Genomic DNA, 288,358 nt, shown 5'->3' with positions numbered 1-288,358 from the left:
ATATTCACCCTTTTAGCCCCACTTGCATCCATGTGTGGAAGGTACTTCCCTAACGCTTGATTCTGGTTTTGGCCATGTGACTTGCTTGGGCCAATGGGATGTAGGCAGATATGATGCAAGCAAGAGGCTTGAGAAGTACCTGCCATGGATGGGTTTGCTTTCTTGCACTTTTGACAGCCCTGCAAAACTAATGCCTAGGATAGTCACAGGTCTCAGGGGAAGGAGAGAGTCCTGTAGAGCAGAGCTAAGCCCCTAGATAAAACCAGTCTAGATTAGCCTATCTCCAGGCAAATCCCAGACTCATGGGTAAACCCACCTAAAACCAGCAGAACTTCCCAGCTCCGCATTGGCACTGCTTTTTCTGTATCCTGCAAATTTTGATAAGTTGTATTTTTATTTTCATTTAGCTTAAAATATTTTTAAATTTCACTTGTGACTTCCTTGACTCTTGTAATATTTTAGAAGTGTGTTGTGTAATTACAAAATATTTGGGAATTTTCCAGCTATCTTTCTGTTGTTGACTTCAAGTTTAATTCCAATATTGATTTTGAGTGCTCTAAAATCATATTGTGCAATTTATATATTTTTTAAACTTGAGGTTGTGTTGAAGTGTGTTATAAGGCCCAGAATGTACACTATCTTGATGAATGTTCCATGTGAACTTCAAAAGAACGTGATTTTTGTTGTTGTTGAACATATTCTATAAATGTCAATTAGATCATATTGATTGATAATGCTCTTCAGGTCATTTATATCCTTATTGATTTTCTGCCTGCTTGATTTATTAACTACTGAACAAGGGGTGTTAAAGTCTCCAAATATTATGGCAGTTTGTCGATTTCTCCTTTCACATCTATCAATTTTGCCTCACATTGTTTCTCTCTGTGTTACTAAGTATATAGACATTTAGGATTGTTCTATCTTCTTAGAATTAACCCCTTCATCATTATATATCAGTTATCTTCCAGATCAATTAACAGAAAAATGAAAGATTTTATTTACCTTCACACATTCTTTATTTGATGTTCTTCCTTTCTTCATGTAGATTCAAGTTTTATTTTTATTCTCCCTAAAGAACTACCTTTAACATTTCTCACAGTGCAAGTCTGCTGGTAATGACTTCTACCAGTTTTTGTTTGTCTCAGAAAGTCTTTATTTCTCCTTGACAATGTGAAGGGTGATGTCACTGTATATTGGATTCTAGGTGGTTGTTTTCTTTCTTTCTTTTAATTATGTCACTTCACTTTGTTATTGTTTGCATGGTTTTTGATTTGAAGTTTATTACAGTTCTTATTCTTAGTTCTCTATGATAATGTGCTTCTCTAGTTTCTTTCAATATTCTTCTTTTGTCTTTGGTTATCCGCAGTTTGAATATGATATGCCTAGTCCTTGTTTGTTTTGTTATTTACCTTGCTTTGCATTCTCTGAGCTTCCTGAAAAAGTATTTTGTTGTCTGTCATAAATTTGGGAAAATTCTTAACCACTATTACTTTAAATACTCCTTCTGCCCTGTTTTCTCTTTCCTTTCCTTGTAATATTCCCATTATATAAACGCTACACTTTTGAAATTTTTCCATATGCTTGGATGTTTGTTCTGTTTTTGTGTATTCTATTTTTTTCGTTGAATTTCAGTTTTGAGCAGTTTCTATTGATTTATCTTCAAGTCCACTGATTCGCTTATCACTTGTCCTGCCTTATGTTCTGTCTACTCTTGAGTCCATCAAAAGTAATCTTCAAGTCTGTTATAGTATTATGGTTTCTAGTCTTTCCTTTTAGATATTTCTTAGAATTTCCATCTCTATGTTTATATTAACCATGAAGTCTTTTATATTGTCTGCTTTTTCTATTAGAGTCTTTAACATATTAATCACAGTTATTTTAAAATCGTTATCTCATAATTCCAATATCTTCATCATATCTGAGTTCTGATGCTTGTTTTATCTTTTCATATCGTGCTCTTTCTTGCCTGTAGGCATGCCTTGTAATTTTTTTGTTGAAAGTTGGGCATGATGTGTCAGGTAACAGAAAGTTGGGTACATAGGCTTTTAAATTCCTCTAGAGTTTTTTTTTGGGGGGGGGTTGTTTGTTTGTTTTGCATTTTTGTTTCTCATCATTACTTTGGACTTTCCTAAGTACTCCTCCATGGAGACAGTCTGTACACCGTTCATCTCTTTTAGTTGTATTCCACTGTTACCATACTGGAGAACCACTGCTGTACTGGTGAGGGATATAAAAAGGGAAATGTCCTATAATCTGTAAAACAAAAAATAAAACCTTAAGCCACTCCAAGCAACTAAAGAGATCCTCTCTGGGCCTAGGGGATCCCAGAGAAAACTGAAAAACGAAATTCCTGGCCATTATGGGAAAGGAGGTCAGAAGTGTCTCATTAAATTCCATCCCTTTGGGAGTTTAGGCACAATGACCAGCATTAACATTAAAATAGAGATCATAAGATTGACAGACTCTCTGTGGCAATAAGATGCCAAATTCTAACCTGACTCATGTATAGCATTACATGAAAGATAGCAGACCCTGAGGGAAATAAAAATATTTTATCCTAAAATATATTTTTGACATATTTTGAAACAGCCCTGCAAAGTTATCTTTTATGGGGAAAATTTGCATCAGTAGGGAATCTCCATTAATGCAGCCAGTTCTTTCTCTGATCTAGGAGAGATAAATTGAGTCTCATACCTTTTAATGTCCGAAAGGAGATATTTGCTATCTATTATCTCTGAAGACTGTTACCTATTAGGTTTCATCTACATAGCAACAACCTCGGTCTCCACAAACCCCCTTATCTTACTCAAGCATTTCTTTCTACTCCAAGTCCTTAGACAAAATTTAACTCTTTCAACCAATTAGCAACCAGAAAATATTTAAATCCACCTGTGACCTTGATATAGTTTAAATAAATGTCCCTGACAAATCTTATGCTGAATTTTCATCCCCAATGTTGGAGATGGGACCTGGTAAGAATTATTTAGGTCATGGGGGCAAATCCCTCATGACTTAGTGCTGTGTATACAATAGAGAATGAATTCTCAGGAGATATATTTAAAAACAACAGCAACAACAGCAAAAAGAAATGTGTAACACCTCCTACCCCAGGCTGTCATTCCCATTCCTGCCATGTAATGTGACTGCTCCTGATTTGCCTTCCACTATAAGTCAAACCTCCCTGAGGCCTTCTCAGAAGCTAAGCAGATGTTGGCACCATGCTTTCTGTAGAGCCTGCAGAGTTGTGAGCCAGTCAGAATTATTTTCTTCATAAATTACCCAGTCTCAGATATTTCTTTATAGCAATGTAAGAATGGCCTGACACAGAAAACTGGTACCAAGGAGTGGGGGTATTGCTATAAAGATACCTGAAAATGTGGAAGCAGCTTTGGAACTGGGTAACAGACAGAGAAAGGAAGAGTTTGGAGGGCTCAGAAGAAGACAGGAAGATGAAGGACAGTTTGGAACTTCTCAGAGACTGGTTAAATTGTTGGGACCAAAATGCTAATAGTGATATATACAATAAATCCATGCTGATGAGGTCTGAGATGGAAATTAAGGACTTATTGGAAACTGGAGCAAAGTTCACCCTGTTACGCCCTAGCAAATAACTTGGCTACATTCTGTTCATGTCCTATGGATCTGTGAAAGTTTGAATTTGAGAGACATGACCTTTCTTTTTCTTTTTTTCTTTTTCTTTTTTTTGAGAGTCTTGTTGTTGTTCTCCAGGCTGGAATGCAATGGCGTGACCTTGGCTCACTGCAACCTCCACCTCCTGGGTTCAAGTGATTCTCCTACCTCAGCCTCCTAAGTAGCTGGGATTACAGGCACCTGCCACCACATCCAGCTAATTTTTTATATTTTTAATAAAAACAGGGTTTCACATGTTGGCCAGGCTGGTCTTGAACTCCTGATTTCTTAATCCACCTGCCTTGGCCTCCCAAAGTGCTGGGATTACAGGCGTAAGCCACTGCGCCCAGCCTGGAGGAAGAACTTTCTAAGCAGTAACACATTTAAGATGCAAACTGGCTGCTTCTAACAACATATGCTAAGATGCAAGAGCAAAGAAATGACTTGGAGTTGGAAGTTGTATTTAAAAGGAAAGTAGAGCATAAACATTTGAAAAATGTGCAGCCTTATCATGTGACAGAGAAAGAAAGAGTTCTTTCGGAAGAGGAATTCAAGGAGGCTGTGGAGCAACCATTTGCTAAAAAGATTTGCATAACTAAAAGGGAATCGAATGATAATATCCAAGACAATGAATAAAAGGCCTTGAAGGCATTTTAGAGATCTCTGAGGTCGCTAGCCCCTTGCAATAGAGGCCCAGGATGACTGAATGTTTTAAGGGCCAACCCAGAGGCACCACTGCCTTGCAACACCTTAGGAAGCTGCTCCTCACATCATGGCCACTGCACCTCTGGTTCTAGCCTCTGCTTAAAGGGGCCCAGCTAACTCAGGCTGCTGTTCTAGAAGGAACAAGGTATAAGCCTTACTGGCATCCATGTAGGTTAAGCCTGTAAGTTCACAGAGTGCATGAGTAAAGGAGGCGTGGCATCCTCCACCTAGATTTCAGAGGATACATGACATCCAGGCAGAAGCCCGCTGCCAGGGTGGAGCCCTCACAGAGAACCTATACTAGGACAATGCAGAAGAGAGTTGGAGGCCCCAAACAGATTCCCCACTGGGGCACTGCCTAGTGGAGCTATAAGAAGAGAACTACCATCCTCCGTATCCCAGAATGGTAGATACACCAGCAGCTTGCACGCTGTGCCTGGAAAAGTCACAGGCACTCAACTCCAACCTGGGAGAGAAGCCATGAGAGTTGAACCATGCAAAGCCACAGTGGGTGGAGCTGCCCAAGGTCTTGGGAGCCCACCCCTTGCAACAGTGTGCCCTGAATGTGGGACACGGAGTCATAAAAGATTATTTTCAAGCTGCCCTGATGGGTTTTGAACTTGCATGGGGCCTGTAGCCCCTTTCTTTTGGCTGATTTCTTCCTTTTAGAACAGGAATGTTTACCCAATGCCTATACCCCCATTATATCTTGGAAGTACATAACTTGTTTTTGATTTTATAAACTCATAGGTGGAAAGTAATTGCCTTGTCTCAGATGAGACTTTGGAATTTTGAGTTAACACAGGATTGAGTTAAGAATAAATTTCAGGGACTATTGGGAAAGCATGATTGTTTTTGCAATGTGAGGAGGACATAAAATTTGGAAAGCCAGGGGAAGAATAATATACTTTGAATATATATCCCTGCAAAATCACATGCTGAATTGTAATCCCCAGTGTTGGAAGTGGGGCCTGGTGGGAGGTGTTTGGGTCACTGGGGGACAGATTCCTCTCAACTTGGTGCTGTCCTTGCAATAGTGGGTGAGTTCCCAGTATATCTGTTTTCCAAAGTGTATGTGGCACCTCTCCTGACACTCTTTCTTGTTCCCATTCTCACCATGTGATATGCCTGCTCCCACTTTATCTTCCACCATGAGTAAAAGCTCCTTCAGGCCTCCCCAGAATTTGAGCAGATGGCAGAACCATGCTTTCTGTATATCCTGTAGAGTTGTGAACCAATTAAACCTCTTTTCCTTATATATTACCCTGTCTCAGGTCTTTCTTTACAGCTATGCAAGAATGACCTAACACTGACCTGTAAGCGCTCCTCCCATTCCCCCTCCTCACTTCAATATACCCCACCTCTTTAGGCTGAACAAATGTATACCTTCCATATGGTGATTTATGATTTTACCTATGATTCCTGTCTCTCTAAAATATATAAACTCAAACTGTAACTGAATTGCCTTAGACACACTTTCTCATAAGGCTGTTCCCTGGGCCATGGTCACTAATACTGGCTCAGAAGAAACTTCTTTATATATTTCATAGAATTCTTTTTGTCAACAATCTTGCAATTAATATGTCTTTTCGTAATTCTGTGTTCCTAGGCTGCAAACTTCACAGGTATTTCTTAGCTTTTTTTCTCCTTGTAGTGAGTAAAGAGGACTAGAGGGAGCTGGAGTAGGATAACACCCTTCCATGAGGTGGGATAAGGCTCTGGTAAAGTATTTCTTGTGGAGAGGAGGCCTTTGTTATGGAGAATGCTCTGTGCATGTTTCAAAGGGCTATGCTTTCCTTCCTCCTGCCAGGGCCAGGAGGGGCTGTTTCTCACATCTTCATCATGAGAATCTGATGGATTTTCTAGAGATAAATCCCATTAAAGTGTGTCCTTCAAGACTTCTGTCACTAGTTGTTTGTTTCTCATTCTTATAGTACTCTACACTCAGCCTCCAGCCATTTACCAATTTATCATTTTTTTTCTACCAGTTTTTGGCTTCAGCAGCTACTGCTTCAGATAAACATATTTTAGCAGTGACTCTCAAGATTCATCCATCGGTCTGGATTTTGGGGTGGTGGTTTGCCCTGTGGCCTCAGTTTTCTGATAGATCCAAGAAAATTTGTTTATTTTTAGCTTGTTCAGCTTTTTCTTATTGTAAGAATAAGAGTAATAACTTCTAAGATGTTTACACATTGGAGCTGAAACCAAATATTTATCAAATCGTTCTTTAGGTAGGAAATATATTGCTCATGAATTACATTCTTCCTTGATTTGTTCAATCTCATTCATATATGTGTGTGTGTGTATATATGTGTGTGTGTGTGTGTGTGTGTGTATATATATATATAGTTCTGGGATATATGTGCAGAACATGCTGGTTTGTTACATAGGTGTACATGTGCCATGGTGGTTTACTGCACCCATCAACCCGTCATCTACATTAGGTATTTCTCCTAATACTATCCCTCCCCTAGCCCCTAACCCCCCGACAGGCCCTGGTGTGTGATATTCCCCTCCCTGTGTAGTGAACGTCCATTCATAATTGCTACAAAGAGAATAAAATACCTAGGGATACAACTTATAAGGGATGTGAAGGACCTCTTCAAGGAGAACTGCAAACAACTGCTCAAGTAAATAAGAGAGGACACAAACAAATGGAAGAATAGTCCATCCTCAGGAATAGGAAGAATAAATATCATGAAAATTGACATACTGCCTAAAGGAATTTATAGATTCAATGCTATCCTCATCAAGCTACCACTGACTTCACAGTATTAGGATTCACAGAATTAGAAAACAACTACTTTAAATTTCATATGGAACCAAAAAAGACACTGTATAGCCAAGACAATCCTAAGCAAAAAGAACAAAGCTGGAGGCGTCACACTACCTAACTTCAAACTATACTACAAGGCTATAGTAATGAAAACAGCATGGTACTGATACCAAAACAGATATATAGACTAATGGAACAGAACAGAGGCCTCAGAAATAATGCCACACATCTACAACCATCTGATCTTTGATAAACCTGACACAATCAAGCAATGAGGAAAGGATTCCCTAGTTAATAAATTGTGTTAGGAAAACTGGCTAACCATAGGCAGAAAACTGAAACTGGACCCCTTCCTTACAACTTATACAAAAATTAACTCAAGACAGATTAAAGACTTAAACATAAGACCTAAAATCATAAAATCCCTAGAAGAAAACCTAGGCAATACCATTCAGGACATAGGCATGGGCAAAGACTTCATGGCTAAAACACTAAAAGCAATGGCAACAAAATCCAAAATAGATAAATGGGATCTAATTAAACTAAAGAGCTTCTCCACAGCAAAAGCAACTATCATCAGAGTGAACAGGCAACCTACAGAATGGGAGAAAATTTTTGCAATCTGTCTATCTGACAAAGGGCTAATCTCCAGAATCTACAAGGAACTTAAAGAAATTTACAAGAAAAAAACAACAACCCCATCAAAAAGTGGGTGAAGGATATGAACAGACACTTCTCAAAAGAAGACATTTGTGCAGCCAACAAACATATGGAAAAAAGCTTATCATCCTTGGTCATTAGAGAAATGCAAATCAAAACCACAATGAGATACCATCTCACGCCAGCTAGAATGGTGATCATTAAAAAGTCAGGAAACAACAGACACTGGAGAGGATATAGAGAAACAGGAAGGCTTTTACATTGTTGGTGGGAGTGTAAATTAGTTCAACCATTGTGGAAGACATGTGATGATTCCTCAAAGATCTAGATCCAGAAATATCATTTGACCCAGCAATCCCATTGCTGGGTATATACCCAAAGTATTATAAATTATTCTGCTATAAAGACACATGCACACTTATGTTTATTGCAGCACTATTCACAATAGAAAAAACTTGAAATCAACCCAAATGCCCATCAATGATAGACTGGAGAAAGAAAAGTGATATATACACACCATGGAATACTACGCAGCCATAAAAGAGGATGAGTTCATGTCCTTTCCAGAGACATGGATGAAGCTAGAAACCATCATTCTCAGCAAAGTAACACGGGAACAGAAAACCAAACACAGCATATTCAATCTCATTCTTAACAGCATTCCCCAAATGATCTTGACTCATGTATTTTCCAATTTGCAAAAAATCCATTGAAAATCATTATAAGATTTAACAACTTCAAAATTGATAATCAGAAGTTTACGTTTATTCAACCTCTATCTGTGAACTTACCTTCTCTTTGCAGCCTCTCCCATATTTAAAACAGACATCTAAGAATTCAACTGGCTGATAGATTTATACAGTAAAACCAGAGACCTGAGAAAGAAAATACCCAGAGAATAAGTGTCTTGGATCTAATATCTTTAACTAGAAACAAAGACAATATTAGATATGCAAAGAACCTATACAATAACTATTATTATAATCAACTAAGCACTTAGGAATGAACACTAATTATGTCATAGATACAGTCATAGGAATGTCCTGGTAAAAATATACTTGTTGGATGTTTTAGTATAAATGTGCTGGTAAAATAAACACAAACCACATAGATTTCTTTCACTTATCTATTTTGAAAAATTTGGAGATATTTAAACTTACCCATTGTTCCTCTTTATCTCCTTGTTGAATTCTCAGTCATGCTGATATGTAAGATAGCTTGGGTAAGCACGAAGAGATCTAGTCCAACTCAGAGTCATTCCTATTTGAAATACAAACATGGAAGTATTCAATTAATGTTGACAGATCTGCTGTTCCAGGAGTTTACTTTAAGTTCTGATTTGGTGGCAGGATTGTCCTGGGAACCCCTGGAGAATCTGAGATGAGAACAGATTCAGATCAGTGTCCAAGCCAGAATCTCTGGGCTGAGCAGACAACTAAGAACAGAAAAAGGAATGGGTGTTTTCAGTACAAAGAGGATTTTCAATTATGAATGGTGGTGAACAGACTTTCTCTCTTTCAGTTAAGACAGGACAAAAGAGGGTGTTCTTAAGGGGTAGAGGGCTTCCAAGACATACTCTGACAGTTAAGAATGGAGACTGAAATAGATCACAAAGAACTGGAATAGTCTCATTCTTGAAGATTTGGAGGGTGGAGGGAGGATAGACTGATATCTATGTTTTTGTGACACTTTATGTAAAGTCTAGGTAACTTCTTGGGGTCTTGACTCTGCTAATGCACATACGTCAGTCTGCTAATGTGCATATGTAACAGTGCTTCTCACTGTTTTTAAACTTCATTTGTGAATCCCAGATCCCACACTTATTAAGTTGGAGTTGTTTAACAAGCTTGAATGATAGTTTTATCTATAGAATGGAGCTAACAGAACATACACCATGAAATACTTCTGAAATTGAAATAATTTCACATATTCAAAGTGCTGAAGATAATGCCTGGTGAATAGAAGGTACTCGAGACATAATACGTCATTTCTCCCTAAACACAGACACACGCACATACACACACACATAGTCACACTGGCTGACTAAGAAACAATCCTTGTCCATCACAAAGATTTCAGATAAAGAGCGTATCACTAATTGTTAGAAAGGGTCCTTTATTTTATTGCAAAATAAATAAAAGTTTACTGGATATGAATTTCCTCATTTGTGGAGAGTGTTGCAATGTCATGACGGCTTAAGCAATGTTTTCACGTATGCACAGTTGTTGGGTAATCACGAAGATACTTAATTATAAACACTAACTCTTCAAAATTCAATGTGGGCAAGATCTTTGTTTTTCACAAAAGACAATTGAGCAATAAGACTTAGTATTTTTTAAATGTCTAAACTTCTTTGGGGAGATAGGTAATAAAGAAAATAAGAAGATATTTATTTGTGTTAAATGCCATCAGATATAAATAATGTGGGAACTAATTTCACTTGTAATTGTTTATAGTTTACTATATATCCAAGCTGGAAAACAGAAATAAATAATTTGATTATTCCTTTATCTAGTTTTTGTTTATTCATAAGCATAACATCTTTCTTCATTTTGGTTCTTGAGTTGACGTCAATTGCATATTGTAAATGCTGTAAAATAAACTTTATAAGCTTGAGCTTAAGTTTTTCTTTAGAATTTTTTTCAGAAACTATAAATATTGCAACATTTTTGGAACGGCTGCATATCTGAAGTCTTATTTTTTCAAGGACACAGCTAAGTTATTAAATGGATTAAATAAAGTCCCAAGAAGATGATTGAAAGCACACATAATAATAATCTGAGAAAACATCTGAAAGATTCAGTAATTCTGTAGTTATCTGTAAAACTACAAGTCAACTAGTATTTGCTTTAAATACTCATAAAATTATTTATTCACTTAAACCTTAATCACAGAGTATATGATATTATTACTGGCATTGAAATATAACAAATTTTACAAACAAATCCTTCCATTCACAGAGTTGTTTTTTTTTTCATTTATTTTAACATTCCTACTAGCTAAACTAATTCTGTTGATTCCACTGATTTGAGTGAGGGTAATTTTGCAGTAGCAAGATAAAAATATTATTGTTTGAAACAGAATGGACAGCGATCTGTTATAAGCTAAATGGTGTTTCTCCAAATTTCATATGTTAAAGTCCTAGCCCTTAGTAGCTCAGAATGTGATTGTATTTGGAGACAAAGTCTTCAAAAAAGTGATTAAGTTTAAAGGAGGTGGTTAGGGTAGGCCAGTATCCAATCTGAATGATGTCATAAGAAAAGGAAATTTGGGCATACAGAGAGATACCAGAAGTATTAGAACACTCAGAGGAAAGAACAGAGCTAGAAGATGGCTGTCCACAAGCCAGAAAGAGAGGCCTCAGGAGAAACCAAACTGGTTGACACCTTGATCTTAGCCCTCTAGCCTGCAAAACTGAGAAAATAACCTTTTGTTGTTTAAGCCACCTAATCTGTAGTATTTTGTTATGGCAGCTCAAGCAAACTAATATAGATTTGATCTTTACAACCACTTAGGAGGAAAGTAAGACTATTCTTTCTTTCTTTTTTTTGAAACAGTCTCATTCTGTTGCCCAGGCTGTGAGTGAAGTGGCATAATCTTGTCTCAGTGCAACCTCCACCTCCTGGGCTCAAGAGATTCTCTTGCCTTAGCCATCTGAGTAGCTGGGATTAGAGGCATGCACTACCACACCTGGTTAATTTTTTGTATTTTTAGTAGAAATGAAATTTCACCATGTTGGCAGAGCTGGTCTCAAACTCCTGGGCTCAAGTGATCCTCCTACCTTGGCCTCCCTAAAGTGCTGGGATTATAGGCATGAACCACCATGTCCAGCCGACTATGTGTATCATGTTGAAGATATGAAAGCATATTTTATAAGGATAAGTCCTAGAACCAATGTTGCTGGCTCAAAGATACATTGTTTCTTATATTTAAAATGTGATAATGTTTCCATTTCCTTATCAACCCAAGGGCTACACCATTAAACAGAAATAAAGCACCATTTATATAAAGAAAATTAGTCCTTTGCTTTAGGGATGACTTGTCATTATTTTGTTTGGACTTTGATTTTTTTATGATACTTTTTTTGACACCTCTAACGTTTCATGTGGTTTAATTTTATTTGTCTTTTATTTTACAATTTCTGTTTCCTTGTCCACACTCAAGAAGGCTTTCACTTAAATATTACCAAAAAAAAAAAAAAAAAAAAATTCCCTTGCCTTCTCTAATACTTTCATAGTTTCATTTTTACGTTTAAATACTTGGTTCATCTAAAATTTGCTTTAGTGCAAAGAGTAACTAAACAGCTTATTTTTTATATGCCTATCTCAATTTCTCAACATCATTTATGGAATAATCTATATTCTTATGCACTGATCTGTAATGTTAGTGTTAAGACTCTATTGCTTCCTATCTTTTGATTCTGTTTTACTTTATTGATGCAGCCAGTCTTTTTCAAAAATTGACCAGTTGTTGTTTTGTTATTGTTGTATACAATCTCAAGCCTTTCCTTAGAGAGAATTTACATTATCATGATGCTGAGTGTTTCTATGCAAGAGTGGGGTATATTTTCCAATAGATTCAAATGTTCTTTTATCTCCCATAACAGCATTTTAATATTTTGTTCATAGGGCTCTTACACATTTCTTATTAAATTTATGCAGAGACATTAAAAATCATTCTGTGATTACTGTTTTTCATTTTATATTCTAATTGGTTATTGATTCTATATAGGAATGCCATTAAATTGTATATATAAATTGTTTTCAGCCATCTTACCGAAATATCTTTTTGACTGTAATAGTAAGAATAGTAGGAATTGTCTTATTTGTTCTCGCAGGAGACTCGAGGTAATGTTAATATCCATGAACTAAATACTGGTTAATTAACATGGTGTATCAAGCAAAGCAGTACTCTACAACTCTGGAATAAATGACACAGCCTTGAATACACTGGCACTGAAAACATCTACAAATATGTAATGTTAGGTTAAAAAAACCCCAAACTAGTGTTTCCAGTATGGTATGACAGTCCCTTGTTCAAAGCAGCTGTCACCCCGGGGTTCTCAAAGGTGCTAGGCATACAATATCATTTTCATTGTGCTTGGAGACCACAATCTTCAGGAATGGTAGAAAACACAAATGATATTATCAAAAGGCACCTCAGAAAACTGTCTAAAGAGATTCATCTCCCCTGGATTACTCTTCTTTCCATGGCATTAGTACGTGTTAGAAATACCACTTCGAAGCTGGGTTTAAGTTCTTTCAAAATGATGTACAGATGGCCTTTTATCATCAATGGTTTCTTGCTAAACCAACAAGTCCCTGATTTGATTAGACATGTAATTTCTTTGGCCCATTTCCAACAGGAACTGAAACAACTGTCGGAGGCGCAATCCCATGAACTAGAACCACCTCTATTCAACCCAGGGGACCTAGTACTGGTAAAGGCTCTTCCTTCCTTTTCTCTCCCTGTAGGCCTAGATTGAGAGGGGCCTTCAACTGTGCTTCTTTCTACTACTACATCAGTGAAGTTCTCTGGAATGGATTCTTGGATTAATTATACTCGAGTAAAGTCTGGGAAACTGATGGAATTTCCTCCGTTGACCCAGAAGAGCACCCAAGGCAACAGTGTGATGAAATCGGAGATGTCAAGCTAAAAATCACAAAACATAAGTGTCAATAATTAATCTTCAAAGGATATCCTCTTTATAGTCTCACTTACGCTTGCTGTACTCGCCTTTGTTCTGTTCCTCACCATAAGGCATCTTTGCCAAGGACCCCTTAATACTGACTGTCCCTGGGATTATCTACTCTCCTAAACAGCTATCTCTCTTCTAAAGTTTAATTGCCTTCCCCCATAAAAGATTTAATTTCCTTCACTGGGGTGAAATATCTGTGGCCACAACATTGTTTTCAGAATGAGTAGTCTGTTTTACTTCTTATTTCTGTTATCGTTGGCAATAGAGATTTTCCTTTTAGCTCCTCTTTGTATGCTACACATATTTGGTCCATGCATATTTAACCTCCTTGTAAAATGTGTTTATTTTCACCTAGAGACCATCAAACTCCAAATGGTCACGCAAATGGAACCACGGGCAATGGCTGCCATTACCGGGGAAACACTTAGGCCTCAGAGATCTGACTGCCATTTCCACAAAACAATGCACTCTGTCAGCATGAAGCAGTTAAGAGCGGTTACTGTCTGTGTCCTAACAACAGTTAGATGTACCTCTTCAGAGGGGGAATTGATAGCAAAAAGGCAGACAGATTCCTAGGCAGATAGGGACAGGTTCCCAGTGAAGGCCGACCTTCGAGACAAAGACAGCCTGAAGCCTGAAAACCCAGCTGTCAGTTCTGGGTAGAGTCCACGACCAGAGTGAGAATACCCTCAACGCATTTTAGCCGGTCCAATGGTGCTTTTTCCATGCCTCCCCATGGACCAGTCAGAATGCATTCCCCTCTTCTGAGCCAATGAAAACCCTGAACTCAGCCATACATGGGATTACTCACTTTCTGGGCCCCCTCTCACGCAGATGACTCCTCTCCCTTGGGTCCCCTCTCCACTGAGAGCTTTCCTTCTGTTGCTCAATAAAATTATCCACGCTGCTTACTGTCCAGTGTCTGCGTACCTAATTCCTCTTGGTTGCAGGACAAGAATCCAGAACTCACTGCCCTGTGGGCAGCGGGATTAAATGAGATACAACACAAATGAACTGTAAAACGAACGATCTGTAACACATCCCCGTTTGCCATGTTGCAGGCGGCAGGAACGAGAGGGAGCTGTAACACTTCTTTGTGGCCCAGACCTCAGTACTCCCCGGGTGAGAGCCATAACACCTCTTGGAACTCCGCAGTTGTTTGCCACTCCGAGTTTTTGGGCACCATCAAGTCCCCCTCATCCAGACACCGGCACCCCAGGTGGAAGCCAGTTGCTACATGCCTGGACCAATTGCGGGCTGAGTGCAGAGCTGCAGTGGGAGCAGGTTCTGGGCCGGTAGTGCTAGGTGAGTGTAGCCCACTGGGTTGAGTGGGCAGAGCAAGCCCTGTGGTCATGAGCGAAGCCGGGGCAGAGGCGCCACTGGCTATGGAGATTTCCAGTTGGCAAAGTACCCCCCAAAAACTCCTGTAACACAGTAACCACTCCCTCCTGTTGGTGGAGCCACAGGGAAGAAAGGAAGCTGCTTGGGTGCCATTCCTCTGCGTGCTGAACAACAGAACCCTATATCACTAGTTTATGTGCAGAAAATCTCTGAAGTGACAAAAAATAATTTTTACCTCTGAAAAGTCGAACTAGTGGTTAGGGAACAATAATGGAAGGAAGTACTACTATTCTCTGAATACCCTTTTTATTAATCTTTATATCATGCTCATATACGATCTATTACAAGGTAACTGTTTTCTCTTTTTTGAGACAGAGTCTCACTCTGTCACCCAGGCTAGAGTGCAGTGACAAGATTTCAGCCCACTGCAACCTCCACCTCCCGGGTTCAAGTGATTCTTGTGCCTCTGCCTCTCAAGTAGCCGGGATTACAGATATGCACCACCACACCTGGATAATTTTCATATTTTTAGTAGAGATGAGCTCTTGCCATGTTGGCAGGCTCGTCTCAAACTCCTAGGCTCAAGTGATCTACCTGCCACAACCTCCCAAAGTGCTTGGATTACAGATGTAAGCCACTGCGCCGGGCTCTGTGTTCTCAGAAGCTTAACAGGCATACGATTTTGAAAATTAAGTTTAATAATAATATTCTAACTTTACCTGAACTCCAAGCATTTTATATACCTGTACTTATTAAATACATGTATTGGACTGGTTCTAAAAGAGGAAAAGTGAGCAATAAAATAGGATTTTATCTTGGATATATGAATATAAAGTAAATATATAGTATATAAATTTTTTTGCCTTACTATATATAATACATAGATAAGAGACAAATGAGTCACGATAAATTTAAAAAGAACTAAAATTTTCATCTTGCTATACACGGAATCTTTTAAAAATAAAATAAATCAGCGTTTTTTTATATGAATGGAAAACCTTCTAAAGCAAAAATAACTTGCGGTAAAGATCTCTCTATATGAAAATATTACTTTTAAAATTATATATTTCAAAGAGAAATATAGACTAAATAAAAATGGGGAAATGACTTGGAATAAACATTTGCAACACAAATGTTAAAGGGTTAATATTTGAAGTGTTTTCAATTTTTTATATCTAAATAAAAAATTGTTCAACCTAATAGATAAATAAGCTATGAAGATGAACTGACATTTTATAAAACTAGAATGACCAATGTCCCATAAACAAAGGAAAATATTCAATCTTACTTGAAATAGAAGATGCAGCTAATTTTATTCCAATCTGAGATGACAGTTTTACTTGTCTTTGTTCATTATGTAACCTTGCAACACAGATATAAGAAATAATTATCATAAATGTTTCAATTTTGTGATCAATATTTTTCATGGCAGTTTTAAGAGACAGGCAGCTATACTTGGGTATTTCTAGGTGAGTGTCCTCCATTTTGCAACATTCACCTTAAAATCATTACAGTGCTTGGTTATGTTAATATGTTTCTATTTAATCCACGTGTAATCTGCATTTTATAGGCCTTAACAACTTTTGAGTCACAATAACAGAAATATCTCCTGTCTTTTGCTCTTGACTGTGTAGTCACCTAAAGTTTTTCTTCCCCTTTTTCCTCCCAGCTTTCTCTCTCCCTCCCTTTCTTTCTTTATTCTTACGTTTTTTGTTTTGTTTTTTGTTTTTTTTGGATAAATTTTTAAAACTTAGAACAGTCCAAAGATTTATCTACTCAATATTTATATACTCACCTTGTAAATTGTAAATTTTTAATATTTGCTTCCATTCCTTTTTAACGTATGAAATTAGATAATATAGATAGAATACCTAAACTTACATAGTACTTCTTTCTTACTGTATTCTGTTCAATGTGCTTTCCCTATATTCCTCATAACTCCATATGTAACTAGTATATTAAATCACCTATTAGCTAATCCTCATAACACTTTTATGAGTTAGCTTCTACTATTATCCCCATTTTATGAATGAAGAAACTTAGGTGAAGAGAGCTCACATAATTTTTCCAAGGTTCATGTATTGTAAATGGTAGTACCAAAAACCCAAGCTTGGTAGCACTGGAGTCCCTGCTTTTAGTTTCTCTCCTATTTTAAAAGTGATGCATAGTACTTCTCCTTAAGACATAAATATTTGATTATATTAATAGCCAACTATATCTTTTACAGTCATTCTTAGTTTTTGTAATTTTGTAACATGGTCTCTTTTTAGTCAATATCTTGGTTTACTTGAACAAGACAACAATTTAGCACACACCGCCTTTCTAAATTCTCTCTCCAATCTTCCTTTATTATTGTTGTCTAGTGTTTAAGCTTCACATTGTTAATTTGTAAATGTTGTCACAAATTAATTTTAATTTCTACTCAATATTTATTTTGGGTACTTTACAAACATGTGTCTCTGACTTCTTTGCTCATCACCGATACTTGCATGGTATTTTTTTTTCTCCTGGGTTCTTGTTTCATCTTGCTGAAATATATTCATTGGCAGTCTTTTCAGTATCGTTTAGAGATGATATGGGTTGTCTCTGTCTCCCTCCCCAAATCTCATGTTGAATTGTAATTCCCAAGGGGGAAGGACCTGGTGGCGGGTGATTGGATCATGGATGCGGACTTCCCCCTTGCTGTTCTCATGAGAGTGAGTGAATTCTCATGGTATCTGGTGGTTTAAAAGTGAGTGGCACTCCCCCTTCTCTCTCTCTCTCTCTCTCTCTCTCTCTCTCTCATGCCACCATGTGAAGACATGCTTGCTTCCCCTTCACCCTTCCGCCATGATTGTAACTTTCCTGAGGCCTCCCCAGACATGCCTCTTGTACAACCTATGAAACTGTGAGTTGGTTAAATCTCTTTTCTTTACAAGTTACCCAGTTTCAGGTAATTCTTTACACCAGAGTGAGAATGAACCAATATAAGAGATATTAAATTCTTAGTCTTTTGTAGATACAGAATAGTATAAGCTCCATGTTCTTTAACTTAGACTTTGCTGGGAAGGACAATAGGAGTTTATAAGCCCCAAGGATGAGCTTAATGAGGAAACTTGAAAAATATTAGAAGACAACTACCGTTAGTCTTCGTAAAGGTAAACCTTTGATTAAAACATAGATTATATAGATTAAAGAAAGTAAGCAAACATTAACTGGTGAATTATTACAAAATTACATTAAATTTATTGTTTGTTTTCTCAGACAGAATCTCACTGTGTCACTGCAGTGGGATAATTTAGGAATAGAGAGACTGAGGGGTTAAAGAGGATATACATTATTTATTATTTAGGTGCACTGGCCCAGTCAGATTAACATCCAAAAGACTGAGCCCCAAACATAGAGCCAGGTTACCTTTTAAGCATTTCATGAGGCAGGGGGAGATCTGTGCAGGAGGAAGCATATTACAGAAGTGAGAAAAAAAGACTGTTATTCAACTGAGACATGCATTACATTATTTTTTACTTTTCAAGGAAAAACATGTTTTACGACTTGAGTTTACTTGTCTAGTAACCTTGCGGCTGCACAGCTAGAGAAACAGGGTCTTCACAATATCTGGGAAAGAGAGAGAGATAAGGCTCACTAGCCACAGACAAAAATACAGGCAGTTAATTTTTAAAGAACTCTACCTCTTTTTCTTTCTCAGGGGGATTTTTTTTTTTTTTTTTTTTTTTAACATACAACTGAGTTTTTGCTTACACATTCTGTAATTTCTTTTAATTCCTGTTTCATCACCAGGCTGGAGTGTAGTGGTGCAATCACAGCTCACTGCAGCCTTGACCTCCTGGGATCAAGCCATCCCCCATCTCACCCTTTCAGTAGCTGGGACCACAGGTGCATGCCACCATACTGAGCTAATTTATTTAAAACAATTTTTTTTTTTTTTTTTTTTTTAGATATGAGGTCTCCCTTTGTTGCCCAGCTGGTCTGAAATTCCTGGTTTCAAGTGATCCTTACACCTCAGCCTCCTAAAGAGCTGAAGTTATAAGCATGAACCATTGTGGTAAGTCTTTGTTTTTTATATTATCATCATAAAGTTGAGTTTCTCTTTACATATGCTTGCTAAGAAGAATAAAATAATTTATAAATTTGGTTGATTTATAATCCTGAGTCACAAAATGTTTGTTTAAAAAACTATGTTTGTTAAAATATTTTTCCTAGAAAAATTAATTTAAACTCGTAAACTTTGTCTGTCATTGAAAAAATGTGAAATTAACTCATTGTATAGGCCGTGGTTGAATTTTTGTAACTTCAGTTATACATAAGTGGTTTGAGTTCACTTGTTAGAAATATCAAGATCCCTTTGTGGCTGTGGCTGAATGTCTATTTTTTTGTTCTTACTATTAAAGGTGGTAGAATTCTATGTTAACAGGGATTTCCCCAGAGTATTTTGAATACTTTATTCCATTATATTACAGCATCTACTTTCACTGATGAGAAATCTACTGTCATTATAATTAACTGATTTTCTTTTTTAGTAATATTTCTTTTTGTGTGTATGGCTTTGAAGTTTTTAAACTATATTTTTTAAACTAACTTTTAAGACTATGAATACAATTTCGATTTAAAGATTTACATCCTGCTTTCATTCTGAAGGTTCTCAGCCATTATCTCTTAGATATTTCCTCTAACCTAGCCTTTCCTTCTGGAACTCATGTTGGGTTTTTTTTGTTTTGTTTTTCAATTTTCATGCTTTACATCTCTTTACTTTGTGACACATTCTAGCTAATTTCTTCAGATCATCTTCCATATTTCTAATCTTCTCTTCAGCTGTGCCAACTGTAGTACTTATTCTACTTACAAGATATGTTTTTAAATCTTGAAGATTGTGTTTTTCAACTGTAGGATTTTCACTTGTCTATTTTATCCATATAATGCTCTTATCTTATGGGATGATTCCTTTCTTGTCTCTGAATATTTTAAGTTCCACTTTTCAGAAGGTCAGTTAGATCATAATTTCTCTAATTACTTAGGTATGAATTCCACACTAGTTGGATCTATGGACACTCTCTCCTCTGAAATCACCTGTGTGTTTTTTGTAATTTTTATTCATGAGGTCATCTTAAGTTGGAAATGTGTTCTCTGGAAGGTCATCACATACCATTTGCTATAGAACTTCTCCATAAGACTATGTATAACTCTGCTTAGGTGCACTGAGGGACACTAGTTCTGAATCTTTCTTTTATTTTACACTGACATACACACTTCTTTTACACTGTGTTTTACATGTGTAAAATACGTATATTTTACACTGCCATACACATTTATTTTATTTTACTATGCCATATGAATACTGTGATTTTAGGCCCCTGCTTCTTCTTGGTAGATACTCAAGTTCTGATTTTTGGAGTTGACTCTGTTTCTACCCACAGCCTGTGCAACTTTTTCCCATTTATTGAAATCTTGACTGTCCAGTGCAGATTTTCTGGTCTTTGATCTTAAATAGAATAGAAATTTCCTAGCTCAGGGCTTCATCTTCTCATGAGATCATAACCATTCTAAGCATCTTAAGGCTAACCATGCCCTGAGGCATCTATCTAATACAATCCCAACCACAATTCCTTTTCCCACAAGATGGCTTCAACTTCGGCTCTATGACTCTAGAATGATTCTCTTTTTGACACCTAGAGATTTCTATTTCTGTCCTTTGAGTTCAGTTGCCTAGTAGCAACTTCTGACACTCAAATAGTTTTCTAGGTTAAAATGTATGCAGGAAAATGTTATAACTATGATGATATCAAAAACTATAGAAAAAGAACTTTACACAATTACGTTATGAATCCCAATGATGGCATCAGCTTTATTGCTCTGCTAACTAAAACAAAATACAGCAAGTCTGTAATACATCGTTTTGTTGTGACAGAGTTGTGTTAGTGTTCAATGAACATTTCTGCTGAAGTGATATTGTTGAGGTTCAAGCTGTCTCATTGTATACTCCAAGGTTTTCAATAGAGCTGATATTTGAATAGCCATCTGTAATTTTGAAAAGATGCTGTTTGAATCACATAATAGGCAGTGAACAGCAAATTATCAAAATGAGTATGCTGAAGAGAAAGAAAGGATAGCACTTTACTAGTGCCAGGACAGAAACAGGAGTTGGCATCATCTGACATTTCAGAACATTTTCAGACATACCCTAACAGGGAACGTTTTCTTTCTCATACATTTTGTGAGAATGACTCTCATTTTTGTGTGGCAGTCTCTCATTAATAAAAACTTGCACATAAAGAACTTTACATGGATGACACACAGGAAAAGCCATGACACATAACTTTAGCTGGAATCATTTTTTGTGCTTCCTCTTTTATTCACACTGCTCTTCAACAAGCTATAACAAATTTCCTACGTAAGTTTGAAGCCAAAAAATTTGTGTGGCTAAATTTTACATCAACACTCTATCCACGTACTTCGAATAGGATATTTTGAAAGCAATCTGTTAGAAAATCTCTGGTGCTCAATATTTCAGATTTTTTCCCATCTTTTGAAAGCATAAAGTTTTAAAAATGGCAGAGTTAGGAGTAATAGTCTCCTTACAAAGACAATTATTATTTTGTTTGCTTTTCATTTCTGCTATTAAAGATCTTCAACAGGGTGTGCCTATGACTAATTGGGATAAGAAAGATATATACTGTTATTGAAAATGTAGACTCCTAGGCACTGCTTACTGGAATTCTGATTTTCTTTATTTCTATTCAGGCCTGGAAATTTTTATTTTAATAAACACAAACTGTACATGATTACTTTTCACGTTAAATATTGAGAGCCATTGATATGAGGCTGGATGAAAGAGCATGGCAGTCAACATACCAAGAAAGGTATCCAGAGTATGCAGATTTCTGCGGACGCTCGTCATTCCTTTATTTCAAGGCCACATTCATTTGTAGAACAACTGATACTTAGAATTCAGTGAACAGTTTTATTCTTGCTACACATAGCGAAAGCAAGTGAAATTTAACATATGTCATGTGTCTGGGGGTGGTGGCTCTAATCCACCTCTAATCCCAGTACTTTATGAGGCCAAGGTGGGAGAATCACATGAGCCCAGGAGTTCAAGACCAGTGTGGCAATATAGGGAGACCCCATCCCTACAGAAAATTTAGAAAGTTACCAGGCATGATGACACATGCCTGTGGTCCTAGCTACATGGGAGGTTAAGGTAGGAAAATTGCTTGAACCCAAGAGGTCGAGGCTGCAGTGAACTGTGATCATGCCACTGCACTTCAGCCTGGGTAACAGAGATCCTGTCTCTTAAAAAAAGAAAGTGTGTAAGTGTGTATATACACATTTTATGAGATATATATAGATACACACACACACACACACGTATCTTTATATATTTATATATATATATATAAATAAATGGAATTTGAAATTTATAAACTGGATCCATAAAATTTCATTAAGAAAAGTCCAGGAATGCAGGCAGTTTTTCAAGGAGAGATGGCAACATAGAGGTGATTGAAATATAAATGAATTTAAAGAGTTTAGGACTACTGAGGGGTTTCATTATAAAGTAACCCTAAAATATCTGATGAGAATTGCTTACAATTTTCTCATGATTTGGCTAAGAAATACAAAAATTACTAGGGTTTGTAATTTAAGTAATCTGGTTACTAGTGTATCATCGGTAGAAGTAATCCTAAAATGAATGGCCAAAAGTATGCACAGTTAAATTCATCATTTACAAAAGTATTCACATTAGTTGCCTGAGCATTGTCTTAAACATGTTATTTGTTTTAGCCAACTTTTAAGCATAATTTTAAAATAAGCCATGGATTTACTGTCACTTTGTAGTTTTATTGTTTAAATTTTTTGTTATGATGTTACTACTTTTTAATTATTATTGTTCATATAGAAAATAATTATTCAGTTTTTAATTTGAAGACTGATGAGTACCTATGCTCTCCAATACCAGCATATAAGTACAAGTTTTCAAAATCTTACTTTATTACATGTTAATTTATTCTTATTTTATTACAGATTTCTCTAAAATAGAACAAACTACTGTAATTTTTGATTTGCTTACTTTAATTTTAACATTTATGCCAATCCATTAGGCACGTTGAGAAAACTATCAACCAAAATCTTTGAAGTAAGGTCTTAGAGTCCAATTACAATGCACAATAGCTTTGATGTGGGCTATCCCATCAGAAACCTTTGTGCCATAAATTTTACCTATACGTCTAAATACTGTATCATTTCCTCAATCAATTCCAAGTATGCCAAAAACTCACTTGTCTGCTTTAAAATATCTTCAGTTGTTTTACATAACATGGTTAACAAATCTAGGTCATCACAGACACCATCCTTATAAAAAAGGCAAATTTAATAACTACATAAAAGGCAATAACTAAATTATTGGCTCCCATTCAATTTTAAGGTTAAATAAATTTAGATTAAACTCAATCTTTCAATTATTCATTTAATATTCAAATGAGAGTTCTATAAAGTCACCTTCTTCAACTTGATTTCAGCTTCTGGTCACAGGATAAAGTGGGGTCTCATAAAATATTCTCCAGTTAGATCCACTTTGCTATCCAAGGTGATTCTGACATTGACATTGAAAGAAGCTTTAAGCCATTTTCAGTTTGGTCCTCTAATTGGATTCTCCATTCTACCTAGTTATTTCTCTTTTTGAAGTTGCAAAATAGACATGAGTTTCTTTCCAATGTGGCTGGTAGTTTTTAAATACACAGTGAGCCTGATGACTTTTATGAATTTATTTCTTGGGTATTCTCACTAAAGAAACATCAAGATTTTGGGTCATTTGCTTCACAGCAATAAACTGATCTTTAATTAATTATCACACTATTTTTAAAAATTTATAAATCTGCTGTTGCTTACCACTACTGGTTCACCAGTTGTGGTTAAAAGCCCGCCTTAACTGCTCCATTTTCAAGTTCAGTGCAGTAATGGGCAATTACTTTTTTTCAACATGCCTCATGATTTCAAGTTTTTCTGAATTTTTCTCATCTTAAATACCTCTGTATAAGATTATAAACCAAATTTCTTGTTTTAAGTAAGAATGATGTTTTAGAAAAACAGAATTTTCAGTTTATTTGTTATCTAGAGACTTATTGCAGAACGCGGGAACTCTTTTTGCTACGTATTCTGCACGCAAAGTAAGAAAAATATTTGTTACTTACACAAGCCTGGAATATGGTAAAACTGATTTGTGGGAACCAGTGGTTTTATGTAATCAAAAATTAAAAACTGCTACTGATTTAGAAGGTTACAAACTAATGTTTGAAAAAAAACCTTTCTGTAAAGGACTCATGGATGCATCCAGAAAGCATACTTTATAAACAGCATAACCGTATGGGTTACTAACTGCAATGTTAATATCCAGATCCTCTAAACGTGAAAAAAAGTGCCATATTTTTTGTTATTCATTGTACGTGCAAATTTTTTAGTCTTTGAACTTTTCATTTAAAATGAGTTGGGCTTATATGAAAATGCAAGACTGCATATATGTATTAAAGAACCTTTAAGGAGCAAAAATTTCAGAACTTTCTACTTTAATCTTTGAGTAAACGTGATAGCCTAGGAAGATGGTTAATGTTTAAGATAACGATGAACCCTAATGGCTAATTTATCTAAAGAAGTCCAAAGCCATAGCTGGAAATTCAAAACATGGCTCAAATCAGGGCTCAAACAATGTTGTTAGGAACCTTATTATCTTCCCTGCTTCTCACTGCTTCTCTCTGTGGTAGTTTCATTCTCAGGTAGCCTATTGTTCTGTAGTAGCACTGACGGGCTTTAGCAAATCTAAGACGTGATTCTGCTGATTTAACAATGCAATCTGAAAGAGAGAACTCCCCATCACTTCCCAGAGAGAGTATCAATAAAAGTCCCAGGTCTGATTTTCATTGATCTGGCTTAGGTGGAATGCATGCCACTCAGTTAATGTTAGTAATACCTGTGGGCTGGGGGAAGTTCCCAAATGTCGGTGGGACCTTGAACCCAGCTGGTGCTCAGGTTCTTGACACCTTCACAAGAAAACATTCAAGGATGAGTTAGAAAATAGGGGAAGTATGGAGATTTATTTCAAAATGAAAAGTACACACTCAAGAAAGGGGAGTGTGGGTGTACTCAGAGTTGTATAGTGGAATTTGAGACTTCTGCCTTTATGGGTTTCTTTAACCAAGGAACAGAATATTCATGTATGTTCCTTGAAAAAGGTGAAGATTTCTCTGAACTTTGGTGCCACCCATTTTTACACCAAATAGGTGTGTTCCTGGAACTGTCGTGGCACCTGTGGGTGTGTGATTTAGTATGTTAATGAGCATATAATGAGGTCCCAGGTAAAAGCAAGGTCAAATCCACCACGTTGTGTCCAGTTTTTCTTAGGCAGCTTGGTTCACACCCTTTTTTTCAGGGTCTTATCAGCCCCTAGCCTCTGCAGCTATTTCAACAGCTTCTTTTTGCTAGTTATATAAAACTGCTGCCTGGAATTTTCTGTTCTCTTGGACCATCCTGTATTGTTCCTGTCTCCATAGCAGTAGTACTGGAGGTAATGGAATGCTTTGATCAATTCTGGAATTAGAATTGAGGGATGCACAACTAAACCAGGTGCAATGAAGGTGAAGGAGAATGGTACTCCACAGCAAAATTGGTGTGGTTTTTGGAAGGGGCATGGATGCTGGGAAGGCACAAAAACAAACAAAAAACTTCTAATTTTTACAACATGCAAATACAAACAGAAGATAAATAGATTCTAATTAGGTTTAAGGAGCAGCTGAAGGTATGCTCACCTATCAGACGCTCTCTAGTTCCTCAAGCAAATGGACTTCAGTCTACCCAAAGCACCGGTTTGCAGATGCACGTGTTTGCTCAGCCTACTTAGACAGGCCTAACCCCTGACAGTAACATGTGTTAAACTCAAACTGGGGACCCTAATACCTGCATATACCAAGTTTGACTCTTTTATTTCTCATAGATATCCTTTGTTTAATGGTTCTGTTTTTAAATCAAATGTTTCATCAATTCTTAAGCAATTTATTGCTGTAAGATCTGCAGTTTGGGCTAATATACTGCCTAATATATTCTGCTGAAGGAAGCAAAACTGTTTTTCTTCCACACCATTTAAACACTTTTGAATAAAAGTAACAGTTTGCTCAGAGGGTAAAACAGAGGAGAATAAGTCTGGAGGAAAATAAGAAGAATTGGAGCTATTCATATTAGTACAGTAAGTTGATAATGTTAGGATGAAAAACATCTTTGAATGTTAGTTGATTTAAGAAGGAAAGTATAGTCATAAAGGTTTCTATTCATTTATAGCTTGACAAAAAGTACAAGTAATATGATAAGAACTTGAATCCACAGTAATATGGGGCTTTGGAATTTTGTCCTTGACACTTGTTAAATTTAGGTGGAGAAATGAGGGTTATGATAACCCCCAGGTCCCAAGGTCTTGAGTGCCTAATATCAGAATATTTCAAATGTTTAATAACTATGATGAAGGTTTAGGCTGAGATACGAGGCTTATGATAATTTCAAGGTACAGTCAATTCTGTTTTAATGCTTGTTTTAAAGTGTGAGTTTTTTCCAACATAAAGAATAATTTGTACATAACAGGAACTTTGTGTTTGCTTAGGTATAATTTCACCAGAGACAAATGCTAGATGATAAGGAAAACTGTTGAGCAGAGCAGCATAGGAGAGAGCACACACGTGTGTGATTCTCAAATATCTACCAGCGATCTTGGCTCATGTTTGAGTTATAAACCACACTCAACCACATCTGCTGTTATAACTTTCCACCCAATTTTAAAAACCCCTCCTCCATCACTTGATAATAATTCACAAGCTAAACCCTGCCAATACCCACTTCCACAAGCAAACCGCAGGTCTTTTTAAAGATAACATACCATGTTTATTGTACTATTTATGTACATTTTAACCACCTAAAATGTATAAAACTGTGTTACCATTTTTAGAGTTTTTTTTTAATATGTTACTGATGAAGCTTTTTGAGTATTGTTTCTCAAACCCCCATTTTTGAATGAGTTCTGTGGGATATCCTGCTCAATTTTTTAGTGTAATGATTTTTAGGAACGTATGTCACCTTGTAACAAAACCTACCATGTTGAGTGTCAATAAGAGTTTCAATGGAGTTTTAGATGCTTTATAATTATAATAATATTTATTGAATGAGTGCTATGTTCTATGAATTTTACCTGTATTAGTTATCTGATTTAACTTAATCCTAAAATGACCCTGTGGGTGTGATGATTTTCCCCATTTTATAATGGAGGCAACTATGAATTAGAGGGATAATTTATTCTAAACCACAAAGCTAATAAACAGCTGGAATTCGAAACCCAGCTCTCTGAGAATGCAGATCCCACTGCAAAGAACACTGGGCAAACTCAACTATGGCCAAACTGTGCTAAGTGCAGCAGGACTTGTATTCAGAGGGACCAGCAGCCATGTGCTCACCTGCCTGTCACTAATTAAGACCATAAAGCCTGGGAACTGGACAGCCTTGCAGCCAAATCTAGGTTCCACTACTTACTCGGTGCATATCATTGAACAAGTTGCTTACACTTTCTGAATTTCAGTGTCATAATGTGAAAAATGGAATTCGATTGTAATAAAATAGCTAACATTCATTGATCACTTATTATTAACCTCAAAACAATCTATGATATAAATATTGTCCCATTTCTACAAATGACAAAACTTGGGCTTAGAAAAGTAAAAAAAAAAAACTTGATTAAGGTAGCACAGTCAGTAGGAGTGAAGCTGGATTTCAACCTGTCTGTTAAACTCCAGACACTTGTCTTCTTAACCACTGTTGAACACAACCCCTAATAAAACCTTTCTCCTGGATGTCTCTGAGGATTGAGGGAGATACTATCTGCAAATTACTTAGCACTGTGCCCAGTCTATGATGTGAATTTAATAAATGAAGTTCATTGTTATTATTACAATTGGAACTTAGCCAAGAACATAAGTAATTATAATACAAGGCAGAATGTAAGTATTTGAAAAGTACAAAAAAAAAAAAAAAAAAAAAAAAAGAGAAAGATATCAAGGAAATTCAAAAGAAGGAGAAATGGCAAATGTCAATAACACCATTCTTTAAGGAGGGGGCCGCATTTGAAAAAAAAATATGATCTTGGCAGACAGAGGTGAGGGAGGATAATACATGTGGCAGGAACAGTAGAGACCGTAAAACACAGAGATGGATTGTGTGGTTCATTTGCAGAGCATAGAGCAGCGGTAGGCCACAGCTGATGATATGCATAGGGCGAGGGGGGATGAGAAAGACAGACCATCCGAGCCTGCCTGGAGAGGGCTTCACACTGCAGGCTGAGCAGTCCTTACTAGACATGGTGCACAATGGCGAGTCGGTGTCAGTTCTTGAGCTGGGAGGCAACATAAGCAAGCCTGTGCACTGAAAAGACAGATCTGACAAGGATTATAGCAGAGAGTGACTGAAGGTGTGGGCGGGGCAGTGCCTGAGTCACCAGATGCCACCCCTGCCAGTTTCCAGGTGAGTGTGGGTTTTCCTAATAAGCACATTCCTGGGCAACTCTTTGATCTGAGACTCCTTTATGGTTTATGAGGTTTGCAGTACAATGGGGCCCTCTACAGTCATCTTAATGATTAGACTCAGGAGAATTTAGATGAGGAAAGATGAAAATTAAACCAAAGAAACAAGTTTGCAGACTTAAAGGCCCACAGGACCCTGGACTGGCAGCCTAAGCATCAGCAGCAGTTGGGTATTGGGTCATGCTCCTTCTAACCAAAGTTACAAAAGTTATAGAGTGCTGGCACACAGAAAATAGGACCAGAGCTCTCTATTTTTTATTTTTCAAAAGAAGCTAGATTTTTTAAAGTAATAAAACAGCTTGGTTTTTAAACATGGGCTTGATTTAAAACAAACACCATGAAAGCTAAAGGGAATATGTCTGTGGACTGGATCTACTTATAGGTGTCACATTTCCAATGTACAACTTCCAACCAGGAAGGGAATGTGGAGGTCATCTTCAGAGTCTAACTTCTCCACTTAACAGGCAACGATATCATATCCAAAGAGTCCTAGTAAAGTTCAAATCACACAGCTGAACTAGAACACAGGTCATTTTAGTGCCAAACTATTGCACACATTTTGTAAAATGTTATCTTGCAATTTTTTTCCTCAGCTGAACCATTACTTACTGGACCACTACGTACTGCTTTTCTGTAAGGTGCATGTGGGGCTGAGGTAGGATTGAGGATAATGTGGAGAGAAGGGGGTTGATGAGATTTTACTGTAGACATGAAAACCACTTGCATTCCTCACTCCTCATCTCAAAAACAACCTGAGTCAGATATGTCTCAATAAAGCTAAGAAGTATTGGGAAATAGCCTATAGTCAACGGTTACACGCTAGATTAGAATATTTCCAATGTTCTCTAGGAATACTGACTACAAGCTAGAGTAGACTATTCCCAATATTCCAAGAGAGTTCTCTAAGAGAATACTCCACATTCCTTGAGTCATAGGATAAGCCAGAGTTCCTTTACAGTATACAGTCTCTCCCCAGACTGTGCACTCAACTGTGAGCAGGCACTTGACATTGATCTGACCCCACCCTGAGGGTGTTATACATATCTTAATAATTTGCAGATGACAGCAGGGGAATTTTGTGGTTGATCCATGACAAATATTATTATTATTTTGTGGCCAGGCATGGTGGCTCAAGCCTGTAATCCAGCACTTTGGGAGGCTGAGGTGGGCGGATCACAAGGTCAAGAGATCGAGACCATCCCGGCCAACATGGTGAAACCCTGTCTCTGCTATAAGTACAAAAATTAGCTGGGCGTGGTGGCACACGCCTGTAGTCCCAACTACTTGGGAGGCTGAGGCAGGAGAATCGCTTGAACCCGGGAGGTGGAGGTTGTAGTGAGCCGAGATTGCGCTACTGCACTCCAGCCTGGTGACAGAGTGAGACAGACTCCATCTCAAAAAAAAAAAAATTACCCTCTTAAAGATCAGTAATACGGCTAGTTTGACAGCTGGTTGACTGTGAACTTAACCAAATTTTAATCTAGATAACTTATGCCCCAATAATATCTGAGACATAAAAATGACAAAGAAAGGCCATGAGGTGTTTAGTTTAAGACTGACTGAACAATTCAGCTCTCCTTATTACCATATAATCACATTTCTTTCTTTTTTTTTTTAAATCATACTTTAAGTTCTAGGGTACATGTGTACAACGTGCAGGTTTGTTACATATGTATACATGTGCCATGTTGGTGTGCTACACCCATTAACTTGTCATTTACATTAGGTATATCTCCTAATGCTATCCCTCCCTCCTACCCCCATCCCATGACAGGCCCCAGTGTGTGATGTTCCCCACCCTGTGTCCAAGTGTTCTCATTGTTCAATTCCCACCTATGAGTGAGAACATGCAGTGTTGGTTTTCTGTCCTTGGAATAGTTTGCTCAGATGATGGTTTCCAGCTTCATCCATGTTCCTGCAAAGGACATGAACTCGTCCTTTTTTATGGCTGCATAGTATTCCATGGTGTATATGTGCCACATTTTCTTAATCCAGTCTATCATTGATGAACATTTGGGTTGGTTCCAAGTCTTTGCTATTGTGAATAGTGCCACAATAAACATACGTGTGCATGTATCTTTATAGCAGCATGATTTATAATCCTTTGGGTATATACCCAGTAATGGGATGGCTGGGTCAAATGGTATTTCTAGTTCTAGATCCTTGAAGAATCACCACACTGTCTTCCACAATGGTTGAACTAGTTTACAGTCCTACCAACAGTGTAAAAGTGTTCCTATTTCTCCACATCCTCTCCAGCACTTGTTGTTTCCTGACTTTTTAATGATCACTATTCTAAATGGTGTGAGATAGTATCTCATTGTGGTTTTAATTTGCATTTCTCTGATGGTCAGTGATGATGAGCATTTTTTCATGTGTCTGTTGGCTGCATAAATGCCTTCTTTTGATAAGTGTCTGTTCATATCCTTTGCCCACTTTTTGATGGGGTCCATGCTCATGGATAGGAAGAATCAATATAGTGAAAATGGCCATATTGCCAAGGTAATTTATAGTTTCAATGCCATCTCCATCAAGCTACCAATGACTTTCTTCACAGAATTGGGAAAATAAACTGCTTTAAAGTTCATATGGAACCAAAAAAGAGCCCACATTGCCAAGACAATCCTAAGCCAAAAGAACAAAGCTGGAGGTATCACGCTACCTGACTTCAAACTATACTACGAGGGTACAGTAACCAAAACTGCACGGTACTGGTACCAAAACAGAGATATAGACCAATGGAACAGAACAGAGCCTTTGGAAATAATACCACACATCTACAACCATCTGATCTTTGACAAACCTAACAAAAACAAGAAATGGGGAAAGGAGTCCTTATTTAATAAATGGTGCTGGGAAAACTGGCTAGCCATATGTAGAAAGCTGAAACTGGATCCCTCCCTTACACCTTATACAAAAATTAATTCAAGATGGATTAAAGACTTAAATGTTAGACCTAAAACTGTAAAAATCCCAGAAGAAAACTAGGCAATACGATTCAGGCCACAGGCATGGGCAAGGACTTCACGACTAAAACACCAAAAGCAATGGCAACAAAAGCCAAAACTGACAAATGGGATCTAATTAAACTAAAGAGCTTCTGCACAGCAAAGGAAATACCATCAGAGGGAACAGGCAACCTACAGAATGGGAGAAAATTTTTACAATCTACTCATCTGACAAAGGGCTAATATCTAGGACTTACAAAGAACTTAAACATATAATCACATTTCTCATCTTTATGAGATGTTTCTTTGGAAGCTGTGGGTGTTGCCGACAATCTGGAACATCCATCATGTTTAGTTTTGGAAGAGAAGTAAAATATAATGATGGGATGCATGTATTCACATGGATATTCTTAAGGGGCCTAGCCTTACAATTCTTAGAAAATTAACTGTTTAAGCTCTTATACTTTGAACTGGGCATTGATGGATTAAATAATTAATAAAAATTGAATACTTAATAAAAATTCAGAATTTAGAAAAGACATTTGTGAATGTGCTACTGAATAAGTCTGAGCCAAAGGTTTGGACGAAAATGTGGGCTAACCCAGATTAGCAGTGCTAGACATTGGTAAATTAAGTTTCAACATTTATAGTTCATCTTGGCAGCTGCTCATGTCCTGATGTCATGCAGCCATGATGTAAGCGAGAAAGAGTGATGTTTTGCAATAGAGGGATTTTGGTAACCCTTCCCATGAGTGTGGGTTGCAGGATATCAATATGTATATCACTTCAGAGAAAGCATGTTACATTTTGTAATGCAGAGACATTAAATGGCTTCCTTATGGTCCTCTGCATAGATGAATCGTCTTCATGTTTAAATCAAAAGCTTAAATTGCTGATGTTTGTTATTTTCTTATGACTTTTTTCTCAATTAAATATAATGAATGGAAATCTTGACATTACCAAAATGAACATGTTAAAATTAAAGGATTAGATTCGTATTGTGCCAGGAAAGACTAAAAGATGAACTATGTTATAATTTCATCCTTTTCAAACTTTATGAAAACACAACTATACGAAAAGTTACCTTGGGAAATATAATATAATGAATATAAGAATATAATGACAAGCATTTGCAATTACTTTTTTTGCAAATTTACTGACTCCAGGATGGCTGAGATTATTTTCTGTGCCCCGTCCTCATTATACTCTGAAATGCTAAATAATAAAGCACTCATGAATATTGATGACTTAAGAATGTGTTCTCAAATAATTGAAGGATAGACAAAGGGAAGAGACAAAATGGGGAATGAAAGAAATTGATGAACCTCTTGGCTAGTGTAATGTAGTTAAAGATGCCAGAAACATGTTGGCATTTGTTTCCTAAATAATCCACCCCCAATTAATGATACATTGATTGATAGCTGAAAGTGTAGTTCTAAAGCACAAACTTTACTGAAAGGCTCTTTTTAGGGTCTTCTTGCATATAGAAAAAAAATGAAACAATTTCCAAATATCTTATACTTATGCATTTTCCCACTTAAGTTCTGCTTAGGTACTTAAATATTGCCAGATGTGGCTCTAGCTCCATAGGAATGTCAGAAATGCCTTCCTACAAAATTAATGCTAGGAACTACAGGATCACAAGATTGTTTTATATGAAATATCATAAACAGACGGTTATCATAAGCCACACTCTGAGTTTCTACACAATCTCACAGGTAGATTTTATGTTGTTAGTAAGTACTATTCTATAGGTGAAAAAAGTTGAATCTCTATTTGTTTTGGTTAACATTTTGGTTTTGCAATCTGAGGATTTTAATTATCTTCCTGATGTTCTAATTTTAATTATATTGTGTTTGTAATTTATAAGTATTTACAGACAACAAGTATTTATAATCTTTAAAGTTATCACCCCTCCAGACTCCAGCATTAATTTCTTTCTCCTTTTATCAGGAGGCAGTTCTTAATTAATTAAAGGCAATCCTGTATTATTTCTTCCCATACTCTCCCCAGCTATTTTACATCTTTTTGAAATACTCAGGAAGAGAATTGCTTTCTAGGTGTGGTCTGTCACTGGAGTCATTGGGAGGAAACTTCAATTCTCCACTCCTTGGTATGATGTAAGCTTTGCATACTGTGTGAAAACATTCAGAAAGTGCTGACTGCAGTCCATTTGCATTAAATTCCTTCTGAAGAGAAAACAAAACAAGTTAAATACCTTCTACAGAAAGGGAAGCAGAATTTTAAGTTTGGTTTAGGAATGAATGAAAAGTTATAATTTAATGTAAATGAAAGGCTTGTTGCTGGACTGCCATTGCAAGAATAGTCAAGTTTGATCCTCTTTTTACCACTCATGATCAAAATTGTCTTGCTTATCTACATCACAAATGGAAAAAAAAAAGAGTCTATTGTTTTAGATTGAATCTTAAAAAATGATAGCTATTATTACTCTTTAGTATTTTATATTTCCTTCAAAAATAAATTATTTCACAAACTAAACACTAAAATATACACCTTAGATAATATCGAGTGATGTGTTTCAGGGTTAGAGGTGGGGTTGAGGTTCATCTCAACATGCTGATGTTGAGGATCTCACCGGCAATGCACATTTGGAAAAACATTTCCTTATTCCACTATCAAGTTTTAGAGCTACCAGGGCCTTGTAGAAAATGAAACCAAAGCCCAAATAAATTAAGCAACCTGCATATGACTGTTTGAATTAAGTGGTAGAAATATAACTAAGAGGAAGGATACTGATTTTTTTTTTTTTTCAGATGGAGTTTCGTTCTTGTCGCCCAGGTTGGAGCGCAGGGTGGCCATCTTGGCTTACTACAACCTCTGCCTCCCAGGTTCAAGCGATTCTCTTGTGTTAGCCTCCAGAGTAGCTGGGATTACAGGCATGCGCCACCACGCCCAGCTAATTTTTGTATTTTTAGTAGAGATGGAGTTTTACCATGTTAGCCAGGCTGGTCTCAAACTCTTGACCTCAGGTGATCCATCTGCCTCAGCCTCCGAAAGTGCTGGGATTACAGGTGTGAACCACCGCGCTTGGCCTGGATACTGATTCTTATTATTTTGACTGTTACTCCATTTTTTTTTCCTCTCCCTCTTATGTGCAAATCTGTTAACAAGTGTTCAAAAATTATAAAGAAAGTTTCCACATGCTGTGGTCTGGTGAAAAAATTCTATATCCGGTTTTCAGTTTCTATTTTAGGGCCAATTGTAGACTTTTATTCAGTAGGAGAGTTCTAGGATCTCGGTCCAAATGAATGATCAATGGGTAATTCCACTGATAACTGGAGGAAGTGATGAACAAAAGCATTAGGGACCAGTGAGTCCAACACAAAATTTTATAATCCATGTAGAAATGGAAATGCTTTGCCTACTCCAGACTTGATATCCAGATAGCTTCAGTCTTCAGAAACTCTAGTTTATTCCATATTTTACATATAAAGGCTGTATGTTGTTACAAGCTGTGTATGATTTGTATTTGCCTTGGACTTTCCATTCTGTTTTCAGTGGCTTAGATTTAAGACACATATTTGGTTCACTGGAGGTACCTTAACACTGATTTCATTCTAAAAGCTGACATCACATTCTTTTAGACACCATGAAAACAACAAGTTTGGGATACGGTTCATTGAGCAAATAGAATTAGGTCCATCTAGGTGGTAAAAAATGCTGGGTAGTAAGAACATGAAGAACCCAAGCAAGGCATTGCTTTGGCTTGCTGCAAAGTTGATTATTATTCCCATGAAAATTCACATCTGACACAGCCAGGGGCATGAAACTCAGTCTTTCTGTAGTGAGAATAATAACCACACAACAACAAAAACCCAGAGTGAAACTATGAACTTGACTTCTGTCACAGCAGCTTGTTCACTTGGCTTCCATCACTCCTTAAGGATGGCAAAGTCTAAAGGCCAACGCTGAAGTTTATCTTCTCATTTCATCGTGATCCCAACTTTCATTACTTTCGAGTCTAGTCAGCTTGACAAGTTTTGTTGTTTCATGTGAAAACTTCAATTTTGAGCTCACTGATCTCTACAGATGCCTTGATGAAAATTCTTTACAAAGGCCTCACAGCGGTCGTCTTTCTCCAGAACAGACATTGTAAGGTGATTTCAATTTTAGACACCTGAAACGGAGCATTGGTTTCCATATGAATTTGACTATGGTTCATATAGGTCATTGAAGCTTACATAAATGCACCCTGCAGCAGTTGCTCTTGGTGTCCCTCCCAGATCGCCTTTACCCATTGGTCAACCCATCCCTCAGCAGCTGTGGGCATTAACAGCCTCACTGGCAGCAGTCTTCTCCCAGGGTCTGCCCATGGCCAACTGAGTGCCCTGGCAGGAGATTGCTGGGAGATTACAAGCCCCTGTTCCTTACCCCACATGAATCCATGATTGAATAATATGGGATATTGAAATCCGGATGCCTCTTCTCCTTGCGAGAAGTCTACACTGCTATTCACATTCTAGATCTCCCTGTGGAATCAGACTGGGGCTACACTTCAGTTAAAGCCACATCTTTGCTTAGCTTCTTCTTGTGCTCCATCTGCTTTCCTTACTTTATTACGGGTTTCACCTAAAATAAAGGTAGAGTACTCCCTCAACCAATCATATGCACAGCAATTTCCATCTGAAGGCTCTGCTCCTAGGAAATCTGACCTCAGAGAGCCACCTTAGTAATGTGGAAAAGTCTTTCCTCCTCCTCCTCCTCCTCCTCCTCCTCCTTATTATTACATTTCTTGGTCTGTTAGGCAAATCTACAACTGATATAATATAGATTTGATTCTCTCTAAGATGTATTTGTTAAGCAAAATAAACTTTTCTAATTTTGAACAGGCAGTTTTGGTCATTCAGAAATGACAACTTTTTAGAGTACAGCAAGGGAAATTATGTATTTGTATTTTTTTGTTAGGGTGTCTCACTTTATTTCTTGACTTTATCCTAGTTACACGGATTTAAGGAAAAATTACTCATGTGGAAAAAAAACAAGAATTAAGAACGAATATGTAAATAATTACAATTATTTGTAGATTATCTTCTTAGGTTTTTAGCAAAAGACAGTATCTTCTGAAGATACCCCCAGTTGATGTCTGGGAAGAAATGGCCAGTGTTTGTCACACATTTTTTTTCAGTTTTTACTTGTTTCTTGATTTTATTTCACTCAACAAATATTTACTCAGTGTGTGTTGTGTGCTAGGCATAGTGTAAGGCACTGAATACACAATTTTGAACAAGATATACTTAGTCCCTACTTTCTTGGGGCCTGCTGTCCTTGTCATTTATAATTTTAATGTGGGCAGACAGAGATAGGATGAAGGGAGACTGTACTTGTAAACTCTCCTATTACAACTGAAGCAAATTTTTACCACTCATCTGGGTTTATGAGAAAAGGCATGAAAAATATTACATAGAAACTTTTTGCCAGATTTACAGCTCTTTTTTAAGTAAAAAAATTTTACATGTCAATTCCTGGCACATTATAGAGGCTGAATAAATATTTGTCAAACGAATGCATATGAAATGACTTCATATTTTGTCTTTTTCATACCTTTTTCTTATATAGCAGTAAAAAATAACAAGAAAACCACTTAATAGTAATCCAACACCAATCCCAATTGCAATGTATTTTTCATAAGAATCCACAGCATATGAAGTTAAAGTCAAGTGCTCACACCTTTCTCCAGTATAACCAGTAAAACACCTTTAAAAAAAGAAAAAAAGTTTAATTTTAAAACCTATGGTGGTAGAAATACAAATAAATAACCTGTTTCAAAAAATTTAAAAAAAATAAATGGAAATAAGGAATTTAAATTGAAGAGGCAAATACCAAATGAAAGTCAATCTGTTAAGGGCAATGAAGCAGCTGTGAATTTTCCAATAATCATGAAGGTCCCATATTTTCCCTTCATTAGTAGAGGGAAAAGGTAGTATGCTTGCATAATTTACTCTAGCAAAATCATTAGTCTATTCTTCCATAGGAGAATACTGAGCAAATCATGATCATAAAAATAGTGTCTTAGTTGCTCTAGAACTTCATATTCCTGTAATGTTTTTGCCTTAGTTTCCTTCATTTCATCCTGAAAACAACCCCAAAACTTAAAATCACCTTTGCATGTTGTTAAAAATGCAGATTCTGATTCAGTAGTTCTGGGGTAGAGCATAGATCCTGCATTTCTAAAAAGCACCAGGTTCAAGAGATGCTGCTCATCTGGCAACCATGTTTTTAATTAATGAGTATTAAATAGTTTAGACAAAAGACTCCTTAGATATTCAAATATGTAGAGGCCTGTCAAGTCATGTTCAGATTATGCACCCTTTTAAACTAAAGAGAGAAAAGTGTGGAAATGTACTATATGAAACAACAGAGGCATAAACTCATCTCCTGTCTCTAGGACTTGGAAATTTCTTTGCGTTTACCTGCAGATGGCTTTCTCTAGCTCATGGTGGAATGCACAAGCACCATTGATGCAGTAACTGTTATGATCTTCCAGGCAAAAGTGTGAGAACTTCAAGGCTATGGGTCCTTCTACGTTGTCAGCTAGGAAAAGGAGATACAATATTAGCAAATGAAATGTGTCTTACTTTTATGGTAAATTTTTAATACATATGTAAATAAATTTTTAATTTTAAGGATATTTGGGGGTGGTGCTGTGTCCTTTAAACTATTGATTCTCTTAGCAGATTGTATTCACAAGGGCTGGGTTATTATCATCTAGACATATGACATATTATTAATTAATTGGGGGATGGAGGTGGATTGATGATTGTTTCATTTTTTAAAGCAACGTAGTAAGACAGAAAAGGCAACAAATTCACCAAAAGGTGGCAGCATTGGTTCTAGTCTTAGCAAGTTATTATGAGCAATGCTTCCCAGACTTGTGCCTGAGTACTAATTAATACAGAAGGTCTCACATAATATTTCCATTTTCTTCCTTTACACCTGAGAAGTCAGCACTTGGGAAGATTTGAATTTACACTTGTGAGATAATAAACAAGATTCTTATTCCTGATTCTCTGATGTACAAAAGATATACCTATGCCATTCTTGGTGTTTATGCAGTGGCAATGACCCTTGGGTAAAATTGCATAATTGAGTCCTTTGGGGTATACTTTTTGATTCTTAAATTTTTCTCAAGCAGAATCAATGGCAGTTTACTTGTCATTTTTAGAAATAAACATATTTCCTCATCATTATGATAAAGGTACACCATATATGCCTTGCTAAGATTAAGTGAATCTTACTTGTTTTTAGGGAAAAAACAGTTTTAAGAGGCATTCTTTTTTATATTAAAAATTCTAAATCTTTCGACGTTAAGATTACAAACAAGATACTATGCTGTATTACTTTATTTTGGTGAGAACACATATTACCTTCTAATTCACATTCATTTTGTTGAATAGGATGAATACAATTTATCATTTTAATAATTAATTCTCAGGCAGTGAGAATTTTCCATTATAAACTGTGCTGGGTGCTTTCTATCTCAAGACTAAACAAGTTCGATTAACTAAGCCTGAAACTAGATTTCGCAGAAAAATGTGAGAATTAAGCCATTTCTGAAGAAAAGTTATACCAGAGAGACTCATCTTTCCCCTAAGAATGAGAATGATCATAACTTTATAAAAAGTTTTCTAAGATACTAGATTGATATTTTTAAGTTAGATAAAAAGCAAAAGGAAAAATTAAAGTTCTCCATCAAGAAAGTAAAGGAAAAATACAGAAATGATATATAGTTGTACCTCCATATTCATAGGATCCAGATCTGTGAATTCAACCAACCTCATATGGAAAATATTTGGAAAAAAAAGCATCTGTACATAACATGTACAGACTTCTTTTCTTGTCATTATTCCCTAAACAATGCGGTATAACAACTATTTATATAGTGTTTACAATGTTTTAGGCATAACTAATCAAGGGATGATTTAAAGTACATGGGTGTGTGTCTATAGGTTATATGCAAATATTTTGCTGTTTTATATAAGGGATTTGAGCATCTGTGGATTTTGGTACCCTCTGGGCAGGAGGAAGAGGTCTTGGAATTAATGTTGAACCAATTATGAAGGATGACTATATTGGATTCCTTTTTACTGTTATTATTACTTGTAACTCAAAAAATTTTATTTGCTCTTCACCATTAAGGAAGAACAAAAATATAGTACTGAGCATGCTATTACAAAGTCAGTCATTGAGAGAAAACTATGCTTCTTTAATTTTCTGCAGTATATTATATTCTTTTTTCTTTTTTTATTTTATTCTATTTTTTTTTAGACGGATTCTCACTCTGTCACCCAGGCTGGAGTGCAATGGCCCCATCTCAGCTCACTGCAGCCTCCCCATCCCGGGTTCAAGCAATTCTCCTTCATCAGCCTCCTAAGTAGCTGGGATTACAGGCATGTGCCACCATGCCCCGCTAATTTTTGTATTTTTAGTAGAGACGGGGTTTCACCATGTTGGCCAGGCTGGTCTCAAACCCCTGACATCAGGTGATCTGCCCGCCTCAGCCTCCCAAAGTGCTGGGATTACAGGCATGAGCCACTGCGCCAGGCCAGTATATTATATTCTAATAAGGTGTTTCCTCTTTGTTCAAAGGCTTAGAAGACAAATAGTTGGCTAAAAGTTATTCTAAAACTCACATTGATCTCATTTTGCAAATCAATAGATATTCAAAAAATCAAATGGGTAAAATATTTTGAGACAGTCATTTAAAATTTTAAATTATAGAGGAAATGAAGAACACTGAGATATGACAATCTTCCTTTATTTGCCTGACTCTGAGTACAAGATATTGTTTCCTCTGTCCTAAATCACATTGCCAGCCTTCACATAACAATCAGGATGCAATTTGCGAAAGAATCATAACCACTCAGTCACAGGTCTTGGTAAGGAGCAAGCTTTCCAAGTTTCACCTCTAGGAGTTTAAACAGATTTGAGAAAGAACGCTGATGCTCAAGAGCATCCAGAAGCCACTGTGATAATAATTAAATATAAAATAAAATATATCATCACCATCAATAACAAAAATTGGGTACAAGTGTTTAGGAAATAGAGCATATGCTAAAATAACAACAAAAACCCCAAAGCAAACAAGAAAAAAGATCATTCCAAAGATGAGGGAAAGTGCTTTTCATCTTGTAGCCATAATGTCTTTGGCAGCAAAGCTTATAATCACAGATCAAAATATAATGTTGCTCATCAAGAATGCCAAAATGGGGACAAACTGTCTCTGAACACACAGGGGTTATTGGGAACCAAGCAGAAATGAAGCAGAAAATGTGGCCTGTTTCACATTCAAGACAGTAACTGAAGACAGCTTTTGTCTCATTTGCTTCACTTCCTCCTTTTAAAAGGGCAATTATTTGCTGGCACATTTATCTGTCACTTCAATTTAATAGCATCCTGCTAAAAGAGTTGATTATCTAATCATAAAATATGTATTAAAAATGGTCAATGTTGCTTTTATCACAATCCAAATTTCTCTCCCAAGTTTTAGAAAAGTCTTGTGAAATATGAAAATGGGAAGAAAATACCTTCTGTTTTGTTAACTGTCCAGTTACCTTGCTGGGCTGTGATTGGAGGTGTTACAGTCACGGCTGCCTCTTCAGTCAGTGCTGTCATTGCTGTATTAAGGGGGCAAAAGCATCTTTAACAGAAAGCCTCCTTCTATGTACAAGCAACAGATGGAAAGTATTCTTATTCTGTTTATTCCTATTTCTATGTTTTATTTATTTATTTATTTCAGTTGAAATCCATAATGTGACTAGGGCAACATCCTTAGAGTTTCTCATCCATTCCATTGACTATATTAGGCTTAGAGCAAATAAAAACCCAATTTTTAAGACCATTGATACATTTACATATTAATCCAAAAATAAGAACACTATAGTATAATAACTAAATGTATCAATCACTCTTCAATTGTATAAAGCAAACATTCTGGAGGTCTCAAAAAAGGTGTCAAAATATATTAGGAAAGAAACATACAGGACATAAGAAACTAAACTAAGCCACAGATTCATTACTCTGATCTTTGCCATAAAGAACAACTATTAGAAGCCAACTTCTCTCTAATGCAGAGAAAATAAATTCTATTCACATTTTACACTGATACAAAGTTAACAAAACAAAAGGAAATTACCTACCGTTGAATAAAAGATAGACTGATATTGGAACTTCCAAAGCCATTTCCTGTAGTTGCTTAACTTTCCTTCTCTTATCCTTCTAGACTGATGAGTGGAAGGTTTTTATTGAGCTCTGAGTCTTTGTGGCATTTATATTTCATGAAGCGTCATCTGGCAGTTCTTACCAATCAAAAAAATATGTACTTCTGGCAGCAGCAGAAAGCCTCTGGGCGCTCACGCACTTGTTTAGGATACCTGTATTATCTAGCAATGCAATCAACTTTTCTTTTGAAACATTGGTTTCCTGTTACCTGTGGGCATAATCATGTATGTAAAAGTACTTAAAACAACAAAAACAAAATGTGATTTCAGGAAAGGCTCCCATTGGTGTGAAGAGAACTATACCAGCTCCAACAAGGCTAGAAACCTATACGGGAGTTCAACAAACATAACTGCAAATTAGGAAGCAGCATAACCTGTTTCTAAAAGAAATATCCCTGAAACTGTAGTTGGTTATACCACCTTTCATTACAGACTATGAGTTCTATTTCAAATCAAGATAACTTGTTAATTTAGTTGCAGATAACAGTTAAATTTGTGAAAACACAGACATTTCATATTCCATTTTAGTGTTTGTTTCTTAGTTTTACTATGATAAGTGCTGTAAATAAAATTATTTGTAATAGTATAACATTCACCTTTCTGTCATCCTGCTATTTAACATTTTCCTGAGTAAATGAAATGGGCTACCATGTTCCAGAAACAACAATGCTTAAATCTGCATCCCGATGATTAAGCTACAGAGAACCAGTAAAGTACCAACATAATGATAATAGCAATAATAATAATATTAAAATTCTCCATTAAGAGAAAATTAAGATGACATTTAGTTTGGATACATCCAATGAATAGAAAGATTCCAAGTTAAGACGACATTCAAATTATTTCTCAATGTTCATCTAGTTGTAATTATTAAAGTGGCACTTTAAAGGCCAAAATATGTCATTACAGCTACTATATTTTACAACTACAGAAATTTTCACTTGCCCCAAATTACTATAAATAATTTATAAATATATCTTCCTGAGGCATTGAGTCTTTCTGCCTGGAATTTCAATTGCTTGTATTTTCTTGAAACTTGAAACCTCAAAACCCTAAAAACATATTTAAGTCAAGATAGGTTATCTTTTGCATCATGTCCACCCAGCAAATTAGATTTACCAGAAAGGAGCCATTTCACTATTCGAATATAAACGTGGTATTAGAAATCACACAAGAACAAACTTGTTGAACTCATTATAACTTAGGCAATCACTTACCACAGGAGTCATCATTTTAAAGTTAAAATAATATAATAGTACTTGACTCACTTTAAATGTGTCTACATTTTGTGTTTCTACTTTTGTAGGTTTTTTAAAACCTGTTGATTACTAAGTCAATTTCTGGATAATATATTTCCCAGGCAAATAACATTTGAATTATAAATTGAACAATCTTCTTTGCACCATTGCTGAGTATTTAAGAAGAAATCATTTACAAAAGATTAAATAAACCATCACAATTCTTTTTGTAGTTTCTGGAGGGAGATGTTAGGACTCATATTGAAAACTTTAGTTCTTTTTTTCCTTTCTTTTTTATTTTTATTTATTTATTTGTTTTATTTTGAGATGGAGTCTCACTCTGTTGCCCGGTCTGGAGTGCAGTGGCGCGATCTCGGCTCACTGCCAGCTCCGCCTGCCGAGTTCACGCCATTCTCCCGCTTCAGCCTCCTGAGTAGCTGGGACTACAGGCGCCCACCACCATGCCCCGATATTTTTTTGTATTTTTAGTAGAGACAGGGTTTCACCGTGTTAGCCAGGATGGTCTCGATCTCTTGATCTTGTGATCCACCCACCTTGGTCTCCCAAAGTGCTGGGATTAAATACTTTATTTCTAAGACTGAGACACCAAAGTACAAAGATTATCTTTGTAAAAACTCTTAACTGTAGCTGGTGCAGTCCTTTGCACTTTACAGGTTTCCCTACACATCTCAATTCTTTCTTCAGTAACCCTGGCCCATACAAATCCAGTGCCTAACATCTAGTAAATACTTAATGAATCTGTCTTCAGAGAATAAGGAAATAAATAACAGGCATTATTTCTATTCTCACATGACAAATGACAAATTGAGGCTCAAAAGAATTAAGTGACGTGCCAAAGGACATTTCTAGAGTCAGGACTTCAATCCTGGCCAGGTGCAGTGGCTCATACTTGTAATCTCGGCACTTTCAGAGGCTGAGGGAGGAGGATTGCTTGAGCCCAGGAGTTTGAGACCAGCCTGGGCAACAGAGCAAGACCCTGACTCTACAAAAAATAAATTAGCTGGGCATGGTAGTCTGAGTTACTTGAGAGGCTCAGTAGGAGGATCACTTGAGCCTGGGAGGTCAAGGCTGCAATGAGCCATGATTATATCATGTCACCCCAGCCTGTGCTACAGACCCTGTCTCAAACAAAACAAAACAAACAAACAAACAAAAGGACTTCAATTCTATATTTTCACATTCTAAATCATATGCTGTTTCCATTTCCCTAGCTGTGTCCTCTTGGAGTTGTTGAAGTGATCTCAAAAGAATTCCCTTAATTATCTCCTAAAATCAAGCTTTAAATAAATTACCTTTATTAGAAAAAAACTAAATATTTAATAAACTGTGATTTTCACTCACATCTGGGCTGAGAGATGGAACTGCAGCCTCTCTGATAAACGGGGCCACTTAATATAGAAACCCATCTTCTGCTTTAGTTTATGGTGTATACTAGAAAGTAACTCTAAGTCATCAAACATGTTGCCTTTCCTCTGGGGTCTGTACTCATGGCTCCCACTTACAGTCTTTACAGGAAAGTCCACTCCCTTCACGTCTTCAAACCTCTCACCCAAAAGTTCTTTCTCCAAATCCTAAAGAATGCAGGAGATGGATACTGTAAGGTGGTTTTTCTGATATCTTTATTCATTCTTAATATGCATTAAAGTAGGTTAGGGTGAGAAAGGAGATGGAAATGAGAGGCTAAGAGCTCCACTATTACTTTTCCCTCATGCCATGTTCTCGGGTTTTTAAATGTCCTTATCTTTCTTCTTCTAGAAGTTTATTTTAGAAGAGAGAATATCTGAAAGTTTATTCTTCCCTCCCCTTTCTATCTTTTTTTCCTTGCTGTTTCACTAACTCAACCAAAATTTATTGCTGGTCATTGGCAGAGAATGGTGATCAGTTCATTGATTCTCTCTCTAGGTTTATTCTGTCACTTTCATGGATTCAGTTGCATTCATTCACAAAATATTGAATGACTACTATATCCATGGCACCGGGCTGGGTGAGATGATATTTGTAAGACAAATAGATAAATCATGCATAGATTTTGACTTCAAGGAACTAAAGGGATCGAGGCAAAGTGCATACATAACTGCAGTACTGGGTAGAGAGTGACAACTGCCATGAATGTGTGCATAAAGGGCTCTGAGAACTAAGGAATGGCATTTTTCATGGACAAGTTTCATTTGAAGTGAATCTTAAATAAGAAGTAGGATTTAGACACCCAGTGATAAGAGAAAGGACTTGGGGTTGGGGATGGGATCTGAGGGAAGGCAGAGTGGAGTAGTAAAAGGAGTGGCTTCTGACTCACATCATCCCAACAGATTTTGTTGTGAATTCAAATTCCACCTTTTCTATCTATTTGGCCTTGGCTGAGGCTTTTTAATAATCAGGAGGGTCAATAATTTTCTCATCTATTAAGTGGAGATTGTCAATAATGAGCAAAGACAAAAAAAAAAAAAAAAAAAAAAAGGCACTTTGGGAGGCCAAGTCAGAAGAATCGCTTGATCCCAGGAGTTTGAGAGTTTGAGACCAGTTTAGGCAACACGGTGAGACCCCTTTCTACAAAAAATTAAAAACTTAGCTGGGCATGGTGGCACTCGCCTGCGGTCCCAGCTACTCCAGAGGTTGAGGTGGGAGGATTGCTTGAGCCTCAGAGGTGGAGGCTGCAGTAAGAAGTGATCATACCACTGTACTCCAGCCTGGGAAACAGAGCGAGACCCTGTCAAAAAAAAAAAAAAAAAAAAAAAAAAACAACAAAAGAGGAAAGTATTTAGCACATGCTAAGTGCTCAGTTAAGGATAGTTGTTACTACTGAGTAAGTGTAGAAAGACACAGAGTGTGTATAATGGTTACCAAGGCCAGGAATTTAGTGTGACTGTATATGCTGATGAGTCCTAAATTCTTATCACTATGAATTCTTATCCTCTTGCTAGACTGATATTACTTCAGAATTCTTATCTATGTATTATGTCATCACCTCAAACTTAACATATTTTTAAACTGAACATATTATCACTACTCCAAAGTCAGCTCCCTTTCACAATTTTCTCATGTTAGTCAATGATAACAACTTCTGATCTCTAACTACAATTCTCGTAACTTGCTGAATACTGCCAAATTCTGATTTATCCACTCCTCTAATTTATTTTTGCATACTTATCCAGCTGTACCACTCTCCAAAACAAACCTTTCATTTTTGTCTAATTGCAACTCTTGCTTTCATACATATATGCTAAGCTCATAATAATTTCTGTAACTTTATTATGTTCTTTAGGGTGCTCTTTACAGATATTTTACAGATACAGATGTGGTAGGAGAAGAAAACAATCTCTACGCTCCTCAAGGCCGACATGTCTATCTTTTAAGGACATCAAATAACTATGAAGTTATGGTTCCAATAAATTGACTTTACTTCTGTAATATGTTGACTCTGTCACCGAACCTTAGGTTCCTCTGAGCTCTCTCCCTGATCAGGTCTTGATCTAGACCCATCGAGCCCAGTTTTAGCAAAGAATCCTGCTAAGTCAGTTTATAAAGAGTCCCTCACCCTTGCTATTTTATCTAGTTTCTGATCCCTTTCCCTTGATATCTAAGCATTTGGCCTGCTGTTACCAAGCATCCTGACAAGCCAGTTCAGTGAGAATCCCCCTGCCCTGAATATCTGAAGTTCCTCTTAGTAATTTTCCATCCACCAATCCCCTAGCTCTGCTCATTGGCTATAAATCCCTAGCTGTCCATGTTGTATTCAGAATTAGTTCGGTCTCTTTCATCCACTGCAATGGTCTTCACATCTTCTTGACTGTTTTAAACAAGTGTCAGAGTAATTTTTCTTCTACAGCATTTTAATTAGTTTACAGGAAGTCTAAATTCTGAATGTTATTCCAAAAGAACTATTCCTGCACCTCTGCTGGGGTAGAGCTCAAAATTACAGTCTTCACATTTTCCACATACATGTATTTTAGTCACTTTGTTTTGGGAGTTAGGAACCCTTAAAAATTAAAGAAGCCCTTTCTGAATGTTTGCTTGGAAGCTTTAAATTTAAACTTCTGTCAGGATTATCAGACAACAATTGGTCTGAATTGACTGTGGAATATGCTATATAACCTTTTCTTTCACATTTTAGAAACTTGTACATTTCTCCAGGATGTAGTAAGGAAATGGGTAAGAAATTTATATCTATCTGAAGAAAAAAAGAATATAGCTTTTCTTCAAATTGCTTTTATTATACAGTTGCAATGGTATTAATTATAAACATCTAGTCTATTTTCACACAAACAGTCACGAGTACACACTGATAAAGACATGCGCTGGGTAAGAGTCATTATTGGTACATAAACATACTGGGATTTGGGCATGAAAACACAGTATCAATTAAACAGCTTTAGCAGTCTCAAAATAGACTTCAATGACATTCATATATATTTCCTAATTTAAATTGTGTTAGAAACGTTGCGTCTGCTTTGAGGAACAAATGCTATAACAGAAGAGGGAAGACATGTAGGCAAGAAGGCAGGAGATTTTTAGTTGTATACTAAGGTTTAGTTTTGGCGCATTAAAAGTATCATGTTTTACTATTAGATTTCTGAATTTGTGAACAAACATTAACAGCTGCTGTTCTTTAATATGACCTAATTCATACTATATTTGTGGGAAAATACAATTTTAGTTTTGTCTGTTTACTTATTTTTTGATTTTTCCATTATTGCTTAGTGAAGGTACTATCCAAATATTTTTTAGAAGAAGAAAGAAACAACATTTAAGCCTAAGACATTCTTCATGTATTTTTACTGTGGCAAGTAGTCATTCACAATGTGATATAATCACTACCCTTAGTAGTCACTCACAATGTGATAAAATCATTACCCTTCCAAGTAGCATTGCATTTTTTCCCTTCCTGGAATATTTCCCTTTCCTTAAATAGAACATCATTTCTCATTAGGATGGACTTATAGGATGCATTTGGGGGATAGTTGAGATCAAGATTTTATTTTCAATATTCCATTTTTCTTGCAGTAAGCAAGCTCTTTTTCAGCATATGACATAGATCATAAAATATACTGAAAATGTGAGCATGCAAATAGCAAAACCTAAATTACATTTTATATGGGTACCCATTTCACTGACAGGACATTTGTTGAAAACATATTATATGTAATATTTGATTGTGTCAAAAATATATTTATTTATTATGAGCCCTTTATTGTTTTAATGTTAAGAACAAATATCCTCAAAATAAACAATTGTTACTAAAATTTTCATTGGAATTGTTTTGGTTGTTTTCTTAAAACTCAAAATAAATTAGCAGGAAATGCCTAAAATTATGTTAATCATTTGATTCACAATGATTTCACCCATGAAAAAATAAATACCATGTAGAAATAAATAGCTTTGTAGTAAAATATAAAGGTTTTACCCTTTGTCAAATAAACAAATAGCATGACTTCAGTTTGCTTCATCCTTTCATGTGATCTAGTAAATGATTTGTTTAGCTGCCAGAAGGGTGTTCTTGAGAAGCATTGCCACTGTCATGGGTCCCACACCTCCTGGAACTGGAGTGATAAAGCCAGCTTTCTTCTTAACAGCTGATAAGGAAAAAAACCAAACAATATTCTTTATTTTAAAATTATCTGAGATTTTAATATTTTTAAACATGCTGAATATAGTGGTTCTTTCTTCATTATATATACAAATAATTTTTAGACTCAAGTAGGCTGTAATAAACAGACAAACATACACACACAAACAGCACGTTCACTTAGATGAATAATTCTGTGGATGGTATCTAAGGCGGACAGAAAGACCACAATGGACCAACACTGTAGGTTCAAGCTCCATGCAGCTCAGTTTGTTTTACATAATGAAACCCATAATTGACCCAGTTACCTGTAATTCTAGTTAACTAATTCTAAAATACATGATACTAGTCACAAAAGGGACACAGAATATAGAAAGTTCAGCACATACCATTTATTAAGTAGAATTATTCCGGTTATAACAATATCACAATGTATATGTGGATAATACATTTCAATTCAAGTCTAATAAGTATCATTAAATATGCTTGAATTATGAACACATACATAGTCCTCTTCAGAGGTATGGAAACTTATTCAATGAATACAGATGGTCCCCAGTTTGCAATGGTTTCACTTAAATTTTTTTGATTTTTCAACTGTGCAAAAGCTATACAGATTCAGTGGGAATTATACTTCAAATTTTGAATTTTGCCCTTTCTCCCAGGTAGTGATATGTGATACAATACTTCTCAAGATGCTGAGTAGTGGGAATAAGCCAAAGCTCCCAGTCAGCTATGAGATCAACCAATGATCAACCATGATCAACCAATACTCTACAATGTACTGCATTATGAGATTATTTGTCCAAATATAGGCTAATGTAAGTGTTCTGAGCATGTTTATGGTAGCCTAGACTAAGGTATGATGTTTGGTGTATTAAATGTATTTCTGACCTAATGATATTTTCAACTTAGGATTACCGGGATGTAACCCCATCATAAGTCATGGAGAATCTGTATACTTAAAGAAAATGGCAGATAACTTTCAGCAAGTTTTATTTAAGAATGTTTTCACACCCACAGTATGAAAGGTGAATGACTTACTGCATTCATTTACTTGATGGTATACTGTGTGTGTGAAATAAGAGCAATGAAGTTTTTCTAAATAACTTTTAGTAAAAAGTTAGCATAGACAATATTTCTTTAATGTATAATCTGACATTATTAACCACATGCTATTTAGATGTATTGCCTTTTACAATTAGCTCATATAGGCTTCTGCATGAATCAAAATCAATAGATGTTGTCTATATCTTTAGTATTATTTTTGCACAACTTATGTCGTCCTTTTGAAAGATGATTTGTGGAATTTACCTTTACTTTATTTGAAGTGAACAGTACATTGGAATAATTTTTTAAATTAGAGGAGAAGCAAAGGAATAATATTGCTTTATTTGAAGAAAGGTCCAGTAAGCTTAAATATATCACAAATATATATAGTTAACATGTGTTATGAATTTTCTGATGGCATGTTAGAAAGAAAAGATAAGAATACTGTGATTTGGAAGGTAATATTTCAGTTTGCCAGACAGCCTCTCTATACAGAAAGCACAACTTTTCCATTGCCACATTTACATCTAATGCATTCTATTCTGTAGAAACATTAGAATGGGTCAATAGTCATTCAACAAATAGCTATGAATTTTTAGTCCTTTCTTCCTTTGTTCTAACTGTTCCTTCTACTCGGATCATTATTTCATCTTATCCAAACAAGAAACTCATTATTTCTTGAAAGCCAATGAAATGTCACCTGTCTATAATTTTCCTGAAAAACTCATTCCTCCAGTGTTGAATCGAAAGTCCCACCATCTATATTTCCAATAATTTTATACCTACCTCCATTATGGAACTTAATACACTGTGCACTGTCTGTTCCCTTAACTAGACACCAGCATCTAGAAGGCAGAAGCCAAGTCACTGTGGTGGTTGTTTTTAATTCTTAGAAGGTGCACAGTTTGGGCACTCAGCAGATTTTGAGAAAGTGAACTTAAATTGCCCTTACTTAAAATCTAAAATCAATTTGCAGAAATGTGCTTTTGACTGGATGTAAACGATATCAATTTAGTTTAAGCTAATTTACTGAAAAACTCGAGCTACTCATTTTGCTTTAGGGTGATAAACTGCATTTTCTACTTTTCAATAAGCTGACTTAATGGCCTGAGAAATGCCTTCCAGGACCTTTTCTCAAGCATTGGAGAAGCAATGCCTTTAAAACTTGGCAGGTCTTTAGAAGAAACATTTATACTCCTGCCCCTCCTCCTCCTCCTTCCCCTCCTCCTCCTCCTCCCCCTCTTTACCGTACTACTATTTATACTGCTACTACCATTTATACTAATAGAACATAAAGTCATATATTTGTAAAGCACTAACTCTGAAATATTCATATATAAAAATAAAATTCTGCTAAATAATATGGGAAAGTCAAAATTAAGTGCAAACTGAATCTTCAATGGAAAACAAAATGATTTATTTCAAAATTTAAAAGTGGCATACAATTTGTTATATCAGAAAATCTATTGTGGGTATAAAATTATTTTTATATAGTTTGGTTTCTAACTTTGAAAGGTAAAGTGGCTTTGATATTATTTGTCTATGAAAAAATAGTAAAAAACATAGCTACCTATCAATTGAGTACCTATTAATTACTTGCCAAGAATTATACACATTGTTTTAATAATTAATATTTAATTATTTCCTTTTAATAGATGAGGAAACTGTGGCTCAGTGAAGTTACAGTGACTTATCACTCTCCTATATGGTAGAGACATTATTCACAGCCAGGTTTGAAATACTCTATAATTCCATACTTTCACCCCATTCCAATGCAACTGTATTATCATGACCTGAACAAGTAGAAAAGTCCAAAGAATGGCTCAAGTGCCAGAAATTAACTCAGTTTTCTCAAAGTGTTAGCAGGATATTCTGGAAAAAAGAAATGAAGAGGAAAAGGTTCTAATATATTAATTTTCCAACATTTTGACTATGAGTTCCCATAGCTCATCATCTCTGAACTACATATTACACTTTAAATTACACAGCTGGCTTAGCAGTTGGAGACACTTTATTCCTGGTGTCAGATCAGATAAACCACTGGTCTGCTCAGGCATCATTATCTTCCTCCTCCCAATTATGTTTTTCAGACAACATGCTTACTACTGCATTCTTTTGCTCAAAAAGTGAGGTTTGAGTAGAGGAGGAGGGAATGTGAATGAGATACTGCATGAAATAATATCTGTCTGAAATTTTTTTAGCTCAGTGTCTGCATTTTTGCATACTTTGCTGGTGGAAACCAACACACATTCACCGTGTCCTGCCTATCAGTTTTCATAGAATTAGACTATGTAAGGCATAATAGGTCTTCACCTGACCTGGGCTAGGGCTTCTCTGAACATTAATAAACATTTAGTAGCATCAATAGAGACCTGAAAATTATTCACGAGGCAGAAGATTATAATATCATTGTAAACACACCTTGTTATTCAAATACTTGCTTTAATCTTTTTTTTTTGTTTTTGAAATAAAGTATATGGATATGAAGATTAAACCCTGTCCATGCTCATGAGAGACAGAGTGATTAATCTGACTTTAGAAAACACATATTAGGTTTCTATTCCTTTTGATTTGACTTTCATGAGTATCTGTGTTTGAGAAAGAAATAATAAGCTTATCTGCTGCTGGCTAGTGTTAATATATTCTTTGTCTATTTACATAAGGATCAGGATACGGAAGTAAGTGATCTCTCAAGAAATGTGGGGAGTTATTGGCAAGTGCCAGTGGATACAGATGTCAATGCTTAACAAAAATTCTCTACTCTAATGATTTTGCATAATATCTCAGGGCGATCCTAAGCAACACATTTATGAAATACTGAAGGTGGCTTATGTGCTAAAATTAGTCATGTGAGAAAGAATTACATTTTATTCATATTTGATGCTCTGAAAAGCATTTTCCCCAATCATGTCTGAAAGAGAGCAAGGTAACAAGCATTACATCACCAGAATAACCTCTCATTGGCTAGTCTTTCCCTGAGGGCAGACAAAGGTTTGCACTTAGTTGAAGATGATGCTTTTAAATATTAATCCTATAATGTGTAGAGAAAAGGTGTTCTACCTGCTCCATTAAAGAAAAATATAGAAGCATTATAGGACACTAATTTCCTTCAGCGACTTAATTTACTGTGGGTGTAGGTGTGAGGGCATATATGTGTCTGTTTAAGGGAATTCCAGAAGTTCAGTATATATGGGAATCAGGTACGAGATCTTGATTGATATCAGCCCTTTCATATGAGATTAATGAACACATATGGTAAAACCAGGCTTAGATTCAATTTCATAAAATCAACGTGATTTTAGACCTACTGAAACTATTTGACAATTGAGACAAATAAACAATCACCAAATCCTGTTGTCCACATTAAACTTGCTCTGGAGAATGAGACTTAGATGAAAATGACATGGAAATGTTTAAAGTAAGTTCCTGAAAATAAGAATGTTTTATTATTCTCATAATAAATATAAATAATTATCATAATAATTTATTTGGATGATCTCTCTGCAAACTTTAGACTCTGTAAAGTAATTCCATAGATTTCCTTGAAAGTGCTATAGCTTTGTCAGCAAGATTAAGAACGTCAGGGTGTGTGTTCAGTTGTAGAGAAATAAAAGAGATTTAAAATCATCCATTTGGGATGTAAGATTTGCCTTTGTACATACTATTCTCTTTGTCTAACATGCCCTTCTTTCACTTCTCCAGTTGATGAATATTTATTCTTCCTTCTCAGATCCAGGGTAAATGTCACTTTCTTTGTGGAGCCTGTTAACTCCCCAGGCTAAGTTAACTGTTCATTCATGTATCAGTGAGACTTAGAGTGATTTTCAATTTGCATTCATAGAGCATATTGGAATCTCTTGTGAGATTAAGTCATACTGCATATGCCTCCTCCTACCCCAATATTGCACATTGTCAGTATGTACCACTGAGAATTAATGTTTGAAGTGAGAGGTATTTCTAATGGTGGGAAGGGAATGTTATACTTATAAATGGGATGGAGAAAATTTAAAATCTGGTTGGAATTCACTGCTGTACTAAGGCTACTTTACATGATGGCCTCAGGTTCCCAGGAAAGTACCAGTCAAACCCCAATGTGCAAATGGTTTTCACACTTCTGCTTACATAAGAGTTGCTAATGTGTCATCGACCAAGGCAAGGCACATGATCAGGTTGAAATTCAAAGACTTGGAGTAAGAACAGTGGCCAAGTCACCCTGCAAAGGGGACATACACATGGGGACAAAATAAATGTGTGGCCATTTTTTTATAATCTACTATAGTAGCCTCTTGGCTCCCAGTCCACCATGTCAGCCATATAATTTGCTGCCAGAGTTATTCTTTAAAACACAGATTTGATTATCTTAGCTTATAAACATTTGATGGGTCTTCACTCTCTCTAGGATAAAATATAAATTCTTTGTTATGGCAATCAAGGTCTTTTATTTTCTGACCCAACATCTTTATTTTGTATCATTTTCTAGCCCTATATTCAATTAGTCACTGTTCCCACACATGCCATAAACTGGACCAGATAGATTCATAACAAATATTCCTTGAGCAAGATTCATTACAAATATTCCTTGAGCAAGACATAGTTATTGCCTCGTGGAGCTTTTAGCCTAGTTGGGAAGATGGACATTAAAAAGGCAATTGCCTAAATAATAATTGAGCTACGGCAGTGATATGTGATGTGTGCTGCACTGTGAAGGTGTCAAGAGGATCTGGGTCTGAACAGCACTGTGTATTCATGTGGCATATCCATGCCAAGTTTTTCCATGTGGAATAGAGAGGTTTAGAATAGACAGTGTTCTGTGTAGAGGAGACAATGTGATAAAGGTGGCAAGAAGCTTCCCTCAGGTAGAAAGCAGCCTGAACTCTCGGAAACACTGTAAGAAGGCCAGTATGGTTGAGATGTAGGAGTAAAGCAGAGTTGCAGGAGATGACATGGAAGAGATAGGCAGTGTCTGGTTATGTAGAGACTCATAGAAAATATCAAGCATTTTGTATATTAACTTAAGAGCAATGGTTAAAGTATTTTTAACATTTGGAAAAACATATTTTGAGGCAGCATAAAATCAAATGAAGAAACTGTTCTGTGGTTGCACATTTCTCTAATGAAGTGAGTTTAATATCTGGGGTGAAAGGAAAGGAGATAAACACAAAAATTACAAAATAAATTGAGATTCTAAGGTGGGAATAAATTCAGGCTTTTGTAGGAGTACCTCAAAAAGAAAATATAAATCAGATATGGGGATCAGAGAAATATTGTAAAGTTGCAGAAAAGCTGCAAGATTAATGGACACCTGAGCAGGGAAGAAAGGGAGAGAGAAAGCAATGCAGACACAGGGAAGAGTAAAAGCAAAGGTGGGCTGGATTTGACAATAAATCTAATATAATGGAGGAGGTAAAATGAGTTCATTACGACCAAAGCACATGATGAAAACAGCGAGAAGAGAGAGAGAAGCCTGGGGAGGTGGTCATGGGCATATGGGGTCAAGAAACTTAGGTTGGGTGATGGTAGCTGTAGTTACTGTGTTCAGGGTGAACAGGCTTTTAAAAGAGTCTTTCATGAATAAACTTGGCTATTTACATATTTAGGAGTGATCAGTTTTGCAATATGAAAAACTTGTGAGAAAAATGTATACTACTAAATAATTTTAGAAGAAAGTAGTAAAGGAGAAATTCATCTTACATTTTCATAAAGTTTCAGGCTATTGCATGCCACTAAATCATTACTCAAGAAATCCTCTTTCAGCCTGGCATGCATGTCTAATCTTCTGTGTTCTCTCTTCTCCCTTATGTGGCTGATGACTTTCCCCTCTACGTTATTGGCTTCAGATTTCTAAAAGGAAGAACTAAGACTTGGCTTGACATCATTTACATTATTCTTACTTGAAGACAACCATTTTTCAACGTCAGTATAAGAACAATAGGTACAGGGCAGAGGCTCTTTCATATTTAAAATTTGAGGTGATGATAGAGATAATGGAAGAAACTAATCATCCAGTTTTTATGAACGCCTCCAAAAAAATCCAAGGGTGGCATAGATGACAGGGTGCATAAAATTTACTCATGAAGGATACTAATAGCAACATAAAGGACACTAAAATGCCCTTTAAAATCTTAAGTAAGAATAAAATAGAAAGTATGTGGTCATGAATCTTTTGGCACCATCAATCCATCCTTCACGACAGGGTGTTTCCAGCTGGTGTGTTCTGTCATTGCTTCATTTGGAAACTTTATGTTCTCAGGTTTCCAGGGTCAAGAATCGAACTATTCAGATTGTTATTTAAGATACTTTGTTGGAATACTCTCTAATTCCTTGGAAAATAGTAAATTTCTACTTCAGTACATTATATATACTCCAAAGATCCCAAATAATGGCATTTCCAGATGTATCTAAGCAGAATTAATTTTGCTAATATATTTTGGAAATTGTATATTCTGGCAAAGTTAAAGAACATATTTGTGCTCTATAAATTTATTTTTGGAGTAGAGAAAGAAGAACTGATGTCTCATGTTCCTATAGTATTGTTTTATTTGTCTTTCTATTTTGTCTGATCCACTGTCTCTTTTAAAGAAGTACTCTATGGCCCATGTCAGTTCTCCACAATGCTATAATTACTTTTTAAAATCAACACCCTCCCCCTAAAAAGAAGACGGATGATTCTTTATCTGTGGCAAGGCAGCAGAACAAAAATTTCTTGCTTCTCTCATGTGAATTTCATCTTCCTGGTATACATATGTAATTGTCTAAATTAAATGCTTGAAGAGTTTTCCCATGCTTCTAAATGCAAACCACTTAAGCGTAGCCTCTCAAACATCTACTCTAATGAAGGGGAGACAAGCTTCAGGAAAATGAAGTACAGGAATAACAACCAGAAAAACCTGAATGACATAGGATGGGAGAAATAGTATGACTCAGGGGATAATACAGAAAACACTCCACTTTCTCATATGGTTGATAGAAAAATGACACTTAAAAGCATGGTGAACCAGAGAGCAAAGGGCTCCTTAACAAGTCAGTAGTTTGCCACTAAACTTGGAAGGCAACCAGGAATCAAGTGCTCCAGAGGGAATTTACTATATTTCTTCTTACATTCATCTGGTTGCTGAATCTTTAGGCTTCTACAAGTTTTTAAAATATACTGAGATGTTCATTATCATGGCATCCTGTGGTCAGTAATGAAATAGAGAGGATTATTGCCCTAATGTGGTAGAAATGTATGAGACTGATCTATATTTCTGTACAAATTGTGTTGACTTCATTACCCTGGTGAGCTGTACCTACAAGGACTTCTCTCAACTATTTACTTTGCAACTTGTATTTGTAGGGTGGCTAAGTTTTATTTTCCTTTATATTAAGTTAAATCTCTATATATCTGGTAATATGTGTTATAGATGCATACCATCATTCTCAGCAAACACAGGAACAGAAAACTAAACACCACATGTTCTCACTCATAAGTGGGAGTTTAACAATGAGAACACATGGACACAGGGAGGGGAATATCACACACTGGGGTCTGTTGGCAGGTGGAGGGCAAGAGGAGGGATAGCATTTGGAGAAATGCTTAATGTAGACAACGGGTGGATGGGTGCATCCAGTCACCATGGCGCGTGTATATCTATGTAACAAACCTGCACTTTCTGCACATGTACCCCAGAGCTTAAAGTATAATAATTTAAAAACCTATTCAAAAAAACCATAAAAAAAGAAAAAAAAATACAACTCACACCACTTAGAAAAAAAATACCACTCATACCACTTAGAAGACAATTAGTGGAACCAAATAGCAAGTCAGTCACCTGGAGAGAGTTTGAAATTGCTTTCTGTGAACTCTAGCTGTGACATATCAGTGAAACCTTCTTTCTCACCATGGATGCTGTCAGCTGTCATTGTCAGATTCTATTTTAGTAGGCAGGAGTAACAATACTGCTTTGATATTTCTGGTAGTTCTATTGAAAGCTGGGAAAATTACTAAAAATATCTCCCTTTCATGATGTCTTTAAAAATACAAGATCATCATATACTCTTGTCATCCTCTCCAATCCTTTCCTCTACCCCCAATCCCTTTTTCCTCAAGTCACTGAACATTCGTATCAGAGTGGCAAATCTGTAAACTAGATAAAGCTTTCTGGAGTATCTTCCAAATCTCTTGGCAGGGCCTTAATTTCTATAGTCTGCCATAATCAACCCAAGATAGGAGCAGATAAAAATCTCCCTTCTGTAGGTATTTGGTCTTAATATGGGTCACTGAGAAACAACTATTAAAAAAAACCAACAACAACAACAAAAAACTCATCACAGTTCAAGCAAAGAAGAAAAACTTGCAGAGGCATTAGTCACCTCTCTTGTTCTGTGAAAGTATTTTTTGTGTCTCAACTTTAACTCTTCTCTACAAAGGCAGATGATCCAATGTCAAAGACATTCTACTAAATAGAGGTCTCTAGAAGTTGACTTGATTTCAAAGCCCTAGACTTCACAGTAAATATTCTGTCCATGTTGTAAGCCACAATGGAGGCAGCTGGCTTACTGATAATAGGAATCTCATAGTGACCATCAGTGGTTCTACCTGTTTCGTGAAATGATCTGTGTGGGTTCTATGATCACAGTGTTACTAACAGTCTCCCAGAGGGTCTTTTACAGTGTTCATCAACTTTTCTAAATGATTGGAACAAGTTACCTCTGGGTAAAAGTATAAGATCTTCTTTTATAGTAAAAGCTGGAGCTTTGAACTACTTTATAATTATCTACCACAAAATGTAGGTGTTTTGAGTCAGACTGATTAGTCATATCATCAAACTAAATGATTGACACTGAAAACTGAGGTGGTTGGGAGTCACTTTAATTTGGTTCTTTGTAATCACAGATTAATAGTTTTGTGAAAGTGATACAATTAAAAACCATCCTTGTTTACTTAGAAACTGATTATATACACGTACTTTCCCATGTTGTAGAACACACAATTGGGAGTAAGCAGTGCCTAAACTACTTTCCAAATAAGCTTACTTTGCATAATCTGGAAAACATAAATTCCGGGTGTACACCCGGAATTATTTATTGTGTGCACGATACACCAGGACCTCAAATAGTGCCTAGGATAAGCAGCACTCACAAAATATGTGCTGAGTAAATCAATGAAGAATCAATGGATATATCATTAATGAATATGTGTTGTTGAATTAATGACGTATTTGCTGTTACTCTGCAAGAAAGCTTTTGTTCCCATTAAGTTAACTTGAGGGGAGTATTTCTGTAATGTAAGAATGACACCATAGGTTTTTACATACAGAGAATGTTCATACAGATAACCAGTGGCCTGAATAAGAAGGCTGAAATCTGGTGTGGGACAGATATATAAAAGAAATGGGCCAGGCACGATGGCTCACGCCTGTAATTTCAGCACTTTGGGAGGCCGAGGAGGGCAGATCACGAGCTCAGGAGATCAAGACCATCCTGGCCAACATGGTGAAACCCTGTCTCTACTAAAAATGCAAAAATTAGCTGGGTGTGGTAAGTGCATCTGTAGTCCCAGCTACTCAGGAGGCTGAGGCAGGAGAATTGTTTCCACATGGGAGGTGGAGGCCGCAGTGAGCCAAGATTGCACCACTGCACTCCAGCCTGGGCGACAGAGTGAGACTCCATCTCAAAAAATAAATAAATAAATAAATAAATAAATAAAGGAAAAATAAACGTAAGATAGGAAGCTAACCTTACAGAGGCATCCAATCTAGTTAGGAACAACTAAGTAAAAGTGAAAGGATAGGATTAAGAGCAAGATGAGTAAGGCAAATGAAACCTGTAAGGAGAGTCTGGAAAAGATGGGAATAAGCATGAGTGCTTTAAAGTTGATTCATATAAGAGTTGGGCAAAGAACAGACTATACTGGAAGAGAGTTTAGGCCAGAAAAGTAATGAAGAGGATGGTGGTAATTGAAGTGTGAAGTTGTATACTTCTGGATTAGTAGTTTAGTGGGAATGGAGAGAAAACGTGAGCAATGTGCACTCGCCTGTACACACACACACATACACACACACACAGTTTGTCACCAGGCATTATGCTTGGCAATTCACCTACATTAACTAGCTTATGTAAGGTGATTATTTCATTTAATCTTCACAACAACTTTATAAGATAGAATTATCACAATTTTTCAGATGATATAATTGAGTCTCAGAGTGGTGAAATGATTTACCTAAGATCACAATTGTTTTAAGCAGTAGAGTTGGGATTCAAACCCAAGTTAGCTTGACTCCAAAGCACAGTCTTTTATGAAAGGTTGAACATAATACAAAAAGAGCAGGGAGTAAAAGATGAATCTAAACTTTCAAATGCAGAGCATTAAAAGAAAACATAAACGGATAGCTGCTTACAAAGCACTCCAGCAGTTTTCACCCCATCTCTAGTAATTTCTTAGGAGAATGATACTGAGCTTCTATTTAATTCCAGACCCTTTCCTGACCTTATGTTTGGCTACTGGGTTGGAATTTTGAGGAATGGTTTGGCCAGATGGAGTCTCAAATTAAAAGGTCCCTTTATAGGGGAGATTTCCTGCCGGGTGGAGATTCTTTTGAAAAATTCAAAATAAGGCACAAGATATTTGGGAAAAAATTCACAATTGTATACAATATCATACTTCCCTCTTTCAACGGACCACGTTGGGCCTGCTATTGAGCACATAAAGCCTTTTATAACGTTTCCTCCTTTCCTTTGATTCTCTGTTCCCTCTACCAGGAAAGAGCCCCTTCCTCTCTTTTGCCCATTCTATACCCTAAATACGCAGGCTTGAGTAAAATTCATCTCAAGAGGATTCCAGAACTGGCACCTCCACTCTTGCTTATTCCAAAATCCTTTGACTCATACTTGATTGATTCTTCTCTTTCCCTCATATCTAATTGTTTAACCAATCATTTCAACTCTCCTTTAAAATTATATCTACCATCTAACCACCGCTTAATATCTTCACCCATTATAAGCTGCTCCACGCCCCATCATTTCTTACTTGGATAATTACAATAGCCTCTTAACAGCTATCCCTATTTATACCCTTAACCTCTATACAGCCTATGTGTCATTCAGTAGCCAGAGTACATTGTTAAAATACAAGTCAAATGTCATTTCTTTGCCCCAAATCCTCCAATGGATTTCCACTGCCTTAGAGTAAAATCCAAATATCCTTCCTTGGTCTATAAGACAGGATTGCTGCTACCTCTTTGACTTTATTCTCTATCACTCCCTTACTTACTGTTTCAGTTACAATGGCCCCCCTTGCAGCTCATAAAAACCACCCAGCAGGCCCTCCTCAAGGTCTTTGCATTTGCTTCTCCACTTGCCTGGAACCCTGCTCCCTCATCTGTCCACATGACTCCTTTCTTCGTTTGTTCAGGTTAGCATAAGCCTTCCCTGACCACCCTTTCTAAGAAACTCCATGCCATCATTCTCTAGCCCTCTTAGTTTGTTTTATTTTTGTATCACTAAGACACTGCCTTGTTACATAGATATGTATGTATTTGTTTATTATCTGTCTCCTCTAACCAAAATGGAAGCTACTGGTGGGTAAGTACTTTGTCTCTTTAGGTCACTGTTGTATCCCAAGTGACTATAAAAATGCCTGACATAGCAAATGCTTAATAGCATTGAACAACTAAATGAATGAACCGAATTAGAAGAATCTGAAGGGCTACCCTAAAAACTGTAATAATCAAGAGACTGAAAATAATCCAGTGAAGATAGAGATATAAAAATGAAAGTCACAAAGAGACCTGACACAATTGTCAAAATTGTATAACACGGTCAAAAAGTATCAAATCTCTATCAATGATTGAATAATAAACAGTTTAGTTAGAATTAAAGACATTTAGGTGAGGTTGCACAAATTTTATTGCAAATCTCTGTATCTAAGATCTATGGAAAGCTCAGGGTAAGATTTGAGCCAAGATATACCTTCAGTGACACCAGGATCTCACCAAACCCCCAGAAAAAAGTTAGTAAGTGGAGTATGCTTTGAAACCAATTAGAAAGTAATCAGACAATGATGAGATTGTTCACTGAGGTTTTCAGAACAAAATGAATTCAGGATAGGTAAGCTGAATGATATGTGGATGTTAGATAAATAAATATCTTTTTTTTCTATCCTAAGTAAGAGATTTGTCTTCAAGTTCTTATGTAAATGGTAGATTATTATTTACCAAAGTATAGCCTCCCATTCAGAGACTATGGATTCCACATCCCTTGTACTCCACATATGACTACATTCAGGTCTGTAGAAAGCTAGCAGATGTGATGCATGTACCTTCTAGTTGAACTTTATTAAAGACGGATTTTCTTGTTCTGGGCTCTCTCTTTCACTTTTCCTTAGAAGATAACATAAATGAAGAGGCAATTCAACTTCAACCATGTGGATAAGGACAACACTCAGGTGGAACGATGTTATGGGATGAACTGTGTCCCCTCTAAATTCAGATGTTGAAGTCTTAACTCCAATACCTCAGAATGTGACTGTTTCAGGAGACATGGTCTTTAAAAATAAAATTAAGTTAAAATGAGGTCATTAGCATGGGGTCTAATCCAACCTTCTAGGAAGAGGAAACTTGGACATAGACACACACAGAGGGAAGACAATGAGAAGACACAGGGAGAAAATGGCCGTCTACCTGGCAAGGTTGCCTCAGAAGAAAAAACCCTACGAATCCCCTGATCCCGGACTTTCAGCCTCTAGAATTTTAAGACGTAAATTTCTGTTGTATAAACCATTCTGTCTGTGGTACTTTGTTATGGCAGCTATGGCAAACTAATAGAAACAGTGGGATAGGAGAAAACAGTATCCCTGAATGATGCATAGCTGCCTAACTCCATTGACTGCCCCCTAATTCAGACTTTTGTGGGAAATAGCAAAATTATCTTTTTGTTTGAGACACAGTCTCACTGTGTCACCTAGGCTGGAGTGCAGTGGCACGATCTCGGCTCACTGCAACCTCTACCTCCAGGGTTCAAGCAATTCTCCTTCATCAGCCTCTTAAGTAGCTGGAATTATAGGAGTGCGCCACCACATCCAGCGAATTTTTGTGTTTTTAGTAGAGGCGGGGTTTCACCACATTGGCCAGACTGGTCCCCAACTCCTGCACTCAAGTGATCCATCTGCCTCCGTCTCCCAAAGTGTTGGGATTACAGGTGTGAGCCACCATGCCTGGCTAGCCAAATTATCTTGGCTATGCATTTTGGTTTCCCTTTGTTACAGCCCTTCACCTATACTCAAGTATAATACTTAAAAGGAAAAAATGGAAACAACCTAAGAGTTTAACAATAGAGAAAGGGTGAACCAAATAATGATACATTCACTGAACATAACCATAAACCGGAACCTCAGCAAGGCAAATCAGTAAAACAAGTTTAAGTGCATAAGTCATATATATTCCTCAAACTATATAGTTGATGCATACATAAAATATCTGGAAGCAGCTCTAGTACAAAATATGATAATATCAGTTGCGTTAGAGGAGTAGACATTCTTTTCCATAAAGTGTGACTTCTTTACTTTTGTAATTTAAACTAGTGTCATCAACAATATAATGTACCTTTACATTAGACTTACCACCTTTACAAAGACTTATCACTTTAAATTTTACTATCCAATTATGTTAAGACAGTAGAGACGAAAGTCACTCTTAGACATTAATCTCATCTATTTTGAACTTAACAAAAATGCCTACATGCCATTTCTCTTCCCTATCTTTTTGCTTTCTTTACAACACCAATTCTTTCCTGTCTTATTTTATTCCTTGTTTTAGTATAAACCAATGAGTGGAAAAGCATTCTCAGAGTTGGAAGACAAGGAGGAGAGATGGCAGACAACAGGGAATAGACACTCCAGTTCTTCTTATTCCACCTCAATCCCTGCAGGAAGCATCATAAAATTGAAGCAAAGCTACTAAAGCTTCAAAAGTGTAGAGAAATGTCTTTGTGTTAGTTATGAGAAATAAATGAGGCCCGAGAATTCACCTATAAGAGCACAGTTAATTGAATTAACAGCATGGAAGTAATTAATTAGACTGTTCAGCTGAACAAATCCATGTGATGAATTAAGAACAGTACAATTACGAGTTTTTGGGTCTAGGACTACACACTATTTTCTGATGTGTAATTCATAAGAAGCTATTTACTACTCATAGCACATAATCTCATTTATATCTTTTGAGAATACAGCCTTCTTTGTCAGAAGTGTATGAAGTTTCTTTCAAAGCTACAATAGAAAATGGTTTAAAAAAATGCCCATGAAAGTAGGTATACATAAGTGTAAAAAGTAATAATCTATACAGAAAATATAAATTTATAAATTAATAGATTATTCACTGTATGATTATTAGTAATGAAAAATAATTCTTAGACATGCAAAATAATTTTATCACAGATGTTTTTAAATACTGTGTCTTCTTTTAATGTCATAAGTTAGGAGAGAGGAAGTGTGTTCAAGTAACAGAAGAGGAAGGTTAAGCATTTGTCAGAAACTGGACATATTGATGAACTGTCAAGTTCTTAATTGGAAATCAATACAAAACAAAATAGCACTTCAATTTAGTAATAACTTTAAAGCCCTATTTATTTCCCAAAACATCCAGAGAGACATGGCATTGCAGAAAAGGCCTAACTTGGATGTATATTGAGGAAAAGAACATACTGGTTAGCAAGGTGCTTAGCACACATTACCTTCCACAGTGAACAACCTACCTGGACAGTAATAGTAATAGTGAGAAACTGTAACCAAACAACTGAATAATCATGTAGTAGAAGTGGTTATGGCATTGGATATTGATTTGAACTATATGATCACTAATTTTATGAGACTCAATTGGACACAGAGAAAAATACAGGCAGTGTTCAATTTTTACAGTAGTGTAAGACCACAAAGATGACTGCTGAAACAGTGCGAAGCAATTTTAATAGTCAATGGGAGAAATTATATTTGTTTAGTGACCTTTAAAATTATTTTGTCAAAACATTAAAAGTTCTCTTACTGTGTTTTATAAATGTATAGCGGATTAAAAATAACAGTAAAATTAATATTACTGATAATGGTAAAACAAATATTACTATTTACTAGTAATAAAACTAATAGTAAAACTAGTATTCACTAGTAAAACTACTAGCAAAATTAAACTAATATTTAAAAAACAAATGTAACTTAAAATGCTGAAAACAGTGAGAACTGAACTGTTTTTTTCTCTGTAAACATTTTGCAAAGTATAGTTTGAATGGTTCCTGCCTTTTCTTGGTCATACAACTGATGATTAGGAGCAAGCATCTTTTCTATGCCTTGGTGAACTGGCAGATTCCTTTCTAAGTATGAATCAGCTTCCAACATTTTATCCTTTGCCCTTTCAATGGCATGAAATTTCTCTGCAGGTTCCTTTAATGTGAAGTTTTCTACATCCTCTGGGACATTGTCATCCTTTCCATCACAGCCATTTTGCTCATTTATGTCGATAAATCGTTCCCATCAATGTTATCTACTTTAACTGGGTCACCTAGTTTTCTTTACTAATGAAACAAATATTTCTGCAAGGACAATTTACTTCAACAATTGATTTTATCTACATCTGTTTTGTTTATCTTGGCTATAGTTATAGTGAAACTTTTCACCGATACTCACAAAGCAGCCACCACACTTTCCCTGTGGCAATTTGAAGCCAAATGTTACTTACGAGTTTTGTAGCATAACCCATCTTAAAGTTCCTCCCTCTCAGTTGGGGGATCATCCCTCACCTCAGGTTAAGTCCTGATGAACAACTTGAAGAGCAACATGTCAAAACCTATCACTTGCCTGCTCCTATGGGTGGCTGAGTCATGGCCTCACTGGCAAAGCCTTCTTTACCAAGTCCAGGTCCTCATTAGTACTCTGGCTCCATGAACCAGCACTCTGGCAAGCTAGATACAATTAATAATATGGGTGTCTTTTATGATAGGATTAGAAAATCTTGACCTTCCAGGTGAAAGTTTCTGTGCTTTTACATGATTGTTTGGTAATGCTCTGTTGGATGTCCAAGATACCCCAAACAGTAGAGCTGAATGGAGCCACTAATATAATTGCTATCATGTAACTGATAACACTGACAGCTAGTGAGGTGGTAAAGCTATAGGGCAACAGGCTAGGTCTCCCAGCCCTGTTCATCTCATATCTTTGTTTCTTTTCTGTTTCCTTTTTAAATGTTTTATATATACTTAGATACACCGAACTACAACTTGATTTAATAGTCATTACCAAGTTAGACTTCATGTGACATGGACTATCTACATGTGCTACTAAGTATATACACCCACTAAAAATGCTCATGTAAAATTTGCTTTCAGAATACTTTTTACTTTCAGCAAAAATCATTCTTACTTAAAAATAAGAAAGCATGGAAGTGATATGAGACCAAAAAAATACTCTATGAGAGAAGAGTCTTATAAAATATGCTAAACTGAACTGCTGGGTAAGCTTGCCTTACAGGCGGTCAACGCTGTGAACTGCAAACATCCCTGCTTTTCTTGCCTCAAGCTGGTTATCTCATGTTGTCAATGCCATCTGGGTGCATCACAAATGTGGTAATTTTGCAATGAACGCATAACTATAATGTTATCAAGAAACAGAATGACAGTAAAGAAAATAAATAAGGCCAGGTTTTAAAATAAAACGTACTTTACTCTTTCAAGTTGAGAAATTCAAATAAGTTACTCATATCTGACCTAAGTGATTGAACATGAAAGATTAAATAAATAAATGAAGTCATTCCCTAGTGATTTCAGCATGTACACAACACACACACAGACATAGGTATATGCATACAGATACATATGTTCATGTCGAGAGCCATCACTGCTAGAACAGAGTTCCAACCATGTCAGGGATGCTATGTATTAGAGCCAATGAGGGCAGCAGTGTTTTCTTTGGTGAGGTACATCTGTACTCTGCTCTTATTTACACCATTTTGTCTCTAGAATGCATTGTTGCACATATGTGTCCTTAGGGTTTTCTTTTTCTTTTAGGCTCAAATGGCTTACTTGGATCTGGTCCCTGATGTATCTTAGAATCTCACATATATAAGGCCAGTATCCTAGGACACTTCTAACTGCATTTTCTATTTTTATTCAACAATATGCTAGAATTTGGGTAAACTATCAGCTGATAAGCAGGTTCTAAGTGAAAATTCAAAATCTAAATTATTTTTAAAATGGCACCACCTATTCTTTTCAGTTTCTCTGTAAGAAGGGCACATCTATAACTAACGAAGTTCTTGATGTGGCACTGTATTTTTTGGCCAGAATAATCAGTCTTATACAAAAAATATTTCTAACATAAAAATGTCACCACTTGCTTTACCATATTTGTGCCTTCATAGACATCTAAGACTCCTAGGCTACACTGAAAATCTGAACGCAGGTAAACATCTGACAAAGATAACGGAAGTAAAATAAGATTAGAGGGTCGGGCACCTAGAAATACATCAGTCTTGGGGCCCAGTTTCCCCTTTTGTAAAGAGAAGACCGGGTTAGAATTTTTTTTTATTGCTACGTATTTGTTGCCTTATATCTTCCACTGACCACAAAAACTAGCTTAGCTCCTTTTCTTTATTCTCTCTAAAACACAAGTGAAAAACACTGACTTCAACTATCTAGATAACTACCTAAATCTGAAATATAGTTAAGGTTGGCAGACACATCCTAAAGTGCCTTCTGGCTCTAAGAGTGAATGGCTGAGAATAGAGCATATTTGACTAAGCGTAGAGTAAGATGACAACTCCCAAAATTCAAAACAATGCCCAGGTCTATAAAAGGACAGCTGTATTCTATCAATAAAAACTGTACTTCAAGAAATTTGATCCCTAAACCAAATATTAATGATACAATTAGAAGAGAGGGAGAAAAGGAAGAAAGGAAGGATAAAAGGGAGGGAAAGAGAGAAGGAGGGAGAAAGTAAATATTTAAGTCTGATTGAACTCTTTTCCCTCAGAAGAAAGAGGTGATGATTAATAAGTTAATAATTCCCCCATAAATGAAACTTCTCTATTTTTAAAATATGTAAGGTGGAATTTTTTTAAATCTTCACTTATCAAAAGATATTGGTTTATTACCTTCAAAGTCCACATCTCCAACTAATTTTGTCTTTCCTGTCAGTGGATCATGGACGTAGTTGATACCCACATCAATTACAGCAGCACCTTCTTTAACCATATCAGATGTAATCAACTTTGGAATACCTGAAAACAAAAAGAGTTGTTTGTCCTTCAGCATAACAAATGGTTATATATATGTTTGGTAGGCTTATATACATATACACACACACACATATGTGTGTGTGTATATATATGTGTGTATAACACACACACATATATATGTGTATATATATATGTGTGTAATACGTTGTTCCTTAAAAAACAGGCCATTGATCATTTCCGATCTGAGAGAAGAACAAAGATGATTAAGGCAGCACATAAGGGCTTCTGAGGATGAAATCCTGCAGGAGTTACCCTCTCACCTCAGAGATCGCTCACCTGACATCGCAGGGATACCTGCTTGAGCAGCATCCTTTTATATGTCACATACTATGAATGGCATGGGGAGATTGCGGACATGAGACAGGCTCCTGCTGAGGTGTGGTGGAGTGGAGCACAGTGAAAGCAACTTGGAAATTGGAAGGAGGGAAAGAAAAAAAGGGAGGAAGGGAGGGAGGAAGGGAGAGAGATAGAAAGGAAGGGAGGGGGAAAGAAAAGAATGAGGATAATAATAATTCATATTTCCCAGGGTTGTCATAAACAGTAAAGTCCCATACTCATAATGGCATCTCATCAACTCCAAACATGAAGTTCTAAATGCTATCTTGAGCTTTCGTTTTATTTTTTCTTGGTTTCTTTGGATCACGATGTCTGTATGATTCTGAAAGGTGTAACGTATAGTAAGCTCTCCTCACTATTGGTCTGTTCCAGTTTAAAAGACAGATCTACAGAGATCTTATGTCATCATCTATTTCCTGCAATTATTTTAAAATTTTGTTTCAAGTACAACAGTACCGGCTAAGATTAATGTTCCAGTTTTTTAAAAAATAACATTGAACAATCCAACCACAAATTTAGTAGATTAAAGCAACAATTTATTACTATGTCTTATGATTCTGTGGGTTGACTGAGTTCATCTGGATGTATCTGGCTTGGGATCTTTTACGTAATTGGAGTCAGATAGTGTCTGAAGCTAGAGTCATCTGAAGACATGACAGGCTAAAAGGACTCACTTACATGGTTGCAGCAGATGCTTGTGATTGGCTAGGAGCATAGTTAAGGCTGTCAATGGAACACATATGCATGAACTCTCCATGGGGCTTAGTTTCTCACAGATTGGCAGCTGGTTTCCAAGAGTGAGTGTTCCAGGAGACAAGAAGTATTAGTTACCAGCCTCTTAATGCTTGGACCGGGAAACTAGCATAATGTCACTTCTGTCATATACTGTTGGTCAAGAAGTAACACAGTCCACTCAGATCAGGAGGAGGAACAGAGACTCCACTTCTCAGTGGGAGGAGAATCAAAGACTCTGTGCACATCTTTATTATTCTATCACAATGCTTCTGATGGACATGGTGTCTAGTAGGTTATTTGCTCACATTCGGATTCTAGATCTCTTACGGGAAAAGCCTACCCACTGTGTTGTTAGAGACATTCTAGCAACTGTACTATCCATTTAAGCATTACGGATGGCTTAAATGTCACCTTGTAACATGATTTTTACTGCTAGCAAGAGTTTAAAGGCTATAAACAAATGGTCAATATCAACATAGATGTAGCTATGGGATAGCTTCCTTAGTCTCATAATGATGTGACAGAAGAGTCACCAATGTTTGAGATGTATTTTTCCCTTGCATTCCTATCCTGTGATATAGAACTTATCTTTTTTATTGGTTCTGACATAGGTACTATGCCTCGCTCCAAATAGTCATAAAATCCTGCTTCTTCTTGGTATCCAATAGAAAAAGAAGACATACATTGAGTATAGCTGCAGAAAAAAAATTCAAGATAAAAATATTCATAAAATAGTTATTATTGTCTAGCCTCTATGCTAATGGCAAAGATCCCAATTCCCCTCTGATTATTATAACATCTCAAAGAATATTAAATGGCAATGAACAAATGGCAGAATTTTCAAAATAGAGGAAAGTGTGAGCTTGATTTTAATTCCCAGGAAACGTGCAAAATGGAAAAAAAAACTTTAAATGTTTATCTTTTTTGGATAGTGATGCTTTATATGTCCACTGTAGAAAATTTGGAAAATATGTAAAAATTTAATATGAAAATAAAAATCACAATTATCTTACTATCCAAAGAAAATAAGTATTCATATTTTTAGTGTATTCCTTTCTAGGATTTCAAAATATTTATATATTAAATATAAAATATGAAACCTGCATTTCCTTAATGTTGTGTCTCACTATGTATCTCACCACTCTGTTATTACATTAAAATGTGAGCATTTTCCCATTTCATTTTATTTGAAAATTAGAAGTTATATGAACTAATTCATTACATGGATTACCATAAAAATGTATTCATTCCTGCAGTGTTTCTAATATTTTGCTATTATAAATAATGCAGTGGTGGTCATTTATGTTCAGAAAACAATGGGTAATTTCTTAATTACAGCATCAAATTTTAGAAAACTTTTCACTGAACTCTTATGAATGGAAAAATATAGGTTAGATGAAAGCATCTATTGGTAGAATCATAGGTAGTTAAATAACATATTATGAAACTGTTGACCGATGCATTTGTAAGGTCTATTGAGATCTTCTGTGAAAAGTATTTGTCAATACCGTGTTCAAATTTTTAATAAATAATTTGGAAGAACACATTGGCATTGTGATGGTTTTATCTTTGTTCTCCTCCAGATCCATTTTCACCTTTTTTCTGCTTTACTCTAGGCCAGCGGTGGGACTGATCCTTACAAGGGTCTTGTGTGCTTCTTGTCTCTCTTGGAACCACATCATGGCCATGAGAACAAATTCAAGCTAGTCTGCTGAAGGATACAAGTACCGTAGAGGAAAGCTGAGTTACTTTAGCTGAGGCCATAATAGACTGATCAGTTCCCTATCAACAACCAGTAATGGCAGATGCTTGATCAGGCCCCAGAAAGATCGTCAGAAATGAGTGAGTCAAGGTTACCATAACTGATCAGCTGAACCATGGACTTAGGAAAAAAAATTTTTAAAGGTGGTGTCTAAGTGACTTTTTTTTTTTTAACATACCAGTAGCTACATAGCCCATATTTGCAAATGACACAAAATTGGACAGAATGGCTACTGGGTTGTAATTTTGGAATGATGGATTATAAGTATCAAGAATAATCTGAATGGGAACAAATGTATAATTCTCATGAAGTGCTGTACTTGATTAAAAACTCAATACAAAACTAAGATGGTCTCCAGATACAAGGATGCAATATTTTCCAATATATTTTTAGCAAACTCTCTGGAATAGTTGGTTGTACTTCAGAGGCTGGTGTAGGGAAGAATGATTAGAACCAGTCTAGAAATCATGTCAAATTCTTATCACTTGCTATCAAACTAGCTGGCTCAATTAATTATTACTGATCTGCAATAAGATAAAATCTTGTGCCACAATATAAAGCAACTATCTCAGTAAACACAGTTTAATTCAGCTAACTTTATTATTACTTTTTGTAGGAAGAATTTTTCAATGAAATAAGTGGTGTGTTGATTTATAGTTTGGTGCAAGCTCCCTATCTTCTTGCAGACCTATAACATACAGTGTGCAGAGGGTAAGAAATAGTCACTGACCATCACCAGTGCACTGACCACACAGTGAAAACCTCTGCACTAGAGGAATGGTTAAATGAACTTAGGCTACCTATCTCAGAAACAAACAAACAAACAAATGCATACACCTAAAAACAAAACAAGAAAACTCCAATAACTAGAGTAGTTTCTTCAATATGTAAAAAACTGCAAATCAGGAAGATTTTACTCTATATGGTTTCAGAGAGAAGGAAAAAACACAAAGGGAGGGAGGATCTTTTAGCTCAGTAAAAGATATTCTAAGGATAATATACCACAAAGAGAAACTGTATAGTGTCCTTATTTCTTACTAGCAATATTCAAAATAAAGAAGAGATTGAACTGGGAAGGTTAGTTGCAGGAAGACAAGTCCCCAGATTACCTTGGCTGCCCCAGCTCTTTCCCCTGCCACTTAACAGAGACTTTCTCTTTATCTCGTTCTAGTTCTAGAATGGGGCATCTTGAGATAAAGTGAAAGTGTTGGGTACAGTCTAGGCTATGTCCTCCTCCCTCCTAGAATGGGATGTTCCCCAGTGCTTGAGCTCAGCAATTCAAGTGGTGTCCAGGGTGTACTGAGTTCCCTCAGCTGTGTCACAATGGGGCAAGCACCGATGACACTCCATTCGCCCTGGGCAGTTTCCTGAGCCTTGGGAAGCTGGCTCACCAAGGATTCTAGGCTTCTGTTTATTCTTGCTGCATATCTGCGCTGGCTGATCTGTGTGAGTGTTCTGTCTCACTATTCTTACGCAAGTGATAGAGGTACTGGGACCCCTTTTGCTCCTCCATGCTGTCGTCATGGTGTTGGGACTACGGAAGCATCTAGGTCTTCTCTAAGCTTCTGTCAGACTTATAAACTTCTGTATTAGTTATGCCTTTCAATTCTATGATTTAAACATTCTCCTTTGTCCTTTCAAATTAAAAAACAAAAAAACCTCTTCTTTCTTTTTCCAAGTAATTCATCTCTGAAGTTGTGTTGACCTTTGACTCTATCATTCATTCTACTTAAGAAGATAGAGAAATTATATAAATTACATTTAATGGTTGGAACTATGACAAACATTCAAAATCTCTATTTTAGTTAGGCTAAATACACTGAGTAGTCCACTTACATTGCTGTCTTGTAGAGGCAAATGATTGGAAGCACATAGTTGCTCAATCAGTGTATTCTTATAGATATTGAAAAGAAATTTCTAAGACTTGATGTGTTTAATTCCCCAAGTATACAAATGCAATATAAATTCTTGTCATGTGATAACATAGAATTAAAATCTACTTAAATATTAGATAAATAAAAGACATATATCATTAGGATGCACAGTCAGGATATTTTTCTTTTTGTTAGAGTTGAAAATGAATGATTTCAAGTGAATGATTCCTATGAGTTTACTTTTTCTGTTGTTGCTGTCATAATTCTATGGGAACCAATCCTTAATTTTTATACATAATTTGAGGGCTCAAGCATTATATGTGAGAACCAAAACCATCTACGCTCACATAGCTTATATATTATAAGCTGTAATATTAACATTATTTTATTATTCAGCTGTCTTCATCTACATAACTTTCTCACTCCAGGAAAGTCTTGCTCAGAAAGATGAAATTTGAAAGTGATTTTGTCTCAGGAACTTATGAAAAACTCATTTAATGAATATTAAACCTTTTGATTTTTCAGTAGGTAGCATCAAATAGCTGATTCTGTAGGATGTTTTGAAACCCTTGCTTCAAAATCCTCTCTTTGTATCCACCAATCCTAAACTTTCATATTATAATCATCCAATTCTAAGCAAGCCTCCATAAGGCATGTTAAAAGACTTGCCTTGCAATACAACTCAGGACACAGTCATGGACAGAGACTTATAATTAAACCACCAAAAGCAATTGCAACAAAAGCTAAAATCAACAAATGGGATCTAAAACTAAAGAGCTCCTGCACAACAAAAGAAACTATCATCAAAGTGAACAGGCAACCTACAGAATAGGAGAAAATTTTTGCAATCCACCATATGATAAAGGTCTAATATCCAGAATTTACAAGGAATTTTAAAAAATTTACAAGAAAAAAACAACCCCATCAAAAAGTAGGCAAAGGATATGAACAAGTATTCCTCAAAAAAAAGACATTTATATGTCCATAATCCATATGAAAAAAAAGTTCAACATCACTGATCGATAGAGAAATGCAAATCAAAAGCACAGTGAGATATCATCTCACACCGGTCAGAAAGGCAATTACTAAAAAGTCAAGAAACAACATGCTGGTGAGGCTGTGGAGAGATAGGAACCCTTTTACATTGTTAGTGGGAATATAAATTAGTTCAACCATTGTGCAAGACAGAGTGGTGATTCCTCGAGGATCCAGAACTAGAAATACCATTTGACCCAGCAATCCCATTACTGGATATATATCCAAAGGATTATAAATCATTCTACTATAAAGACACATGCACACGTATGTTTATTGTAGCACTATTTACAATAGCAAAGACTTGGAAACAACCCAAATGCCCATCAATGATAGACTGGATAAAGAAAATGTGGTACATATACACCATGGAATACTATGCAGCCACAAAAGTGAAGGTGATCATGTCCTTTGCAGGGACATGGATGAAGCTGGAAGCCATCATCCTCAGCAAACTAGCACAGGAACAGAAAATCAAACACTGCATGTTCTCATTCATAAGTGGGAGTTGAATAGTGAGAACACATGGACACAGGGAGGGAAACAACAAACATTGGGGCCTGTTGGCGGTGGGGTAAGCATCAGGACAAATAGCTAACCTATGCAGGGCTTAAAACCTAGGTGATGGCTTGATAGGTGCAGCAAACCACCATGGCACACAGATACCTATGTAACAAATCTGCACATTCTGCACATGTATCCTGGAACTTAAAGTAGACAAATAAAAAAAATAAAGACTTGCTTTGAAACAAACTCTAACATCTTATAAATGCTTCAACTTTGCCCCCACACCCTAACATGTTACTAAGTTTAACTGGTTCTCCAGGAGAAAAAATATCTCTGATGTGTAGAATTTGATGATTTCTATAACATAAATAGTCCTACCATGGCTGACTTCAAGCTACAAATGTGAACTCACTGAACATGGATTGGGGAAGAGATGCTCAGAAACAATCTGACAGGCTGGTGGAGCAAGCTTCAGCATACCACTGCTACTAAGACTCTGTCAATGCAGTTCTCACCCATGCTACAGTAACTGTAAACTAAGATTTGTCATATCATTGAATTGTTCGAGTAATATTTTTGGGGAACCAGCATTCAATAATCTTAAAGATCCACAAAGATCTAGTCAAAAATTTCTCTTGTACGTGATCCCAGACCTTGAGTCAAAAAGCATGAGTGCCTTGTGGTCTATTGAAATTCCTGCTAGGGTAAGGAGCTGTTGGTCTCTCTGACTGTTATGATGAGGTATGGCTCACATTGAGTCTGACCTCTTCCATATTTTGTGACATAAAGTTCTCCATGCACTGCATTTATTTTGTCTTCTATGAATAAAAAGCCCTTTTTAAGGAATCCTTCGATTGATCAGATTTGAATAAGTTTTATCCTTGGTAGAAATCAGTTTTATTACTAACTACACTATATATCTCTATCCCTATCATTTTTTTTGTATCTTTATAAAAGCAAACTTCACAGAATGGGAATGGGTGTAAACTAGACAAATCCATCCTCAAACTGACCTTGACAGGCTGGGCATGGTGGCTTATGCCTGTAATCCCAGCACTTTGGGAGGCTGAAGGAGGTATATCACTTGAGGTCAGGAGTTTGAGATCAGCCTGACAAACATGGTGATACTCCATCTCTACTTGAAAAAAAAAAAAGGAAAAAAAAAAATCAAACTGATCTTGAGGACTGAGAAATTCAGAAAGCTCCTCTGAACTTTGCAAAACTCTGGAAAAACTTTGTCTCGGGTCACTTACCAAAATCTTATGAGTGCTTTTCCCAGTGTGTCTTGTGAAATTTCTCCAAACCTTACTGTCTGTGAAAACTGCACATGTGTGAGGTTTGCAGCTGGAGAAGGCCCAGCCATCAGGCTATGCGGGGCTGAGGCAGGAGGTACACAGCAGTATTTTCACCTGATGGTTCCTAGACTCTGCTGGACTTGGTTCAGTTTAAACCGAAGACCATTCCCCTTTTGACAGACTCTTGCTTTGCACATGTATTTATGCCCTAACCCAAATTCTTATATTTATTATCTTTCTAAATAGCTTGGTTTCACTAAAGATAATTTAGAATTATAATAGACATTTTCAAGGAGTTTTGGTATGAACAAAAGTGTTCATTTGAGAGATGCCTTAGAACATAAAGGAATAAAATTCTAAACATCCAATAATCTGCATTGTTAATGTGTTTGAGGAAGTATCCAAAATTATTCAGACGTCAAAATTGTTCCCTTAAAAGATTCCTTTATTGAGGCAAAAAAAATAAAAGTGAAATACTTAATCTGTTTTAGATTCCTTTAAACTTCAACAGAAACTTAATGACCTTTATCCTATGATTCTTCTTCTCCCAGCCTGTTTCTTCTTCTCCTTCTGGCTTGTTCCCCCTTTCTTCTGGCTGTCCAGAAACCCCTAAAGTGCATTATCTTATAAAGCTAAGCCCCTGTCAGAACAGAAAAAGAAAAAAAAACACTCTTATTGTTAATTTTAAGACTTCATCTCATTCTGAGCTAAAAGCCACTATTAAAATGTACCCAAAGCCTCACCATGATAAAATTTGCAGAGACATCAGGAATAGTTTCAGGAATGTACAACCCATACTTCTCAAATCGATATCTATTACTTCATATGCTCAGATACAAAAGAACTGGATAAAAAGAGGCATAACACAAAGATTCTTAATTGCATAAGAAATCAGAGGTATTTTGCAAGCTGTAGATTTTGAATGCCTTTTGGCTATCCCCCAAATCATTCCTATGAACATAGATTAGACTCTGATTCAGTCCTATAAGCAAAGAAAGAATCAGTTCATTAGGGAGTTCAAGGATAGGTTATTTGACACCTTTTGACAAAATTCAGAAGTAAACACTGATTCAGATGAAGCCTCGCTTCCTCTCATTTTCTTGTGAATAACCTTAAGCCAGAAATAAAAGAATTAAAACACAAGAAAAAGCAGAAATGGGAAACAGCCTATTGCCAGACCTCTAGCATCCTCTTGAACATTTTGAAAGGAACTTGGCACAAAAATCAAATAAGACTTAAATCAAATTCAGGCCCCTACAGATAAAACAATCAGACATTAGCAATCATTAAACACTCCCTAAAGAGGGAATCACTCAGTAAAGACATTTACAGATACTGTAAACAGAAAGAACACTGACAAAAAAGTTAGTATATTAAAAATAAAGGAAAAAAATGAAAGATGTAAAAATGAAAGTGCTTTAAAGGAAATCAAATGCCCAGTTTCTTATTTTACCCTTAAATTCACAAGGAGAAATTTCTTATAATGTTAAAGAACAACATTTTGATTGATACAGGTACAACCATATTAGCCTTAAACTCTTCTATTCTTATTCAACATTCCCCTTGGAATAAACATACTATGCAGGTGGTGGGCATTTCAAATAATTCCTAAACATTCCTTATGTCCAGGCCTAGAACAGAAATATAGTCTTTCCTCCTCTGTGATTCCACACCTGTTAATTTGATACTCTGAGAGTGGAGTTGCCAGATTAAATGATGTCCTGATTATCTCTTTCTTAAAATCCCTTAGGATGCCCTATTCATAGCTAGTTTGGATAAGGATGTAGACTTACTAATACCTTTGTATCCAAATCAAGCCCAAATTGAAGATATCAAAGAGATGCCAGAATTTTTGTGGGTAAAACTTTGATATTATCATCAACATTATTGGTACTACACCTATCCAGGTTCAGATTGACCGGTATCTGAACTTATATAATACCCTCTTAAAACCACTAGCTAATGATGAAAACTAACATTTATTTTTCTATTTTAAAAAAGAATACCTAAAAACCCCATTGTATAGGAATACAGATTCATTTAGGACCTTAGATCTATAAATAGAATATTCATTCTCCATGGTAGCAAATTTGAATTCTATTTTATCTTTGTGTATCCTAAGGCTATATGTTTTACAGTTTTGGATCTGTATTTTGTTTTCTTTAGTGTCTCCTTAGATCAACATAATCTATACTTATCTGCCTTCTTCTTGAAATATCCAATTATATACCTCCTGCTATTATGCCTTAGAGTTTACTAAAGCACCGTCACACTTTTCACAAGTATTTAACCAGGACCTAAATAATTTGAAATTTTTCTGCAATTCTACTCATTATCATACCGGTGAGGATTTGAGGCAGAAAACATATTTCAGAAGATACAAAATCAAGACTCTGAATTTGAAGTTTCAAACAGTTCAAAGGGCTTTTATGTTATGCTGGTCCATCAGCAGACATATCCCTGAAGTACATAGGTAATGAAAGTACACATAATTTATTCATACATTATTTATATATTATTTATTATTATATATAATGCAGTCACTATGCAATACAAGTATAAAAAACTAGCTACTAGATTTTACAGAAACATTTCCTGCTGTAAACTCCCATTTTGATATTTAGCAGTTTTCAAAACTCCCCATTAGTTAGTCTAAGTTTCCAATAAACTATGTTAACTCTAAATTCTGAGTCATTCAGCAGCATACAAAATTGAATTGTTACATACTTATAATATTATCATTTAGAAAATTCTAACAAAGATAATTATACGCTAACACACAAAGAAGGCTTATGAAGAAAAACTTGTGTTTTTTCCCTCCAAGCTAATTAATCCTTTTATGAACTTATTTCTCGCAAAAGAAAGGGTCTCTTATTAATGCAGAATAAAAAGTAATTGAGAAGATAATATTAGGGCAAAATAGTCTCCTTGGGAAACTTAGTAAGAAGATTTCTGATTTATCTAAGATTTTTCTGTTTCAGGTAAAAATCTCTTTGATAAGTAAATGAACCAATGGATAATGTATACAAATTCACATTACTTTAAGGCTTATGTCTTTCTCATCAAGGGATTGTAAATGTGCTATTTTATGATTCATTATATGACAAATACAAAATAAATCACCAATGTTGCCTAGGCAAAAATAGACCGAATAAAGGTAACATAGAAAAAAATGATAGCAATACCTAAAGCAAACAGAGCACTAGTCTACACCTTAGGAGCTAAGCTTTAAGCTTTCCCTAATGTGAACATGTGACCATTAGCTCTTCAGCTAGTGGGAGGCTATGTCCTTATTCTCACTAATTACTGCCCCAACTGAGTATTTTCATATGTGTATTTGATAATCTCAGAATTGAGTTCACATGAATTAAAAAAAAATCACTTCCCCATGGATACTCCTATCATAGTCATCTGTAACTCTTCATGAAATGGCTCAGTCAAGCCATCCTAATAAAAGGAAGCACCATATTTACACATCACTTTAATTAGTAGAGTTCAAAGGGCTGTGTAAACATTATCTAATTAAACTTCACAACAATTCAGTGAAGCAAGAAAAGGTTTACCCATTATCCTCATTCACAGAAGAAAGATTTTGAGGTGCTGAGAGGCTAAATGATTTCTTAGTTTCACAATGATGAGTCAGAGGTAAGGCTGGGAACAAAACCAGTACTCTAAAACTCAGATATGAAAGGAACACCATGGAAATGCTTACTCAGGTGGATCACTTCTTCAGCTGGAAATTGTCCTACTACATAAATAAAGATAATAATTAGAATGGAATTTGTATGAATGTATGCTTCTTTCTAGATTAGAAAAAGTTTCTTCAGCATTATTTGCTTTGCAGACAGTAATATAATGGCTAAAATGCATCCTAGCTAAATAGAGCCTACATTAATAGTACAACTACCTCAGTGTCTTCTCCCAGTTATCCTCCTGTTATTTCTAGAAATCCTCAAGAAGTGTTTACAACCCAGTGAGTCAGTGGCAGTGACCACAGAACATTTCCTGTTCTTTTTCTTTCCCCTGGCTTCTTTGGTTCCTATCTGAACTGATATGCCTACGATGCCTGTCATGAGAATAATATTCATGCCAAGGACAATATCTGAATGCCCCCAAAGCTTCTACTCCTTGTGGTACCAGGATGATGCTAGGTTCCTTACAGAGCTCAGGGCCAGTAGGGCCCTGCTCTGTGCCATATTTGATCATCTAGGACTTTGGAATCCTTTTATATTCAGAAATTCATAGGATCATTCAAGTAGTTCCATCACCTTCTGCCTCGGACCATATTTCTGCAGAGTCAACGGACCTGCGGGGTCCAAATGTGTGCTTCTCTTTTCTTCCTTCCATCAATCAAACTTTATTCTCTGAGGGCACCTGTAATCCCAGCACTTCAAGAGGCCAAGGTGGGAGGATCGCTAGAGCCCAGTAGTTCAAAACCAGTCTGGGCAACATAGGGAAACCTTGTTGCCACAAAACAATCAAACAAACAAATAAACAAACAAGCAAACAAAGCTAGACATGGTGGTGCATGGCTGTGGTTCCAGCTACTTGGGAGGCTGAGGTGGGAAGATTGCTTAAGCCAGGGTGGGCGGGAGTGGGGGGTGGGTTGAGGCTATAGTGAGCCATGACGGTACCACCAGCCTGGGCAACAAAGTGATATGCTGTCAAAAAAAAGAAAAAGAAAGAAAGAAAAGAAAGAGAGAGAGAGAGAAAGAAAAGAAAAGAAAACAAAACAAAAGAAAAGAAAAAAAAAAGAATTTCCTGCAAACAGACACCAGTGCATTTGGGGAATGAGGAGAGCCTGCAGGCCAGTGGGGACAATAGGCACGGGTCTATATTACCAACTGCCACGTTATTCACAGAGTATTAAAGTCGAATGGAATTGGTTTCAAACATTTTAGAACCATTTATTTAAAGGAAAATTGTTTACCAAGCTCAGTATGTAAAAGAATCAAAGCAAGGAGAAATGTATTAGTTGAAAAGAGGTGGAGGGGGGCTCTGCTACCAGCCAAATCCCCTCAGGTTCCTCAGAGCTCAACTTGAAAGACAATTAGTCCAATTTCTTTCTTTTAAAGTTGTACTTCCTGAAGGCCAGATAGTCTAGATAATACAAAGAAAAGAGGCCTGATATTTAGAAAGTGAATTACTTTTTTACTATCCCTAGTATTCTCTTCTTATGCAGTCTTAGATTTTCCCTTCTTCTACAACTTTAAGCATTCTAGCAGCAGCTAAGGCATTCAGTGCTGATTGACTCAGAAAAGTAATAGAGACAGGAAAGAGAAGTGGAGACCTTACTTCTTAGCTTCAAGATTTCTAAAGCCTCGCACTTTAGAAGAACAGAGAGACTCAAACAAGAAAATGGAAGGGTTGAGTTAGAAAAGTCAGGAGAGTTGGAGAAGTGGTGAGATCTTAGACTTCAGAGGTTCCCAGGGAGATGTTGCTAGTCAATGCTCCCTGGGCTGTGTCTTGGAGAACTAGCAAAATCCCTAGTTTTGGTTTCGGAAATTCAAAAACAAAAATATATTTTTCCTATAGCCTGTGTAGTGGTTGGAAAGGTGGTATGGTCCCAAAAAATTAAATAGATGGAAGGATGGCTGAGGCAGATGCCTTAGACACTGTCTTAGCATTTCCTATATACCTAAGGATGACAGGGAAGTAGTAGAGAGATTAAAGCAATTGCACAAAAAGGGGCACTTCTGCAAGTGCATGTGTAGGCAGTTGGACAAGGACCAATCATTTGATGGGAGTTTGGAAACATAATAGTGAAAACTAAATGCCCCTACCATGTCTTGATACTTATATGAAACCTCTGGAACAACAGAAGAGTCTGCACAGATGAAGTCTGAGTTTCTACTATGTTCAAGTAACTTTCAAAGATTTTAATGAAAAAGTCAATAAAGTTTGAGAGAGGGGTATTTAATGGATGTATACAGATACAATGGTCTGAATAATTGGTTACCAAATTACTGAACTGTTTTAAAAATTAAATCAGATCTACAAATACCAGAATCTAACACATAAATAGTTGACATCAACATATTTAAAGTACTTTGAAAGAAAAATTAAATGGTGCTTTGTTTGTTAAAAGAAAAAAAGTAATGACGTCTCCACATCTGTAAATTAGGCAAACTGCATTTCTTCTTCAACCAGCATACAAAATATTGCCCTTGAAATCTTGCTAGACAAATGTTGATATAGAGACTATTAAGCTTAGCAAATCACATGATATACCAAAGTACTATTTTACAATGTATTTTAATATTATTCATGACAAAAATAGTATCCATGACAAAAATACTAGCCATGGCAATTTTAAGTGCTTGTCTAGGTACCTTTGTTCCCTGGCTAAAATCTAAGACCCAAGTTCAGATTTCAGGTTTTCCAGCTTAATAACTCAATAACCTTGGACAAGTGTCCTTGTAATCCTCTCTCCTTCCCTGTGTAATTGGGATAATAGTAGTCCTTCATAAGACTGGATAGAGAAGTAAATGAATAATATATATAAAGTGCTTAGCACATTGCCTGGCACATCAAAAATATCATAGCCAATCCATATTCAGAGTATGCTACAGTTATTCATACATTATTCAGAAGTCTTGCATGTTTCCACTTGCCCTCTGCCATCTCTGCCATGGCCTTGAGAAGGTCATATCTGGGCCTGTATGCTGGTCTCTGGATAATTATGGAACAGCTACAATGCATCATACAAACCCACGTTAGAGCAGAGCCCTGGCAGATTTGCAGACACAGAAATAAACCAGTTTAATTATAAACAAATGAATGAATCAATCTGAGATTAGCTGAGCTCAGCCCAGTGTGTCAATCCCCCACCAAACTATAGACTTGTGGGTTAGAATAATGATGACTATTGTTTTAAGTCACTGAGTTTTGACATGATTTCTTCCACAGCAACAGCATGAAGTAAAAAAAAAATTCTATCAGTTATAACTAAAACACTTGAAATACGGGTTATAAATTGATATATATTCTATCAATTGTAATGTGTTACGCATGTGCAGTGAATTTGTTTTCCAATAGATCCTAATATCACCACATGTGATAATATGGAAGGTTTCTTCTTACTCCTTCAAATCACTATACATAAGAACTTCTCATTCATAATCTCAAATACTTTTGAGATTTACTTTTAAATCTCAAAAAGTAATTTACTTTTTACTCAAAAATCTCAATTTACTTTTTATTTCTAGAAAATTAAATAACATATTAAGGTATAGAAACAAATAACACAGAAATTAGTTAAAAAAAAGAAATTCATTAATATTAACACTGCTGAAACTCAACCAATAATAAGCACTTGGGAATATTTACCTCAAGTCTTTTAAGTTTGTACCTAAAAATATTAAAACAATTGAATTATAAATTCATTGCCCTTAAAAATATTAGAATAACAGATATAGATAAAGCATCTCTCAAACTTAATCCCCATTCTTATCTCCTACTAAGCGGATATATATTCTAACACTCTAATTTTTTCTCATTCCTTTATCTATATTATGCACCCATGAACTATATATATGAAATACTGAGATGTTTTTAAAGTATGAGAATGGAATAAGGGAGAAGCACACACTAGATGTAAGTTACTTGGAATAGTCTAGTTCTTGGGTTGGAGGGGTTGAGTACATAGATATTCATAATTACTTCATTATGTTGATCATATATTCTGTAAGCTTGCTAATTTATAATTTTAGTAGTTTTGTCATAGATTCCATTAGATTTTCTACATAGATAATCATGTCTGAAAACAAGGACAGTTTTACTTCCTCCTTCCTAGTCTGTATACATTATATTACTTTTCTTTACTTGATGGTACAGAATAGGACTGCCAATACAATGTTAACAGATGTGGTGGGAAGGAAAATCTTTGTTTTTTTCCTGATCTTAGGGGGAAGCATTTATTCTTTCACCATTAAGTATGATGTTAACTGTACGGTTTTCACAGATGCTCTTTTTTTTTTTTTTTTTTTTTTTTTTTTTTTTGAGACAGAGTCTCGGTCTGTCAGTGAGGCTAAAGTGCAGTGGTGCTATTTTGGTTCACTGCAAGCTCCACCTCCCAGGTTCATACCATTCTCCTGCCTCAGCCTCCCGAGTAGCTGGGATTACAGGGGCCTGCCACCAAACCTGCCTAATTTTTTTTTGTATTTTTAGTAGAGACTGGGTTTCACCACACAGATGCTTTCTATCAAGTTGAGAAGTCCCCTTCTATTCCCAGTTTGCTGAGAATTTTGCTTTTTATCAGGAATGGATGATAGATCTTGTCAAATGTGATTTCTGAGATTATTAACGTATTTTTATTTTTGTTTGTTTGTTTCAGTTTGCTACCCGACTTCAAATTGTATTTACAGGGTTACAGTAACCAAAACAACATGGTACTGGTATAAAAACAGACACACAGACCAATGGAACAGAATAGAGATCGTAGAAATAAGACAGCGCACACACACACACATAAATATACATATATATGTATACATACAAACACACATATATAGGATTACATTTGGATTGAAATTTTGAAACTAATAAGGTATAACTGACATACAAAAAGCTGTCCATATTTAATGTAAACAACTTGGTGAGTTGAGAGATAAGTACACACTCTATTCCTCTATTGGTGAATGTTTTAGCTGCTTTCAATTACTTACTATCACCAACAAGCTGTAATAAACATTTCTGAATATACAGGCCAGGTTTTTTAGACGTCTAGAAAAATAATGGAATCTCTAGGTCATATGAAGTGCACATTTTCAGATTTCATAACATTGTCAAATTACCTTCTAGAGGTAACTATAATAAAGGGACTAGAGGGACTATAATAAAGCATAACTTCATCAGCAGTGTGTGCAAATATGTGCTTCCCTGGATCCTTGCCAACATTTGATGTCATCAAGCTTTTCATTTTTTGCCAATCTGATGTGCGCAAACAGTGTCTCATTTTAATTTGCAATTGTCTGATTATTAGTGACACTGAGCAATTTTTATATGTGTATTAGCCATTTAAATATCCTTTCCTATAAATTGTTATTTTAAAAGTTAGGTTTTTGTATTTTTACAAAACATTTATATATGCTGGATATTTTTTAAAACATTTATATAGGCTGGATACTAATTATTTGTTACGTATAATGCAAATATTTTCCCCCAATAAAACGCAAAAATTTTAACTCTAACAGGCACTTATTTGTTCTATAGATTTTAGGAAATTAGATGTATTTATGTCCAAGTTTTCTGCTTATTTTTACTCACATATTTCTCTGTGTATGTATGTGTATCTTTTAAAAGAAAATCTTACCTGCTCTAAATTTATGACCAAGTTCTATTAAGTTCTCCAATAATTTTTATTTTTGTTGTTTTTAATTTATGTTCTTTATCTCATCTGAAATAGATTTGTATGTATGGGGTAAGGTAGGAATTTAATTAGATTTTTTTCCTAAATCGGAAGTCAAATGTTTTAATACTATTGATTGAAGTATTTAGTTTTTCCCCAGTGTTTAATGACACTACCCTATTTACACAGATTCATATATATGAATGTGTTTCTGTTTTTTTCCATCCTTTCCCATTAATATATTTGTCTTTTCTTATGTCTATGCTTTAATTTTAATTACCCAGTTCTTTATAATATGATTTGAGGCAGAATAAAGTACTACTGTTCAGAATAATTAACATTTGTTGAGTCAGTCAGCGTTCTAAGTGTTTTACATGTATTATCTCTATTTGACCTTAGAACAATATATGATGTAGATGTTATTATCCTCACTTAGGAGGTAAGGAAACTGAGGAACAGAGAGCTTGAGTAACTTATAACTTAGGTAGCAAGCTCACACAACTAGAAAGTGGGAAAGCTAAGAAGCAGAAGGAAAAAAAAAAGTCATCTTATGCTTTTCCTTCCAATTAATCTTTATTCTTATAAATATGTGGATGCTAATAATAATTACAAGTTGCTAGGCATAATTTTGAACTATTTCAAATAAATCATGACATATGGTCACACTATTTGTAAGATAATGCTTTTGTGGAATAAATCTTTCCACTCCTGTGCAAAATTGTGAGCCTTTGGATGGTATGGAATTTATTGCTTTATTTGGTAATAATAGCATTCTTATGTGAATAAATTCCCCCACGCAAAAACATGGGCTAGATCTCTACTTGCTCAGACTTTTCCCTTTGATTATATATTTGAAAAGTTATTTCTATATTCTTGTTTCTGTTTAGTTTTATTCCAAAGAATTTTATAGTTTTATTACTAGTGTGAGTGGAATATTATTTTCTATCACATTTTCTAATTATATATTATTGATATCTGTAGATACTACCTATATTTGTTATTGTATTCAGCAACCTTCCTGAACTTTCTCATTAGTTCTAATATTTTAACAGTTGATTATCTTGAGTTTTAAGGATAAATTATCATACCTTCAAAGAACATCACCTCGTCTCCTCTTACAAGTCTTTGTCTCCTAACTCATGTCTGTCAACTTGTTGTATTAGCCAGGAACACCAATAACACAATGCTGGAAAATACAAGTAATAGTTGTTATCTCTGTCCCACCTTTAGATAAATGGGAATAACTCTAGTGTTTTATAACAGATTATATATATTTTTCTATTTATTTATTTTCAGTTGATACCCTTTATTAGATTTTTAAAAAGCACCAAATATTGATAGCTTGAAATGAGATTTTTTTAAAATTGTTTCTTTTTGTTTTTTTTTAAAAACACAAATGGGTATACACTTTTACTAACTGCTTTTTTCTGCATTATAGAAGGTTATAAGAGTAATATTTTAAAAACTTGGAATTCTTGTTTTGTATTCTTTTCATATACTATGGTTTAAATTTGCTAATATATGTAATAACACTAGGACAAAGGTTTTTAAATTCTCCTGATGTTCTTGTCTTGTTTTGATATGACTATCTTAGTTTTATAAATTGAATGAAATAATGTTTCTGCTCCTCCTCCTCCTTCACTTCTCATGAATCACATTTCATAAGACACAAATAATTTATTGTTTGAAGAATCAATACAAATAATCTTGAAACTACCTAGTATTTATGTCTTTAACATAAAGTATTCTGCTTACTATTTTAATTCATTCCATAGTGAGTGCCTTAATAGCTTCTGTACTGTTTGGGCCAAATTTGGTAATATTTTCTAGGCTTTAATATTTAACCTAGAGACCAGAGAGCCAAGGTGGTTGACTAGACAGACAGGAAGAGCTTCTTCCACCAAGAGAGACAAGACCATCAAGTAGGCTGGCATACTCCAAACAGATTTTCAGAAAGAAGGCATTGATAGTGGACACAGGGAGGACTCAGAGCCGGGGGTTGACAGTGCAGAAAACTGGGAACTCCCAATCCAGTTGCCTAACACCAAGACTCATTCCTGGCCCCAAGTGGTTCCAAGAGAAGGGGTGAATAAAACAGACATAGAGTGGCCCACTCTTGCCACAGACCTTTGGGATCCTAGCTATAGGGGGCCCCACAATCTCCACAGGCAATTGAGTTGCCACAGAGAACTGCCAGGAGAGATGGCAGAGCCAGAACTACAGTCTATCTAGAGCCCAGAGGGTTTGGCATGGGAATGGCTGCAGTGGAGCATGATCATGAGTGCCCATTCCCCAAGGCTCATCATACTCCTCAAGGTGGTTTTATCTTTCTCTGTTTTCTCTGTAAGATGCTAGCTAGTCTAACTCTATTGGTATCACACTTAATTTTAGGCTCCATTGTCAATTGATTGCTCTACTGTTTCAACAATACCTTAGGGGATAAATGGCTCCAATGTCTAATCAATTGTATTCAAGCCTCTTTGTAGGGCAATCCTTGAGGCCAGTCTTTTTTCTAACCCAAAGAGGGTTTTTCTTGGCTTTTTCATTTCCTATTTCTCTCTGTTAAATGTTTAGCTTGCTGCGCTCATGGACTACCAGTCTCCTCCAAATTATCTTATATCAAAATTGTCATTGTTTTTGACAGGGTCCTCAGGCTTGAATGTACCTATGGTCTGTTTCAAATAAAGAAACTTCTCTTAGGAAGAACAATGGAGCTCTCTGTTTTTGCAGGCTACCTGTTTTTCAAAGCAAAACTCTTAGACACTTCTGCAGATCTGTGCCTCAGGGGCAGGTGCAGTGGCCCAGTGCTGCTACAATGATAATCATGTTACTAGTTCATGCTGGGTGTTGGAGGTGGGCATGAATGGTGGTATCCCCTGGTCTTCCCAGCTTCTGTCTTCTGGAACAAAACCTTTACCCTACCAATGTGGTGAGATGAGGATGAATTAGACCCAACATTATTGACTTGCAACATGTAACGTGTAACTTCTACCCTATGAGTGGGTGCTGGGTGGGAAAATGGAGCGCTAGATGTAGCTGCTTTGTTTAAATAGGAACTTCTGTAACACAGACTTGGGAGATAAACAGTTCTGGCAGCCTGCTCCTTCTGGAGAGATACCAGACTGGGATCTGAGAGAGAGCCTTGTGTTCTTAGATGCAACTGCTTGGAATAAAGTTTTTGTCACGCTGTGCTGGTAGAGGATAGGTGGGAAGAAGTAGTGGGTCATGGCTCAAATGCCACAGACTTACATTTATCTTACATAGATTTAGTAGATTTTCTTCAGTAAATGTTTATGCATTTGCTATATGACCATGATGAATTTCTAAAGTTTTAAAATGATTTTAAAATATTTTTCACAAGTTATGTTTTTTTTTTTTTTTTTTTTTTACTGGGGACTGGGTTCACAGACTGGTTATACCACCATTCTGGAAGTATCTCCCTGTCCATAGTTTTCCTGACTTAATAAAAATATTGTTCTGCACTGATACTTATGTTCGTATTGTCACCCAACTAATTATTTCATTTTTAATGAATGTTTAAATCAAATTTGCTATAATATATATGATGTTAGATGTGTCATATTTTATAAACAAAATTCTAAAAACTTTATATTGATTCCATAAATTTTATGTGTGTATATATATATATACAGCCATCCCTTGAAATGCATCTAATATTTGTTCTAGAACCCCTTACATATACCAAACTCTTCATATACTCAAGTCCTGCAGTTAGTCCTGAAAAACCCATATATATATATAAAGTCAGCCCTTGTTGATTTCACATCCAAGAATACCATATTTTCAATCTTCATTTGGTTAAAAAAAAATCTGTGTATAAATGGACCTGTGCAGTTCAAAACCATGTTGTTTAAGGGTCAACTGTGTGTGTGTGTATGTGCCTATCTACCTTCTAGCTAACTATCTCATATTTTCTTTATACATTCATCCATCAGTGAATGTCTGAGTTGATTGCATATCTTGGCTATTGTGAATCATGTTTCAAGGGACACAGGACTTCAGTTATCTCTTCAAGACACTGATTTCAATTCCATAGCCTACATACTTAGAAGGGTGATTATTAGTTAATATGGTAGTTCTATTTTTAATTTTTTAAGGAACCTCCATACTGTTTTCCATCATGGCTTAACCAATTTACATTTAAACTAACAGAACAAGGATTTCTTTTTCCACATCCTCGCTAACATTTGTAACCTTTTTTTTTTTTCCATCATACCCAACCTAACAGAAGTGAGGTAATATCTCATTACAGTTTTGATCTGTATTTCCTTAATTAGTATATACCCAATGGCCATTTGTATGCCTTTTTCAGAGAAATGTCTAGTCAAGTCCTTTGCTCACTAAGAAAATCACATTATGTGTGTGTTTGTGTATGTGGATTTGTTGCTAATGAGTTGTATGAATTACTTATATATTTTGGATATTAACCTCTTATCAGATATATGATTTGAAAATCTCTCATTCTGAGTGTCTTCTTTGCTGTGAAGAAGCTTTTTAAGTTGATAAAATCCCGTTTGTCTATTTTCATTTTTGTTGCCTGTGCTTTGGAGGTCATATCCCAAAAATTAATGCCCAAACCAAAGTCTAGAAGCTTTTTCCCAAACTATATTTATCCATTCAGTTCTGCTAATATTTGCTTTATATTACATGTTTAGGTTCGCTAAAGTTTGATACATACATAGTTATAATTGTTATATCCTCTAATTAATGGAATCCCAATTCTTGATATAATTAACTGAAGTTTTTGACTTAAAGTCTATTTTTTCTGTTACTAAGATAGTCCATTCTGCTCCCTTTTAGGTACAATTTTCATGAAACATCCTTCTCCATCATTTCATTTTCAGCCTCTGTGTGTCCTTAAAGATAAAGTGAGTCTCCTGCAGACAGAATATAGTTGAACTTATATTTTTTTATTTATTCATCCACTGTATGTTTTTTGATTGGATTAAGTCAATTATATTTAAAGTAATTGTTATAGGTAAGAACTTACTATTACATTCAAGCTGAGAATCACTCAAGAATGCAATCCCATTTACAATAGCCACCACATACAAAATACTTAGAAATACATATAAACAAGAGGTGAAAGATCTGTACAAAAAGAATTACAAAATACTGCTGAAAGAAATCAGAGGTGACACAAACAAATGGGAAAACATTCTGTGCTCATAGATTGGAAATATCATTATCATTAAAATGGCCATACTGCCTAAAACAATCTGCAGATTCATTGCTATTCCTATGAAACTACCAACGTCACCTTTTCATATAATTAGAATATATATATATATATATATATATATATATATTCCATATGGAACCAATAAAGAGCCCGAATAGCCAAAGAAATCCTAAGCAAAAAGAACAAAGCCAGAAACATCGTATTATCTGATTTCAAACTATATATTACCCAACTTCAACCTATACAACCATAGGAACCAAAACAGCATGATGCTGGTACAAAAACAGAGACCAATGGAACAGAATAGAGAACCCAGAAATAAAGCTGCATGCATATAACCATTTGATTATCGCAAATAGTTATACGTTTCCCCACTGACAATCATTCGATTATGACAAATGGTTATAGATGCCCCCACTGACAAAAATAAGCAACGGGGAAAGGACTTCCGGTTCCATAAATGTTGCTGAGATAGCTGGCTAGCCATATGCAGAAGAATGAAACTGGCTACCTTTTACCATATTCAAAATTAACTCAAGATGGATTAAAGATTTAAATGTAAGGCCTCAAACTATAAAAATCCTAGAAGAAAATCTAGGAAACACCATTCTGAACATTGGCCTTGGGAAGGAATTTATGACTAAGTCCTCAAAAGCAATTGCAACAAAAATAAACATTGAGGCTGGGTGTGGTGGCTCACACCTGTAATCCCAGCCCTTTGGGAGGTACCAAGGCAGGCATATCACTTGAGGTCAGGAGTTCAAGACCAGCCTGGCCAACATGGTGAAACCCATCACTATTAAAAATGTATAAAAATAGCTGGGTGTGGTGGCACGTGTCTATAGTCCCAGGTACTCAGGAGGCTGAGAGGAAAGAGATAGCATCTTATACCAGACAGAATGGCTATTATTAAAAAGTCAAAAGACAACAGATGCTGGTGAGGCTGGGGGGAAAAAGGAACACTTATATACTGTTTGTGGGAATGTAAATTAGTTTAGCCACTGTGGAAAGCAGTTTGGAGATTTCTCAAATAACTTAAAACAGAAACAGAACTACCATTTGACCCAGCAGTTCCATTACTGGGTATTATCCAAAAGGAAACAAATCATTCTAGTAAAAAGACATACACTCATATGTTCATTGCAGCACTCTTCATAGTAGCAGACATGGAATCAACCTAGGTGTCCATAAAGAATGGACTGGATAAAGAGAACATACTACATATACACCATGGAATGGTACACAGCCATAAAAAAAGAATGAAACAATGTCCTTTGCAGCAACATGGATGAAGCTTTAGGCCATTATCTTAAGTGAATTAACTCAAGAATAGGAAGCCAAATACCACATGTTCTTATTTATTAATAAAAGAAGGAGTTAAACATTAGATAATCATGAACATAAAGATGGTAACAGTAGACAATGGGGACTACTAGAAGTGGAAGAGAAGGGGGAAATAAGGCCTGAAAAAGTAATTATTGGTACTATGCTCACTATCTGAATGATGGAATCATTTCATACCCCAAACCTCAGCACCATACAATATACCCACGTAAAAATTCTGGACAGGTATCCCTTGAATCTAAAAGTTGAAATTATTTAAAAAATAAACTTACTATTTTAAAAAATATATATTCTTACTGTTTTCTAGTTCCTTTTTTCTTTCTCTATTTTTTGCTGTCTTCCTCTGTGACTAATGATATTTGTAGTATTATGCTTTGATTCCTTTAACTTTTCTATATCTACTTACTACATGGTTTTTTCTTTGTGGTTACCATGAAGCTTACATAAAATATCTTACAGTTACAACTGTGTATTTAAGCTGATAACAGCTTAACTTTAGCTGTATACAAAACCTCCACACTTTAACTTCTCCATCCCCCACATTTTATGTTATTGATGTCACAATTTACATCTTTTTATACTGTATACTACCCATTAACTAATTCTTTTTTTTTTTTTTTTTTTTTTTTTGGAGATGGAATCTCGCTCTTGTTGCCTAGGCTGGAGTGCAATGGCATGATCTCAGCTCACTGCAACCTCTGCCTCCCTGATTCAAGTGATTCTCCTGCCTCAGCCTCCCGAGTAGCTGGGATTACAGGCGCCTGCCACCATGCCTGGCTAATTTTTTATTCTTAGTAGAGATGGGGTTTCACTATGTTGGCTAGGCTGGTCTCAAACTCCTGACCGCAGGTGATCCACCTGCCTCAGTCTCCCAAAGTGCCAGGATTACAGGCAGGAGCCACTGCACCCAGCCCATTAATTCTTGTAGCTATAATTACTTTTACTTTTTAAATACCTTTCTCTTTTAATCTTCATACTGAAGTTAAAAGTGATTTACACACCACTGTTAGAGTATTAGAGTATTTTGAACTTGACCATATGCTTACCTTTACAATGAGTTTTATACTTGTTTTTATGTTCTTAGTATACTTTCATTTCAACTTGAAGAACTCAATTTATCATTTCTTTTAAGGCATGTCTACTGGTGATAAACTCCCTCCGCATTTTTTTTTTTTTTTTTTTGGAGGTGGGGGAATTTTTTCTTTCTTTTATTGTTTAAGGACAGTTGTGCTGATATATTATAATTAGTTGATAGTTTTGTTTGTTTTTATTTAGCACTTTGAATATACCATGACACTCTCTTAGCCTGCAAGGTTTGCTAAGAAATCCACTGCTGAGAAATCTTATGGGGGTTCTCTTATTTAAGATGATTCACTTTTCTTTTGTGGTTTTCAAGATTTTCTTTTTTGCATTTGACATTTGAAAATTATATTTTAATGTGTTTTGGTATAGACCTCTTTTGGTTCAATCTATTTGGAGATTTTTAGGGCTTCATGAAACTGCATGCCCATTTCCCTCCGCAGATTTGAAAATTTTTCAGCCAATATTCCTCTTTATGTTTAATTTATTTGGGGTTCTTTAGGATTCATGGATCTTGATATTCATTTCCCTCTGCAGATTTTAGAAGTTGTCTGTTAATATTTCTTTAAATAAGCTTTCTGCCCAAATTTTGTTTTCTGTTCCTTCTAGACCTCCCCAAATGCATTTATTGGTTTTCTGTATGGCAGTCCTGGTGCCTGGATCTGAAGGCATGGACCTCATCCTGAGTCCATGAACCCTGTCTTGGTACTGGGGTCCACTGAGGAAGTCTTGGCACCTGGGTTCACAAGGCAGATCTGGTGCCTGTGACTAGGGGGACAGGCCTAGAGTCTGGACATACAGAGGTAAGCAAGGGGCTTGGGTCTAGGGGAGCCAGCATGGTGGTGAGGTAGACCTGGGGCCTGAGTCTACACGGGCAGGCCTAGGTCCTGGTCTTCTGGTACTGGCCTCGAGCCTAGGGCCATGGGGTAGCTTGGAGCCTAGGTCGACAGGAGCTAGCATGGTTCTGGGGTGGGCATGAAACCTATGTCAGCATTAGCAAGTCTGAATTATAGTCCTCTGGTGCTTGCCTGCAGCCTGGGGCCATGGTGGTGGCCTGAAGCCTCACGCTTGTGGGAGGTGGCCTAGCTTTGGGGTTCACTGGGTGAGGTTGGTGCTGGGATTTGCAGCAAAGTTGGGTGCTCACTTCACTCTCCTTCTTCCATAGAGAGGGAGGTTTGGGAAAGATGTGATGTGGGTAATGTAAAAATTTCCTTCCTACCCTCTCTAACTTGTCTTTTCTTATTTGTATGTTCCACTGATGTGCTATAACATCTTACCCACATGCCTTAGCTCTTATGAAGATTTCTCTTGCATGGATGTTTGTTCAAATTCATATTTCTGTGAGGAAGCAAGTACTAGAAACTCCTATCTTGCAATCTTGCAGATGTCACACCAAATACAATTATTAATGTTATTTTACAAGTCAGCACTCAGATGAACATATATATTTTGGTGGGGGAGTGGCTCACTTTTGCATCTTCTCTTCTACTACTGCTTACTAGAATCATTCTAAAGGAAATCAGACTTCTGTTTCCTTGTATAGCTGGAAATTTCTTCATTGCACTATTCTACTGAGTGACAGTTTAGCTGGGCATAAAATTCTAAATTAATTTTTTTTCCTCAAACTTTTGAAGCTATTACTCTATCATCTTCTAACATCTAAATCCATCAATAAGTAATTAGGTTTCACTTAGATTTTAGTTTATTTGTAGATATTCTCCTTACCCCTTATAAATTCTAGGATTGTTAATGTTCTGAAATTTTAATATATGTATCTAAAAATAATTATTTAATATTTCTCAGAAATAGTTAAATTTTTTCACCTCAGGACTCACATCTTTTAGTTTTGTGAAGTTATCAGTGCTTTCCCTTAAAATGTTATGTCTATATTCATCTTAATAATCTCTAGTATCACCTTCTGAAACTCTTATGTCAGAATTTCTTGTGTTCCATATCACAAGCCATGTTTTCTAGATACTTATTTCTCTGTGCTGAATTCTGGGATGAGTTCAGTTTATTACTCCAGAAGATTTATTTTTCTGTTGTGTTCATATTGCTATTTAGTGTTACTTTAAAGTTTTATTTTTTAACTTCAATTATATTTTTCATTTTAAACATTTCTAATTCATTCATTTTCATAATTATCAATTTTATATAATCCCATATTCTTGTTTTATAAACTGTTATTTTTCTCTCATTGCTGTAATACCTTTTTTTAATCTTCATAATGGCATTAAAAATACTTAAAATGCATTTTGTTTGCACTTGTATGCCTATTTTCCTCACCCTCAGGTTTTCTGTTTGTCAAGTTTGTTGTTTGTCCACATCTTTGTTAAGTGCCTATGTTGTTATGACCCCTGAGATATCTTATCCTACAGGATCCTGGTCTCTTGCAGTAAGTTTGCAGTGGCCTTAGCCAAGGCTCCAATAATGGTCTGGTACAGAAGAGGCCTTGCAGTCATGCCTGTCAGTCTTCAAATATTCATTTCTAGACTTGTCCTTGCTTAGCTTTAGACTCCCATAACTGTACCAAATTTGCTGCAGGAGCCCCAAGCTATATGGCAGAAGGTGCTGCTATTCCAAGTAGCCAAGAGTAGAAAAAGAGGTGGCATCTTTCCCAGCACTCAGCACCCAGCTCCATACAAGTTGTGCACACATGGCTCTGAGCTATATGCCCAACTTGTGTGGGCATAAAGAATGGTTTTTCCAAGCATTCACCTGGGTCCCATCACCCACCTTGCCTGTGGACTAGCTTCACAGCTTCAGGGTGTTCTGAACTCATTTGTCCCCCACTGCTTTTTATTAAGATGACATCCTTATTCTACTCTATAGAGACCTCTCTTTCTTGCTTTCTAGAACAACTATGTGTATTAATTTTAAAAATAGTTTACTCTTATGTCTGAATATGGAACAGATGGAATGGAATATGTGTCAGTATGTGCTCAATCACTATTATTGACAAGGAAATCATAAAAATAATTTCTTTACATATAATGTCCTATATTACATATTATATTATATAATATATGCAGTATGGATGACATGCAATATATATATTACAATATGTGCAGATATATTATTTTCCCATATACAGAATCATACCCAATGGAATGATAGGTTTTAAAGTTAATAGACTTTAAAAGGAGAATAATTGCCTTTCAATAAATCCAACATTGGCAGTTCGCTCTCCAGCATTTGATCAAATCACAGTTTCTCTGGTTGATACCAGAGGTTGATGGCTCAGGTTTAGAGGCCATACTGAATGAAAAGTAGATCATATCTTTCAACTCTAGACTCACACACAATGCAGCATGAAACTTGAATTCTCAGAGACATGCAGGAACTAAGACAGTCTGAAGGATGAACATATTTATATTTCCCATCTCGTGTTCAATCCTGAACATAACCTAATTAAGTGGAATGTCAGGTAACATACCCTGCATTATTTAAATTACTATTTCTGGCTCTTTTTTTCTATTTTGCTATTGCTTTAAAACTTTAGGTTAAGTATAATTACTATGCAACTTGTCTTACCATGTTTTAGACATATTAAAATCTCTGCTCCATTTCAAAGTAATTATTTGAGCATTTACTATGGGATAGCCACAGGCAATGGTTTCAACATTAGGGAAGATAGCTTGGACAATGGTAAATAAACAGCTTAAGAATTTAAGCACTTCCCTGAAATGTCTCACCTATAGTCAGGAATGTGTTTTCTCACCTAACACTTTTCAAATCATTACTAATCAACCCACATCAAAGCCAAGCAACACAAAATCAACAACAAAACCTACAGCAAATTTTAAACAGCAAGAGAATTGGACTAGAAGCTAGAAGTTCTTAGTTCTAGTGCTAGGAACACAGCAACTAGGAGTATGATCCAAGATTAGTTATGTGACTCTGGGGATCATATATAACATTCGAGTTATGGACACCTAACCCATGAGAACACTTCAAATATGAGTATTTCATAGAATATTCACTAACCCTTCACAATATATAATATACTTATCCATTTGTCTATTCATCTGTCTAACAAGCACTTATTGCTAGTTTATTATTCAAAGCTTTGTTTGCTACTGGAAATTCAGAAATTGAGAAAATTACATGGTCTGTTTTAGAAGTTCATTGTCACAAAAGAGAGTCAGATAGCTATAACAGAATATGGCATTATGATATAGAAATGCCCAGGGTGTGGAAGAAATCAAGCACAATGGGGTTTAGGGAGGGGGATACCTAGCCTGGCTTGTGGCAGTGAGGGCATGTTTTTCAGGCATGTTTGTGGAAGTGAGGGCATGAGCTGATTCTTGAGAGCTATAAGTACATCAGATGAATGAGGTGAAAAAACCACTCTGAACAGTAAAATCTGACTACACAAAAAAGCAGGGATTTCCAATAAACTTGGAAAGGCTTAGGAAGCTAAAAAGAGTTTGAGATAATTAGAATACAGAATATAAGTTGAAGACAATGGTTGGTGATGATGCTGGAGTACAAACACAACCATGAAACGATAGAAAACATTTCATTCTCATCATGTATTTAGGAGAAGAGAAAGGCTGATTCATGTGCAAATGACCACATTACAGTTCAGGTACATCCTCTATTTACAAGAGACTTGGTTTAGGAAGGGGAACATCACACACCGGGGCCTATCATGGGGAGGGGGGAGGGGGGGAGGGGGGAGGGATTGCATTGGGAGTTATACCTGATGTAAATGACGAGTTGATGGGTGCAGCACACCAACATGGCACAAGTATACATATGTAGCAAACCTGCACGTTGTGCACATGTACCCTACAACTTGAAGTTTAATATTAATAAATAAATTTAAAAAAAAAAAAAAAAAAAAAAAAAAAAGAAAATGTCAAGAAACGCAAGTTTTGCATTACACTGAATTCTTGTAAAAAACCATGACTGAATGTATCTAATGATTTTGGAGATGAACATGACAGAAATCCACATGATAGGCTTCACCCAGCATACTGTTTATTAGAGGGGAGATGAGTCTGAGTAGATCTTAGAGTTCATCACTCAGATTGGACTCTATTCTGGGCTCCTATGGAGTCCATTTGAAGTTGCGGAGTAGGAGAAGCCAAAAATAAAAAATACAACGGCGATTTCCCTAAAATTCTGTAATATGTTGGTGCAACTCTGAGAGGGAATACCATGAAGGAGAGTCATTTTTCTCATTTTGCCACAGAACTCTAGGCAGCTCTACTTAAAGGGCTTCAGCATACCTAAAATGGAGTGTGCAGTTGGGAGACTGTGTCTGGCTGCAGTGGCAGCTGTTCTTGGCAAGAATAATAGAACCTCATCTTTTTTTTTTTTTTTTTTTTTTTTGAGACGGAGTCTCCCTCTGTCACCCAGGCTGGAGTGCAGTGGCCCGATCTCAGCTCACTGCAAGCTCCGCCTCCCGGGTTCACGCCTTTCTCCTGCCTCAGCCTCCCGAGTAGCTGGGGCTACAGGCGCCCGCCACCTCGCCCGGCTAGTTTTTTGTATTTTTTAGTAGAGACGGGGTTTCACCGGGTTAGCCAGGATGGTCTCGATCTCCTGACCTCGTGATCCGCCCGTCTCGGCCTCCCAAAGTGCTGGGATTACAGGCTTGAGCCCCCGCGCCCGGCCAGAACCTCATCTTAACACACACATATGGATGTGTGTTGCAGGGAAACAGTTATGAAGGGGCTGAAGCAAGAGAAGAGAACACCATGTAATAAATTACTAGATTGCTAGGGAGTGAAGCAACCTATTAGAAGCTCTCAAAAATTTCACTAGCAAAAGTGCAAGTCATAATTAAGAGGAACTGCACACAGAACCTTTCAAGTTTTAGCACTATCCAGGAAATAGTAGGACAATATCCAGACAGAAAAATATTTCCATTATTTCAGTAGAAATTTGCTGAATAGCTACTATGTGCTAGGTACTATAGCAGGTGTGAGGGATAAAACCATCAACAAGGCAGCCAAAAATTCCTTCCCTAATGGAGTCTACATTTTCATAGGGAAGATGACCAGTTAACCATACAAATAAATCGATACATAATACAATGTCGGGTAATGATAAGTATTAGAAAAACAAAAAAGTCTGCTATTTTCAAATAGGCTTCTCTACACATAGACCATTTAAACAGAGACATGAATTAGAGATTGTGATTATGCAAGTTAGTGATTTTCAAACTTTTTGGTTTCAGAACTCCTTTATGTTCTCAAAAATTATTGAAAATCCAATAATTATATCTAGTGATATTAACATATAATTACTTAATGACTTATATTTAATGATATCATATAAGCAATTAAAATTGATGAATTATTTAAATATTTTGAAAAACAATGTCTATTACATTTTAAAATGAATAACACATTTCAAATAACTATATATTCCTAAATTTTTAAAAAATGAGAAAAAAAAGAACTGTCTTACAATTTTGAAAATCTTTAAGGTCCAACTTAACAGAAAGACAGCTGGATTCTTTTTTTTTTTTTTTTTTTTTTTGAGACCGAGTCTCGCTGTATCGCCCAGGCTGAGTGCAGTGGTGCGATCTCGGCTCACTGCAAGCTCTGCCTCCTGGGTTCACGCCATTCTCCTGCCTTAGCATCCCAAGTAGCTGGACTACAGGCGCCCGCCACCATGCCCGGCCAATTTTTTTGTATTTTTAATAGAGACAGGGTTTCACTGTGTTAGGTAGGATGGTCGCAAACTACTGACCTTGTGATCCGCTCGCCTCGGCCTCCCAAAGTGCTGGGATTACAGGCATGAGCTACCACGCCCGGCCAACAGCAGGATTCTTAAATCTTCTTCTGTATTCAGTTTCACATACATATGTAGTTGGAAAAGGCAGGAGTGTTTTAATAGCCTTTTATGATAATTGGGGATATCTTTTTTGATTCTATACCAAAACTTGACAAGTGATAGTTTCTTAAAGGTTAATTGCAATGTAGAATTTGAAGCCACTTCAATGAACTCTGTAATATTCATACTCCATAATCTGTGATGCTAAAATCCATTGGTCTCTCTTGCATTTTGAATGGATTCCATGACATTATGTATTGCATATTTGGAAAATAGCACTTCATTGAGTTTTGTGGGTATTCCACATTGCCACCTATCATTATACAATATAAAAATTACATTCATTAATAGCACTATTGACCTCATGAGAAATAAACATTAAGTATTGGAAAGCTGTCAAGCTCACAGCGGGGATACTGCTTTTGCTTGAAATCAAACTATAGTGTAGTACAGAGGGCTGGTATAAATTCACTAAAACTCACTTGGGTGCCTTTGGCACCTATTACTAGACTTTGCTTTTATATCTTCCTTCCCATTGACAAAAGTAGGTGATTTGGCACTCTGAGCCATTTCCTGCAAAGCCAATAGACGGCTCTATCTCTGCCCTCAAGCGAAGACTACCCACTCATCTATCTTTCTGATCTGAGGATTATACCACTTCTCAGAAGACTGGAAAGATTGTGGTGATGAATGTAACAAATGACTTCACTCTTCATTTGAGACCCCACCCCCAACAAACAGGGAGTGGCATTTTCTCCCACAGGCTCAACCTTAAACATATAATAATCACATAACAACAGTAGGAACAAATAGTAACAAGAGGTTGTTCTGTCACACCTACCAACAGATTGAGCAGTGTTATTTATCATTTTGATCCTCCACAAAGCATAAAAACAACAGTGTTTTGGGCCAAATCTCACAGAGCCCACTGTAATAGGTGAGGTCTGTGTACAAGCCAAAGTCAGGAAAGAATGGGTGCTTTGAGAGAATAAAAAAGCTCTCTTTACTCCTAGGGATTTAATGCGTGGCTCTGTTACCTTGCCTACAAGCTTTGTTTTGGGAGAATTCATAGGTGCTTATGATATATTTGTGATGTAAGGACCAAACAAAAAATAAAACAACATATTCATATTAATTTAGCAATATGAAAAACATGCAGAGAAAGATACTCTGAACAATCCTGAGACGGAATCTTGTAAATCAAAGGAATAATTTTTTAAAGTAAAAAAAATGTTTATTAAAATCAAATAAAACAATAAAATATCAAAATAAACCAAATATTTGTTTTTAAAAATCAGCAAAATTTACAAATGTGGATTTAAGAAAACTTCAAGACTTTGCCTCAAGTATGTCAAAGGTCTTCATGGCAGCGTTTTTTTGCTACCATAACAATCCCATTCCATTTAGCCTAATAGGAATGTGATGAGATAGTATCCTCACATTTGGGAGTACAAAGATAACCTGCAGAGTTCCTGTCCTCAGGGAGCTTGAAACATACTATCTGGAAGATGGCTGGCATAACTGAAATGCGCTATGATAAAAATGTATCCGATTTATGCATTGTTAAAACCGGTTAAAGAAAACTACAAAAGTCTTTCTTGGCTATTAATCACAAACCCTTAAAAAGCATATGGCAGCTGAGAGGCCACATCCTTTGGGAGGCCTTCTGTGCCACAGCAATCCTAACACTAGACCAAATCCCCTTCTATAGGTACCTGTAGCATCCTGCACCTCTTTCTCTCACCAATTTTCAAATTTTGCTGTTACATTTGTATGTTGTTACTTGATTAGTGTCTATTAGACTATAAGCTCTATTTAAAAATATGAATGTGAAATGTTATACATTAGAAGACAGTTATAGAATTGTAGTTAGAACTTTGCAAACTTTTTGTAAATTTAAACATATGCTGGTTTTTTGTTTTCTTTAAATATGCCCTTTCGGTTCTATTAAAAAGTATTGCCAAGGAAAAGAGACATGTGACCAACATAACTATAAATTCCTAAGCAACAGCTATCTAAGGCTGATGCCCACTCTTTCAAATATGTTAACACTTACACTTGATATAAAGCAAACAAACAAGAAAAATTAAAAGCATATCCCACTGTCCAAAATCATGGCAGCAATAGCCAAAAACAGAATAAAGAATCAATATCAGGAGCTTTAGAGTAAGACAGACTTGGTTTCCAGTCCTAATTAAGCTACTTTATTGTATGATCATAAGCAAATCAATTCACTTTAAGCCTCAACTTTTTGCATCTATAATATAGAAATAATAACCTTACTGACCTCATAAGAATGTTGTAAGATTTAAATAAGATGATGTTTCAGAAATGTTCAAAAAATATTAGTCATCCTTATTATAATAAACATTGTAAACACTGATATTTAAATAAAGAAATGATGATAAGCCTATACTAAAACTCTATACTGAAAGATTACATTAAAATCTGTTTGCAACCAACCACTAAGTTTTTAAAAATAATGTACTATGATACTCAAAAATGAGAATATTTTAATTATTTAATCATACAGAAAAGATTATTAAATGTCCCTATACATGCTTTTTTGACCTTTTTTTTTTTTTTTTTTTTTTTTTTTTTGAGACGGAGTCTCACTCTGTCATGTCACCCAGGCCGGAGTGCAGTGGCCGGATCTCGGCTCACTGCAAGCTCCGCCTCCCGGGTTTATGCCATTCTCCTACCTCAGCCTCCCGAGTAGCTGGGACTATAGGCGCCCGCCATTTCTGACCATTTTTGTAGTCTGTTTTTATTTTATTCTTTTACTTATTTGCTATATGCTTTAAATTGTCATTTTTAAATAATTATAGATTCACAAGCCATTGTAAGAAATAATACAAGATACTATACGATGGTAATATCCTGCCAAACTATAGGACAATATTATACCCAGGATATTGACATTGATACAGTTAAGATACAGAACATTTCCATCATCATAAGGTTCCCTCATGTTGCCTTATTACAGCCACACCCAGTTCCCTCCCATGTCATCCCATCCTTGACTCCACTAATTTTGTCACTTTCAAGAATGCTATATAAATGGAATCATATATTCTATAATTGAACATGGAACATGTGAGATTGGCTTTTTTACTTCATAATTTGCTGGAAATTCATTCAGGTTGCTGTATCATAGTTCATTCCTTTTCACTGCTGAGGAATATTGCATGAATGGATATACATGCTTTTTTTTTTTTTTTTAGCAATGTCAAGAAAATTAATAAGACAAACTTTAAACTAGATATGTTTTTATAAGGTCTAAAATACTTATATAGTGCTGGGTGTGGTGGCTCATGCCTGTAATCCCAGCACTTTAGGAAGCTGAGGCAGGCAGATCGCTTGAGTTCAGGAGTTGGAGACCACCTGGGCAAAATGGTGAAATTCCGTCTCTACAAAAAAAAATACAAAAATTAGCTGGGCATGGTGGTGTGCACCTTGTAGTCCCAGCTACTCAGAAGGCTGAGGTGGGAGGATCACTCTAGCCCAGGAGGTCAAGGCTACAGTGAGCCATGACCGTGCCACTGCACTCCAGCCTGGGAAACAGAGAGAGACCCTATAAATAAAACAAAAAATTAAAAATTAAATAATGATATTGGGGAAAAATGAATCTGGACATATTTATTACAAAACATGCTTCAGTTAAAATATAGATTTATCCTTGGCAGACCATAACATTATAGAACAAGTTATTAATGTCATCTGGCTAATTCTACGAGCTTGAGGAAAGAGCTCAGCAATTAGGAATGTCCAAGACAGAGAACAGTAAAAGTCATTTGGTAATGGTAAAAGTAAGGAACTAAAGTGAGAGCAGGTAGAGGGATTCCTTTTCTCTCTCTTTCCCTCATATTCTTGCACCACTCCTTCCTCTTGATGCTAATTAAAAACTAGATGACTTCTTCCTCCTACATATATGGAAATAAATTTGAAAGCCGAAATTATCCTCTATTTTAGTATCCCCAGGGCTTCCAGTTTCCCATATCTTTTTTGAAAAGCTTTATTGAGGAATAATTCACATACTACATGATTTATCCATTTAATTCATATTTCTTTTTTGTCCCAAGAAAAGCCAAATAATTAAAGGTGTTTGGTAGTTTGTAGGAGACTAGCCATTTCAGTTTAATACATTGTTTCCATGCTCCTCTATATTAAAAAGTAACAGCTTCAGAAAACAACATGGCAGCAGGCAGAATCTTGCCAGTGATTGGAAATGGGTCATCTAAATATTCTTTATTTTGCTTTGTAATGTGAAATCAATACATTTTAGAAAATTCACTTAGAGAATTCAGCAAATGATAAAAAGGAATCTATATTTATCTATCAGAGATAACGTCTCAAGTTGTATTTTTTAATTATCTGTTTTATATTTGTGAGTGTGTATGCATGACTGTATGTGGTCATATCTCTTTCTATAATGAATATAATCAAATGCATATGTTTTTAAAAATATAATTTAATTGGATCTATAGAATTCCTATAGATATACAACATCATCCATCATCCATTAAATGTTCCGACACTGTTGAATGGTTAGAGTGTTTCCACTTTTTGCTATCATAAATAAATGCATAACAGCTATCTTTGTATATTATCTCTGTAAGCCTCAATACAATTCTCTGTAGGATAAATTTCTAAATGTAGTATTTTGGGACCTGTGATAATGTTAGTTAACAAGCTTGTCTCCTAAAAAAGTTTAAAAAATTATTTGTATTTGCAGAAATGTACTTATGTTTACTATCTAATTCTGTAGCTAGGCTGCAGTAAAACTAATGCCATTTCCAGAGTTCTTTCCAAACTGCTCAAAAACCTTTTGCAGAGCTTTCATGAAAATGTTATAAAATTCATCATTAAGTAGAGGAGGGGTAACCCCTTCAATTTTTTTTTATTCAATAGAAGTAAATTTGGGGGTGGTATCTTAGTGACCTACAAGAATGTATGTTACTCTTAGTACACATGGAGGGATTCTCACTCTTTTTGATATGGTGCACCACATTATTTTTAAGAATATCCTGACCAACTACCCTGGGAAGGATATATATGGTAATGTGGATTTGGGGTTGTATGTGTATGTGTATTTTACAGAGACAAGGAATCCTTCTGATTTTTGTTAAAATAAATATAAGCAGGAATTATGAAACACATAATAGAATCTTAACAAAAATATTATTGCAATGCACTTGCCCTTTTTTTAACAATGTAATATCTGATTCTTATACTATTATCTTCACTTGAAAGGCACATATTAATAAAATGTTGAGTGAATTGCCTGCAATCTGCACACTCAGAGAAAAACTATGAGTTATTTGAATTTGTTCAAACCACAGTCATAAAGCCAACACTTCTGCACAATACTCGTTAATTCTCATGTTTTGTAACAAAGGTAAGTCATTTTTAAAATGAGCAATTATGAATTAAACAAAAATAAATGTAGGGGAGATGTGCTTCGGTAAAAGATAGAGCCAGAAGCCTTTTTTTCTTTTTTCTTTTTTTTTAATCATACTTTAAGTTCTAGGGTACATGTGCAAAACGTGCAGGTTTGTTACATAGGTATACGTGTGCCATGTTGGTTTGCTGCACCCACTAACTCGTCATTTACATTAGGTATTTCTCCTAATGCTATCCCTCCTCCTGCTCCCCACCCCATGACAGGCCCTGGGGTGTGATGTTCCCCATCCTGTGTCCAAGTGTTCTCATTGTTCAATTCCCACCTATGAGTGAGAACATGCAGTGTTTGGTTTTCTGTCCTTGTGATAGTTTGCTCAGAATGATGGTTTCCAGCTGCATCCATATCCCTGTAAAGAAAATGAACTCATCCTTTTTTATGGCTGCATAGTATTCCATGGTGTATATGTGCCACATTTTCTTAATCCAGTCTATCATTGATGACATTTGGGTTGGTTCCAAGTTTTTGTTATTGTGAATACTGCCGCAACGAACATACGTGTGCATGTGTCTTTATAGTAGCATGATTTATAATTTATAATCCTTTGGGTATATACCCAGTAATGGAATTGCTGGGTCAAATCTTATTTCTGGTTCTAGATCCTTGAGGAATTGTCACACTGCCTTCCACAATGGTTGAACTAGTTTACAGTCCCACCAACAGTGTAAAAGTGTTCCTATTTCTCCATATCCTTTCCAGCATCTGTTGTTTCCTGACTTTTTAATAATCACCATTCTAGTTGGTGTGAGATGGCATCTCATTGTGGTTTTGATTTGCACTTCTCTGATGCCCAGTGATGATGAGCATTTTTCATGTGTCTGTTGGCTGAATAAATGTCTTCTTTTAAGAAGTGTCTGTTCATATCCTTTGTCCACATTTTGATGGGGTTGCTTTTTTCTTGTAAATTTGTTTAAGTTCCTTGTAGATTCTGGATATAAGACCTTTGTCAGAAAGGTAGATTGCAAAAATTTTCTCTCGTTCTGTAGGTTGCCTGTTCACTCTGATGACAGTGTCTTTTGCTGTGCAGAAGCTCTTTAGTTTAATTAGATCCCGTTTGTCTATTTTGGCTTTTGTTGCCATTGCTTTTGGTGTTTTGGTCATGAAATCCTTGCCCATGCTTATGTCCTGAATGGTATTGCCTAGGTTTTCTTCTAGGGTTTTTATGGTTTTAGGTCTAACATTTAAGTCTTTAATTACATAAATGAGTAAAACGAAAGGCCTTTCATAGAAAGTTGCCCTAGAAGACACCACAGATATATACCAATACACATTCCTTCCTTCTCACTGCTCTACTTCAGAACCAAAGCCACACCTAAAGCAGGTAGCCAGGTGCTCCGTCAGAGTCTCCAAAGTACATTTCAAACACCACCTCTGTGTGGATTATTACATAAGCACTGACATGTAACATTTTGATCATTACATTTTTTAAATATTAATTTTCCTAGGTATTAATTAGGTATGCTGATGCTATTTAAATGACACAACTAATAATGACTATAGATTTAATAAAATTGTTTCACTTTCTGATAGTCAACACATGTCTGGAGCAGACATTCGACAATACCATGCTCTGAAAACACTACTGGAATGATGACTTCACCTGTAGAAAGGCTTATATTCCTACCCATAGTAGGAAGTAAAGCAATGGTATTTTCTAGTTTTTTCATTGAAGACAGTAATTTCTCAGTTGTTTCTTTGCCTCTTCCCTACCTTTCTTTGAACTCTGCAGGTGCAAGCTCTGAGTCAGTGGTGCTGATGCAATGCCATATTAAGCTTTCATGAAGTGGAACAGCCCCAAACAAGGTATGAAAGAGAATCTAAGGCTGAATGAGTCCTGAAAGGATCATCTCCCTCTATGAAGACCTTCCTTACCTTCTAGGAAAAAAGCTTAAACTAAGACCAAGATAAGCACTTGACTTTTTTTTTTCTTTTTTCCCCCAAAGTCTCACTCTGTCACCCAGGCAGGAGTGCAGTGGCATGATCTCGGCTCACTGCAACCTCTGCCTCCCGGGTTGAAGCCATTCTCTCAAGCGATTCTCGTGCCTCAGCCTCTCAAGTAGCTGAGATTACAGGTGTGCACCACCATGCTCAGCTAATTTTTGTATTTTTCATAGAGACTAGTTTTCACCATGTTGGTCAGCCTGGTCTTGAGCTCCTGACTTCAAATGATCTGACCATCTTGGCCTCCCAAAATGTTGGGATTATAGGCTTGAGCCACCGCGCCTGACCGGTTAAGCACTTGACTTCTAAAGAAAGGAATTCATTCATTGAACAGTGAGTTTTCTAGTCCTAAAGCCCAGGTTCTTAACCAGGTACAAGAAACACAAATATAAATAAGACATGGTCCTGGCTGCTGGAGATCACAGAACAGTGGATTTCACTCTGGTGCTGTCCTACTATAATTCTTACTATTCCCTACTCATCATATATGTCATGTAGGTCCTTTCTTTGTATTTCCTTTTTCCTTCTCCTTTTTATTATTTTGTATACTTCACAATATGATTTTTGAGTGAGGACTTTTATACTTTATATGACAGCACCCTTGTCATCCCATGCTACCACAACATATTTAAATTTTACAAAATGTAAAGGCATATTTTATGCCTGACATGGATATTATTAAACGGTTTTTTATATAGTACAACTTCATATAATCCCATACAAAGTAAGGTTTATTTTAAAAAAAAAAAAACTAAAAAGAGGTACATCCACTGAAAGTACGGTGGGGAAAAATGCTTTATACCTCCTCTTTGGTGTAGGTTCAGATAGCATGTATTGGAGTCTGCTGATGAAGTGAGTGATAATATTCATGGGACATATCCAAAAAGGCACATAAAACTTAAAGCATGATTTTAAATCATCTACTGACACGCTAGGAAAAATATATGTGCATTACGCACCACTCTTTATTAGATATTTAAAGTCTATCCTGTTTTTCATGCAGAGATAATCGTTTACTGGCGTGACTGAGCTAGAGACAGAAAGCTTTCAATCCATACTAGCAATGTAGACTCTGGCATGTCATAAGTTGCCTTGACCAGAGACTCAGGGAAGTTGAATGGCCACCACAAGTATGAAGGAATAAAGGACAAGGTAAGACCATAGGGAATACACTGGATGGCTAGAAAAATCTACCAAGCACATCCATAGCATGCAGAACTTTCATTTTGAGGTCCTAGTTTTTAAAGAATAAGAGTGAATAAGTCAATAGATGTTTCAAGCAAAATTTAGGCAATTTGGTTTAGAAATCAAATAAGGCATAAGGAATTGAGAAAACTATTTGTGCTTTAGAAAGCATTAACATAATCAAATAATGGACATGGGAAATCCAGAGTTACTAAAATCAGGCTGTTGGTCACAGAAAAAAATGCTGTGAAGATACAATAGGCTGTGAGCAATAAAACTGTAAAAATCAGGTCAAATTGGTAACCTGGACAAGTCAGATAATGGAAATTAACTGAGCATTAGATGGTCACAGTAAATCCACTATGCAAAGACTACAAATGCAAGCATAAACAAAAAATTCAGCCTGCTGGAAACATTTATTAAAGAAGTTTACATTACACTAAAGAAGTTAAATTTAATCTTTTACATGAAAAAAATTAAATATTTGTGAAGTTAAGTCCATCATTTTATTTTCAGGACACAATTTTGTCTCCACTATATGGTACATTTTGGTTTATCAAATACATTATCTCATGTTGCTCAAACAATGCTTTAAAGGTGATAAAGGTTGGAGTTACAAAAGAACAACAGGTATGAAACAACAAAGCTTCAAAAAAATACCAGTTTTTTCTTATACAATCAATCAAAGTCAATGCTGGAATAAGAATAGGCTGTCATTGGCACTAGTTATACAGAAGAAAGAAGGCAATGTTATAGAAGTAACCATGTCAACCAAAACACTTCAAATATATCTGAAACAGAAATTCAGTCCATGCACTATAAACAGACTTATTCTAGATGGTTTTATCCATGCATTTGTGTCCAATATCCTGGATATTAATGACTTCCAAAATTACCACTCCAGAACAGAGCCCTCTCCCAAACCCCACACCCACATATCTCACCCTCTCCTGGACTTTTCCACCTGAATATAACACCTAGTGTCATCAACTCAACACGTTCACATTGAATTAATTATCTCCTCCCACCCACTCATCTTTATGTCTCCCAAACCTTGCTTCCTTTCTATATGCCCTTGCTTGTTAATGGCAACACCATATACTTAGTCTCTAAAGCCAGTAAGTCTTTCCTTCCTGTTTTTCCTTCTCACTTTCATCTACTCCTGTATTACTGTAGAACCACATCAATGCTACTTCCAGTTTTATCCCCACACAGGGGCTATCCAAGTGATCTTTCTAAAATTCAAATATGAAGTTATTCCAGTGCTTCTAATTATTTAAAGGTTGCTCATGACCTACAGGATAAAATTAAATTTTTAAAATTTATTATGATGTCTGGTTTTTCCTAAATGTTATACTTCATCTTTCACAAATCACACATAGGCACCTATCATTCTGAAAGAGTAAATATTTTCTTTGCTATATGCATAGAATTTTATAGCTCTAAGCTTCCAGAAGTCTCATTACCTTTTATTCTGTATGGTGATTTTCTGTTCATTCTGTGGGATGGAACCCAACTCATTCATTTACTCTTCAGAGTCAGAGGAAAATAGCTATTACTTCCTCTCCAATGATGCTCTCTCTCTGTCTCTGTTTTTCTTTCTCAACCTCTCTGTGTCTCTTACACACACACACACACACACACACACACACAGGCTCCTTTTCTAGACAGACATATACATATGTATACACACACATATCTAATATTGCACTAGCAAGCTGTATTACACTAATTTGTTTGTACATCTTTCTCCTCTACTAGTGTACTAGTGTCTGGACTTCTCAAGAGCTGAACCAAATTTATATATATATTTTTTTCTATTGCCTGCTATATGGCCTAATATATACCAGTGGCAAAAATAGTATTTGTTGGATAGATGAATGAATGAGTCTCCAAGAAAATATGTATAAACTTAAACATTACAGAACTGTTCATAATGGCAATAAATTGGGAATAACATGTATATTCATCAACAGAAAATGGATACTCAGCAATTGAGTATTACTGAGCAATTGAGTGCTACATCTATTAGCATGGGCAAATTTTTAAGTCATAACATTAATCAAAACAAAGCAAGTTATAGAAATATAAAACAGGTAGAATGAAAATATACATAGTATTCATATCTGACAAATTTAGGTACTGATAAGTGTTAACATTTTTATTAACATTCTTTTTTTTTTTTTTTTTTCTGAAACCTTTCTCTCTCCCCCTTTTCTTTTTTTTTTTTTTTTTTTTTAAATTTATTTATTATTATTAAACTTCAAGTTGTAGGGTACATGTGCACAACGTGCAGGTTTGCTACATATGTATACTTGTGCCATGTTGGTGTGCTGCACCCATCAACTCGTCATTTACATCAGGTATAACTCCCAATGCAATCCCTCCCCCCTCCCCCCTCCCCATGATAGGCCCCGGTGTGTGATGTTCCCCTTCCCGAGTCCAAGTGATCTCATTGTTCAGTTCCCACCTATGAGTGAGAACATGCGGTGTTTGGTTTTCTGTTCCTGTGATAGTTTGCTAAGAATGATGGTTTCCAGCTGCATCCATGTCCCTACAAAGGACACAAACTCATCCTTTTTTATGGCTGCATAGTATTCCATGGTGTATATGTGCCACATTTTCTTAATCCAATCTGTCACTGATGGACATTTGGGTTGATTCCAAGTCTTTGCTATTGTGAATAGTGCTGCAATAAACATACGTGTGCATGTGTCCTTATAGCAGCATAATTTATAATCCTTTGGGTATATACCCAGTAATGGGATGGCTGGGTCATATGGTACATCTAGTTCTAGATCCTTGAGGAATCGCCATACTGTTTTCCATAATGGTTGAACTAGTTTACAATCCCACCAACAGTGTAAAAGTGTTCCTATTTCTCCACATCCTCTCCAGCACCTGTTGTTTCCTGACTTTTTAATGATCGCCATTCTAACTGGTGTGAGAACCTGAGAGAAACAAGAAATGGGGAAAGGATTCCCTATTTAATAAATGGTGCTGGGAAAACTGGCTAGCCATAAGTAGAAAGCTGAAACTGGATCTTTTCCTTACTCCTTATACGAAAATTAATTCAAGATGGATTAGAGACTTAAATGTTAGACCTAATACCATAAAAATCCTAGAGGAAAACCTAGGTAGTACCATTCAGGACATAGGCATGGGCAAAGACTTCATGTCTAAAACACCAAAAGCAACGGCAACAAAAGCCAAAATTGACAAATGGGATCTCATCAAACTAAAGAGCTTCTGCACAGCAAAAGAAACTACCATCAGAGTGAGCAGGCAACCTACAGAATGGGAGAAAATTTTTGCAATCTACTCATCTGACAAAGGGCTAATATCCAGAACCTACAAAGAACTCAAACAAATTTACAAGAAAAAAACAAACAACCCCATCCAAAAGTGGGCAAAGGATATGAACAGACATTTCTCAAAAGAAGACATTCATACAGCCAACAGACACATGAAAAAATGCTCATCATCACTGGCCATCAGAGAAATTTATTAACATTCTTTTTATACACTTTTGGGTATATTTAAATATTTCCTAATGTAAACCTTTTAAAGATCTGACATAAAAATATAACAAAGTGATAATATTAAAAGCTACAGACATAACTTGAAAGGAGGAACCTCACTTCTTCCTAAGCCCATTATATACATGCATGGACCCAAGTAGAATTAAGTTTAAATGATGTATCATTTAACCATCTAAAGTATATTTCTAAGGAAGTCTGTAATTCTCCACAGTGAAAGATCTTTGATCTAAACTGTTCTTTACTGAAGTCTTTTTGGATATTGCTATCAATGCTTGTTTTACTCATGAAAAATCAATAGTAGTATATATATATACACACACACACATAATATATACACATATGTATATACATATATATACACATACACACACATATATATGTGTGTGTTGAGAGAACAGCCTCAAAAGAAAAAAAAATCAACCTCAGCTAACCATGTACTAATACCATAGATTGAAAACACCTAGAGATGAAAAGATTAAACCTCCCTTTTCAAAAGTCTCTGTAATTAGAACAAGTTGAGGAGAAAAATGCAAGGGTCTCAAGCAAATGAAGAAAAAAAATAAAACTTTGGGATGGTTCTGAGGTGATCAATCTTGGGAAAATGTTTTTGCTTATTTGAGGCTAATGAGCATCAAGGAAACAGATAAAAGTTTGTACACGTTTTTGTACAGTCTGTATTACCAAAGTATCAGAAAGTTAAAGACAAAGACTTTTCGTAATAGAGAATACATTTTTACATATTTTCATTTAAAACATATTGTAATTTTAGTGATAAGTTCACCACACAATAGGAGAACGAAGGGAGGGGAAACTACATTCACTTAGTAGCCATTATGTGCTAAGCATGTAATTTTTATGACAGTTTATAAACACTAGTATGACTACCTCCATTTTGCAATAGCTGAAAATAAAGCCCAGAGAGTTAGATGTGATTTTTAAAGTTAAAATTGAATTTAAAACCAAATCCTCCTTACTTTAACGACCATGTTTCTTTTGATATGACACCCTACTTCATATTTGAGTCCCTTTCCCCATACACCAGGCTTCTATCTTCTCTTGTAGAAAGATAAGGATCTAGAGCTTCATAGTATACTGATTGGTAATGATAAAAGGCCAAGAGAATGGGTTACAAATGAGACAAATCTATCTCCTCTTTCTATTAAAACTTTACATAAATGCACAGGTAAGGTATGAAATATGCTTTAATATTAAATACACATGTGAGCTTTTATTATACACCAAGCTTAAATGTTCATTAGTTTTTAGAATATAAGTAACAATTACTAAGAAAATAAACTTAAGACCAATATGATAAATATTATAGGTTACTGGTGCAAATAATCTAAGATGTTTACAGCTGTTTGCTTCATTATCGTAACAGTAAAACTCAGGGAACAATCTAAATGTCCAACAGTCAAGAACCGAATAAATAAATTATAGTATATCCATAGAGCTCAATATTATGGAGTCATTAGAAGAAGTCTGTTTTGGAAGAAAGCATTTTATAAAGAAACATGTACACAGTGTAGAGCTGCTAAATACAAACAGTATATATAAGATAAAATAATTATTTAAATATTTAGATCCATATATAAATATAAAACATTACAAGGTCAAACATCAAATTGTTTACCATATTTCACTTTGGTTGGGATTAAGGTTCTTTCCCTCCCTCTCTATTGTCCAAGTTTTCTAAGTCTTTGCAGTAAGGATGTATTGCTGACACCAAGAAAAGTATCAGTAGTCAAGCTGCCCTCTCAGGTATTGACAAAGTCCACTGCAGACCAGGGGAGCTTTGTTTAGTTAGTAACTTAGGCTTTGGGCATGGGTTGTGAGGGCCAGAATAGACTGAGGTGGGAAGATGAGGTAGAAACAGAGAAGGAGGGAGACTGGGAGGGTGGATAAAGGTCTGAGAGAAAAAAAATCCCTTTCATCTAAGTACCTCAACCTTCCCTGTCTCCCCTCTCAAAGTCAGGTTGTTCCAAAGGAGGGAGAGGCAATAAGGAATTCATCCAGGGAACAACAGAATACGCATCTATGAACAAGTGCTGATGTCATCCTGAGAAGCCATACATCTTAAGTATAAAAATAAAGTTTCTATAAAGTTGGTCACTCATGTGTAAGTTACTTCTTAATTTATTTATACTTATAATAACTACTCTACTCTGATACTATATTAGTATCTAAAGCAACCAAGAAGTATATTCTTTTAGTTTAGTTGTGGCTTAATAATCAACTGATTTATCATTTCTAAATTGTTTAAATATTCACACGCAATGCCTAACATAGAATACATTAACACATAACACTTACTGAATATTTGCCATATACTGGGCACTGTGCTGTGCTCTTTACATGGATTGGCTAGCTTGATTACACTATGCAAAATTTTTTTTTTGAGAAGTATTAAATATTCTGTACTTGGTATTACACATAAACCACACTAAAATGCCTTTCAATAAGTAAAAGGCATCATTTTAGACATGGGAAATTCTACTTAGATCACCATGGTTAAGATCAAAAATATAAAGTAGACATTGCTATGAAAGGTTATTTTTATTATTATCATTCAAATCACATCAATGAACAGATTGAGATTCAGAGATGAGAACAAGCTCACAATTAGCAAGTCTCAGAGCTGGAATTTAAATTCCGAAATTCTTACTTTAGAAAGGCCTGTGCATGTTCACTACTCTGTACCATGAAAATAATGGCAACTTTTAGGAAGGAGGGAAGGAACTCATAAGTAGAGTAGCAGAGGCTAGCAAAAGAGGACAAGCTGGACAATAACGAAATAAGAAATGAGATATGGAAAGGACAATAGTCTGAGTGAAGCCATGAAATGTGCTGGCATCACTCAGGAAGCACTCAGGGCTGTAAGTGAGCAAGTTCCACTCCCGGGTTGCATGAGCTGTGGGGATGGTGGAGCTATTTCCACGCCCCACCCCTTGGAACTTCTCAATGTCCTGGTTTCCTGAAAATTACAAGTCCTGTTTCAAGGAGGAGGAAATACACCCGGGGGAAAACCCTATTGAGCCCTAGGATAATGTTTGATGGAAGCGTTTCTAAGACTTGATAATATGATTGGAGAAGTGGTGAAAGGAAATTAGTTGGTCACTTTGTACTTTATGACAAGTAAGTATGAATATTCTGAATTACTAAATTGCCCATTTATCCTGTTTTATATCATGGTATCTGTCATTAAAAGTGTTGCAATAGAGACTCTAAAGTTACAACTGTGAAGGTTCATTCATCACACTGGAAGGGATGGCTTAGTGGCCAAAAACGCCAGCTTTCACCACCGTGACACTGCATCCAGAGCTTGACATGCAAGTGGCATTGACTCAGCAGCTCATTTCCTGAATATAGGTAGTTTCAGAGTTTACTCAGATGGGTGGAGGGTAATGTGGACAATGTCAAAAAAAACTTGCCTATCCTGCTGAATAATGAAGATTCCTAGAATTTTACAGACTTAGGATAGCCTACAGTTTCCTCAAAGCATGAGATATGAGAAAGCCCAATGATCTCCAGGATGATCTTAGAACTGATACTGGCCAGCCTTCCCTTTTTCATCAGTAGCTTGTACAAAGCTGATTTAGCCTTTCCCTAAACTGCTCCTCCCCTTTCAGCCATCCAATACTCTGACTGTGCTTTAGATGTCAGTAATAGTCTCCTTACTCTTTCTTCACCTTTTCTGTAATTTCTTTTTTCTTTCTTTTTTTTTTTTCTGAGACAGAGTCTTGCTCTGTTGTCCAGGCTGGAGTGCAGTGGTGTGATCTCGGCTCACTGCAACTTCCGCCTCCCACGGTCAAGCGATTCTCCTGCCTCAGCCTCCTGAGTAGCTGGGATTACAGGCACCCACCACCATACCTGGCTAATTTTTGTATTTTTAGTAGAGACAGGGTTTCACCATGTTGGCCAGGCTGGTCTTGAACTTCTGACCACAGGCAATCCACCCACCTCAGCCTCCCAAAGTGCTAGGATTACAGGTGTAAGCCACTGTGCGCAGCCCCCTTTCCCATCATTTCTTAATCTTAACATTTACACCTAAATCACTCCATTCATACACTTAATGACATGAACTACTCTTTCATTAATGAATATTTCATTTTTTATTGCTTTAGCAACTACTTTACGAACAACTGAAAATATCTGGTAGTTCCCAAAAATAATGCTACACTGTGTAAATCCAACAACTAGAATAATTCCATCTTAAAAAAAATTATATTTAAAATATATCGACTAAATGTGTATCAATTTGAAAAAGTCCTTATTTTAGTTATAATCTCAAAATCAACACAGCTCACATTTATTGGGCAACCACTATGTGTTACATATTGTTCTAAGCACGGACCTAGCAAGCTTAAAAAACAAAAAACAAACAGACAAAAAAAACCAGCCCTTTCCTTGCTGTAGTCTAATGAAGATAACAACTATAAACAGGTACTATGTGCTATAACCATGGTACACTAAAGTACCCTGGAAACTTGTTAACTCTCTCTGTGAATTCAGAGATGTGGCTTTGAGTAGGGACTTGAAGCTTCTTACTTCTAATTGCATAGTGTGACAGGGTCTGATTCTGCAGATCTAAGCTTCTAACTGAGTCTAAATCTCAATTTTGGGGGGCAATTTTAAAAAGGTGAGTGATATATAGTTAAGCCTGTAGGATTAGTACTATGAGAAACTGGAGGGATGACATTAATATTAACATAAGCTAATATTATTCATGTCTCAGGATCTTCACACAGGATTTCCTCCTTTACTTTTTTCAAGCTCGCATCAAGATTTCATCACCACATTCTTCATTCTCATGTCTCAGACATTATTCTTTCTGATATATATCACGCAATCCTCCTCCTTCTACTCTGAGTTCTCCTAGATGAGGTTGTTTCCATATATGCTGACATTCTCATTATGACAGTGATCTAGCCCTCCCCATTCTGGCTACCTCTGCCATTAGATCACTATCTCCTTTTTAAATACCCACTGCTATTTGTATTTGTTTATTTCCCACACACAATGCATGATATGGTCATTCTGGTAATACTTTATTCCTATTGTCTGGTTATATGGGATTTCTTTTTTATATTCACTCACATTTTCTTCTATAATTTATAAATATCTACATGTTTTATCCCTAACTTCTCCAGGTGATTATTAATTAACTGGACATGTAGCAATCTTTAGTTATTTCTTATAAAATCTCAATTTTCTGGCCCTAAATTTCCCATTGGCTAAATATTTATTTCTTCAAGAAGACTGCAGAACTATATACAAATCTGTCTTCTACGTTCAACATACTTTTGTATTTAGTAAGAGGCAATAAAGGTGAAATACAAAAGCAAGGAACAGGACTTGTTCCCACTGTCTTTGTTTAAAATGTCTTCTAACTAGGATTAGGATGGTGTGTGGCCAACTTGGCTACATCTAAAGTAGCGGCTCACCTGACTTGCGCCCTCTGGTGGTAAGAAAATACCCTCATGTTGTGGGAGAGCATCAACACCCACCACACCTAGAGGCTTGAGTACCTCCTTGCTTCTGTCTTGTTTATTTTATATAGGCTTGAGTCTTCCTTGTCCCTCTCTTCCTTTATTTTCCTTTTCTTTTTCTTTTCCTGTCTTCTTTTTAAATATCTGGACTCAGTGCTGATTTAGGTCTTTACAAATGAAGCTAGAGGATAAACTCAAGGAGGACAACAGTGTTGGCATTATGGTGTAAGCTTTGACTTAGTCACAAGAGAATATCAGTGTTTCTTTCAAGTGGATTGTGACCACCCATGTGCCATTTGTCATAATAATAAAACAAACCATGAGTAGGAAGGCATGCTGAGAGATTTTCCTCCACTAGCATAAAATATTCATTCAATATTATATTTGATAAATGTTATCTAAGGGTAATTGTCAAATATTCTGTACAAGTTGTTAACATTAGTCAAATAATACCTTTTAAGGATAATGTGAACTTCATTCTACCTAAGGTTAGAAATGGACAAAGATGAGCATTCAAATTCCTCTTTACTCAACAAATTCTGTGTTTTGTGTGTAAATACAAGTGTCTCTAAAAAGAAATCGGTATAATATTTATCTGCCATGAAGGTATCAGTAGCTGAAACACTATTTCACTTAATGTTGATCTGTGGTCTGAAAAAGTTTACTAATTCTCTAAACATGCCTGACTTCTGTCAATGCAGTTCAAAAATTTGCATTTTGATATCACCCAAATATAATTTCTCAGAAAAAGAGGAAATGTGGTATGGTTATCTGTACCAGCTTACTGATTTTTTTTTTTTTTCTGAGAAAAAGAACATTTCTATTTTTACTCTATGAGGAGCCAATTACTGTTCCTGCAGTCATGTATACATTCTAGGTTCCAGAAAAGGGCCTACAGAAGAATCAGATATTTTATTAAATTTGATTGAAACTATGTTTTCAAATACAAAACAAATTACAGCAAAATCTAGATCCATTAAATGAAATTTTAATACCTTTCCTCTCTGTTTCTACTTTCACATCCCTAGAGTCAGTTCTTGACACAACTGCAGACATAAGGTCTGACACGTTTTAAAGGTGTGATCACTCCTTTAAAACCTAAGTCAGACCATGTTGATCTGCTGTCAGTCGTTCTTGGCTTATATCAAAATCCTAACCATGGCCAACAACGTCCTACATGAGCTAACCCTGGCTACCTTCCCAACAACATTTCCTGCTAGTATCCTCATAATTTATTAATATTTAAGTGAAATCAGAGTAATATAATAAATCCTCAAAGACCTGTGTTCTGGAACACATCAAGCATGCTCCTGCTTAAGGACTTTGGTATGTGCTGTTCCCTCTGCTCGGAATGCTCTTCCCCAGGAATGGTTCTTGATTTGTGCCTTTACTTCATACAGATCTGCTTCTGTCTGTATCTTCATGGCAAGCAGAATCCACCACATACAGTAATGAAATAATTTTTACACATATATATTCAAGGTAAGAGAAAAACAAAAGCTGTTGCCACTCTTAGAGATTAGAAACTGGAGGAAGTTTGTACCATTCCTAGATCTGTAGGGGTAAGGGAGGAAACAGTGTTACTGCAGCCCGGTGAGAGCCTTAGCTGTTGGGGAAAGGATGCTGAGCAAAAGCTATCGATGCAGGAGAAAGGAGAAAGAGAGTAAAAGAAGAAGAGAGTAGAGAAGAAACACCATGACTTGACGTTTCTCTTATTCTCCTTCAGATATCCTACTAGTGCCAAACCTTGTTGGGAGCCAGTGTCAAAGGAACACAGGTGAGTCCATCTTCATTAGTCAGCCTCTCAGGGCCAGACCAGGACAGGGAAAGGCAAACACTGGGGTTGGTGGACAAATGGAGAATGGCCAGGAGAAGAACTCTACTCAAAAGGTCACCTCTCAAAAAAGATCTTCACCAATCAATCTAAAACAGTATCCCCAAAACAGTATTTCTTCAACCAATTTCATTATAGCACTTATCATTATCTGATATTATATTTTACTGTTTATTGGCTCTCTCTCCCACTAAGATGTAAGTTCTACGAGGGCTAGCACTTCATCATTTGTATTCATTGTTATATTCCTAAAATTTAAAACAGATACTGCTGCATAGGAAGGGTCCAATATTTATTGAATGAATGAATGAATTTAGTACTATCTCTGCTATTCAACAGTACACGTTTAATTAAAATCAGAGCACGTGATAAACTCTCAAATATCTGTAAGTGAATTATCCATACACAAGCCCCATATTCCAGCCTTTTCTATGTTCTAAAATATCTTTCTTGTTAACTTACCCTGTATGAAAACACAAATAAATTTAAATAAATTTAATCTTATGAAATATAAGTATACATATACATATATTTCATAAAACTTTCTTTTACATATTAAAATAGAGAAAGAGTTTCATCATTGAAGGAAGCATTAAAATGCAATGAACTCAACCTAGTACTCAGTACATAGACATTATCTACAATGGTCCTTTAAATGGTAGGGAGTAAAGAAAGAAGTAATTCCTTCTCCAAAGAACATATGTTCAAAATAATTACAACTGTTTACATGCATTTTTAGCTATGTTGTTACATTTATTGAAATATTTTGATAATGTTGAAAGGGGATGATTTTTTTGTCAACCAAAATGGGGCAAAATCCAATAAACGTTGGCAAATAATGCTCTATGAAATCCCACTTATGTTTTTATCTATTTTGCTAATACTGCAGAGAAAAGGAACTTACTATCTCAAGAACTGGTGACTTTGAGGAAGCTTTTATTATTATAAAAGTTTGGGCTTGGGCTTTTTCTTTATGTTAAAAAAAAAAATGTTGTTGTATCTCTTTAGGTAATACTTTCTTTCTTCCAGACCAAACATCCTCAGCTCATCAGACCAAATTTCATGTCATCTTTTTTGGAAAGATTCTTATCCCAGATACTCTCCTTTGGACATGGTCTCATCCATCAACTTTTCTCCTAAAGTCTAGACTTCAGAACATAATTCTTCGGCCTGACTGTGTTTAGGGCAGCATAGTGACTATCTGTTCCCCTCACCTGAACATTCTATGTTCCTTGATACAACTTGAAAGTACCAGTTTTATTGTTCTCCATAGCTATAATGTATTATTTACCTGCACCAACCTTTTTCTGTAAATGCTGTTAAACCATGTTTGTCAAAGCAATTAGCAAAGTGCACATTGTTCTTGTGCTTAATCTGTCATCCCAAAAGCTGTTTGGGTTTTCCATAATGAAGTAATAAATGCTAACATAGGCACAATGGACTGATACAATGATTGCCAAGAGACAGAATCTAATCAACAGAAGTTAGTCATACATACACCTAACTCTCTCAAAAAGCTTTCAAACATGTCAGCATTTAGGACAGGAATTATTCTGCTGATGACATTCCAAAAAATAACAGTCACTAAGGACTTACCTGCAGCAACTATGATAATATCTGCCAGCTGCGTATGAATCTTCAGTTGTTCTTTGGGGGTGTATCTGTGAGCTATTGTCACAGTTGCATCACCTGGAATACAGAAAAATTTCTATCAATGATTACTGAACTTTTAAAAATTTTACAAATGCTCTAAACCTACAAGAGTTTCACTTATTTCCTAAGAGTAGAAAAGCTACTTTGACATGACTAAATCACATTGAGCACAAAAGCTAGACCAGAAAACCAAGAGGAACCAAAATATTGTACCCTTCAATTAAATGAAAGGAAAATCAAATGAGACCAAATCAGGGTAAGTGCCAATCATCATCGGAGAGCTATGAGTAGAGTCCCTGAAACAAAGAGTTTGAAAATTCTGTGTTGACTGGTTAATACATTAGGATACGGGATACTCACTGTCTTCATAATGACAGGCAAACAAATACTAAAAGCAACAAGATAAGTGAACAAAAAATGGGACAATATATTATGGGAGCATAACTGAGAGATTAATTCTGTCTTGAAAAGGTGTCTGGGAAGGATTCCTAAAGGAGGAAATACATTTTTTAGGTCTCAATGCATGAGCAGAAGTATTCCAATCAGGTAAGGAAGAAAAAGGCATTCCAAGCTAAAGAATAGTAGGAAAAAACTAACCAACTTTGAAAGTGGGTATCTAGAATATAGCGAAATTTTTTGTCATAGGTTAAGGTACATCACAGGAAGTTTTTATATGAAAACCTTAGGGAAGTGATGAATGAACAAGAGAGGCAAGAGACTCCAATATTTAAAGTGTGAGCCATGAAAGGGGAGTGAAGGAAAGTTGGTGGTAAAGAGCAGTCAAGAGGACTTCTGGTAAGAATGTGGCGAAGACTGCATCTTGTCTTCTGGAAGATGTGCAAATGCTACAGTTAACCAAAACAAGAAAAGTTACATGATCACCACTTTTAGAAAAACCAGAAGACCTAATTTCTACAGACTCCAAAAACATGTTGAGAGTTACCAAAAGCAGCAATTAGTAGATACCACAGGGAGAAAGGCATCTAAGAAATGAGGAGAATGACAACAAGGCCGGCAGTGGCATATCTCTGAAATTGACTGCAAAAATACACTTCTATGAAAAGTTTATCCCAAAGTGCAAAAAAATATAGCTTTCCTAATTGGGGCAGTGAGAAAAGAAATAAAGACAGAAGAGACTTCCGGGACCCAGTATAGTTTAGAGTGGGTGGGAACACATTTACATAGAGGGGCTATTTTAGAAGAAAGCAATCTGACTCTGTGGAAGTAATAAAGGAGTCAGAAGGCTGCACAGGACCTCCTCTAACCCCCAGCAGAAGTGTCCTGTAAATAGTAGATCTAAAAACAATCCAACTCATTCAATGATGAGTAATAAAAATGGATGTGACACAGCATCAACAAAAGGATAGTATGTAAGGGCAAACCCAGGGGAATTTGGGGCGTGATGAAGCTGTTCTGATTCTAGTGGTGTTAGACTAATTAATTTAATAGATGACTATATGCATTTGTCTAAATTAATGAAACTGCACACCAAAAAGAGTAAATTTTACCATATGCAAATTTTTAAAAATTCAATAAAAAGATACATTTAAAAAGTGTCAGAACCAAGACAAAAGGCAAAATAAAGATAAAAAAAATTAAGAACTTAGCAATGTACCAATAAACTCAAAAAAAGTCATGAAAAAGTTGAACATTATGACCAAATATTATACAAAAATATTTATTTATTTTTATGTGTTTTTAACTTTTATTTTAAGTTCAAGGGTACATGTGCAGGTTGGCTATATAGGTAAGCTCATGTCACGAGGGTTTATTGTACAGATTATTTCATCACTAAAGTATGAAGCCTAGTACCCATTAATTAGTTTTCCTAATTCCCTCCCTCCTCCCAACCTCCACCTACCAGTAAGCCTCAGTGTCTGTTGTTCCCTTCTCTGGGTCCATCTGCCCTCATCATTTAGCTCCTACTTATAAGTGACAGCATGCAGTATTTGGATTTCTGTTCCTGCATTAATTTGCTAAACATAATGGCCATCCACGTTCCTGTAAAGGATGTGATCTCATTCTTTTTTTATGGCTGCATAGTGTTCCATGGTGTGTGTGTGTGTGTATGTGTGTAGTGTGTGTGTATATATACACACACACCACATTTTCTTTATCTAGTCTACCATTAATGGGCATTTAGGTTGATTTCATGTCTTTGTGACTGTGAATAGTGCTGCAATGAATGTGTGCATGTGTCTATGATAGAACAATTTATATTCCTTTGGGTGTATGCCCAGGAATGGGATTGCTGGGTCCAATAGTAGTTCTGTTTTTAGGTTTCTAAAGAATTACCCTGCTGTTTTCCACAATGGTTGAACTAATTTACACTCCCACCAATGGTGTATAAACATTCTTTTTCTTCCACGACCTCGCCAGAATCTGTTATTTTTTAACTTTTTAAATAATAGTCATTCTGATTGGTGCGAGAAGATGGCATCTCATTGTGTATCTACAAGTGATTCATGTAAAAAAATGATAGTAAAGGATTTTATAGCCAGTCAAATCTGCCTCCAAGATTAAAAGTTGCAAACAATTTTGAAAATGCAAGAACTCAGGAAATATTGTTCCCATAAGTATTTCCTAAGGAACATGCTAAAAGACACAGTTTACTTAATCAAAATATGTCTGAGGAAACTAGCAAAAGGACTGCTAAAAGTTTTGATTATAATTATAGGACCAAGACTTTAAAAAAGTGTGAGGATTGGGGTGACAAACTGCTATGGTTTGAATGTTTGTCCTCTCCCAAACTCATGTTGAAATGGAATTGCAATCTAACAACATTAAGAGGTGAAACCTTTAAGAGGTGATTAGGACACCAGTCCTCTGCCCTCATGAATGGATTCATGCTGTTATTGCAGGAGTGGGTTCCTTCTAAATGAACAAGTTCAGCCCACTTCTGTCTTGCTCTTGCCCTCTCTTTCCATTCTGCCTTCCATCATGAGATGATGCAGTAAGAAGGCCCTCACCAGATGCTGGCACCTTGATCTTGGACTTTCAACCTCTGTAACTGTTCAGAAATAAATTTCTATTCTTCATAAATTACCCAGTCTATGATAATCTGCTATGGCAGAACAAAACAGACTAAAACGCAGACAAATGTAAATGGTCTTTGCTTTCACTATGCAGAAATAATGCAACTAACAAAATTAGACTGAGAAAGGGCAAAGATGAGAAAGTTTGTTGATTCCCTAATATATAATAATAGGAATCAACAAATGTTTAAAAGCTGACCAACCAGATAATAAAAGTATAAGAATATTTAAAAGTATAAAGTAAAAAATTAAAAAAATATATTTTCAAATAATTTTTATGCCAAATAGCAGGTCAGAGACAAAAGAAATGTAATGAGGGGAGAAAATAAAAAATTTTATCATTTATTTATTTTACTAGAGTATCAGTAGCCACCCTATAAATAAATAGAGAATTAAGAGTACTATATAATGTTGTAATTATTAAGGTAAGGAAAACCTTCTTAAATATTTTTTAAATGCACAAAGAAAAAAAAATGTAAAAAAAAAAAACAATAAACAGAACAGAAAATAATAATAGTTGTACCATATATATTTATCATAAAAACAAATATACATTTCCCTAAGTCATTTATGTAAAAGAACAATATTTTCAAATTGACTTACAAAGCCAAATCTAATTATATGTTTTGCTAATTCTATACAATATATATTATACACATAAAACAAAGTTATTCAGAATTCAGAAATGTTGAAAGCAAACATGTAGCAGGAAAATGCCAAAAAATAATGCTTTTTGTCAAACAAAAAGTCAGCACTAAATAAAACAAAGAGGCACACATTACAAAGTAAAAGAGTGATTCAAATAAAGATAGAAAAATAATAAATACATAAGAAAAAGAAATAGAATTCTTATAAGCAGAAATTACAGGAGATACATACAGAAACAAAATATATTGTATTTGTTTAATTTATTTTTGAATAACTTTCTCAGTTCATGACAGATCAAGGATACAGAAAATGTCAATAACTTAACTAATGATAGATATATGACTATATCAAACTCACAAAATAATACATTTTCTTCTCATGCAAATGGTATAAACTTGGTTACAAAGAAAATTTAATACCAAAAAGTAATAATTAGATAGACTATAATTTTATTTGATTACAACTCAACAAAATTATAATTATTGACAAAATCAGAAAAAAAATCCTTCATAAAGAGACCCTTCTATTGGAAGTTTTTAAAAATTCTATTTTAAATAATTATTGGGTCAAAATAAAAAAAATTGCAAAAGTTTTAGAAAGATTTGTAATGAAGACATTTCATATTAGATCCTATAAAATAAATATAGAAATAAATATGTTAAAAAAAATTGTGGACAAATTATTATATCAATAAAACAGAAATAATAAAATGAATCATTTAACTTCAGAAATTAAAGAACAATAAACAAATGAAACTAGAAAAAAAACTATAAAAGTTAAAATGTATTTGATAAATCTAAAAAACTAGACTACTATAAGAAACATTGAGATAATTCTATAAATTAATCAAGTAAAAATCAAATATACAGAAGTAAATCGCTTTCATATATAACATCTTAGAAAATACATTGTAAGAAAAGGCCCCATTATAATAGCAGTACAAAAGGTAAAATACTTAAAATAAGCTTAACAAAAAATGTGCAAAATCCATGTAGTAAAAGAAAATCTCCAGAATAATACCAAAATAAGACCAAGAAACTAGAAAGATAAACCACGTCCTTGGATGGGAATGTTTAATATCATAAAGATTAGAATTCTACCTATAGTCATTACAAATATAATTAAAGTCCAATAAAAGTGGACTTTTGGAAGTAGGTAATTTGATACTAAGTTTAATATGGAAAAATAAAAGATAATCAGGAAAACTTTGAAAAGGAAGAACAATGAGAGGCAACTAGCAGCCTTTTTTATTTTAGTTGGTACCACCTTCTGCCCAGTTATTTACAGTAAAATTCTAAAAGTCTCCTTGGTTATTCTCTTTCTTTCACTCACTATAAACCATCAAGAATGTCGAGTATATATTTACAACCACCCCAAGGTTATCAAAGTTATAAAACACCCACCCATCTCTGCTTTAGTCCTGGTCTCCTACATTTGAAAACGTTCCTTAATACCTTAACAACCCACTCAAGTGTTCTCTAATTCCAAATGAGAGCCTCCCAAATCCCCACCAAAAAAAAAAAAAAAAATCAAAACCAAAATGAAACTGAAATTTCCCATTTCTATCGGTACTGATTATTTCATCAAGAAATTGACAGAGACATGAAATCCAGTGATTTGTACACACATATATGTAACAATCTGTAAAATTTCAGGCAAAAGAAAAGTATATCAGGATAAATTTCAATCTGCATGGAAAACCCTTGTAGGTAATTTCATTCCCTTTTCAATACTATCAGGTTAACTTGATATTCCTCAGTGAGTTTGACTGTTGATGTCTATGGAAACTTATCAAAGTCATATTTGAACTTGATTGATCAGAGTTTATGACTATACCAATACCAAACCACGGAAAGGCATTCAGCCTGTTATTCGGAAGACCTGATGATGAAGAGAGGTGAACCAAACAGCTAAAAGCAAATGTGTTCAAATAATACCTCAGACTCTTCTGACCTTTGCTGGTGAGCACCTGAATGCCTGTTCCTGGTCCTGACACCTAGCTTTCCTGTTAAACCTATTCTTATTTAACTCATCTTCCTTGGCATGTGAAAATTCTTGTCATTCCTATATTCAATTCTTATTGTCCATTAATTTTCTTCAACTAATCCTCTGGCTTGCTGCACCTATTTTTTTTCTGTCTTCTCAGCTTTTTCCCAATGGCAGCTAGTACTAGCAAGTCGCAGCAGGTACTCAAGAATGATGCGTATCTCTGACCTTCAGATGACTTTTTCCCACACTCTCAGTTATATCCTTCTAGAGTGCATATGAGAACGGTGTGTGCTAGGGCCTCATTTTCTATCACACAGAACTAGATAAGCAGAGTCTATAAGTAACTATTTTGTGCCTAGTGTTTTACAATATGTTTCTAAGACACAGGAAGAATAAAATACAGTTGTCCCTCAGTATCTGTCAGTATCTGGGATGGACTGGTTCCAGGGCCCCTGATGCACTGGCAGATACTAAAATCCACAAATGCTCAAGTTTCTCATATAAAATAACATAGTATTTGCATATAACCTATGCATACCCTCCCACATACTTTAAATCATCTTTAGATTACTTATTACTTAGGTATTATAAGTAATACCTAATACAATGTAAATGCTATATAAACAGTTTTATACTATTTTTATATTATTTTTGTTGTTTTAATATTATTTTCTCTAAATATTTTTAATCATAGACAGTTGAATCCACAGATGTGGAACCCACAGATACAGAGGGCCTTCTGTACTTAGACTCTATCTTCTAGAATCTTAGAGTTTTCTTAGAAATAAATAATTAATAGATAGACAAAATGTGTTTTTTTATTGTATAAAAATCTAGATTCAACCAAGAATCATCAACTAGGACCCACCTGAGCAGTTTTCTAGGCTATCATTACCTCTGTAGTTTATGCAAAAAAACATATTGTAGCAAACAGTTGTTAGTAATTAGCACAATGCCAATTTGAAGCAAATAATATTTGCTATTTAAAAAAAAAAAAGCTAGAACAAACAGCACAATGTGCTTCATTTGTTAGTATCATTTTTTTTTTTTTTTTTTTTTTGGTGGGTGAGGGGGAGCTTGAAATTACCTTAATAAGGAATTCACTGTTCTTGGACATTTCTGGGCCATTCTCTACCTTCATTTATTCAATAATCAATAAATGATCCTATAAATCCCTTAAACAGGATTCTCTAGTTGTGTCTTGGCCATGCCCTTGAAAAACTTGCATATACTTTTTCAGTGGCTCTCTAGCCTCACTCCGAGCAGAATGAAATAGTTATTTGCTGAGTAAACTAAAAAACCAGACCCTATGGAACGTTCCTGGTAAGACTGGCAATGAGTAGCACTGTCCATGTGCCAGCTTTCAACTCTGGGTTCTGTGTCTTTTACTCCTATAGTAAGATGTTTTCCTCTGCAACTCTACAGCCATCACTGAAAACATGATTTTTTTTTTTAATTATAGAAAGATTTCACAAGCATTCTAACTATTGTCTCTGGAAAATAATTTTTTTTATTACAGAATAAAGAACTAAAAATCATGACTAAAAAAAATTTATAGAAAGCATATCAGAATCATGCTAGGCAACAAGAATACACAATTCTCTTTTATCATATGGAAAGCAGGTACACAAATAAGAATCATAATACAGTGTGCTAGGTTTCATGTTAGAAGGCAGTAGAATTTACAGTGTTGTCAAGAGCATCATTATTTACTCCATCCTGGGGCATGGGGCAGTTGAAGGTGTCAGAGAAGACAGATTGTTAATGTGAGGACAGATTTGTTTTGCTTCTGCTTCAATTCCCCTTTAAATATAGTTTTGGTATCCTTTCCCATTGATAAAACTACTTTCCAGAAAAATATGAGGAGAGCATATTACTTAGCCTTGACTGTAAAAAATTTCTTCATTATAAGAGCTAAAGTCTACCTTTTTGCTGCTTCTATCATGATTCTAGATCTGTCTTCAACAGAAACACAAAATAAGTCTCAACTTCCTTTCCCATGAGGCAAATCTTCAAACACCTGCCTGATCCTGAATCAGCAGGTAAAGCAAAATGGCAAACCAATCTGAGCTAGAACCTCACATGTAGAGTTTTGTTTTGTCTCTTTCTCGGGATAAGGAGAATCTGAGTCATTTCCAATATATTAGTTCATGTCATGATCTGGTTTAAAGGATAAATCAGTGAGAGAAAATCACAGGAAGGAAAACTCAGTAATCATGCACAGAACAGCAAAGGAAAAAAAAAAGAAGCCTGAGTTCTATTTTAGATAAATGAAGCCAAAAATTCTAGATCTGAATATTTCTTTATCTCTGCAAGCTACTGCTGCATCTTTAAGCAATGAATAAATAAATTATAAAAACAAACTAAAAATAAGCTTTCTACAGAGAAACTCTATAGACATTAAATGCAATTTTGGTAAGGTGGTCAGGGGCAACCTGAGGTGACATTTGGACAAAAACCTGAAGGAAGTAACTTGGGGGAAAAAGTATTCCAGGAAGAAAGGAAATCAGGTGCAAAGATACTGAGACATGAGCACATAAGACATATTCCAGGAACGCAGATATGGCTGGGGCAGTGGGCAGTGATGGGGCATGAGAATGCTAGGAAGTGATTTAGGAGATATAGCCCAGGGACAGACCATATAAGGTCTTGCATATCATGGTAAGGAACCTGGATGTTATTCTGGTGTCATGTTGTGATGGGTGTTACAGGAAGACATGGGTGATCAAGACCTACCATGTGGAAAACAGACTGTGAATGAAAGATGGGACAAGGGTGGATGCAGGGAAACTAGTTCATAAATATTTCAGTGTTCCAAGTGAGAAACAGAAGTTGTCTCAACTAGGATCTTATTAGTCCAGGTGGTGATATCACAGGCATATTTTACATAGATTGCTAATGTTAGACAAAGGATGTGAGAGAAAGAGAGAAGTTAATGATTGACTGATCAATCAGAAAAATTGATGGTACCACTCATTAAGATGGGGAAAACTAAGGGGAGTAAAATTATGAGTGAAGGTTTGCTTATAAGATTGAAATGGGTATTAGCCATGCAACTGGCGTTCTCAAGTGCATAATGGTTATATGGGTCTAAAGCATACAGGAGACAGAAATGATATTTAAAGCCATAGGGCTGCAAAGGCCCACTGAGGGACTGGCTATGAATGAAAAAAGCCCTGGTGTCATTCCAATGTTTCCTTGAGAAATCATTCTCAACACTGACCACACTGGGATTTTTCCATGGAGTCTTCTAAGATATACTTGCTGACACTCAGGTTCTACTTCTGATGATTCTGATTTAATTTTTATCTGTGTTGGGCATAGGCAGTTCTATTTTTAAAGCCTCCTGATGATTCTAGTGGGCAGCTAAGCTTGAGAACTACTGGTTTAAAAGTTGGGAGGCAAAGAATGTCCCAGAAACGGAGAATGAGAAGAAATGTTTAGTAAGGTAAGAGTAAAGCTGCCAATGATAGCTTTAATCTATGCTTAAATGATAAAAGAAATTACCCTATAAAATGTGGCCCTTTTGTTAACTTAACAAGCATTTTATGAATATTATTCAATTTATTTTATAGTTTTCTGTTTATAAAATCCCTCAGGAGAAATACTTTTTTAGTTTTAATGTTAGAAAAGTATTTTATTTTTATTGAACACATGTTTATTTTTAATCTTAAAGACAATTCATTGGATAACTGTCATTTATTTTCCTGCTAACCAGCTCTCAGGATAAAATTAGTGACCCAATCATAGCACATTTAGTTTAAACTCAATTAAGTAAATTCACCAAACATACATTCAGCACCTTTATATAAAATGCAGTGTGCTTGGCAGTAGGAATATATCCCTGCAGACCTAATAATATGCCTATCTTTAGTAGAAGTCTTTGGCTCTAATTTTAGTTCCAGCCCTCCCCTCCCCTTTTTTTTCACTATTCTCATTTGCATTGTGTTTTAAACATTGCTATGTGCTCATGAGGGTGGAATTTTTAGTTTTAAGTTAAGAACAGTAACAAGAAGGTGTCTGGCAAGATGGCTGAACAGGAGCAGGTCCAGTCTGCAGCTCCCAGCGAGATCAATGCAGAAGGTGGGTGATTTCTGCATTTCCAACTGAGGTACCTGGCTCATCTCATTGGGACTGGTTAGACAGTGGGTGCAGCCTACAGAGGGTGAGCTGAAGCAGGGTGCGGTGTCATCTCACCCAGGAAGCACAAGGGGTTGAGGAATTCCCTCCCCTAGCCAAGGGAAGCCATGAGAAACTGTGATGTGAGGGACGGTGCATTCCAGCCCAGGTACTATGCTTTTCTCACAGTCTTTGCAACCTGCAGACCAGGAGATTCCCTCGGGTGCCTACACCACCAGGGCCCTGGGTTTCAAGCATAAAATTGGGTGGCCGTTTGGGCAGTCACCAAGCTAGCTGCAGGATTTTTTTTCTCATATCCCAGTGTCACTTGGAATGCCAGCAAGATAGAACCGTTCACTCTGCGGGGGCTGAAGCCAGGGAGCCAAGTGGTCTAGTTCAACAGATCCCACCCCACAGAGCGCAGCAAGCTAAGATCCACTAGCTTAAAATTCTCACTGCCAGCATAGCAGTCTGAAGTCAATCTGCGATGCTCGAGCTTGTTCAGGATGGCAGGGGGGCATTCTGCCATTACTGAGGCTTGAGTAGGCGGTTTCCCCTCACAGTGTAAACAAAGCCACAAGGAAGTGCAAACGAGGTGGAGCCAACAAAGCTGCTGTTGCCAGACTGTCTCACTGGATTCCTCTCACTGGGCAGGGCATCTCTGAAAGAAAGGCAACAGCCCCTGTCAGGGGCTTATAGATAAAACTCTCATTCCCTGGGACAGAGCACATGGGGGAAGGGGCGACTGTGGGTGCAGCTTCAGCAGACTTAAACATTCCTGCCTGCCAGTTCTTAAGAGAGTAGTGGATCTCCCAGCACAGCATTCGAGCTCTGCTGAGGGACAGACTGCCTCCTCAAGTGGATCCCTGACCCCCGTGCCTCCTGACTAGGAGAAACCTCCCAGCAGGGGTCGACAGGCACCTCATACAGGAGAGCTCTGGCTGGCATCTGGCGGGGGCCCCTCTGGGATGAAGCTTTTAGAGGAAAGAATAGGCAGCAATCTTTGATGTTCTGCAGCCTCCACTGGTGATACCCAGGCAAAGAGGGATTGGAGTGGACTTTCAGCAAACTCCAGTAGACCTGCAGCAGAGGGGCCTATTAGAAGGAAAACTACCAAACAGAAAGGAGTAGCACCAACATCAACAAAAAGGATGTCCACATAAAAACCCTATCCAAAGGTCACCAACATCAAAGACCAAAGGTAAATAAGTCCACAAAGATGAGGAAAAACCAGTGCAAAAAGGCTGAAAATTCCAAAAACAAGAACGCCTCTTCTACTCCAAAGGATCACAACCCCTCACCACCAAGGGAACAAAACTAGATGAAGGATGAGTTTGATGAATTGACAGAAGTAGGCTTCAGAAGGTGGGTAATAACAAACTCCTCTGAGCTAAAGGAGCATGTTCTAACCCAATGCAAGGAAGACAAGAACCTTGAAAAGAGGTTACAGAAATTGCTAACTAGAATAACCAATTTAGGGATGAACATAAATGACCTGATGGAGCTGAAAAACACAGCACGAGAACTTTGTGAACCATACACAAGAATCAATGGCAGATTGATCAAGCAGAAGAAAGGATATCAGAGACTAAAGATCAACTTAATTAAATAAAGCAAGAAGACAAGATTAGAGAAAAAAGAATGAAAAGGAAGGAACAAAACCTCCAAGAAATATGGGACTATGTGAAAAGACCAAACCTATGTTTGACTGCTATACCTAAAAGTGGCAGGGAGAATAGAACCAAGTTGGAAAACACTCTTCAGAATATTATCCAGGAGAACTTCCCCACCCTAGCAAGACAGGCCAACATTCAAATTCAGGAAACACAGAGAACACCACAAAGATACTCCAAGAGAAGAGCAATACCAAGACACATAACCATCACATTCAACAAGGTTAAAATGAAGGAAAAAATGTTAAGGGCAGCCAGAGAGAAATGTTGGGTTACCCACAAAGGCACAAAGGGAAGCCCATCAGACTAACAACAGATCTCTCTGCAGAAACACTATAGGCCAGAAGAGAGTAGGGGCAAATATTCAACATTCTTAAAGAAAAAAAATTTCAATCCAGAATTTCATACCCAGACAAACTAAGCTTCATAAGAGAAGAAGAAATAAAATCCTTTACAGACAAGTAAATGCTGAGAGATTTTGTCACCACCAAGCTTGCCTTACAAGAGCTCCTGAAGAAAGCACTAAATATGGAAAGTAAAAACCAATATCACCCACTGCAAAAACATACCAAATTGTAAAGACCATCAACACTATGAAGAAATAGCATCAACTAATGGGCAAAATAACCAGCTAGCATCATAATGACAGGATCGAATTCATACATAACAATATTAAACTTAAATGTAAAAGGGTTAAATGCCCCAATTAAAAGGCACAGACTGGCAAATTGGATAAAGAGTCAAGACCCACCAGTGTGCTGCAATCAGGAGACCCATCTCATGTGCAAATTCCACACACTAGAAAAAGAGGGACTCCTCCCTAATTCATTTTATGAGGCCGGCATCATCCTGATACCAAAACCTGGCAGAGACACAACAAAAAAAGAAAATTTCAGGCCAACATCCCTGATAAATATCAATGTGAAAGTTCTCAGTAAAATACTGGCAAACCAAATCCAGCAGCACATGAAAAAGCTTATCCAGCACAATCAAGTTGGCTTCATCAATGGGATGCAAGGCTGGTTCAATATATGCAAATCAACAAACAGAATCCATCACATAAACAGAACCAAAGACAAAAACCACATGATTATCTCAATAGATGCAGAAAAGGCCTTCAATAAAATTCAGCACGACTTCATGCTAAAAACTCTCAATAAACTAGATATTGATGGAACACATCTCAAAATAATAAGAGCTATTTATGACAAACCCACAGTCAATATCATACTGATTGGGCAAAAGCTGGAAACATTCCCTTTGAAAAGTGGCACAAGACAAGGATGCCCTCTCTCACCATTCCTACTGAATATAATATTGTAAGTTCTTGCCAGGGAAATCAGGCAAGAGAAAAAAAAAATAAAGGGTATTCAAATAGGAAGAGGGGAAGTCAAATTGTCTCTGTTTGCAGATGACATGATTATATATTTAGAAAACCCTATCACCTCAGCCCCAAATCTCCTTAAGCTCATAAGCAACTTCAGCAAAGTCTCAGGATACAAAATCAATGTGAAAAAATAACAAGTATTCCTATACACCAATAATAGACAAACAGCCAAATAATGAGTGAACTCCCATTGACTATTGCTACAAAGAGAATGAAATACCTAGGAATACAACTTAAAGGGATATGAAGGACCTCTTCAAGGAGAACTACAAACCACTGCTCAAGGAAATAAGAGAGGACACAAACAAATGGAAAAGTATTCCATGCTCATAGATAGGAAGAATCAATATCATGAAAATGGCCATACTGCCCAAAGTAATTTAAAGATTCAATGCTATCCCCATCAAGCTATCACTGACTTTCTTCACAAAATTAGACAAAAAAATATTTCATATGGAACCAACAAAAAGCCCGTACAGCCAAGAAAATCCTAAGCAAAAAGAACAAAGCTAGAGGCATCATACTACATGTCTTCAAACTATACTACAAGGCCACAGTAATCAGCATGGTACTGGTACCAAAACAGAGATATAGACCAATGGAACAGAACAGAGGCCTCAGAAATAACGCCACACATCTACAACCATCTGATCTGTGACAAACCTGACCAAAAAAAAAAAAAAAAAAAAAAAGTAATAGGGAAAGGATTCCCTATTTAATCAATGGTGTTGGGAAAACTGGCTAGCCATATGCAGAAAACTGAAACTGGAATCTTTCCTTACACCTCATACAAAAATTAACTCACGATGGATTAAAGACTTAAACATAAGGCCTAAAACCATAAAAGCCCTAGAAGAAAACCTAGGCAATACCATTCAGGACATAGGCATGGGCAAAGTCTTCGTGACTGAAACACCAAAAGCAATGGCAACAAGAGCCAAAACAGAAAAATGGGATCTAATTAAACTAACGAGCTTCTCCACAGCAAAAGACACTGTCATCAGAGTGAACAGGCAACCTACAGAATGGGAGATTTTGCAATCTATCCATCTGATAAAGGGCTAATATACAGAATCTACAAGAAACTTAAACAACTTTACAAGAAAGAAAAAACAACCCCATCAAAAAGTAGGTGAAGTATATGAACAGACACTTCTCAAAAGAAGACATTTATGTGGCCAAAAAACATATTAAAAAAGTTCACCATCACTGGTCATTAGAGAAATGCAAATCAAAACCATAATGAGATACCAATCTCACACCAGTTAGAATGGAGATCATTAAAAAGTCAGGAAACAACAGATACTGGAGAGGATGTGGAGAAATAGGAACGTTTTTACACTGTTGGTGGGAGTGTAAATTAGTTCAACCATTGTGGAAGACAGTGTGGTGATTCCCCAAGGATCTAGGACCAGAAATACCATTTGACCCAGTAATCCCATTACTGGGCATATACCCAAAGGATTATAAATCATTCTGTTATAAAGACACATGCACACATACATTTATTGCAGCATTACTCATAACAGCAAAGACTTGGAACCAACCAAAATGCCCATCAATGATATACTCAATAAAGAAAATGTGGCACATATACACCATGGAATACTATGCAGCCATAAAAAGGAATGAGTTCATGTTCTTTGCAGGGACATGGATGAAGCTAGAAACCATCATTCTCAGCAAACTAACACAGAAACAGAAAACCAAACACCGCATGTTCCCACTCATAGGTGGGAGTTGAACAATGAGAACACATGTACACATGGAGGGAAACATCACACACCAGGGCCTATTGGGTGGTGAGGGGCAAGGTGAGGGATAACATTAGGAGAAATACCTAATGTAGATGACGGGTTAATGGGTGTAGCAAACCACCACGGCACATGTACACCTATGTAAGAAACCTGTATGTTCTGCACATGTATCCCAGAACTTAAAGAGTGTTTTTATATTGTTTTGTTTTTTGTTTTTTAATGTCAGGCTTTTGGCCTCACTCTCCCTGTGCAAACCAGTAAAAGGTCTAGGATTTGTGAGCTGTCCTTGCTCCCACTTGTTTTGTTTTGATACATGTTTTCTAATAATCCAGTTTGTCTCTTCTCCCCTGCAGGCCATCAAACTCTAAATGGTCATGCAACTGGAGCCTCATACAATGGCCTCTTCTGCTGGGGACACTTAGATAAGCTTCTGAGGCAGACTGGACTGACATTTCCTCAAAACAGCACTCCCTGTCAGCAGCAAGCAGTTAAGATCAGTCTTTGCCCTTATCACTATCCTTATTCTAACGGCAGTTAGATGTACTTTAGAGGGGGAAATGAATCAGCCAAGCAAAAAGGGCTCCTTGGAGAACCTCTTACTGGGTGGCGCTCTGGGAGAATGGGTTGGTGCCATGGAAGTTCATGTCGTTTGCAGATGAGAGGAGTCTGGCCTCTTCTGTTCCTGGGTGGTAACTTGGGATTCAACTGGTGAGATTTGGGCCTGTTAACAGGAATCTTTCTCACTTTGCTGAGTTTTTCCTTTTCACCCAGTAAATTCCATTTTTCTCACCCTTTTATGTGTCCACAAACCTAATTTTTCCTGGTTGTGTGACAAGAACTCGGCTTTTAGCTGAATTAAGAAAAATGTCCTACAATACTATGAAGTCATGGAGAAAGAGAGGAATTGAAAGAAAAAGATTTGGACTCCACTCTCCATTTAAAATAAGCTTTACTGTTCTTTTCAACAGTGTAATAGTCCCAGTTGTCTGATAATAATACATAATTTCCAGGTGCAGTACTGTGCAGATACCAAATGGCTGAATTTAGAAGACACTGAAAATGAAACAGTGCTTCTATTATTCAATTTAGAAAATGAGACTAGAACTATCATTTGGTCTTTTCTACAGTCTTCCACTACCCAAATTCAAATATGTAATGCAGTACAGTCTAATCAACATAGAGACATCACAGAACATAATATCCCCAACATCTTTTCCTTCTAAGCTGGGGGTAGTGGGATGAGAGTGGCGAGACTAAATACTTGCCATCCCCTGCCCCAGTTAGACAATGGTTCCTTCCTCAGAGGCAGCAAACATCCCACTCCACTCCACTGCCAATAAGACTAAGAGTGTCAGTCTCAGTGGTGTGATCACTTTGCATGACTCCTGCATTCCTAGGCGTTCCTATTTGGCTCCTCTCTTTGAAACCTAAAAGAGCTTGGCCCAACCTGCCACCAGGCTGAGCTTAATCACACATACCACTCACATCACGTTGCACTGCCTCAAGCTTCCACTACTGTGTTATTATGTCCTGTAGGTGGGAGATAAAACTTCCAGGCTGGGAAAAAAAAAAATTATTGTCATGTTCCATTTAGATAGGGTGCCTCTTGAAGAAAAACTACCTGAGATAGAGTAAGTTGCTGTAGCAGCACAGCTCGAGTGTGAAAACTGAATGCCAATGCAGAGGCAGTGCCTTCAGAAAACACCCACTGCAAAGATGAATCCTGATGATTCAGACTGTCAACTTCTGGAGAGGCAGGACTAAGTCTTTTTCTGTGGGATGCAGCTGTATCACACAGTGTTTCCCAGAGAATAAGTACTAGATGAGTACTGGCTGAATGAAATCAAGAACAACACCAGACCCACTGGACTCTAAGCAAAACCAGCTGGTTGCTGGCCCTGTCAAAATACTCTTTAAAAATGAGCCAGCATCAATGTTACTCCAATGATGCCAGAACCTTTTAGTCAAAAGAGCAGCATACAATTCCATGTTGTGGCTAATTAAGGAAATCTCACCTAATTAGATGACATGTCCTACTTAGAAATAAAAGTATGCCGAGAGAAACTTACTCTAAGAATATGAGGCTTGGTGCGGTGGCTCACGTCTGTAATCTCAACATTTTGAGAGGTTGAGGCAGGCAGATTGCTTGAGCTCAGGAGTTCGAGACCAGCCTGGGCAACATAAGGAGACCCCATCTCTACAAAAAATACAAACAATTATCTGGGTGCGGTAGTGTGCGCCTGTGGTCCCAACAACTGTGCTCCCAACAGGAGGCTCACTTGTGCCCAGGAAGTTGAGGCTGCAGTGAGTCGTGATCATGCCATTAATTGCAGTCTGGGTGACAGAGTGAGGCCCTATCTCAAAAATAAAAATTCAAAATTAAAATAAAAGTATTAGAAATAAAATCTGATTCTATATCCTCTCATGACAGTTAGTAACCATAATGCCTTGGTCATTATGGCACTTTGTAATCTTGAAGGAAAAAAAAATGTTTTAGAGAAATTGGAGACTTTCTTACTTCCCTATTTTAAATCTAAAAATAAAGACACTATGCTAAAACCAATGCTATTCAGTTTTCATTCTGAAAGAAAGTGAAACTGGTAGATGCCTACATACAAAGAAGTAAAAAAAAAAATAAATGCAACTGGGCAGCTTAACTTTAAAATGTATTTTCAACTTTTTTTTCTTTCTCTTGGGTTTCAAGATACAACCTTGAGGAAAACTGCAGAAGCCTTTCCTTAGCCTTAAAAAAGACTCCACATCTCTCCCTTTCTCATGGTATATCCTCCCTTCATATCTATCTAACCATATGCTAATATCTAATTATGTGCCTTCTCAGAAATTCCAGGAGCTAATCTTGAGACAGATAGACCAAGTCTGGAGACCCAGCCGCAAAATTCCAGAGGTTACTTCAAGGCCGCTAGTTAACAATCCAGTCATTGTTGAAATGACATCAGCCCATGTTCCAGCTGGACTGGGACCCAAGTTAGCCATCAGAACCAGACACACAGACATTTACTCCGCCCAATTCTTGCATGCCTGCTTTATCAAGTTTTCCCTTTCCCTTTTTAAACCTCTGCCTTCCACCACCACCCCACCCCAAATCAGAGCAGTTACTTTGGATAGGAATCTGGAGGCTTCTCTCTTTTTTTTTTTTTTTTTTTAACTAGTTTTGGTTAATAAAGTTACTGTCTTTCTACCAGGTCTTGCTATTGTTAATCGGACTATACAAGCAGAGAGCATCTGGACTTGTGTTTGATTACAAATATATAATGATCTACAGGTGGTCACAATGGTACTCAAACATTCTAATAATTAGTGGAGCTCATTCTCTTTATGTTACCTTAATTAGCCATGAGTTTTGAGAAGCACATAGAATGTTTACTTGGGGATGCCAAATTTTATTTTGTGCCACTGACTATATAAAATTTAAATTACCCATACTTGTATATCATATCCCCTTGCTCCCCCATCACCACCACCAAGACTATAGCACTGGGAGGACAGGAACCATCTCTCACCTACTCTCTATAAGCTACATAGCAGCTAAAGTGCTACATCCTCTGCAAAGCCTTCTGTGACAGTCTGTTCTCACCAGAAGGTAACTCCTTCCTTGCCTCCTTGTTGTATTGAGTGTCAGCACTACCCCCTTAAGATTTTAGCACATTCTCACTCCGCTAAATATTTCAAGCCCTTGGGGAATTAAAAAAAAAAAATACTCAAAAAACAGCTAGGATCCATGTCCTTAATAACAAAACTAAAAGCTAGCCATAGGTAGACACATATTAATCGAGCTAAATTACAGTATGGCCATTTTTCTCCTAGTACAATTACCTTTGGCTTTAAGACAAAAATGAATCATTAGGGTTCTGCATGTCTTCTGGCAAAGAAATAAATACACAGTGTGAGCTGAATGCTCAACATTGTGAGTGTCATTAGAACAAGTTCTATAGATATGCATTTGCCGAGTTAATCCTCCTTCATTATCTTCATTAGCTAACAATGCATATGGAGTCACTGCCCATAATTATTGCCCTAACAGACATGCATGTTTGAAATATTAACTTTCCCACAGACTCCAAACCTTCAGTAAGCAGCTCACAATGATTCATTACATTAATAATATATGTCATCATACTCCTCTTAAATATGCATGAGATTAAAAACCACCCATGTTGCAAATCTTCCAATATCATTTTTAGTATAATTTGTTACCTTTTAGATACTGTAATTCTAACGGCAACCAGGTACCACTATAATAAAGGTAAATTTAATTATCTGGTTTCTAAGTAACCAGTATTATAACTTATTCCACTTTTATTCCATTTTAACATGCATTCAAATGAGAATATTTCATAACACAAAGTATAATACTTTTTAAAGTATATATGATTTTATCCTATAATTCTTTCACCAGAGGTCACTGCCACCATGAATTTGTGTTTATCTTTCTAATGCTTCCTTTACTGCTTTTACTGCATATATATGCATCTATAAATAAATCATAGATTATAAAAAATAAAGTAATATGTTTAATTCACAGGATAACCTAGTTTAAAACTGCATACAAAAGAGGTAAGTTAATTTTGATAGGTATTTTATAGACAAATATATAATTCAAGATTGAAATTTATCAAGAAATTAGCATGCAATATATTGATGCCTATTAAAAACACACTGTAAAGTAATATTTGGATAGTTATGATGTCCTATTTCTAATCAAATACATTATAAACTTTTATAAATTTTGAGTTTATTCAATCTTTTACAGAAAAGATCAGATATGATCCAAAAAATGCAAATACAAAATCCACCAGAAGAGAATAAAATTCAAATAAAGGTAAAAATCACATCATTAATCTCAGATCATGTTACTTCACACACCATAGTTAGAACAGCTACAGATTATTATTGACTTAACTGTAATAATAGAAATGCTGGTAATTGCCACAGTTACGTGCACCAATAGCTTACTTAACTTACTATATGTTAGGTACAGTAATTAGTAATTTACATTAATATTTCATTTACTTTCCACAATAACCAAGTTGAGATATTAATATTATTGACATTTTATAGATGAGGAAAGGGGAGGCCTACAGAGATTAAATGACTTGCTCAAGGTCACAGGGTTTGATAATGGAGGGGGTTTGACTCCATGTCTATCCTCTTAACTACAAAGTCAGAATCCAGCTCCCCAGAATGCCTGTTTCCTTGCATGGCCTTAGATGAGTCCTTTAAATTCTCTAAAGCTCATTTCCTTTAGCTGTAAAATGGGAATAACATTAATATATGCTAGGATTACTGAGAATTAATTAGGATGGTTTAAGAGAAAGTACTGAGCAAATCACAGAGCAATACACTGTTGCTTGTTATGTTACAGATAAAAACAACGTTGCAAATGAAAAAAAAAAAAAAAAAAAAAAAACCCTGCAAATTGGCTCTTGGTCAAAATTTTCCAAGAAGAAATAGCTTACTTAGGTAAACATTAATGATTGTTTTATTTTGTGATATGACTGGAGCAGGAATCTCACCCAAATCTCACTTTCAATTGTAATCCCCAGTGTTGGAGGTGGGGCCTGGTGGGAGTTAACTGGATCATGGGAGCACTTTCTCATGATTTAACACCATCTCCCTTGGTGCTGTTGTTGCAACAGTGAGTTCTCATGATATCTGGTTGTTTAAAAGTGTATGGCACCTCCCCCTTCTCTTCTTCCTGCTCCAGCCATAAGAAATGCTGGCTTCCCCTTGCCTTCTGCCACAATTATACACTTCCTGAGGTCTTCATAAAGGCCAAGGAGATGCCTCCAAGCTTCTGGTACAGCCTGCAGAACTGTGAGCAAATTAAGCATCTTTTCTTTAGAAACTACCCAGTCTTAGGTATGTCTTTACAGTCATGTGAGAACAGACTAATGCACCTTGCTTAGGTAAGACACAGAAATTATTATATAAAGGCAAATAAGAATCAATATCTTTACTATACAGAGAGAGAGAAAGAGATAAGCAACAATAGACTAAGCTGGAAGTGAACAGTGAAACTAGGAATAAAACTTTGGAGATGTGTACCATGAAAACTGTCATACCACTGGATTTGGGCTATCTAAGAGCTCTTCAAAACTAAGGCTTTTTAAAGTTATCTGGAGTCATTATCAAGTCTTAATTTACTGTGATTCAAATATATAAATGTATTGATTTCTGGCAATATTTAGCTCTTTAGGCATAGAAAGGGAAAATAATATTCAAAAGTGTCATCATCATTTTAGATGTTATTATTGGGATTATTTTTCTACAGGGTTTTGTGTTTTAAAAATTATGTTATAAGTATCATGTCAATAAAGATCCTAAAACAAGTATTATTGCAAGTTTGAGATCAGGAAACTCGAATTCAACAAGGTTAATAATAAATCTCTATATCTATATATGCTGTATATGTGCATGCACGTGTGCATGTGTTGTACATGATGAGCACATAGGTGTCGATCATTCTGGTTAAATATTAGAAAGCAAAAAAGTAGCCCATCCTCTTCTTTGGAATTAGAGAAACCAATGAAGTACTGTATCAAAAATTAGGGGGAGAAAGATGAGAAGTAATAAATGGTAAAGAAAGTACAAAACGTCTCTAACACATAGATAGACAAATAAATACTTCTATTAAGAACATGAACTTGGTGTTTTACCTAGATTAGAACAAGATGCAGAATTTAGCAGACAGTGATGAGGTGAACTACCCTTGTACCCTCCTCCCACAGCACTGGCTCAGACAACCATGAACAATGCCCCATCACCTCTTTGCTGGATTTCCTTTTCATTCCATCCCCATTTCTATCTCTGTGGTGTTTCAGTCAGGCTGGTGGGAAAAATTTTAGTTTTAATAGCCACAAACCCTCTTGGAAGGTCTGAGGGTTTGCATAACTTCAGTAATAAATCTGTCTGAAGGCAACCTTGTCCCCTTACCTTTAGTTAAGTAAACTAGAGTAGAAACAAAGGAATGTGGAGAGTTTACCTAACTAGCTTGTTTACTCGTGTGGTCCTAAAACTAACCTTTGATCTAACGTGGGTGCTTAATTGCCTTCTACTTGGGAAGTCCACAGTGTCAATTACACTCTGGTGGTGTTGACTCAAGCCTTTGTCAATTAATCTTTACTGAATAAATGCAAGTCTTGCTGACTGATTGAGATCACAGTCAAAACTGTTTACAGCAATTTACGTGGAGTCTGTAAGCGGCCCAGATGCTCAGCTGGACTGGCAAAGTAGAATATCTGTGTGTCAGTGTACTTTATTCATCCATCATTGGGTCAGGGTCTGTAGGACAGACCCCCACACATTTCTGGGGAGCTATTCTGTATCTAGCTATTAGGCTGCTGAAGAAACCAAGGTCTTGGGATGATGTTCAGATGACCAACACCTGGAATGGCTGCATGTTCTCTAAGGCTAACACATCTTCCTGGGCTTTGTCAGTGACTTGGAGTGTCACTACTACTCATAGGACAATGACTATTTGTTTAACCTATATAATCAGATAACAACTCTAAGCTTCAGCTTTCTTGTCTGTAAAATAAACTAGCTAATTTCTAAAGTGTTAAGACCTTGCCACTATAGGAATTCTACATCCAAGAGATGTCTTATTTTCTATTTCCTGAGGCACGTGAATTTTTTGTATCTAGTAGCTTTGCACCTTTCTTAATGTCTGATCATTAATTATTTAGACAAAGTACATATAGCCAAAAGAAAAGAAATAGAGAAAAAGGCCACATATTTTCAGTAATTCCTATAGTCACTTTCAAGACTCTCACATCACTAAATGAGGAATAAAGGAGACTTTGAACTGCATAAACCCACAAATATAAATAAGTTGCATTATCAAAAGTGTTTTCTTGATGATGTAAGAGCATTGCAAGAGAGTGTAGAATCTGCAAGGTCCTACCTACCTCCTGGCCGTTCATGCTCTCCATCAGTGTGTAAAAGCATGGCAATGGGCATCCCTACATTCTTGGATCTTCCAGCCACAACCACATTTTTTCCAAACGTCTGAATTCCTTAAAATACAGAGTTAGGTTTAAATACAGAATTGATAACAAGAAGTAAATTAAACATTTGTACAGTCAACTGAAACATTCTTTTAAATATTTCTCATTAAATCTGAATTATTATGTGGCTTATCTATAATATGAGCACATTCATTATTTATAAATAATTCATTTTATGCTTCTTTGATTTGGCACTTCTCTGATTATGTCCTCATTAAAAAACACAGACATTCTTAAGTTGATGTTAAGTTACTATTAAACACTGAGATTCACATTAAGAGTTAGAAGAGTAGAGTCTTAACATATGTTAACTGCTAATTATAAAATAAGCAAAGTACAACAATGTCGAACTTAATTGGCAATCAAATTTTGAGCAACACTGGAACAAAACAGGCATTTTTCACAAAGCTCATGCATTTTACTCCATAGGAAAGAAGCATTAAACTTACAGACTTAGGAAGATTTAAAAAATAAAGCCTGTAGAACCTTCTACTTCTTTTCCACTAAGTTTCTTCAGAAGTAAAGCAAAGAAGTTAGAACTAAGGATTTTCCAATACTAACACTGTAAGAGTATGATTCTAGGATCAGTTTTCTCTTGGAAGTTTTTCTTTCTCAGAAAACAGATTAGAAAGGAGAAAATGCTGCCAAAAATAGAAGTAACAATGATGGAGCTAGGAAAATCATTAATATATAAGGCAATTTGGGTTAATTAACATAGAGGTAAACATCTGTATACACTGTAAGAGCATTACCGGATCCAGTACAGTACAAGAGTAAATGTTTAAAATGAAAACCCAAGTCAACAGAAATGATAACTATTTGATCAGCACATATTTTTAAAGGTACAGAAAAATATATTTTAGAAAAGTTTTCATCATAATGCATGAAGTTTATATTTTAAAGGTAGACATATACCACCACTGTGTGGAAAATTCACTTCCTATAAGTTGCAACTGCAGTTATATATAGCCTGGCTAATGTTCTTCATTTTATTTTATTTTGGATTTTTTTTTCTGTTTGCTTGTTTTGTTTTTGAGACAGAGTCTTGCTCTGTCGCCCAGGCTGGAGTGCAGTGGTGTGATCTCGGCTCACTGCAAGCTCCACCTCCTAGGTTCACGCCATTCTCCTTCCTCAGCCTCCCGAGTAGCTGGGACTACAGGTGCCCACCACCATGCCCAGCTAATTTTTTGTATTTTCAGTAGAGATGGGGTTTCACCCTGTTATCCAGGATTGGATTATGTTTTGACTTCTACAATTTTATATCTCTCTATAGACTGATGTTTTATGGCTTACAATTTTCTGCCACTCTACAGGACTGAGGTGGTCCCATCAAGTCTCAGTGCACAAATGCTCAGCTCAGCATCTAGCATCCATGTCCTGCAGACCACAAGTTACCAACCTGTTCTTTTTATTATTTCCCAAACAGCACTGGCAGTGGCAGGTATGAGAGAATGCTGATCAAGGCACAATCTTCCAATATTGATAATATGAAATCCATCTACATCTTTTTCTGGGGCAATTCCATTGCATATTGTTCGCTCATCAACGTGGTCTGAAAAATAAATAAAATTTGTCTAATTTTAAAATCGTTATTTATTTGGTAGTCTGAAAAATGAAATCTGAGAATCTAAAGCCACATCACTTATAATTTAGTTCCAAGAAAGGTGTAAAGTCACTATTATTATTACTATTTGCCACCAAAATAGTAAGCCAAAGTGCTCTTGACTGATAGCTGTAATGAACTGCAGCTGGAGTATATGCTATTCCAGAGTCAAAGTGGCTGGACCAGTGAAAGAAAAAAAATTGTGAATTAAAAAATACCAATGAGATCCGGTAATAGCCAGGTGTCATGTCTTTGTTTCAGTAAGTTTGTATATTTACAGGGTTTGAATCCACATTTCTCTGACACAAGACAGTTCTACTAATAACCTTCTATTAAATACTTTGACCACTGGAGATTAAAAGGGGTTTGTTAGTGTTAAGAACAGTCATAACATCACGAGTTCTTAGCTTCCTCTTAAATGACATAACAAAAAAGTTAATATAAAACATGTGCGCACACACACATCTTTTCTCTAAAGCATTGTCACAGTAAAACAAAAAAATATTACTATGATTTGCTATATGGAAGAAATATAACACAACCTGAGTAATAAACTCATCAAATGAAATATGGTATGCCAGTCATCTCATTTTTTAAAAGTAAGTATAGAAAATAAAACATGCTCCCATTACTCTATGTAGAGTAGTTTAACTTACCACTAACCTAACAATTAAGCCATGTGCCTAATATATTAAAAGTATATTTTCTATGTAAAAGTTTCTTTGGCCATTATATAATGCGATTTACACATAATTCCTTAAAACATTATAAAAGTCCAAGTTCAAACTTTTCAGAAAGCTATGCCTTGGGCTTTATATATTTTGTATTCTAAAAGTGTGCTACTGCTACTTTACTATAAGTCAAGTCAATTAACCATAATTAATTAATTAATTAATTCTAAAGGACAAAAGTCCTTTAAATATATAAAAGTATTCATTTGAATCTTATTCAAATAGAAACTGAGTCTTTGGAAAGTCTCTTCATTCAATAGTTTTTCACTAGTAATAACTGCATTCAGTCTATAATGTTTTAGCAGGGCCTCCATCTATTTTCTCTATAGCTAGAAGATCATCATATAGATTCTAGTTGAAAGGAGCTGGGCACATTCCTCAGCCCCGGGCTCAAGACTCCCTGAGCCTAGTACAAACACATTCCATCCTCCCATCCCACCACATATCGCCATATATCTCTCAAACTCCCTGAGCCCAGTATAAACACCACCTGGAAAGCCTCCGATAAGGAGACAGCCATTCAAGGTTTTACTGAAAGCGCGGGAACCAAAAGAATTTCTTTGTTCCCCTGTAACTTTCGGGCTCTAAAAAGCAAACGCTCGCATTGTTCGAGGCCCTCTCTTGTATGCTGTAGAATGGAGGGACCAGGTTCAAACTTGTAATAAAGATCCTTGCCGCTTGGCTTTGACACTGGACTCTGGTGGTCTTCTTTGGGGAACAAACGGTCTGGGCATAACATCTGGGGACCCGTCCGGGATTCCCCAAGCCCACCAGACCCCTGGTCAACAGATCTGCTAGGATCGATCTACTGATAGGTGAGCTGGCTCGTCACCGTTTGTCTGTCTGTGTCTGTCTGTGTCTGTTTGTGTCTGTCTGTGTCTGTTCTGAATCTGAATCTGTGGCTCGCGAGGTCTGAAACTGGAGCTGGCACAGTCCTGGCGGATGCACTATAGGACAGCCAGCAGAGACCGGTGGGAGACGTCCCCTGGCTCTCGTCTGATCTAGCTGTCTCTGATCTGAGCTGCCCCGGGCGCGTTTGCCCGGGCAGAACGTGCTGGCGATCTGAGCTGCCCCGGGCGCGTTTCCCTGGGCAGGGCGCGCTGGCTATCTGAGCTGCCCTGGGGGCGTTTGCCACCGGGCAGCGCGCGCTTGCGGCCGGTTCCAGGCTTGCGGCCCGGGCCTCCGGCTTCTGGCGCGCGCGTGCTGGCGGCCCCGGTTCCGGGCCTCCGGCTTCTGGCGCGCGCGTGCTCACGGCCCTGGTTCCCGGGCCTCTGATTTCCGGCGCGCGCGTGCTTGCGGCCCCGGTTCCCGGGCTTCCAAAGCGTGCCTGCGACTAGATATCATTAATAAGTCAGATCAGATTTCCTTTACAGGGATTCTTATCCACATTCCTTTACAGGAAGAGACTACAAATCATTACAGGATGGGTAATACCCAGAGCACTCCTCTATCTCTCCTCACAAATAATTTTAAAGAAGTTAGAGCAAGGGGCCGTGATCTTGGTATAGAAATCAGGAAAGGAAAGTTAATTACTCTGTGTTGCTCCGAATGGCCTGCCTTTGATGTGGGGTGGCCACCCGAGGGGACTTTCCGACTTGCTGTCATCACTAGGATAAAGTCCAAGATTTTCCTACCTGGGCATGCGGACCACTTAGATCAAATACCATATATCCTCATATGGCAGGACCTTGTTGAAAACCCGCCTCATTGGCTGTCCCCTTTCCAATTAGCCTCTGAACCCTGTAAGGCGCTGGTTGCCCGACCACTAAGACCCGAGCAACCAACTGCCCCCCCAATCCTGTTCTACCTGACAGCAGGGACCCACTGCTCGCAGAACCCCCTCCGTACCCCGATGCACCCGGACCCACCCCCAGGGCTCAGCCGCGGGAGGGGGCAGGCGGACGGGAGGCGGCCGACGCACCCAGACCCACCCCCCGGGCTCAGCCGTGGGAGGGGGCAGGTGGACGGGAGGCGGCCGACGCACCCGGACCCACCCCCCGGGCTCAGCCACGGGAGGGAGCAGGCGGACGGGAGGCGGCCGACGCACCCGGGCCCGCTGAAAGAGAAAGTAACTTTGAAGGGCCGGCGGGGTGGACGCGAGGGCGCACTTCGCGGACTAGCCCCCCCCAGCCGCCTGACTCCACGGTGGCTTTACCCTTTCGGGAAATAGGACCCCCAGATGACACAGGAATCCCCAGGCTCCAGTACTGGCCATTCTCCACCAGTGATCTGTATAACTGGAAGACTCAAAGTGCTCGGTTTTCAGACAACCCCAAAGATTTACTGGCTTTACTGGATAGTGTCATGTTCACCCACCAGCCCACTTGGGATGATTGTCAGCAGCTCCTCCGAATCTTGTTTACCACGGAAGAGCGAGAAAGGATACAGGTAGAAGCTAGAAAGCTGGTCCCGGGGGACGACGGTCAACCGACTGCCAACCCCGACCTCATAAACGCGACCTTTCCTCTGACCAGGCCGGCGTGGGACTACAACACGGCAGAAGGTAGGGGACGGCTACGCCTTTATCGCCAGACTCTAATGGCAGGTCTCTGGGCAGCTGCTCGCAAGCCCACTAATTTGCCTAAAGTATATTCTATTCTGCAGGGAAAGACAGAGAGCCCAGCTACCTACTTAGAAAGATTAATGGAAGCTTTTAGACAGTACACCCCCATAGATCCAGAGGCTCCAGGAAGTCAGGCAGCTGTTGTAATGTCTTTCGTAAATCAGGCAGCCTCAGATATTAAAAGAAAACTCCAGAAATTAGAAGACTTGGAAGGAAAGCAGATTCAGGACCTCCTTCAGATAGCCCAGTGGGTTTACAATAACAGAGATACTCCAGAAGAAAGGCATTTTAAGGCCACTGAAAAAATGACCAAGGTCCTGGCAGCAGCGGTACAGAAAGAGCATCCACAGCCAGAGTACACCCAACCTAGGCGCCCCCCAGGCATGATAATCTGAGAAAAGACCAATGTGCCTACTGCAAGGAGGCTGGCCACTGGGTAAGAAACTGCCCCAAAAAGAAACAACAAGGACAGGGACCCCCTAGGTCTACACCCGTACTAGTCACTCAAGATGAAGACTAGGGAAGACGGGGTTCGGATCCCCTCCCCGAACCTAGGGTAACTTTGCAAGTGGAGGGGTCCCCAGTCCAGTTCTTGGTTGATACAGGAGCACAGCACTCAGTCTTAGTTAAAACTGATGGGAAATTATCCTCCAAGTCCTCGTGGGTACAAGGGGCCACAGGAGTTAAGAAATACCCATGGACAACACAAAGAACAGTAAACCTCGGAGCCAAGAATGTAACCCATTCTTTCCTGGTCATTCCTGAGAGCCCCTGTCCCCTATTAGGGAGAGACCTGCTAACCAAAATGGGAGCACAGATCCATTTCCTCCCTGAGGGGCCCGTCGTGACCAACTCCCACAATCAGCCCATGTCCGTCCTGACTATAACCCTAGAGGATGAGTACCGGCTCCACCAGGAGCAAGTGGCCCCTGACCAGGACATAGCAACCTGGCTCCAGCAATATCCAGAAGCTTGGGCGGAAACGGGGGGCTTAGGTCTAGCAAAACACCGTCCTGCCTTGTTTGTTGAACTTAAGCCTGGGGCAGACCCCGTGCAGGTACGCCAATACCCGATGCCCCTAGAGGCCAAGAAAGGAATTGCCCCGCATATCTGCCGGCTCCTTGACCAAGGGGTCCTTCGCCCATGACACTCACCCTGGAATACTCCATTGTTGCCGGTACGAAAACCTAATAGTGGAGAATACAGACCTGTACAAGACTTAAGAGAAGTCAATAAGAGGGTTGTGGACATACATCCAACTGTGCCTAACCCGTATACCCTCCTGAGTACCCTAAACCCTAAACATCAATGGTACACTGTTTTCGATTTGAAAGATGCTTTCTTCAGTTTGCCCTTAGCACCTCAGAGCCAGAAGCTCTTCGCCTTCGAGTGGAATGACCCTGATAGGGGCATAAGTGGCCAACTGACATGGACCAGACTGCCGCAAGGATTCAAAAACTCTCCTACCCTGTTCGATGAGGCCCTCCATGAAGACCTGGGTGAGTACCGACCCTGATAGGGGCATAAGTGGCCAACTGACATGGACCAGACTGCCGCAAGGATTCAAAAACTCTCCTACCCTGTTCGATGAGGCCCTCCATGAAGACCTGGGTGAGTACCAACGCAAACACCCTGAAATAACCTTACTACAGTATGTTGATGACCTCCTAATTGCTGCTGAGACCCAAGAAGCTTGCATCCAAGGGACCAAGGGTCTCTTACAAGCTCTGGGAAATCTAGGCTACCGAGCCTCGGCAAAAAAAGCTCAAATCTGTAAGCCAGAGGTAACATATCTAGGGTACCTGCTTAAAGAAGGACAGCACTGGTTAACAGACGCCCGGAAACAAACTGTTCTGCAGATCCCCAGGCCGCAATCCACCCGACAAGTAAGAAAATTCCTGGGGTCGGCGGGGTTTTGCAGACTGGATACTTGGGTTCGCAGAACTGGCTAAACCCTTATATCAGGCAACACGGGGGCAGCAGCCATTTAGGTGGACAGACGAAGCCGAGTCGGCTTTCCAACAGATTAAAACCGCCCTACTCTCCGCGCCTGCACTGGGACTACCTGATGTTACCAAGCCCTTCCACTTATATGTAGATGAGAATAAAGTTGTCGCCAAGGCAGTAATAACTCAGAACTTAGGCCCCTGGTGGAGGCCAGTTGCCTACCTGTCAAAGAAGTTAGACCCAGTGGCTGCCGGGTGGCCCCCTTGTCTCCGAATGATTGCAGCCACGGCTCTGATGGTGCAAGATGCTGATAAACTGGTCATGGGGCAAGAATTGCGGGTCGTTACTCCACATGCCATCGAAGGTGTACTCAAACAGCCACCTAATCGATGGATGAGTAACGCCCGGCTCACCCACTACCAAGGACTGCTACTAAATCCTCTCAGGATAACTTTCCTGCCCCCAACGACCTTAAACCCTGCCTCGTTGCTGCCCAACCTGGACCTGGACGCCCCACTCCACGACTGCACTGAGATACTAGCTCAGGTGCACGGAGTTCGAGAAGACCTGCAGGACCACCCACTTCCTGACGCCGACCTCGTCTGGTTCACTGATGGGAGCAGCTTCATGCATCAAGGCCAGAGGTACGCTGGAGCAGCAGTGACTTCAGAGACTGAGGTAATCTGGGCGGAACCCCTGCCCCCGGGGACATCGGCCCAGAAGGCCGAACTGATAGTGCTCACCCAAGCTCTTACCTTAGGGCGGGGAAAAAGCTGACGGTATATACAGACAGCCAATATGCTTTTGCAACGGCGCATATACATGGGGCTATTTACAGGGAGCGAGGGTTGCTGACGGCTGAAGGAAAAGAGATAAAAAACAAGCAAGAAATCCTAGCCCTCCTAACAGCCCTGTGGAGGCCAGAAAAGTTAGCCATTGTGCATTGCCCAGGGCATCAGAAACCAACCACTCCAACTGCTCAAGGCAACTTTCTGGCAGACCAAACTGCAAGAAAGGTGGCGAAGGCTCCCAGCCAACTCCTTGCACTCCAGCTCCCTGACCCGGGCCCCCGGGACTTGCCATATTTTCCTGATTATTCAGAACAAGATCTCCAGTGGATTGACAAACTTCCCCTGAAACAGATCCAGAAGGGGTGGTGGACTGATACTAATGACCAAACCATCCTACCAGAAAAATCAGGACAACAAGTGTTAGAACACATCCACCAAACCACCCACCTGGGTGCTCGGCGGATGATAGACCTGATCAGACGCTCTAAGCTCAAATTCAGACATACAGCCGAGATGGCCAGCAATATTGTGACAAGTTGCAAAGTCTGCCAGCTTAACAACGCCTACCCCCAATCCCAGGCTGCAACGGGAACAAGGCTCAGGGGAACCAGGCCCGGTATCTACTGGGAAGTAGATTTTACTGAGATAAAGCCAGGAAAATACGGGTATCGGTACTTACTTGTCTTTGTAGATACTTTTTCAGGGTGGACTGAAGCATTCCCCACCAAAAGGGAAACTGCTTAGGTTGTAGCAAAGAAAATCCTGGAAGATATCCTTCCCAGGTATTGCTTCCCTGTCCAGATAAGGTCAGATAATGGGCCGGCCTTCGTCGCTAAGGTAAGTCAGGATTTGGCTTCCATCCTTGGGGCAAATTGGAAACTACATTGTGCTTACAGGCCCCAGAGTTCAGGACAGGTAGAGAGGATGAATCGGACCTTAAAAGAGACCTTAACTAAATTAACTATAGAGACTGGCGCTAATTAGGTAGTCCTTCTCCCCTACGCTCTGTTCCGGGCCCGTAATACCCCTTACAGACTGGGCCTTACCCCTTATGAAATTATGTATGGCAGACCCCCACCCTTAGTTCCCAGCCTAAAAGATGATCTGCTCAAGTCTGAAACAGAAAATGTTTCTGAACTCTTATTTTCCCTACAAGCCTTGCAGAAAATTAATCAAGAAATCTGGCCCAAGCTGAAAGAACTATATGAGACTGGTCCCCCGCCGACACCCCATCCGTACCAGCCAGGAGATTGGGTCCTGGTTAAGCGACACCGACAAGAGACCCTAGAACCCAGGTGGAAAGGACCACTCCAGGTACTCCTAACCACACCCACCGCCCTGAAGGTAGAAGGCATCACGTCATGGATCCACTACACTCACGTCAAGCCAGTGGACCCAACCTCCGACCTTCTGGGACCAATCACGGCGGCGGCTGAAGCACCGGACACGTGGACTGTGGACAGAGCTAAGAACAACCCCTTAAAACTCACCCTGCGCCGGCAGCATAGCTTACTGTAAACATGCAGTTAGGTAGTTTAACCATAACGTTAGCTGCCCTAGTGGCCGCTGGAGAAATCACAAAACCAGCTCTTAATCCCTTTGTCTGGAGATTCTGGCTTTATGAAAACCGAACCCACCCTGGGCAACCTCATAAGCCTGGGAAATTATTGGCCAGTGCTGATTGCCCCTCCTCAGAGTGCAACAGCCCAATTCTACTAAATTTTACTGGTTTTCAAATAGCCAAACCTAAGACACCAATAATATGCTTTGAGTTTGATCAGACTAAATACAATTGTAAACACTATTGGTGGCACCAAAATGCCGGCTGTCCTTATAACTATTGTAACATCCATAGACCCCGTTATTAGGGAGAGAAAAAACAGTTAGACCCTAAGTGGCCCTTCCATCGTAGACAGGATGGAGACTTTTCATATACATGGATAGTTAGAGACCCCTGGAACTCCCACTGGACCACACCTCAACATGGGGCTGTATACTACTCCCCCTCCTCCACATGGCCTAGCAGTCACCTCTATCTGTGGCGAGGCCTAGTGCAACTACTGCCCCTGGTCCACGGGAATATCCAACGACAAGAAAACAGACTAACACAAGACTTACGTCCTTTCTCCTGGTTAAAGTTATTACAAGAAGGACTAGAACTTGCTAACCTTACAGGACTTCACAGCCTGTCTGGCTGCTTTCTGTGTGCCACTCTAGGGCATCCACCACTAACCGCTGTCCCTCTGCCATGAGGATCCTCTACCTTGGCCCAAGCTAACAACCTCCGAAACCTCTCATATGGTCCTATCCTAGACGTGCCCCTATACCTAAACCCCAGTCAGGAAAAGTTTCCCTACTGTTTCTCAGGAACCAATACCAGCCTCTGCAGCATCACTGCAATGCCCCCTAATATCACCCTAAAGGCTCCGCCGGGCATATTCTTCTGGTGTAATGGAACATTATCTAAGAACCTACCTAGTCCCTCTGTTACCATCCTACTGTGTCTTCCTGTCACATTAGTTCCCCGGTTGACTCTACTAACTGCTGGCGAGTTCCTAGGGTACACTGGTAACTGGACTAGTACCGCTATTCACTCAGTCCCTAGACCAAGACCTGCACGAGCCATATTTCTCCCCCTCATTGCGGGAATCTCTCTCACCGCATCCTTCATGGCGGCCGGACTGGCAGGGGGAGCCCTAGGTCACACCCTCATAGAAAGCAACAAGTTATACCAACAATTTGCCGTTGCTATAGAGGAGTCGGCTGAGTCCCTTGCCTCCCTTCAGTGGCAACTCACGTCCCTAGCTCAGGTAACCTTGCAGAACCGAAGGGCCCTAGACCTACTCACTGCAGAAAAAGGTGGTACATGTATATTTCTGAAAGAAGACTGTTGTTTCTACATAAATGAATCAGGGCTTGTAGAGGACTGGGTCCAACAGTTACGCAAGTTAAGCGCAGAAGTAAAAACATGGCAATTTGCTTCAGCTGCAGACCAATGGTGGAATTCCTCTATGTTTTCTCTGTTAGCCCCCTTCCTTGGACCCCTGCTAAGTCTACTATTTCTACTTACCGTAGGACCTTGTGTTGTTAAAAGAATTTTACGATTTGTTAGAGAGAGATTTGACACCGTACAACTCATGGTCCTCAGAGCCCAATACCAACCTGTAAACGCTGAAACAGAATCAGACTTATAAGACCCAAGATTGGCTCTAGAGATACCTGAAAAGAAGGGGGGAATGAAAGGAGCTGGGCACATTCCTCAGCCCCGGGCTCAAGACTCCCTGAGCCTAGTACAAACACATTCCATCCTCCCATCCCACCACATATCGCCATATATCTCTCAAACTCCCTGAGCCCAGTATAAACACCACCTGGAAAGCCTCCGATAAGGAGACAGCCATTCAAGGTTTTACTGAAAGTGCGGGAACCAAAAGAATTTCTTTGTTCCCCTGTAACTTTCGGGCTCTAAAAAGCAAACGCTCGCATTGTTCGAGGCCCTCTCTTGTATGCTGTAGAATGGAGGGACCAGGTTCGAACTTGTAATAAAGATCCTTGCCGCTTGGCTTTGACACTGGACTCTGGTGGTCTTCTTTAGGGAACAAACGGTCTGGGCATAACATAGTCAAACTTTTAAAAGAATACATATTTAACTTCTTACATGAGGGTAAAAATAGTGGTTCTTTTAAAAAAAAATCTAGGTGATGATGACGACAAGTCATTTTTAAATCACCTATCATACATGCAGAATCTTCATGACATGGATATTTTTTACAATGAAATGAAAAGTTGTATATATGAAAAGAAAAACAACCATATTTGAAGTATCTATTTTCAGCTAGGACTCAAATTAGTTTATTTCTAAGTTCAAAACTGGCAAATATATGCATGGGCTGTGCTACTGATTGAAAAGAACTCAACAAGGACTCTTTGTAGATTTTAAGAACCATTCTCCAAACAATAAGCCTGAATTACACTGAATTTTGCCACCTACCATTGTTTGTGCTCCCATTCAGGGAAAATAACATTAAAGCTATAACAAATATTTCATTTCACACACCAGCTGAAATACTTGAGAAGAAGTGTAAGCATCTGAAAATCTGGAAGCCAGAATTGTTGGTACAGATCTGTCCTCTTGTATATGCCAACTTCAACTCAGATCATAATTCAGATCACCATTTTGGTTTGTCTTAAGTATTTAAGTATTAGTAGTTTAAAAGACAGATGAGTGGACATACAAAAGGTACAGTGGATTCATAAAACCTGAATCTAAAAGGAAAAGAGCTTCATATGAGTAGATGAAAAAAGTGAAGATCATAAAAGTCAAGAAAACCAATTCATTTATCATTTTTATGTAACTCTGTTATCTCAGCAGTATATTAAATCTAACATATATCTTTTTCCAGGAGAGATCTACCTATTATTATGTAGTATACAGTATATAGCAATAATCTGAACTACTCTAACATTTAAAAAGAGCTTTACAATGATTATATTAGTTTTATATCAATTTCCTTTTAATCTTCATAGTTACTGGGGATGAAAGTAAAAAAGATACGATCATGCCCATTTTAAAGACAAGCTCAAGGAGTTACAGTCAATCTCACATTACTACTAAGAATCCAGAATTTAAATCCATATCCTTTTAAGATCAGTTTTTCCTTTTGTATTATAGAGAAGTCATAATAAATATCATTTTAAATACCATTCAAAAATTAAAATCACACAGGCATCCCTCCCAACTCCTAATAACACATTTGATAGCTCTAAAATATCCCAAGAAATGTATTGTTTCTCCCAGGGCTCCAAATATAACACTGTTCCTAGATGAATACTTGTCTAAACACATACAAAAAAGCATCAAATATTTTACATTTAGGATTACAGGTAATCCTACTTCCTTTTGTTATATGAGTAAGAGAAATAAATACATTTCCTGTTTGTGACTGACTGTTACTAAAAGTCTCCCAAAATCTCACCCTTGGGGCACATGACTTGAACAGAAAAAACAATCGTGAGACTCAATAGCATCAATTTTCTCACAACAGTTATACAACATGTTTGATTCACAAGATACATTGGTAAAAGACACACCACTTAACATCTTACCCAAATGAATGATAAAACTGGTTTTATTCACTTTGTGTTTTTCCCCCTTCTATTTAAAGTTATGAAAAGTCATTAAATCATGATAGGAAAAACATAACTCATCAAATCAAAATATGAACCACTGCAATAAAACAGCTTAGATATAATACCTTCAGGGACCTCACTGTAGATTTACTATGCTGAATGAATATACATTTTGTATGGGTATTTATTTATTTATTTGTTTATTTTTATTTTTATTTTTTTTGAGACAGAGTCTCACTCTGTCGTCCAGACTGGAGTGTAGTGGTGTGATCTCAGGTCCCTGCAACCTCTGCCTCCTTGGTTCAGTAGATTCTTCTGCCTCAGCCTCCCGAGTAGCTGGGACTATAGGCACGTGCCACCATGCCTGGCTAATTTTTGTATTTTTAGTAGAGATGGGGTTTCACCATATTGGCCAGGCTGGTCTCAAACTCCTGACCTTGTGATCCACCCGCCTCGGCCTCCCAAAGTGCTGGGATTACAGGCATGAGCCACTGAATACATATTTTTGTGATTTATTTATAATATGCTTAATTGCCTTTGGACAGTGAACAGAAAAAAAAGGAACAAACAAATTACTGGCTTATTTTCCACCTATAGATTTTTACATTACTGTTTAAAAATACCACCTTCCACTTCCCCCACATCCGTTGGATAAGTGCAAGCTCATCAGTCTAGTACACATTGTGTCCTTTAGCTTGTTCTTCCTATAGTCTCTTCTCTGTGTTCCATACCTTTACCAACCATCATCATCATATGCCCTGCACTCTAGTCACACCAAACCATGTCCTTTTCCCAAGCCCTTACCATTAACTTCTGCATTGTTATTGCTCATGATGATTTTTTTCACTAGTAATTCTCTCCTCTCAGTTTTTTTCATATCCTATTCATTCTTCAATGCATTGATCGATTGCTCCCTTTTGAAATGATCACAAATAGAAATAATATTTTTTTCCTCTGTTTTCCCATGGAATGGCTATAAAAAATACTTAGCACACTAGTTCAGTTAATGATATTAGTTGTTTAATTATCTCTATCATTTATGAATGTGAGCCTTTTAGGACACAGTCTGTCTTAAACTGATTCACTTATAACTACTCCATCTCAGTAGACGGTGTGAAAAGAAATATCTTGGGCCCCCAAAATCACTAAGCTAAAGGGAAAATTCAAGCTGGGAACTGCTCAGGGCAAATCTGCCTCCAATTCTATTCAAAGTCATCCCTCTGCTCACTGAGATAGATACATGTTCTGATTGCTTCTTTTGGAAAGGCTTATCAGAAACTCAAAAGAATACAACCATTTGTCTCTCACCTACCTGTGACCTGGAAGACTCCTCTCCCACTTCAAGTTGTCCCCGCCTTTCTGGATGGAGCCAATGTACTTCTTACATATGTTGATTGATGTCTCATGTCTCCCTAAAATGTATAAACCCAAGGTGTGGCCCAACTACCTTGGGCACATTGTTGTCAGGACTCTGAGTCTGTGTCATGGGTGCCTGTCTTCAACCTTGGCAAAATAAACTGAGATTTGTCTCAAATTTTCAGGGTTCACAATGGGAAACCCATCCTTCTATGCTACTTGCCAAGAAAACCTGGAGTCATCTTAAATATCCCTCTTTCTCTTACACCTAACAACCAAATCATTGGAAAATCTGTTGGCTTTCTTCATAATAATATATCTAGCACTATATCAGTCTCACCATGTTCATGATACTACTCTACTTTGAGTGAACATTATTCTTCCTGTCAATTCTTGAAACAGCTTCCTAGTTTCCTTCTTCTATATGTGCAACCATACAATTTATTCACAAAACAGCAATAGAGTTATACCTTTGAAATGCATATTTGATCACACTGCTTTTCTCAAAACCCTGTAATGTTATTACCTTAACAATTGCAAACAAGGCTCTACATGATTTTTACTGCACCAAAACTATAACTATGTGTCTAATTCCATCACTGGTTACTCTCCTCTTCTCTCAGTCTGTGAGCATCAGGCTGTTAGTATACATCAAGCTGATGTTCCTTGAAAATATGAGGCATTTTGCCACCTTAGCTATAGCTTTCTATTTGCCTGGAAGGCTTTTCTAAAAAAGAACTGTCACATGGGCTAAATCCCTCCCTTCTTTCAAACGTTTTCTTAAATACCACATTCTCACTGTTAAAAGAAACACTTCAGCCAAATTAAATTTAAAGAGGTTTAATTGAGCAATGAACAATTAATGAATTGGGCAGTCCCCAGAATCACAGCAGATTCAGAGAGACTCCAGCATAGCCACGTGGTAGAAGAAGATTTATATACAAAATAGGGACATGATACACAGAAATCAGAAGTGAGGTACAGAAACAACTGGATTGGTTACAGCTCAGTGTTTGCCTTATTTGAATATGGTTCGTGCAGCTGGCTACATTTGATTGACTAAAACTCAGTGACTGGCACAGGTGTGGGCCACGATTGGTTTACACCTCCACTTGGTATAGTTCACAATATACAGAAAAACCTTTAGGCTGAACTTAAATATGTAAGGAGGCAGCTTTAGGCTAAACTTATCATCAGTGAGGACAATTCTGACCACACTATTTAAAACTATAGGTTCAGTTTCTAGTGATTATGAAGTAGCTTATGTTGGACTAAACTTCTTACAGAAAACAACTGCAAACTTCAGTAAAATCATTTTTGAAAAAAATACAAAAACAACTATCTGAAAAAAATGGAGTCACTAAAAACAAACAGATGTCGAGGAAAGTAGATAGCTGAAAGAAAAAAAATCACTGAAACACTTTAAAAACTTTTCTATCCACAGGACAGCTAGAATTTGGACAGAAATATTCAGTCCTACTTGCTTAAAAAATCAAAAGATGAAGTTTGGGGCTAATATCATAGTTGAAAATTGAAGCAGTATATCCAGGAAACGAGAAAGCCACAGAGAGGAGACCCATGCATTGTATACAAATTCTGTATTTCTGAATGACCCCTGAACAAACACACAGGAAACAAATCCCAAGGAGCTCATCTAAGGATAAGAGAACTTACCAGAGATTCTACCTGTGGTTCACCAGAGGAGAAACAAATCTTTAAGTCCTTAATCTGATACAGGCATTTACAAAAAACTTTACAGTTAACATCCTACTTAATACTGAAATACTGAACCTTTTCCCTCAAGATCTGAATAAGGTCCACTCCCACAATTTCTAGTTAATGCTTTGTTGGAGGGCCTAGTGGGTGTAACAAGAAAATGAAAAAATAAAGAGGCATAGAGATCGGAATAGAAAAAGTAAAACTCTCTGATCACAGATGGCACAGTTGTTTATGCAGAGCGCACTTAAAAATTTATAAAACAATTAATAGAACTAATAAGGTGAATTAAGCAATATTACAAAGTCAATATTAGAAAACAATTGAATTCCTGATACAAGCAGTAACTCTCAGAAAAATGAAATATTCTAAATACTCTTTACAATAGCTGATAAATCATAAAATGCTTAGGAGTAAATTTTTAAAAATTTGAGAATAAGAACTACAAAAGATTGCTGACAAATGACACAAATAAATAAAGGCATACCATGTTCATAGATTGGAAGAATCAATAATGGTAAGATGTGAATTCCCAAACTGATTTATAGAGTCATTCATAATCATCTCAATCATAATCCCATATGTTTTTTTGTTAGATTCTTAAATGTATATGAAGATTTAAAGGACTTAGAATATCCAAAGCAATCTTGAAAACAGAGTTAGAAGATTTACTACACCTGACTTCAAGACTTGCTACAAAGCTACAGTAATCTAGACAGTGTGATACTGGCATAAGAACAGACAAATAGATCAATGGAATAAGAAAAGAGAGCCCAGCTTTAGAGACACGCTTATAAAATGTGAATGCTACAAAAATGCCATAGTAATTCAATGCGAAAGGAAAGTGTTTTCAACAAATAGTACTTGAACAGCTAGGCAGCTATATTGTAGGGGTTGGGGGGCAAAATTTACTATGACGACTATTTCATACTACACAAAAAAATTAACTAGAAATCAGTTAGAAATCTAAACATAAAAGTTAAAATTATATAGTTTCTAGGTGAAAATTTAGAAGAATATCATTGTGTGCTGGGTGTAAGCAAAGGTTTCTTAAAAATAACACAAAACACATAAAGCATAAAATAAAAATATTACCAATTAAACTTAAGAAAAATTAAAATCTTATGCTCATCAAAAGGCACCATTAAGAAAATGTACAGGTAAGCCAAAGACTGGGAGAACATACTCGCAAAACACCTATCAGTTAAAGAACTTGTAACCAGATATATATATATATATATATATAAAAAAACACTCAAAGTTAAATCATTAAAAGATAAATAACATTTTTAAAAGAGCTAAATACTTAAACAGCCACTTTACAAAGTAAGATATTCAAATGGAATACGTATGTGATTAAAAAAAATCAGAACAGTGGTTACCTGAGTGTGAGGATGAAAGACAGAGATAGCGACTGACTGGGAAGGGGCATGAGGAAACTCAGTTGATAAAAATGTTCTATAATATGATTGGGGTTTAGATTACATGAGAGTCTGCATTTTTCAAAACTTATGGAATAGTACATATAAGATGTGTACATTTCAATTCATGTAAATTTCACATAACATAAATAATGAACCTTAATTATGTATACACTAAAGTTTTAGGGGTACATTAAGTGTTCTTACCTTTAACTGCTTCAAAAATAAAATGGATAGGTGAATGAATAAATGGACAGGTACGTGACAAAACAAATATAGCATAGTGTGACAAAACAAATATAGCATAACAACTACAGAATCTAGTTTGAAGGCATGAGTGTTCATTGTACCAGTCTTTTAGTTTTTCTGTATGTTTGAATTTTTTATAACAACATGTTGGGAGGGGGTCAGATAAAAATACAACCTCTCCTCCAACATCCTGATCCCTCCTACCATGCTATACTTCTTTTTTCCGATAGCATATCAACATCTAGTAAATATATTTGTTTATTTATTATATTTATTTTTTATTACCGCCTCCTCTGCTACTCACAAGGACAGAAATTCCTGTCTTTTTTTTTTTTTTTTTTTTTCACTGATCCACAGTACAAATAATAGTGCCTGGACCACAGAGGCACTCATAAATACTTATTGAATAAATGGCTACTATTAACTCTAATTTATAGATGAAGAAACTGAGACAAAATTAGTGGGCAGCTGGACACAGTTAGAAAAACAGGCTGCCATAAGGAAAACATGTCTGATCCTTCTATATCCTCTAACATTCTCCTTTTAAAAATATAAAGGTGTCAGGCAGGGAGGCTCATGCCTGTAATCCCAGCACTTTGGGAGGCCGAGGCTGGTGAATCATGTGGTCAGGAGTTCGAGACCAGCCGGTCCAACATGCTGAAACCCTAAAAATACAAAACCTTAAAAATACAAAAAAATTACCTGGGCATGGTGGCAGACGCCTGTAATCCCAGCTATTCGGGAGGCTGAGGCAGGAGAATCGCTTGAACCCGGGAGGCAAAGATTGCAGTGAGCTAAGATCAAGCCAATGCACTCCAGCCCGGGCAACAATGTGAGACTCCATCTCAAAATAAATAAATAAATAAATAAAAATATAAATATAAAGAAACACCAAAGGTGGCTTACATTAAAAATCATAGTTTTTTTTGTATATTGTTGCATCTACCTTATTGGCTATCTGGTACTATTACATCCTCCAACATAAATTTAAGGTGAAAGATTCATGTTTCTTATTTTTCATTTACCTCTTCCTTTCTGGACATGAAAAAAAAAAAATCCAGGTAAAGCTTTATGCTAATAGATCAAAGTCCACATCCCTAGTGTGTATACAATGCCCTTGAAAATTCACTCATTTATTTACTCAACAAATATTTACTGAATGTCTACCATATTACCAGTAGGGGTTTAGAATATATAAGTGAGGGCCAGGTGCAGTGGCTCATGTCTGTAATCCCAACACTTCAGGAGGCTGAGGTTGGAGGATCACCTGAGGTTAGAAGTTCGAGACCAGCCTGGCCAACATGGTGAAGCCCCATCTCTACTAAAAATACTAAAATTAAGACAGGCATGGTGGCCGTCACCTGTAATCCCAACTACTCGGGAAGCTGAGTCAGGAGAATCACTTGAACCCGGGAGCCGAGATCACACCACTGCACTCCAGCCTGGGCAATAGAGCGAGACTCTGTCTCAAAAAAACAGAAAACAAAAATGAATATATAAGTGAGGCAAACAGACAAAATTCTTGCCTCTGGAATTTATATTTTAATGGAATAAATGTCTGCCTACTCAAACTACCTATAGTCTCTCATGGTGTATTTTCTAGGAGTAAATGAGAGATACTTTTGGAAACTGTGCTCACTATTCTCAAGCCAATAAATATTTAAGCTACACCCTCTAGGATCTACATCAAGATTTCAAGACAGCAAATACTTATCAGATGCCTACCACTTTCCCAATATTATTTAAGAGTTGTTTCATCATCAAGGGACAAGGGGACAGAAAAGGAATGGGAACAGACTCTAACCTTGCTGAGCTACTTCACCCTGAAATCTGAGAACACAGTGAAGTTTGGAGGTGGACCGGAAGGTGTTCTCTAGGCCGGAAAAAGGTGGGTCTGGCTCTCCACCCTGCTGAGCCTCTCCTACAGCCATGAAAACTACCCCAGGATGTCCCCAGGCAGGTTTATTTCATAGGATGTAAAAAAAAAAAAAAAAAAATTAATGAAGTTGGAACCTACACATCATGCAAAGGTTGCTAACCTTTACCCTATATAATTCTCTTAAGTGACCTGAAGAGTATATGGAGACCCTAAAATTATCTTGTTCTTGTAAGCAAGGTTAAGGACACCTTGATTTATTGAACCCTTGGTAACTTCTGTCAAACATACAGTACTGTCCTTGAAATAGTGTATATTCTATACAAGAAAACACTGAGATTAGTGAACATGCCAATTCTAATAAGCGTCTTTTAAACACACAAGGAGAAAGAAAAGATGTTGTTTTGGGAACCTTGTTTGCAAACTTTTCAAGGACAGTGATTTAGTCTTAAACTGCTTTCTGACTATTTGGTCAGTACCCTGACTAAAAGGTACCTTTCCCCCTAGTACCTACTACAGAGTTAAATAAATTCTAGATAAATATTCGTTGACCTGGTAAATGAATGATGAGGGTCAGAAAACTATCATATAACTAGATATTTTAAAATACTTTCTACAGAGAAATATCCATCTTCCATAGGGCCTTTTTATTTTGATAAATGCTTTGTCATCATTTCAAGCTGAATACACTCAAAAACAGATGAGGATATAACGGTAAAGAAAAAACAAAATATGAAAAATAAAAAAGTAACTATTGTTGTTCAAAAAATTCATGATTTTGAAGACATTGTGAAAAGTAAATCATCTCAAGTTAGATGATATAATAGAGACAGGGTTTCACCATGTTACATGGGCTTATTTGAGAATTCTTAATAATCACTTCTGATTTTTTGTCTTAATAAATATGTAGATAGTTTATTTCAGAACTTTCACTTTAAGTTTTATGAAAAGAATTATGTTTGCGTATATATAATATATTTTTAAAAATAACTACCAATTTGGGCTAACCTCAAGTAATTTTTTTCTGTAATGTCAAAGTCATCTCATTAATAATAACTATGCTGGAACACAAGTTCATTTTAACAAAATGAACAAAATTTTGATAATAACTGTTCAAAAAGATGTAATTCTATAGAGTTGAGTGACTAAAAATCTCTGGGCATGGTTTCCACATGAATATGAATGAGAGAGAGAGACATAAGTGGCTACGGACACGAACCAGTCTCACTGTTATATAAATTATATCTCAGTGGTTTACTCACCTTCCAGTGTAAACCATTAATCTTTAAAAAAAAAAAAAAAAAAAAAGGCAAGAGAAACACTGATTGCTCAATGCTGCCATCATGTGGTTAACATACTTTACATGCAAGAGAGTGTTCCACCTTTCTTCCCCTTGCTCATAAATTCTTTGATATAAACCTCCCTCTGAGAAAGTTTTTTTTTTTTAGTTGGATAAATAATATTGTGAGGATGTATTTGTTTCTATGTGACTACACAAATAATGTCAAAAAGAATTTGAAACAAAATATCGGGTATTTTTTCTTTGAATGAACTTCAAATGCAGAAATTGGATTAATCGTAATTCATGGGCTTATGACACAACCTCAATATTGGTCCAAACACAATGCAATTAAATTAGTTTTTCATAATAAATTAGGTATATGCAAATCTACTACCCCAAACAAAAGTTATGACCTTGATCTATATTTAACCTTAATCTATAGTTAACCTTATAGTCTACCCAATTAGTTCATCCTCTGTCCTGCTCCAAACAGATGTAAACTGCATCCTGTGTCCTGTACTTGTCATTCTTTTGAGTCCTTTACTGTATAGTTTTATTGCATTTTTTCTATTTCCAGTAGATTTGGGTTTTCAAAAAACAGCTTTATTGAAGAATATTTGAATATAATAGACTGCATACATTTAGAGTGTACAATTTGATAGGCTTTGATATATACATATACAGATATATACAAATATATACACATATATATGTATATATACCTATAAAACCATAATCCTAGTCAAGATAATGAACATATTTACCATTCTGAAAACTTTCCTCCTACTCTCTTCATAATCCTTTCCTAGCCCTTTCCTATCCCCTCAGACCCAACTACCTATAAACATTTGCTATGTACTGAATTATGTCCCCCCGAACTTTATATATTAAAGCTCTAACACTTAATGTGATGGTATTTAGAGATGGGACCTCTGGGAGTCAATTAGGTTTAGACGAGGTCATGAGGGTAGGGCCTTTGTGATATGATTTAGTGTCCTTATAAGAAGAGAAACCAGAAAACTTGCTGGCTTTCTTCATCATGTGAGGACACAATGAGAAAGCTCTGTATGCAAGCTAGGAAGAAACTTCTCACTAGAACCCAACCATGCTGGCACCGTGATCACACATTTTCAGCCTCCAGACTGTGAGAAAATACATTTCTGTTGTTTAAGCCTCTCATTCTATGGTATTTTCTTATGCTAGATCAAGCAGACTAATACACCATGGATATGGTATCACTTCATTAGTTTTCATTTCATAGAATTTTATTTAAATGGAATCATAGAGTATACACTCTTATTTGTCTAGATACTTTCACTCAGCATAATTACTTTGAGATTAATCTATATTATAATATGCATCCATATTTTATTCCTTAATATTGCTGAGTAGTATTCTATTGTATGGAATATCACAGTTTCTTTATCCATCGACCTGTTAATGAACATTTGGGTTGTTTCTAGTTTTTAGTTATCACAAATAAAGATTCTATGAACATTCATATACAAATACTTGTATGGACATGTTTCATTTTCTTTTGGGGAAATACACAGGTATGGAATGGCTGGACCAACATATATATGTGTGTGTGTGTGTGTGTGTATTTAACATTTTTGATACTGCCAAGCTATTTTCCAATTTTCCAAAATGTACCATTTTGCATGTCCACTACAGGAGAACATGAGGGTTACTTTCCCTCCACATCGTCACCAACGCATAGTATAGTCAGTTGTAATTTTAATTTCAGCCATTCTAATGGGTTTGCAGTAATATCTTAATACTTTTCATTTGAATTTCCCTAATGACTAATGATGTTGAACATCTATTCATATGCTTATTTACCATTTGTATTTCTTCTTTCAAGTGTCTGTTTAAGTACTTTTACCATTTTTGCTCTTGATATTCTCTGTGTCTGTCATTATTTTTAGAAAGTTTCAGCCATGATTATTCCAAAAGTTTTTTCTGTTCTGTTTTCTCCTGCTATTCCAAATGCATGTACCTTTTGAAAATAGCCCACAGTTCTTTGACATTCTATTCTGGAGGGGTTTGGGGTTTTTTTCCTCTTTGCATTTCATTTTGAGAAATTTCTACTGGCATAACTTCAAGCTTACTGATTCTTTTCCTGGCCATTTCCAGTCTACAGCTGAGCCCATCAAAGCATTCTTCATTTCTGTTAGAGCGTTTTTAATTTCTAGCATTTCTTTTCTAGATATTCTTTTGCATTTGAATATCTGATTGTTCCCAGCCAGCACTATTTGTTGAAAATCACATTCTTTCTGTACTATTTGCCTTTCCACTTTTGTCAGAAATCAGTTACCAATGTAAGTGTGAATCTCTTTCTAGACTTTCTATTCTGTTTCATTGATCTGTTTTTCTATCTTGATTCCAATACTACGTGACTTTGCTTACTGTAGCTTTATAACTCATTTTGACACCAGGCAGTGTTAATCCTCCATGTTACTCATTTTCAAAATTGTGTGGACCATTTTAGGTCATTTGCAGTTCCATATGAATTTTACTCAGTTTCTCCCAAGTTTTTACTAAGGTCACCTTGAACCTACAAATCAGTTTGAGGAAAATTGGTATTTTAACAATATTTAATCTTCTGTTTCATAACACGGTTTATTGATCCATTTATTTAGGCCTCCTTTAGTTTGTCTCAGGAATGTTCTGTAGTTTTTAATATACAGATTTTTCCCATCTTTTGTCAAATTTATGCCTAAAGATTTCATATTTTTGATGCTATTATAACTGTATATTAAAATTTCAATATCTGATTGAAAGTATACAGAAAATCAATTCCTCTATATTAAGCTTGTATCATTCAATCTTGCTAAACTCACTTATTAGTACTAGTAGCTGTTTTTTTTTTTTTCATGGATTCCCTTGAATTTTCCACATAGACAATCATGTCATCTGCTTTTCTTGTCTTATTGTGCTAGTTAGAATTTCTAATGCAATGTTAAATAGACATGGTAATAGTGGACATCCTTGACCTTTCTGATTGTAAGAGGAAAACATTCAGTGTTTCATAATCAATTGTGATGTTGCCTACAGATTTTTCATACATTCCCTTTATCAGCTTGAAAGAGTTCTCTTCTATTATTAGCTACTTGAAAGTTTCTCATGAGGAATTGATGATGAAATTTATTCAGTACTTTATCTGTATCTATGGAAATGATTATATGATTTTCATTTTTAGCTTGTTAATACGGTAAAATACATTGTTTACTGTTCTAATGTTAAATCACATTGGATTCCTGAAATAAAACACATTTGTTCATGATGAAGTGTTTTCTAAATTGTTAGATTTGATTTGTTAATGTTTTACTAATACCTTTTGAATCTATCTTCATGAAGGATACCGACTTGTAATTTTCCTTTCTTGTAATGTCTTTGCAAGGTTTTTAGTATCAGAGTAATGCTGGCTCATACAATATGTTAGAAAGCATTCCCTCCTCTTTTATCACCATTCTTCCTTAAATATTTGGTAGAATTCACCAGGGATGCCGTCTGGACATAGAGCTTTCACTGTGGAATGGATTTGAACTACAAAGTCAGTTACTTAACAGTGCTATTAAGACATTTCTTTTTGAATGAGCTTTGGTAATGTATGTCTTTCAAGGAAGTTGTCCATTTCATCTAACTTGTCAAATTAATTGCCATAATGTTATTCAGAATATTCCCTTATTGCCCTTTCAATATCTGTAGAATCTGCAGTGATACTGCCTCCCTAAGTCCTGGTATTGGTCATTTGTATCTATTCTTTTCCTTGATGGGTCCAGCTTTTGGTTTTACTGATTTTATTAATTTTCTATTTTACATTTCATTAATTTCTGCTCTGATCTTTATTATTTCTCTTTTTTTGTCTTTATGTTGTGTTTTACTCTGATGTTCCTACCATCTTAAAGTATAAGACGAGATTACTGATTTCTGACCTTTTTTCTTTTCTAAGATATGTGTTTAGTGCTGTGTATTTCCCTTAAGTACTGCTTTAATAGAATCCCACAAACTTTGATATTACATTTTCATAAAAAGTTCAAAACAATTTCAAATTTCTCTTTTACTTTCTTATTTGACACAGGGGTTATTTAGAGGTGTGCTATTTACTTTTCAAATATTTAGGGATTTTCCAGATTTTTTGTTTTGTTTTGTTTTGTTTTGTTTTGTTTTGTTTGAGATGGAGTCTCACTCTGCTGCCCAGGCTGGAGTGCAGTGGTGTGATCTCGGCTCACTGCAAGTTCCGCCTCCCGGGTTCACGCCATTCTCCTGCTTCAGCCTCCGGAGTAGCTGGGACTACAGGCATCTGCCACCACGCCCAGCTGATTTTTTTTTTTTTTTTATTTTCAGTAGAGATGGGGTTTCACCTTGTTAGCCAGGATAGTCTGGATCTCCTGATCTCGTGATCTGCCCGTCTTGGCCTACCAAAGTGCTGGGATTATAGACATGAGTCACCGTGCCCAGCCTTCCAGATGTTTTTGTTACTCATTTTTAATTCCATTGTGGTCAGAGAACATGCTTTATGTGACATGAATTCTCTTAAAATTGAGATTAGTTTTATGGTCTGGAATGTAGTATATACTGGTAAATATTCTACATTAACTTGAAGAAAGGGTATTATCTGCCATTTGGCAGAGAGTATTCTATAAATTTTAACTATGTCAAATTGGTTGATATCATGCAAGTATTCTATATCTTTACTGATTTTCTGTCTACTTGTTTTCTCCATTATTAAGAGGTTTTGAAACATGGCTATAATTTTTTATTTATTTTTCTTTACAATTATATTAGCTTTTGTTTCACATAATTTGAAGTTTTCTTATTAGGTACATAAGATATTAAGATAGTTATTTACTTTTGATAAACCAGCTCCTTAATTATTATCAATGACCTCTTTATGCCGAGTAATATTTTCTGCTCTGAAATATACTTTCACATTAAATAGCTCTTCCAGCTTTCGATTTCCCACTCTTTTGCTTTAACCTCCCTGTGTCCCTATAGTTAAGGTGTAGTTTCATGTAAGCAACATGCAGTTGGGACTTGATTTTTATCCAATTTGACAACCTCTGATGTTTAATTGGATTATTTACATTACATTTTCTAGGAATAAATTTAACATCTTTGTTGCCTTTTCTCCATTGTTCTGTATTCCTTTAGATTAACTGAATATCTGTGATCATTCTACTTTTTCTTCTTTGTTGGCTTATTAGTTATAACTCTTTGTTGTGTTATTTTCGTGGTTGCTTTTGGTTTCATATTATACATGTTTAACTTATCACAGGCTACCTTTAAGCAATATTATGTCATTTCACATATATTACATGAATCAAACAATAATATTCCAGCATTTCTTCTATACAAACTTTTGTGCTATTGTTGCCACACGTTTTAATTGTATGTTACAAACCACAAACTACATTGTTTTTGGTTTTGGCTAAACATTAATTATCTTCTAAAATAATCTGAGTAATAAGAATAAGAACAATATATTATAACATATATATACATGAATAGTATGTATTTACTCAGGTAGTTACCACTTCCAGAGCTCTTAATTCCTTGGACAGATCCGTATTTCCATCTAGTATCATTTCCATCTAGGTGAAGGACTTCCTTTAACATCACTTTTTTGTTGTTGTTGTTGAGATGGAGTCTTGCTCTGTTGTCTAGGCTGGAGTACAGTGGCATGATCTTGGCTTACTGCAACCTCCACTTCCCAGGTCCAAGAAATCCTCCTGTCTCATCCTCCTGAGTAGCTGTGATTACAGGTGTGCACCACAATGCCCAGCTAATTTTTGTGTTTTTAGTAGAGATGGGGTTTCCCGATGTTGGCCAGGCTGGTCTCAAACTCCTGACCTCAAGTGATCCACCCAAAAGTGCAGGGATTACAGGCATGAGCGACCACACCCAGGTCTTTAAATATTTCTTATAGCATAGGTCTTCTAGTAAGTAATTGTTTTTAGTTTTGAGCTCTCTTCCTCACATGTCTGATAAAAAGACTTTTTGCCTTTGTTTTTGAAGGTATTTTCCCCTGGGTATAGAATTTTGGGTTTGCAGGGTTTTTTGTTTTTTCCTCTTAATACTTAAAGATATTGTTCCATTGTCTTCTTGCTGGCATTGTTTCTATCAATAAATATTCTGTCACTGTCCTCTTTATTCCTTTGTATGTAATGCCCTCCCCCAACCTCCTTATTGCTTTTAAGATTTCATTTTTTTATCAGTGGTTTTGAATAATTTGATTATGGTGTTCTTTGGCATAGTTTTCTTCATGTTTCATGACCCTGAGAGTTTGGTAAGCTTCTCTGGTCTGTGAGTTTATAGGTTTAAAAAAATCTGAAATCCCAGTCATTTATAAAAGGGTATTTATTTCTTATTCATGTCAAGTCCAATAAGAATTCTATTGCCTTACTTTTTGTAATTTACAACCATCTGTAACACCTAGTTTCCAAGAACAATGCAACAAAAACAGAAGTCAAGGAGGAGGGCACAACAGCTTTTAACCATCTCAGTCTGGAAGTGGCTCCAAAAATCTCTTCCTTTTACAATCTATTGTCCAGTAGTCACATGGCCTCAATCTAATTGCTAAGAGAAGCCCCAAAATATAAGAGGACATGTGGGTATTTGGAGAACTTAAATTGTCTCTGTCACACAAGAAAGGAGGTTCCAAATAGAGAACAACAGAATGAAAACAACTTAGGGGGCATAGGCTGGAAAAGCCTCCCCAAAGCAATGACATTTATGCTAAGATCTAAAGGGAAAAAGAACTCAGCCCTTGTATGTTTGAAAGATAACCAATATAGTGAAGAGGTCAGAGGCTAACACATTATTGAAGTAATAAAATATGTATTCGTAACATGGGCTCTATATAATAGATACTATAGAGCTATAGAAAACTTTCATGGGTGCGGGCACGAGATCTTCACCAATCTTGTTCAGTTAAATTGTTTATGCACTAATCTCTTACATGTAGAAATATATGCAGAAGGATAAGACTTAACACAAAAAAAGTGGTGCTGAGAAACTACAGGATTCACTCATTTCTTCAACAGCATTCACTAATTGTCTAACAGATAAAAGGTATATAATGTTTACTGCAATTCTCCCTATGTGGAATTATTCTATACACTCAAACACAGAACTGGGGTTTCTCCCATAGTGAAATGAAAAATAAAATCTAAAACAAAGTCAAATTAAAATTTATATTGAATTAAACAGAATAAAATAGGAAAGAGTTTAGAATGATAAAAAAAACTCACTCTGGTCAAACATTTTAATAATAATCAGTACTCTGGATACATAAATTTGGTAAATTCTCATGAAAAGTAATTAGAGCAATACTTTTTTTCTCCAAATGAAGAAATGAGTTTTAGACAAATACACATATCTCCATGCTTATTAGTTAGGTCGATATCCACATTTTCATGCCTACTAATTACTCTAATATTTTATTTATGTTAAATCTGCACCTTGAATTCAAATTCTTCTAACTCACCTTCTTTACTTTTATCTTTTAATCCTATAGTTCATTCTCATTTCTTTGTCCAGTTCCCTTGCACAAACTGGAAGGTGTTAATCCTCAAAGGCTTCAAACTAGACAACTGAAGGGAACATTTGAAAAACTATTTCAGAAAAAGATAGATAAGATAGAGTTTATCTAATTGTGTTCCAGAAATAAATGAGAAGTAGACTTCTCAGAGAGCGAGTAAATACAAAGTGGGTAAGCAAGCATCTCTCCTTATGCTCTCTTAAATTTCTGCTATAGGACTGTGACTATGGTACAAAGGATGCTATACTTGGTTCTCTTGACAACGCTCTGGTACTCACTTACTCACTGAGTGAACTCACACAAGTTACTCAGTTCACTCTTTTTCCTTAACCACAAATCTCAAAAGAAATAGCATCTACTGGTATGGATTGTTGTCAGTATTAAATGATTTATTGTATATAAAGCACTTTTGTACAGTGCTGGCATTAGTAAATAGTACATATTTACCATTCCTGACACTTGTAACAGCTATCATGAAGTCACAGTTGTGAAATACCATATTAAAATTTCGCTGACTTGATAACTGTTTTTCAGGCTTAGATCTAAATGTTTTCACACAGTTAATATAATTTAAACCCTCTTAAATCAAATTCATCCTGCACCAAATTCTATTATATAACAAATATTTATAGCAGAATTCCAGTGTGCTTCAAGTCTGTGAATATTATAATTTCCCTTTTATTATTCTAGTTTGAAAAAGATGCCACTGGTTCCAGTTTTAAAAGACTATTTTTCTAATTTTTTTACTCTATATAAAGATACATATTCCAAAAAATTTAACTTTTAATATGATATCAGTTTAATACACATAACTCAATAAAAGCTAAAAAAAAAATAAAATGCCTACTTAGAAGAAAAAAAGAATATAACATAAATAACAGACCTCTTTCTCACCTCGACAAAGTGATCACTTACTGATAAGAACCTATGCATAGTCAGGACAGGAGTAGGAAAGCATCTGCATTTGGTCATTTTTATTTCTCCTTAGCTTTAGGGTTAGCTACTGGACAAACAGCAAGGCTGTGTACTGTTATATCCCGAGTATTTCAAATCCTGAACAAAGTTGCACAGCTTCTGAACATAAAAAAGGCTTAGCTTGTGACAGGCCCGGTACCATTAAACAGGACAGAATTCTATCTCATTTCTTTGCTTCTTGCCCAAATAACATGCATGGAAACTCCTTGCACATTCTGTTTAATCCTTATGCAAACCTGCCTTCAAACATTAGAATTATAATTCTAACTTGGAATTTATTTTACTCAAGACATTGCCCTAATTGTGAGAAATAATCTCAGATTTCTAATCATGAAATACACACTTACTAACCAAATTATAGAAAATAATTTTATATTATTAAGCTTGAAGGTTAAATCAACTAGACTCATTCGTTTTTTCATTTGCTTATTGTTTAATTTGTTCATTATAACAATCCTATGAAATATACATAGGAGAGGCTGTATTCATCTACTTCTATATAGCCAATCTATCAAAATAACTAATGAGCTCCATTTATTCTGTAAAACATGAAGGCTGATGCCCAGCACTTGCTGGACATATCAGAGAATAGTTAATAAACTATTCCTAATCCTATGGTTGCGTTTCATAACCATGAGACAATTTTTGTATTTCCCAGCCTGTCTTTGCCAGTTTTTTCATAGTAAATTCTATAACACAGGTAAAATGATATAAATAAATGAAAATTGAGTGCAAAAGGGAACAGTTCTTATTTGTAAGAAAACTAAGCTGAATGATCTGGAAAGACTCTCAAGAACTAAAAAGAATTAGTATGACTTAGATAACAGCAAGGCAACTTTGAAGACTGGGAGACATTTTGAAATTCTAGATGAATTTTCACTGTTTCACTGCAACCTGAAAATTACAGACAATGAATTATAAGTATTATTAATGCCAGAAGATGATGCAGAAGTCCAATCAGTGGGCTCCAGAAAGCTTTTAGTCTACATTAAAGATTGATGAATGAATATTTAAATTATGTATTATACAATACAATGTTTAAGGTACATATGTATTGTTTTACAATTTTCTACTTTAACTAACATTTTCTATTAACTAACAAACTATATGTTCCCAATATGTAGTATAAAAGATCAATTTTCAATTCTCTTTTTATGAGGAAAATAAAACTCATCAAAGTTAAGTAACAGTAAATCACAAAGCCACATTACAAATTCAGACTGTATATACCCATATTAGAATATCTTCTGCTAGCAAAAATGTACCATAGCTTAATTACTAAAATAGAGGCTACTTTGAAAGGAACAGTATATTTACTATGTCTTTAATCCCATTGCTATCATTTTTAAACCTTACCAAAAAGAAATTATGAATCAAAGTAGGAATTCTATTATTGAGCAAGGTAAAAACCATTAAAAAAATAGAGGTTACAAGTGTGGAAACAGGGAAACCAGATGATCAGCAACTTGGTGGTTACATGTGCTAGAAATTTGTATCTTAATGTTTGAAATATATGTGCTTATGTTATGCCTTACTATGTTCTGAGAGAGAGTGTAACGTAACGAGAAGTTTAAAAGGTAGGTTCTGAAATCAGTTGACTTGGGTTTGGGTCTTGGCTCTACCATTTACTAACATGTAATACTGGTCAATTCACTTAACCTCCATGTGTCTCAGTCTCCTTATCTGTAAAATGAAGAAGATAATTCTTATCATATAAGGGTGTTTGTAGGATTCAATAAAATAATCCATGTAAGGGAGTACCTGCTACATAGTAAGCACACATGACTCACTAGCTAACATTGATGTGCCAGTGAGGGTGCTAACATAGTAAGTAAGAGTATTCCTGGCATGGGGGCCAGTCTGCCCAGATTCAAATCCCAACTCAGTTACTTGGCAACTCTGTGAACCTGGGAGAAGTTACTTACCCTCTTCATGCCTCAAATTTATCATCAGTAAAAAATACATAATAGCTCCAGCTTCACAGGATTATTGTGAGGATCCAATGGGTTAATAAATACAAAGTGTCATGTGTAATATAAATGGCATATAAAGTGCCATAATGTAATCCACGTTAGCCACAATTTTGGCATTATTGGTTTTTTGGCTACATAGAAAACTGCTGTTTCTCAGAACACACACACACACACACACACACACATATATATATATATATATATATATATATATATAACCATGGTCATTTTAGCTCTATGCTTCTCTCTGTTTGAGACACTCAAACAATTTAGTCTAGTACAGGACTCAAGCAATTTAGTATTTAATACAGACAAATCACCAGTGCCATCTAAGCAGCAAGCTGTTAATAAATTCACCAAATAAGGAATGTTGCTAAAAAGGGGTAAAATTTCTACAGATATAAATTTATTAAGACAAACAATCTAATGTAGTTAGAAATCTGTGACAAACTAAATATAATGTAGTTTGAAAACTATGACTATTTTAGTTGAAAATTAACAAACAAAAATTGTATATATGTGTGGTATACAATATGTTTTGATATATGTAAACATTATGAAATAGCTAAGTCAAGCTAATTAACATATATAATACATCAGATATGTATTTTCATGGTGAGAACATTTAAAATGTACTTTCTCAGCAATTTGCAAGTATACAGTATGTTGTTATTAGCTAAGTCACCATGTTGTACAATAAACCTCCAAAACTTATTCCTTTCTAACTAAACTGTTGCATCCTTTAACCAACATCTCCACGATCCCTTCCCCAGTCCTCAGTCCCCAGTAACCACCATTAACTCTGTGTTTCCATGAGTTTACTTTTAAAAATTCTACAGGTAAGATCATGCGGGTTTTTCTTTTCGTGCCTAGCTCATTCTATTTAGTATAATATACTTCAGCTTCCGTGTTATAGCAAATGACAGGATTTCATTCTTTTTTTAATTTTTTGCTACAAACATTTTATTATTATTATTATTATCATTATTATTATTATTATACTTTAAGTTCTAGGGTACATGTGCATAACATGCAGGTTTTTTACATATGTAAACTTGTGCCATGTTGGTGTGCTGCACCCATCAACTCATCAGCACCCATCAACTCGTCATTTACATCAGATATAACTCCCAATGCAATCCCTCCCCACTCCCGCCTCTCCATAATAGGCCCCGGTGTGTGATGTTCCCCTTCCCGAGTACAAGTGATCTCATTGCTCAGTTCCCACCTATGAGTGAGAACATGCGGTGTTTGGTTTTCTGTTCTTGCTGATAGTTTGCTGAGAATGATGGTTTCCAGCTGCATCATGTCACTACAAAGGACATAAACTCATCCTTTTTTATGGCTGCATAGTATTCCATGGTGTATATGTGCCACATTTTCTTAATCCAGTCTGTCACTGATGGACATTTGGGTTGATTCCAAGTCTTTGCTATTGTGAATAGTGCCGCAATAAACATACATATGCTTGTGTCTATATAGCAGCATGATTTATAATCCTTTGGGTATATACCCAGTAATGAAATGGCTGGGTCATACGGTACATCTAGTTCTAGATCCTTGAGGAATCGCCATACTGTTTTCCATAATGGTTGAACTAGTTTACAAACACACCAACAGTGTAAAAGTGTTCCTATTTCTCCACATCTTCTCCAGCACCTGTTGTTTCCTGACTTTTTAATGATCGCCATTCTAACTGGTGTGAGATGGTATCTCATTGTGGTTTTGATTTGCATTTCTCTGATGGCCAGTGATGAGGAGCATTTTTTCATATGTCTGTTGGCTGTAGGCATGTCTTTTTTTGAGAAATGTCTGTTCATATCCTTTGCCCACTTTTTGATGGGGTTATTTGTTTTTTTTTTTTTTTTGTAAATTTGTTTGAGTTCTTTGTAGGTTCTGGATATTAGCCCTTTGTCAGATGGACAGATTGCAAACATTTTCTCCCATTTTGTAGGTTGCCTGTTCACTCTGATGGTAGTTTCTTTTGCTGTGCAGTAGCTCTTTAGTTTAATTATATCCCATTTGTCAATTTTGGCTTTTGTTGCCATTGCTTTTGGTGTTTTAGACATGAAGTCCTTGCCCATGCCTATGCCCTGAATGGTATTACCTAGGTTTTCTTCTAGGGTTTTTATGGTATTAGGTCTAACATTTAAGTCTCTAATCCATCTTGAATTAATTTTCATATAAGGAGTAAGGAAAGGATCCAGTTTCAGCTTTCTACTTATGGCTAGCCAATTTTCCCAGCACCATTTATTAAATAGGGAATTCTTTCCCCATTTCTTGTTTTTCACAGGTTTGTCAAAGATCAGATGGCTGTGGATGTATGGCATTATTTCTGAGGACTCTGTTCTGTTCCATTGGTCTATATGTCTGTTTTGGTACCAGTACCATGCGGTTTTGGTTACTGTAGCCTTGTAGTATAGTTTGAAGTCAGGTAGCGTGATGCCTCCAGCTTTGTTCTTTTGACTTAGGATTGTCTTGGAAATGCGGGCTCTTTTTTGGTTCCATATGAACTTTCAAGCAGTTTTTTCCAATTCTGTGAAGAAACTCATTGGTAGCTTGATGGGGATGGCATTGAATCTACAAATTACCTTGGGCAGTATGGCAATTTTCACAATATTGATTCTTCCTATCCATGAGCATGGTATGTTCTTCCATTTGTTTGTGTCTTCTTTTATTTCACTGAGCAGTGGTTTGTAGTTCTCCTTGAAGAGGTCCTTTACCTCCCTTGTAAGTTGGATTCCTAGGTATTTTATTCTGTTTGAAGCAATTGTGAATGGAAGTTCATTCATGATTTGGCTCTCTGTTTGTCTATTACTGGTGTATAAGAATGCTTGTGATTTCTGCACATTAATTTTGTATCCTGAGACTTTGCTGAAGTTGCTTATCAGCTTAAGGAGATTTTGGGCTGAGATGATGGGGTTTTCTAAACATACAATCATGTCATCTGCAAAGAGGGACAGTTTGACTTCTTCTTTTCCTAACTGAATACCCTTGATTTCTTTCTCTTGCCTGATTGCCTTAGTCAGAACTTCCAACACTATGTTGAATAGGAGTGGTGAGAGAGGGCATCCCTGTCTTGTGCCAGTTTTCAAAGGGAATGCTTCTAGTTTGTGCCCATTCAGTATGATATTGGCTGTGAGTTTGTCATAAATAGCTCTTATTATTTTGAGATACTTTCCATCAATACCGAATTTATTGAGAGTTTTTAGCATGAAGGGCTATTGAATTTTGTCAAAGGCCTTTTCTGCATCTATTGAGATAATCATGTGGTTTTTGTCTTTGGTTCTGTTTGTATGCTGGATTACGTTTATTGATTTGCGTATGTTGAACCAGCCTTATATCCCAGGGATGAAGCCCACTTGATTATGGTGGATAAGTTTTTGATGTGCTGCTGGATTCGGTTTGCCAGTATTTTATTGAGGATTTTTACATTGATGTTCATCAGGGATATTGGTCTAAAATTTTCCTTTTTTGTTGTGTCTCCACCAGGCTTTGGTATCAGGTTGATGTTGGCCTCATAAAATGAGTTAGGGAGGATTCCCTCTTTTTCCATTGATTGGAATAGTTTCAGAAGGAATGGTACCAGCTCCTCCTTGTACCTCTGGTAGAATTCAGCTGTGAATCCATCTGGTCCTGGACTTTTTTTTCATTGGTAGGCTATTAATTATTACCTCAATTTCAGAGTCTACTATTGGTCTATTCAGGGATTCAACTTCTTCCTGGTTTAGTCTTGGAAGAGTGTAAGTGTCCAGGAAATTATCCATTTCTTCTAGATTTTCTAGTTTATTTGCATAGAGGTGTTTATAGTATTCTCTGATGGTAGTTTGTATTTCTGTGGGGTTGGTGGTGATATCCCCTTTATCATTTTTTATTGCATCTATTTGATTCTTCTCTCTTTTCTTCTTTATTAGTCTTGCTAGCGGTCTATCAATTTTGTTGATCTTTTCAAAAAACCAACTCCTGGATCCATTGATTTTTTGGAGGGTTTTTTGTGTCTCTATCTCCTTCAGTTCTGCTCTGATCTTAGTTATTTCTTGCTTTCTGCTAGCTTTTGAATGTGTTTGCTCTTGCTTCTCTAGTTCTTTCAATTGTGATGTTAGAGTGTCAATTTTAGATCTTTCCAGCTTTCTCTTGTGGGCATTTAGTGCTATAAATTTCCCTAAATTTAAAAGACACAGACTGGCAAACTGGATAAAGAGTCAAGACCCATCAGTTTGCTGTATTCAGGAGACCCATCTCACATGCAGAGACACACATAGGCTCAAAATAAAGGGATGGAGGAAGATCTACCAAGCAAATGGAGAACAAAAAAAAAGCAGGGGTTGCAATACTAGTCTCTGATAAAACAGACTTTAAACCATCAAAGATCAAAAGAGACAAAGAAGGCCATTACATAATAGTAAAGGGATCAATTCAACAGGAAGAGCTAACTCTCCTAAATATATATGCGCCCAATACAGGAGCACCCAGATTCATAAAGCAAGTCCTTAGAGACTTACAAAGAGACTTAGACTCCCATACAGTAATAATGGGAGACTTCAATACCCCACTGTCAACATTAGACAGATCAATGAGACAGAAAGTTAACAAGGATATCCAGGAATTGAACTCATCTCTGCACCAAGCAGACCTAATAGACATATACAGAACTTTCCACCCCAAATCAACAGAATATACATTCTTCTCAGCACATCAAACTTATTCCAAAATTGACCACATAATTGGAAGTAAAGCATTTCTCAGCAAATGTACAAGAACAGAAATTATAACAAACTGTCTCTCAGACCACAGTGCAATCAAACTAGAACTCAGGACTAAGAAACTCAATCAAAACCGCTCAACTACATGGAAACTGAACAACTTGCTCCTGAATGACTACTGGGTACATAATGAAATGAAGGCAGAAATAAAGATGTTCTTTGAAACCAATGAGAACAAAGATACAACATACCAGAATCTCTGGGACACATTTAAAGCAGTGTGTAGAGGATTTCATTCTTTTAAAAAGTTGATTCTTATTTCATTGCGTATACACACAACAACATTTACTTTATCCATTCAGCCACTGATAGACACTAAAGTTGATTATGTATCTTAAAGTAATGCCACAATGTGCAGCATTACTTTAGGATGCAGGTATCTCTTTGACATGACTGATATCATGTCATTTGGATATATACACAGAAATGGAATTTTTTGATCATATGGTGTTCTATGTTTAATTTTTTGAGGAACTGTCATGCTGTTTTCTAAAATGGCTGTACCAATTTACATTCTAAACAGCAGTGAGCAAGGGTTCCTTTTCTCTACATCCTCAACACTTACCTCATTTTCTTGATAACAGCCATCCTAACAAGTGTGAGGTGATATCTCATTGTGGTTTTAATTTGCCTTTCCTTGATAATTAGTGATGTTTATCATTTTCATATACCTGTTGGCCATTTGCATGTCTCTCTCAAGAAATGTCTTTTCAGGTCACTTTGTGTAGAAAGGACATTTTAAGAATTAAGGTTGTGACATGTTTATACAGCTATCGAAATGTCATACAAATGCCAAGTAGAGAAAATTTCAAAAACTGCAAACTATAAGAAGATTGCTTGATAAACACAGTACCAAAAAAAGACTCATTTTGCATGAGTCAAACAATTGAGAAACACTGTTAAAATTTTTTGGACAGATTTGTCATGTTAATAAACTCCTGATCTTCTCTAGACCTCATTTTCCAATGATACGAGAGTGCTGCATGTTTTGAATTTTTTTTCTAGTTTTAAAGGTAAGTGATACTATCACTATACTAACTTTAACATCATTAATCTAAGCATTATCTGTCAAAGCGTTTTTCTCGGGGGAAACTCTGATAGCTTCTAAGATTCTTATCAACTTCATGATTTTTGTCAGTGCAGCTATATTGGAGGAAAAGAATTAGAAGTATGAATTTTTGATATAATGTAAACAGCACAAAAGCTATAACATATGCTAAGATATTATATTGTTGGATAAAGAAAAATATTAATACCACATAAAGATCCCATATAATAGAATTATATAGCTTTACTTTTTGCACATCACATGATTGTTAATCAAAGCTTACAGAACTCAAAACTACAAAGCTATTGTAACCTATACTATACCTGCAGTCCTCATTTTGTGCACTTTAAATATGCACAAATTTCAGAACCACAATTTAGTTAAATGATACTAGTCCTCCAATAACACGTTTCAAATTTCATAGTAATTACACAAGAGCTGCTGGCTCTTTAGCCCACAAATCACTAGAGAAATAACAGATGACATGATGATCAGTGACCAATCATAGCACTTCTTTCAAATGATTGGTTACTGCACATTTGCAATCTTCAAACAGATAGGAAAGTGTGTTTTCTCCATGTTTCCCAGAGATAAACCCACATGATATTTTACAAAAGTTGATAATAGACAAAGGGGATTAGCCTATAAAAGTGAAAGTATAGCAAAGAAAAAAAATGTGATAATGCTGGGATGGAAACTGGATGTGAGTAGGAGATCTGAAAATGGTAACAACAAACAAAGACAAGAGAAACCTAGGCCCGCATGAAAAGCGAAGGTAAGTACTATGTTGAAAAAGCCTGATAAATATAAAAAACAAAGTCATTTCAATAGGATTCTAATTTAATGTAAATGGAGTTGTAGGAGAAATAGCTGACCATAGAATGCTGACACTGAATCCTTTGGAGAGATGTAGTTATGCAGCCAGAGGAACTTAATGAGGGTGAATCCACCACACAAATGAGGAAAGTGATCATAACAAAAAAGACGACAACATCTCGGAGGAAGTGACACCAACGTGAAACTTCACATTGAAGTTCCTTTAAATGTTAAGGAACTCTCAGAGAAATTTCACAACATTTAAAGTACAACAGACAAAATACTGGGAACTAATCTAAACTTTGAAAGGAATATAACAGCTCAATTCACCAAGACATAGAAAAGATGCTCATTCCATATGATAAGTTATAGAATTAGATAGAAGGCAAACACTGTTCCAACTACTTCTGACAAGTTTTTGCAATGATATCATACACTTTCTCAATGTTTCTAAAGTTCTAAATTACAGTGTACTAAAAAAACATTAGTTTAGTTTTACTAATTATTCATTTCCCTATACATTTATGAACCACAGTAGGAGAGTTTTTAATGCTTTGATAAGAAGTTTTAAAGGTCACAGAAAATTGTCGTTTTTACCTTTGATTATTAAGATCACATTACCTGGTTTCATCTTACATCGTCGTTTTTAGGGTCCCATACTACTGTACAAAGCAAGGAGTGTATATATTGCCAATGCCTATATTTTACTTTCAAGGATTTTGTCAATATAAGCACATATCATTCAGAAATCACTATTACACCTATTACTAGTATAATAGCTAGTCCCCTTCTGAATGTATTTTATAAATTACTTGCAGTATCATGATATGATGTTGAAAGATGCCCTTTGTTTCACTTTTAACAAAACCAGATAAATAGAAGAGCATTATGTACCTGGTAGTGGTAACTGAACTAATATACCACTGACTCTTGGGTCCATATTCAATTGATCAGTTATGTCCAAAAGCTCTTCCTGAGAAACATCTTTCGGTTTTAGAATGAGCTCACTGCAAATACCTAGAAGAAAAACAGGCAGAGAAGGTCACTTGACTAACTGAATATGGTTTTTCATCAATAGTGTCTAACACAGTGTGGGACTGTTTCTACTGCAATGAAAGGTTCTGATGTTCCATGCATCACCAGGAAGGATTGTTCCAGTAGTACAAGTGTTTTCTCTTGATTCACATGCATTCTTTGACCTGGAATGCCAGGTGACAATTTGTTCTTGCTTGAGATAAGCTACTGTTAGTAGATTTGAAGAGAATAAAAATATCACTACCACACAACTATTAGGCCAAGTTTAACAGAGTGAACAAGCCAGGTTTATTATTTAATTGAAGCAAATACAATGAAAGCAGGCCTTTTAGATGTAAACTATTCTTTGCATATCTTGCCATAGAATATAAAACACACTGAATTAACCCTACAAGAAATCGGAAGAAAAATCATATGAAATTAACATAAAGCTTTGGTAACTGAATAATCTTTAATAATAACACATGCAATTCAAATGGCACTTATTTGATCATTATCATTCATAATTATCACAATTTGAAGTAAAAACAGAAAACATATTTAGTAGTCATTACAACTAAAACACATACCCACCTACAGCAGAGGCAGCTCTTATCTTATTCCTGACGTATGTATGGCTTGCTGGGTTATCTCCCACTAAAATTATACTGAGGTGAGGTCTTCTGTTTCCAAGGGAAACCCATGATTCCACACCTCGCTGTATTTCTTTCTGGATATGCTTGGCCATTTCGGTTCCTGATATAATAATGGCTTCATGTCTGTGGAAAGCAAAACAATAAATGTAATACTAAAAAGAAAATAAGAAATATTCAACTGTGCAAATTTAAGGTACAAAAATCAACAAAACCACCATGATTCTCCAAGCACCCAAAGTTTGATTTTTTTTTCAATTATAGTGACACCTACTCTTCAGATTCATAAATATTTTATAATTTTGTGAAGGATTGCAACTCTGTTATTTAGTTCTACAGTATAATCTATCTGCTGTAGAATGAATGTGCATGTCTCTTCAAAATTCATATGTTGAAATCCTAACCCCAAATGTTATGATATTAGGAGGCAAGTCCTTTGGGTGGTGATTATACCATGAGGATAGAGCCCTCATAAGTGACATTAGTGTTCTTTTTTTTTTTTTTTTTAATACTTTAAGTTCTAGGGTACATGTGCATAATGTGCAAGTTTGTTACATATGTATACTTGTGCCATGTTGCTGTGCTGCACCCATCAACTCGTCAGCACCCATCAACTCGACATTAGTGTTCTTTTAAGAAATTTCAGAGATCTCCCTTGTGCCTTCTGCTATGTGAGTACATAGCAAGAAGACAGCTATCTATTAACCAAAAAGTAGTTCCACACCAGACACTGAACCTTCTGGTGTATTGACCTTGGACTTCCCAGTCTACAGAACTATGAGAAATAAATTTCTGTTTTTGTATAAGCCAACCAGTCTATGGTATTGTTATAGCAGCTCAAATAGACTAAGATGCTAACTACAGTGTACATTTCTTCACAACTTTCACTTATGTACTACATATATATAAAAAACATATATAATACACACACATATGCATACATATGCATATACATATACACACATTTATGTATTCATATAAATTATCAAACCACATACCCAAAATCCGGACTATAATATTGCATAAATTTAAAGTTCTGCTATTTTTTCTAAAGAGGCAGATCAGCACAGCCTAGTTAAAACTGGTAACCATCTTGAAGACTGGACTCCACTGTGTATACACGTAGCCCCACAATCTTGCGACCCGAAGGCGAAATCAGTTCGTTTTTGGTTAGCATATCCTACAAAAGACGCTGAAGTCATGAGCTTTATACTACACAACTCTTTTAACTTACTCAAAGAAAAATGTTATTCCATGGCCCCAGGCATGGCCCCGGACAACAGCTGTGAGTCTTGCCATGCTTGTCACTGATTATGGTGGGGATCGGGTCAGTAAACAGATAGTTCAGTACCTCCCCGATGCAATGGCATCATTTCTAATGGAATAAGTTTCCACAGAAGATTACTTCCTGGCAGTTTATATGTATTTCAGAAGGTAAGAAGTGCTATATTTTGATAGATGATATAAGCTATCTCCGGAAAGGCACAAAGAAATACTTCCCAGAAAGGCTTTTCTGCTCTCCATGACCTCAAACTTGAAAGTGGTGAATTACATTGCTCTTACTGTGTGTTTATTTTTTAAAGGTATCTGATAAAGTAGAAGGTGGTCCCTTCTTCCTTCTGCCCCTGTCCTTTCACTATTGAACGGCCTGGTAAAAACATGATCACTACAAAAAACAACAAATGTAGGTCAATAAATGTTACAAAAAAGAGGAAAAGGAGAAAGAGTAGGAAGCAGAAGAGAAAGAGGAGGAGGAAAGAAAGCCTTATAAACCTTAATTCTTTGTGGTACCTGTACACTTTTAACTTTCTAATGAGGGCAAGTGCTATAAATATCCAACAAGCAGATTTCAAGACCCCACAACCTCATCTACAATTCAGAATTCCTGGGGGTAGGGGTAAAACCTGGAAGTCTGCACGTCTAATAATTTCCTACATGTGGTTCTTGTGTATGACCATGTTTGAAAACCACTTTAACACAAAAGTGTATTTTAATAACAATCATAATTTATGAGTAAATAACTGAGCAAATTGGATAGACAATACAATCACAACTAGACATTCTAAGTAAACTCTACTTTTGATTCTAATTTTGTCTACTCTTAAAATTTTAATAGCTTTCAAGACATGAAATGTCATGATAAATTCAATATATCAATCTTGTTCTGCTGTCTCATTTCTGTGTTATTCAGTATAATTGCTGTATAATAAACTGGACATATTTAACGTGTACAAGTTTTAATATATGTATATACCTGAGAAATTACTATAGTCAAGAAAATGAACATGTCTATCATTCCCAAAACTTTCCAGGTGCACCTTTAAAATTTTGCCATTTCACCTGTCTCTGCCAGATTCCACTCCTCAATTCACCATTCCAGGCAACAATCAATCTCTTTTGTTCATTATATATGAGTTTGTATTATCAAGAATTTTATAAAAATTGAATCAAATACTATATACTCTTTTTTGGCCAGATAATTCCACTCAGCATAATTATTTTTTAATTCACATAGTTGCATGTTTGAATGGTTCATTTCTTTTTTATCGCTGAGTAGTATCACACTGTATGGATATACCAATATTTGTTTATCTATTCAATGGTAATTATTAACAGATATTTGGGTTCTTTCCAGTTTTTGATCATGACAAATACAGCTGTTACAAACATTTTATAACACATATGTTTTAATATATTTTTTGCGGGGGGGGGACAGAGTCTCAATCTATCACCCAGGTTGGAGTTCGGTGGCAAGATCTCAGCTCACTACAACCTCCGCCTCCTGGGTTCAAATAATTCTGATGCCTCAGCCTCCCGAGTAGCTGGAATTACAGGCATATGCCATCATGCCTAACTTTTGTATATTTAGTAGAGATGGGGTTTCGCTATGTGTGCCAGGCTGGTCTTGAACTCCTGGCCACAAGTGATCTGCCCCTCTCAGCCTCCCAAAACACTGGGATTACAGGTGTGAGCCACCATTCCTGGCTGCTTTAATTTCTTTTCAGCAAATATCTCAAAGTAGAATGGCAAGGTCATATTGTAAGTGTATGTTGAAATATGTTAAAAACTGTTAGACCATGTTACAAAGACACTGTACGACTTTGTGTTCCTTCAAACAGTACATGAGTTCCGGTTGCTCCATATACTTGTCATCACTTAAGATGGTCAGGTTTTAAAATTGTTGACATTTTAGTGGACATATGGTGGTATGTCATTGTGCTTTAAATTTACATTCCCTTAATGAATACTGATGTTGAACATCTTTTCATATGCTTATTTACCATCTGTGATCTTCTTTGGTAAATTAAATTATTAAATCTTTTGCCCATTGTTTAGTAGGTTGTTTCCTATTTTGAATGTTTGAAGTTCTTTGTATATCCTGGATTCAAGTCCTTTATCAGATATGGGGTTTGAAATATTGTCTCCCAGTCTGTGCTTTGCCTTTCTATCCTCTTGTGTTTTTAGAACAGTTCTTAATTTTAAGGTACTCCAATTTATTAATTTTTCCTTTTATGGACCATGCTTTTAGTGTTGTATAAAAGAAATATTTGCCTAACTTGAGGTCACAAAGGTTTTCTCCAGTGTTTTCTTCTAGATTTTATGGGCCTAAGTCATACATTCAGTTTATGATTTATGTCTATTTTTAGTTTGATGAGAATTTGTATGAGGATATTGCCAAATGTTTTTTATGTCTATTGAGATGATCATACGTTTTTCTCGAGTGTTAGTCTGTTAATATGGTAACTGAATAATATTCAAATGTTAAACCAACCTTGCATTCCTGGGATACATCCCACTTGGTTATTACGTAGCTATCCTTTCCAGATTATCATGGATTTCATCTGAAATTTTGTTAAAATTGTTGTATCAAAGTGCGTAAGAGGTCTTTGTAGTTTTCTTTTCTTACAATGTTATCAAGTAGCTTTGATACCAGGATGATGCTGGCTTCATAGAATGAGTTAGGAAGAATTCTATCCTCTTCAAATTTCCAGAAGAGTGTGTAAAGAATTGGCATTTTTTTTCTCCCTTAAATGTTTAGTACGATTCACCCATTAAGCTATCTGATTCTGGAGTTTTCTTTCTGGGAAGGTTTAAACCTACAAACTTAAATTCCTTAATATAGAGGGCTATTCAGGTTATCTATTATTTCTTGAGTGATCTTGTGTAGTTTCTGCTTTGTACCTTCCAACACTTTGTATGTAATTATAGACAAATCAAGTTAAAATAAAATAAAACTTTTGAGGTCTTTATTTTTCAAAGTAAAGTAACAAACTTTTTTCACTGTTTCCTATGAATTTCTGGTGATGACATTTTATGAATTCATTTAAGCAGCCTTTTGGCACTAAGATAACAAGGACCTTGTATATTAGCAAATACTAAGTACTGCAGACACAGCAACAAATTCCAGCACAACTCATTTATAAGTAATAACAAAAAAAAAACTTTCCATAAATCAATTTGTGTCAGGAATATTTTCTTAGGGTAGAACACTATTATAGAAGCAGATATATCTGTTAAGAAACTAGAAATCACCTAACACAGTAAGGAATATACATTTTATTTTAAAATATAAAAACATCTGAACTCTGTCTTGCATTTTATAGCATGTGAGTAGTGATGCTACTGCTGACATTATTGATTCACTCACTATTAAACAAAATAATTTGTTCACAGGCCACTGGGAAGCTGGCAATCACTGAATATAATCCAGGCTAATTATGACCTAGACAGTAACCTGCATGACCTGGAGAGTGTCAGAGAAGACCAGTAGCATAAACGGATTCTCAGACTCCAAAGAGATACCTTTATACAGATTAAACTTAACTGTACCATGTATACTCATGTCTAAGACTGTTCAGGGTTTACTTTAAATTATAGCACTGAGGTGCTAAGTCAGCTTGCTAACTAATTATAGCAGACGTGATACAGCCTGGCTAGGTGGTGTTTATGGGTAAATTAGGAGTTAGGTTTCTGAGCATTTTCAGTAGCAACTGGCCCCTCCAGCTGACTCCATCAGTCACTGTAGAACTCAGCAAGCCTAGCTCCATAGGAGTCACTATAAGAAGAAAAATGAAGCAACCTCAAATTAATGCAGGTCCAATGGGAGAGTGCCTGTATCAGTCCATGTGCTGGAAGAACTGGTCAACTCATACATTCTCATTACTTTAGCGCATAAACAAATTAGATTTTCAACATGAAAATTCTTGAAAAGCTAAATAGGTTAAACATCAGCAACAATTCAAATGTTCAGCCACTGAATAATACATCTCCCAAAATTTCTCTCTGGCTTGTCTTGATCTCCTCTAATCCATTTTCCATACTGCAGCCAGAGTTATCGTTTTCTAATTAAATTACATCATCTCCCTGGTTAAAACTCCTCACCACATGCTAATTGTTTATTCACTTAATAAATACATGTTGAAAGCCTCCTATTCACTGAAAACTATTTTAGGCACTAGGAATATAAATAATAGGGCGCAAAACAATTACCTACTTTTATGGAAACAATATTCTAGTTGAAGAAGATATAAGCATATTGAAAAACAACAGGTATTTAATATATCATGTGTGACATGAGGCAGAGAAACAACTCATCTGAGGGCCAGAGTTATTTTATATGGGTGGGTTAAGGTATCACTTCTCTGATAAATCAGGTAACATGTGGGCAGAAATGAAGGAAATGAAATAAGTCATGTAGATTTCTGGGAGAAAAGCATTCTAAGCCAAGGGAAGTGGACAGCAAGTATGGAGGCCTTTAGCAAGGAGCATACCTGAAATATTTGAGAAATAGCAAGAAGTCAATGGTTGCAGTGGAAAGAACAAGTGAACTGGGGTAAGACATGAAGTCAGAGAAGGAGTGGGACATCAGATTACATAAGGCCCTGCAGGCCTTTGAAAGGATGTTGGCTTTTACTGTGAGACAGGAAGCCATTCAGAGATTTTGACGTGACTTTCATTTTTAAAATAACTGGTGAAAATATGGAGGATAGACTCTATGAGATCAAGTGGAGAAATGGAGACTCCAGCTAAGAAGCTAGTATAGTATAACAGGCAAGGAATGATGGGGAGTTAGGCAAAGGGGTAACCTTGGAGGAGCTAAGTAGTCTGATTCTGAATCTATTTTGAGAGTGGAACCATTGGGAGTTACTGAGATTGGGTCTAGGATATGAAAAAAAGAAAAACACAAGGCAAACATGACGCCAACATTTTTGACATGAGAAATTGGGGGGAAAATTAACTAAAATCCAAATTCCCTATGGGTTACAAAGTTCTGCATAAGCTACTTTAGCCTCACTGCTAAAGAACACTGTGCTTAGTGAGTCGCATACTACACACCAGTCATATTTTAATTCATGAACTGCACCATGTTCTCTCTGGGCCTTCACATATAATTTTCCCTCTGCCTGAAACTCCTTCTTCTCTTTCTCACCTCTCCAACCACTTTGCCAAGTCTTTCCCACACATTGCTCAAGTCTCAGCTCGTAAAACACTCTGGTAATGTTTTCCGAACCCTGTACCCTGGGACTCTGCTATGAGCTCCCACAGTACCTTGTTTTTACCCTTTTGAAGTATTTTAAATCATTGATATTGTCTAGTTGTCTGTGTCCTCTGGATAGGCAGCCTGTAGCTCTCCATTTCTTTATGTCAATTTTTACTGTATTTTGTTCTTTTTGTGGTGCCATGTTTCCCTAATGGCTCATAATCTTTGTGGCCTTTCACTGGTGTCTATCACTTGAAGAAGTAGGCATCTATTCCAGTCTTTATAAGCTGGCTTCAGTAGGAAAAGCCTTTCACCAGTCAATGGGTCTAGAGATTCTTCATGGGCCATCCGGCATGGTCCATGGGTGGGCTTGTTGCTAAATCCCTTGGATTGGTTGGCAGGTGATGCCTAGGTCAGCAGGTGGTGGGCCTAATACTTCAACTCATGGGGGGCTAATCTGGTGTGTGGGTCCACTGGGATGGGCTGTCATTTGGGTATATAGGAGCAGTCCTGGAGCCTGGGCCTGCAAACACAGACCTGAAGCCTAGGTTCCAAGGGGCCATCCCGGCACTGGGGTAGGTCTTGAGGCTGAGCCCATGGGGACCAGCCTGGCACTGGAATGGTCCTGGTCCCAAGTCTGTAGGGATTGGGCTGGCACAGGGTCCCCTGGAATGGGCCTGGTGCCTAGATCTGCAGGGGAAGACCTTGTACCTGGAACCATGGGGTTGGGTCCAGAGTTTGGGTCCCTGGGGACAGGCTTGGACCTGAATTTATAGAGGCTGACCTGGTACTGGGGCAGGCTTAGAGTGTGGGTCCATGAGTTTCTACCTGATGCCTAAGTCTGCAGTGGCTAAGCTGGAATCCTTGGATGCTGCCCCAGCATTAGTGCAGGCCTAGAGCCTGGGTCTGCAAGGAGTAGCCTACTGGCTGTGTCTGTGGGGGCTGGCCTGGCACTGGGATGGGCAACACTTGTTGCATTTTTTTCAAAAGTTGTTGGAAACTATTAATCAACATATTCAACAAATAGACTAAATGGGGGTAGGGACACCTTCAGATTTAAAGTTTTTAGTGAATTGTAATCAGTGAAACCAAAGCTTACAAACAGAAACGTTATCTCTTCAAAAAGAAGGGAAGAAGTAAACCAGTTTAAAAAATGATAGTTCAAACAATGCACAAATAATTTTAATTTCTGTCCTTACGAGAAGAGACACAGAGACCCATACACACAGAAGGGAAGTGAAGACAGAGAGGGAAGACAACCATTTGACAACAGAGGCAAAGCAAAGACTGGAGTTATGCAGCTGCAAACTCCTTAGGAACACGAAGGGCTGCTGGCAATAACTAGAAGCTAGTCGACAGAGCATGGGCCTACAGATACTTTGATTTCAGACTTCCAGCCTCCAGAAGTGTGAAAACAGATTTCTGCTGTTTCAAGCCAGCTAGTTTGTGGAACTTTGTGTACAGCAGAATTAGTAAATAAATACATCTATAATGGCAATTAATAGTTCAATGTCTGAGAAGAATCTTCTAATGGAGCTCATATTTTTTACTGAATAAAATTTCATTGAATAAATTACTATTTTGCAAAATGTTGGAATATAATTGAGAAAAACTTTAATTTTCCCATATCTAAATATGGCAAACTAGTTTTAAAACCATACACAAACACAACTTATTTGATGACTTTTATGTAAGTATTTGTCAAAGAAAAGTACTTTGAAAAGATACACCAAGATAGCACCTTTGAAAATATTTAGGCTAAAATATCTTCCCATTTCAATGTGCAAAACATAGAATTAAGACTGTTCCATTTAGCAATTTATGTGTGCTTCAGCATCTATAGAGACAGTACTTTTAAAACTAAAATAACCATTGTCTAAAGCAAAGACTCTATTTGCAATTGTTAAGAAAACTACAGAAAATTTAATTTTAAAATAAGCATAAGGGCCGGGCCTAGTGGCTCATGCCTGTAATTCCAGCGCTTTGGGGAGCCGAGGCGGGCAGATCACGAGGTCAGGAGTTTGATAAGACCAGCCTGACTAATATGGTGAAACCCTGTCTCCACTAAAAATACAAAAATTAGCTGGGCGTGGTGGCGCACGCCTGTAGTCCCAGCTACTCAGGACGCTGAGGCAGGAGAATTGCTTAAATCCAGGAGGCGGAGGTTGCAGTGAGCTGAGATCACGCCACTGCACTCCAGCCTGGGTGACAGAGAAAGACTCCATCTCAAAAAATAATAATAATAAAGCATAAGATCTTATTAACTTTTTTCAGAAAATTATCAGTATCAAGGTGTTAAAAGATACAGCTAAGAAATTGATTCAAGTAAGTGAATATGCAGCAGGAATAATTATTCATGCTGAATATTCATGTAATATAAATTTTTATTTTAGCATATAAGGATATAAATTATCTCTTAAAATGTTAATTTTGAAAATGGTTTGAAACTATAAGTTCATTAATATATTTGTAAGCCAATAAATATTCCAGATATATAATTTTCATTACATTCATGCCCCTTTTTATTCTTAAAAATGTGCTAGTTTGGTCAACAAATTATATAGTGACCTTGGCATTAATGCATATCAAAAACGAAATCCATTTGACCCCTTAGATATTATTTACATGATGTGCCCTGTCATTACTTGCTCAGGTGGTTTCCCACAAAGGCAGAAACGACCTTCCCCCAAAGGCTGCAAGAAAAGGAGCCCTGCCTACTGCTGGGCTAGCCACGAAATATGGCTTCATCAGGAGGCAAAAATTAAAGAAGGGAGGTGGCAGATAGTGAGGAGCAGGGCAGCACTATGTAGTACAAATTACTCACCTGAAATCAGAAGTCCTGAGCATCAGAGCTCTGGGTCACCATTAGTAGCAATAATAAAGTTAGGCAAGCAACTTAGCTTCTCTCAATGGCATGCAATTTCTTCATCTACTTAATAGGAATACTCTCTTGTTGACCTTACATTACATAAGAGGATTTAGCTAAAAGTTCATTGGCTGGTTTGCAAAAGTGGCTCTTTCTGCTAGTTTCTGCTAAATAACAGATGGAGACATATTTCGATAACCAGAAACATTATGAGGCAGAAAGTCTTCAGCACTTAGTGCTGTTTCCATGGGCTTATTTACTTGTACTTCCAGAAAATAAACTAACCACCTTATCTATGCTTGTTAGAATCAAATGATGTATTTAATAAACTAGAGCAAAGTAACAAAGGGGGGGATTATTTCTATGTATCAAAATACTCTTCCACAAAAAAGTAGCATAACAACAAATAAAACTTAGTCAAGATCAATAGTTTATTTAATTTGTATACTTGAAAAATCTATATCTTTATAATTCGTATACTCGAAAAATCTACATCTTAGTTTCAATCTCATCTTTATTCACAACTTCAACTAGAGCTGCAATGAACCATTTTATCTCTATAAAGATGAAAAATCCTAATACAATGACTAACAATTCCAAGCTCTACCCAGGACCTAACATACAGTTTAACTGCTTCACATCTTAGGGCATATCTTTGGTATCTTGAGTTTGTGCAATAGAAATGAAACCCCCCAAAAATGGCAAAATTCCATAGGGAATAAAACCAATCACCAGTATAGGGAGTCTTTTGAGGTATCTTGTTAAAATAAATGTATACCTGTAAGTGTTACGTTTATGGCCTCTTTAAAAAAAAAAATTGTTTCATATCCCAAGTACCATATTCACATCTGGAAGCAATTTTACTAGAAATTACATTTGCAAATCAATAAAAAGCAAAATAACTTATTTTCATTAAATATGACTCTTCTTGATACTCAGTTTTTTAATTAGTTAACTTTCTGACTCTGTACTACTTAAACAATATCCATTCATTTTCAAACGAACTTTGTCAGAAACAACCTTAGATGCTAAGCTTTGTGCCACAAAAGCTCTTGGCCTGTTTGCTGAAACCTGTGGACTCTTTCTCAGAACAGTCCCTGTAAACATTCAATATAAAATACAGATTACAAGGAAAACCAATTTTACTGAAATACTATCAAATGCTTTTTTTAAAAAGTATTCAATAACAGGATCTCGTGGTAGGTCTAACTACCATAACAAAATAGTGCTGTGCAGATGATGTTTTGTGGTATCTGCCTCAACTTCGTGATACGGAAGTATTTGTAAATTATATTAGCAAGTCACATGTACTGATGATATCATGTATTTGTTGCCGACACTGACAATGAAAAAAAAAAAGCTAAATTTATTAGAAGTTAGTAACCTCCAATCTAAGTTTATGGATCCCCTGAATTCTATCCATAAGGTCCTAGGTTAAGAACATCTCAAACTGAGGGAATCTAACAATATAATTTGTAAAATATACATGCAAATTAGCTTTCTAGATTCACAAAAGTTCTATGAGATTTAATAAATGTTTCAAAAAGAAGAAAAAGCAAAAGTGAGATAAGTCAATAATTACAAACTGCCTGTAGAGAAGAACACTGGAAAGATGATGTGGGTTCAGGCCTTGTCGTCACCATGTATTTGCTGTGTCAACTTGGACAAGTTTAATTTCTTTAAGCCTCAATTTCTCAATCTGTTAACTGGAAATAGATAGTAATAGTGTCTATCTACCTCCTTTAGTTGTTGTGAGGATCGAAGGACATACTGTATGTGCAAAATCTCACCAAAGTGCTTAACATCAAGAGCTCCTTAGATATTAAGAAAAATGTCTTTTTCAATAATACAACTGAATTCCTTAAAAGCATGATGGCATTCATTGCAGTTCCAGTTAATTACAAACAGCAAAAAAAAAAAAAGTGGGGAGAGAACATCTGTTGCAAATTATACACACACCCTCACTTTAGAATTATGAATCTTTAGATCTTTAGATAGTCTTTGGATCTAGGAACACTCTAATGAGCCTAATTATAGAAACCTACATAGAGTTCAGATGATGAAGTGAACAAACCTGGTTGGTATGATGTTGACAAGAACATGACCTCAATCTGAGAGTAAATTATTACATATTTTCCAAGAACTAGACATTAAAAAACAGCAAGATGGTTAGGTAAGTTAGGGCCAATTGATTTAATATAACATGATGCAGTCATTGAAATGCTAATAAAAACAATAGCAACACGGAAACCACTTATGATGTAACCATAAGTGGAGCAGCTGGCTAAGCCTTCTTGGATAATACCCTGCCCTGAATTCTTTAACACTACTGTTAATTTAGGTTCAGATTGTGTTCTATTCTGACCATAAAGTTTTCTACCTTGCATGTACAATGTCTTCTCAAATCCCAAGTGAATTTCTTAACAGCAAATACCACTTATTACTAATCATTTCTTTAATTTAGCATACTCATTTACAGCTCAAATTTCACCTAAGCTCCTCTCTTAAACCTCCTTCCACAACTTAATTATCTCTAAGCCAAAGTGTAATTTCACGAGTTCCGTGGGATTCCTTGAAAGAGTATGTGCCCATGGAAAGATCATCTGGTGTTGCTCCTTTCTGCTGTTTTCATCCTCCCATCAGAGTACTAATATGAAAGAATAACAACTTCAAGGCATTTGAACAACAAAGATTTGGGTCATTAAAGAAATTGCCAAATTATTAGTAAGATCATGATTAACTAACAAGATCTAAAATTACTACTAGTCCCTCTTTTTCATCTACTGATCCATTTTAGTCAAAAATCTTGATTGTGGAGATAATTAGAACACACTATTTCTGAACAGCTGGAACAAAGAAAATAAAACTGATGAGAGACCAAATGTTGAAATACTTAGTTTTTGAATTTAAAATGACATAAGAATTTCTTAGAAATCAAAATTGTAGCCAGATGGCTATTATATCTCATTTTCAGTAGAACAGGTATAGCAGGAAGATAGGAACACCATCACATTATCAAATTTGCCAACTAAATAGAAGATGATTTTGAGAAACGGCCTTTCCTAGTCATTAGAAGAGACAGAAATACAGAGTAAGTAGTAGAGAGAAGAGTCTGAAAAAAAAATGAACATTGTTACTGATAAAATGTGTCTTTTTTAATCATTAAACTTAACTAACCATGGTAAAAGACATGAATACTTAAATAACACAAATAAGTATCTTTTACTAGTTCCAAAAATGTAGATTTTTTAAAAATGTGGTCTAGCTGAAAAATTATAAATCCGATGCCAGTGCGACAAAGAGAAAGGTCAAACTTCCAAAAGACCTGTAGATAGTACACAGTTTTTTTAAAGCTAAAAGAATAGGATGAGGAGAAAAAAGAGAATCTACTAAATTAACGAACTGAGGATTCACTGAGCAACAGGATAAACATGGAATGCTTGGGATATCCATTTAGTTAATTAAAATAAGTAGTTCAGGTAGAATAAGCCAAAGCAGGGTTTGTGAAAGTGCCCATATTGCAGGATACCTACAAATCTGCTTTGAGCATGGCAAGGTCTATAACCTTCCCACCCAAATGGGATGGGCTGCTACCAGGCTTCTCACACTGAAAAGCACTGCGCACAAACTCATGTGATGACTTTTAACCAAGGACATTTTGATTTGTAAACTGCTCACACACCACAACAAAATGGGAAGAATTTAGTTACAAAGACTTTTTTTTTTTCATTTTTAACCTTTTGCCTGGATAGTTAATTCATTTCAAGAAACAATAAGCTGCAACAAGAAGGGCTTATTTACTACTTTAACATTAATTTCCCCCAATTAATAAGACCTAAATTCTCATGCATAAACAGGAAAACAAATTCATTGCAAATTTTAAAGGAAAACTCATTGAGAGGAAAATGTTAAATGATACTTCAAAATACGGTAACTTCCAAACTCCATCAAACATTATTTATTGAAATTCTACTTAAAAAAATTCTCCACTTAAAAAGCATTGTAAATATTCCATTATTATAGGTATGTGGCCAAAATATGAAAAAATAATCAAAGATACTTTTTCAATTAAGGCTCTACATAGCTCAGAAATCGTGATAAATCTGTTAATTTAAAACAGTCAATATCACTGGGATAAGAGTTTATCAAACTTAAAGGCAATTTTCGGTGAGAATAACACTAAGGTGTAAATTTCATGGCAAAAGAAATGATGTCAGATTTGAATCACATTAACTATGAAGAACTAGACAACTAATGTGTCACTATATATATAAAAAAGATGACTGTGGATGGGGACAAGTGGGGAGGCAGACAGTGGCAACCTCTGGAAGATGGAATCTCTTCTCTCTGCTGGTCCTAGAAGAGAAAAGAGACACCAATAAGCATCAACACACTGTCCGAATTCCTCCCCACCCGAGACCCACAAGTCCACAGGTGTTTCTCAACCTTGGGGCCAACCTCACCTTCAGAGACAGTATTCAGTACAAAGAGGGTGTCAAAACCCCCGCCTTATCTTAACTTGCCTAGTGCCGTCTTTAAAAAATAAAAACTATCAAAATATATTACTTATTTTTATAATTATGATACGCATCAAGTGGAACTGAAAGCAGCCGGGCTGAAATTAGTAACTGTTATCGTCCACGGGGATAATAGCTTTCCAAAACCTTTGCACTCAACTATTTTAAATTATAAGGAGGTCATTACGTATTACTTAAAAGTTCTGAATTCTACATGAGTTGAGGTGCGTGTGTGTGTGTGTGTGTGTGTGTGTGTACAAAGCAAGTGGCTACAACCAAATTTTGGGGTTGTAACTGTTGTTTGTAATGACTTCCATTGTATGCAGGTCATGGAGAAGATGGGGAGATGGAGTTGTTTACAGCAAGCTGACAAAGGGAAATTAATCAAGTTGTACTATTTGAAACAAGTTATCCTCACCCTGAAAAGCACCCCTAAAACAACTGAAATTCAAAAAATAATAATACAAACAAGTAATTTAGAGTGACGACAAATAATTCCCTCAATTCTTTAATACAAATAGAATTCTACAGAATCTGCTTTTCCTAGGTAGTAGAGCTAGCTGGTAGTTCCAAACTAAGTGGCATATTCTTACCCACCCTACTACAGCTTACACAACTCTGATTCAGTTATTTTCTCACATATCCTTGTGGAAGACCTAGTCACTAGAAACTATGTCCGAAGCAAACCCTATAGGAAGTAATTTTTAAATTCAGTCACTCAAGACTAAGATCTAAATGTACACAATAGGGAGCTAATTGATTTAAATTAAATAAACAATATGTTTATCATTGCTTTTTTCTAGGGATTGTGCTGGGCACTGGGGGATACAAAAACTCGAGTGAGACACAATCTTTGGACATAAAATGGCAATGAAAGCGCATTTCTGGAAGCTCTGAAAGTCTGAAAACAGAGGTTCTTCTGGACTCACAGGCTCTAGGTCAAGAAGATATATTTTCATCTTGCTAAGGCGGATTTTGCAAGTAAGACAAGCAAAGTAGAAGACAGAAGAGTGCATACCCTTTTGTATTTGCATGGTTCTTCCCCAGCAACCAAGTCCAAAGAGATGTAATGAATCTAAGTTTCATCACCTGACAGAGGTTTAGGGACAGCCATACATGAAAAGACTGAGAAATCTGCATTGATATCTGGTTTTGTGAAACCATAAATAATTTTAGGGTTGGAAAAGACCTCGACAAAACCGTTCACAAAGGAATTCAGAAACGCAAACATTAGTAAGTCATCTGGACAACGTCTACTCCTTTATTTACAAAACACTAAAATAACCAAAGCAAAAACAAATGTTTAGCCAAAGCCGACCACGTGTTTTCATGGTACCTTTTCTTAGTGCCTCAAATGTCTTCCTAAATCAACTGCACCTGCTGCAAAGATGGCACGTTCTGGTGCGAGAGCCCAGAGCAGAGCACGGTTTCGTTCCCCGAGCTGAGCCCAGAGCAGAGCACGGTTTCGTTCCCCGAGCTGAAGTAACTGCGAATTGACCGCGCGACCAGCAAGGCCACCTCACAGCCAACGCGGTCCTCGACCCAGCCCGGCGCCGCGCAGCAGCCCACAAGCCTTGGGCCCCAAGCGCGCGAGCCGCGCCCGCGCCCCCGCCGCCCTCCCACCGCCAGCGGCTCCGCAACCGGCGCCGGCAGCCCTCGTACCTCACACTGCTGCTCCGAAAGCCGCGGAAGTCGCTCCCGGGCTCTCCCGGTGCCCTTACGGAGGGTGCTGTGCTTCTGTCCAGCGCCGGCACTCGGCCGAGGCGGCTGCGGAGCAGCAAGAAGCCGCGTACCGGCACCGTCATGGCCGCGGATTCCCGGTTTCCGGACCGGGGCTCCACCTCCCCCGGCTCCAGTCCGCGCGGCTGGAGGCCCGGCTCCGCCCTCACTCGGCCTGGCGGGGCAGCAAGTAGCGCTGCCAACCAGGTTCCGACAGATACGCAGAGTGGGGTCAAGAGCAGTTCCCAGGGCCGGGGACGGAACTAACGGGGCGCCGGGTCCGCAGGGGGCGGGGCCAGGACCCAAGCCCCGGGCCAGCTGAGGATGTGGAGGCTTGCGATGTGGCCTGGCGACTCCGCTCCACACCCAGAGCACACACAGCTGGCATTCCCATAGCGACGGCACAGAGAAGGTCTCCAAACTAATCACTTTAGGCAGCACGCCCCACTTTCCACCAAGCCAGAGATCCTGCCCAACAGTGTCCGTGACTACGTGGAATTGGATTTAAAGCAGGAAAGAATAGGTTGTGTTCCGCTCCCTTTGTGAGATTCCTTGGAAGCTGGAGAAAAGAACAAAGGTGTGTGGAGAAGGAGCAAAACCTGGCTGAACAAGGAAGGTCTCGACTTTAGGATTTCTATACTACTTTATCATCTCCACTTTTGGAAGGAAATATTGACCAATATCTGGCTTTTCCGGAGTTTATGATCAAGTCGATGCAGGCTAAGAACCCTGCATTGTGTGGTGAGCTTGTGTTGTGAGGAAGCAAAATATCTGCTCCCTCCGGAAAAGTAAAACATTAGACTGTCCATTCATTGTGCAAATTAAAGCAGACACACAAAAAACAGTCACAGATAAAACCAGCTGCAAAGTTAACAGGAAACAACTTTTCTCCCACGGTCAGGCTTCTGCAGTTGAGTCAGAACAACCCCTTTCATAGCTGCACTTTTACTGAGAAAAAACATTTTTTTTTAAATCATAGACTGTCAGAAAGTTTTCTCTTTAAAATCATATCAACAAGAATGGGATACCCTACTCTTGCCTGGCTGATCTAAATCCATTTGACACAAATAAGCAGCCTAGAAGAAAATACAGGAAAAAAATCTAGGTGGCTTTGGGTTTGGCAATGAGACTTTAGATACAACACCTAAATCACAATTCATAAAAGAAAAAACAATTTAAACTTCTGCCATGCAAAAGACACTTTTAAGATAAAGAAACAAATCACATACTGGGAGAAAATATTTGCAAAACATTTTTGCAAGGGCTTACACCCAAAGTATACAAAGAACTCTTGAAACTCAACAATTAAAAAAAAGAAAAAAGGAAAACAAGCAAGTCCGTTAAAAGTGAGCAAAAGATCTGAAAACACCCAGCAAAGCAGATATTCAGAGGTCAAAAGAAAAGGAAAAACTTTCAATGTCTTTTATCATTAAGGAAATACAAATTAAAACAACAATGAGATACCACTACACTCCCATTAGAACGGCTGAAGTCCAAAAAACTGGTAATACCAAATGCTAGTAAGGATGTGCGGCAACAGGAACTTTCATTCATTGTTGGTGAATAAAAAATGGTTCAGTCACTTTGGAAGACAGTGTGGCAGATTCTTACAAAGTTAAATATCATTTAACCATGCAATCCAGCAACCGTGTTCTTATATATTTACCCAATTGATTTTAAAACATGTCTGCAATAAACCATCATATGAATGTTTATAGCATCTTTATTCATATTCTCCAGAAACCAAGATGTTCTTAAGTAAGCGGTAGATAAACAAATCGTGGAATATCCATACAATGGGATGTTATTCATCAATGAAAAGGAGCAAGCTACCAAGCCATAAAAAGACATGGATGAACCTTAAATACATACTGATAAGTGAAGGAAGGTAGTCTGAAAAGGCTACATACTGCATGATTTTTATTGTATGTCATTCTACAAAAGGCAAAATTATAGAGACAGTTAAAAGATCAGTGGTTGCCAAAGGTTCAGAGGATAGGACAGAGGTTTGAGTAGTGTAGCACAGAGGGTTTTTAGGACAGTAAGACTATTTTGTATGATACTGTAATGTTAGACGCATGACACTATGCATTTGTCAAAACCTACAGAACTTTACAAAACAAAGAGGGAAACTTAATGTATACCATATTAAAAAATACTATTCACATTGGAAAATTATGTTTTCTGCAGTGTTACCAGAATCAAGGCTCTGTTTATTCTCTATAAGACTTGCATAAAAAAATACGCTATTATATTTTGTTTGTATGTTCTAAACACATACAAACATTTTACACATTTTATCTAGATGTGTAAAAGTGTTTTTTAAAAAATCACATGGAATGGCTTTTTCAATACTAAAAGGTGGAGGGACATTTGCTTAAACAAGTATTTCAAAAAGAAATATGTACATCATCCGGAAAATTAGTTGTGGTAAGGAAATATTCTTCACTCCCGTTGCATTTCTCAGGCAATAAAGTGGTGAATCCATGCTGCTTCCTATTTTGTCAACAAAGATACTATTTACCCTTTACATTTTTGTATCATAATATATTTTAAAAATCTAATGTTCTTTATTGCAGACATTTATTTGTTAACAGATTTGTTTGTTTTTAATGTTTTACCTAAAATTTGACATGCTTTCAGAACAGATTTGCCTCTTTATTTATCATTGTAGAAATGTAATTAACAAATAATTCTCACAATTAAGAATAGACACAATTAAGAATACACAATTAAGAATAGACATTCTTTTATGATATCTTCCAAATTTTATCAGTTAGCAAAACTTAGTACACTAATTAAAATATTTCTACATATGATGAGAATGTTTACAATTTAAAGTTTTGAACTTGTTTTGGATGTGATTATATGTACAAAAATCGTGTTTAACACTATGCTCATGCTAAGAACCGACATAACAAAATTACTGAAATAAATGTGCTGTGAAGAATGGAAAAAAATATGTTATTTAGCAGGTTGGTGGTTTCCAGGAAGGAATGAAGGTTGTGACAAGAGAATCTAACTGCATTACACTTATATGAAACAATCTCACTGGAAAGTCTGGGGAAAAGGTACTGACCTAAATAACTTTGGAATTGCAAGGTTAAAAATCTAACAATAGAAGAAACTGCACATAGGCACTGTGCTGTAGTTAATAAAGTTGTTGATTTACATTACCAATTCTGATATGGCTATACATGTATAATGCAATTAAACAGTTATTTAAATGGAAGTGGATGATAGGAGCCAGGTTCCTCATTTTTGGAGTGGCTATTTACAGATCAGCAATGAGAGGAGGCTGTAATCCTTATGATAATAGATTAGAGCTGGGAACATCGGTTTTAGCTTAATATAAATACGGATGGTCACATATAACAATATTTATGCATGTATGAATATTCAGGAGTTTATGTATATATATTTATTTGCTTTGCCAGCTGAGAATGCCTAAAACAACACCTGAAAGCAATAAGCACATCTTCAGCCTAGATATTGGTTTCTAATGTCATTCTACAATAACAGGAACCAGGACTCCTTGGAAAAATGGCTGATTCTAGGCTCAGGAAATAGATGATCCTAGAGCATCATGTAATTCTGGAAAGTAAGGAACTCAAATAAATCCCACATGGATGGGGATGTGTCAGGGACAGGAGCCAACTGAAAGGGTTCCTAATGTCCAAAGATGGAACAATTTGAGTAGCAAAATATTGTAGTATTGGATTATAACCCAAAGTATAAAATTAATATCCATGAGCCCATACTCATATAAATAAATATGTGATTGAATAAATAAATAAATGGAGGAAAGAAGATACATGATGCAGAATTCCTACAATTTCTGTAGATACTCCACTCTGAAGGAGGAGTAGAATTCTTCACTTCTTAAATGGGAACTGATCATAGTGACTTCCTTTCAGAGTTCAGTTTAGAAAATGGGAAAAGAGAGTAACTTACGTGTGGAGAAACCTGACAAATACTACCTCAGACAATGATGAGGATTAACATCAACACCAATACATCATACTGATAGGATGGATACTTGATATAATGTGATGAGAATTGTACTTTACCTCTGCAATCTTCCTGCAAAACCCGTAACCCCAGTCTGGTAGTGGGAAAAACAAACAAATCCCAATAGAGGGACATCCTACACTATACCTGAAGAGTATGTCTCAAAACTGTAAAGATAATCAAAAATAAGGAAAGTCTAAGGAACTGCCACAAGAAGAACCTAGAAAACCATGACAACTAAATATAATGTGGTATCTTGGATTGGATCCTGGAACAGAGGAATGACTTTACATAAAAATGAAGATCTGAATAAAGTATAAACTTTTGTTAATAGTAATGTATCAATATTGATTCATTATATTGTATAATGTATGTATTGATGTATCTTGCTTGTCACTAGCTGCTCTTAAAGAAGTTTGTGCTTCAGGAACAGAAAAGCATACACTGCAAGTTGTCATTCATAAGTGAGATTGAACAATCAGAACACATGGATACAGGGAGGGGAACATCACACACTGGGGCCTGTCAGTGGGTGGGGATAAGCGGTGGAAAAGCATTAGGACAAATACCTAATGCATGCAGGGCTTAAAACCTAGATCGTGGGTTGAGAGGTGCAGCAAACTACCATGGTATATGTATACCTATGTAACAAACCTGCATGTTCTGCATATGTATCCCAGAACTTAAAAAAAAAAAAAAAAAAAAAAAAGTCTTGTGCTTGTCTGTCAAAGAAAATTTTCCATGAGCTCTTCCAAATGATATTTTCTGTAAGGGAATTCTCAATAAAAATATAAACAACTTTACAGCATATGTTTTTTAAAAACCTGATATTTATATAAATTATTAAAACTGATTCATAAAGTAGAAAACCAAAACAGACAGAAATGGAAAAGAAGCTATGAATCAAATACAACTATAAAGCTTCCTAAAGCAGAATTTTTTATGCCCTCAAAGTATAATAATTCATACTTAAAAATCTTTCCAAATCATAGGGAAAGAATTTCCCAGGTATTATATTCAAACCCGATTTAAAGGAATACAAAAAAAAGAAAACTATTGAACAATATAACTGATAAATGTAATTATTAAGATATTAAAGAAAACATTGTTGATATAATTTGATGGCATTATAAAACAAAAAACTACCACAACTAAATGATAATACAGAGACAGGTTAATTAGGATAATATTGGAAGTATGTCAGTTAATATATCACATAAATATGGAAAATAAAAGAGTATTTGATAAAATTCAATAACCTTTCCTAATAACACTTAATAAACTAGATATAAAAATATTTCAGATCAACAGCTAATAGCATTCCTAACAATGAACCTGTAGAGACATTCCAATAAAAATCTGGAAAACCTATGAAGTAAACATTAAGACTCTGATGAGTAATGTATGCAAAGACTTAAATTAACAGAAAGCTCCAAGATGCTTAATATTGTAAATATGTCAACTTTCACTAAAATAATCTATTAATCCAATATCCAATAAAATATTTCAGTTTTTAGTCAAATGTGGGAATATTTAATATAATAATAACAGCATATGTTTCCCAGAATTTGCTTTGTGCCAAGGCTATGCTGAACACTTTTCAGAAGTTATTCTTTTAACCCTCACCACAATGAAGATATGAGGAACCAGGTAAAAGAGGCTGGATAACTTGCTAAGACCTACAGCGACCAAGTGATAAAAGTGGAGTTCAATTCCCAGGTAGTGTGAAACCAGTGCCCACACTTCTAACTGCAGTGCTTTTCTAAATCTAACGTTCTTCTGGAAAAGTTGGCATGCTATATCGTTAAGGTACATAGAACTCATCCAAGTGTCTGCATTTTAGTCATTTATACAATCTTCTGTAACTATAAAATTGATTTTTGATTTAAATCTATGTAATAAGGAGAAAATTAATTTTCAAATGACTGGTGGATTCTATTGAAAAATTGATTACCAAGTTTTATTTCATGATTATCAATTAATGTGACTACCAATTTCATATTTTAATAACTTATTGATAATTTATTTGTGGTCTTATAATACCATTAACTACATAAAAAGTTCACCTGGTTCAGAATATAATGTTCACTATATGTACTGTATGTGTCTATATACATGTCAATATATAATCAATGTTACAATGATTGTCTTTTTTCTAATTCCTCTGTTCAACTTGTTAAAGACTAAGAATGATGTAAAGAACCCAATTTTTCTTTATTTTTTAATCACATATTATATCATTATTTCATAAGTTAATATGAGATGATGATTGTAACAGATTCCATATAGTTTATCTATTATCATTATATAGTGGCCTTCTTTATTTTGTTAAGGCTTCTTGTTTTCCATGGTAATTGTTAGACATTACTATTCCTATCCTTGCTTACTTTTAATATGAAAAGTCTCACACGTATTTTCTATATATATATATACACACATGCACACACACGTGTACATATACATATGTATACCTGTATTTTTTTACATTTAAATTTTGTTTCATTTTGTTTTGATGTGTGTCATTTAAAATAACATATATTAATTTTTTAAGTTATTGGATAATGTTTGGAGCAGAAAATAATATGCAGATAATATATATGTATTGACTTTCGATTGCTGTTATAACAAATTATCACAAATTTAGTGGTTTAGATAATACAAACTTGGCCAGGTGCGGTGGCTCACACCTGTAATCCCAGAACTTTGGGAGGCCAAGGCAGGTGGATCACCTGAGGTCGGGAGTTTGAGACCAGCCTGACCAACATAGAGAAACGCTGTCTCTACTAAAAAATACAAAATTAGCTGGGCATGGTGGCGCATGCCTGTAATCCCAGCTGCTCAGGAGGCTAAGGCAGGAGAATCACTTGAACCCAGGAAGTGGAAGTTGCAGTGAGCCGAGATCGCACCATTGCACTCCAGCCTGGGCAACAAGAGTGAAACTCTGTTCAAAACAAACAAACAAACAAACAAAAACTTATGGTGTTACATTTCTTTAAGTTAGAAGTCTGGTGTGGGTCTCACAGGGCTATAGTCAATTAGGGTTGTATTCCTTCCGGAGGCTCTAAGGAGAATCCATCTCCTTCCTTTTTGCATCTTCTATAAACAACCTACCTACTTCCTTTGGCTTGTTGGCACCCTTCCCCCATTTTTAAAGCCAACAATGTTGAAATCCCTCTCTTACTCTTCTTCCATTATTTCTCTCTTTCTCTCTCTCTTTTACTTACTACAGCCAGGAGAGGGTGTCTATTCTAAAGGCCTCATGATTTGGTTAATTCAAGATAATCTCCATATCTCAAAGTTACAAACCGTAATCACATCTGTAAAAGTACCATTTGCCATGTAAGGTGATATATTCAGAAGTTTCAAAACCTAGGATATAAACTTTTTTTGGGGGGGGGGCACTATTCTACCTACCACAACACACAACACCCTTGCAAATTATGAAGCATAACAACAAGAAGAATAATCCTGAGCCTACCACCCAATGTAAGAATTAAAACTTAAAACCTTTCCAATCTCAATAAATAAATCCATCTTTCATATCCCAAATATTTTTATCAGAAGTAATCATTGTCTTAAATTTTATAGTTTAATCCTTTGCTTTAAAAATAATTTAATCACAAATACATATTTTAACAACATAATGCTTAGTCTTGCTTGGTTTTCGTTATTTGAGCTTTAACATATGATATTGAGCTGGATGCAGCCTTCAAGCACTTGTTTCTTCCCTTTTACTCTGTGTTTCCAAAACATATTCATTTTGTTGCATGTAGCTATAATTCATTCATTTTTTTCCGCTAAATGTTATTAAATTGGGGGCATTATTTTTTCATCAGCCTATCAATAAATGTCTGAGTTTGTGTTAGGCAGAATCTAGGAGGAAACAGAAACCACCGTAGGTACTTCAAATAAAAGAAATGTAATATAGGGATTTAATTCTGTAGATAATGGAAGAACTTAGACGCCAAAAAGGATACAAAATAACCCAACAGCAGGAAAGCGCTAAAACTGCTAAATCTGGTGAGACAACTGGATGGAGCAGGTGGTACTATCAGAACTGAGAAGACAAAACTATCTAATGAGAGCTGGAATCATGGCAAAATCTGCCTTGCAGGACCTGGAACTATTTAAGCAATGATGGACAGAGAAAGCTGTGTCCACAAGGGAGACAGCAGAAAGATAAGAAGAAAAATACACTGGGCTTCCCCTTCTCCCACACTCCAATATTTGGCTACTGTTTCCCATTGGTCAAACCTACCAGGAAACCAAAAAGCAAAGAGGCCTAAGAAATATAGTCTTTTGGGACACAGAAAAGACTCGGTAAGGGAAAGGCAATGGGATTAATCTAAATGTAAACAAGCCAGACCCAGTGAGTTCTCCAGTTATTTATGATAGTAAAAATAAAAATGTGGCTGTGAGCATTCATGTATATGACTCTTGATGCACTTATGCAAGAGTTTCTCTGTAAGTAGATTTGTAGGGTCATAAGATATGTTCATACTCAATTTTAAAAGTTAGTAGCAGTTCCTAAAATTCATGTGGAATATTAAGGGACTATAATGCCAGCACTTTGGAAGGCTGAGGTGGGTGAATCACTTGAGCCCAAGAATTTGAAACCCTATCTCTACAAAAAAAAAATACACAAATTGCTGGGTATGGTGGCATGGTAGTCCCAGCTACTGGGGAGGTTGAGACAGGAGAATCACTTGAGCCTGGGAGGTAGAGGTTGCAGTGAGCAGAAACCATGCCACTGCGCTCCAGTCTGTGCGACAGAGCAAAACTCTGTCTAAATAAATAAATAAAATGTGTGGGAAAAGGCAATAAAAAGTGAGGGGGAACACAAATAGCCAAAACTATCATGAAAAGAACAATGTTGGAGGTCTCACACTTCCTGATTTCAAACTTATCAGAAAGCTACCCTAGACAAAACAGAGTGGCACTGGCATAGAAGCTGAAATATAGAACAAAGAGCTTAAAAATAAACCTTTGCATATATGGTTAATTGATTTTTGACATGGTGCCAATATCATTCGATGGGGAAAAGATAGTCTTTTCAATAAATAGTGTTAGGAAAACTGGATAACCAAAAGAATGAAGTTGGACCCTTATACCATACAAAAATCAACTTAAAATGGATCAATGAAATGGATTACAAGAAAAATCTGTGCTGCAGAGGACATGATCAACAGAGTGAAAAGGCAATCAAGAGAATAGGAGAAAATATTTACAAATTATATATTTGATAAATTGTTAATATTCAGAATATATTAAAAAGAAAACTTCTATAGCTCAACAAAAAACAAACAATTCAATTAAAATTGGGCAAAGGACTTACACTGACATTTTTCCAAATGGCCAATAAAAAAAGATACTGAACATCACTAATTATTAAGGGAATGCAAATCCAAAGTGCAATGTGATACCACCTCATGTCCGTTAGGATAGCTATTATAAAAACAAACAAACAAACAGAAAACAACAAGTGTTGGGAGCATGTGGAGAAATTGGAAAGATGAGATCGAGGCAGACAACCAGATTTTTCACCATCTTGGATTCCCTGGCAGGAGACATATCCCTGAGTTAACCTGCAGGAAGCATTATAAATGTCTGAATGGAGAAATATCCCTGAAGACAGACAAAGACAAAAGTGGGGATGTAGAAACTCTGCTCTGGAACTCGTCCAAAGGAGACGCCAAATTAGAGTGGCTGTTTAGCACCACAAGGTGGTAGAAGATTCTTCCCATACATCCCCTAGAGAAGAACCCCTAGCCAGCCTTCCCACACTGCCAGGGCATAACCTTTTGGACTCCTTCTATCAGAGAGGGGCAGGGCTCTGAGTTTATTAGAGCCAAGGGGAACCTGGACTTGAAGAGCAGACCTAGAACCAAAAATGAGACAAAGACTTACTGGTAAAGAACCTCTACCCAGGTGAGTATGGGAGAAAAAAAAAGAAAACAACCTCTAAGCAAACATATCCAACACAAACCCAAAGCAACCAGACAGAGAAGACTGGAATAAATAACTAATCCTTCAATGCAAATACATAGATGTACATCCACAAAAAACAAGAGCAAACAGGAAAACGTTTTTAAGGAAACTCAGTATTCTCCAAGATAGCACAGAAAAGCAATTCAGAAATTTATTAGAGAAAATTAACAAAGAGATTGAAATTTAAAAAGAACACAGAAATCTTAAAACTGAGAGATTCATTTGCTGAACTGAAGAATTCATTAAAAGTTCTCAACAGCAGAATAGGTCAAGCAGAAGAAATAATAAATGAACTCAAAGACAGACTATTGGAAAATATACAGTCAGAGGAGGAAAAAGAAAATAGAATGAAAATAAATGAAGATTGACTATAAGATATAAAAATCTACGTCAAAAGACCAAATCTGGAGTTACGGCTGTTCAAGAAAAAGTTGTCTCGGGGGCGGAGCAAGATGGCCGAATAGGAACAGCTCCAGTCTCCAGCTCCCAGCGCCAGCGACACAGAAGATGGGTGATTTCTGCCTTTTCAACTGGGGTACTGGTTTCATCTCACTAGGGAGTGCAGGACAATTAGTGCTGGTGAGCTGCTGCAGCCCGACCAGCGAGAACTGAAGCAGGGCGAGGCATCACCTCACCTGGGAAGTACAAGGGGGAAGGGAATCCCTTTTCATAGCCAGGGCAACTGAGACACACAACACCTGGAAAATCAGGTAACTCCCACCCCAATACTGCGCTTTACCAAGTGTCTTAGCAAACGGCACACCTGGAGATTATATCCCACACCTAGCTGGGAGGGTCCCACTCACAAGGAGCCTCCCTCATTGCTAGCACAGCAGTCTGTGATCTAACAGCAAGGCAGCAGTGAGGCTGGAGGAGGAGCGCCCACCATTGCTGAGGCTTAAGTAGGTAAAGAAAGCCGCTGGGAAGCTCGAACTGGGTGAAGCCCACAGCAGCTCAAGGAGGCCTGCCTGTCTCTGTAGACTCCACCTTTGCGGACAGGGCACAGCTAAACAAACAAACAAACAAAAAAGCAGAAACCTCTGCAGACGCAAACGACCCTGTCTGACAGCTCTGAAGAGAGCAGTGGATCTCCCAACATGGAGGCTTAGATCTGAGAACGGACAGACTGCCTGCTTAAGTGGGTCCCTGACCCCTAAGTAGCCTAACTGGGAGACATCCCCCACTAGGGGCAGACCAACACCCCACCCCTCACACGATGGGGTACACCCCTTAGACAAAGCTTCCAAAGCAAGAATCAGACAGGTACACTTGCTGTTCAGCAATATTCTATCTTCTGCAGCCTCTGCTGCTGATACCCAGGCAAACAGGGTCTGGAGTGGACCTCAAGCAATCTCCAACAGACCTACAGCTGAGGGTCCTGACTGTTAGAGGGAAATATAACAAACAAGAAGGACACCCATACCAAAACCCCATCAGTACGTCACCATCATCAAAGACCAGAGGCAGATAAAACCACAAAGATGGGGAAAAAGCAGGGCAGAAAAGCTGGAAATTCAAAAAATAAGAGCGCATCTCCCCCTCCAAAGGAATGCAGCTCATTGCCAGCAATGGACAAAGCTGGACAGAGAATGACTTTGACGAGTTGAGAGAAGAAGGTTTCAGTCCATCAAAGTTCTCAGAGCTAAAGGAGGAATTATGTACCCAACGCAAAGAAACTAAAAATCTTGAAAAAAGAATGGAAGAATGGATAATTAGAATAATCAATGCAGAGAAGGCCATAAACGAACTGACAGAGATAAAAACCATGCCACGAGAAATATGTGACAATTGCACAAGCTTCAGTAACTGACTCGATCAACTGGAAGAAAGAGTATCAGCGATTAAGGATCAAATGAATGAAATGAAGTGAGAAGAGAAATCTAAACAAAAAAGGGGAAAAAGAAATGAACAAAGCCTTCAAGAAGTATGGGATTATGTGAAAAGACCAAATCTACGTCTGATTGGGGTGCTTGAAAGTGAGGGGGAAAATGGAACCAAGTTGGAAAACACTCTTCAGGATATCATCCAGGAGAACTTCCCCAACCTAGTAAGGCAGGCCAACATTCAAATTCAGGAAATACAGAAACACCACAAAGATACTCCTTGAGAAGAGCAACTCCAAGACACATAATTGTCAGATTCACCAAAGTTGAAATGAAGGAAAAAAATCTTAAGGGCAGCCAGACAGAAAGGTCGGGTTATCCACAAAGGGAAGCCCATCAGACTAACAGCAGATCTCTTGGCAGAAACTCTCCAAGCCAGAAGAGAGTGGGGGCCAATATTCAACATTCTTAAAGAAAGAATTTTCAACCCAGAATTTCATATCCAGCCAAACTAAGTTTCATAAGTGAAGGAGAAATAAAATCCTTTACAGATAAGCAAATGCTTAGAGATTTTGTCACCACCAGGCCTGCCTTACAAGAGACCCTGAAGGAAGCACTAAATATGGAAAGGAAAAACGATTACCAGTCATTGCAAAAACATGCCAAAATGTAAAGACCATCAAGGCTAGGAAGACACTGCATCAACTAACGAGCAAAATAACCAGTTAATATCATAATGACAGGATCAAGTTCACCCATAACAATATTAACCTTAAATATAAAAGGACTAAATGGTCCAATTAAAAGACATAGACTGGCAAACTGGATAAAGAGTTAAGACCCATCAGTCTGCTGTATTCAGGAGACCCATCTCACATGCAGAGACACACATAGGCTCAAAATAAAGGGATACAGGAGGATCTACCAAGCAAATGGAGAACAAAAAAAAAGTAGGGGTTGCAATCTTAGTCTCTGATAAAACAGACTTTAAACCATCAAAGATCAAAAGAGACAAAGAAGGCCATTACATAATGGTAAAGGGATCAATTCAACAGGAAGAGCTAACTATCCTAAATATATATGCACCCAATACAGGGGCACCCAGATTCATAAAGCAAGTCCTTAGAGACTTACAAAGAGACTTAGACTCCCATACAATAATCATGGGAGACTTCAACACCCCACTGTCAACATTAGACAGATCAACGAGACAGAAAGTTAACAAGGATATCCAGGAATTGAACTCAACTCTGCACCAAATGGACCTAATAGACATCTACAGAAATCTCCACCCCAAATCAACAGAATATACATTCTTCTCAGCACTACATCGCACTTATTCCAAAATGACCACATAATTGGAAGTAAAGAACTCCTCAGCAAATGCACAAGAACAGAAATTATAACAAACTGTCTCTCAGACCACAGTGCAATCAAACTAGAACTCAGGACTAAGAAACTCAATCAAAACTGCTCAACTACATGGAAACTGAACAACCTGCTCCTGAATGACTACTGGGTACATAACGAAATGGAGGCAGAAATAAAGATGTTCTTTAAAACCAATGAGAACAAAGATTCAACATGCCAGAATCTCTGTGACCCATTTAAAGCATTGTGTAGACAGAAATTTATAGCACTAAATGCCCACAAGAGAAAGCTGGAAAGATCTAAAATTGACATTCTAACATCACAGTTAAAAGAACTAGAGAAGCAAGAGCAAACACATTCAAAAGCTAGCAGAAGGCAAGAAATAACTAAGATCAGAGCAGAACTGAAGGAGATACAGACGCAAAAAACCCTCCAAAAAATCAATGAATCCAGGAGTTGGTGTTTTGAAAAGATCAACAAAATTGATAGACCGCTAGCAAGACTAATAAAGAAGAAAAGGGAGATGAATCAAATAGACACAATAAAAAAATGATAAAGGGGATATCACCACCAACCCCCCAGAAATACAAACTACCATCAGAGAATACTATAAACACCTCTATGCAAATAAACTAGAAAATCTAGAAGAAATGGATAATTTCCTGGACACTTACACTCTACCAACACTAAACCAGGAAGAAGTTGAATCCCTGAATAGACCAATAGCAAGCTCTGAAATTGAGGCAATAATTAATAGCCTACCAACCAAAAAATGTCCAGGACCACATGGATTCACAGCTGAATTCTACCAGAGGTACAAGGAGGAGCTGGTACCATTCCTTCTGAAACGATTCCAATCAATAGAAAAAGAGGGAATCCTCCCTAACTCATTTTATGAGGCCAACATCATCCTGATACCAAAGCCTGGCAGAGAAAACAAAAAAAGAGAATTTTAGACAATTCAATTTTAGACAAAAGAGAATATCCCTGATGAACATCGATGCAAAAATCCTCAATAAAATACTGGCAAACCAAATCCAGCAGCACATCAAAAACTTATCCACCATGATCAAGTGGGCTTCATTCCTGGGATGCAAGACTGGTTCAACATATGCAAATCAATAAATGTAATCCAGCATATAAACAGAACCAAAGACAAAAACCACATGATTATCTCAATAGATGCAGAAAAGACCTTTGACAAAATTCAACAGCCCTTCATGCTAAAAACTCTCAATAAATTTGGTATCGATGGAACGTATCTCAAAATAATAAGAGCTCTTTGTGACAACCCCACAGCCAATATCATACTGAATGGGCAAAAACTGGAAGCATTCCCTTTGAAAACTGGCACAAGACAGGGATGCCCTCTCTCAACACTCCTATTCAACATAGTGTTGGAAGTTCTGACTAGGGCAATCAGGCAGGAGAAAGAAATCAAGGGTATTCAGTTAGGAAAAGAAGAAGTCAAATTGTCCCTGTTTGCAGATGACATGATTGTATGTTTAGAAAACCCCATCATCTCAGCCCAAAATCTCCTTAAGCTGATAAGCAACTTCAGCAAAGTCTCAGGGTACAAAATTAATGTGCAAATATCACAAGCATTCTTATACACCAGTAACAGACAAACAGAGAGCCAAATCATGAATGGACTTCTATTCACAATTGCTTCAAAGAGAATAAAATACTTAGGAATCCAACTTACAAGGGAGGTAAAGGACCTCTTCAAGGAGAACTACAAACCACTGCTCAGTGAAATAAAAGAGGACACAAACAAATGGAAGAATATACCATGCTCATGGATAGGAAGAATCAATATTGTGAAAATGGCCATACTGCCCAAGGTTATTTATAGATTCAATGCCATCCCCATCAAGCTACCAATGAGCTTCTTCACAGAATTGGAAAAAACTGATTTAAAGTTCATGTGGAACCAAAAAAGAGCCCACATTTCCAAGACAATCCTGAGTCAAAAGAACAAAGCTGGAGGCATCACGCTACCTGACTTCAAACGATACTACAAGGCTACAGTAACCAAAACAGCATGGTACTGGTACCGAAACAGAGATATAGACCAATGAAGCAGAACAGAGTCCTCAGAAATAATACCATACATCTACAGCCATCTGATCTTTGACAAACCTGATAAAAACAAGAAATGGGGAAAGGATTCCCTATTTAATAAATGGTGCTGGGAAAATTGGCTAGCCATAAGCAGAAAGCTGAAACTGGATCCTTTCGTTACTCCTTATATGAAAATTAATTCAAGATGGATTAGAGACTTAAATGTTAGACCTAAAAGCATAAAAACCCTAGAAGAAAACCTAGGTAATACCATTCAGGACATAGGCATGGGCAAGGATTTCATGTCTAAAACACCAAAAGCAATGGCAACAAAGCCAAAATTGACAAATGGGATCTAATTAAACTAAAGAGCTTCTGCACAGCAAAAGAAACTACCATCAGAGTGAACAGGCAACCTACAAAATGGGAGAAAATTTTTGCAATCTACTCATCTGACAAAGGGCTAATATCCAGAACCTACAAAGAACTCAAACAAATTTACAAGAAAAAAACAAACAACCCCATCAAAAAGTGAGCAAAGGACATGAACAGACATTTCTCAAAAGAAGACATGCATACAGCCAACACACACATGAAAAAATGCTCATCATCACTGGCCATCAGAGAAATGCAAATCAAAACTACAATGAGATACCATCTCACACCAGTTAGAATGGCGATCATTAAAAAGTCAGGAAACAACAGGTGCTGGAGAGGCTGTGGAGAAATAGGAACAATTTTACACTGTTGGTGGGATTGTAAACTAGTTCAACCATTATGGAAAAACAGTATGGAGATTCCTCAAGGATCTAGAACTAGAAGTACCATATGACCCAGCCATCCCATTACTGGGTATATACCCAAAGGATTATAAGTCATGCTGCTATAAAGACACACGCACATGTATGTTCATTGCGGCACTATTCACAATAGCAAGAACTTGGAATCAACCCAAATGTCCATCAGTGACAGACTGGATTAAGAAAATGTGGCACATATACACCATGGAATACTATGCAGCCATGAAAAAGAATGAGTTTGTGTCCTTTGTGGGGACATGGATGCAGCTGAAAACCATCATTCTCAGCAAACTATTGCAAGAACAGAAAACCAAACACCGCATGTTCTCACTCATAGGTGGGAACTGAACAATGAGATCACTTGGACTTGGGAAGGGGAACATCACACACTGGGGCCTATTATGGGGAGGGGGATGGGGGGAGGGATTGCATTGGGAGTTATACCTGATGTAAATGACGAGTTGATGGGTGCCGACAAGTTGATGGGTGCAGCACACCAACATGGCACAAGTATACATATGTAACAAACCTGCACGTTATGCACATGTACCCTAGAACTTAAAGTATAAAAAAAAAAAAAGAAACATAAAATAAAAAGTTGTGCAAGAGAAGGGGGTAGAAAGCTCATCAAGAGATATAACAAAAGCTTTTCAAACATGAGAAAGATTAAATATCTAGATATAGGAAGATCAGAGAACACCAAATGGATTTGACCAAAATAAGATTACCCCAAGGTGTATAAAAAGACAAATGCTGCATGATTTAATTTTATAAGGTAGTCAAATTCATAGAGAAAGTGGAATGGTGGTTGCCAGGTTCTTGGGAAGAGGGACATGGCAACTTTTTGTTAATGCGTATATAGGGTTTCAGTTTTGCAAGATAAAAAGAGTTCTGGAAATTGCTTACAAATTAATTTGAATGTGCATAACAGTATTAAACTAAATTCTTAAAATGGTTATGATGGTGAACTTTATTTTATGTGTAACTTATCACAATTTTAAAAATTAAAAATTAATAATAAATGTTTTCTTGATAACTTGGGAGTCATAGACCACTGTGAACACACCAGATCTTGTTTGATAACAACTTAGAAATGTTTACTCCTAGTATCAGGAAATAAAGTATTGAGTCGCATCTTTAGCAAGATTTTGATTTGTCAATCTTTTAAAATTTTAGCCAATTTACTGAAGAACAAATAGTATTTGCAGAAATCTTAATTTAAATTTTCCTGACTACTAATGTGTAAAGCAACTTTCTCTCTATTTATTAATCATTTTAGTTTTTTGTTCTATGAAATATGTGTCTTTTTAAATGGGTTGGTGTATTAGTACATTCTCCCACTGTTACAAATTCCTGAGACTGGGTAATCTATGAAGAAAAGAGGTTTCCTTGGCTCAAGGTTCTGCAGGCAGTATAGGCAGCATAGCAGCTTCTCCTTCTCGGGAGGCCTCAGAGAACTTTTACTTATGGTGGAAGGCAAAATAGGAGAAGTAGGACCAAGAGAGCAGGGGAAAAGGTGCTGCAAACTTTCAAACAACCAGATTGTGTGAGAACTCACTATACAGTACCAAGGAGTGATGGTGTTCATCCATTCATGAGCTCTGCCCCCATGATCCAGTTACCTCCCACCAGGCATGATCTTCAACATTGGAAGTAACAATTTGACATGAGATTTGGGTGGGGACAGAGACCCAAACCATATCAGTTTGTATCTTTTTTATTGCTATAGGAATTATTTATGTCTAAATGTCAATATATTGTTAGATGCATCTATACCAAGTATTTTTTTTCTTAGCTTATTTTTATTTACCTTTTAGAGTTTCCTATTTGGAGAGTGTAGCCATCCCTTGGTATTCTGGGAGACTGGCTCCAGGACACCACCTCCCTGCCTCCCTGACAGATACCAAAACTCAAGGATACTAAAGTCTTTTTATATAAAATGGTGAAGTATTTGCATAGAGCCTATGCACATCCTCCTGTATATTTTAAATCATCTCTAGATTACTTATAATACCAACACAATGTATATGCTATGTAAATAGTTGTATGGTATCTTTTATTTCTATTATTTTTTATTGCCTTTTAAAAATATTTTCGACCCACAGTTGGTTGAATTCGAGGATGCAAACCTGCAAATACAGAATGATTTGGGATTTTTTTTCCAAATATGGAATGTTGACTGTAGTCTAGTTTATCAGTCTTTTATGGTTGGAACCTACTGTAATGTTGAAGCAATCTTTCCCTATTTCAAGATTATATAGATATATTCTTATTCATTTAGTCTAGAGCTTTTAAAGTTTTGACTTTCTTATTTAAACCTCTAATGATTCCAATGAACATTGTGAGGTGAGGATCAGATGTCTCTGCTGTTAGCTATGGATAATCAAAATTATACCACTTATAGCACTTACTATTAATCCATTCATTTCTTCTTGTCTACAATTCTACTTCTTTCTTACAGGAAGTCTCTATATAGGTATTGATCTGCTACTGTGCTTGCAGATTCACATGACAGAAATAAAGATTAGTGAACTTAAAGACATAGAAAGTATAAAAAATGAAATGTATAGAGAAAAGAAAAAGCCAACGGTGAGCCATGGGACATCTCCAAGACACCAAATATCATGTAACTAAAGTTCTCAAAAGTGGGGAGGTGGAAACCAAAAAATTTTTGGAGAAAAATTAGTAAAATACTTTCCGGATTTGATGAAAAGTACAAACCTACAGATCTAAGAATCTCAATGAATGCCAAGCACAAGAAACATAAAGAGAACTATACCAAAGCGTATCATAATCAAATTACCCAACACCACTAAGTGAACAATTCTTTTTTTGTTGGGGTTTCTTTTGTTTTGTTTGGTTTGGTTTTTGTTTTTTGAGACAGTCTCACTTCGTCACTCAGGCTGGAGCGCAGTGGCACAATCTCGGCTTGTTGCAACCTCTGCCACCTGGGTTCAAGCAATTCTCCTGTCTCAGCCTCCTGGGTAGCTGGGACTACGGGCACCCACTACCATGCTCAGCTAATTTTTGCATTTTTAGTAGGGACAGGGTTTCACCATATTGGTCAGACTGGTCTTGAACTCCTGAACTCCGGTGATCCACCTGCCTCAGACTCCCAAAATGCTGGAATTACAGGCATGAGCCACTGTACCCAGCCATCTAACAATTCTTAAAAGCAACCGGAGACAATAAAAAATCTTATGTACTGAGGAGTACAGATTAGGACAGCAGATTTATTGATAGTTTAGCATAGTGGCAGGATACAGAGCGGTATACACAAATCCATGTACTCATGGCATATTGCCAACTTATTCCGCCATACCTCTCCAGGAACGATTCTTAGATTTAGTCTTTTCCAATTTCTACCTTCCCATTTCATTCCATACTCAAAAGCAAAATTCTAGGCACAGTTTCTAACTTGGCGCTGAAATTACATACTAGAAGTTAAAAAATATATTCATATAAATGTTTCTTCTTATCCTATCTGAACATAATGCTTTTCTCTTTCTTCTCATAAGTTATATATTGTTGAGCACAAAATAATCTTAAGATATTCCTCTAGGGCTCAAAATTTTTGACTGTCCTCTTGCTGGATATAATTTATTTTATTTTCCACAACCTAAAAATTTTCTTCTCCATTTTCTTGCCAATGTTCTAGTATTATAACTTTTAAATCATTTTCTTTTCTAAGCAGTAAAATTCATTTTTCAAACCAAATTTCACATGAAAAATCTTACTCCAAATTTATAAAAGGAAAGTAGGAAAATAGAAAATGGAGCTGCTTTGGCTGGCATGGGTTCCAGGGGAACGTGCCTGTTTAGTCTTCTGCACCTTCCGTCTATGGCCCCTGAGACAGTTCCACAGACCCTCTAGGAACCTTCCAAACTCAGCGTGAAAACTGGAGTAATGAGCTCAAATCTGTATTTCCATGCTGCACCAGCCTAGACAAAAAGAATAAGGTCACAAATATTTTTCTCAAAGAGTACATTTCTTTGGCTTCACTGTCACCAGCCATATGAAAACTGCATTCTACACTCAAATTCTAGCCAAATGGTTCTGAAGGTTGTGAGATATCAGTGCACATATGCTTTCCAACTCCTCTTGGTCACCATTAAGCTTGTATAATTTTTCCTGCATTCTTTTACAACTTACTGTGATACCCCCGTTGATGCTCGTTGTTTGTTTGTTTGTTTTTGTATTTGAAGAGGTCCTTAATGCTGGTAATATATAGATAGTGTGGACATCTACACCAAAGACATCATCTTCTATTACCAGCTTAACCCTTGACACCATATAAAAACTCCTAGAACCAGTAACCCATGCATTCATCCTCCATGATCATTGGTGATTTCAGACCAACCCCTCTTTCAGGTATTGGTACTTTTTAAATTTGCAAGACCTCTGTCATTGGTTGGAACAGAAAGATTACTTGAGTGGCAGAGTCTACCAAGAATCTACTAAGAATCTTTACTAAGATTCAGAGAATTTTGGTCCAAGACTGACCCATTATCCTTGAATAACACCTTGAACAAGCCTCTTGGCTCTCCCATTCTGCAGGACCACGTCATTGCTCCTAAAACTGGAATGCATGTAGGGGTGGTGGAAATGTGCAAGGAGGTACTTGGAGCCATGGAATAAGCATGTCCATTATCTTGATACATCAGTTTCCCATAATACATGTGAATTATTTCATAGTAAATATTTTAAAATATTAAATGTCTTAGTTTGTGCTGCTAAAACAAATTATGGCAGACTGAGTGGCTTAAATAACAAGTATTTATTTCTCACAGTTCTAAAGGCTGAAATTCTGAAGTCAGGGTGCCAGCATAGTTAGGCTCTGGTGAGAGATCTCTTCTAGGTTACCGACTTCTGACTTGTTGTATTCTCACATAGTGGAAAGAGGGCAATCTAGCCCACTGATCTGTTGTTAGAGGGAAACTAATCCCATTCACAAGAGCTCCACTCTCATAGCCTAATTACCTCCCCAAGGCCCCACTTCAAAATACCGTTACATTAAGGATTAGATTTCAATATATGAATTTTAGGGGAACACAAATTTTCAGCTCATAACATTAACTAACATTTTTTAAAATGTGTAAAATTTGGGATATTTTAAAAGGTAAAACATAAGACTTCAAGGAAATTTTGTAGTGCAGCTATGCTCTCCAAACATTCTTAGCTAATGACCTCACTTGTTCAGCCTTTTGGGATATTATGGTGAGTTTTTCATAGGAGAATCTTTGGTTCTTTATGCAGAGACTCCATGAATTTTAGACATACCTGAATTCTAATGTGAGCCCAACTTAGGCTCAAGCTGAGACTCCCCCATTTACATATTTCATGTCACATCTAAGTTGATTTTTTTCATAATGAAAGCCAACACACATCATTTCATTACATATTTGTTTAACTGTGTAACTGCTTTCCTAATTAAGCTATAATGGATGGGATAATCCCATAAAACAACTTTATTCTTTTTTTCCACTGTCCTCCAAGCTCTTTTTATGGGCAGCCTTGTTCCCTTCTGCTCCATGAAATCTTGAACTTGTCCTAAAACTTCTTGGTCCCTTTTAGTTACAAGAATAATATTATTTCAAAAATTATTATTCCTATTTTATGGATGAGGAAACTAAAACACTAAAAGGTTAGGTAATTTACTTGAGGTCAAGTGAGTGACAAGAGACTAGAGCCAGAAATTTTGTTTTGAGTCAGTGCTTCTCAATGAATGAATGAGTAAACGGACTAAAGGAAGGGAGACCTTGAAAGCTTAGAAGACTGTTTTAGTAATCAAAGTGAGCAACAGTAAGGGCCAGAACTAAGGCTACGTCACTGTGGATGGCAAGGAGGAGACAGATTAAACTCATTAAGGAGGTAAGAGCAATAGAATCTAGTGACAGACTGAATGTGAGAGCTCACATTTGGCAGCAGGCCTGACTTTCTCTAGTATTCGTACCTCAGCCTTTGAATGTGAATTTTGCTGGGATTACTACTTCATCTGTTATCTCATGTTATCCTATGGATAATTATTTAGCTCTGATCTTTTCCACAATAGTAATCAACCCTGCTTAAGCCAATTATCTCAATTCTTGCTGAGCAACTTTGGCCTTCTTAAAAACGCCATATTTCAATTATTACCTAGAGCACCAGTAAACTACCCTAATAAGATGAGAAAATTTGCCACATAATGAAGTTTTGTTTTCATCTTTGAAGTTAGGGCAAAAACAAGCTACACTAAGTATATTCATAAACTATCATAAAAACTAGCATAAAAATTTGAGAATATGAGTATTGTCATATTTGGTAAGGTCATCTAACAATATAAATTTTAAAACCCACAAATACCTTCATGCATGATATGGTTTGGCTGCAGTCCCACTCAAATCTCATCTTATAATTCCCATAATCCCCATGTGTTGGGGGAGGAATGTTGGGGTCCGTGTGTTTCCTAAACAAAGGAATGAACACACAAGACAACACAAGACAAGACAAACATGGCGGCCGCCTCGAGTGGCATGCTCTGCTTTATTTTATACAGTCATTTGTGGAATGTTGCCAAGTCACAAGACACATTGTTGTTTTTCTGACCTTTCCCTGACTTTCTGGATTTTCAAGATATTTACATATAAACAGGCCCCCAACGCCCTGCTTCGTTTGCAAGAGCAGGACTTATCGGGAACACCTTGTTTGTGAGCACGTAGTCCTCTACAGAGGAACCCTACAATTATCTCAATTAGAGATAATTGAATCGTGGGGGCGGTTTTCCCCATCCTATTCTCCTGATAGTGAGTTAGCTCTCATGAGAGCTGATAGTTTTATAAGGGGCTTCCTCCTTTACTGGGCACTCATTCTTCTTCCTGCTGCCATGTGAAGAAGGATGTTTTTGCTTCCCCTTCTACCATGATTGTAAGTTTCCTGACATCAGTTCCTGCTTCAACCCACAGGAAGCATGCAAGTGCCTGAAGGGAGAAATACTCCTGAGGACAGCCAGACACAAACGAAGAAGGTAGCACTACCATCCCTAGCCCTGGATACTCTGCTGTGCAACTTGGCCAAAGGAGATGCCAAATCAGAGTAACTGTTCATTAGCACCATGCTGTAAGAAGTACCATCCACAGGTTCCCTCCTTATGAATCCTCACTAGCCAGTCCCTAGGATATCACTTTTGAGACCTCCTCAGGTTCTCCTAATCCTTTTCTAGAGCTAGGGCAAACCTGAGCTTCAGACACATTCTAGTGCCAAATAGGAGAAAGTGACCTAGTGGAAAAGCAAATAAGAAATTGAACAGGTAAATTTCAAAGACTCTCTATGCAAACATTCCCAATAAACACCAAAACAAGCTGAGAGACAGGGCTAGCTGGATTTCCTAGGCCAACTAATAATTCCTAAGCCTGGCTGGGGAAGGTGAATGCACCTATCTTTAAACACGGGGCTTATAACTCAGCTCACACCCAACCAATCAGGTAGTAAAGAGGACTCACTAAAATACGAATTAGGCTAAAGCAGGAGGTAAATAAATAGTCAAATCATATATTGCCTGAGAGCACAGAGGGAAGGACAATGATTGGGATATAAAGTCAGGCATTCCAGCAGGGAGTGGCAACCCCCTTTGGGTCCTCTCCCATTGTATGGGAGCTCTGTTTTCACTCTTTTAAATCTTGCTACTGCACATTCTTCTGGTCCATGTTTGTTATGACTCAAGCTGAGCTTTCGCTTGCCATCCACCACTGCTGTTTGCTACCCTCCCAGACCCTCCGTTGACTTCCACACCTCCTGATCCCTCAGGGTGTCTACTGTGCTCCTGATCCAGCAAGGCACCCATTGCCACTCCTGATTGGGCTAAAGGCTCGCCATTGTTCCTGCATGGCTAAGTGCCCAGGTTCATCCTAATTGAACTGAACACTGGTCACTGGGTTCCATGGTTCTCTATCATGACCCATGGCTTCTAATAGAGCTATAACACTCACCATATGGCCCAAGGTTCCATTTCTTGGAATCCGTGAGGCCAAGAACCCCAGGTCAGAGGACAAAAGGCTTGCTGCCATATTGGGAGTGGCCCGCCCCCATCTTGGGTGCTGCATGCCACATCTTGGGAGCTCTGAGAACAAAGACCCACCTGTAACAAAGTCAGACAGAGAAGACTGCAATAATTGATCCTTCAATGAGAAGACATAGATGTACATCCAAATGAAATAATAGCAAAGGAGGAGCCATGACCAACCCAAACAGACAATGCAAGGAACCATTGTCTAACCCTAACAAGACAGAAATATGTCAACTTTTTTTTGAAAGGTAAGGCTGAATTTACTTATTTAATTTTTCTTAAAATAAAAGAGAGTGTGTGTGTGTGTGTCTGTATATATATATATACATAATTTATGTATAAAATTTACCATTTTGAAGTGTAAAGCTCCTTGGTAATAAATATATTTTTATTCTTTCTACCCCCTCTCCTATTTCCCTCATTCTCACTGCCATTCTTGGTCTCCAGTAACCATCATTCTGTATCTTCATGATATCCACTTTTTTTAGCTCCCACATAAGAGTATATCCCACATATTTGTCTGTGCTTGGCTTATTTCTCTTAACATGACCTCACGTTCCATCCATGTTGCTGTAAATGGCAGGCTTTCATACGTCTTATGATTGAATAATATTTCATTGTGTATATGTACCACATTTTCTTTATCTATTCCTCCATTTATGGGCACTTAAATTGATTCTATATTTTGCCTACTGTGAATAGTGCTGCAATAAAAATGGGAATGCAGATATCTTCTTGATACATTGATTTTTAAAATATATATACCCAGTAGTGAAATCAAATGGTAGTTCTATTTTCAATTTTGGAGAACCTCTGTACAATCTTCTGTACTGGCTGTACTAATTCCCACCAACTGTATATGAGAATTCCCTTTTCTCCACATCCTTGCCAGCATCTGTTATTATCTATCTTTTTGATACAAGCCATTTTAACTGGGATGAGATGATATCTCATTGTGGTTTTAATTTGTATTTATCTGATATATAGTGATGTTTACCATTACTTTAATATAACTGTTACTCATTTGTATATCTGCTTTTGAGAAGTGTCTATTCAGATCTTTTGTCCATTTTTAAATTGAGTTTTTAATTCTTTTCCTATTGAGTTGTTTGAGCTTTTTATATACTCTAGTTACTAATCCCTAGTCAGATAAATAGCTTGCAATTGTTTTTCCCATTCTAGGTTGTTTCTTTACTCTGTTGATTATTTCCTTTTCTATTCAGAAGTTTTATAGTTTGATGTAATCCCAATTGTCTATTTTTGCTTTGGTTGCCTGTGCTTTCGAGGTTACACAAGAAATCTTTGTCCAGATCATTGTCTTGAAGTATTTCCTCAGAGTTTTCATATAGTAATTCTTGGTTTTAGGTCTTAGATTCAAGTCTTTAATTCATTTTGATTTAATTTTTGTATATGGTAAGAGATAGGGGTCTAGTTTCATTCTTCTGCATATAGTTATGCAATTTTCTCAGCACCACCTATTGAAAAGGCTGGCCTTTCCCCATTTTAAGTTCTTGATGCCTTTGCTGAAGATGAACTGCCTGCAAATGCATGGATATATTTCCAGATTATTATTCTGTTTTATTTCTCTCTGTGTCCCTTTTTATGCCAGTACCATACTGTTTTGGTTACTATAGCTTTGCAATAGATTTGAAGTCAGGTAGTGTGATGTCTCCAGCTTTGTTCTTTTTGTTCAGGATTGCTTTGGCTATTTAGGATCTTTTGCAGTTCCACATAAATTTCAGATTTTTAAAAAATTTCTGTGAAGAATGTCATTGGAATTTTGATGGGATTGCAGTGAATCTGGAAATTGCTTGGGGTAGTATTGTCATTTTAACAATACTAAGTTTTCCAATCCATGAGCGGAGAATATTTTTCCAGTTTTTTGGTGCTTTCTTCTATTTCTTTCAGCAGAGTTTTATAGTTTTCCTTGTGTAAGTCTTTCTCATCTTTGGTTACATTGATTCCCAGGTATTGCATATTCTTTGTAGCTTTAAATGAGATTGCCTTCTTGATTTCATTTTTGGCTAGATCAGTCTTGGTGTATAGAAACACTACTAATTTTTGTACATTGATTTTGTATCCTGCAACTTTACTAAATTCCTGTATGAGTTATAACAGTTTTTTTTTTTTTTTTTTTTTTTGGTAGAGTTTTAGGTTTTTCTACATATAAGATCATGTCATCTGTGAACAAAGCTAACTTGACCTCCATCTTTCCAATTTGAGTTTTCCTTCATTTCTTTTTCTTATCTAATTGCTCTGTCCAGGACTTCCAGGATTATATTGAATAACAGCAAAATAATAGTGAAAGTGGGCATTCTTGTCTTGGTCTAGCCTTTAGAGGAAAGGCCTTCAATTCTTCCCTGTTAAGTGTGATGTTAGCTATGGGTTTGTCGTAGATTGCTTTTATTATTTTCAGGTATGTTTCTTCTATGCCCAGTTTGTTGAGGGTTTTTATCATAAAGGAATGTTGAATTTTATCAAATGCCTTTACCTTTATGATATCTATTGAAATAATTATATGATTCTTGTTCTTGATTCTGTTAACGTGGTGTATAACATGCATTGATTTGCGTATGTTGAACCATCGTGTATATCTGGAATGAATTCTATTTGACAATGGTGAATGATGTTTTTAATGTATTGTTGCATTTGGCTTGCTAGTATTTTACTGAGGATTTTTACATCTATGTTCATCAGTGATATTGGCCTCTAGCTTCTTTTTTGTAAAAAAAATATGTCCTTGTCTGGTTTTGGTATCACAATAACACTGGTCTTGTATAATGAGTTTGTAAGTATTCCCTCCCTCCTCTTTAATCATTTTGAAGTATTTGAATAGAACTGGTATTAGTTCTTTAAATGTTTGGTAGAACTTAGCAGTGAAGTTATCAGGTCCTGAGCTTTTCTTTGATGGGAGACCTTTTATTATGGTTTTGATTTCATAACTTATTATTGGTTTATTGAGGTTTTCTATTTATCGACGGTTCAATATTGGTAGGTTGCATATGTCCAGGAATTTATTTATTTATTCTATATTTTCCAATTTGTTGACATGTAAGAGTTCCTAATTGTTTCTAATGATTCTTAGTATTTCTGAGGTCTCAGTTGTTATGTCTCTTTTTTTGTTCCTACTTTTATTTATTTGGGTCTTCTCTGTTTTTTTCTTATTCTGGCTAAAGATGATTTGGAGTTCCTTTATATGCTATTTGCTTCTTTTCTCTTGCTACCTTTACAATTTTATATTTGTGCTTGATCTTTGACAGTTTGATTATTAAATCCTTCATTAATGTTATTTGACTAATGTAATGCTCTGAGGCCTTCCTGTACCTGAATATTTATATCTTTCTCATGTTTTGGAAAGTATTCTCTTATTGTTTCTTTGAATAAGCTTTCTACCCTTGCTCCTGCTCTGCTCTCTCTTGAACATCAATAATTTTTAGATTTTGTCTTTGAGGTAATTTTCTATATCTTCTAAGTGGCCTTCTCTCATTTTCATTCTTCTTTCTTTTCTCTCCTCCGTGTGTTTTTTAACAGTCAGTCTTTGAGCTCATTGATTCTCTTCTCTGCTTGACCTATTCTGCGGTTGAGATCCTCTAAAGAGTTTCTTAGTTCAGCAAATGTAGTTCTCAGTTACAAGATTTCTGTTTATGATTATTTCAATTTCCTTGTTAAATTTCTCTGATAAATATCTGAATTGCTTTTCTGTGTTATCTTAGAGATAACGAAGTTTCCTTAAAACAGCTGTTTTGAATTCTTGGTCAGAGAGTTCACAAATCGCCATCTCAGGAGGGTCAGTTGCTGGAACTTTGCTTTGTCTAGCAGGTTATGGTTCCATGTTTGCTGTTGTTTCTCGTGGGCATACATCTATGTATTTGTATTGAATAATTAGTTATTTATTCCAGCTTTTTCTGTCTGGTTTGGTTTGGTTTTTATTGAATACGATTGCTTAATGAATCTTCACTGCTAACTTGCTGCCTTGTTTTCGGCTCTAGGTGGCGCGGTAAGCCTATGTTTACTTTGACTTTAGTAAATGACCAGAGCACTGCCTGTCCCATAAGGAGGAGGTCCAAAGGGATTATTATCCTGGCACTGTGGGAAGGCCGGTCGCGGGTGTGTGCCCGGGGGACCTGTGGAACATACTCGCTACATGATTTCTACTGATTTGGCATCTCCTTTGGTCAAGTTACAAGGAGTTTTTACGGCTGAGGATGGTAGTCCTGGCTTCCCTATTTGTCTCTGCCAGCCGTCACGGACATTTCTCCCTCCAGGTAGTCACAATGCTACCTGTGGTTTAAGGCAAAGGCAGGTCTCCTGGCAGAAAACCAAAGAAGATGGTAAAGCTGATTGACAATCTCAATTTCACATTTTTCAGTGCAGAAACCATGAGCTGAGGGCAGATTTTTCATGCTGCTGATGCGTGGCGGAATGCAGGGAAGAGGCATCATGGATGTAGAATCTGGTTTTCCTACTATCTGCTCAGAATTTTTCCACTTCTCTGCAGCTACAGGGACTGTCTCATCCTCATACAGGATTTCGGGGTTGCTGCTGGTGAAGATCTTGCTGCTGTGCATTTCTTTTTGGTTTCTGGTGTAGGGAAGAGAAGCAAGCTTGCTTCTATGCTGCCATTTGGGATTAGAAAACCAATATGTGAACTTTATAACTAAGAATTCAAAATAGCAATTTTAAGGAAACTCAGTGACCTACAAGATAACATAGAAAAACAATTCAGATATTTATCAGAGAAATTTAACAAGAAAATTGAAATAATAATTTAAAAATGAAACAGAAATCTTGGAACGGAGAACCACACTTGCTGAATTGAAACACTCTTTAGAGGATCTCAATAACAGAATGGGTTAGAGAAAAGAATCAGTGAGCTCAAAGACTGGCTATTAAGAAAATACAGTTCAAAGACAGAAAAGAAAAAAAGCAATGAAAAGAAAAGAAGAGAAGCCTATAAGATATAGAAAATAACCTCAAAAGACCAAATCTAAAAATTATTGGTGTTCAAGGGGGGCTGAGCAAGAGCAAGGGAAGAAAAGCTTATCTTAAGAAATAATAACAGAGCACTTTCCAAAACTCATGAAAGACAGAAATATCTAAATATAGAAGGGTCAGGGAACACGAAACAGATTCAACCCAAATAACACTAACCAAGGCATATAATAATTGAACTTTCAAATATCAAAGACAAAGAGAAGATCCGGAAAGAAGCAAAATAGTAAAATAACAAAGCAACTCCAGTTCACCTGGCAACAGACTTCACAATGGAAACCATGTAGGCCAGAAAGAAATAGGACAGCATCAGCAAAGAGAAATTGTCTTTCACAGACAAAAGCTAAGAGAATTTACCCCTACTAGACCGATCTTGCAAGAAATGCTAAAGGGAATTCTTCAACCTGAAATTTTAAAATGCTAACATATTAGTACACTAATTGAAAGAAAACATTTCAAAGTGTAAAATCCACTGATAAAATTAAGTATGAATACAACCCCAGAATATGCCAATAATTTAATTGTGGTGTGCGAGCCAATCATAACTCTAGTATGAAACTTATAAAGACAAATCTATCAAAAACAATAATAGTGACAACCTGTTCAAAATAGATATTTTTTAAATATGTAAACTGATAAAATAAAAATTCAAAGTGTTTGTGAGGGTGTGGAGTTAAAGTGTAGAGCATTTTATTATTATTATTATTATACTTTAAGTTCTGAGATACATGTGCAGAATGTGCAGGTTTGTTACATAGGTATACATGTACCATGGTGGTTTGCTGCACCCATCAACCCGTCATCTATATTAGGTATTTCTCCTAATGCTATGCCTCCTTAGCCCCCAAGCCTCTGACAGGCCCCAGTATGTGATGTTCCCCTCCCTGTGTCCATGTGTTCTCATTGTTCAACTTCCACTTATGAGTGAGAACATATGGTGTATGGTTTTCTGTTCTTGTGTTAGTTTGCTGAGAATGATGGTTTCCAGCTTCACCCATGTCCCTTTAAAGGATGTGAACTCATCTTTTTTATGGCTGCATAATATTCCACTGTGTATATGTGCCACATTTTCTTTATGCAGTCTATCATTGATGGTCATTTGGGTTGGTTTGAAGTCTTTGCTATTGCTATAGTGCTGCAAGAAACATACCTGTGCATGTGTCATTATAGTAGAATGATTTATAATTCTTTAGGTATATATCCAGTAGTAAGATTGCTGGGTCAAATGGTATTTCCGGTTCTAGATCCTTGAGGAATCACCACATCATCTTCCATAATGGTTGAACTAATTTACTCTTCCACCAACAATGTAAAAGCATTGCTGTTTCTCCACGTCCTCTCCAGCATCTGTTGTTTCCTGACTTTTTAATGATTGCCATTCTAACTGGTGTGAGATGATAGCTTATTGTGGTTTTGATTTGCATTTCTCTAATGACCAGTGATAATGAACATTTTTTCTTATATGTGCTTTTTGGCTGCCTAAATATCTTCTTTTAAGAAGTGCCTGTTCATGTCTTTCACCCACTTTTTGATGGGGTTGTTTGTTTTTCTTGTAAATTTGTTTAAGTTCTTTGTAGATTCTGGATATTAGCCCTTTGTCAGATGGATAGATTGCAAAATTTTTCTTTCATTCTGTAGGTTGCCTGTTCACTCTGATGATAGAGTCTTTTGCTGTGCAGAAGCTCCTTAGTTTAATTAGATCCCGTTTGTCAATTTTGGCTTTTGTTGCCATTGCTTTTGGTGTTTTAGTCATGAAGACTTTGCCCATGCCTATGTCCTGAATGGTACTGCCTAGGTTTTCTTCTTGGGTACTTATAGTTTTAGACCTGATGTTTAAGTATTTAATCCATCTTGAGTTAATTTTTGTTTAAGGTATAACGAAGGGGTCCAGTTTCAGTTTTCTGCATATGGCTAACCACTTTTCCTAACACCACTTATTAAATAAGGAATCCTTTCACTATTGCTTATTTTTATCATTTGTCAAAGATCAGATGGTTGTAGATGAGTGGTGTTATTTCTGAGGCCTGTGTTCTGTTCTATTGGTCTATATATCTGCTTTGTTACCAGTACCATGCTGTTTTGATTACTGTGGCCTTGTAGTATAGTTTGAAGTCAGGTAGCATGATGCCTCCCACATTTTTCTGTTTGTTTAGGATTTTCTTGGCTATAAGGGCTCTTTTTTGTTTCCACATGAAATTTAAAGTAGTTTTTTCTAATTCTGTGAAGAAAGTCAATGGTAGCTTGATGGGGATAGCATTGAATCTATAAATTACTTTGGGCAGTATGGCCTTTTTCACAATATTGATTCTTCCTATCCATGAGCATAGAATGTTTTTCCATTTGTGTTCTCTCTTATTTCCTTGAGCAGTGGTTTCTAGTTCTCCTTGAAGGGTCCTTCACATCCCTTTGAAGTTGTATTCCTAGGTATTTTATTCTCTTTGTAGCAATTGTGAATGGGAATTCACTCATGATTTGGCTCTCTGTTTGTCTATTATTGGTATATAGGAATGCTTGTGATTTTTGCACATTGATTTTTGTATCCTGAGACTTTGCTGAAGTTGCTGATAAAGCTTAAGGGGATTTTGGGCTGATATGATGGGTTTTTCTAAATACACAATCATGTCTTCTGCAAATAGAGACAATTTGACTTCTTCTCTTCCTATTTGAATACCTTTATTTCTTTCTCTTGCCTGATTGCCCTGATCAGAACTTCTAATACTGTGTTGAATAAGAGTGGTGAGAGAGGGCATCCTTGTCTTGTGCCGGTTTTCAAAGGGAATGCTTCCAGCTTTTGCCCAATCAGTATGATATTGGCTGTGAGTTTGTCATAAATAGCTCTTCTTGTTTTTAAATTTGTTCCATCAATACCTAGTTTATTGAGAGTTTTTAGCAGGAAGGGTGTAGAATTTTATCGAAGGCCTTTTCTGCATCTATTGAGATAATCATATGGTTTTTGTCATTGGTTTTGTTTATGTGATGAATTACGTTTATTGTTTTGCATATGTTGAACCAGCATTGCATCTCAGGAATGAAGCGGACATGATTGTGGTGGATAAGCTTTTTCATGTGCTGCTGGATTAGGTTTGCCAGTATTTTATTGAGGATTTTTGCATCAATGTTCATCAGGGATATTGGCCTGAAGTTTTCTTTTTTGTTGCTGCTGTTGTGTCTCTGCCAGGTTTTGGTATCAGGGTGATGCTGACCTCATAAAATGAGTTAGGGAGGAGTATCTTTTTTTCTATTGTTTGGAATAGTTTCAGAAGGCATGGTGCCAGCTCCTCTTTGTGCCTTTGGTAGAATTCAGCTGTGAATTTGTCTGGTCCTGGGCTTTTCTTGGCTGGTAGGCTATTAATTACTGCCTAAATTTCAGAACTTATTATTGGTCTATTCAGGAATTTGACTTCTTCCTGGGTTAGTATTGGGAGGGTGTATGTGTTCAGGAATGTATCCATTTCTACTAGATTTTCTATTTTATTTGTGTAGAGGTGTTTATAGTATTCTCTAATGGTAGTTTGTATTTCTGTGGGATCAGCGGTGATATCCCCTTTGTCATTTTTTATTGTGTGTATTTGATTCTTCTTTATTTTCTTCTTTATTAGTTGGGATAGTAGTCTATCTATTTTGCTAATTTTTTCAAAAAAGCAGCTCCTGGATTCATTGATTTTTTTGCAGGGTTTTTCGTGTCTCTGTCTCCTTCAGCTCTATTCTGATTTTAGTTATTTCTTCTCTTCTGCTAGCTTTAGAATCTGTTTGTTGTTGCTTCTCTAGTCCTTTTAATTGTAACACTAGGGTGTCGATTTTAGATCTTTCCCACTTTTTCTTGTGGGTATTTAGTGCTATACATTTTCCTCTAAACACTTCTTTAGCTGTGTCCCAGAGATTCTGGTATGTTGTGTCTTTCTTCTCATTGGTTTTAAATAACTTATTTATTTATGCCTTTATTTTGTTTAGTCATTCAGGAGCAGATTGTTCAGTTTCCATGTAGTTGTGTGGTTTTGAGTGAGTTTCTTAATCCTGAGTTCTAATTTGATTGCACTGTGGTCCTAGAGTCTGTTTGTTATGATTACTGTTCTTTTGCATTTGCTGAGGAGTGTTTTACTTCCAATTATGTGGTCAATTTTAGAATAAGTACGATGTGGGGCTGAGAAAAATGTATATTCTGTTGATTTGGGGTTGGGAGGTCTGTAGATGTCTATTAGGTCTGCTTGATCTAGAGCTGAGTTCAAGTCCTGAATATCCTTGTGAGCAGTTTTGTTTTTTAGTTTTCTCTTTTATTTCTATTTTATTGTGCTCTAAGTTGTCATCTCCTTAAAATAACTTGTAATATTTTAAAGATGTTTGTTGTAAGCCTCAAGGTAACCACAATGCAAAAACCTATAATAGTACAGTAAGAATAAAAAACAATGAATTAAAAGCTTACTATCAGAGAAAATCACTTAACCATGAAGGAAGATGATAATAAAGGAAGAGTCTGAGAACAACCAGAAAATAAGAAACAAATTGTCAGTAGTAAGTCCTTACTTGTCAATAACAGCACTGAATACAAATGGTCTCAATTCTCCAATTAAACGTTATAGAGGTGCTGAATGATTAAAGAAACAAGACCCAAGTACATGCTGCCTTCAAGAACGACAAGCAATTTAGAGATTCAGTGCAATCCCTGTCAAAATTCTGACTTTCTTCACACACACACACACACACACACAAAATGCTCAAAATTTATATAGAACCACACACTAAAAAATTCCCTGAATAGCCCAAGCAATCCTGAGTAAAAAAAACAAAAACAAAAAACAAAAAACAAAAACAAAAAAAGGCAAAGCTGGAGGCATCGTACTATCCAACTTTAAAACATACTACAAAGGTATGGTAACCAAATTAGCATGGCTGGTAGAAAAACAGATATGTACACTTGTGGAATAGAATAGAGAACCCAGATATCAGTAAACACATTTACAAATAGGTCAGTTTTTACAAAGACACCAAAAACAGACAATGGGGAAAGGCAGTCTCTTTAATAAATGGTGCTGGGAAAACCAGATAACCATATGCATAGGAGTGAAATTAGACTCCTATGTCTCAGTGTATACAAAAATTTAATCAAAATGAATTAAAGACTTAAATATAATACCTGAAACTATGAAGCTACTAGAAGAAAACATTGGGGAAACATTCCAGGACGTTGGTCTGGGCAAAGCATGGGCAACAAGAATAAAAATTGACAGTTGAGATCACATCAAGCTAAAAAGCTTCTATACAGCAAGGAAAACAATCACCAAAGTAAAGAGACAGCTCAGAATGGGAGAAAATTTTTACAAACTATCCATTTCACAAGTATTAGTAACTTGAATATATAAGCAACTCCAACAATTCAATAGCGTAAAACACATTAATCTGATTTTAAAATGGACAACAAATCTGAACAGACATTTCTCAGATGAAGGCATACAAATGGCCAACAGTTATATGAAAATATGCTCAACATCACTAGTCACAAGAGAAATGCAAATCCAAACCACAATGAGATATCATCTAACCCCACTTACAATGGCATTTATCAAAATGACGGGTAGTAACAGATGCTGGTGAGAATGGAGAGAAAGGGGAACCCTCATACATATTGGTGGGAATGTAAATTAAAATGACCACTATGAAAAATGGTATGGAGTTCCTCTAAAAACTAAAAATAGAACTACACGTGACCCAGCAATTAACTACTGGGTATATATCAAAAAGAAATAAAACCGATATATCAAAGAGATATCTGCACTCCCATGTTTATTGTAGAATTATTCACAATAGCCAAAATATGTAATCAACCTATGTGTCCATCAATGGACGAGTGTATAAAGAAACTGTGGTAGGTACACATAATGGAATATTATTCAGCCACAACAACTAATGCAATCCTGTCATTTGCAGCAACATAGATGGAACTGGAGGTCATTATGCTATGTGAAATAAGCCAAGCACAGAGAGACAAGCATGACCTATTCTCACTCATATGTGGTAGACACAAAAGTAGATATCATGAAGATAGAGGGTAGATTGATGGTTACCAAGGCCAAGAATTGTTGGGAGTGAGGAGGAAGAACAGAGATTGAATAGTGGGTAAAAGTATACAGTTAATTGAAAGAAATAAGACATTGTGTTCTGTAGTTCAGTAGGGTGAGTCAATCTATTGCACATTTCAAAACAGCTAGAAGAGAATGATTCAAATGTTCCTAGCACAAAGAAAAGTATTTAAGGTGATGTACATCCCAGATTTGATTGTATTAATCCGGTCTCACATTGCTATAAAAAATTACCCAGATTTGATTGTATTAATCTGGTCTCACACTACTATAAAAAACTGCCCCAAAATGGGTGATTTTTAAATAAAAGAGGCATAATTGACTCATAGTTCGGCAGGGCCAGGGAGGCCTCAGAAAACTTACAATCATGACAGAATGCACCTCTTCACAGGGCGTCAGGACAGATAATGAGTGCCAAGTGACAGGGAAAGCCCCTTGTAAAACCATCAGACCTCATGAGAACTCATTCGTTATCACGAGAACAACATGGGGGAAATCGCATGATTCAATTACCTCCCACTGCTCCCTCCCTTGACATGTGGGGATTATGGGAACTGAAATTCAAGATGAGATTTGGATGGGGAAACAGCCAAACCATATCATCAATGTATCAGACTATCACATGTATCCCCCAAATTTGTAAATTTTTATGTATTAATTAAAAATTAAAAAATTATAAAGTATACAACAATTATACAAATACATGACAATAAATGATACAGTATAAGATCAGGGAGGGTACCGTATTTATTATGTTTGTTTTTGAATTATATCCTGGTAAGGGGTGCATCTTACATATTCATTCCCTGACTTAACTTTATTGTAATAAACTTTAAAGGTGCATTGTTCACCTCTTACATCTATGGCCACACACACACACACACCCCCCAGAGAAAAAGTGTGACATTAGAAACAAAACTAGACATTTTAAAGAGGTTTGATGATGAACAGCACGGTGTGGATATTGGAAGACTCATGTTTACCCCTCACTAGGATAGGGAGTAAACGTCCCTCCCCGCTATGACCTCTGTCATTCACAGATTCACCAAAAATTGGGTACGTATCTTGTTTTCATTAATCTTTCTGAAATGTATATATAGCTCACATATATTTCAGTGCTTAATATTAGAAGTATTTTGATCTTTATTTAGAAGTTTGATGATGTTTTTGTGATCAGAAATATGCCTTAGGAACATAACTATTACTTCTATCAATTAGTCTATAGCAAAATCTGTTTTGTTGTTCATTTCATTTAAAGTCACAGTTTCTAAGAATTTATTGATGAGGTTAAGTGAGGTCTTACAGTACACTGCTTTAGTGGGTCATTAGTTAAAGTCTTCTCCCAAGGCCGTTAATTTTCCAATATTTCCAACCTAGGCCTTACTAGTATAGTGGACTCTGGTAACCAGGGAAAGCCCTTGGAAGACAAAACAGTGAGCACTGAAGTGGTGCAGATCAGGTGATATGGGTGGGTATCCAATAGCACAGGCTATAGCTCTGAATTTTATTCACTTCATGTTTTATTACCATATTTAATAAGAAAGTACCGTGGAAGAATGCTCTTTAATTTTTTCATTTGCATTTTTCCGTATTTCTAAAGACAAGCAAAATTTTTAAAACAAATTAAGAGAGAATAAATAAATTTTGTTATGCTTTTGTTTTGAGAAATACTCTTTGAGGTTTGCTATATTGCTCTACATTTTCAATTATTAAAAAAGCAAATTACTATAACTAGTATTTTTTCTATCACTGAAAAAAAAGCCTTTAAGTAGAAGCAAAAAAAAAAAAAAAAAAAAAATACAAGTGAGATTCCATTAGGTAAAACTCTTCAACTGCCATTTGTGAATCTTTCCTATTAGTTTCATGACAAATGAAATTTGAGAAATTAGAGAAATTGGGAAAAATTAACTCACCTCCTTCAGACTATCTGCACAACCTTCTTACATTTGCTGTATGTTCAGGCAGCAGTCTCTTCATAAATAAGCTTCACACTAAAGAGAGAAAAAGACTACTGAGGTAAATTACTTATCTGGTTTTAGATATCCCTTTGCATTTGGAAATCATGGTCATTTGGCTCAGTGGTAAATGAAAATGATTCCAACAGGATTTTTTCACAATTATCTGGGAGCTGCAGGAACCCCACTTACTTTGCCAAAGGCCACTGAATCTAGCTTTCACAGTAAAAGGAATTCCCAGGATGCCTGGAGTCATATTACATGGGTTAATCAGCATTAACCCAAGGTTAATGTTAATCAACGTGCACCTGGAGTTGCTTCACTCGTGCTAATTCCCATTTCAAATTTAATTATCATTTTAGAAACTTTCTTGTGCTTCTCTAATTACTTTAACTATGCAAAATGTCAGATTATCTACTTCCCCACACTGTGTTTTAGAATTTGCTTATAGCAAAATTTGAAAGTATTGCTCTGGAATTCAGAAGCAAGGGAGACACAATAGCTAAAACTAACCAGATGTCAGTACCATGTTATTTGTAAAGACAGAATTTTTTGTTTGTTTGTTTGTTTTTGCTGTTCTGTTCACCATTGTGCTCTCAGCACCCAAACAGTCTACGTGTACAGAAGCAAAATAACTAAGAACTTTTGAAGGTACTTACATGATTTCTTAATTTTTATAATATAATTCACTCTGAATAATTCTGAGTTCTTTAATAAATTTGGTATGCAAAGGTATAAAATGTGTCCTCATGTGCTGGCATTGTGGTACTGTACTAATACTTGGCAAATTGGAAGCAGTGAACATGGCAAGGAAGTAAGGACTGCTTTCATCAAAAGGTCACAACTCTGCTAGATACCCTTTAAATTTGAATATGATGATTTTGAGGACCATGGGAAATGTCTTAAAGAAACAAGTTGCTACAAATAGAAAGACTAATTTGAGAACAACCCTTGAAGTTAATTTCCTTTCTTTCAAAATGATTCTCACTGACTATTTTGAATAACAATATAAAAACTAATATATGAGTATATATAAATATATAAAACTATAAATTTATTACAATTAATATTTTATGTCCATATGGCACTTTTTCTTCCATTTGATTTTGCAGTATTCTTCATGATGCTATAATGCTATTTATAGGAGACAAACAATGATCTTGTCAACAGATACATCACCTTCAGAAAGAATCAACAGAAACATGACTATTTTACAGAGATGTCTTGTATTTTTTTAAAAAATATTTTAATGCTGATGAAACAAAAAAGCAAATACAGAAAACACATGCTAAAACCAAACAATTTGTTATGCAGCAGGATCTTAGGTTGATCTAAGGCCCATCAGAAGTCTTCAAAACAGGCAGAAAATGATTACTATCTGAGTCTCTGTCAATAGAACACTGAGTAAAAATACATGGTTACCTAGTTCAATTTTAATAGGCAGTATTAACCAGCCGTGTCCCCCAATGGAATGGGATATAAATTATACATGAATATAAGTATATACAGTGATATATAATATGTGCTATAGACAAGTTCTGAATTTTGGCAACTAAATGTCTACATCAATGCAAATATTACACTTTTCTGAGAGGTATAGAGATAGAACATAAATAATTCAAAATTTAATGCAAATGAGAACTGACTTATGCATTAGGCACAGTAGGCATAGTGCCTAGGGCCCACAATAATTTTAGGGGCCCATGAAGTTGTTTTAATTGCCTTTAAAGTCAGAAGAAAAACATGAAGTTTTACAGTCTAAGAAAGTGTCATTTTTTCTCACAACAGAAATAAAGATAAAATTTTTAGGGCCCACAAAAATCTCCTACATTTTACCTAAAACAGAAAAAATGTTGAAGTATTTTAAGTTACACCAAAAATGATTTTAAGAATTGATATTATGATGGCTGCAGAGTCCCACAAAGGTAAAAATGTCTAAGGCCCACAAAAGTTATTTCGTACTCATGCCAACATCAAATGAATGCAAATGGAGAATTTTTTTGTTTTAATAAGCAAATCTCAAAGCATTTTGGATAGCCTTGCTTTCGGAGAATCATATTTAGATCAAAGAAAACTCTATTGATTAGAAAGATGAGCCTACCTTCACACAGTGCTATAGAAAGCATGCAACTGCCAAGAGAGCAATAGAGCAACAGCCAGCTTGGAAGTCATATTTACACTGGATTGTTTCTTTCCAGTTTCCCACAGCCCCTAGACACTGGAGTGCTTAGCTGTCCCTGGGGACTTGTTGTGCTGGCTGGAGTGCTCCTGAGGCTTTTTATATTATTGCAACACTAAATGTGTGTGGATACTCATCCTTGCACTATGTTACTGGAAATTACACAAAATTCAATATGCCACTATGCACTTTGAAACCAACCCTGACTGAAACAAACACTCCCAGGTCTCAGCAAATTTTCAGCATGCTTAAAATTTAACCTGATTTAGTATAACTATTTTGTTAAACGTACACACCTCTCAATTTGATTGTTATTTTTATTTGAATTTCTAATTTTATAGCATTTATATTTTGAAATAAACTTAAAACTTATACAGAAAAGTTGAAAGAAAAGTCTAAAGAATTCCAGAATGTTTTTTGCCCAGATTTTCCAGTATTTCCTAAGAACAAGAAAATTATCTTATAAAAGCAGAATACAGCTATCAAAACTAGGAAATTAATGGTGATGCAATGCTAATACCTAATCTATAGATTTTATTCAAATTATGACAATTATCCCAATAATATCCTTTACTTCAGTGGATGGATAAATGGATGGATAGGTAGATAAAACTGATTCATAATATCCTTTACTTCAGTGGATGGATAAATGGATGGATAGGTAGATAAAACTGATTCAGGGTCCAATGCAGGTTTAAGTATTGCATTTAGTTGTCATGTTTCTTTAGTCTTCTTTATTCTGGAATAATTCCTCAATTTGAATTTATCTGATGTTTCCTTATGATTAGGTCCATTTTTGGCAGCAATATTCCAGGGTGCTGTTGTGTACTTCTCAGTACATTTTATTATAATATATCCCTGATATGGTTTGGTTCTGTGTCCCCACCCAAATCCCATGTTAAATTGTAATTCCCAGTGTTGGAAGAGTTACCTGCTGCGAGGTGATTAAATCATGGGGATAATTCCCCCTTGCTGTTCTCATGATAGTGTTATCTTGAGATCTGATGGTTTAAAAGTGTGTGGCACTTCCCTATTCACTCTCTCTCTCTCTCATGCCACTGTGTGAAGATGTGCTTGCTTCCCCTTCACCCTTCTACCATGATTATAAGTTTCCTGTGGTTTTCCAGTCCTGCTTCCTGTACAGCCTGCAGAACTGTGAGAAAATCAAACCTCTTTTTCTTATAAATTACCCAGCCTCAGGTAGTTCTTTATAGTAGACTACAATTTGGAATACAACCCCTATTTCCAAATACACAAAAATAATTAAAAGGATTTCTCCCCAGGAAGTAGGATATTAAAATATGTTTATGTCCTGGAAAAAAAAATTGCTGAATATATTAGTTTGCTAGGGCTGCCATAACAAAATGCCTCAGACTGGGTGGCTTACACATCAGGAATTCATTTTCTTACAGTTCTAGAGGCTGGAAGTCCAAGATCAAGGTTTCAATAGGTTTGATTTTTTTTCTGAGGACTCTCTCCTTGGCTTGAAGATAGTTGCCTTGTCATTGTGTCCTCACATGCAATCGTCCCCAGCCTCTTTGGCACCAGGGACCAATTTCATGGAAGTCTATTTTTCTGTGAATTGGGGTAAGGGGATGCTTTAGGGATAATTCAAGCGCATTTACATTTATTGTATACTTTATTTCTATTATTATTACATTGTAATATATAATTAAATAATTATACAACTCCATAATGGGAGCCCTGAGCTTGTTTTCCTGCAACTAGATAGTCCCATGTGTGGGTGATGGGAGGCAGTGACACCTGAAGTATATTGCTTATGCCCGGTCGGCTCCATAATCTCATTTTGGTTGCTGCCACTGCAGAAAACCCTGCTTCACAAAGATTGGATACTGGAAATGGAAGCAGGATTTTCAGTACTTTTGTGGCAGTCTCAGGATATTCCACCTTGACTTTAATCCAGAATGTATGGAGATTTGAAGTTGTCTCAGACATGCTTTTAAGGCCATTGTCATTTGTCATCTCAAACAGTTGATCCTCTTCTAGCACGGACAAAGTCAGTTCACTTGGCTTATTCACCAATGGGACAGATTCATTTCTTCACAGTTCTAGGGTCTTTTGTAGTTAGAAAATAATGCTTAAACTCTTTTGAAAGCTGAGATAGGTGATCATGCACTAGCTGGGAGAAAGAAGGCCATGGCTTAATCTTTTCCGAAATCTTTGCTAATTTTGGAACATGTCAAAAATCCCACTGTTCACTTGTGGCCCCCATAATTCCACTTTGGCTTTGAATGCAGCCCCTCTATCTGCTGACTTGAACACAGCTGTCACTCTCCTCTGAAGTGAAAGATTGAGTTCACTGAGCAGGTTGAATATGTCACACAAGTAAGCAAGTTTTGTAACCCATTCTGTGTCACTGAAACGTGCTGCCAGTAGTGATTGTTTTTCTAAAATAAATCTCTGGAGTGTTTCTCATAACTCAAACACTCTGGCCAGTGATCTACCTTTAGAAAGCAATCTCACTTACGTGTATAAGAGAAGACTGTATGCTCTGTGTCCATCTCCTTGCAGAGCTGCATGAACAGACATGAGTTAAGGGCATGCACTTTAATGTGGTTAATAATTTTAATCACACCTTGCAAAATGTTGTTAAATTTAGGTGACATTTTTTGGCTAGCTGACATTTCTCTATGGATGACACAGTGTGAAGGGTTACATTCAGAAGTGACCTTGTTGACCCAAGTAGTGAAACCAGAAAGCTGTCCAGTCATGGCAATTGGTCCTTCCATGCTTATACCAACACAAAATGACCATGACCAATTGAGTTTTCCTGATATGCAATCATTCAAAGACTTGAATAGTTCTGCAGCTATCGTATTAGTTGGCAACAAAAGTGCACATAACATATATTCATGTACATCTTCTGAAAAATATATTGCACAAAAATAAACATTGTTGCCTTACCAACATTGGTAGACTCATCAACCTGGATCACATACTGCGATGGCTCATTAACTCTCTGTAACAATTGTGCCTCCACATTCTCTGCTATTTCATCAAATCATCTAGTTATGGTGCTAGCCGAATGAGAAACACATGCCGCCTTTTGACTGCAGCCTCTCCTAAAAGTTCATGGCATATGTGCCGGCAGCAGGCAGGATCAACTCTTCACCAATAGTAAAGGGCCTCTTAACTTTAGCAATGTGGTTAGCCACTACCAATGATGCTGTCAGTACAGACACATTTGATAAAATGGTGGCTTTCAATAATTGCTTCTGTTCTTCTTGTCCATACTGTTTTTTCCTTTTGAAAAATTCCAAAGTCTTGTTTAATGCAGGGTTCTTGGTCTCCACGCAGTGAAGCAGTTTTGAAAGTTTCATGGCTTCGTTGGATAGCCAGTCACCACATATTATACAAAGAGGGCTTGGAGAATGTGAATTGTCTGGTGCAATGAACCTGTAATTTAAGTAGGACTCATGGTATTTTCTCTTAAATGCAGCTTTCTTTTTGTTGTTTGTTGGCAGTCTTAGAGTCTTCTGCTGTCTCATCATTGGGTCTTCCCTCTTTTCAAAGAAACTCTCCAGTGATGATTATTTTTATTCATTTTGGCTAGGGTTAGCTCGTGGGCTTACAAAAACTATGATTGAGACAGGTGTGCAGTGCTGCAAAGAGGTGCGGATGGAAGTGGTAAATAAAATAATGGGCAGGACACACATGGACTAAAACAAGTGTCAGATTCTCACTTAAAGCCTGCCACCAGATGCAGCTGTACAGTTGAAGTACATCAACTCCCTTGCCACTATAAAGTCAGCCACCAGGTGCAGCTTGATTATCACCTGCCACTCACTGATAGGGTTTTGATATGAGTCTGCAGGCAACTGATTTATTATGGTCTCTGGGCAGTCAAACCTCTCTGCTAATGTCAGTCTGTGTTTGCAACCACTCCTCAGAACTAGCATCACCACCTCAGCTCCACCTCAGATCATCAGGTATTAGATTCTCATAAGGAGCATGAAATCTAGATCCTTCTCATGCGCAGTTCACAATAGGGTTTGTGCTCCTATGAGAATCTAATGCCACCACTGATCTGACAGGAGGCAGAACTCAGGAGGTAATATGCGCAATGGGGAGCGGCTATAAATACAGATGAAGCTTTGCTCCTTCGCCTGTGGCTCACCTCCTGCTGTGTGGCATGGTTCCTAACAAGCCATGGACCACTATCAGTTCTTGGCTCAGGGCTGGGGACCCTTGCTCACATGACCTTTTCTCTGTGCATATGCGTCTCTGGTGTCTTTTCCTCTTCTTAAAATGACACCAGTCATCTTAGATTAAGACCAATCCACATGACCTCATTTAACCTTAACTACCTCTTTAAAGACGCTATTTCTAAATGTAGTCATATTGTGAGGTGTACTGAGGGTTCAGACTTTAACACATGAATTTACAGGGAATGCAATTCAGTTCATAATACTTAATGAAATGCCTTTGCTATATTTCTACTATTATTTATTTTGTTTTATAAGAAAAGTTTCAGTTTCTGGTATAATGTGCACTGTTGAAGAGCCTTTGCAGTAATTACAATTAATAAGTACTTTATTTTTATCTAGCCCCAATGAACAGCTCAGGCCTATGTATTTTTTTGTGTGAGTCAGTAGAGGACAAAAGAGGATTAAAATGTGTATTAATGTGCTCACTAGACAAGAAAAGCAAACTTTTATTCTATAAGTGTTTAGTTTTTGATATCTTTAACTTTTGATATTTTACTAAACTTATTTGTTCATTAACTTAATAATGTTATTTAATAGAATCAGTGTTATTCATAATTTCATAAACACTTTTTCAACATCCTATGTACTAAGCACTGTGGTAGGAGTTATAAGTACAACACCAAATAGGATATATGGGAAAGATATATAAGAAAGATATATAAATAAGATATTTCTTCCCTTAGCGGTCTTTCAGTCTAGTGAGGATATGAACTGGCAAGTAAAATGTAGTCAGCAGAGTATTATATCATGGATAAATACAGAGCCCATGGAAGCAAATGGACAGGACTTTGCATCTGTTTGGTGGGAATTGATATAGAAACCGAGAATTAGGGTTGAGCATAGAGTTTTTAAGACAAAACTGATGGGTGAAAAGAAGAGGTGACAGTCCTCAGAACCAAAGAGTGTTTACATCTCTGTGCTCTCTCCTTTAGAAGCCCTAGGCCTTCTGCAGAAGCAGCTCTCCTGAGGGAAGTTGCTGCATGGACTTTCAGGCCACTGATTGATTCTTCTTGCAAAGAAATGACCCCAAATATTTGAACCTTTGAACATGTGCTCAGGGAAGCTATTGATCTATATATAGATCCTGCATATAACCTATGCATTCTTTAAAACTCAACCCAAGCAGCACCTCTGCTTGAATGCTTCCTGAAAGATCATTCTTTCACCGTCCACCTCCCTGTACAGATTAAGATCTGAAGGTTTGTTCTGCCGGTCTGGGAACCTTTCTGTACCCTGTAGCCTGGAAACCCACTGTACCTTTTCTCAACTGACTTTCTGGTTGTTTTCCTCTTAACAATAGTAGCTGAATCTGAATCCCAAGCACCTCACACTCAGAAAAAAATCTGCTGAACAGTGTTAGTCTTTCAGAGTCATTCTGGCTCAGCAGCCAAAAGATCTTGTGTCCGAGGCCAGTTTCCTTCTGTTAGCTCCATTCTAAGCTCAGCATGCCATGACTCACTGTTTCCTAGACAATGTCATTTGTTGGCATGGCTATGAAGCCCCATCCACTTGTGGACTTTCCCAAAGATTTCAGAATCTCCCTTTAAAATCCCTTTCTCCAGGCATTTCCATCACAGGGGCCTCAAGATCAAAGGAGTTATAGAATATTGTTACCCTGAGGATAAATATTGTTACCCTGAGCGTAAAACCCTGAGGGAAATTGCCAGACATTTCCCACATGAACTTTGCTTACAGCATCTACAAAAGAGAAAACAATATGTGGTTTACTTTATAAATTTGGTGAAATAAAACCTAATAAGCTAATTTTAATGTAGCAGACATGAGTGTGATTTGAGTGGAGAACCAGAAAGATAGAAAGATATCTATACGCCTAGTCCAAACTACCACTTTTGTGTCAAGGAAAGAAAAATCTCTTTGAACCGAAGCCAAGGAAAACTTTTCATATAATCATGTAGGTCTGTTTCATTGTTTTGGCCATACAACAGCATCTTCTTTCATTTGTTACTGTTACTAGTTACTAGGGTCACAGTTGCTAACCTAAAAATAAGGATGAACACTTTTAGATAATTTAAAAAACAATGCCAATCAGATAAATCAAGACATAATCACAATCATAGGTAAATGTACCATTAAGCTAATTAGAGCCCCTCACTTTTTCAGGCTTTTTCAGGACCTTGGGAAGGGCCCTAGGAATGTGCTCATGTGGTCATATGGTTTTATACAATTTGCTGATAAGTCATATATTTAATCAAGTTGATCAGGACTGCTTTTTTTTCTCTCACTCTGACTTTATTTCTTTACAGTTCTCCTTGTATTGGGTGATGTTGGAGTAGCTAGACATGTTTTTGAGATGTGGCTCGGGGAAGTTGAGTTGAGGGTACTCAAATTTAGTTTAGCTTTAGTGATATGTATTTTATTGGTTGACAGTTATCTTATGAATGGTTCTGTTTTTACTAGCCATCCTGGTGTGAGACTGGCTCCCAGGTATACTCCTTTGCTTACTGTGCACACTTACTCAGCATTCTGATGCAGAAATCAGAATGTGTCCTAATATACACAATACGAAAATGATGCAGGTAGGGAAGAGACAAGGTTGAAATGCACAGATCCAGGAGCTAGTCTGGGGATTATTATTCTAATAATCAGAGTGAAAAATCATAAGCAGATAATTCATTTTATATCAATCCTAGATTAAAAAAACCCTCCCCTTCAGGAATATACTCAATAATACAGGATCTTTGATTATAAATACTTTATATTTTTTCCCTTATTTGATTGGAATGATCATGTTCAACTGGAATTTAATAATGTTTCATAGAATATCAGAATTTCTGTGTTTGTAGAGCACATACCTGTAGAAGCATGACAAACAATGAGTTCATCCATATGCGATGCTGCATACTTTATGCATTCAGCTATCAATAATAGCTATTTTTATTGATAAATGTAATTTAATTCAATCACTTATATATACATTGCTAATATACAGAGTTTTTCTTTCAAACCACAGGTTAATACACACTAAAGGACAATGCCGTTAAAGGAGAAGAGGAACTTGGAAACTATGCTGTCTGAAAGGAAAGCAAGGCACTCTTCATTAACAGCTAGTGGGTTCCTAATTTCTGCCCATGAAGGCATATTCATACTGAGAGAGCACCCTGTGAAGGGGAAGAACCATCCGCGCTAATTCTTGTTGTCTTCTTCTGAGCTAGTGGGCTCATCGTTCATACAAACTAATGTGTCAACATTAAAACCAAAAGGGAGTTGAATTGATAAATGACTTGGGAGGCTCTAACAGTTGTAATAACTATGGCGACAGAAGAACACTGGCCATAATATTTGTTATTACCACTGGTATCTGGATCTATAACTAAAAAAGCTTCTTCATTTCTCCAAACTAATAGATATGACAGATATTCATTGTTTTTGCCACACTTAGCTCTACTTAAAGAAATATTCTAAACTCAATCTCAAATCCACTAATGGAATTTCTGTTGCAGTCTCTCCTATAGTCAAAAAATAATTAGAGTAACTGAATAGTAGTTTTATACCAGATAGATATTTGAAGAAGAAATAGTCCTCATATATACTTAAATATTCTCCAAATATCTCCCTTGCCCTCCCCCTAATACCATCATTTCTTTGTTTCAGGGAAATGGCATTTTAATAAAACACTTACTGTGATGTACCATTTACTGGGCCAAGGGCAGCTGCCTGGCCAATTAAAAGAGCACAGAAGCAAAGGCTTAATGCTTTGATCTAGAATCCTGGCTCCAGCAATTCTCTGAGTCCCAGTTACCTCCTCTGTCAAGGGCTAATAACCCTTGTTTTTGAGGTTGGTGTGAGAATCAAATGAATTAATCCTTAGAAAAAGCCAGCACACTGCCTATCCTGGAGCAAATACTCAATATGTATTTTAATTCCCACACTCTTTGCAGCTTTGCCCATGACCTTTACTGCAGCCTCAAGACCCACAAACCTAGACATTAATTTGTATGTTAATAATCTCCCATGTTTGCGAGAGAGTTTGGAGCTTTCATATTCACCTACCATTGGTAAGCCAGCTTACCTGAGGTCCCACAGCTGATCAATTACAGGGCTGAAATGGTTAACTCTAGGTCCAGTAGGCTACCTGCTCTCCACTCTCTCCTACACAGCCTCTCACATAGCTTTGAGGGGGAACAAACAGCGCTTTTCAACAAAGGAAAGTGTGCTGAATCCGTGAATTATTACTTTGACCTAGAACATTTCAAAAGAAGAGCTTAAGGGAAAATTTAAAATTATAAGAGAAAATAACTTCTTCCCTGACCTGTTTTTTTATCCCAGTTACGGTGACTCACCTCCTTCGCTTCAGGCATCTTGCTTGAGTGCTGTAGTGCATCACAGGATATGCTCATCATGGAAAAAAAAACCCAGTACCCAAGGAGAAAAACCAGGCCCCCACTAGAATGTCAGCTCCATAAGGGCAGGGATTTTTCTATTTTATTTAGTGATGTCTCCCAAGTTCTTAAAATACTACCTGGAACATAGTAGGTGCTCTGGTGAATGAGTCAGTTCTATTGAATAAGAATGAGAGTGTGAATTCTAACATCACAACAGAATCTCAGGCAACTGTGATCTGGCCCTTAGTCTAAATTCCCATAGTACTTAGGCAAGTTGGCCTGGAACTGCTCTCAGGGATCAGGTGAGGTGTCAGGTGGTCTCCATCTACACTGCAAACTTTTATAGGGCGAGGGCTGGGCCTTGTCTCTCAGTTCAATGCTAATCCCCAGCAGGTGCGTTTTAAACAGACACATACACGTACATGCATATATATATATATATATATATATATATACACACACACACACACATTCTTTGAGAAACTGATATTTGTACAAATTTGAAAGTAGTTTTATAGGCATATTTCTACATAATAGATTCAATTTGGTTTAAACCACAGTAATACATGTACTTTAAAAAAAAGAAATTCAAAATGCCAATTTCTTAATTTGCAATCTAGTCACCTATGTGTTGGTATCTTTTAACCAAAAGGTTAAGTACCTGAATTGGGCCATTTCTGAGTTACTATAAAGGACTATAAAGCACTATAAAGGAATAACCATGACTGGCTAACTTATAAAGAAAAGAAGTTTAATTGGCTCATAGTTCTGCAGGCTGTGCAAACATGACTTCAGCAACTGCTTCTGGTGAGGGCCTCAGAAAACTTACAATCATGGCAAAAGAAAAAGCAAGAGCAGTGAATGTCACATGGTGAGAGAAAGATCAAGAAAGAGAAGAGGGAAGGTCCCAGACTCTACAACTAGATCTCACATGAGCTAACTGAGCAAGAACTCACTTATCACCAAGGGGGATGGTGCTAAGCAATTCATAAGGAATCCGTCCCCAAGATCCATTCCCTTCCCACCAGACCCCTCCTCCAACATTGGGAATCACATTTCCACATGAGATTTGGAGGGGACAAACATCCAAACTGTATCAGTATCTAAATTAGAAGATTGTACAGAGTTAAAGGCAAAGGACATGGAGAATTTTGAGGGCTCTTTCATCAAGGTATGGTGAGGCTTAACAGAGGCCACCTCCTGGTCAACAGTTCAGGGTCCCTCCTCCCCATTCCACCACTTGGCTATTTTTATGTTTGTGGTAACTATATTTCATGCTGTGGATAGTAGTTTAAATAGAAGGGCATTCTATAAAAAAGTTTTGAGAAAATGGTGACAAACTTTAAGCAAATAAATAATAAGAATATTTTTTAAAATTACATAAAAATGAAATTGTTCCATCTAGTTTGGGATAACATTCTTCTATGGCTTCCTGGGTTGTTCCTCCAATGACTCTCTTTTTTGTGTGTGCCTTCTGAGTCACCTACCCTTGTTTTCTCCTATGAATCTGGACACCATATTTTCAGAAATAGAGGGCAGGATATCCAGTCCTTGCGATGCATTGGAGAGTAAAATTTTTAAAATCAAAATGTCACAGGAAACAGAGAATGAGAATTTACTAACTTTGTAGACTAACATACTGTTACAGGACTCCTTCGGTGCTGCTTCACCAGCTGGAAATCTCTGTGGCTGCTGTGACCTCTGCTTGTGGTCTTGCCAGGGCCTGCTGGGCTCACTCTTCCCACTCAGACTGGTGGGCTGTACTCAGCTTGTGCTACCTGCCTGGATCCCACATCTGAACAGGGACTCTGTGTTTTGCCTGTGGCTAAACTGGGCATGCTACAGGCAGCTTTTGCATTGGGAGCCGGAGTCTAGACAAGGGGAATGCAGTGGCACCTGAAAACTCAGAGATGCCAGCAACTGTGGAGCCCCAAGTGATGTTACAGCTCTCGCCCGGGGAATCCTGAAGTCTAAGCTCCCAAGAAATGTTGCAGCTTTTGTAGTTCAGCAAGCCGGCCAGGAGGGAATGGTGCCTAACTGCTTCACTTCTTTGAGCCTGCAGCTTGGAGGATGGAGACATGTTACAGCTCTCCCTGCTGCTTGCAGCTTAGAGGATGGAGATGTGTTGTGCCATGACTCATTTGTTCCTGCTAAATAGGTTGATGTGGCACTCAGTGGCTTTTTTCACTCCTGTAACTCAGTGAGCAGGAGTATGTGTTACACCCTTTTGGCAGGTTCCGGGTTCTTGTCCTGTGACTAAGAAGAATGACGTACATAGACACTGGAGAGTGCGCAAAGCAGAGAATAATTTTCCTGAGTGTCAGAAAAGCTCTTAATACAAGAGGGAACTTGAAGTGGATAGTCCTCTGTGTAAGAGGAGACTCAAAAGCAGGTGGCTGTCTGTAAGGCTGAGTCTGGGGTTTTTATGGGCTCTGAATGGGGGAGTATAGGCTGATTGATCTATGGGTAGGCCTGGAAAAAGCATCATTATATTGGCTAAAAGGCATCGAGGAAATTCTCACTCTGGTCATGCGTTCTACCCAGAACTGGCAGCTCAATTTTCAGGCTCCTGGCTGTCTTTGGCTTGCAGATCAGGTTTTACCAGGAACATATCCCTGTCTGCCTAAGAATTTGTCTATCTCCTCTATCTCCTGTTGCTATCAATATAACCAATTTGACCAGCCATTTACAGGTCAAATTATGTGACTACATAATGTGGCATGTGAAGATCCTAACTATACCCAGATAGATTATTATAAGTATCACCTTCCCCATTCTTGTGTTCTAGTCTCCAGCAGAATATATCAGCTGTCAATTCATCAGAAATACTACCAACACCAAAAAACAAAACAAAAACAAAAACAAAAACAAAAACAAAAAACGCTTTCAATCAGGAAAAGTTAAATTTATTAGAATTACTCAACAGGAGGAATGATGCTCTGACAGCATTTTAGTGTCTCAGAAGGAAAATGTTCAGAGAATTGGGCTTAAAATGTTTAAAACTGATCTGACAAGGTAAGGAATGAACTGGAATTGGGCACAGTTGCTGACATAATAGAGCTAGTGGACAAAAGAGGTGAGGTCTTGCTAGAATAAGCAAACTTGTCTGAGGAGTGATCTGCTAGCTCAGATGTGCAAACTGATGTCCTGAATAAACTGACTTAGAAGAATTTCCTGAAACAAATGGCAAAGTTCTCCATGAGCTTAGTTTTATTTTCTATGTAAGAATTTCCTGGAACAAAGAGTTAAGTCATACTAATACAAATAGTGTTAGTTATCCAAAGAATGCTCTAAAAAGTAGAGAACTTCTCAGTAGCCTCAACTCCTGGAACAGTACCTAGTATAAAATAAGTGCACATAGAAATATCTGGTAGTCAAAAAATATTAAAATATTTGTTGATTTGAATGAAGATTATCTTGGTCCTAATTATAATGTTAATTGAGATAGACATTGTTGCAGATTTGAAAATGCCCACAAGAGGAAGCCAGGGATCTGAATTCCAGTACTGATTCTACCACTAACTACTAATCTGTCTGAAACTCCATTTACTCACCAGACTAATAAGCAAATTTGACTAGATTATTTCTAAGATCCCTTCAATTCCAAAATACACTATCACTTTCCACATTCACTTAGGAATATTTAGACCTCCTGCAGATACACATTTAACTACTAGGGCACACAGGCTTCAGTTGTTGCTTAGAAAAGATAATGCATTCTGAGATTAGGGCTGATGGAAAGATATTCCAAAGTCTCACTTGGTGTCTATTAATAGCAATTTGGGGATCAATAGAATGCTTCATGCGTCCCAGAACATGTAGGCATGGGGTGCCCAGATTTATGATCCAGAGGAAAAATATCCTTCGTTTTCTAGTATTTCATTCCTAGAGCCTTTGCTTGTTTCAAAATAATAACAATAACAATAACAATAATAATAATAATAAATAAAAGTGGTATTGCTATCAGTCCAGTGAGAACAACTCCCAAGAATTTTCTGTTTATAAGAGTTGCCTAGATGATGAAACCCAGGAAAAATCAATGAGTGAAAGAGAAAACCAGCTAAAGGGGAAAAAATATCCAACAGATCCCAGCAGAGGATAATGAGAGCAGAGGACAGAGGCTACAGTAAGGGGAGGAAAAAGGGGATAAAGTTGATGCAGATTATGTTTATGCGGAGCTATAATCAGTGGTATGTTGGTAAAACAGCTTTCAAATTAAAAAAAAAAAATCAGATTTGTAGCATTTGCTGATTTCCATAAACACTCCCACTGTGGCCAAATTTGTGCTTCCAACAGTGAATAACTGGCTATCAAAATTCCAGACCATTTAATAACCTGCTCTGTAAGCCTGTACGAGCTGGCCAGAGCAATGAGGTAAGTGAGGCTGACTGAGTAGCTCTCGCTGACCAAGGGTGAGCTCCTATAGGACCCTCGGGATGATGACTCTTCAATTACTGAATATTTTTTCTGGGGTTTTCTTTTCTTTTCTTTTACTGAAATTCTCACTATGCTTTGCCTTAGGGAATTGGTATTCATATCCTGTAAGTCAAGCAAAGTTTTTTTGAGGGGAGCTTGAATAAATTGAAGTGGGTCAACTGTCAAGTGCCAGACACCCCTGTTCTGAGGTTTAGATGCCAATTACTATTTCTTCAGTGATCCTTGGCCACTCTGAGATGGGAGTGGTCAGGGAGAGAAAGGAATGGAATGTCAGTGAAAACACTTCCTGTTCTCAGCCTGCCCTGGGGCCTCACTCACTCCCAGCCTGGCATCTCAGACCTTGACCTTCCCGTGAAATGAACATTCCTTTTAGCCCTAACTTCCAGGAATATTGGATGCTAGACTCTAAAATAAACTGATACCTTTCACAGACCAAACCAGAAGAAAACCAGGAAACATATGGCAAAAGAAGTTTTCTTCGAGAAATTATTTTCCATGTCATATTTGCATAAATTTGTCATGGGCCTGTCACTTCCATGAAGGGGGAAACCAGCGTGACTCTAGCATGCTGGCATCCTGGTGCCCTTTGCAGCTGAGGTCAGACTGTTTCTCCTCTTGCTTCTTTTCTGCATTTCTTAGTGGACTCATGACCAACACATTTGAAGCTACAGATGATTATATTCAACACTGTATGTGCTATGAGTGAGCAGCCTGAATTGCACAACAGTATTTCATTTGGCTAATATTTCAGTTTGTTGAGTCATAAACTTGACAAGCAGCTACAGACCACAAAATCGCATTTTCTGACTCAGAGCATGTGACAGAGAAGTGGTAGCTAAAGGTTCAGCACAGCAGTCACTGTTGGCACAACCATCTGACTTCACAGCCTTGTTCTAGAATCTAGATTCCTCTCTACTTGACTCAATGGCATTGCTTTATAAATTCAATGTAAATCTCAGACGTTCAAGAACATATCCCAAAACACATGATGAACAGCATCTGGTGTTCAGCCTTCTTTTCCTCTAACTGTGAAAGTGTCCCACCAGGAAATGACAATAGCTCTCAGCCTATTAACTCATGGGCCACTTGATGCCTTTTGTGTGAACAGTACAAGTTGAGAAATGAATTTCCTGCTGCTGGAATTCTAATACTTAGAAACTCTTCAATGAACAAACGCAAGCATATTATTTGTATTAGTAGTGGGGAAAAAAAGGGTTTTTTTTTTAAACCAAGCAATTTAAGTGTCTTGACAAATGTCAGCATAGTGGGATAGGATGTTAAACCATCAAACAGTGGGTTTTCCTTGTGTCGTAGTTTTTCAAGGGTCCATTGAAGAATCAAGAAATGTTGATTCTTCATTTTTCTTAATCATGTTCCATTGTTCTATGTTATCATAAAATGACTTTAATTAAAATGCTAATTTTAACTCAAATTAATGGCTTTCTCACCTGATGTCTTAACTATTGAAAGATATTATCTGCACTCTCCTTTCTTTCCCTAGAATGTCCTATTCAATTCATTAAGCTCTGTTGGGTTCCAAGCACTTATAAAATGAACTCTATGTGTAGATAAAAACAGAAATAATTCTTGTTTCAAAAACATAAAAATTCATCTGAGGGGGTGTCAAAATTAGCACACATTAAAATATGTTATAATAACCTAGATTTTTTCCCAAATTCATCTTTTTTTTGTATTTTTTTTTTAGTAGAAACGGGGTTTCACCATGTTAGCCAGGGTGGTCTCGATCTCCTGACCTTGTGATCCGCCTGTCTCAGCCTCCCAAAGTGCTGGGATTACAGGCTTGAGCCACCGCGCCTGGCCCAAATTCATCTTTTAAGTCATCTGTTCTAGGAGAATTTTTCATAATTTTCCTCCATATGTACTCCTTCAATGCTTCATGAGGCCATATCTAATAATTGTGGGGTCTTGAGAGAGAGTTCAAAGAGGCCCACGTTTCTCTGTCTAAATATTTAATGTTTTCTTAACTAGCTAACAAAATGTTAAATAAAATGAGTCCAAGGATCTTCCTATCTTCACAGATATACACTCGTGCACTACATAATTACATTTTGGACAACTACAGACAGGATACACGTAGGATGACAGTACTCTTAATACATATTGACTGTATACTTTGTGTGTTAGATAACAAATACTATTGTGTTACAATTACCTATAGTATTCAGTACAGTAACATGATGTACAGCCTTGTAGCCTGGGAGAATAGAATAGAGTATATAGTATAGGTGTGGAGTAGGCTACACCATCTGGATTTGCATAAGTGCACTCTAAGATGTTCACACAAGGAGGAAACAGCCTAATAACAGATTTTGCAGAATGTATTTTGATCTTCATGTGACACATGACTGTATATTAATAACATTTTTAAAATATATAAAGTTATGGAATTTGTATGATGAGAATCAGCAAAATCGGGCGCGGTGGCTCAAGCCTGTAATCCCAGCACTTTGGGAGGCCGAGACGGGCGGATCACGAGGTCAGGAGATCGAGACCATCCTGGCTAACACGGTGAAACCCCGTCTCTACTAAAAATACAAAAAAAACCTAGCCGGGCGAGGTGGCGGGCGCCTGTAGTCCCAGCTACTTGGGAGGCTGAGGCAGGAGAATGGCGTAAACCTGGGAGGCGGAGCTTGCAGTGAGCTGAGATCCGGCCACTGCACTCCAGCCTGGGTGACAGAGCTAGACTCCGTCTCAAAAAAAAAAAAAAAAAAAAAAAGAAAAGTGAATTTGTAATTCCATATCCGTTATTGTGCAGGCACTGTTTGGATGCATACAAAATAAAATTATGCATAATTTAAGATTTATTCTATTACTCTATATTTATTATATAAAATTTGTTTTTCTTCACTTCAGCAAAATTAGTAATTACATTTTTATAATAGAAAAGGTCACATAATTTTTGTTCTATTGACAATAGTGCCATTTTAGATGATGCTTCAATCAATTCTTACATTTATTTATAATTAATTTAAATTTGGAGACATTTTACTCTTCTAATGCAGTGACAGTAAGATTCCTAAAGCATTACCTGGATGCAGAAACAAAGCATACATTTGACGCTATATTCACATATTATAATATGTCATCTGTGGTAAGTTACCTAGACACTGAGTTTTCAGAATAAATTAAAAAACAGCTAGTGGACTGATTCCTTAGGGTTATACTTATTAACTGATCTCAGAAAAAGATGTGGAAAATGTGGAAGTAGTAGGCAGTAAGGATACGTGGTCCTCTTGACTTTTTCCAAGCTTCGTAGGCCAAGTTCCCTGTGAAAATTTTGGTTTGTAAATATGCTTTGAGCTCCTCATAGTCATTCCAGAGCCAAAGAGAACAGAAGGGAGCTCAACCGCCATGATCGTTATTCTTTAGGCTCCCCACTATGTGCCTATAGGATCTCAGCCTTGGACTTGAACTTTGTTAATCAAGGAAGTAAATATCTAGTGTTAAGGAAGTTTAGGAGGTTAAGGGTCATTTGGTGCCCACTCTAGGTTCTGGTTCCTCAGGTGACAGAAGTGCCCCCAGGTTCTCTAATACATTTGTGGGTTTTTTTTTTTTTTTTTTTTTTTGCAAGGTTGTGATAGTGAGATCTTCTGAAGCTTAGGCTCAGGACAGGGGCGCCTTCTTTCCTGGGTCTAAAAGCAGTAATGGACCCCATATAGAACTGACCAAACATGATACGTTTTTTTTAAAAAAATTGTTTATTCTACATTTTATAATTTAAGCACTTTAAGAACAAGTTCAGTATTTTACCCTTATTTTTATCCCCAGTTCCTTACATATGTAATCATACATAATGTCTGGCATAAACACTAGGTTATTATCACCTGTTGACATCCCTGTCTGCTCAACCAGAGTGTGGCTCTTTTGAGGGAAGGAATAGACACTTTGATTTCTGGATCTCAGTGTCTTCCTCAATCCTGGAAAAATGGTTGCTGTTTAATAAATAAGTCCAGTGGTTGAGTATATGTGTAGCCTTAGAACCGTACTGAGGAAGAGGAGAGACGGTGTAGTCAATGTCTCACGTGGCCTGAATGTTAGTTTGGCAAACATCTGAACAAGGCAAGAAGAAAATACAGAACCAGAAGGGCACTGGAGCACAGAAGCAGCTCCTAGTCTCCATTCCACCATTTCAGCTATTTTAATTTTATTTCTCATTTCAAAATCTTCATTCCTGAATCTTGGACTACCAGTTGGCAAAACTTTCAAAGTTAGCTAAGTAACCTCAGATCCCTTGGATGTGCCTCTCTTTTCCCTCTCTTGAGAATCATTCATTATTTTGTTTTATTTTTCTTACCACTCTCAATGTCTCCCCTTCTTTTTGAACTCATGAACTATCCTTCATCTGCTTCGTGGCTGTGTGCCACAGGGATGGAGGAGTGGGAAGGGAAAAGGGGCCTTCACAGTGTTTCACGCACTGCCAAAATTAACAGTTTTGTTTCTCCCTGTTGCTCTCTCCTTCCAGGGAGGTGACAGGACTCTGGAAGTAAAACTGTACTTTGTACTTAAGAGATTAGCAAGCACAGGTATTACCAACCTTAGCAAAGATTTATGTGCTACAGAATGGATAAAAGCTGCAGTGCTGCACTTAAAATGACCATGTCAATGTTTATCCTTTTATGGAAAACAAGTATAAGTCAAAGTACAGATGGACAGCCCTGAATATTTTGCTCTGCATAAATCCCCTGGGAGCTTTTGTACTTTCAGTGTGGTCTGGGAGCTACAATAATGACTTAGATTGAATAGTTTTCTCCTTGGAGGAATGAAGGCATATGGTCAAATTTAATCTGATTTAAAGGAAATGAGTTGAAGGACAGTTGAGATTAGACTTTTATAAGGGATTGTTGGAATCATAAAGTTTAAAATACAGCCACCGTCATTGCTTTTGTTCCAAGTGTAATGGTTGCAGGTATACAAGAGAGCTAACAATGTTGTATCTCACAAAACTGTATTTTCTATCAATTTTTATCATGGATATGCATGCAAAGTAGAGAAAAAATGAAGATAAAGATGTAACAGAAAAGGATTACATCCCAGATAAATATATTATTACAGAAACTCCTCTGTAGTACAAAGACTTTCAATTTTGTATCCAACAAATAATTTATACATGCTATTAAATTCAATAAAATTCTATAATAGAGACAAAGAATGTGGTTACATTGTTAGCATATAAAATTAATATTGGTCTTGAAAGAGTCAAAGCATGCTTCAGGCTCAAATGTGGAGTTCTCAGAAAGGTATTGCGTCAGTAGTGGGGGCCAAATTAATCCAAAACTAAACGGTGTTGTGGACCCACAATAAGAAATCTTAGAAACAATTTTGGAAAGAATCAAACTGATCCCAGGTAACCTAAATATTTCCCCGATATTTTACTTTCAATGCCACAAGGGTTATTTTGCTAAAATACAAATACAACCATGTCACTTACTTATGTATAAACATTAAAAGTTTCTCTTTCACCTACATTTTGAGTTCCAATTTTGTTAGTATGGCAGATACCTTGGCTTCATAATGTGAAAATGGGCATATTTTGAGTACCTATCTCTTGAGTTGGTGTCTATGTGTAAGGAGATGTTATACACATACACACACACACACATATGCACACACATATGCACATGCGGGTTCAATCTCAGCCCTCTTCCAGATATAAAAATATACAAAATAACATTCTTATTATTAGTTATTCATTTTTATAATTTTCATATAAGTATATTGTTATTTTGTGTACTGTCATAGATAATTTGGCAGGTTGAGTTAGACATTTAGCAAAGACAAAGATTTTGGCAAAAATAAACAAAGAAAGTTAAAATTGAGCAAGTCCTTCCATTGTTTTTTTTGAAAAATTAACACACCAGGAAGTAGGGTGCCAGTGGTAAAGTATTAAGGTTTAATGTTTTCTTTATTTCCCTTTTGTACCTGCCACAAGCAACATTCATAGCTGGATATAATAATTCATCGGTGTGGCCCAAATGACCAAAGGACTGAAACAAATTCTGCTGAGCAAACCAATACTGGTACTAAGTTAATCTTTTAACTCTGCTGAGAACGCTGCCAAGTGGCCACCCTTAACAGCAGGAACATCCGAAGCTGGCGTTCCTGCTGGGAAAAGCTCAGTAATTTACTGTAGTCGCCTGTTGTGCAAACTTTTAGGGAGTGATGACATTAAAATGGAATATGCTTCAACTTTCTTTTTTTCCTGATTGGAAATACTCAGTAGATAATGTCTACAAACTTGGAACTTATTATATAGTCACAGTCTCGATCAATATAAGAACATCTCTGAAGGGATATTTTCACTCCTGGAAGTTCTTTTTTTGCATCTTGTACACCAAGTGTTTAGTTTTACACAGTTACCCATCTGTATAAGACACAGAAGTGTCATAAAATAACAGTTAAACTAACAATATGTGATGCATTATGGCATATGTATTTTTAAATTCCATCCTATTATATTTTATTCATATATTTATATATCCGGTTTTTTTTTTTTTTTTTTTTTTTTTTGAGACAGAGTCTTGCTCTGTCACCAGACTGGAATGCAGAGGTGTAATCTCGGCTCACTGCAACCCCTCTGCCTCCCGGGTTCAAGGGATTCTCCTGCCTCAGCCTCCCGAGTAGCTGGAACTACAGGCGCCTGCCACTATGCCAGCTAATTTTTTTCTGTATTTTTAGTAGAGACAGGTTTTCACCATGTTGGCCAGGGTGGTCTCAATCTCTTGGCCTCATGATTTGCCCACCTCGGCCTCTCAAAGTGCTGGGATTACAGGCGTGAGAGATTGCACTCGGCCCCATTAAATTTTTAAATACTGGTTACAACCCACAAAATTGACTTTATGACCCTCTAGTGGATCATGACTCGTAGTTTATACGTATTGAAGTATTGCTGTAGTATCTTGATGACAGACCAAGCTTTAACAGTTTATAGTGGTATCTACCTTCTTATTAGTGCCTTCTAAGATGCTTTGAGAGCTTCTAGAGGTATGATGCTTAGCTAGATCCTTTACCTATGCTACTATCTACCTTCATTTTTTTTTTTTTTTTTCCCCATAGATACAGGGTCTCACTATCTTGCTCAGGCTGGTTTTGAACTCCTGGCCTCAAGTGATTCTCCTGTCTTGGCTTCCCGGAGTGCTGGGATTACAGGTGTGAGACACCACTCCCAGCCTGCCTTCAATCCTAATATCAGATTCTGACATGGTGTTGGGAGTTGCTGGGAACTTCACGGAGTGAATTTGGGGGCTGATGGCACAATAAGCAGGAGGTTCTCTGGGCTGCTGGGACTCTGGAGGCTACTAGTTGTCATCACTTCTACATGTCTGTTTGGTTCCTAATCAAAACTGTATTACATATTTTAATAAATGCATTATTTTCTTGTAGGGTTGAAAAATAATAAAATATTCTCCGTAGACTTAATTAAGATTCTTTTACATGTCCTCTTCTTCCCCAGTCACTTCCTTGTCTAGAGAAAGACTGGCTATGAGCTTCTGAGTCAGACAGTCTTGGGTTTGAATTTAATTCCACCTCTAAGATCTTGTACTCCAGTTTCCTTACCTATAAAATAAGACTCATGATACCAGCCTCCTAGCATTCTTGAAATTATTAAAATGACAGTACACTGAAAAACTCAGGCACTGCATCTAACCAAACATTGGAACCTAATGAATAAATATTACTTGCCTTCTCTTCCTTTGGCGCTTTATCTCCAGAGCACCTGTTTTGATGAATGGTGGCCACAATCCCTGAGCTAACAAGCAATCCACTAAAGAACCACAGTCAAGCAAGAATTTTTCTTCCACAGGGTCACAACCCAAAGCTGGGGTGCCAGAGCCAGTAAGGAAAAATTTAGCACAATAAATATAAACCACAGTTTTCAAAAAATCACAAAAGCCCCACAGAACATGTCAATTGCTATGTTTATAATACTATGAAGTATTCCTAGGTTCTGGTAATTGAGAGACTGCCTTAATTCTTTAGTGAAAAAAAATAAGAAATACACATAATATGTAACTAAATCAATTACGTATTTGTTCATGGAGTCAGACACAACAAAGGGGTTGCACCACTGTCCACTTTGTGTGTGTGGCAGGAAAACCTGAAAGCAAAGGAGTTGCTAAGCATAAACAGTGTGAGGACTATCAAATCTTATCAGAACAGTGTTATCTGTCTTCTATTGGGTAATTCCAGAGCCCCGTATCTCAACCTCCATCAGATCTATCTCTAAAATCAGTTGTACTTCTTTATTTATCTTTCTGTCTGTTCTCTAGAGGAGCAAGCTTTATGTTGGAAGTTATATCAGCAAAGTCTTCAAGGCAAGTCACGGTAAAGCAGAGCCACACCACTCATTTTGCTGCCCAAGTAGCAAGAATGTCAGTGCTCAGCATGGAGCAGTAAGTTTATATTTTGCAGGTCTATTAGATTGTACTAGTCAAATCTGAAAAATATAATAAAGATTAAAGGGGAGAATGGAATTTAGGAAACTGTGCTTCCATTTTAGAGATAGCATCTTTGAGTTAGTAATTGCATGGGTTTATAACTTGTGCCTGTAACAGTGACTCTCAACTCATATTAAGACAAGAAGGAATTTGTTATGGTAAGTTTCATAACACTGGTGCTCTTAAAAACTTCAGAAGCTTGGTCTAGGGCTGTTGCAAGTTAAATCATGGAAAGTGGTATATTAAAAAAAGAAAAAAGAATTCTACTTCCCTTCCGAAAGCAAATAATTTTTAGTAAACAAGTTCTAGGAATAACATACATAATTCTATAAATGATGGGCTGATTCTTGAAATTTCTCATCTTTTGGGGGCGCTGTTACTGTAGTAACAGAAATTTTACTCTATTTACTCACATCAACACTTTGGGATGGGTCTGGCCATCATTATAAGCTGATGTTTTATATTGTTCTTTAGTTCTTTAGCACAAAATAAAGAAGTTTGGGCAGGTAGCTGTTAATGCCCAAGGCAGAGTCATTTCGTAAATCTTTTCTGATAAATGAATAGGGTAGAATTTTACTCTTATTCTCATTTTATATGGAAAGTAATTGAAACTAAAATTTCAAACACACAATGGATCAAAAAAGTATTCTAAGAGCCCGTAAGGATATAAATACACCCTCATTTAAAATTTCTGATGCTGAAAAATTTTAAAGATAAATTAGAAGATATTTCTTTGAAAATATTTCTTTCTTTGTGTGTGTGTGTGTGTGTTCAAAAGGCTTTATCAGAGTGCTTCTGTTTAGTAAGTGTCTTAGTCAGTTTGAGCTGCTATAACAGAATGCCATAGCCTAGGTGGCTTAAACGACAATTATTTCACAGTTCTGGAGGTTGGGGAGTCCAAGATTAAGATGCTGGCAGATTTCATGCTTGGTGAGGGCCCTCTTCTCATTTTGCAGATGGTGGCCTTCTTGCTGTGTCCTCACAATGCAGAAAGGGAGAGAGAACCAAAGATTGAAAGCTCACTGATTTCTTGCTATAATGGCACTTATCCCAGCATGGGGGCCATACCTTCATAACTTCACCTAAACCTAATTACTTCCCATGGTCCTGTCTTCTAATATTAGCACATAAGGGCATCAGGGCTTCAACATCTGAATTTGAAAGAGTACGGTTGTAAAACACCACTTCTATTTTGTTACTTAACAAATATTTACATAACACTTTACATGCACTGATGGTTTACACATATTAACAATCAATACCTCTAACAACCTTGTGAGGCAGGCACTATTATAAGCCCTTCTACAGGGGAGAAACATGAACAAATAAAGCATAAATTACCAAAGGTCATGAAGCAAGTTAGTGGTATGGCTGAGACTTCAGCCCTGATATTCTTATCCAGTGATCTCTACAGCTGCAGCATCCAGGGAACACTCTATTCCTAAGGCAGTCCCACTTCTTCATCCTCCTGCCACTCCCACCTCTTCTCATAGCAGTGGCAGGATATCTCACATATCTCTGAAGTCTGCATCCACCAGGAAGAATTAAGACAGAGTATTATAGGCCTACAGCTCAATTTTTAAAGGGAGGGAACATTGAAATTGATGATGAAAAGTCAGTAATCCAGTGAGAAGGCATCAGCTAAACAGATTTGGAAATGCTTTATTGACATTCCTTTAGAACTAAAATTTCCTTAATAGCTGTTTCTCTAGAGGGAACCAATTCCAGGATGCTGGTAAATACAGATGGCATGGAAATGCAATTATGTTAGTAATCTAGTATGTATATATCAGATATGTCTGCTTGTGCTTAGAGGAGTAAAAAAGCAGAGTTTCATTCCCTGCTCCTTTTTCTGGTGGTGTCTATGGCCTTTTCTGCCCAGGGACAGTACTAGAAAAGACAGACCTCCTGCGCCCAACAGGCCCCTCCCAGTTCCCCAGTGACTTCCATGGATCAAAAAACAGCCTCCCATATAACAAAAAAGTGATGCTACTGGAATTACTAGAGTTCGAGATGTTCCAGAATTTCAAAGAGGGAAACGATAGGGGATTGCAACACTGAATAAACACTGAATTGACCCTTGGCAATTGTCTGTTCCCACACCCAACACCTGGCTCCACTATGTAAACAACAACCAAAAAAAAAAAAAGAAAAGAGAAAAAAAAGCACACATGTGATATTTGTTTTTAAGATCATAAAACGTCAGGAAGACAAAAGCTCTTACGCATAATCTGAGATGACAGATGTACTGTTAAAGAGTGCGTTTGTTTCATAGCTGAATGAAATCTGCAAAACCCAAACTAAAGACAGGATAGATAAGATATGCTGCAGTTCTTGCCCTGACTCTTTCAATCCCAACAACTGAAATGTCTTCCAGAGAAGTAACTCCCCCCGGTAAGGATGTAGCGCGGTACCTACGTGGTTCTAAGGGATCAGACCCGCGAAGCACTGTACTGGGTTCACGCAGCGCCCCTCGCAGGCGCAATCTCGGTATCTCGGAGAGCGGTGGGCTCTCGCTCCCCCTCCAGGGATTTGGGGCAGAAAGTGAACATTCCACAGTTGGCGGGAGTTACGCAAGACAGGCAGACTTGGCCTTCACTCGTGAGTGCCCCCACCCCACTCCACCCCAAAGGCGGGGCTGCGCCTTCCTTCCGGACGCGGGATCGATCTGGATCTCCGGGAATTTCCCTGGCCCAGGGCTCCGGGCTTTCCAGCCCCAGCCATGCATAAAAGGGGTTCACCATGCTCAGAGAGCCACAGAGCCCAGGCCACAAGCAGCTCCCTGCCAGCTCTCCCTCTCATCGCACAGCCGCCCGAAACGCCTGCTGAGCCCCATGGCCTCCCCAGCTCTCTCCACCGCCCCTAGCAATCTCCGGCTCCTGCGGGTGGCGCTGCTGCTTCTGCTCCTGGTGGCCGCCAGCCGGCGCGCAGCAGGTAGGTCCCGGAGCCCTGGGGTCCCCGCGCCGGAAGCGGCTGGGATGGGCGCCCGGCGCCGACAGCCACGCTCAATCAACGAGTCTCTTCTTTCCTAGGAGCGTCCCTGGTCACTGAACTGCGCTGCCAGTGCTTGCAGACCCTGCACGGAATTCACCCCAAGAACATCCAAAGTGTGAATGTGAAGGCCCCAGGACCCCACTGCGCCCAAACCGAAGTCATGTAAGTCTGGCCAATCGCTGCCGCTGTCACCGCCGGGGTCCCCGACTCTCCCGCTGCCCCAACCCTGTCCTCAGCCTGACCTCCTGTCTCACGAGATTCCGTTCTCTCTGCAGAGCCACACTCAAGAATGGGCAGAAAGCTTGTCTCAACCCCACATCCCCCATGGTTAAGAAAATCATCGGAAAGATGCTGAACAAGTGAGTTGTAATTTCCATGTACACAGGCGACAGGAGCCGTTGGTCAGAAGTACCGGCATCTGTTCCCCAAAAAGTAAATCAGGAAAACCCAAGGGTTAGCTGCAGGACTGAAAAAATTATTTTCACAAAGTTGCCATTAAGGTTATTAATCTGCGTTGGTGCCAGAGGATATTCCCAGTGCCGGGGGTCACCACCCAGGTTCTTCCCTCGTTTTAGCCAATGTAGATAAAACTGCTTTCATGAAACTTCTCATTGAAGTTTGCCGGTTGTGCTGAAGTGTTTCCCACCTGTTAAAAAAACACAGGCTTCATTTCCCCTAGTTCCTACTGAACTTCAGACCTGAAAAGCAGATCCTCTGGTTTTTTGTAAAAGTTTAGGGATGAAGTGCAGAGATTTCACAATGATATTGCACTGGGTACATATCTGGTTGCCACCACCTATTAGCCATGTCACTCAAAGATAATATTTAGTTTATCTCAGACTCAGCAAAACAGGGAAAATAGTGGTAGCTACATCATGAGGTTGCTTTGAGGCTTAAGTGAGGCCCAGTATGAGAAAGAGCAATAGGCTCTGGCTGTTTTAGCGAGTAATACAGTGGAGACTGCCGCCCCCGTCCCCAACCCCCATTCCTAAGCCTAGAGGTCCTTGCCACACAGCACAGCTATCACAGGCAGTAGCCGCTTGGGTGCCAGGCTGGGGAAACTGCATTCAGAAAACTCTAGAGTCTGGGGAAACAGGACAGGAGAAGAGTGTTGTGCAATCAGCTTTCCTGAGCACCTACTCAGGGCACCCATTTTCTCATTACAGTGGCAAATCCAACTGACCAGAAGGAAGGAGGAAGCTCATTGGTGGCTGTTCCTGGAGGCGGCGCTGCCCTTACAGAAACAGAAGAGGAAAGAGAGACACAGCTGCAGAGGCCACCTGGATTGAGCCTAATGTGTTTGAGCATTGTTCAGGAGAAGTCTTCTATTTATTTATTTATTTATTTGTTTCTTTTAGAAGATTCTATGTTAATATTTTACATGTAAAATAAGGTTATGATTGAATCTACTTGCACACTCTCCCATTATATTTATTGTTTATTTTATGTCAAACCCAAGTTAGTTCAATCCTGATTCATATTTAATTTGAAGGTAGAAGGTTTGCAGATATTCTCTAGTCATTATGTTAATATTTCTGAGTGGATGACATATCACATGTCAGCCACTGTGATAGAGGCTGGGGGATCCAAGAAAATGGCCAGTGAGATCAATGTGAGGGCAGGGGAATGTATGTGTATATATTTTTGTAACTGTAAAGATGAATGTCAGTTGTTATTTATTGAAATGATTTCACAGGGTGTGGTCAACATTTCTCATGTTGAAGCTTTAAGAACTAAAATGTTCTAAATATCCCTTGGACATTTTATGTCTTTCTTGTAAGGCATACTGCCTTGTTTAATGTTAATTATGCAGTGTTTCTCTCTGTGTTAGAACAGAGAGGTTTCAATATTTATCGATGTTTTCACAAAGAACAAGAAAATAAAATATTTAAAAATATAAAACGCTTGTTTTATTTTGGGGGAAACAAGGACTATCTTTGCTGAAAAATCTGATGATTTACATCAATATTTATTTCTCAATTTTTTTTCTGGGCTTTCAATCTGCTATACAGATAAATCAAACAATGAATTATGCCTAATTTTATGTGGCGATTGCTGTCACTCCCCTTGGCTCTCACCTAGTAAACAATGTGCTTTACCAAACTATGGTCTTGCCCCTGATGGGAGAATCACTGATATATATTGCCATTTTTACAAGAAATTCCTTGCTACTCAAATTTACCTCCTTAAAAATACAGAGGGGAGAAATATGTCAGAAATGTTTTAACCAGAGCAACTCCATCTTGAATAGGGGCTGAGTAAAATGAGGTTGAGGTTTACTGGGCTGCATTCCCAGTAGGTTAGGCATTCGAAGTCACAGGATGAGATAGGAGATTGGTACAAGAAACAGGTCATAAAGACCTTGCTGATAAAACAGCTTATAGTAAAGAAGCCAGCTGAAACCCACCAAAGCCAAGAAGGAGAGTGACCTCTGTCATCGTCACTGGTCATTATACACTAATTATAATACATTAATATGCTAAAAGACACTCTTACCAGCCCCCTGACAGTTTACAAATGCCATGGCAACATCAGGAATTACCCTATATGGTCTAAAAAGGAAAGGAATCCTCAGTTCTAGGAAATTGCCCACTCCTTTCCTAGAAAACTCATGAATAATCCACCCCTTCATATAATCAAGAAATAACCACAAAAATGGCCAACCAGCAGCTCAGGCTGCTGCTTTGCCTATGGAATAGCCATTCTTTATTGCTTTACTTTCTTAATAAACTTGTTTTCACTTAAGAAAAGATTAAATTCTTGTAGTTATCTTAACAAGGGATCTCATTTGTTTGCTCTTGCTAAATAATCTTTCATATAATTGTTGACAACTTAATGAAGCTGTCAGTAAAATGGTGGCTAAAATATTTTGTTTTTCAAAACTCAAGTAGTTTGTGTCATAACAGAAGCATGAAAAGTGAGTGGTTGAATACTTTACCTGTGGAAGCTTCTGATTGAAATTTGGACTCAAAAGTTCTAACCTTCAGATATAAGTAACTAGCACTAAGTTTAATGTTGTTTCAGTCCTTTATAGCAATATACCAAATGCAATGCTTTTAAGATTTAACTGCATTAGTTTGCATCCTTCCTAGTGGAATTTTGATGGGACCTCATAGAGCGTTTGCCCTCTGGGGAACTCTGTATTCAGTGCTGCCCCAGGATGACAGCAGCACGCCAGGTTTTCAGGACAGCAACACAATTGCCATGTCAAAAGAAGAAAGACCTCAATAATCTAAAAGAAACCATACTCCAAACCTGAAAAGGAAGGACAATGGTGCATGCATGAGGTATCTACTTGTCTCTGATTCAGAACTTATTCAGGAATTCTCAACCCTGGGTAACTGCCTCTAGCACAGGCAAGAAGGTGAGGCTGGCAGCCTCAGTACTTGAGATCAAGTTCTGTCCCAAGTAGCTGGGTAAATAAGGGAACAACCTTTAAGTAGCAAGAAACAACCTCTGGAGCTTTCCTCACAGCTAAAAACATTAAAACAATAATCTCTTAATAATTCCAAGGTTGTGAGTTAATTATAAATGAGATGAGAAAGAAGAATGTTTATAAACTATATATAAGTAAAAAATGCAATCCATTCGAGAAGCTCCATAAATGGTAGTCTTCACTCCCTAACCCCAAGTTAGAGGACACTGGAAAATGTTTACAAGTGGCACTCAAGGGTTCAATAAAACCACTCCTTAAACCTAGACAAAGTCCTCACCCTCTAACATTGGAGCTTGCTGTACTGGCTACTTAGCTCTTGCTAATATAGAACAGGGAACATGAAAAGAATAAAAGAGATGCTTTTATTTACATAGTGGTTAAAGACAAGTTTCAAAGGATCAGATTGACTTTGGAGTAAATTCCAGCTCTGTCACTGTGATCTTGGGCAAGTTTCTTTACTTCACTCAACCTCATTTCCCCTTCTATAGGATGAGGATAACAATGGAATGAGCCTTCTGAAGTGTTGCAGGGATTAAATGTTATGGAGTTTTGGAAACATGGTCCTAAGGCCAACTACATGGACATTGTCTGGGTCTCCATCTTAGATCAAGTAGATATGAAAATTGTGTTTTTCACACCAAATTGCCGAGAAGTTGCAAGTACCAGGCAGTCTCTCGTAGAAAGTGTTATGGCAGGAAGTGGGACACAAGCCAGTTTGAGGTGGTGGTCACAGGGTGAAGGAAGTAGGGGAATAATACTACATGATACATCACAGTTTTGAGAGGCCGTCAGCAGGAAACAGCAATGACCACAGTGACTGAAGTTTCCTGACCAATGTGTTACCGGAAAAAAGTCCGGATCCAGACCCAACAGAGGGTTTTTGGACCTCACACAAGAGTTCAGAGCAAGCCCACAGTGCAAAACCAAAGCAAGTTTATTAAGAAACAAAACATAGTCACATCTATGTAATCTTATTGCTTAAATGCCAAACCTCCATCAGCAATTTTAGAGATGGAACCTTCAGTGTGTTTGTTCCCAATGTTTCACAAGCAAATGGATGTAAATCAGCAGAAATATAGGGGAACAGAAAGTCAAAATCTCTTAAGACCAATTAAATGAAATCTCCTGAAAATGAGAGTGAAGCAGAGATAGTGACCAAAAAATTGATTCATGTAGCAAAGAGGCAAGGCAGATAAACACAGCATAGCAGCTAACATCCCCTGGCGCCAAACCTCTTCTTAGCCAAGAGGAACTTTACTGAGAGGGCCCTCTAACCCCATAAATCTTAGGAAGGACTCTAACCTTCCAAAGTTGGGCCTGGAACCCAGGTTCGGTCAAGTGACCTTGCCTTTTATTAAGAGGGGCCTTTAACTCTCTCTGTCAGGGGAGACTCTAACTCCACTAAGTTGGGCCTCTAATCCAATCCCATCCTTTACCCGGGTACCCAACCACTTACCCAAAGTCAGCTAATTGGTACTTCAGTTTATTTCCTTTGGGTTGGGGGTCTCCTCAGTATTTTCCTTTCATGGTTGCCAGAAAGATGTTACCAGATAGGGGTCCCAGTTTAGACCTTAAATGAGGGTTCTTGGATCTCAAGCAGAAAGAATCCAGGGTGGGTCAACAGTGTAAAGCGAAAGTAAGTTTGTTAAGAAAGTAAAGTGGTGAAAGAACAGCTACTCCATAGATAGAGTAGGATGTTCCTGAAAGTAAGAGGAGGAACATGTTCACCCTAGGTACGATGCTTGTTTATGTATAAGATAAAAAAGATCAAGAGGAGATGTGTTCTGCTACAAGAGTTTGTGACGAAGGTTTAATTTTTTTAATTACTACGTTTTGCAAGAATTGATATTAGTATCTTTAAAGCAAAATTAGGAATGCTTCTGTTCTCTCAATATTGGGATCTCAGGAAACTCCTAAGTCTGGGTCTATTTAGTACATGTTATCAATCTGTTCCCTTAACTGTAAACTTCTAGAGGCTAGGAATACCTAACTTTCTGGGAATGCAGCCAAGCAAGTCCCAGTCTTGTGTTTTCTTAGCCCTCACTTAAGATGGAGTCACTCTAGTTTGAATGCCTCTGACACATTTCCCCACTTCCTTTACAAGAAGACCCTTAATCCTAAGGGTGGCAGATAGACAAAAATTAGTCTTTTGTAACTTCCTTAGGCTGAACAGGGACGACGATATTCCTGCCTAACTGTTAGAATCTCTTGTATTCAAGTTAGGGAGGAACTCAGTCAGAAAGCATCAGTATGGTGAAGGTTCATAAATGAGTCCCAGCAAAAGGAGAAATCCGAAAAATCAATGTGTCCAACTTAAGAAAGCATTGAGTAAGCTTGTCTTGCATTTCCACACAAAGAGTACAGTTGCAATATATTCCACAACAGCAAAGCAAAATAAGTAAAATCATCCTAAGTAAACTAAACAGGAAGGCTTCCAAGAACTGGGTAGTGGTTGGAACCAAGTTGATATAGGGTCAACTGACAGTGCATCAATGGCAGAGATATGAGTGTCTAGAATTTTCATAGCCTGAGTAATATCATGTGAATAGTCTGGTGCATACACACACCATTCGTTTTTTGTTCGTTTGTTTGAGACGGAGTTTCACTCTTGTTGCCCAGGCTGGAATGCAAATGGTGTGATCTTGACTCACCACAAACTCTGCCTTCTGGGTTCAAGCAAGTTTCCTGCCTCAGCCTCCCGAGTAGCTGGGGTTACAGGCATGTGCCATCATGCCTGGCTAATTTTGTATTTTTAGTAGAGATGGGGTTTCTCCATGTTGGTCAGGCTGGCCTCAAACTCCCAACCTCAGGTGATCCACCTACCATGGCCTCCCAAAGTACTAGGATTACAGGCATGAGCCACCACACCCAGTCCAAAATTCAGTTTTGATCAAAGCACAAGTTCCCCCTTGGACTGCTGTTAAAATGTTCAAAGTCGCATGGTTTTGTAAGGCCACCTGCCTAATCTGAGATGTTTCCTCAGTTAGGAGGGTAAGGACATGGCGTGTACTATTGAAAGCTGCAGCCATGTGCTTGGCTAAGGCTTTAACTTGTAACTTGATATTGATTATGGCTGCCTGTGGGGAAAACATAGCCAGCAGATAGAATCACCAAGAAGCCTGTTTTTGTTGCCCTATAGTGAGCCTTTACAGTTTCCCAGTTAGATGAGAGAGAGTCCAATTTGGTGAGGATAAGTCCCAGGAGATAAGGACAACTCCATGTACACCTTCAAGTCCAATTATAACGTAAATATAACCAGTCATGAGTTCCATAAGTCTGTAACCATCCTCAAGGGGAAGGGTGGACATCCATTTTTTGCAAATTGTGTTGCCATCCTACCCACATTTGGTCTGTTAAAAGAAGGGTCTGATTACATTGTTGAGGTGGCAACCATCCCATATCACGGGTTTCAGTCTGGTGGTGACTATTATTGCACCTTTCAAAACCTAGAGGTATTTTGCCCGATACCTGTGCTTGAATAACTGTCATCCACCCAAGTCTATTGTGTACAGTATAACCTAAAGTCAAGGTGCCGTTTCACTGTTTCCTAATTAGATGAAAAAGGTGCCTTCTTGTCTCTCCATAAGAGAGGAAGGGGCTAAGGCCTGTGTGGCTATGGTACATGAGAAAAGAGGGATGATATGTATAATGCTCAGTTTCCCAATAATAATAAAATCCCCATAAACTTAGGTTTGCTGGTTGAATATGCCAGGGCAACCTGGAAGTGAAGGAAAATGACAATTCTCTACATACCCAACAGTTTGTTGGATTATGTAGAGAGGCTACAGTCTGCCCACTTAGCAAAGAAGTTAATCTTTGTGTGATTCCAGCTTATACCCAAAACTAGAATGCCAATCCATATCTTTATGTTACCCATCCCTTTTGTTTCTGAACAGGAGCTGGAGGTCATGGGTTGATCCACAGGAATAAGTGGGATCAGTCTTTTTTGTTCCGTTGGCCTGTGGGACCTTATAAGAGACAAGTTTCATTCGAGATAAGTGAACCCAGCTGTTCATTCCTAGAAGTTTAACTGTAGTTGGGATACTAAGGAGAACTTGATAGGATCCCTTTCATTTAGGAGGAAAGTTGATCTGTTGGGGATCCTTCCTTCCAAGTTTTTAATAGGACCCAGTCTCCTGGCTGGGTTTTAACAATATTATCTTCCCTAGTAGGGGAAGGGAGTCTTTGATTTCCATATTCAAGGAGCGCCTTTTGCATTTGTCCTAAGTTGATTACAAAGTTTTGTACTTGAAGGTATCCATGTCTAACAGGAAGTCTGTAGTTAAGAAAGGCCTTCCACATGTCGTTTCAAAAGTGTTGCACTATAGATTTCTCTTGAGAACAGCTTGAACCCATAACAAGGCTACAGGCAATATAGATAGTCAGGTTTCTGATGTTTCCTGGCATAGTACTTTTTAGAGTTTGATTAGCTCTTTCTACTTTTTCTGAACACTGTGGCATCCATACTAAATGAAGGAGGTACTTAATTCCTAGGGCTGAAGATACGTTTTGGGTAATTGTCACTCTGAAAGATAGGCCATTATTGTTTCGCAAGCTCTTAGGCAGCCTAAATCTAGGAACTATTGCCTTTCATAGGAGGTGAGAAATCTTGTATTTTCAGACCAGGTAGGAAAAGCCTCAGTCCAACCAGTAAAGGACTGCTGAATACTAATAAATATTTAAACCCTTTGCATGGGGACATCTGAGCATAATCTACTAGTCAATCTTCACTGGCATACATTCCGCTATGCTGAACAGGCCTTACTAGAGGAGAAGGAAAAGACTGGTTATTTGGATTATTCCGGGCACAGAGTTCACAGGACTGAGTTACCTGCTTTACTGTTCTAAGTAAGTAAGCCTTTTCCTATAAAAAAGATGAGACATTGGCTGGGCACGGTGGTTCATGCCTGTAATCCTAGCACTTTGGGAGAGTGAGGCACATGGATCACCTGAGGTCAGGAGTTTGAGACCAGCCTGACCAACACAGAGAAATCCTGTCTCTACTAAAAACACAAAATTAGCCAGATGTGGTGGCACATGCCTGTAATCCCAGCTACTTGGGAGGCTGAGGGAGGAGAATAACTTGAACTCGGGAGGTGGAGGTTGTGGTGAGCCAAGATTGTGCCATTGCACTACAGCCTGGGCAACAAGAATGAAACTCTGTCAAAAAAAAAAAAAAAAAAAAATCAAAAAAAAGAGAGAGAGAGACATTAATCGAAACAAGGAATCTCTTCCCAAATGAGTAGAGTCATGCAAATGCTTAACTATTTTCCACTGATTAGCACCTGGCATCAATAATTTGTTGTCATTGATAAGTCAGCCAGAAGGATCTTGAATTAAACCCTGACCTTAGCCCATTCTTATTCCTCTTTAGTATAGCTTGGTTCTGTCATTACCAGGACAGAGGGCACTAACATGCCTACAAGTCCAACTGGCTGCTTTAATGCAGCCGCCTTAGCTCCTGCATCTGCAAAGGAGTTTCCCTTAGCCACACTAGAGTCTCCTTTTTGATGCCCTCTGCAATGGATTATAGCTACTTCCTTGGTCAGCAAAACAGCATCTAATAGATTTAAAATGCTTAAGTGATGTTTCATAGGGGAACCCCTAGCAGTTAGGAGTCCCCATTCCTTCCACGAGCATGAAGCACCAGAATGGCATACATAGAAACAGTACAAATATTAATTATTAAGTCATTTCCCAATTGCAGGGCTATTAATATGAGCTATTAATAATTGCAGGGCTATTAGCAAGAGCTATTAATGCTGCCTTTTGAGCTGAGGTAGAAGTTGGTAAGGCCTGAGACTTAATTACTTTGTGTTGATTGACAACGGCATACCCAGCTTTTCTGTGTCCCTCGAGCACAAAGCTACTTCCATCTATAAAACATTCTACTTCAGGATTATCTAGGGGCTCATCCTTTAAATCCAGCCAGTAGGAATAAACTTGCTCCATTACTTGTATACAAGAATGATATAGGGTGCCAGTGGGTTCAGGCAGATAGGTAGCTGGATTTAAAGTCTGGCATATCTTAAGGGTTACATGAGGAATGTTTAGCAACAAAGCCTGATATTTAAATAAGTATTTCCTTTCATCTACTGATGTCCTTTAGTTTCTAGGACTCCTTGCACTTGGTGTGGGGTTAAAACCACCAGGTGTTATCCTAAAGCCATTTTATTGACTCCTAAAAGAGCAGTTGCTGCAACTACCCTAAGGCATTCAGGTCATCCTGAAATGACATGGTCTAATTGTTTTAAAAAAATATATCACTGTTTCTCAGATATCTCCCAGTTTCTGGATAAGGACACCCAGGGTGGTTCCTTGTTTCTTAGCCACTTAAAGGAAAAATGGCTTATCAAGTTTAGGGATCCCTAGGACTGGAGCTGATCCCAATTTTTCCTTGAAAGCATTAAAAACTTGTTTACAATTGTTATTCCATTCTAAAGAATCTACATTCACTCCTTTCAGGGCATCATATAAAGGCTTGACTATTCACTCCAATGCTGACACCCCTAGAAAAGCCCGCAGCTGCTTTCTAGTTTGGGGTTGTGGAATGCCCAAGATAGCTTCCTTTTGTTCTGGTACTATTGCCTGGGTGCCAGGGGTTAGGAAATATCCTAAGTATTTAGCCTCTTGAGTTGAAATCTGGGCCCTATGCTGTAAGACGCTATACCCATTAGCTCACAGAAAATTTAGCAACTTAAAGGTATTTTCGTCCAAGTTTCCTTTGGTTGGACTAGCAACCAACATATTATGCACATATTGGATAATGATGCCCTTATTTAAGTGTAACATCCTTAATTCTCTAGCCAATGCATTTCCAGACAGATAAGGGCTGCCCCTAAATACCTGGGGAAGAACTGTCCAAGTTCATTGATAAATCAAATGACTGTCAGGATCAGTCCATTCAAAAGCGAAGATGAATTGTGAATCAGGGAGTACTGCAATGCAAAACAAACAAACAAACAAGCAAACAAACAAACAAAAACATCTTTAAGATCTAAGACTGTAAACTAATTAGCATCCCTAGGGATGGGACCCAGGCTAACAGCATATAGGGATTGGGCACTATAGCATGTATAGGAATGACAGCCTCATTGAAAGATCAAAGTTCTTGACCAAATCTATAGTATCCGTTTGGTTTTTTAACTGGCAAGATTGGTGTATTACAAGGAGAATCATAGAGGTTTAACAACCCAGATTGCAAAAACTTAGCTATTAATGGCTGGATTCACAGACTGCTAACTGCTATACTAAGAAATTATGGGAGGTTATGTGAGAAATGCACATCACCACTGATTTAAGGAGTTTATAGTTGACTTGAGGATGACAAAGGCAAAATTAAAGAAGAATTAAACTCTGCCTCATGAGGTAGTTATTACAAGTACATTAGACATTCAAAGAGCAAAGGTGGAAGCAATACCCTACAAATAACTTTGCCACAATAAGCCCTTTCAAAGAAGGACTTTGAATCTACCTGGAAGACAGTAAGGGATTTAGAAAGCAGAGGATGGTTTCAGGTAGGATAACTTGGAAGCCTCTAGGACCCTTGATATTACTACAATCTCAAAGACAGGAGTGGAAGGATTGAGGATCTCAACAGCTTAAAATATGGTTGTTGGGAAACACAATAAAATGGTTAGCCAGATTGTGGAGAGCTGCTGGGGGTTATTTGCCAGCAACTGTGAAGAAAGTGGTTTGTAATCTGGAAACCATTAAAAATTACTGGGGCAGATTCTCTGGTGTTTGACTGCCAGTGCTGGATTTTCTACTACTTAACTCATTCTCTACTTACTTTGCCTAGTTGCAAAATGGGAAGAAAATTTCTCTTCTCTAAGAATCAATGTGAGGCTCAAGCAATAATGAACATGAAAGTGTTTTGGAAGGCAAAAATCATTTATACTGTATTAGTTTATATTACGTTATACTGTGATATAATGACCAAAATAGGATTGCTTTAGACAGACAGTTAAGCTTTCAGGCTATCAGGATGCTGATATCATTGGATGAATTGTTCTATTTTAGTTGGGAACAAAAATAACAGAGTTCTTTTCTACCACGTGGATACAGTGCAGGTAAGAAAAATGGCTTTTCTTAAATTGGTGATAAAGAAACTACTACTGTTAAAGTGCTGTGTCTTCAGTGGTTCTTGGTGCTGTCATACTCAACCTCAGAGGACCTTTGGACCATTCATGTTAGTACAAAGCCAACATCCATGATGCCTATATAGGAGCCAGACATGGGCAGTGGGCCAGAGTGATTTCCAAGGGAAGCCAGTTTAAGTGATACATTGCTTCCTGATTAGGTTGGGCAACCCAACAGCCCATTTCTAGTGGGGACTTTCTATCACCTGCTGGTCAGCTAAAGAAGTATTGTTTTTCTTCTTGTGTTCCATAAACAAGCTACAGTGAATTGATTCAGAGTGCAAACCAGGTGAGATATATACATTTATAAGACCTTCAGGAGGAACTGGCAATCTTGTCTCACGATCCATCTCAGATTTCACCATTTGGTGCCAAAAACAAATTCATACATTCACTTATGTTTAAAATAGTTTATTTAGAACTAACCCAAACACACACACAAACACACACACACACACAGTTTAAAAGTCAATAACCTATGTAATCAAACTGTTTTTTTTTAAGCAAACTCTTATATTATGGTTTATTCCCTGTGGTTAAGTTGAATTTAATTGCCCAAGATTTTTTGAAGTCTTATCACTTCACCAAGGCTTAACTTTTGTCTTTAGATACACTCTAATCTCTAAAATGTCAATAGACTAAATCTGCAGGCTGTTTTCTACAGATCACCACTCCCCAGAAAAATGAAGAATTCCATTTGCCAAGTCAGGTATGATGCTGATGATGTCAGGAAGCTGTGAGGACTTCTCATTTAGTTTCCCACAGAGTAAGGCCCATACCACCCAACCTTACTCAGCCAGTGAATTTCTGAAGTTTCCTTCCAGAATAAAAGTTGTAAAAGCCTATGACACCTCTTTCTTGCTCACCAGTGGAGGTGATGGATGGAGGAGTTAATAAAATTCCCGGAATCATAGGAGACAAGGGAAAGAGTTGTGTTTCATGACTGGTTTCTCATTGCAATCATGTTTACTGATTACCTTTGCTCTGCCATGAGGGCAAGGGTTTTGAGAACCAGCCAGAAGAGGATCTAGTTCAATATCTGTGAAAGAAAGCCAATGTGTCATTCCAATACAATAGCCATTCCTGCATGGAGCGAGACAGTGGAAGACACTTAATCCTTCAGTGCTTTAACTGCTCCACAGATAACAGAAGGAGAGAGGGAGAGGAAGCTGGAAGTTACTTCACCCTTCAATTTCAGGTAGCAGTGCAGGGCTCACTGGGGACTAGAGTAGGCCTGTGGGAACAGCCTTGATCACCAGTAATCATGAAACTAGAGAGTTTCAGAAGCCTGTGGGGAGCATTACCTCCCCCGCCATGAAGTTGTTTGAGGGAAAACACACTGGGTGCTGTTGTGCTGCCAAATTGATACAAACCCATACAAGAAGCTTTCACATGAGCCCCTCAAACTCATCAGCCTCCCACAGCATCTCCAAATGGTGTCAAATACACACCTGGGGGTGGGTCCAGAGCTGGGGCAGGCCTGGGATCCCTAGCAAGCTTTAGCCTCTGCTCATCATGCTACACTTCAGCCCCAAGAATACCAAAACCTCTTCCAATTCAATAGCATAGCAATTGCCAGCAGCAAGGTATCTTCCATGACAATTGGCTGGGTGATTTTGGAAGATTTTTGCTTAACCACCTGGACACACATGTACTTGGTATACTACAAGTACAGAATTATCAGTAAGTAGACTTACCAAAGAAGGTGATCTGTGGGGGGGTCAACAAAATTCAGTGGTGGTCCTTTCAGGCCACTGACTTCAAGTGGCAAGAGACAAGGGTCTCTTGTTATGTTATCTTGGCTTCCAAAGCTGGTTGAAGTCCAGAGAATCATAAAGTCATTCAAGAAAGCTAGAATGACCTGCTTGCAAGGAAGACAGAAGGACTTTCAATTTAGAGCAATTCAAACATGCATAACATTTCCTGGATTAATAGTAATAATAATTAGAAAGGATTAACTTTCAGAAATTTTTCTCAAACTAAGGCTCCTGCTACTTTGGTTCCACTTTTTCTCTCTAGAAGGAGAGGAGCAGCATCTCCCAGAGGGCTGCCTGCCTCAGAAACGCCAGCATCCCTAGCCCCCTCAGGCCCAGAGCTTGAGGCCCTGCTGAATCACTGCTCCCTTCTGGCTGGAGTCACAGCTCCCTCCACCGCGGAGCAGGTGGAGAATGTCCCTCTAGGTAGAGGTGCCCGCAGCTCCTCCAGGCCACCCTCCCCACTGTCAGCCCCCCTCCCCCAACCTCTTCCTTTCACACTGCCCCCTGAATTCAGAGAATTTCCCCAGCAACCCAAAGCTTGAGTTTCCTGTCAGTGGGGAGAGATGAATGTAGATAAAAGGAGTGCAAAAGGCACTAGGAAGCCTCAGTGCTCCTATCCTCCAATCTCTGCTCCTCCACTCAGTTCAGGACCCCGCGACTGCTAGCAGTGCTCTCTTGACCACTATGAGCCTCCTGTCCAGCAGCGCGGCCCCTGTCCCGGGTGCTTCGGGCTCCTTGTGCGCGCTGCTGGCGCTGCTGCTGCTGCTGACGCCGCCAGGGCCCCGCAGCCCAGGTGAGAGCGCCTGGCACGCTGGGCGCACTGGGGCACAGCAGTGCAACCCAGCCTCTGCCAGGGCAGCTGCCTTCCAGAGAACTCACCAAGCAACCTGCCATATAAAGGTGTCTCTCTTTCTTCCCCAGCTGGTCCTGTCGCTGCTGCGTTGAGAGAGCTGCGTTGCAGTTGTTTACAGACCACGCAGGGAGTTCAACCCGAAAAGATCAGTAATCTGCAGGTGTTCGCCATAGGCCCGCAGTGCTCTGAGGTGGAAGTGGTGTAAGTTCTGTGTTGCTCTGTCCACTGTGACCTTAACAAGAGGAAAGTCCCGCAGCCTGGGTCTTCAACCTTTCTATCTCATGAGTGTATCTTCCTTTTCTTTCCTTCAGAGCCTCCCTGAAGAACGGGAAGGAAGTTTGTCTTGATCCACAAGCCCCTTTTCTAAAGAAAGTCATCCAGAAAATTTTGGACGGGTACTTGTCACTTTGATCTTTGTGGTTTTTAAATCTCATCTAGCGAGACCATGGACTTCACAAGGTCTTTACTCTCTGTACTATTTAAGTAACACTTTTCACGCTTAGAATTAAAAGGTTGTTAAATTGGGAACATTTTTCTGGATTGTCCTGGGAAAAACTTTATTACCACTCTTACATGTAATTACTTGAGCAATTACACACAGCTTGTCGCTAGTTATGCTTTGTGTTTCCCCATTGCTTGTATTGATTTTTGTATACTCCTTTTTTACCAAGCATTATAAACGCTGAGTGTTGACACCAGGGTGGAGTAGAAAGGAGTGCGAAAAATGGTTAAACTAATGTAATCTTTTTCTTAACAGTGAAAACAAGGACAACTGATGAAGAGAAATGAGTATGCGTGGAAACGTTTCCCAGTCTTCAGCCGAGCAGTTTTCTGGAGCTCTCTGTACCCAGGGAAGACAAGAAGGAAGGATTTTGATTTGTTTGTTTGCTTGTTTATTTGTTTTTCCAGTAGTTAGCTTTCTTCCTGGATTCCTCACTTTGAAGAGTGTGAGGAAAACCTATGTTTACCCCTTAAGCTTTCAGCTCAGCTAATGAAGTGTTTAGCACAGTACCTCTGCTACTTGCTGTTATTTTATCTGCTATACTATTGAAGTTTTTGGCAACTGACTATACTGTGAGCCAAGAATCACTGGTTGTGTCTTGAATTGTGTCTTGAAATTGAAGGTGTCTAGAATTGAAGTGTCTTGAATTGAAGGTGACTATTATATCTCCAAGAAATATTCCTTAAGGTATTAACTGAGAAGGCTGTGGATTTAATATGGAAATGATGTTTCATAAGAATTCTGTCGATGGAGATACACTGTTATCTTCACCTTTTTAAGAAATAGGAAATATTTTAATGGTTCTTGTCAGAGAATTTCCTTACTCTTGATCGTGGGATACTATTTAATAATTTTGCTTTAGAAAGCTGAGTGTATCACACGTTATCTATGTAGAATATATTTCCTTATTCAGAATTTCTAAAAGCTCCAGTTCTATGGGGGCAAATATCTTCCTATAATTTTAGACATTCTTTATCTTCTTAGTATAGCAAACTGCCATCACTTACTTTTAAACTTTGATTTTACCTGCTATTTATTAACGATTTTATTAGGAGTACTCTAATTCTGGTAACTAAATATATATTTTAGATAGATGAAGAAGCGAGAAACAGGTACATTCCTGACGGCTACTTTACATTGAAATGTATTCTTTCAGTTTTTAAAGTAAAGGCAAACTTAACAATGACTTGTACGCTGAAAGTTTTGGAAACTTATGCAAACATTTGAATATAAATTTGCCATTTAGTTTTTAAAATACATAGCGAAATCCTCGAGGTCCTAGCATTTCTCCTTGTACAGGGGACCAGAGAGGGCTTGGAATGTTGGGAAAAGAAGCAAGGAGAAGTCGTCCAAGGGATGTCCATTTTTCATCCCTCTGCATGGGCTAGATTTTCCAAAATCATAATTTGCAGAAGGCCAGCATTTATGGTGGAATACAAAATTATACATAAGGTGGCCACACTGGGGCACAGTCCATACCCACTCACAGCTTTGGCCCCTTTCACAGAGAAGAACCCGGGTTAGAGGATTGCAGAAGACCAGCGGGGAGGGCAGGGAAGATGCTGGTCGGGTTTTTAGCACAGTTCATTTCACTGGGATTTTGAAGCATTTATCTCTGAATGCAAAGCCTGCTCTAGTCCTGGTGGGACGTACTGAGGGTGGGGGTGGGGGAAGATGCAGTAATGAAACCAGTTAGTCAATGTAGTCTTAATATCCTTGACAATGCTATAAAGTTTCTTTTTATAAGTATTTCTGTTTAAGCTATTTCACTTTTGTTTGCAAATCTTTCCCTTTTAAGGAGAAAATGTGACCCTTGTGAAAACACTTGAAGAAAAGTTCCTCCCTTTTTTTCTTTAAACCTTTAAATGACAAATCTAGGTAATTAATGGTTGTGAATTTCTATTTTTGCTTTGTTTTTAATGAGCATTTGTCTTTCGGAATAGCGTTGTGTGATAACACTTAAATGGCAAAAACAAAACATGATAATTTTGTGCAATTAACAAAGTTACTGCAAGAAAAATAAAACATTTCTTGGTAAAAAGCATTTGTATTTATATATTATATACTTATATATAATATATACTTATTATATATTTAGCATTGCTAATATTTTTAGATGTCTGTTGTGTATCTTTTAAAGGTTTTGACCATTTTTTATGAGGAATTACATATGTATTACATTCACTATATTAAAATGGTACTTTTTTATTATGTGTCTCATTGGTTCATAGTCTTTATTTTGTCCTTTGAATAAGCATTAAAACATTTCTAAACTTCACTTATATTGTTTCTCCTTCCTATACTGTTACAATACATTTTACTTATCTTTAGTTCTATATAATTTAAAACACTAACTCTGCTCCTCTGTGCCTGGTAGAGAAGGCCGTCGTTCCCCAACACCATTGCTTTGGTTCAACCTTTCTCCAAGCTCAGTTCCCTTGCAGTTATTCCTTCACAGCCCCAATGGCCTCTGGGGTCTTTGGAAAACACAAAGATTTCCTTCTCTAAATCTTCCCTATCTAAATTGTTTCCTAGAAATAAAATAGAGGTTTCTAAGTATGACAGATGATGTTCTTTCCGTCTCATCCCACTCCTGATCAGCACTTCAACTTCCCTTGTCCCTCAAATTCACTACAGTCAGGTGTTCAGTTCCCTAACTGGGCATGTTCTTTCCTAGGCCCATGACTTTGCATTTGCTAGGGCCACTACCTGCATATAAGAGGAGGCTTACTCATCCTTAAGAACTCAGTTCAAGTAATACCTCCTTTGTGTTTTCCGTGGCAGAGCTCATGGCTTCCAACTTGATGTTCCCATAACATCTCATTATCTGAATTGCAACAAAAATACTGCATTGCTCTTACTTATTTATAGGTTTCTTCATCCACTCGAGCTCTCCCAGAGCATTAACCATATTATATCTACCACTGCATCCCCAGTGTAGCATTAATGCAGAACTTAACGAATTAACAAGTTATCCTGATCTTCAGGCAGTCAGATACTGTTCTAAATTCAATAACCTGGCTCACAATAGGTGTTTTTTTGTTTGTTTGTTTGTTTGTTTCTTTTTAGAGACTGAGTCTTGCTCTGCTGCCCAGGCTGGAGGTCAATGGCATGACCTCGGCTCACTGCAACTTCCACCTCCCAGGTTCAAGTGACTCTCCCACCTCAGCCTCCTGAGTATGTGGGAGCACAGGCACCTACCAGCATGCCCGGCTAATTTTTGTAGACAGGATTTCACCATGTTGGCCAGGGTGATCTTGAAATCCTGACCTCAGGTCATCGGCCCACCTCAGCCTCCAAAATGCTGGGATCACAGACAAGAGTCACCGTGCTTGGTTTTAATTAAATTATAACGTGTTTACCCTCTTTTCTCCTTGTCTAGCAGTAGTCCAACAAGGGGTTTGGCATGTACAGTCCTCTCAATCTATAATACCTCCCCTCACTTTTACCAGGGTAACTACCATCCTTCCTTCTGGAATAGCTTGCCTTTTACTTCCTTGAGGAATCTTCTCCAACCCTTACTCCTACCTTTGAGGAGGCCCATTTTATACCCTCTCCTAGCACTCTGTACTTTAACTTCATAAAGTTTTCTCACCAAAGTTACTGTAGAGTTTATTGAGTCTATGTGTTTATTGTCATCTGTTTAGGGTCTCTCTATTCTAGCTTCATGTAAGCTTCATGAGAGCAGGCACAATGCTTATCAACTTCATCTCAGTTCCTAGGACAGTGCCTAGCACATACAAGGTGTTCAAAAAGCAAGTGATCTAGGCTAAACAAGTCCCCTTGTCACTCTGAAATTAAAAGACCAATTTCATTTACATACATATTCTTAGGTATTTTAACTTAACATTTCCCTATCTAAATGACAAATGAGGCTGTCTCATCCCAACCCTGATCAGTACTTCCGCTTCCCTTGTCCCTCAAATTTACTATATAAATACCTAAGAATAGGTATTTATATGAAATTGCTCTTTTATGAAACACAAGAAAAGGATAGAAAGAAGATTAATCATATTAGTATGTATGTACATACATTCGCTCTGCAGTTGTATTATATTATAAATCTTTATTCTGGCATGTAGTTGTATAAATTTGAATATGCTATGAGTCTTGTTTTCTTCCTTTTTTCTTTTTTTCTGAGATAGAGTCTCACTCCGTTGCCTAGACTGGAGTGCAGTGGCATGATCTCGGCTCACTGCAACCTCCGCTTCCCGGATTCAAGCAATTCTCTTGCCTCAGCCTCCAGAGTAGCAGGGACTACTGGCACGTGCCACCGCGCCCAGCTAATTTTTTTGTATTTTTAGTAGAGACACTGTTTCACCATGTTGACCAGTATGGTCTTGATCTCTTGACCTCATGATCCACCTGCCTTGGCTTCCCAAAGTTCTATTAGCTATTAATGGTTGGATTCCTCTTTGTACCTCTGGCTGTAAGAGGTATTGTCTCTTCCAGGGGTACAGGACACCAAATTTAAGTTGGATACAGATGGGGGGAACATTTAACACTTTGCCTGTGATCTCAGTGTCCCATACTTTAGGATTGACTTGGGAAGTAGATAAGTTTCCCATTGTCTTTCCTCCCTCATCACAGGAAAGCAGAAGGAGCAAACCCTCATCTGCCTTGTGATTTCCAAGAGATACCACTGTTTGCAGTTGAGCCATCAAATTCCTTCCCAACAAGGGAATAGGGCATTCAGGCATGAAAAGGAAGGTATGTGAGGACACTAAAATCTATGAAGAGCAGCTTATAAGTAGGTAAAATGGCATATATAAACTTGTTTATCTACCCCTGTGACTATACAGTTTTGGTGTGACAGAAGCCCATTGTAATAGGTCAAAACCGAGTAAGCAAGTCCATGTCCAAATGGAAGTTAGTATTCTTTTTCTTTTTTCTTTCTTTCTTTTTCTTTTTTTCTTTTTTTTTTTTTTTTTTTTTTTGAGAGCGAGTCTCACTCTGTCCCCCAGGCTGGAGTGCAGTGGTGCAATCTCGGCTCACTGAAACCTCCGCCTCCCGCGTTCAAGTGATTCTCCTGCCTCAGCCTCCTGAATAGCTGGAATTACACCCACCTGCCACGATACCCGGCTAATTTTTGTGTTTTTAGTAGTTTCACCATGTTGGCCAGGCTGGTCTTGAACTCCTGACCTCAGGTGATCCACCCACCTCGGCCTCCCAACAGGCGGGAATTACAGGCATGAGCCACCTTACCCAACCCAAAAGTTAATACTCTTACCGGCCACCTCAAAGGTTACCTATGGCTCCTCTGGAGATATGTTCCATTGTCCAATGGGAGATGTGGCAGAAGTTCTGGTGGGCTTGCTTGGCTATTTCAGCCATCATTGGTTCAGGTGCCAATGGCTCCCTTTGGTGTGCTGGACATTTCCTCTTCCAATATCCAGTTTTTTAACAATGTACACACTGATTTATGCCCAGGGTATGGTGACTTGGATGCCCAGTTTTGTGTGTTCCACCTTTTCGCTTCCCTTGTTTAGGCTAAGAACCAGGAGGGCAATCCCATGTGGGAGGTGAGCTTAAGGCTGCAACTAAGAGCTGCACCTTTTGGGAGGCCCTTTTTGCTCTTTCTGCTTCCTAGGTTCTGCCCCTGTTATTAAAAACTAAAAATGCCATATTCAAAAGCCTGGGGAGAGACTTCTTCAGCGCCACAAGCAAGGAGGGATATGATAGGTCGCCAGTGGCTATAACTCCTTTAGAACAAAGGAAATTAACTTTTGATACCCATGCATTGGTTCAGGACTTGGAAACTCATGGATTTGACAAAACACAAGCAGAAACAGCAGTATCAGCACTAACTACTTTATCAAATGTCAGCTTGGATACTACCGATAAAAAGATGGTCACTGAAGCTCCACAGGAAATAACAGTATGAGAGCCAATGGCTCATTTGGGCTCTATCAGGAAAGAAATGGGCATCCTAGAGAAAAGTGAATTCACAAATCTGAGAACAGAGAATGAGAAAATGAAAACCGAATTAGACCAAGTTAAGCAACAACTAATATATGAAACCAGTTGAATCAGAGCAGATAATAAACTGGATATCAACCTAGAAAGGAGCAGAGTTACAGATACATTACAGATCAAGAAAAGCAACTTAAGGAAGCAACTACAGAATTTACAAAAAAAGATACCCAAACCAAAAGTATTATTTCAGTGACCAGTAATAAAACTGATGCAGAAATTGCTTCCTTAAAAACACTGGTGGAGTCTAACAAACTTGAGACAATTCGTTATCTTGCAGTCTCAATATTTAATTGCCTGGCAGTAGCATTGAGATTTTAGAGATTCTGGAAGTAGTATTAATACTCTTACTGCTGTGGCTGTTGGCTTCTTAGAACACCAAACCAGGAGAGATTGATTTGGAACATTGTCTGTTGCAGCAAAAATTTACCATACAAGATTATTCGAAGTATATAAGGACTAAAAGAGGAAATGTTTCAGAATGAGAAGAGACATTTTGTCTTTATTGTGTGTGTGTGAGTGTGTGTGTGTGTCTTTTTTATATTGAAAAGCTGTAATTCAAACCTGGTTTATTTGAGATAGAAGAGCATTTTGTCCTTTTGATAGTTCATAGAAATTGAACCAGGGTTTTCTTGTGTTTGCTTGATCAGTTCTGTAAATCATACAGGATCTTGTGGGTATTGGCTGAATATTTGAAAACTATTCCCTAGCCTACATACTTATTACTGAATTAACTTCCCTGATAACCATTGTATAATTACATTTTTCTATAAAATAAAAGGTTATTACAACCATAACAATAACAACAGCAACAACAACAAAAACTGATCCATAGGAGTCTGGGGACCCATAGCTGCTTTTTGTAGTTTCATAAGGATATGAAGATCAGATTGGATTATAAAATGTACTCCCAAAGGGGTTTGTCCTTTTTTTTGAGTCAGAATTTGTGTTAGTACATTTCCTAATTACTTCAACTAAACATCCGTGAAGCAAAACCGAACTCTTATCTTTACCCGTAGAAACTTCCTTAATCTTTTCATAGTTAATAGGCTTTTCATCCACTTCTTCATCCCTTCTAATGAACAAGGAACCATATAAGCGCCCTCCCCAAGTCCTCACTGCCCTTTGATGATAGTTGCATTTCAGATCTTGATCTGTAACATCTGTATCTCCTGCCTGATATATATAATGGTTAGGGCTATGAGCCAATATCTCATCTGTGTGGGTCCCAGCTGTCCCCAAAATGCAATGTTTCTCTCCCACTGTACAACACAGAGACAACCAACATGCAGATTCTGCCAAGTCAAACTATAGGTCAGAGTTAATTTCTCAAACTCATCTATGAATTTTCCTGGATCTTCAGAGAAATGACCAAATTTTTCTTTACGTAGAGCCAAATCAGATATAGAAAAGGGGACATGTACTCTTACAGTGTCTTCTTCCCCATTTGCCACCACTCTTAAACATTTCCCTTTGGAGGTTGATAAGAGGCCCCACTACAAGTAGTACCCACAGGGCTAGGTTCCTGAGGGAGTGCTGGGAATAGAGTGCGACTAGATGGGTAAGGAGGAAGGGACTAAGGTGTCTCAGCAGAACTTTCAGGTGGACAGAGGAGAGAATGGGCTGACATACCTGAACCTTCCTAGCTGAGAGAAGGAGGTTCTGCTCCACCCAAAAGTGTCTGCTGGACTGTGGGGGCTTGCATCAAGGGATTGTCTAGTGTATCTAGTTCTTTTTCTTCCTTTCCTTTCATCAAACATGCACATGCCTGTTGCGGGGTTTTATCTTGACTGAGCAGCAAAAATGCTTAACACGCGGTATTTCATCCCATGTTTCATCCCACTTACAAAACAAACCAAGTGGAAGTGTAATCGAATATTATACTTATATTATATTATTATAGTATGTAATATATTATAATATTAAGTACTATATATTTAATTATATACTCTAATATTAAAGGCTGTACTTCCAATAGGAGACAATTTCTTTTGTTTTTCCAAATAATACTGAGGCCAAACAGTGTTAGACATAAACACCAATTTCACCAGTTTTCTCCATTATTCCCATTTATTTTAAACGGATCTCAGTGTGGAAGGATACATCCTAGTGATAAGTCCTTTGGGATCAATGTTGTGGTTCCCATGAAGGAGGCAGGCGATATTGAAAGAAAAGTTCCAAACTGGTGAGATTGTATTGCCACTGGCCAAGTTCCACTAAAAAGGAAAGGAGACGTTTTTAAGGCCAGCTGCATTCATGAGGAGATCGCAGCTGAAAACGGAATTCTCTTATCCACACCAGCCAAATAATAAACATGAACTGAGCCATGACTCTTAGATAAACCACAACATAGAATCCAATGAAAGAAATATCAAATAACGCAAAGGAAATGAAGGGGATTTAGATGGAAATGGCCAGAGCAAGCAGGCTCTGGACAATAGTTGCACTGTGGATTGGACAAGCAAAGCTGATTTGCCTGAATTTTGAAAAGATAAGAAATGTTTTTAGTGTACAAACCAAACAAAACAGCAAGGAGAAAGGTCCCCTGATTTCTATCCTAGTGCTTCTCAATCACGCCTAGTGATTGCAACAAAACATAACCACACCTATGTAATCTTATAGCTTAAATACCAAATCTTCATCAGCAATTTTAGAGAAAGTTAAAATCTCTAAGATCAGTTAAATGAACTCTCCTGAAAATGACAGTGAAACAGAGACAGTGCCCAAAAAATGGATTCATGACGCAAAGAGGACAAGGCAGATAAATACAGACACCATAGCAGTTAACATCCCCAGAGGCCAAACCTATTCTTAGCCAAGAGGAACTTTACTGAGAGGGTCCTCTAACCCCATAAATCTTAAGAAGGGCTCTAATCTCCTACGTTGGGCCAGGAACCCAGGTTCGGTCAAGGGTCCTTGCCTTTTATTAAGAGGAACCTTTAATCCTCTCTGTCAGGAGAGACTCTAACTCCCCTAAGTCGGGCCTCTAACCCAATCCCATCCTTTACCCTGGAACCCCAATGCATACCCAGAATCAGCTAATTGGTATTGCAGTCTATATCCTTTGGGTCGAGGGTCTCCTCAGTATTGTCCCTTCATGGTCACCAGAAAGATGTTACCAGAAAGCGGTCCCAATCCAGACCCCAAGAGAGGATTCTTGAATCTCGGGCAGAAAGAATTCAGGGTGAGCCCACAGAACAAAGTGAAAGCAAGTTTTGTAAGAAAGTGGTGTAAGAACAGCTACTCCAAGGCAGAGTTAGGTGTTCCCAAAGGAAAGAGGAGGCCCGTGTTCACCCTAGATACAATGCTTGTTTATGTATAGGAGAAAACATGATCATGGGGAAACGTGTTCTGCTACAACAGTTTGGGATAAATAATTAATTTTATTAAATACTATATTTTGCCAGAATTGATATTGGTATCTTTAAAGCAAAATTAGGAATGCGTCTGTTCTCAGGACAATGGGATATCAGGAAACTCCTAATTCCAATCTGTTTAGTAAATGTGATCAATCTGTTCTCTTAACTCTAAACATCTAGAGGCTAGGAATCCCTAACTTTCTGGAAATGCAGCCCAGTAGGTCCCAGCCTTATTTTTCCTAGCCCTCATTTAAGACAGAGTCACTTTGGTTCGAATGCTTCTGACTATGTTACTGTGGCAGCTAGAGAAGGAGAGGAGGAGACGTGTCTAACACTAATTCTGTCATCGTGAGTCCTTCTTTGTGAGTCCTCCTGAGACACCTTCTCAGGTGTTCCAGAAGTAACTGAAGAGACATTGAGGGATGGTGGAGGTGTTAGACCCGCAATAGCACAGTGGGGGCAATCCAGAAAAACAGATCACACTGTTTGTCTTTCCTGGCTACCCATACAAATAATAAAGAAAATGACCTGTCCTGTCTTCGCCAGTGATGCTCCACTGCATATCTCCTCCACTCACCAATGAGTTCAATGGGTGCAACGGACAACAGCTTTGCAATTTTAGCTGTCTGTTACAATTCCTCTCTTCCCGAGGGCTTTCTCCAACTGGCGATGGGAAAGCAGGCTTGGCAGACAGAGCTCACAGGCAGGATGGCCTGTGATTTCAAACCCTTAGAGGATGGGCAGAAGTTAATGGATGAATATTCAATTTTCCCAGTCTCTTGGTTAGATAATTCTAGAAGTTTCTTTCTCTTTTTCTCTCTTCCTACTTTTCTGTATATATTTTAAATATTTTATATTAGAATAAAAGAGTATAAAAATAGAATAAAATAAATATATGAATATATAAAATGTTTCACTTCTCTCTTCATTATGATTATACCTTCTTTTAAGCCGCTGAGCATATTTGTAATAATTATTTTAAAATTCTTATCCACTAGTTTATCATTTTATCATGCCTGATTTTATACTGACTTGATTTTGTTTTACTTATTATGGCTTATGGTGATTTCTGCAGGAAATTGTGAATTTTATGTTGCTGAGTGTCAATATTTGTTTTCCTTCTTTAGAGTCTTGGGCTTTGTTCTGTCAAGTAGTTAAGTCACTAGGGCGTCACCTTTATCTGTTTGAGGCTTGTTGTTGAGCTTCGTTAGGGTGGTCTAGAAATGTTCTTCACTCTAGGGTTTGTTTAGCTGTAGTACTAAGTCATGGCCTTCCCGTGCCTTTAGTGTTGCCCTGAGTGCTCATGAGTTCTCTTCTCTCTGACAGGCCAAACCTCAAATATCTGCCCACTCCCTGTTATGTCTGAGATTTGCTCAGCTGACAATTTTCTGGTTACACTTTGCTTGACTTAAGGAGTTTCATCCTATGCATGCGTGACATAATATTGATCAAACAGACCCAGTGGGACCTCTATGCAGATTTCTGGAGCTCAGGTTTCCTGCACAGATATCTCCTTCCTCCAACTCTTCCTAAACTTCTAGTCACCCCAGTTATCCTCTATTCAAATCTGTGCTCCCTCAACTCAGCAAGACTACCATGGTGTACTTTGGATCTCTCCTCCTGCTCAGTGGTCCAGAATTGCACCAGCAAAACATCCAGGGTGTTCATCGATCTCATCTTGTTTATTTCCTTTACTCAGGGATTCTAATGTTCCCTGCAAGTTGTCTAATGTGTAAAAGGAGTCGCTTTGTATATTCTTGGGGTTTTCTAGTTCTTCAAGACAGGAAGTTAAAACTTCTGTTTTACTTCAATATGACTCGAAATTGAAGTCTTAGTGGGACAAATCTGAGGACCACTTCACAAGGTTTGTGTAAGACTCCAGGCAAGGTTGAGCTCTGATTGTCCACAGTGATATCTCATTCATTACATACCCTTTATTAGACTTTTTCCCTTGCCTATTTCACATTCCCCCACTTCCTCATTCCTTTCTATATTCATCTCTAAGGCAAACTGCACTTAAGTCTTGGTGTCAGACTCCGTTTTGGGGGAGCCTGAACATAGACAGTTGGGCCCCCCAGAGATTATACCTCACAACAAAGGCTTATGACTAGTATTTTATTATTTATTTATTTATATTTTTGTTGCACTTCAAGTTATGGGGTACATGTGCAGAACGTCCAGGTTTGTTACATAGGTATACACGTGCCATGGTGGTTTGCTGTACCCATCAACCCATCACCTACATTAGGTACTTCTTCTAATGCTATCCTTCTGCCAACCCAACCCCAGAAAGGCCCCAGTGTGTGATGTCCCCTCTCCCCCATGTCCATATGTTCTCATTTTTCAACTCTCACTTATGAATGAGAACACGTTGTGTGTGGTTTTCTGTTCTTGTGTTAGTTTGCTGAGAATGATGGTTTCCAGCTTCATCCATGTCCCTGCAAAGGACATGAACTCATCCTTTTCTATGGCTGCATAGTATTCCATGGTGCATATGTGCCACATTTTCTTTTTCCATTCTATCATTGATGGGCATTTGGGTTGGTTCCAAGTCTTTGCTATTGGGAACAGTGCTGCAATAAACATACTTATGTATATGTCTTTGTACTAGAATGATTTATAATCCGTTGGATATACACCCAGTGATGGGGTTGTTGGGCCAAATGCAACTACTATTTTACTAAGGAGAACCAGGAGGAAAGAAAATGGGAAATGAGGCAGAAAAAAGTGAAAGCTCCTAATAGGACAAAGCATAACCACACTGGCCATTGCTGCAGA

At 37.2% G+C, this 288,358-nt stretch overlaps 4 protein-coding genes, 1 long non-coding RNA gene and 1 pseudogene across 20 annotated transcripts; 4 read left to right on the top strand and 2 right to left on the bottom strand.

Annotated features, from left to right (window-relative positions):
* Positions 1–29,779: 29,779 nt before the first annotated feature.
* On the bottom strand, positions 29,780–41,956 carry EPGN (epithelial mitogen). Of its 4 annotated transcripts, none has more exons than XM_007998889.3 (5): positions 41,514–41,956; positions 40,902–40,991; positions 37,788–37,908; positions 36,919–37,071; positions 29,780–35,494 (listed from the first exon to the last, which is right to left on the bottom strand). In XM_007998889.3, the coding sequence occupies exons 1-5, from the start codon at positions 41,554–41,556 to the stop codon at positions 35,437–35,439; spliced, it is 465 nt and encodes a 154-aa protein (XP_007997080.3). In that variant the 5' UTR covers positions 41,557–41,956; the 3' UTR covers positions 29,780–35,436. The 4 variants fall into 4 exon arrangements, with proteins under 4 accessions (XP_007997080.3, XP_072873504.1, XP_007997082.3 ...); XM_073017403.1 differs by having other exon boundaries at positions 37,045–37,071; XM_007998891.3 differs by having other exon boundaries at positions 40,929–40,991.
* Positions 41,957–47,040: 5,084 nt separating this feature from the next.
* MTHFD2L (methylenetetrahydrofolate dehydrogenase (NADP+ dependent) 2 like) lies at positions 47,041–237,173 on the bottom strand. Of its 13 annotated transcripts, none has more exons than XM_007998883.3 (8): positions 197,746–198,248; positions 182,161–182,345; positions 181,447–181,569; positions 144,166–144,318; positions 142,668–142,775; positions 120,075–120,167; positions 67,574–67,699; positions 47,041–48,420 (listed from the first exon to the last, which is right to left on the bottom strand). In XM_007998883.3, the coding sequence occupies exons 1-8, from the start codon at positions 197,886–197,888 to the stop codon at positions 48,308–48,310; spliced, it is 1,044 nt and encodes a 347-aa protein (XP_007997074.2). In that variant the 5' UTR covers positions 197,889–198,248; the 3' UTR covers positions 47,041–48,307. The 13 variants fall into 13 exon arrangements, 9 of the variants coding, with proteins under 9 accessions (XP_007997074.2, XP_072873508.1, XP_007997076.1 ...); XM_073017407.1 differs by lacking the exon at positions 197,746–198,248 and adding an exon at positions 193,641–195,830; XM_007998885.3 differs by lacking the exon at positions 197,746–198,248 and adding an exon at positions 183,218–190,997.
* LOC140711994 (uncharacterized) lies at positions 112,810–120,038 on the top strand. Its single transcript, XR_012093366.1, has 3 exons — positions 112,810–113,274; positions 118,371–118,421; positions 119,508–120,038. It is a non-coding gene; the product is annotated as an uncharacterized lncRNA (long non-coding RNA).
* A 23,682-nt stretch (positions 237,174–260,855) lies between the features above and the next one.
* LOC103235798 (uncharacterized) lies at positions 260,856–263,461 on the top strand. Its single transcript, XM_037986369.2, has 4 exons — positions 260,856–261,499; positions 261,598–261,721; positions 261,835–261,918; positions 262,726–263,461. Exons 1-4 carry the CDS (start codon positions 260,932–260,934, stop codon positions 262,739–262,741), a joined length of 792 nt encoding a protein of 263 aa, XP_037842297.2. The 5' UTR covers positions 260,856–260,931; the 3' UTR covers positions 262,742–263,461.
* A 12,116-nt stretch (positions 263,462–275,577) lies between these two features.
* On the top strand, positions 275,578–276,157 carry LOC140712065 (C-X-C motif chemokine 5-like). The gene is made up of 3 exons (XM_073017803.1): positions 275,578–275,686; positions 275,815–275,947; positions 276,058–276,157. The coding sequence occupies exons 1-3, from the start codon at positions 275,578–275,580 to the stop codon at positions 276,155–276,157; spliced, it is 342 nt and encodes a 113-aa protein (XP_072873904.1).
* Positions 276,158–282,096: 5,939 nt separating this feature from the next.
* Positions 282,097–282,557, top strand: LOC140712074 (coiled-coil domain-containing protein 90B, mitochondrial pseudogene; annotated as a pseudogene).
* The last annotated feature ends 5,801 nt before the right edge of the window (positions 282,558–288,358 follow it).

Source organism: Chlorocebus sabaeus, chromosome 7 (genome assembly GCF_047675955.1).
Source record: "Chlorocebus sabaeus isolate Y175 chromosome 7, mChlSab1.0.hap1, whole genome shotgun sequence".
Lineage (NCBI taxonomy): Eukaryota > Metazoa > Chordata > Mammalia > Primates > Cercopithecidae > Chlorocebus > Chlorocebus sabaeus.
This window is presented reverse-complemented; position numbering and strand designations above follow the sequence as displayed.

Bases quoted from the DNA above. Each gene is read 5' to 3' on its own strand.
- LOC140712065 (XM_073017803.1), top strand. From the start codon at position 275,578: ATGAGCCTCCTGTCCAGCAGCGCGGCCCCTGTCCCGGGTGCTTCGGGC. The intron at 275,687-275,814 runs GTGAGAGCGCCT...TTTCTTCCCCAG, and splicing joins GCCAGGGCCCCGCAGCCCAG to CTGGTCCTGTCGCTGCTGCG. The intron at 275,948-276,057 runs GTAAGTTCTGTG...TCTTTCCTTCAG, and splicing joins TGCTCTGAGGTGGAAGTGGT to AGCCTCCCTGAAGAACGGGA.
- LOC103235798 (XM_037986369.2), top strand. From the start codon at position 260,932: ATGTCTTCCAGAGAAGTAACTCCCCCCGGTAAGGATGTAGCGCGGTAC. The intron at 261,500-261,597 runs GTAGGTCCCGGA...CTTCTTTCCTAG, and splicing joins CGCCAGCCGGCGCGCAGCAG to GAGCGTCCCTGGTCACTGAA. The intron at 261,722-261,834 runs GTAAGTCTGGCC...TTCTCTCTGCAG, and splicing joins TGCGCCCAAACCGAAGTCAT to AGCCACACTCAAGAATGGGC.
- EPGN (XM_007998889.3), bottom strand. From the start codon at position 41,556: ATGGCTTTGGAAGTTCCAATATCAGTCTATCTTTTATTCAACG. The intron at 40,992-41,513 runs GTAGGTAATTTC...CCCTTAATACAG, and splicing joins AGTCTATCTTTTATTCAACG to CAATGACAGCACTGACTGAA. The intron at 35,495-36,918 runs GTATGAAAAAGA...GCTCCGTTTCAG, and splicing joins TACTGCTATATAAGAAAAAG to GTGTCTAAAATTGAAATCAC.
- MTHFD2L (XM_007998883.3), bottom strand. From the start codon at position 197,888: ATGACGGTGCCGGTACGCGGCTTCTTGCTGCTCCGCAGCCGCCTCGGC. The intron at 182,346-197,745 runs GTACGAGGGCTG...TGCTTTCCACAG, and splicing joins TTTCGGAGCAGCAGTGTGAG to ACATGAAGCCATTATTATAT. The intron at 181,570-182,160 runs GTGGGTATGTGT...TTTTTCTTCTAG, and splicing joins AAGAGCTGCCTCTGCTGTAG to GTATTTGCAGTGAGCTCATT.